The sequence below is a fragment of the Lepidochelys olivacea genome (genome assembly GCF_965140295.1).
Source record: "Lepidochelys olivacea isolate rLepOli2 genome assembly, chromosome: 22".
NCBI lineage: Eukaryota > Metazoa > Chordata > Testudines > Cheloniidae > Lepidochelys > Lepidochelys olivacea.
Genome location: NC_140432.1, coordinates 7,751,998 through 8,039,678, shown reverse-complemented (window position 1 = coordinate 8,039,678; position 287,681 = coordinate 7,751,998). Strand labels below are relative to the sequence as shown.

Genomic DNA, 287,681 nt, shown 5'->3' with positions numbered 1-287,681 from the left:
TTAAGATAAAGCCTAGCTGGGGACAAGGCTAGGGAGAGAGCCACACAGAAAGCTCTGAGAGTAAGGACAGTTCTTCAGACAGGGAGGCCGGAGGGAGACCCCGATTAAGCAGCAGTGTGACAGAGACCCAAACGAGAGCTTAAGAGGCTGGATAGGAAGTGGCCGAGGCAAAACTGTAGCACAGGTACCTAGCTGGGGCGGAACCCAGAGTATAGGGGGGGACTGGGTTTCCCTACTGACCCCAAGCCCCCCACCAAGGGCTACCAAGCCTTGGGGGAGGAGGGGGGTTTACAGGCTGAGAAGGAGCCGCCCAGAGGAGGAAAGATTTTGTTTGTGGCTTTGGGACTTTTAGTTTGGATAATTGTGACCCTGGAAGGGGTGGAGTTAAGAGGGTGACCCGGCTGGAGGGGTGAGTCAGGGCCGTCCTTACAGGCGGGTGACGGGGTCAAGAAGCCAGGAGTGGGCTGGGCCTGGGCTGTGAGGCCGCAGAAGGGAGCTTGAGGAAATGGGGGGAGGGAGGCAGCGGGGCCTGAGGGTGAAGGGGGGACTGCGGGAAGGCAGCAGCGGCCCAGGGCGCCATTTTCCCTAAGGCCAGCCCCGTGCTGAGTCATGGGAAGAGCAGTCAGTGGCAGGGGGCGCTAGCCCGGTGAGGGAGCCGCTATGCATGGCAGGCTATGAGGAGGTGCCTTGCGATGAGTGGGTTCGGTTACAAATGGTATGTTTCAATTAAGCCAGGTGATGCTCATAAGAAATTGAACCCAGCACCTCCCCCTCCCCCACAGTCCTCTTCAGTCAGAGACAATGGGCAATCTCTGCAATGCATGGTGGCGCTGATGTCCAGAGGTCCAATTTCAGGCGATCCAGGCTTTGAATGTGTATAAACTTTGTCTCTGGTGTTAGACCTCTGGATGCAGCCAGAAGTGGAGGCAGGCCAGGCACTTCTCGAACATGCACAAACAGCAGCTCCTAGCCCCTCTTACCAAGCCACATGCCCAACCCCAAACAAAAATCTTGAGACAGGCCCCCCAAAAACCACAAGAGTAGCTTAATATCATGAGGTTTTAAAATAGACAATGAATGCTGAATTAAATTACCTCATAGATTTAAGCAAATTGTGAATGAATTAAAATATATAATAAATTAATAGCCCTCTGGTAAGCCATTAGGGATCACGTTTTCAAACTTTGCTCTGCAACCGGGAGGGCTAAAAATTTACTTTATTTTTAAATAAAAACTGAGATGCTCTTGTAATCGCTTGACTCCAGCTGCTCGAACTTCACACAAAAAATCTCAGATACTATGAAACACATGATACAATTGTAGGAGTTGGCAATGCTCCTTAGCCACACCTCTTTTTGCTGAACCACATCCCTTTCTCTGTTCCAGGTGGAGTCAAAAAATCTGCTGTTTAACTCTAGGGGGTTTGGTTCACAAGTGGGTTCACGATTAACCGAATTCTGCAATGTGGCTCATGTAGACCCTAGGCAAATCGGTCTCTGCATGTTCTTAGCTCAACAAACTGTAGCCTCCAATTACACTTCCTTCTCCCCTCCTCACTACACCCGTAAACAAGACTACTCTATAGTGAGGTGGAGGTGTTCAGTGGCACCTCCAGGGTTTCAGGATGGACTGGAGCTAACTGGAATGGGGGAAAAAGAAAGACATGTTCACAAACATTGCAGATCCTCCACCCAAGTTTAGATCTACCAGTTGCTGGTTAAGTGGAACAGTAATGTTCTGAAATACTTCCACCTTGTGGCAGTTCAGAAACATAACATTGTTTAATTTAAGACAATTCCAGTCAACTTCTATTTTTTAAAATTATTATTTGCAATATGCTCCAAAGTGGAAGAAATTTTGCTAAACAGAGATCGATCAGGGATATTTTCTGATTTCTGGGCATTAGATTGTAGGAAACTAGAGGGGATACCATGTTCTGAATAATAAATGTCGTCAGTCTTAACTCTTAATGTCTGTCCTGCAAACGCCATTGGGAAATGTGTGCCATCTCTAGTTACAAAGTTCCATTCTGGATTTCGAACAATCTCCCACTCCATCACATTTTGCCCCTTAAAGTTTTGCTACTTAGCCTATCACTGTGGTATCTGAGCTGGGATTTTGGTTCAACCACTTATAGAAACAGGGAGCAACTCAGAAATTCGGAGGCATATTTAAGTTTGGATCCCTGAAGTCTGGGAGTGTTCAGATTCGGGGCTTGGCTGGGGTTCCATCTCCAATAGCCAGCAGTGCTGCGTGGGGAGTACAGATACTAACACGAACTAGCCTGCCTTACGCCTACTTCCATCCATTTTATTAATGCCCAAAATGGAGTCTGCTGAACCCAATCACAACACTGTGAATTGTGATCTAGTGGACTTTGGGTTCCTTAAGCCAAAGGTGCAGAGTTAAGGGTTGGTGCAAATAAGCACAAAGATGAATCCACACCCCTTCACGAGGGTCCCTGGGTATTCAGTACTAGTTTGACAGTCTTGCATGAAGAGTGCTATAGAAATGCAAAATATTGTCTTCTCAGTGCATCCATTTACCAGACTGACTCCCTTCCCTACTCTGGTGCTTTGAGATCCATGTTCCCAGGAGGCAAAGTTGACTCATAAAACACAGGCACTTTCCTCTCTACCCAGGTGCTTATATGGACCCCATCCTGTAGTATCTGAATCCTTTTAAAATGTGTCAGGGACCTGGAGCCCTTTAATAGAAAATGTCAAATATATGGATATAAATAACTCAGTAAAAGTTGGCTACAAGGGACATCTGGTTTCACACAGTTCTACACACTGCTGGAGTGTTAGGAGAACGATGCTGTCAAGACATCCAATCTCTATGTAGGACGAGAAGGGACTCTGAGGTTCCAAAAAGGGCTTCCTCTTCCACCCTCAGCTCCTCGCTCCTGGGGATCTTCAGAGGAAAGCGTGGCCCAAAAGGGGTGTGTCAGAAAGCTGAAAGTACATCCCTATGCTCCAACTGTCAGGGACTGCTGCTCCACCCCACCACCTGCGGCTCTCTGCCCCGGAGAGCTTCCAGGCTCACAGGGAAGGTGTCCGGTCGGGGATTTGTAGGTGCTTTTTGGCCTGAGTCTCGTTTGTTTGGTTCTAGGCTGCTGCAAGTGGCGGCATTACTTCCTGCCTTTCCACTGTGGTGTGAGCCACAGGGGCTGCCTTTTATTTTTCCAGATGGCTGCTCCACCCCTGCTCTGCCCCAAGGCCACACCCCCACTCTGCCCCTTCCCTGAGGCCCCATCCTCGCCCCACCTCTTCCTGTCCCCCATTCCGCCCCCTCCCCCCAAAACCCCCTGCTTGCTGCTCTCCGCCCTCCCCCAAGCACCTCCTGCCAGCCTCCAAACAGCTGATCGGTGCCTTCCCCCCTCTCCCCCCAAACCGCTGTGGCTGGTGGGTGCTGAGCACCCATGGAGTCGGCACCTATGGCTTGAGCTCTCAGACCTCGTTTGCCCAATGGCCTGGGGAAAAGATGGAAACTGCAAAAACTCCATGCCCACCCCCTGCCATCTGGAAGATTCCAAAAGAGTCAGAGTATTGCGGCGGCCTGACCTGGAGGTGACCAAGGTGAGTAAAAATGTGGCAAGATCCACCAGGTCACAGCCTCCAGGCTAGTCAGCGATCAAAGGCACTTTGGGCCTTTGCTGTCCCTGGGCAATCCAGGAGCGGGGACGACTCCAAGGCTAGTGGCATGGGTGGGCATATGCCCCCAATCTATGCAGGAGTCAGACTTGTCATCAGCTCCTCCAAATGCTTCCTTCTGCCTACCAACATTGACTGTGTCCTGTCTGGGTTGAGCGTCAGCCAGCTGGCATTCAGCCAGGACCCTATCTCAGCCAGACACTGGGAAAGCAAAGAGCCTTGGAGTAAGCAGAAGAGACGCAGACTTAAGAACATAAGAGCAGCCAGACTGGGGCAAACCAATGGTTCATCTAGCCCAGTACCCTGTCTTCTGACAGCGGCTAGTGCCACATACTTTAGAGGAATGAACAGAACAGGGCAGTTATTGAGCTATCTGTCCCCTTGGTCCAGTCCCAGCATTTGGTAGTCAGAGGCTAAGGGACACCCAGAGCATGGGGTTGTGTTCCTGACCATCTTGGCAATAGCCCTTGATGGACCTATCCTGCATGAACTTATCTAATTATTTTTTTGAACCCAGTTATACTTTTGGCCTTTCCTAACATCCCCTGGCAATGAGTTCCACGATTGACTGTGTGTTGTGTGAACAAGTACATCCTTATGTTGTAGGAAACCCGCTGCCTATTAATTTCATTGGGTGACCCCCTGGTTCTTCTGTAATGTGAAGGGGTCAATAATAGTTTCCTATTCACTTTCTCTACACCATTCATGATTTTATGGATCTCTATTCTATTCCCCCCCTTAGTTGTCTCTTTTCCAAGCTGCACAAGTCAGTCTTTTTCATCTCTCCTCAGATGGGAGCTGTTCCATACCCCTCGTCATTTTTGTTGCCCTTTTCTGTACCTCATCCAATTCTAATATCTTTTTTGAGATGGGGTGACCAGGACTGTATGCAGTATTCAAGGTGTGGGAGTAGCATGGATTTATGTAGTGGCATTATGATATTTTTGGTCTTATTATTTATCCCTTTCCTAATGGTTCCTAACATTCTGTTTGCTCAATGTGCAGCCATAGTCCCAAAAACTAAAGTTCTTATCTCTTGTCAAGTGATCATCCCCCTTCTTGAGTTTCACATTGTCCTTTCCACCTCTGCCTGCCTTGGACTCTCATCTTTCCAGAGCCAATAGAAACAAGAGGTGAGAACCCAAAACACATTGGTTTGTTATTCCCCCACCTCCCTGACATGCCTTTGATTTGATTCTCCCTCATCTTCCCCAGCATGATGAGTAAACTGACTCTGGTAGCAAGTCAGAGGTAAAGGAGCTGGTTGGGATCAACCAGTGACTGCTAATAATCTTGGGGCAAGCTGCTTACAGGGAGTGTCTTGTGAAATATCCTGAGTTGCTTATGGAAGTACAACCAGTTGATAAGGAATGTGTTGGCTTGTTGTGCTGTTTACACTTTCCCTGTAGCTTTTTTTCGTTTTTCCTCTAGTTGGAGAGACACTCTGAGTGTTTCTTTACATAGAAATGGTCCTGACCTGTAATCCTGGCTCTCAATATCCTCCATTTTAGAAATAGGGCTCAGTATTTTAACAGTGAGAGTGATTAACCATTAGAACAGATTTCCAGGGGTGTGGTGGATTCTCCATCTCTTGATGGCTTCAGATCCAGTCAGAAAAGTCTGGCCTTTCTGGAAGACATACTTTAGTAAAACACAGGCTGTTGGTCTCAATACAGGAGTAAGTGGATGAAATGCTACGATCTGTGATGTGCAGGAGGCGAGACTAGATGATCTAAACCATTCCTTCCGGCCTTAAAATCTTTATTTCTATGAATGGTTCCACAGCTCGGTTTGAACTACGTGTGAGATGCATCTCATGTATTTTGTGTTTGCCCATCTTAAAACAAAGTCCCCCTGGGGTGTGAATCAGGCATCGAGAGAGATTGCAATGATGCTGGTTTGTGGGTGTTTTCTTCGGTACCCGGAACTATGACATTTCCAGCTGAACCCATTCTCCACTAGAACTGGTCTGTGAAGAAAGGATCAACAGGAGGTCTCTAGGGGAAACTTGGTGCATACTGCAGGAAGCAATGCTGGTGATCCAGCATGTTGTGCTCTTACCTGTTGAGTTAGGGTCTGCTGGAGGGCTTGTCTTTTAGATGAACAGAGAACCAGGGCCTTGATCTTTTGTGGTCATTGAAGATTCCATGGTGTTTTCTGCAGAAGCCTGCCAGGTATTGCATGTTGTGTCCAAATTCCAACTCGGGTAAGTACATTCTGCCTCTAAACTCCACCTGTGGTTTCAAATAGGGATATAATATACTCACTCCTGCACTAAGCTGTTGTGTAAAGTCCTCTGCAGCATTGAACAGCTGGGGCCTGGCTCACCTGGGGCAAACATTTATACCATTGCTGGCATTGTGAGTCAGAAGGACAAAGGAGAACGAGGTGTCTGGTTTATTTCAGAAGTGGCTGCCTTTCAGTGACGGACAAAATGACTATGCTATATACCCAATATAGCCTCAGTTGTCAAAGTGATGAGAGTTGGGATGCATTGGGAGGAAAGGTGCTACGTACAGGATATTTAGCATGAGCGCTAAGAACTGACTTCAGCCCTGGCACAAGCAAGTGCAACTCCCTTCAGCGTCAGGGCTGGCTTGAATTTGTCTGTGTGCTGGTACTGAGCAAATAAGGAGCAGTCAGTAACTTGGGCACAGTTGCTCTAGAGAGCTAAGGTTAGCTGTCCCTTTGAGAAGTGTTCAGATTTGCTGCCTTCAGAGGTAAATAATCTTGGGAGGGGGAGACAGGAAAGCCTTGTGTGTCTAAGACATGAGCACCGACGCACGTCAGACTTGACTTCTCTTGCGCTCTGTGTCTCGCTGAGAAGGAGACCTCCCTCCCCCCCCACCCCGCCCAATCTGGGGTGTTATTTTCTCCCTCTGAGGAGAAATGGGAGACTATAGGAATATAGTAAACGAAGGCCTCACCAATCAAAGAGCCAGGCTTGACACACAGGTTCGAAGTTCAGGAGTGAGCTAGTGTAAGCTAGACTTCTACAGGCCCACCTACAGGTGGGCAAGGGACCATAAGCTGTTGTCACTTTCACACCTGTAAGTTATAGGAAGGGAGTGGCCTGGTTTGCCTCACACATCCCTATGTCTCTCTGTTAGCTGCTTTTCCTGCCTCATTCCTCTCTCTGGGCCCCTTGAAGGATGAGTGGCAGAGGCAGAAGTGCATGTTCCCTTGCCCTGCTGAACTTGAGAGATTATCTCTGTGGTAAGAGGGGAGTTCAGTCTCTATGGCCCTGTCAGACCTTTCATAGAATCATAGAATATCAGGGTTGGAAGGGACCCCAGAAGGTCATCTAGTCCAACCCCCTGCTCAAAGCAGGACCAATTCCCTTTGCTAAGGCGGCCAGCCTGGGGGTGCAGCATGAGATGCCTGCTCGGAAATGGACTGAGAACTCACCACATTCATCTCACCAGGCCCACAGAGGGTCGTGTCGTTTGCTTGGAGGCAGATTCAAGGCAGCGGCCGAGAGGTGAAAAGGGCCACGTCTCGTTATTCACCTTCTAAGCCACTTGCCTTAGGTGCCCAGGTGTCTGCAGTCATCTCGCTAGAAAGGTCCACTGGCTCAAGTCTAACTCCCCTCCCCCGCCCCCAGATCATTCTAGATGCAGGACAGGACAGTGCCGATTTCCTAGCCCCGTGAGCCATCTTGCCAAAGTCGGTGAATTGGAGACATTGCATTCCCTGCTCTTCTTTTCTGTCCTGGGCAGGCGGCTGTAGAAAGCAGGCCAGAAAATCAGGTCCCTCAGACAGGGGGACAAAACGTCACAATGAAAAGACTTCTCCGAGTCAACCCTCTGTTAAAAAAGCCAGTGAGGTGTCTGGCTTCTAGATCAAATAATGTCAAGAAATGCAGGGCAGGGCAGTGCAGTGTAGCTAAAACACTCTCCTGAATACATATATGTACATGACTTGCTCCAATGTGAAAGTCCCTCTTTAAAATGAGGCAAAGAGTCCAGTGGCACCTTATATGAAGTGGGGATTCACCCACAAAAGCTCATGCTCCAATCTGCCTGTTAGTCTGTAAGGTGCCACAGGACTCTTTGCCGCTTTTACAGATCCAGACTAACCCGGCGACCCCTCTGAGTCTTTAAAATGAAGCTACCGTCAAATCACTCAAGGGGAGGATACTGAAAAGAAAGGGGTGAAGATAATAGGAGACCCTGTCTTCAGCTAGAAGTCTGTCTGCACCTGTCAGATCTCGTGATCTGTAACGAAGAGGAGGGAATATTTTTACTACACTTCGCTGAGAATCGCTCAACTTTAGCTGAGCTCTCTTGAGCTCTAATTTAGCTCTTTTCCCCACAGCCAATGGGTTGCAGTTGCAGAGTCTGGACAGCAGGGGTCTCCCGATGATGCAGCACCGCGCACAGGGAATTGAAGCAAACCGCCTCCTTGCAGAAGAAACTGGTAAGTCAACCAGATCAGTTAATAGAAAAGCAAAATTTCGTGTGCGTGCGTGCATATATGCTTCGTGCTACAGACACAGAAACACAATGGGAGTAACTCTGAATGCATGCAGGTGCTCAGCTGTGACAGCTGCTCGCCCTTCAATGCAAAATGCTAATGCTGTGTTTTTTTTATCAATCCACTCAGACATTGCTTTATAAATTTATCCAGTAGTGAGCTGCATCTTCCAATAGAATGGTCCAGTTGAGGATTTAGAAATGCTCTTAAAAGGAATCTGGTTAGTCAAATCTGGCTCAAAATTTCAGTTTTGTGAATATATATATATTGTTAAAAAAAAAAAAAAAGCTTCTGGGAAACCTAACACCTATAGACATGTTTCTATGATTTGCATTCATTTTTAATTCCAGTAGAAATATTAAAACCCCCCAAAAACCCCTAACATTCTCCCACAATGTTTGCAGTCCAAACCCTGCAGCCTTGTGCTAATGCATGAGAACCTGAGAGTGAAATGGATTCGAAACTGACTCTAAAGGGAAATGAAACTGATTAGAATATTTTCTTTCATTGACCAAGCGGAGAGAAAATTAAAAAAAAAAAAATCTAACATAAACAAAGTAAATTAGCTTTTAAGAATTCTTTCAGTTCTAATCATCTAAGGCAGGGGTGGCCAACCTGGGGCTCCGGAGCCACACGCGGCTCTTCAGAAGTTAATACGCGGCTTCTTGTCTAGGCACCGACTCTGGGGCTGGAGCGACAGGGGCCAACTTTCCAATGTGCCGGGGGGTGCTCACTGCTCAACCCCTGGCTTCTGCAACAAGCCCTGCCCCCACTCCACCCCTTCCCGCCCCCTCCTCTGAGCCTGCCGTGCCCTCGCTCCTCTGCCTCCCCGGCCCCAGAGCCTCCTGCACGCCACGAAACAGCTGATTGGGAGGTGCGGGAGGAAGGGAGAGGCACTGACTGGCAGTGCTGCTGGTGGGTGGGAGGTGCTGGGAGCAGGGGGTGGGAGCTGATGGGGGGCTGCTGACCTATTAATGTGGCTCTGGCAATGTACATTGGTAAATTCTGGCTCCTTCTTAGGCTCAGGTTGGCCACCCCTGATCTAAGGTATTATTTGTAACACAGGTGAGGATTTTTAATTTAGTACTTTGAATTTGACATTGTACTTTTAACTCAGTTAAAATAAGAAAGTAAATAAAAAAATATCCACATGGGGGAAAAAGTGCATTTCTTGGTTGACTGGAATATGCTAGAAGTGTATTAACCTGGTTGGAGGAGGAAGTTTGCTCTTGTGGCCTAGTGGATAATGACTGTGACTCAGGAGACCTGGGTGTTGTTCTCAGTTCTGCCATTAACCTGCTGGGTGACCTAGGACAAGTCACTTCACCTTTCTGTACCTTGGTTTCCCCATCTGTGAAATGAGAATAATGGAATTTGCCTCCTTTATAAAGTGCTTTGTGATCAACCCATGAAAACCTGTATCACTATTGTGGGTAGGGCACTGCCCCCTGGAACACAGAAGATCAGGGTTGAGTTCCCAGCTCTGTCATGAATGTCCCATGCAATCTTTGTCAGGTCACTGAATCTCTCTGTGCAATAGGGATAATACTCATTTTTTGTCTCTCAGGAGTGGGCTGAGGTTTAACGTAGACATACTGGAGGTGTGTTCAGCTGTTATATCAGTGGGGATATCATGGGTCAGTGGCCAGGGTGTTAGCCTGGGTTCTGGGAGACCTAGCTTCAAATTCTTGCTCCACCAGACGCTGTCTAGGCAAGTTACTGAGCCTCTCTCTGGGCCACAGTTTCCCATCTTTTTTTTAAAAAAATGGGATCCTAATACTTCCTTACCTCACAAGTGTGCTGGGAGGATAAACACCTTAACATTGGGAGGTGCTTAGATCCCACGGTGATTGGGGGCTGTGCCATTACCTTAAATAGATAGGTGGGGGGTGGCTTTCCTCCCTCCTCCATAGCAATGCTAAAGTAAAAATCCTCTTTCCTTTTAGAACATCTCTCTACCCTTTTAAGCTCTTTGCAGCAGGGGCTGTCATTTACTACATGTTTGTATAGGCGCAGATCCTCCAAAGGTAGTTAGGCACCTAACTCTCATTGGGATCAATGGGCGTTGGGCACCTGAATGCCTTTGAGGACCTGCGCCAGGATGAGGCCTAGCTTTCTAGGCACTGCTGTTCTATAAATAATAAAGAACAAGAATTCCAGTTTGCATCAATAACAGGCAGAGTCCTGAGAGGCACTTTCCCAGCAAGCACCTGCCTATCTGAACAGCTGGAGAGGAGTGAGCTAGTTTGGGTCAAGAAAGGAGTGATCTGATCCTTTGCAGAATAGACTCACTGACCAATGAAACAATGTGCTGGGTTACAGAATGGCCGCCCTTCACTTTCAGGGAAAAATGGGCCTTCTTTTCCCATTATTAAGTGACTGTTTCCCTATCTGTGGGAGCCTCCAGTCACGTTCTTAAGGGCTCAAGTGGTTTCCTTTTCCACTAATCCGTAGCACTGTGATTTTTTTTGTTTCCAGCAGTGAAAATAGGGATTCCCCCAACTGCCCTGAATCACCACTTGCTCCTCACTTAACACACCTTGGAAGTAGATTCCGATTGGCTGACGTGGCTCCGGTCCATAGGCAATTGCTCAGCTGGACCCACATTGCCAACACTCCGGGGTCTGCAGTGTTCCTGGAGCAGCCCACGCTGGAAAGGGGTAACAGAAAGAAAAGCCTCCCAAGCTAATCTGGGAAACAGGCCAGCTTTTCTCTGCCAGATCTGGATTCATGGCCAGGGCTTCTTGTGAACAGAGGACAAGGCCCATTGCCCTTGCTGCAGTTTTTGTTATCACAGCACAGGCTGATTAAACCTCTTCTGCTGGCTCCCAGCCTGGCCATTGAACCCTTCACCTCAGCTGCAGCATGCCATGCCACTTGATCTGACAGGGCATTGTGGCATAAACCCACCTTTAGGGGGCACCGTTGAGCTTTATTAGCAGCCAGCGTCCCTAGAAGGAAGGAGATGTGAAAAGAAACCACTGCCAGCCTCTAACAATGAAATTCAAACTAGAGAAGAAATCCCTCCTGTTTGTAGCAAAACGTCTCTTGAAAACACAGAGGCTTCGCTGCAGGAGATGGAGCTTTCTGGGAAATCGCTGCTTGCCACAACTGTGAAAAAAAATGCTTTAAAGGTGAACTACAAAGGTTTGGCATTTTTGAAAACACAAAAACAACTTCTAGACTCCCAGGTCAGGAGCAGACTATAGCTGTTGACTTAAACATAACAAAGAATTACCCAACGGCTCTATTCTTTCCTCAGTGCAGAGGTCTGATCTGCAGCCAGGCTAAAGTGGATTGATGCACAGTGGCCTTGATTCAGTAAGGTACTTAAGCACGCGCTTAACATTAAGCAGGGGAATTTCCACCCTAAAAGGCAGTGTGCTCCAATGGACAGGGTGTTCAAGAAGAATTGGATTCTACTGTTGGATCTGCCAGTGTCTTGCTATGACCGTGGGCAAGCCAGTTTCCCTCCGGGTGCCTCTATTTCACCTCCCTACTTCCCACATTATCTACCCCATGAAGGTTTGTCAGAGTAGCTATACCGCTATATCGGCAAACCCTCCTCACGGAGACGCAGCTTATGCCAGCAAAAGAGCGTTTGTGTCGGTCTAGCACATGTCAATTCCCTGAACACAATAAGCTATGCCAGCAAATGGACTTTTTTTTTTTTTTTTTGGTGCTAGTTTAACTGTGTGTACACTAGGGCTTTTGCTGGTGCAGCATTGTTGGTTAGGGGTGTGACTCTTTCTCTACACTCCTAACTGCCATTGCTATGCCAGTAAAGAGTTTAAGTGTAGATCAGGCATTTGTTGGTTTTGTCTATTTAGATTATAAACTCTTCTGGACAGACACTGTCTCTCACTAGGCGTCTGTACAGGGCTCGGCACAGTGGGGGTCTGGTTTTGGTTGAGGCCTCAGATTAGGTATGTGCTCCACAGTCCAGGCCAAAGCTCTAGAATTTGCTTCACCTGCCAGAACTCATGACATTACAAACCGCAAAAGAGGAACATTCTCTGCTCGGTTTGAGCTGACCACCTACATAAATCTCTCCTTCAGTTTCCAATGGACACAGCAGTCTTCCTCATTTTCTCTCGCAAACTGTAGGGCTGGGCATTGTTAAACCCTGCTGCTACATTCTACTCCAGAGATGGCTGCATTTCCTTAATGGGTACAGTGACCACTTCAGGGAGTGAATCATTGTAAACTGAACTGAGGTAGTGGGAACTAGGAATTCCTGAGTTCTAAATCTGGATCTGATACAGCCTCTGTCGGGAGCTTGTCAAGTCACTTTCCCTTTGTGCGTCCGCGTTCCCCAGCTATAAGATGGGTATAATAATACTTCCTTCCTTCACAAGACTGTTAGAGCTGGGCGAACAGTGGATTTTTGTTTGGTTCATTGGCAATGTTGAAAAGTAAAAAAGAAATCATTTGGGGTCACCAAAACTGAAAATTTTGAATCAAAAAGTCAAAGTTTTGGCAGAAAATTGTTGCCCAGCTCTCTTGTTCAACATTTCTACGTCTGGTTGATAGCCACAATAATAAGGGATAAATCCTGAGCTCTCTTACTCTGCTTTAACTCACTGCTTCCTTGGCGATACTCTTGATTTAAGTTAATGGAGTTTTGAGCCAGCAAAAACTGAGTAAAAATTAAATTAAGGACTCAAGTGTTTGGCACGTGGTTATTAAATTGGTTATAATTTCTAGACTGTGCTACAAAGTTGGTGGAAAGTGCTATATTAATTACCATACAATAAAACAATAGCTATAATAATTCACCTCTAATGGGGAAATAAGAACTCAAAGCCTCGGTACAGTGACTGAAGAAGCCAGAGCATCTTTCAGTTATTTTAAAGGACAAAATAACCCACATGTGTTTCACAGACATCCCATTGATCGTTGTGTCTGAACCGATTTTTCCAGTCATCTACACACTTTGCTCTTTCCCTTCAAGAATCTATTTCTCATTGTCTCGTGTATAGTCATTTGGGGCCCTATCCTGCATGGAGAGGGTATGGAAGTTTTGCCTAATTTACGAGTGCTGGAAAGGGTGAGTAGCAAATATGGGGGCTGGAATTTTCAAATGTGGCTTGTGATTTTTGGGTGCCTAATTTGGGACACTGTAGAAGGTGAGTCTACACAGTGAGCAGCAGCCCACGAGTCTGGCTTGGCAGGCTGGTGGGGCTCCTGATACAGCACTAAAAACTAGAGGTGTAGACCTCGCGGCGGGGGCTGGGGCTTGGGCTTTGAAGCTGAGGGACGGCTGCAACATCTACACAGCTACTTTCAGCCTGCTCGGTCAAGGCCAGCTGGGGTGAGTCTGTCTGCCCAGGCTGGGAGGTTGCTCCCCACTGCAGTGTAGACATACTCTTAAAAGAGTCTCTGGTCAGGCCCCCTGAAATCACTATGGTAACCTTTGACAGGTTTCAGAGTAACAGCCGTGTTAGTCTGTATTTGCAAAAAGAAAAGGAGGACTTGTGGCACCCTAGAGACTAAACAATTTATTTGAGCATAAGCTTTCGTGAGCTACAGCTCACTTCATCGGATGCATACTGTGGAAAGTACAGAAGACGTTTTTATACACACAAACCATGAAAAAATGGGTGATTATCACTACAAAAGGTTTTCTCTCCCCCCACCCCACTCTCCTGCTGGTAATAGCTTATGTAAAGTGATCACTCTCCTTACAATGGGTATGATAATCAAGGTGGGCCAATTCCAACACAATTCCAGGTTTTCCCCCCCCGCCCCCCCAAACACACACACAAACCCACTCTCCTGTTGGTAATAGCTTATCTAAAGTGATGACTCTCCTTACAATGTGTATGATAATCAAGGTGGGCCATTTCCAGAACAAATCCAGGGTTTAACAAGAACTTCTAGGGGAGGGTAGGAAAAAACAAGGGGAAATAGGTTACCTTGTATAATGACTTAGCCACTCCCAGTCTCTATTCAAGCCTAAGTTAATTGTATCCAATTTGCAAATGAATTCCAATTCACAGTCTCTCGCTGCAGTCTGGATTTGTAGTTTTTCTGTTGTAATATCTCAACTTTCATGTCTGTAATCGCTCGCGTGGCCAGAGAAATTGAAGTGGTCTTTGATTGGTTTATGAATGTTGTAATTCTTGACATCTGATTTGTGTCCATTTATTCTTTTACGTAGAGACTGTCCAGTTTGACCAATGTACTGGCAGGGTTAGGGTTATCACACTGGTTGATGTGCAGGTGAACGAGCCTCTGATCGTGTGGCTGATGTTATTAGGCCCTGTGATGGTGTCCCCGGAATAGATATGTGGGCACAGTTGGCAACGGGCTTTGTTGCAAGGATAGGTTCCTGGGTTAGTGGTTCTGTTGTGTGGTATGTGATTGCTGGTGAGTATTCGCTTCAGGTTGGGGGGCTGTTTGTAGGCAAGGACTGGCCTGTCTTCCAAGATTTGTGAGTGTTGGGTCATCCTTCAGGATAGGTTGTAGATCCTTGATAATGCGTTGGAGGGGTTTTAGTTGGGGGCTGAAGGTGACGGCTAGTGGCATTCTGTTATTTTCTTTGTTAGGCCTGTCCTGTAGTAGGTGACTTCTGGGAACTCTTCTGGCTCTATCAATCTGTTTCTTCACTTCCACAGGTGGGTATTGTAGTTGTAGGAATGCTTGATAGAGATCTTGTAGGTGTTTGTTTCTGTCTGAGGGGTTGGAGCAAATGCGGTTGTATTGCAGAGCTTGGCTGTAGACGATGGATCGTGTGGTGTGGTCAGGGTGAAAGCTGGAGGCATGTAGGTAGGAATAGCGGTCAGTACGTTTCCGGTATAGGGTGGTGTTTATGTGACCATCGTTTATTAGCACTGTAGTGTCCACGAAGTGGATCTCTTGTGTGGACTGGACCAGGCTGAGGTTGATGGTGGGATGGAAATTGTTGAAATCATGGTGGAATTCCTCAAGGGCTTCTTTTCCATGGGTCCAGATGATGAAGATGTCATCAATATAGCACAAGTAGAGTAGGGGCGTTAGGGGACGAGAGCTGAGGAAGCGTTGTTCCAAGTCAGCCATAAACATGTTGGCATATTGTGGGGCCATGCGGGTACCCATAGCACACCTGCACCTTCCAGTCCCCCCAGGTTGTTCTTGTGCTCGTTTCACTGGTTTGGAAATGTCTCAAGGCTGCTGCTGGATCTCACTCGCATTACAAAGTGAAGACTCTGCATCCAGGCTGGGAGCAGCAGGAGAAATTCGGATTCCGATTTATGGTCTGCTCTTGCCTGTAGTTTCACAGAGCCAGAGCCGCAACAGTTGCCACCCTGTAGGGATGGCCGCAGGGCTCTTCTGGGCCAGCTGGCGTGGGCACCCCGATGGCATGTGGTGACAATACAAGATTCAGCTGTGAATGTTTGAGAGGTGCCCACAGAACTCACAAGGTTTGGGTATCAGGCCAGTTAGGGTGAGCTGAGATTCCATCCCCCACCCACCCTAAATGCTGGCCCTGCTCTACCAGGGCAAACTAGAGTGCTGAGTGGCCTCATCATGAATAGGAGAGCTAAGGCAATCAGGGAAGACAAAGGAGTCGGGAGGGTTGGCAGGAGCTGGGCTGTGAGAATGAGGGGGGGCTCTGCTTAAAATAAACACAATCCACACATGAGTGTTATTGCAGCCATGCCGGTGCTGCATCCCCTGGAGAGAAGCATTGGCAGCCAACAAAAATGCTCTTAACAACAATTAATGACATCTAATTACTCTTTCCTTTGTCTTTTATTTAGCAACTGGGTTCAGCCCAGGAAACCCTGGCTTCCACTCCTCGAGTATTTTGACTCTGGAATTGTAAACTGACTGATTTCTTGGACAAACACAATAATTAGGAGCCTGTGTTTCCCCCACCCCTCTCCCCCCAAATGGACCGGGCTAATTTTATTTGATAGCAAATCTAATGCTGGTGAGAGAAGCTGGAGTGGCAGCCTTGGGAACCAGGGGCCTCTCTTGCCCCATGTAATAGGCACACATCAGCCAGGAGCAGAGCAAGTTTTCCCCCATACACTGTCCCCTGCTAAGGAGATGTTCCCCATGGGAAGACACTAGATCAGCTACTCAGTCCTTGGTCTGAGCCAATAAGCTGGCTGGTTATGTATCTCTGGTACCTATCATACTGGGATCTGTTTGCTAATTAGTGCCAATGGGTATAATGTTTACAATGAGCCGGACACAAGAGAATGGCCACAGACCCATTTCAAATGGTGCCACCATACAGATGTTGTTTCTGTCCTGAGTCCTGTTACCAATGTCCTGAGCTGTCCAGTTCTCAGCATATCAGTGATGAGTGACTGTTACTGGTGTCTCTCAACTTCTGCACCCTCCCAACCCTACTAACACAAGCAGAGACTCACGTTAACAAATGAAAATGCCACATTAAGATGAAGAAGTTACCAAGGGCCTGTCAAATGAACCTTTGAGTCACATCAACTCTCTAATGCAAGGTCAGTGGGACCAGGGGGAGAGAGATTAGCCTCCCATAAAAGCCAACAAAGTTAGTGCTTGCAATGACGTGCATAAAGTGTGTCTGTCAGGTTGTAAATCAGGACTTGTAGGGCAGTTTGTAAGAGCAGCTATTTCTGCTTGTTCTGCAGGATACAATAAATAACCCTGTCTCAATGCTGGGATGGCATAATGTTTGTGTCTTTCAATCACGGCACAGCAGTATCTCCACCATGCCGGAAATAAAGAGAGGACTTGCTAGAAAACAAAAACTGTGAATTTTAGGAAGTGTGGTGGAGCCAGAATATTTAGGTTTAAGCAGAATAGGTGCTATCTGAACTGAAAGGGCACTGAAGGGCTGACTGCAAGATTACCTACTGATGAGGAGAGAGGAGTGTAATTAATGGGTAGAAGAGGGGATGGATGTATGGAGTATGGGGCGGTGGGGGAAGGGGAGACGTATACAGAAGCCATGAAAGAGGCAGGAAGAAGCTAAAATAAGCAGTTGGGTGGAAAAGGGAAAGAATATTAAACAGATAACATAAAGGTTAGAGAGGAAAATCTCAGGAAATGAGCCGAAAGCAGCTTGAAAGTCATGAAAAGGTGAATCTACTGTGATCTGAACCTCAAGATTAATACAGGACACATGGGCAAAATAAATATATACGGGACCCATTAGCAACTAGGAAGGCAGAAAGTGATGTTCACACACTGTACCTTGGTGATGAGGATCATATAAAGTGCCTAGTTAGACTGACCATCCAATCCAGAGAGTGGTTTTGTCCTCAAATTCAAACATATTTGAAACGTGCATTTGTTGCCGATTTCAAACTTATTTCTCAGGATCCGTTTTTAAAATCCTCTGTAGTGTCAGGGCTTTTGCTTGTGCCATTTAGACTTACCAGGAGCCTACTGGAAGTAGCTCACAAACATTTTGTAATAGACACCCTTGCCCCAAACAGGACCAGATTTACACCTTACGTGCTCTTAGGCACAGCATCTTCAGTCCCCGTCCCCCCCCCCCCCCGCCCTTTCTCGCCTACAGCTGACCTTCATGCTTTCCATAAAAAATGAAACTTTTAACCCACTTTTAACTTTTAGTGCCCAGGCCCAGAACGCTGGCGCCCCTAGGCACATGCCTACTGTGCCTAACTGGAAATCCGGCCCTAGGCCTAAAGCAATCTGTTGGGCAGTTATCACAGTGGCTGTCCTTTCATTTTAGGAGCCAGGTCAAAAATTGAATCTAAATCCTTCCACAGACATTTTGCAGTTCTTCACGCTGTCACCTAGCATGCTGTTGGCATTACATAATCTCCCAAACTTTGCCTCTCTTGTCCCTCCTCTGTGCTGACTCTGTTCATCTAACACTTGGCTACTTTCTGTTCCTTCCCCTCAGTCTGACCCTGCTAATGAGAGAGCCTTCTCCTCAGCAGCTTCTGACACCTGGAATAGCTTCCCTGAAACTCTCCAAGTCTTTTCAAAACATCTTTTCTCCTTGGCCAGGCTGGTCCCTTTCTTTCTCCCTTTTGCTTTAAACACTAGATCTAGATCATATAATCCTGTAAAGTATTTGGAGACAGCAGGTCAAGAATTGATGCTAGATCTGGTCAGAAAAAAACAAGGGGAAAAATTTTGGCATTTCTCCCATTATTAATAATAATTTTGAAAAAAAGGAGACCAGTTTTATAATTGGTTGACATCAAAGCGGACATTTTGCTGATCCCCCTCCCCCCGAAGTTCAAAATTTAACCCAAATTAAAAAAACAAAAAATCAGATCAGCTCTACCAGTTTGGGATGGTTCTTATTTTAGAGGCACCAGTTCGTCCATTCGTAGGAACAGATCCACTGTGGTGAAAAGCCCTTTTTCCCACCAGACATAGTGCTGAACTGAAATCCCAGTCCAAATGTTTGTAGGCTTTGGGCCATCAGAATCTGGAGCAAGGTCCGAGACTAAGCCTCCAGATCCCATTCCATCACATTTGCTTGGTGTGGGTTGTGAATTACCTCAGTAAAATTCAGCGTTGAACACCACATAATTCCCTTTTTATTCTCTGTTAGGCTAGCGACTCACAATAATTACCCCAATACTGGGGTTCTACTCAGCATGGTTTTCCCACGCCCCAGGCCTTGGCTTCTACCCCCTGCCATCAATTTCAAAATAACTCATCGGGTGCTGCAAGGAAAGGCAGAAAAATGATGGCCCCAGTGAAGGTTCTGTGGACACAGCAGCTGGAGAAAAAGGAAGAGAAGAGGAACTTGGAGATAAAGCTGCCCCCCCCCACCCCACCAGCAGGCCTGCCTTGCAGCTGATAAGAGCCCTTACTAGTTGTAATGAGAGCTCTGTCTGCCTGTTTCCTCACAAAGTCATGACTCAGGGATAATGTTCACATCCTCAGAACAGCAAGGGAGCTAAAAATACAGCCAGGAAAATGAGAATGAGAGCGAGCATGAATGAGTGTGTGAGCAAGAAATGCACTAGGGAGAAGAGAGAGGAAGCATGAATGAAAACATGAGAGAGGGAGCCTGGATATAATTTTTCAAATTTTCAGGCACTAAACTTTTGCCTGCAAATGATACCCTTGCAAATACATAATTGTGCAAGCACAAATCATAGGCATATAGGACTAGAAAGGGCCTTGTGGGTCAAGTCCATCCTCTGCCATTGCAGATAACTCTGCTGTATAAATTCTTCCTTGTTCATTTGATTCCCTGTTGTGTATGTGCAAATACCCATGGTGCAGGCACGACCGCTTTTGTGGTTGTGTACATATTAGAATCTGGCCCCGGATAATTGTGGGTCTGGCAGGATCTGCTCCCTTTGAGCTATGCAGAGTCACTGACCCCACCTAGTCTGCAGTAAATGATGAACCACAGAGGGGAAGGAAATGACAACACACACGTATATGCTTACAAATGTGCATCCCCCCCCACACACACACACCAAGCCAGCATGCATACTTGTGTACAGGTAGCATACATGCTCATGCACAATTGGACCCACTGAGCCATATGTTATACATCCCCTTCTGGGGCCAAGCCACAAATGATGTGAATTTTTTACAGTGCATCCCTACAGAAGCTGTTTTTTTAGCTCAAGTTGTTGCAATTCAAGTTTATGTTCTAGAGGATCCTAGTTCAATCCCCACGGTTGGCCGAGACGGTAGCCATCACACCTGCAGAGCAGCCTTGGGAAAACACGCCAAGCGGAATTGTTGTTCCTCGATCATTCTTTATTCATTCTTCTCAAAAACAATGTACATGTTTGTTATTGCCTTTCCCCTCTGTAAGCCCCAGGCACCTGCACAGATCTCAAACACGCACACACACAAGAATACATTCCCTGACAGACAAAAGACTTCACCACACTAGGACGCCTCCTGATATAGCCTGTTCCTATCTCTAAAGGACACTTGGACACTTAAAGACTCACCATATAATTATTATTCATTATTTGATTGGGTAGAGCCTAGGAGTCCAAGTTATGGACCAGGCCCCCGTTGTGCTACGGACTTTACAAACACAGAATAAAAAGACAGTCCCTATCCGAAAGCACTTACCACCTATGTGACCCCTCAGCTGACCACTTTGGATCCCACTCACTCCCTGCATAGCCAGAGAGGGGCCTTGCAGCATGTCTCGTGGCTCGTCAGTCCCAAGGGGGAAGTGAGTTGCTGAATTGGGGTATAGGAATTGACTCTTAATGCTTGGGCATTGACTCTGAGACCTGCCCTTCTCTCTCCATGTGGCACTGAGGCAGTACCCCGTGGATCTCCTCTGGTTTATTAAGAAGTGGGTGCAGACAGGGCATTTGCTGACAGGTAGTTTGTCCCCCCACCCTGGTCTCAGAGGATCAGTCCAAAGGGTGCACAGTACTTAAACTGCTTACAAGGAAGCAGGGGCTGTGGTTAGAGCAGCCCTTAAAGCTGTGTCTCTGGGGCTATTTCTTTCCTGGCTCCCATTGGGGAGGACAGTGGCCCAGAAGGTTCCCAGGGCGTATTGAGGATTGTGCTGGATTTGCAAGCTATAACTTTAGAAGTGTATGTGTGGGGGGAAAAGGCGAGGAGGTGTTCCTGGCCCTGCTTGCAGGCGAGGCGGCTCTGTAGGGAAGTGTGCAATCTGGGACTTCAAGCGTCAATCTGCAAAGAGACCAATTAGAGTACAGTAGGGTGAGTTGCACCTCCCTCTCTTAGGGTGCAGCCTGCTTTGTCTCTCTCCATGTGTTGTTGTTCTGAATTCTACAAAATAAGCAGTGTTACATTGCAGCCTTCCAGTCACAGTCTGGATGTTTTCATCAAACTTCTCTGGGTGGATGCTGTGAACATAACGGTTGTCATGTCGGCTGTGTGCTTGCAGAAGTGAATGAGCAGGACCTTAGGAGCAGAAAGAGCGAAGGAGGGGAGGGGGACAAAGTTCTCACTCCTAGCTGTAACTTCCTCCTTAGGAAGGAAGAATCCCATGCACCGCTACAGGCTGAGGACTGACTGGTTGAGCAGCAGTTCTGCAATAAAGGACTTGGAGATTACAGTGGACAAGAAGCTGGATATGAGTCAACAGTGTGCCCTTGTTGTGAAGAAGACCAATGGGATATTGGGCTGTATTAGTAGGAGCATTGCCAGCAGATTGAGGGAAGTGATTCGGCACTGGTGAGGCCACACCTGGAGTATTGTTTTGGTCCCCCCACTACAGAAGGGATGTGGACAAATTGGAGAGAGTTCAGAGGAGGGCAACTAAAATGATTAGGGGGCTGGGGCACAAGACTTATGAGGAGAGGCTGAGGGAACTGGGGTTATTTAGTCTGCAGAAGAAAAGAGTTAGGGGAGATTGGATAGCAGCCTTCAACTACCTGAAAGGGGGTTCCAAAGAGGATGGAGCTCGGCTGTTCTCAGTGGTGGCAGATGACAGAACAAGGAGCAATGGACTCAAGTTGCAGTGGGGGAAGTCTAGGTTGGATATTAGGAAACACTATTTCACTAGGAGGGTGGTGAAGCACTGGAATGGGTTACCGAGGGAGGTGGTGGAATCTCCATCCTCAGAGGTTTTTAAGGCCCGGCTTGACAATGCCCTGGCTAGGATGATTTAGTGGGTGTTGGTCCTGCTTTGAGCAGGGGATTGGACTAGATGAACTCCTGAGGTCTCTTCCAACCCTAATCTTCTATGATTCTAGTGCATTCTCCCGCACGTCGCTGTAACCCCATGAGGGAGACGGGTGAGGAGATAAAAATCTCCGAGGTTGGGGGCATGGGGTGAGCAGGGCAGGCCAGGGGGAAGAGAAATCACTGCAAGGAAGAATCAAAACCAAACCTAGTTTAAGTCAAGCTTTCTGTTTCGTCAAGAGAGTCGTGACTGGGAGTGAGAGACGTGGGGTCGTTAATCAGCTGTGTCAAATCCCAGCCCCTCTGTTTCCTCCTGCCTCACCTTGCTCTCGCTCTTGTTATCTTTCCTTCCTCCATCTCCCTCTCTCCTTCTATTTCTCCCCCTGCCTCACCCCTTCTTTCTCTTGTGTGTGACAATGGGGACGAATTCCAGAGAGCCTTGTTTTCTTCTAACACCGAAGAAGGGGCTATGTTTGAATAAGGGACCATTGTTCTGACTAGAGCTAGTTGGAAAATGCCTTCCCCCCACACCCCAACATGGAAAAAAATCAACTTTTAATTGAAAAATCAGATATTTTTTGGATGAGGGGCAGAAGTTATTGGTTTTCAGCCTAAAAACGTGGGTTTTCACCCAAATCCATAACTCTTTGGTTTCTGGGGTTTATTTTTTTGATGCAAACCCCCAAGCTGCAAAGAAAGCAGACACTCCCCGCCCCCCCCCAAAATTTCATGTTGTCAAAACCCCCATTTTCCAACACAACCCCGTTCCATCCCACTCCAGGAACTGCCCCCCAGTAAGTGTCTCTGCGGGCCTGCTGCCCTGCACCTCTGGCCACTTCCAAAGCAAACACAAAGAGGGGACATGATGCTAGAGAGTCAGAACAGTCGTGGTTTACACCCACTCTGCCCCGCAGGGGAACAGGGAACCAGGGCCCATCTTTCTCTGCCTCACTGGAGAGATTCTACCTCAAGCCTTCCCCGGGTGCCTCTTGGCCGGCTTCCAGCTGCTGGTTTTAAAGGACAGTGCGCACTTCCTCCCAGGGGGTCCTGGTGGGATGTTATGTTGTGCGGGTGAAGGCTCATCTGGTCCTCACTTAGACTGTGAGCTCTTTGGGTCTTGTGGTTCTGGGTTTGTACAGTGCCTAGAACAGTGGGGTCCTGCTTCTGGATGCTCCAGCAATACAAATACTAAATAATAAGTAGAAGCTGCACTGACCCCTTCCTGGGACCCCTATGTCACCTCCTCTCTCTCCAGACCCCTCCACCCCTCTGATTCTCCTGCTTCTCTCTCTGTCCCCCGACCCAGCTCAGGGAGATGGGCAGCTGATTAATCCCTCCTGTTCAAAGTGGGGCGGGGTGGGGAGGCTGGGAGCTGGCTCTCCCCAGGCTCATCCCTTCCCCTGGCACGTGCTCAAAGCTTGTTTTAATTATCGCCTCTTTGCCACGGATCAGGCTGATTCGATACAGCCCCATGCCTGCCACTTCCGCCCTCCTGGCTTTCGTTCTGCTCTTCTTTGTCCTGTCAAACTCCCACTGAGGAGGTAGGGCTGGTTGATTTTTCCCTTTTCAGAGAGGGCAAAGGGGCAGTGGATTAATCTCTGCTGCACGACATGGCTGAATGCAGCACGGTCCCCAGGGAGGGGCTGTGGGGGTCGTAGGTTCCCAGTGACCATGTCAGCCCAGGTTCCACGCCCTTCTAGAGCGGCTTCAAGCCAAGGATCTCAAAGCACTGGACTGGGATCAACTCTGTGAGCCTCACAATCTGCCCCTAGAGAGCAGGCAATCATTATCCCCTTGCTGCTGATGGGGCCGGAGAAGTGCCTCTGTGTCACACAGGGATGAGAACTCGAGAAAAGCCCAATGAGGGAAATCAGGGCCCAAGATACACCATGCCATGGGGAACCCCATGGCCTCATCCCCATAGCCTCTTTGTGTTGTGGCCCCTCCCATGCTGTGGCCTCATCCTCTATTTGGAATGCCAGCATTGGGGAGAGGTGTCTCACTCCTCCCAAAGAGGTAGGGGCAGTAGCATCGAGGGCCCCCTTCTTCCTACCAGAGGAAAACAAATGCCCCTCTCCCCCTCAAAGGGGCAGAGACAGTAGGTGGGATTCTGCAGTACTTACCCCTACACTGGGATGTACCTGTGTGGGTGGGTAGGCTGGCCAGACCCACTGTACTTTTCTCCTTCTGCTATACACAGAGTCCTCTGCTGGGCCAGTGGATCGTAGAGTTGACTCCCCATTGAGATTCATGGAGTAGCGCCGATGGCTGGCATCTGTAGACTCAGGCAGATGTCACCATGCCAGTTGTGGTCAGGTCACATTTTCAAGCTTTTGTTCATAACCACAAGGACTAGAAGCTTCCTTTTATTATAAATAAAAGCTGCAATTCGGATATCATCATGAGGCTCTAGGAGCTAGTGCCCGAGACATGGGCCCCTAATGCGTATGTCTTGATCTGGCTCTGCCAATTCTAGTATTGCCAACACCTGTGTTCAAAAATCATGAGTCAGGCCCTCAAAAATAATAAGACTGGATTAAACATTATAAGATTATAAGATTTTATAAAGAAGAATAAATGTTGGGTCCTTCTTTTTTCCCTTCTGGTTTCTGAGCCATCAGAGCTCACTCACGTCACATTTTCAAGCTTTTCTCTGCAACCATAATGGTTAGACACATATTTAAAACAACAATAAAAGCTGAGAGTCTCACATAATCACCTGACTCTGGGAGCTGGTGCTTTACAAAAAAAAGACCAAATATCACAAATCACGATGAAATTCTGAAAGTTAGCAACACTTTCATTTCCACCCTGCATTAAACTCCCAGAGTTTGTTCGGCCAAAAAGAGCTTGATGACACTTCTGGGTTGACTATTTAGGGGTGGGATTACTGTTCTGGGGAAACATTTTCAAAAATGCCTAAGGGATTTGGGAGCTTATGTTCTATTTTCAAAAGTCACTTAGGCCCAGATCTTAGAAAATCTTGGCATTAGGCACTTGTAGCAGGAATGTCAAAAGCTACTAGGCGCCTAACACCTATGGACCTGGGCATCTATTATTATTTATTACTCCTGTGGAGTTAAGAGCTTTTGAAAATCCCATTATTAGGTGTTGAGCAGCCGCAGTCTCATTGACTTTCACTTAGACTAAGACTCCTTAGGACTTGGCCCTTAGGACCCACAGCTCCGTGGGACTTGGTTTGGCACTGAACAGCAGAGACTCTGCCACTGGGCTGCGAAAGGTCATGAAGGTTGGGAAAAATTTAATCCCTGTTACAGATAGGAAGCAAGATTAGATCATTCTCCGTCATACGTTCCAAGCTGAGCTCTTCTGACGAAGGCCCCAGGGATGAACCTGGTGCTAATCCAAAGAGCCATTTTTAGAGCATGCTCCACAGACAATCTTTGATTGTTTTTGCTGTTCTGAAGTTTTCCCAGCCACGCTGTCATCGCATCCTGTGTCTTGGCAGGAAAGACTTTGGGGAGGCACTGTGGCCAAGAAGCCAAAGAGGTGTGACGGCACCGGCTGTGGGGAGAGCAGGAGCCTAATGACCAAAGCATCTGAAGCCAGACAACTGTGGCTGCTCTTGAGTGTGGGTACCTTTAAATTAGTCAAGGGACAATACCAGAGGTGCTGGGGCCATTCTTGGAACACTGGCAAATCCACGTGTGTTGGGGCCAGCCCTGGGGTCTCACAGATGCAGTGGCATGCTGGGACAGTTTTACTAAGGCATGAAACCACTGACTTGCCTTCCTCAGGCAGTCCAAAATGGTGTGCTCCATGCAACGTGGACTCGCATGTACAGGGTGTACGAGGCTATGCTGTGTGGAGGATGCCATTTTGTAGATGTTTGTTCTTCAAAATGGCGTCCTCCATGGGGGCCAGACTGAATCATCCCGTGGGCTGGATCTGGCCTGTGGGCTGCCAGTTGGACAGCATACAATTGGTTGGCCATCCAGTGCATGCCTTGCATATATAGGTGGCAGGCCACTGCATAGGTATTCACCAGTCCAGATGTGCTGGGGCCAAGCTTGAGGTTCTGTGACGGTGATCCCTCAGCTACAGGAAAAGAGCCTACTGCTACTACCACCTAATGGAGTTGCTCCTTTAGCGCAAATGGCAGAGGTCTGTGCTTTGGTTGTGAAGGTCTTGGATGGAATCCATGTTAGAAGGTCATTACATTTGCACCACCCCCATTTATTTTCCTTCATATTATGATTATTATTATTTTGTTAATCACCGCAACAAGTTTGACTTTTCCCCTCAGGGAAAAAGCAAAGCATTGGCTTTCTACCTCTGCCATTCCCCACTTCCCCAAACCCCTGGCTCCGCCTCTCCTTACACACCTTCTCCAGACAGAGGCTTGGAAGAATTTGGTTTTTATTTTTGTAATCGTTTTGACAGATAATATCAATGTTTTTTAATCATTTTCCCCTGATTTTTATCAATTTACATTGTCACAGTTGCAGGAAATTAGGGTGTGTGTGTCAGACAATAATTATTTAATGACAGTAGATGCTGACTTTGAAGAAATTAAAGGTTCATAACTGTTCACGCACAAATTGTCAACATCACATGTCAAAATATACAAAGTCAAATCCTATTCTAATAAGTTCTCAAGCCGTATTTTCTTGCTTTACCTAGCTGTACATTTCAACTGTAGTTTTTTCATAGGTTTGTGTGTGTCTGGTGAAATCAACACTTACCAACATGTACTGATAAAAATCTAACACTTTCAAACCTACCCATACACTACCCTCCACCCACCAGCAATCCATTCAGCCCAATCAGATGAATTCAAAACTGATTTGCATGGCAAAAGCTCCCGTGGTGCTTTGCATTGCTCCCTCCCATTCCTGATGGACTTGCCATTCTCTCTTACAATGGGAAATGGCCAGGCGAAGCTGAAATACCTGGCCCTGCCTCCACCCCTACTTCTAGTCTGGTCTCAAGATGTTTCAACACATTCCCCTTTCTATTTCCATCCTTATTGTCATCCTGCTTTGAGAGGAAGGTCTATTATTTCCCTCTCCCCTCTCGCTACAAAAATGGGACATTGTTTCTCTTTTCTTTGATTTAAGGGCCAAAAACAGTTATAGGAAACTGTTCAGCAGATGTTTTACAGTATGAAACGCAAAAAAAAAAAAGGAACACACTTGGGTTTTTCTGGTGGATCTATATTTAGCTTAATGCTTCCTCAGATTCAGGGTTTGTGTTGGCATAGATGAGGCAGAGGTTTAAACACTTTGATTATAGTATTTGTTTTATCCCTGCCATTTGCTGAATACATTACAATGTGGAACTGCTGGCTGCCCGAGCAAATGAGGCCATTCAAAGGGGGAAGAAGCTCAGATTGTTGGACATTCCAGCGGGATCCCTCCCATCTCACAGTCGCGGAGAGTAGAACTAGAAAGGATTCTCTTCTCGATTGTATCATGATAGGCAGGGCTGGGTCAAAGTTCACCCCATAGTCCATTGTTCGTGCCCACGACATCTGTACCTGAGGCCGGGATTTGTAAAGCCATTTTGGGGAAATGAGAGGCACAATTTCCATTGAAGTGAATGGGAGCTGTACGTCTAAATCCCTTGGGTCGCTTTGAAAATTGCAGCCATTGTTTTTGTTTTTTGGAAATGGCTTTAATGATGGCAGCCAAAATCCTGCAGTTCTCACACAGGCAGAAGTCCCGCTGACTTCAACAGGAATTTTACCTGAGTAAAAGCCGAGTAAAAACTCAGGATCTGTAATAATAATAATAATAATTAATAATTAATATGCATGCATACCTCAACAAAGAGAGCATCATTTAGAAATGATCCAAAATATGATTTAGATGCAATAAGGTTATATTACCCCAACTGCCACACCTGTCCTGAGTTGAAATAAAAAGACACCCAATTCTCTTAACCATGGAACTATTCACCATTTAAAGACACATATAAACTACAACGTATGATGAGATGATGCGTCTTGCTAACAATCTAGACAACAGGGCACGTGCTGTTTAATGCTGGGTACCAATTAGTGCCTTCTATGATGTATTTTTTAGGGGAACACCTGTCCACCATGAACTAAAAGGAGACCCTAAAGGAGACCCTGAGTTTTATCATTATTATTAGCATAAAAATAGAAGCTGTAAAAGCCATAACTGATCTCAAGGCCCCACTGTGCTAGGTGCTGTGCATACAAACAGTAAGAGACAGTGCCTGTCCCAAAGAGCTTACAATCTAGCTAGACAAGAGAGACAAAGGAATGATTATTATCCCCATTGTACAGATGGGTAACTGAGTCCCCATGAGCAAGATGAAACAACATGTTCAAAGTTTCAGAGCAAGTGCGTGGGAGAGGTGGGAAATGAGCAGGGGTGTTCTGAGTTCCTGTCCACAGGGTCAGCCTTCCACTTTTAATTCTCTTATATGTACAGGCCGTTCAATAAGTTTGCTATAGATATTTCAGTGATTGCATTCCTTTCCCACTCGTTGCTTCCTCAGGTAATTTGCTGCTGGTTTAGGTGAGACCCAGGAAGCTAGGGCTTGTGGCTTTAGCTCTGCATCACAGCACCCCTCTCCCCCACCACAACCCCCAAGGCTACTCCTACCACGGTGCAGTTTATCATCACCCCTTGCTCAAGGTTGTGGTTAAAGGCACAGTCTAGCCCTCCATGGCTAAGGTGCGCTAGCTGTTGTTGAAGTGAATCTTGTACAGTGGATTGAGCCACTGGGAATGTCCCTTTGCATGACTGGCACAGCATTACCGCAGCTGCTGCCTCAGTAACTCACTGCTGAAGGAGAGATGTGCCCTGTCTGGGAAAAGGATCATACACCAACGCTGAAATGACAGCCCCGTTGTGCTGCTCCAGGCGGCTGGAAATGAGAATTTCCTGGAAGCTGAGCTGGTTAGAGCTGCAGTTCCCATGGCATCTCCAAACCCTGCTCCATTTCTTGTTGGGACTGCCCACTATGTTCTTTGGAAGCAGAGGCAGGTCCTCCCACAACTCACTTACCCATCGTTAACGCCATGGTTATCCCCTTCGGCCAAACCATTCAGACTCGGGTGCCTTGAATCCCACCAAGGTGCTGTTTGCCATTGGGAGTTGGGCATCTGAATCGGGAGCCTGATTTTCAGAAGTGCTGAGCACCTGCTTCTCCTGCTGTCACAGCCACTTCTATTCAAGGGCCTAGATATGGCGTTAGGAGGGTAGTTTTCAGAGGCACAAATGGGATTTAGATGCTGAACTCTCTATGGGGGTTAGCATAAAACTGCTCTTTGTGTCTTTGAAAATCTCCCCCTAACTTTAAGCACCCAATCTTGAACACTGGGGCCCAAACTCTTAGCTCTTAGGGCAGCCTTGCTGGAGATACAAGTTCTGGCTGATGAGGCTTAGAGTGGGGGCTTTTTGGCCTAGATCCTCAAAGGTATTTAGGTGCCTAACTCCTGATGGCAGCAGCATCTGGGTGGGAAATACCAATTGCTATGGAGTCTCGAGTGTCAAAGGTGTCAAATGGTTGAATTTGGAGAGAAACAAGGAGAACCTGGAGGAGGAAAGATGGTTTTTTGATTACTCAGTTACAGCTGGAGTCAGGAGATCTGTTCCTGGCTTTTCTACAGACTTCTTGTATTGTCTGTACAAGTCTCTTTACTTCCCTGTGCCTCAATTTTGCTCATTTTCAGAATGACACTTCCTGACCTTCCAGGACAGGTGCAGCAGTTTAATTCATTAATGTTTATACAGAGCTTTGAGATCCCAGCTTATTGATGGGCGCATGATATATCCCTCAGTAAGGTAGACGGACACAGATACTGCAGGCTGAAAGTCTCCAGTCTTGCAGAGTGAATTCTGCTGAATAACACTGAGGTTCTGGAGGGGCGGGGGAAGTTACCCTCTCCCAGCTGGAGAGTGGCATTTTCAGGCTCCGGGCCTGGATATAATTCTGTACACCTGTTACCGTGGCTAGCCAGATATTCAGACCTTCGCCTCACAGACTTCTCATGCAATTGGAACTAATTTGCTAGCTCTAACAAGCTACCCCTGCCTGGAGGCCTCTGGCTACCTTAACAAAGGATAACTGGAACCATGCTTTTCCAGAGAAAGCAGCATGACCAAATAGACCGGTGAACAGGAGATTCCCACCCCCGCAACACAAATAAAATGGAAACATCTGGATGCCAGTCCAGGAAAGGAAGAGCCTTCCAGAGGTGTGGGCCTTCAGTGGAGGAGGTTAGGAATGGCTGACAGACCCTGACTTGCCAGTTTCATCTGTGGCAATGGGTGACAGGGCAAAGATGGCCACTCAGGGAGCCTGGCCCTGTAAATATAAGCTGTGACTAACAGTAAGGTAGCTTCTTCTAGCAGGGAAGGCTAGCTACTGTGGTAGGTAATGCAGTGGGCTCGGAGCTGAAAGATCTGGGTTCTGGCCTGGGCCTAGCTTGGCTGCTAACCTTGGGCCTCTGCTTCCCCTCCTGCCTTTAAAATCATTCTTGTCTTTTTAAATTGTAAGCTCTTCTGGTCAAGGGTTTTCTTTTTCTATGGGTTGGAACAATAGCCAGCACAATGGGGCCCTGATCTTGTCCAGGGCCTCAAGGTGTTACTATAATACAAACAGCATATAACAATAGTGATTAGAAGAGGGGAGCTGTGTCACTAGAAGAGTGCTTCTGCCAACACAGCTAACATAATTCATGGAGGTGATCTTCCCATCATGACAGAAAAGCCCGTTCTCTGAGTGTCGGCTGCGTCTATGCTCCGGAGCTATTCCAACTTTGTCTCCATAGCTTAGACATACCCTTGGAGCCAGGATTCCTGAGTTATTTTCCTGACTGCCACTCTTGCTGTGTGGCCTGTTGCATGTCCGTTGACCACTCTCTACCTCAGTTTTCCCATCTGTAAAATGAGCATAATAACATTTACCTACTTCACAGGCCTACTGTAAGCTTTAAGGCCAAATTCTGATTTACAATGCTGTAAATCCAAAGTACCGGCAGTGGAGTCAACGGGCTGACTGTGGATTTGCTCCCGTATCACTGAGAGTGGAATCTGGCCGATTATATACATAAAGCTCTTTGCACATGGAAGGCACTGTGTCAGTGCTGGGTGTAATTAATCACACACACTGGTAGATGGTCCGGCCTTAATCATGACACTTGGCACCACCAGGAGAAATCTGTGTCATGGCTGCTAAATCTAAATCAAAACCATTTTCCAGACATTAATGGCTTGTTTGTTGTCTCAGAGCCAAGTTGGAGATGGTGGAAAAACAGATAAAAGTCATAGCCCAAATGACTGGTTTGTTTTCTAATAAAGGATTGTTCTCCTAAGTCAGGCAGCTCTAATAGCCTGCCTTAAAAGACAGAGCAATTAAAAAGGAAAACGCACCCAAATTCATGTGCTTTGTGCTGGGTGGCTGAAGAAGAAAGCTCTGATTCATAGGCACATCTTTGGCTCCTTTATTAGGGATTTCTGTATATTATATATGCAGACAACCAGGAATGTCGATTTTCCAGACTGTTTTTTTGCATAAATTGTGCTTGTTTGCTGCTCATCAGCTAGCCTGGGCTTGACCCCTCCTCTCCCCAGGTCCCTGTGCTCTGCTTAAAAACAATGGACCTGGGCCTGTTCCTGTCGATTTTAATGGGGATTTTGTCTCAGTGGGAGAAGTGTCTTGTAAGTGCACAGGATGGACAGACTGGGCAGTGTAGCTTTTGTGGGAACATAGCAACTGCCATAACAGGGCAGAGCAGTGGGCTGGCTAAGTCCAGTAGGCTATCTTCTGAAGAGGCCAATGCCAGCTCCTTTAGGAAGAAGAGGAAGGTTTGTCAGAGGTGGGTCTGGAACTCAGGACACAGATTCCTTGTGTGACCTCAGGCCCAGAGCCTCAAAGGTATTTAGGCCCCCAACTCCCATTGGTTTCTCTGGATCACAGTTTGCCATTGTTAAAAGGGGGTAATAGCATTTCTCTACCCCCTGGGGGGTGTTGTGAGGCTAAGTACATTAAAGATTGTCAGGCTGTGAGATACTACGCTAGATGGGCCATACAGGTACCCAAGGTAAACAGGGGAATGTACAAGAAAGCGTGTGGTGGACAGTTAGGGAATAACTTGCCCATAGGATAAGTTTCTTCCTAACCCCAGGAAGTTAATGGTTGGTTCATGCTCTGAAGCATGAGTGTTTACAGCCCTTGTTAAAATAAATGAATCCCTTTTACTGTAACTGTGACAGTCCTCATCAATATAAACATCTTACCCTTTTTTGAACCCTAAGCTCTCACTGTCAGTGATATGCTATCCTGCGGCAGTGAGTTCCACAGGCCAGGAATGCACTGTAGAAACATAGTTCCCTTCGGTTTCATTGTCTTTATCACTCTTGTGACAACTCATACAAAAAAAAGCCAACCAGCTACATTGAGTGATGGGCCCCAAGGAGCATGGTACAAACCTATCCAGACCAACCTGTGCTCCTCTCAGCACTGAGAACAGTTTTTCTTTATGTCCTTTGAGCTGAATGCATCATCATTATGTATTAATCCCATCATCTGTCAAACTCGGTGATTGACCATCACTTAAAAAGTTAACGTTGTAGGTCTCACTCCACCCATAAGTGCTGGATGTCTGTGTTGCTTCTAGGTTACCTTTAATGAAGTGGTTCTCTCTGTTGGAACCATCCACTCCTGTCTGTAGCCCTTCACCTTGCCTCTAGGGCAGCATGGAGAATTGGTTCAGATGAAACTGGAGTCCACTTGAACCTTCACTCAACACTCAAGCCATGGTTAAACACACAGCAGTAGATCCTCAACTAGCATAAATCAGTGTAGCTCCATGGAAGTTAATGATATGTCACTACCACTCCAACCTACACCAGCTGAAGAGCTCACCCATGCTTTGGATAACTGTTTTAATTTTTTTGCTTGCTTACTGTGTGATCTAGTGGATCCAGCATGGGATTAGGCACCAGGAGGTCCTGAGTTCTAATTCTGGTATATACGCTGACTTGTATGGACTTGCTGTCACTCAGTTTCCATATCTCTGAAATGCGAGTAACTGTACTGACATTCAGGGGTGTAGGAAGCTTAATTCATTCATGAGTATAAGGGGCTTTGAGAACCGGGTATTGCCAATTATTATTACTTACTTCAGTTTGGATGTTACAATGTACTCTGTGTGAGAGAGACACAGAAAAAGTGTGTGAGCTGTTATCATGTAGTGGCTGGTCAACAGAGAAGATAAGGATCCTCCTACTACAGCTATCTCTGAGAGATTTCCTTTAGCTTGAGTGACAGCATCATGTGTGTTTAAAGCATAGGGACCAGGTTCTACACTTGAATCCCAACGTGAGTGTATGATTCATGGAACTATTGTGTCTGTTGTTACAATGGCCCTTTACTGCCTTCTATTATTAGGCACAGAGCTCACAACAAAGAGCTACAGGTTCTTTATAAAAAAGAACAGGAGGACTTGTGGCACCTTAGAGACTAACCAATTTATTTGAGCATAAGCTTTTGTGAGCTACAGCTCACTTCATCGGAGGTTCTTTATGAGTGCCTCTTCCAGTGTATTCCTCCTGCATGTCCAGAGCCGTGTAATATTTAGCCCAGGTCCGTGTTTCCAAGGGGCCAGGGGCATGTGCTCCCAGGCCTGAGTGCCCATTCACTGAATAATGCATGACGTTCCAGCACACAGATGAGGTTAAGTGGCCGCAGAGAGACAGTGCCTCTGGAGATGCAGAATGATCAGCAGCCTCCTTAATGCAGCCTCTGTCTGGGTGGAATCCTCGTCAGCTCACGGATGTGCATGTTCGTAAATAACTGAGACGTGCTGCTATTTCCCCTCCCACGCACTTTCACTTCACATTTGGGTACCAGCTCTCTAGACCCACAGCACATGCAATAAATAAGCCCCTCCATTACCGACCATTAAATGGTCGCAGACTAGATTAAGCCTGCCTGCGTAAGCACTTTTCACTGAAGCTTTTAGGGTTGTGGAATGCAGCATCTCTCTCGCACCATCCCCTGTGTCGTGTTGTCCTGTTCTCCCAGATGATGTGCTCACATTAATGAGAAGGGGAAAAAATAAAATGAATCCAGATATACCTGGTAGAGCTAGGACTCGATACTTAACCTTGGGGGATTCTTGCTCACCACTGGGCCTGATCCAAAGCCCATTGAAGTGGATGGGAAGGCTACCAATGACTTCAGATCAGACCCTCATAATTATTATAGAATGCAAGATTGGGACTCAGTTGTGCTTGGCGCTGTACAAATTATAATGAGACCCTTGCTGCCACCCGAGAGGGGCAAAGTTACTTGTTGAGTCTCCACACAACAGATGCCTGCCCCCATGCTGCCCCCACTGAAGCCAAGGCACAAGCAACCGTAGCATGTGGTGCTCGCAGCAGCACTAGAAAAAAAGGAGAGCTAAATCTCATACTCTGGACTACAGATAAAAGACGGGACAATATGAGTGCTTCAAGGAAAGGAGCCTGGGACATTGTGTATGAGAAATTATAGGTTTATCTCTGGTCTCATCTTATCCTAAGGTTGAGCTCTGCAGAACAAGTGTTCCCCGTGGAACCACATGGAAAAACAAGGCACTAAGGGACACTTGATTTCATCCTCCCAAAATCCAGGGAAAAAAAACCACAACACAACATTTCTGATACTTTCTTCCTGCACGTTTCAATAACAGCATTTTGAATATAGTTTTACACTGATCTGGATGCTAAATTCACGAGGAAGGGTGGACCTGCGGGTAAAACACTGGACTGGGCCTTGAAAGATCTAGGTTCAGCTCGTGGCTGTGCTACCAACTTCTTGCACAAGTTACTTCACCTCTCTGCACCATAGCTCCTCATGAATAAAAGAGGGTAACCCTGCTTCTTTTGTCTATTGAGATTGTAAACTCTCAGGGCTAGGACTGTCTCTAGGGTTGCCAACCATCCAGAATTGTTTGGGAGTCTCCAGGAATTAGAGATTAATCTTTAATTAAAGATTATGTCATGTGATGAAATCTCCAGGAATACGTCCAACCAAAATTGGCAACCCTAGTCTCTTACCATATATATTTGTGCTGCACCTAGGGGCTCAGTTGGTACCTCCAGGTATAACTGTAATACGAACAGTAGCTGAGCCATTGCTACATTCGGTCACATGTGTGTCGGTCAATGGACAGCAACAAGGGCTGCCAGATGGGAAAGGGCCAGGAGAAGGGAAAATCCAGCGAGCCATGAAACCAACGTACCAACAAGCACAATGCAATATCTCTTAGTTCCCAGATCATCTGAGTTTCCTTCCTCCTCGTAGCACTCCTGATGCTGAGAAGTTGTGAACCAAGAAAGAAAACACACAGAACCTTCAGCGGCAGCGCCATGTTTGGTCCAAGACACTGCATGAAGCTGTGGCCACAGAAAGCAAGCCACTCATTTCTTCAGGCTTAGACTAATGCATTGATACTAGGAGCTGATTTATGAATGCAGCTGACATGCTGCGTCACTCTGTCCCTGGCCAGACGTTCCTACCCCTTAAGGATCTACCCCAATTCTGTGAATCCATTTCAATCCCAGACCCACTTCAGCTACTGCCCGCTCCCAGTTTGAAATGGAAACTTGGGAAAGTCAGACATACAGTAACGGGGCAGAGTGGTGCTGCTCTGTCGCTGTACTGGCTTTGTGCATGTGAGTGCCTGATGCTCACAGAAAGAATAAAAGACTTTACACTGTAAGTAAGTTTCTCCTATCATTTAAGGGCCAGAGACCTGTGCTTGAGGGTCTAATGGTCTAGCGCCATCTCCCTTTGTGTGCTTGTGTGTGGTTTATATAGTAACATCTTCCTGTTGTCTGCAGCACAGGGATGCTTTTATTGTCTGCACACGTTGCTTGAAAATAAATGCTCAGAAACCTCTCCTTTTCCATGGTGCCTACAAAAAACAAAACAACTTGACCAAAGTTGGGCTGCTGGTGTGCTGGGACCACTGGCCATTACACTAACCAGGATTGTCTCATGCGTTCCGGGCACTCCCCTCTCAGTCCGTCTCTATCCAGCTGCTTCCTCTTGTCTTATTCTTAGATTCTAAGCTCTGTGGGGTAGGGAGTGTCTTTTTGTTTTGCGTTTGTACAGTGTCTAGCACAATGGGGTCCTGCTTCATGACTCGGGCTCTGAGGGGCTACGCTAAGACAAATTGTAATACCAATCTCATTGAATTTCACAACAGAAGGTCCTTTGCAAGACATGCTGGTAGGTCCCCCTCACAAGGCAAACCCCGTGGGACACCCTCCAGCAGCAGGCTATGGCATGACCTGTGTGCCTAACTAATTTCCCCTTCAGTGGAACAGTCTCTCAGTGTCCAATGCAAAGTCCCTCTTCTGGGCATAATTTTATTCAATACACCAGTGCAGTAATTCCCTTCTCCCCCACCCAAAAAAATCCTTGCAATAAAACCGTTTTGGACAATCCCACAGTACACATATAAGGATACTACAGTTTTTCTGTTCCCCCCTTTAGGGACATCACCTTCAGGATACTCCCCTCTCTCCCCCAGAGAATTGACAGCAGCACTGTATTCCTAATTCTTCTGCCCCGATCCAGGGCCCCACTTTCCAGGCTGTCCAGCTGTGAGCAACCAGTCTCTTGACTCTTACCTGCCCACTACCTCAGGTGTCCCACAAGAGAGCTCCCCACAGCATTCTACTCCCCAGGACTCCCTGCTTCTGAGTCTTACCCTTGCTTGGGGCATGTTCCTTCAGAGTCCACCCTCTTGCTTCCAGGTAAGCTTCTCCTCACCAAGCTGGACCTTCCCCTTTTCCTAGGGGCCACTGCCTGAGCCTTCTGCTCCTCGGAGGCCCCCAGCTCTGGACAGTTCTCAACAACTTGCATCCAAGCAACTCCAGGCAACTCTCTGCCGCTTCTTCCTGACTTTTCAGGTGTCTGACTCACCTAGTCTGGTCCCTCTAGGGCCCCGGTTCCCTTTCTGAAGTCTAACTGGGGTGGGGGGGGAAAGGGTCAACTGACCAGTCAGAGGTGCACTGGCCTTGTCTCTTTTAAAAGGCCAGTGTCACCCTGTGACAATCCCTTAGCTTCTAAGCTTCTTTTACATTCCTAATCATGGGATGGTTTCAAAGAGAATAAGTCCTGCCAATATTGCTTGGTCCATGCCTCAGAGGCACATTTTCCAAATCTCCTTTTCTGGATGATAAATTTTTCATTTCAATTCTGACTTCAATAGAGAGAGGTGGTTTTTTTTGGGGGGGGGGTCAAATGTCAACATATTTATCAAAATTTTAAATTTCACCAAAACAAAGTGTGGGGAGGTTGGTTTTTTTTGACAAAAATTCTTCTTGTTTTTCTACCAGCTGTAACCACAATTAACTAACAAATTAACCGACAATGAATACATTAAACTAACTACTGGCTGCTAAGTTTGTCTGAAAAGCTCACCAAAAGTGTCACAATGGGAGCTGTCAGCTGCTGAGCACTTTGAAAATCTCCTCACATATTCCTAGGTGAAAAGCATTCATGTTTGTACACGAATTTGAACAAGCAATGCGTTCTGTGTGCTGAGCCTTAATGTTCACATTATTATTAGCAGTTTCTCAGAGGTATTGGCTTTCATTAATCTAATAATTAGAGCTGATTGGGAAAGGTTTTTATCCCTGTACAAAATCTTCACAAAAATGAGTACTTTTTGGTTTTCTCAAAATTTGTAAAAAAAACAAAACCAAAAAAACCACACACCAAATCCACTCCCAAAGCCCCAAAATAAGCAAGCAAGAAAGCAAACAATCAACAATGCTGAAAACAAATTGTTAACCAAAATAATTTTTTTTTGACTCAACTTTCCATTTTGATGAAATGCTGTTTTTATCTAGGAAAGAAAAAAACCAAAACAACAACAATCGCATCTCAACTGGAGCTTGGCGAAAGTTTTCTAAACTATTCTTTTTGTTGTTGTTTGTTTTTTGGGTAAAAAAAAATGCAGATTTGGGTCAACTGAAATATTTCACCAATGTGTGTAGATTTTTTATTGCATCAGTCAAAAAACAAAACAAAACCTGCAAATATATGAATATATACAAAAATATGAAAACAACTGAAACGTTTTGTCCTGACATTTTTGAAACAAGATGTTTTGATTCAAAACGACTTCTCATTTTGAAAAAAGAAAAGGAGTACTTGTGGCACCTTAGAGACTAACTGGGCTCACGAAAGCTCATGATCAAATAAATTGGTTAGTCTCTAAGGTGCCACAAGTACTCCTTTTCTTTTTGCGAATACAGACTAACACGGCTGTTACTCTGAAACCTCTCATTTTGAAATGTCCTTTGATTTTATTAAAAAACAAAACCAAAAAACTAAAAGTCTAAAATGGTCATAGTCAAAATGAAACACTTGACTTTTTGGGTCCCTGAAAATTTTGATAAATTTCATGTCTGGATCAGCCCCAACTGAATGTCTTCCCAATTGTCTGGAATTGCCATCAACCTGAAAAATTCATTATTCGCACAGCTGAAATTTCAATGGAAAATTCTTAACCAGCTCTGCTAATAATATTTTGCACTTTTAAAAAGCTTTACATTTGCAGACACTGACCAATATTACATGGGATTGGTCTCCACACAGCCTTTGTACCACTTACAGGAGTAAAATACACGAGTGTGAGAAACTGTGATGGAGCATATGGGGCCCATGTTGGTAAGGAGAGGGTTAGTGAGGGCCTGTGGACCCAGCTGGCTCCCCACGGCTACACACACCTGCAGCAGATATCAGGTGTGGAGAGCTTGATGCTTGGATGAGCCATCTGGGTGGATGGGAAATACAGGCCCAAGGAGACCAACCAATGGACGGGCTTCATGAAGACAAGCCCTGTGTGGAAGGGTGACCCTGTTTGGAGTTCTTAGCATTCTTTTCTTTTTGGACTTCAGTGCCCTGGAAGTGGGGGTGGGACTCAAACGTGGTGTAGTTGGAGAGCTAAACATCACTGCCTGGGGCCCCGTGAGGGGTGGCAGTCAACCATCGGAGACCTGTACTAGAGTGAGTGCTGCCCTGATGGGCCACAAGGCAGCACCAAGGAGGCGGTCCCTGTCACAGCACCGCTACAGCTGCATAATTGTGCCTGCTCTAGGGCGTTGCACTGGTTTCACTATGGGTACGTCCCCACTGGAGCTAACGGTGCAATTCCCACTTTGAGGAGACATACCTGCACTAGGTCTGACCGAGCGAGCGTGCTAGCCACTCCGAGTACGTGTCTAGGGTTTTAGACAGGACTGTACTCAGGGCTGCTAGCCCTTCCTGCTGCTTGCGTTGCCACAGCTACACTTCTACTGGTAGCATCCTAGATTGATGAGAAGTGACACCTTCAGGTTCAGTATAAATGTGCTGTATATCAGTTTCTAAATCAATATAGTGGTACAAAACCGGGGTTGAGACCAGCCCTTAGTGCACATTAACTCCTTAATGAGGGCCACATGAACTAAATTACCCACATCAATCTAGTTTTTATCCTGTGCCCATCACCATAGCATCTGAAGAGCTCTGTAATATCTCAGTGCCTCCCTGCTCCTACTTAATCCTTACCCCTGAGATGCAAAGACCCCAATTTCCTACTGTAGGACATGACTGACCCCTGTTGACTGGGATGGGAGTTAGTCACATCTGAGGGCCCCAAACAGGGGGGCCATTAGGACAGTGAGTGAACTAATCTCTCTCCTTGTCTCCAGCAATTATGTGGGAGTGGGCTGACTCTGCCAAAAGCGCTGGCTGCTCTCGAGGGGTAGCTGGCAAATGGAAGCCTAAACACCTGTGGGCCAGATGTGCACAGCTGTACGTGGGCCATCACTGAGCCATCTGTAGCACACACCAGTTTGTGTGGTAGAGAATGGGTCAAGGAGGGGACGCTATTCCAGCCTGGGTAAATCCACAATGCAATTTACAAGCAGCATGGAGACCTTTGTTTTCTCTCTGGTCTCTGTCCCTTTCTACCTGGTTCCATTGTCTTTCCCCAGTGGCTGTCGCACTGATTCTGACCAGCCAGGGGACAACATTTGGTGCCACTCCAGGCAACTGGTTTTATGCAATTCATTCAGGTGGCGAACCGTCCTTTTGCATTTTGTAGAGATAACCAGCTTGGGCTGTTTCACTTCCTCTCAGGGTGGAGAGGGAGATGGGGGAGGTGTGCCTCCAGAGACCAGGTGCTCCATTACTCTGCGTTCATGCTGTCACACCACTCCTGGCAACGTGACGGGGTAAAGCAGGGCAATGGAGTGGTGGCTCAAGCCCTGGATATGCAGCCACTGTCCAATCACTGCTCAGCAGTAAGGAGGGAAAATGGTATTATGGTTGGAGCCTTAAGCTACGAACTAGGCCAGCTAGTCCTTCCCGTGGTTTTACCATAGGCTCGCTGCTGCCCTGCACCTGGTCTAGTCACCCACACCTGTGCACGGTAGCTTGTAAAATGCCACCAGACGACAGTTCTCTCCTCAGGCAGTGGCGGCGTTAACAGGGAGGCAGGTGGGGGGCGACTGCTCCCCTTGGCACCTTTTGGGTGTATGTGGTGCCTTTTCAAGTATGTTCTACAAGTGTCAATTTGGTCGTGCACCTCCTTTGTCAAATGTTTTTTTCTGTTTGATGGGCAAAGGGAAATAAGCGCCAACTATCCATGGCTAAACTAAAATCATATTACGTGGCACCTGCTGTTCTTAGTTTGACCTTGGATCAAGGGAAAAGGACCACCAGGAGCATCCTTAGTGGGGAGGTTCACGGGCACGGTTTCACTTGCAGAAATTCCATGGCAGCAGCTCCTGGGCCCAGCTCCCTGCTCCGGGCACTGTGATGTGGTCCACAGAGCACTGCGAGCGTGCACCATGTCGTGAGGCTACTTACTCAGATTTGGCCCGGCGGCCCCTCCATCATGACGGAAGGGCAGCCGACCCAAATGTGAATGGCGCTGTGGCCCTGTGCAACGCCCGGAGCAGGAAGTCGAGCCCACAGGAGCCACCACTGCCCGATGAGAGTGAGGTGGGGTCTCTCCCCAACCTCCCGCCAAGGTCTCCCCTCCGTACCAGGCTGGGATGAGGGTTGACGTGCTGGTGTAAGTCATCAGTGCCCCCTTGGCAGGGCAAGGAGTAGGAGTAGGCAGCAGCATAACTGAGGTAGCACCACCAACGACCCTCCTGGCTGCAAAACCTGGCTCCAACTGGTACTCGGGGAGCCTGGCTTGCATGGCCTCTGTGGGGTGTGAATGATGACACCAAGTGGCAAAGCAGCGGCCAGTCAGGCATCTGCTGGGACTTCACTGCTCTTTATCTCCCCAACGTTTTCATCTATTAAAGGGGGATGAGGTGACCTCCCCACCAAGCCAGAGTGGGGTGGAGCGGGGGGTGGATTCTTCGTGCCCCTAGATCCTCAGCTGGAAGGAAACCAGCCCAATCGGCTTCTCAGATTTGTCATGGGAACACGTTCAGGTCCCTGCAGGGGGAGTGCCAGAATGATGCACAGCTTCTGCTCCACCAAAGGGCCTGCCCCCCCTCCTTCTCTCATTGTTTTGTTCTAGTGTGGGTCGCTGGTGACTAGTACAGCAAAGCCATGTCTCTCTTGGCGGACATGCCAGCTGAGGATCTGGCCCATTCTCCCCTGGGGAATGCTTAACTCCTCCCAAGCGCCATCTCTTTGGGAAGGTGATGATCAAAGAAAAGCCCAGCTGTGCCCACGAGATGCATGGTGCCCGGCATGTACTGACAATGTAAAGAGCGTCGCAGGTGATGGTGGTGCAGAAAAAGCACCTGACTTCCTATATCACCATGAAGAATACACACATACAAAGAACCGTCCCTTTCACACCATACTGGGTAATTACTCAGGCAAAACTCCCACTCTGAATTTAGCATGAGTAATGACTGAAGGATTTTGCCATCGTCGAGGTATGACTCATCCCTGCTGCCAGTGCACTCAAGGGGAGTTTTGCTAGCACTCAGCACCTTCCAGGATCAGGTCCTGAGGGTCTCTTCTGGCTCCCCTCTAGAGTCAATGGGCTTCCAATGGGAGAAGGGTCATTCGGATCCTGTGAGGTGCTGAGCACTCCCAGTTTTACTGCTTTCCTTTGGAATCGCAGCCACCCAGCAGCTCTTGGGATCAGGCCCTACACACTTAAAGCCTCCGGAGTGGGTATTAGCTAAAATAAACCACATGCATAATTAAAACCAATAATAAATAGGACTTTTTCTGCACCCAATACCCAAGAACCCTTAACAAAAAACAAAACATCTCTGCAGAGTGTTTAATGTTGATATTAATTTTTGAGACACTGTCATGTATCTTGATAATTGATTGCTGCTCATTAAATGCTGACACAGCAAATGGCTCTGTGCAGGGTACAGAATATATGGGTCCCTGAGGTCCTTCAGTGGTAGATGGTTATACGTACTTCCTTTTTCTAGCTTGGAAAAGTGGACTTGTGGTTAAAACAATGGGCTGTAACTCAGTAGAACTGGGTTCAATACTGTATTCACCCACTTCTCTGTATGATCTTGGGTTTAACATTAACCTATCTGCAAAATGGAGTTAAGAATATTCCCTTTGTCTATTTAGATTGCAAGCTTTTGGGGGCAGGAACTGTGTCTGCCTAGTTGTATGTACAATGCCTGGCACAATGGGACCCTGATCTCAGTTGAGGCCAATAGGTGCTACTGATAATATAAATAATCTATTGCGATAGTTAAATAAACTCATATTACTGCACATCTCAAAGACATCTTGTTCGCAGCTGCCATCATGCTCCAGCCTCAGGAAGAGTTGTCCAGATTACACATTGATTGTTGGATACATTCCATTCTTATTGGCTCAGATTTGAAAGAGCCTTTTTATTGAAGTCCAGCAGGCTGGATTCCTTCCTTAGAATATGGAACCCTGTAAATAATTTTCTGGACTAAAATAGCTACAGGAATGTCACATGACTTATGACTGTGAGTTCAACAGGTAATGTATAGTCATGCCACCTGTTGTCATATATTTCTCAGTAATGTAGGCAGGGGCTAAAATGGAACCTTGAAATGGAGTCCATTGGAATTTGGGGGGCTAGGGGAGGTGTTAGGTTTGAATTTCTGAATCTGCGCCTCTGGTTTTGACTCCCAGTTGGATCAGAACCCCAAAGGAGCCGATCTTCTGATCCTGATTGGCGTCCCTGAAATCTCATGGTTATAATCATCCTCATGATGGTGGAAATCTTTTGAGATCAGCAGATTTCTAGAATGTATTCATTATTCACAGAAACTTCACCCATAACTTTAAAAAAAATCAAAAAGATTACGGTGGCCCGATTTACAAAGGTATTTAGATGACTAAAGATGCAGATTGAAAACCCCACTAGGTACCTATCTGCACCTGTAGATACCTAAATAACTCTGTAAATCAGCCCCTGTATGTATTTGAGTAAGCAGCGCCTCCGAGAAGCAGGGAGGCAGGAAGAGCAAGAGACGCCATAAAGTCCGCTAGGGGCTTCACTTTGTGTATTTAATTCCCTGGAAAGCAATTAGATGCTATGGTGATGGACGCAATAAAACCCACCTATAGACAGAATTTTTTCCCTGAATAATTTCTGCAAATAATGCTTAGTCTGCAGCCTGCTCTTATGCAATTTGTTGTGAGCATGCAATATCCAGGCTGCTTTGACTGGACACTTGAGTCACATAGCATATTTCTGTTTCCTGATTGGATAAGGATAACTGTTAAGTTTGGGTTTCCAATGTCAATAATTAACTGTACATTCAAAATTCATTTCCCATGAGTATTCTGCAATCTTGGTTTAAAACTGGCCACTTCTGCAAATGTTCCAGCAAGTAAACTTGCCTAAGAATATTCAGAGGAAACTAACAAAAGGCTGATAGACTTTAAGGCCAGAAGGGACCATCATGATCACCTAGTCCTCCTGCATATCACAGGCCATAGAACCTCACCCCCCTACTCCGAAATAGGCCCATAACCTCTGGCTGTGTTAGTGATATCCTCAAATCTTGATGTAAAGACTTCAAGTTAAAGAGAATCCACCATTTACTCTAGTTCATATCAGCAAGTGACCTGTGCTCCATGCTGCAGAGGAAGGCAATTCCACCCCCCGGGGTCTCTGCCAATCTGACCAGGGGGAAAATTCCTTCCCAACCCCAAATATGGCAATCAGTTAGACCCTGAGCATGGGGGCAAGACCTGCCAGCCAGACACATAGGAAAGAATTGTCTGTAGTAAAAATCTATTCAGTCTACTTTCAGCTCCTTATATTAATGCCGTTCATCACGCTATTGGAACACATGTGAAGCAAATTCACTTAAGAATTCAAATGTAGAAATGTTTTGCTGTGTACACTCAGTTAGTCCCTCTGCCTCATGCGTGCACTAATACCTTACAGAGATGCTGGGAAGCTTAAGTGACTAATACTTGTAAAGTGCTTGGAGATCTTCAGCTAATTTGTTTTATTAAATTATGTGAAGGATTTCCAAGGATCCAAATCACCAAAGGCAAATATCACAGTTCCCCCACCCTGGGACACTGGCAACTGATTCGGACAGAGGCTTTCTCTGATTATAACGAACAAGAAGTTGGATTTTAACGAGTTCACATTGTGGGTAATCACATCTGGCAGCTTCCCTTCCCTGCTGCTGGTGCTGTGTCAGAGCCTAGTTCAGAGCTGGCCTTTTCCAGCAGCCCCTGGCTGGCTGTCCTGACCACACCCCCTTTCTATTTGATAGGCGGCCCTGCTAGAAACATTATGGTATTTCCATCCTCTTTAGCACTGGTGCAGAGGATTTCACCAGGTAGTTGGCAAGAGACCTTAGACAAGTGTGGGAAGCTCTGGAGAACACAACTCTTTTCTCTGATCTTTCAGACAAGTAGTAAGTAAAGCTCGGGATTCTATGCTAAACTCTATTTGGATTGTTATTTACCTATGCTAATTTTCAGGCTATCTACTTTCCTGGTGACATGCCAGGACATTTACTCCTTCTCTTTCATTAGCAGTTTAACCCAGTTGATGTAATCAGCAAATATTTATGATTCAATCTGGGTGTTTTTAGGGTTCTTTAAAAATACTTTTTGTATTAAATGAGTTTAAGATAATATTACTGTTTACTTGTCTGGGGTGGAAAGTTGCTTCTTGGTGTTACTGATGACACTGTATTGGAGCAAAGTTGCACTTAAAGACAGATAGTTGAGTTCAATTTTATTTTCATTAATTGTATGTATGTTTGCTTTTTTGTTCAGTAGGGTAAAGAGTTTTGTTCCAAAGGAAAGGGGGGGAAAGGGGGACAGCAAAATGTTTAGTGCCAAACTTTCATCTGGTGTAAATCAGTGTAACTCCACTGACTTTTGTGGAGAAGCTGATTTCCACCAGTGAATAATTTGGCCATTTATATCTTTGCAGGAAACATTGCTTCCAAACCCTTTCCCCCATCATGTTACAAATCACAATAGTAGTGTGCCTTAAAATATCCTCAAGACTGAAGATGGGCTGGAAAACAGCCAGTGTCATGCAGATGTGTGCCAGCTTTGGTTCTCTGCTTCCGAAAGTGACTGAAGTTGGGAACAGTTAGTGGCAGGAAAGGCTGTCAGGCTTTGAGGTGCAGGATTGCAATTCCTCATCATTAAGGACGTAAGCCTGCATCCTTTGCATGACCAGCACTCCTGCTGGCTCTCTGGAAGTCACAGGGAGCTTTGAGCCCCCAAGAAGTGCAGAGTCAGGCCTTCCATGTTTCCATTAGTCTTTAATTTGATGCTTTGCATGTGGCCACTAATTTGCTATTAATGTCCCATTGGCTCTCACTCTGCCATCTGATACCTTCAGGGAGAGGGGGTTGGATCCAGAGGGGGTTTACTGGTGAGTATTTATTCAGTGCTGACTTCATTATGTTCTTGATCTTTTTTTTTCCTGTCATTTTAAAAAAAACTTTCTGCCAAAGCAAATTTGGTGTTACATGGGAACGTTCGCTTTAAACAACAGGAAATGCTGGCCAGAGCATGGCTTGCTCAGTGGCTTTGATTTTTATTATGAAAGTCTTGGTGCTTGAACAGTTTAACCAGTTATGGCTCAGAGCTCTCACTTTCATCCTGGTCAGGTTGCTTCTAGATATATGTATCTATCTTTGGTACTTATCTGGGCACCTTGCAACCTTTGATATATTGATCCTCACAATATAGCTAGATTCATAGATTCCAAGGCCAGAAGGGGCCATTGTGATAATCTAGTCTGACCTCCTATATAACACAGGCCAGAGAACTGCCCCCAAATAATCCCTAGAGCAGAGCTTTTAAAAAAATCATCCAATCTTGATTTAAAAATGGTCAGTGATGGAGAATCCAGTATGACCCTTAGTAATTAACAAATGGAACAATTTACCCCCACCCTTAAAAAATTTACTCCTTATTTCAGTCTGAATTTGTCTAGCTTCAACTTCCAGCTGTTGGATCACATTGTACCTTTCTCTGCTAGACCGAAGAGCCCATTATTAAATATGTTTCCCACGTAGGGACTTACAGACTGTAACCAAGTTAGCCCTTAACCTTCTCTTTGTTAAGCTAAATAGATGGAGAACCTTGAGTCTGTCACTATAAGGCTTGCTTCCCAATCCTTTAATCATTCTGGTGGTTCTTCTCTGAGCCCTCCCCAATTTATCAGCCTCCTTCTTGAATTGTGGGCATCAGACCTAGATACAGTATTGCAGTTGCACCAGTGCGAATAAAGAGGTAAAATAACCTCTCTATTCCTACGTAAGATTCCTGTTTATGCATCCTGGGATCTCATTAAATCTTCTGGCCACAGTGTCACACTGGGAGCTTGTGTTCAGCATATTTTCTACCCTCACCCCCAAGTCTCTTTTCATCCCTGTGAGGTCGGGAAGTGCTATTATCCCCAGTGTGTAAATGGGAAACCGAGGCACAGAAAGACTGAGGGCCAGGTTGTTAAACGTATTTAAGTGCCTAGAGATGCAGAGAGGAATTGTCAAAAGTGCCTAACTCACGGGAGTCAGTTGCTCTCGAAAATCCCACTCGCTCTCATGAGTTAAAAGAAAAGGAGGACTTGTGGCACCTTAGAGACTAACAAATTTATTTGAGCATAAGCTTGCGTGAGCTACAGCTCACTTCATCGGATGCATCCTTTTCTTTTTGCGAATACAGACTAACGCGGCTGCTACTCTGAAACCTCTCATGAGTTAGGCACCTTTCAAAAGCCCCTTAGATACCTCAAGGCACTTAAATACGTCTAACAATCTGACTCAAGTGATTTGCTCCAATCTGTGGCAGAGTAGGAAACCGAACGTGGGTCCTGCAAATCCTAGGATAGCCCACTTATCCACTGGGTCATCCTTCCTCTGCATTTAGCAACTGCATCTTGTTCATCCAGCCAGATCCTTGGCTGTTGAAAACCACTATAGCCCCACAAAGGAACTATGTCAATTTACCCCAGCTGAGGATATGACCCATGATGTTTTCTTTTCAATCAACTGTTTCATTGCTGGAAACACTGTAAGTGGAATAACAAGTGACCTCACTGCTCCACTCCCTTCCCCCCTCCCCTTCACATCTTCCTGTAATTTCATATATAGCAGCTGTGAGAGATGAAACAGCAGCAACCTCTTTGGGTTAGGTGCTTGCCCTAATCAGCAAACTGTTTGGCTAGCCTTAGGTGCCCTTGAAATGACCTCCAGCTGTCAGCTTACCAACTGGCTTGCAGTCCTGTTAATGGGGCTACTATTCAAATCAAATTATGGAATTAGCCGCAGACTAGTAATTTTGTCAAAGGCTAATGAGCTGGGTATAGAATATGAGAATTTTTAACCAGAGGGCACTTTTCCCAAAGGGGGAGGGGAGAGATGTGTGCCAGGATTTGTTTATCTTGGCTTAGGCTAAGGCTACAGTTTGTTCTGTAAGGGCTGCAGGGTGTCATGGTGCCACAAACTCTGCTTAAGTTCTAGCCCGCTACTGCAAAAACGACCTTACTCTGCATTAGAGCAGAGACTGTCGTACAAACCCTCCCTTCAGGAACCTCTCTGTGGTGGAAAAAACTGTTAAAGGAATGATCAACCAACTGACATAATCATTTCATATTGTCGTGGTTAGGACAGGAGCATGGGAGTCAAGATACCTGGGTTCTTTCACTGAGTTGCTGTCCTTGGTCAAGTCATTTAATCCTTCTTAGTCAGTAGTGTGATAGGACAGTATATATGTGCTGTAAAACATCTGTCTTGAAGAGTTTGTGCTAGAATATTCTGTGCCTCAGTTTCCCCCCAGTAAATTGTATATAACATGTTCTAGATGAGATATTTTTATAAAAATACATGAGCTTTGAGGTTCTCTGATGAAAAGTACTAAACAGTAATGAGAGAAACTACAATGATATCAAAGAATAACTGAGGAAGGAGGATATTAAAGAAATGTCTTATAAATTGTTTTTTCTGCAGCAAACCAAGAACTCTCCCTCCTGTTGTCCTTAGCCCATTTGAGCCCTTCATTGGGAAGATCTTATTTTTTAAATCAGTGCCCAAGATTGACGAGCCGAACAAATGTATGATGTATTATTGGATCCATAGACACGCTTTGCCCTATGCTTTAAATTGGCAGGCAGCCTGGAAAATGCCAGCATTTTCAGGGTTAAAAGTACTGCCGAAGAATGTCACTTCCACAGGCTATCTTTCCCCAACGACGATAAATTATTGCTTACTACAAAAATCCAGTGGCAATAACTAAGGACCCTTGGGTCAGCCAGTCCGCTGAGCCCACTTACTTCGTTTGAGTTCCTCTTGCCTTTAATGATGGTTGGACTCAAGATTAAAAATGATTGGTTGTGGCTGCTAAATTCCCCTGCCCCCGTCCTATCCCATTCCCATCTATCAGTGCTTCTGAGGCAAAGGCCTGGATGGGAATCCTTTCAATTTACAGAAAGGGAAAGACAGAAGCCCACCAGTTCTATTCTGCTGCTGTGCCCATTGCCATGCTCTGTGGGCACCATAAATGGCCCACCAGCCCTATGCTGCAGGCTATTGAACCTATGGGAGAGGCATGGTCTGAGCATAGCACTGTCACTCAGAACTAGACATGGGCTGAGTCACACAAACTGGATTGAAAAGCAGTGTGCTTCATGGAGAGGACATTATACTGGAGCTCAGAATACTTTGCTTCTACCCCTGGCTCTATCACTGACCTGCTAGGTGACCTTGGGCAAGTCATTTAATTTATTTGTGCCTCAGTTTCTACATCTTTAAAATGGGTATAGTAATTTCTAAGAACACACACAAATTGTTATTTGAAAAATAAATTAATTTAGACCATTATATATATATATATATATATTTATATTTTTATGACTGTCTTTCTGCAAAGATGTGTGTTAGAGCTGGTCAAAACTTGTTTTGGTATGGTTTTTTTAACCCTAAGAAATTTGGGACAAATCATTTTTTGCTAGCAAGCTTTGTCACAGGAAACTTTGCAATGAAATTATTTTAATTTGACCATTTTTAATTTTGATTCAATTTTTTTGAAAACTGAAACTGAAGGAAAAATGCAAGTCTAAATGAAACCAAAATTTTCATTAGTTTATAAATTTCCCATCTAAAAATATAGTTGAAAATGAGATTTTTCCCTTTGGGAATTTGTGTACTGTTCCCTTCTATTGGTGGAAAAGTTTTTGTGTGTATTTTTGTGTTTGTGTTTTGGTTTTTTAAATTAATTTTGGGGTTTGTTTGTTTGGTTTTTGTTTGCAAGTTGAAAATTTTCAACCAGCTCCAGGATTTGGTATTTCTTGAATAACTCGTTCAACTTCTATGGGAAGTTGGCAGGTTGACTTTGTTAATCATTATTTGTGTATGTGATTGGTCGAATAATGACATTTAACAAGCTTCCTTCCTCCAATCAAGAAACAGAAACAGGAGAATAAAAATAGAGTGTATGTCTGTTCAAATAATAGCAAAGGTATTCTACTAGGCAATTCAACCAAATGTTTGTGAACACTTCTTTTTTTTGGAATAGGTTTCAAAGTAGCAGCCATGTTAGTCTGGATCCGCAAAAAGAAAAGGAGGACTTGTGGCACCTCAGAGACTAACAAATTTATTTGAGCATAAGCTTTCGTGGACTGAAACCCACTTCATCAGATGCATGGAGTGAAATACTGCTTTCTTTATTTTTCACTCCATGCATCCGATGAAGTGGGTTTTAGCCCACGAAAGCTTATTGCCCAAATAAATTTGTTAGTCTCTAATGTGCCACAAGTCCTCCTGTTCTTTTTTTGGAATAGTATTCCCCCAGCTTTGGTTCTCGGTTACTGTGGTGTAATTCCATTGCTATCAGTGAAGTTACTCTGCAGTTACACCAGTGTAATTGAGGGTAAAATTTAGTTCAGCTAAAAGTTGCCTGAGTGGCCAAAAAAACCCATCTAATTGTATCTACAGGAAGTAAACTCCCAGGAACACGAAGAATTATTTAGGGCCGTATGACAGGAAACCAAAGGGGGTGGGGGGAAATATAGCCTGAATATCAGAGATACCTGTTGACAGTGAGATATATTAGGCTGTGGAAAAAATTCCTAAGGGAAGAGGTGGAAGCTGTATCAGCTGAGTCCTTAAAAATTAACTTGGGCAAAGCACTCAGGATCTTCCTTTCTGCAGCTATGCAAATACTCCTGCCTCCTGCTGCTCTCTCTGGGCATAGTTTTGGTAGGTCCCTATGAAGATACAGAACCTGCTCACCTGCCTTCCTCTAAAAGATCTTCCCTGGTCCAGGTGAAATCTCCCACAAATCACCACATGCTCCTTAATGTCTGCTTCCTATCATGCACAGCAGAAGGATCAGTAAGCTTAGCTTGCTAAGATAACTGTGTCACTCACAACATTCATTCACCTCGTGTAAGAACATCAACTCTGAAGCCTCATCTAAGCACAAAAGTTGTGCCCTTTAACTATGCAGCAGTGCTAAGTAGACCAACCCACCCCCTTTTGTGGGTACAGTTACACTGGTATAAAAGTACTTGTCATACCTCATTTCCATATGAGAAGGGGAATCCCCCCCCTCCATTCAAAATTTCTTTTTGCTACTCTGCCATTTTCCAAAACATCCTCAACTTTGGAAAAGTTACAGACTGGCAAAAAGGAAAAATGCAACTGCGAAAGTGGGTGGTTGTGGGGGGGAACAAACTTGGACACTTATTTTATTGCTCCCACTTGCAAAATGGAGAAAAGGGGGAGCGAATAAACATTTTAAAAACTTCATTTTTTTTTTGCAAAGTAACCAAAACATGGTTCCTGTTTCATAAGGTTCAAAATGGTACAACTTCAAAATATTGATTCCCCTTCCCCCCTTTTAACCAGCTCAGCAACATACAGATCCTTTGGTATAGATCAAATTTCAGTGCTCAATTATCTCCTTCAGTGTAGATGCAGATGGCTAAAAATATTGGGTGAAATCTTGGGAGTAAATGTCAAAACTTCTATAGACTTCAGTTGGGTCAGGAGTTCGCTCAGAGGGTGGCATATATTTTTTGAGCCTGCTCATAGATCATGGATCTGGATAGGTTAGGGAAAGGAAGTCAAACTTGGGGTATGTGATTGGTGACCTAAGTCACATGGTATGTCTGATCCCTAATTGGGGAACTGAAATCTTTTTTGGCAGAAGAAAAACATATAGCAGCACTCTTCAAGCTCTGATACCATGGTGAGGGGCGCAGTATAAGTCCTGAATAGACTCTCAAATAAAAAAAAAACAAACACCATCCTTATTGTAAAACTACTGAGGCCCATATTGTGGCCCATGGTGGCTAGGAGCATTTAATTAGTGCTATGGGATGATCTGAGTGAAATGCAGTTTTGCCAACCCTGGTGACTTTGTCACAAGTCTTGAGATAATTGGTGTTTTTCTTAAAGCCCTGGATTCTAGAGTCATGAGAACTCCGCTTACTTTTTTGATTTTGTTAAATGAAAGCTGAAAGTTGCTGTTCCTCCTGGCCACAGAGGAAAGCTTGAAAATATGACCCAAATGTATACCAAAGGCTCAAAAACCAGAAGGCAAGGAGAAAGAACCCCATATGTACGTGGCTTAAAATTCTCAGGATTTTTGTTTACCAAAAAAATAATCTTTTTTTATTTTTGGAGCCCAACTCATGATTTTTGGATGTTTGGAGCTTGTAATGCGAAGTCACAATAAAGAACATCACATGCAACCTTGTCTTGGGTGTCAGTATTGGTTCAGTACTATTGGAGTGCTTGCAAATTCATAACCCCAGGACTGGCCACTCCTGGCTGTAGCCGGCAACACTCAGAGTGTAGCACATTCCTGGAAGGCTCAAACGGCAAAGGTAACTAGAGAAAAATGCAAATGATATTCAGTGAGCAATGAAATCAGTTCTTGAGCGTCTGTGTGGTTGAGAGGTTGTTCAGGAAACATTTTCCTGTTTTGCTAGCTGCAGAGCAAGGAAAGGCAACTTCTAGTGCGTACTACTGTTTTTAATCAAGTGCGTCTCTGCTCCGGGACACACGCGCATTACTTAAAGGGTCTCTGTAGAGACAGCTTGAGCCCACTGATCTCCTATTTCTTTATGCCTTTGTTTTGCAAAGTCTACTCTATTTTGGGAAGTGACCTGTTTGGCAATGTCATTTTTACCTTACAGCAGGAGAGACAGAGACCCTGCCAACATAAGAGAGTTGTACCAGTTTAAGGTTAGGAATCTGTCTAAGCCAAATCACAACCGCTCTGGAAGAGGGGATCTGGGTGGGCAGGATGGTTCAAACTGGGATTTGCATCCGTTTAGCTAAACCTATTTAAATTCACCCCGTTAGTTAAACCACTGCAACTTCCTCATGAAGGAAAGGCCAAAGTGTTATTTCGATCAAATCCTCAGGATGTGTGAGCAAACCACTTTCTGATCTTCTCACAGTGGAATTTTTCAGGGACAGTGCCCTGGTCTCCTGATCCCTGTTTATTGTTACCTTGCTCATGTTGATGAAGAACCTAAAGTGCCTTAATTTATGACCATGATGACTGGTGAGACACCATGGCTGATCACTTATAACAGTGTTCAGCAATGAGCTCCAGAGTGCTTAGCTGTGAGGCAGTCCCGGACTGGAAAAATGGTGTATAAATCTCTGAGATACAAAGTCATTGGAGTAATTCAAGTGAGGGGTTGGACTGATAACTAGATACAAAGTATTTTATAGAGCTGTTCAGGAAATGATTTTTCCCATCTTACAAGAATTTTCAGGATTTCAAAAAAACTTTGTGTCCTGAATTGTGATTGAGAAATCAAAATCTCAAAACTTTTCACAAACACCTGAAAGAAAAAGAAATTGGATTAGGTCAATCAAAATGTTCCTTTCCATTGTGACCATTTCTCTTTGTACATTTTTTTAATTATTAATTAACTTACTTTTTGAAAGTCATTTTCAACCAAAATCAGAACTTTTCATTTAGAAAACACTGAAATAGGATGTATTGACACTTTTGAACCTCTTTTTCCAAAAATTTTCAAAAAGAGAAATTCATCAAAACTGACCCTTTCCAACAGTTTTGATTTCAGTGGTGTTCACAGCACAAAAAAAATCTCACTGTAGCAATCTGTGTGGAACTTAGAGGGAGGAACACAGTTTGCTGGAAGGAAGAGTTGGGAGGATGCACCCCTCTTGGAAGTCAGTCTATGTGCACATGGCTAGAATATCAGTTGCAACATTTCTGTAAATGGTTCTGTTCATAAAAAGCCCTTTTAGTTTTACAAGTATGGAGTCATGTCATGATGTCAGTATTGCCAACCCCAAATGTTCAAAAATCATGAATCAGGCTCACCAAAATATCATGACATATTGGCTTTAAAATAATAGATTTTTATTTGCCTTCAGCTTTTGGAGCCTCTCGGGTGCACTGGGGTCACATTTTGAAGCTTTTCCCATAGCCACGAGGGATAGAAACTGACTTTTTATGTAAAAATCCTTATTAAAAACAAATTTGGGGGATTTGGTTTTTCATCAGAATAAAATTGGCATATTTTGACCAACTCTAGTTCAAAATTCACTTATGACACATGAGAGGGAGTGGAAGGAACTTTATTGTTGCATGTAACAAAATTTGTTTTTCCAGTTTTCTGTTAAATTTTTTAATTCACAGTGTGAAGGGGAAAAAACTTATAAGGAAAGCTATCCTAAAAATCCATTATCTATAAATTATGGGGTGGTACAACAAAATACAGGTGTTTCATGTTTTGGTCATTTCCTGCATGTTTTGGTTGCTGGAAGTCAAATACTAGCAGGTTTGAGGCTGAGTTGAAAAGTGTAGGCAGATGAATGGGGTGGAATGGGGAAAGGCCAGAACTTTGACTCCTCTATCTCACCGCTGGTCAGACAGTACAGAGCAGATTACCATTTGCTGCTGCTGTTAGCTGACAATAGATTACTATCTACCCCTCAAAAGCAAGGGACAAGCAGGGAAGAATTGTGTCTTGAGTCACAGCGCCTTTTAGGGATAGTGCAGATTAGGCACAGCTGTGAGCAAGACAGAGACCATAAAGTGCAAATCAGGAGTAAATCTGAAGTCAAGGGAGAATAGGGTTCAGTGTTTCTAGTTACAGTTATCTAGCTAGACAGTAGCGCTGGGGGTTTAAAGAAATAGAATGACACATTCTCCAGAGGCTGATGGAGTCGCTGCCTTCTCAGGGTGGAGTCTGTTATACCAGTGACCGCTGTTCAGCCTGTAGTGGCTGAATGGGTTTGTTTTAAATAAATAAATTTATAAAAATAATAATGCAGTCTGGCCCTGCCTTATTTCCTGCAAAAGAGCCCTGCGAATCTCTGACCACTCCCTCTTTACAGTTTCCTTCCAGGCAAAAGGCTCTGTACGTGGGGGAAGTGACACTGAGTACACACATATCTCATGCTTCACATGGCATGGAAAGCAAGCTGGCCCTACATTTTCTCCTATGAGTTTAATCATTGCAGGGGAGGCAGATATTTCCTGCTTTATTTGCACCTACATAGAGCCAGGTTTCAGCTCCTTCACCCCAGCTCTGCAAAAGGGCCATAGGGCAGGTAAAAAGTCTTCACCGTGAACAGCACTGGTGCAAGGGGCTAGTATATACCAGGCACAACAGTGGTTCTGCACTATCCTGACAGAGCTCTCAGGGGAGATGGAGGAACTGGAGCAGACTTTGTACCTTGGAGATTTTCCCACAAGGGCTATAACCATGCGTCAGAGGGTGTAACTTAGAGCAGCCCTCAGGGAGAGTCTGACCTTTGCTAGGGGCTAAACTGGCTTCACTATTGCAGCCCCAGATGAATGTGCTCCGTAAAGAATAGGATACATATACGTGTACATTAAATATAATATCAATGGCTCAAAGAACGAAGTGCATTTGATACATGGGCCAGACTCTGATCTCTGCTACTGTGAAGCAGTGTAATATCCAGAGTAGCTCTGACTGCTGTGATATCACCTGAGATTTGTGTGTACTGCTAATATATAAATATCAGATCATTAGGGTTGGCTGTTAGGGTGGTGCTAAGGAGTTGGACCGTGCAGTGGCTGAGCTGAAGGTTTCAGTCCAGTCCTCTACCGGATGGGTGTCAACGTCATAAAAACACCACCACAACTGGACCTAAGGCTCTGACCCATTGACTTCAGTGGAAATACTCCCTTTGACTTTAAGGGGTGTTGAATTGGGCTACAACTGGCTCCCCCAGCAAAAGCCTTAGGGAGAAGGGGCCCTGGAGAATGAGCAAGCTGCTGTCTGCCCTCTGGAGCTGGTCCCTCAGGAAGATGGCTGAAGCCTGTGGTTGCATGGCAGGGCGAGGGGAAGCTTTCACTGCTGTTGTCTGTGGGCCTAGGCTGTCAGTCAGTCTGGTGCCTTTTCACAGGGGCTGGGTTTGCCTTGTGTTCTAGATGATACCTGACTGTGCCACAGTGAAATCAGCTCACTTTCCACGATGGGGAAGGCAAGGGAGTCACTTGCCATTCCACCTTGGTGCACTGCAGATCACAGTCTGAATGGCTCATGCTATGAACTTCTGTGTGTGTTGGGAGGAGGACACTGGGCCTTTCCCTCTTTCTTTCCTACATGGAAGCAGGTCATCCCCACCTGGAGGGTAGAAAAGGAGCCTGTCAGCATAATATCTCTGCTGACTGATCTCCATTTTCATTGGAGATCACTGTGGATAGTGTGTGTTGGATTGGGCCCTCTGTGTGAGGCTATTTCTTCACAGGTGTAAGCGCCAATCAAAACTGGACTAGGTAAGACCCTTGAAAATATACTGTAGGGAACGCTCCTGTGTTGGTCATGGGTGCATGGCGGGGATAAACTAACTGACCTAATAGGTCTCTTCCACCTCTGAACCCCAGTTCTGCCACCCTTCCTTGCATTGAGGTCAATAGGACTTACTTGTGTGAATAAGGAGCCTTCTTATGACTAAGGACCTAATCCTGCAACCCTATCTCCTCTGTAAGACAAGGCTTCCTCAGCAGTGCATCTAATGATTCACTTCTGTTTCTGTAGGTGTCTCTGGGATGATGAGTTACTACATGGACACAACCATTGGAAGCCCAACCCCTTATCCTCTGGCCCGTCCAGGAGTAACGGTAAGGAAGGATGTTGGGTTATTTTTCTTTTATCCCATAGGAGTTTGGCTCAGCATTGCAGGACTCTGGAGAAACTCTGCTTGGCAGCATGGACAGGCTAATGCCAAATAGTTGAGAGCTACTGTTTAACTCAGAGACGCCATTCCATGTTCCATTCTTATCCTGACCTTATCTGAACCTCTTGGCCTTGCAAACCTGAGCTGGACATAGGAGCACAAATTCTTACACGAGTCAGAGCAGAAACATTAAGATAATGACCTATGATGTAACCGTGCCTCCTCTTCCAAAGCTGGCCCTAACCCAGAGTCTTATGGCCTCCATGGACGAATGCACATGGACTGGGACAGGGCTAAAAGCAGCCCAGCTTTTTCAAATGTCCGACAAAGTTTGATTTGAGTTTGGGTGAAGGTTCTAGGCCAGATTCTGTTCTGCTTCTTGAGAGGAGGTGGGGAAAGGTGGTTTTAGGTTTATTGGAACAGGCCGAGGGGACCTTATATGCAACATAGAACACCCTGGCATGGCTGACTATGAATGCTCCACAGTCCAGAACAACCAGAGCACAAAGCACAGCAGACACTTGCCAGTCAGCCGCTTGCACACGGCAATGGCTGGCACATAGTAATGACAGTGGCATAGGGGGATCATATAGAGTTGCAAACTGTTCCTGAGCTGGGATATTCTGTTTCCTTTGTGCCGATGGAGTGGGGTAAAGAGGCTGCTGCAGAGGCCAGAATCTAACCCTTTACGTCAGTGTCTCTAATATTTCTACCACATAGGCATAGATATATACCTTAAAATTACATCAGCAGGCACTCATCCATCACAGTGCCGAGCACAGAATAAGAACCTAGATAGGGAACATGAAAGCTATAGATTTGGCATGGGGATATTAGGTGCTAAGCAGAGCTGGTTGGAAAGTGGAATTTCCCTCTTGCAGAAAAGTTCAGTATTTTGATTTGATTTTATTTTTTTGATCCCCAAATGGGACAAAGTTGGAATAGTGAAAATCTTCACACAACAAAAAGTTCTGGAAAAATCTCTGTTCAGGAAACGTAAAAATGAAACTATTTGATCACTTCAGAATGACATTTTTTTAAAAAATATATACATTTCAGTTTCAAACTATGGATTTGAACCGAGGTTGGGTGAGGGAGGGGAGTTGTTTCCTTGATGGAAAATTGAAAAAAGTAACTGAAATTGACATGTTTCCCCACAGAAAATCTTTCATCCCTCCACTCCGCCTCCTCCCCCATCGCCAACAAAACTACATTTTATTTTATTTTTTCTGATTGGGGGAACATTTTTCTTTTTGGAAAAATTTCAATCCGCTCCAGGGATCAGATACCTCAGAGCTCCACTGATCTCCGCCCGGTTTTAGGAGGAGCAGAGTGGGAAGGAAATGGTTAACGTTTAGCCAGTGATGGAGAGAACATGGCTTGGCATGGGCTGGGACAGGGTGTGCGTGGAAGAGACAGGCGCTCTGCAGATGCCTGCGTGCTGGCAGCCCTAGGGATGGCTGAAGGCGGGGAAGGAAACTCTCTTTCCTGTTATCGCAAGTGACAACATCGATCTTTCACGCTGTGCTGGAGGTTACCTGGCTCATCCTGCCTCCTCCTCCTGTGCCCTAAATATGCCTTATTTGAATGGAGTAACTCTGTGGCCAGGCGTTAACCCAGAACCTGATCCTGCTGCCATTGGCACCAAAGAACTTGTTGCTGTGAATTTCAGTGGGGGGAAGCGTTTGATCGATTGGGGTCAAACGCTTGTTTACTCTGATTTTGCATCTTAGATTTACTTACTATTAAGAACTGACTCCTGGAGTTTATTCATCGCCCACACTCCTGTATCTGGGCATGTGCCATGGGTCTCAAACTCGGTCCTTCTTGTGCTCCTTTTGTTGGAGAAAGAGCTGGGCTCCAGGCCACATATAGCTGTTGCTAGCCGACTACATCCCCTATTCCTTGGGTTCATATCTATTGTGCATCTTTGGAGCACTAAGGTGCCCTGCAGAGCTGCATTCCAAGGGCCCAGTCCTGTTAAGTCTTACCACCTGGCATGGCTTCTGCGGGACCACGCTACTCATGGTAGTAAGCACTGTGCCAGAGAGCGTTTGTTGGACTCGGCCCTTCTGAGGAGAATCTGCAGCCACTCAATACTCTCACTGGGGCAGATGGCAGTCCTATGCGCGGAGCAGCTCCAAGATTTAGGGTGGCCACTCATGCCTTCCCAGAATACTGGGCATTCCCGTACTTCTGAGAATGTTGCGACCCCATCTCCGTGACCACGACTCTGCTGGTGTGGCCTCACACACATGGTGGAATGCCATTTCGAAGAGTCCTCCATCCCGCCCCTGCTGGTGTGTCCACATTGTCTGGGTTTGTCTAAGGACCGGATGGAGGACAAACCTTAGAAAAACAGGACTACCTGGTTTAAAACTGGCCCAATGGCCTGCGTAACAGGATCAGACGACAGTGCTACAGGAGAGGGTAATATTATCCCTGTTCTGCAGTTTGGGAGTGAAGTCTCATAGGGGGAAAGTGACTTGGGTGATCCAGGTTTGTTTCCATCCTCTGCCAAAGGTTTCCGAGTCCCAGCCCAGTGTCTTAACCACAAGATGTTCCTACCGTCAAACATCTCTTCTCTATTTTTGGTAGCTGCTCGTGGAATTTAGCACCGTATTTCTTTTCTCTTATTGCCTCTGGCCTCCTTGTCCTCCTCCTTTGCTCTTTGTCTCCGGCTCATTGAGTTCCCGACAGCTCAGGGCTAAGATCTCCTACTGACTGTCAGCTCAGACATCCTCCTGTGGTCCCAGAGTGTGCAGAGCTAGTGGTAGGTGGAGAGACCCTGATCTCTTAACCTTCCTCCTCCTCACCAGCAAGAATCTCCCTGACAGCAGATCAAAGTTCTCTGGGAATATGGTGCATGTTAGCCCACCCGGCTTTACAATCTAGCTGTGTAAACAGGCCTGGTTCTCTTATCTTGAATAATGGCAGTGTAATTGTATTGGGCTGGGAAGGCTCCATTGTGCCCATTGCTCCTGCTATTCACACCCTCTCGCTCCCACTTAGATGTGGTCTCTTGGACAGGCGCGTGGGGGCACATGTTTATAGTGGGAGCCCGTGGGAGTAAGTGGGAGTAACTAGAGGTCCATCAACCCTTGCCCATTTCAGTCTCATTCTATGACCTCACTGCTTCTTCAGAAACCCCTTCCAACAACCATTGCACTTTGCTAGGAGAAGTCGCTCCGCCACTGGCAACCACTGCAGGGACTGGGGGAGGGGTATGGGAACTGCAAGTTTTCCTGATAGCATGTGAGGGTTTCATGTGCATAGGGTAAACTGAGGCACAGAATGGGGCAATGGCTTGTCTGAGGTTGTACAGCAGGTCAATGACAGTCATGATGAGGAGACCTGTCTTCTAGACCTCAGCACCTCCCATTCAGAGTCCGAGGTTTGCATTATATGTTGGGTCCCCTTTGAAATGACATTGGTGACTAAATCGAAGGCAGGGATTCTGTCACATTGCAAAATAACCAGATATAATAACACAGCTGGAAACTTCTTCTCCAGTATCCCTGGTTGGAGGATTGGACTAGACCCTCCTAGCCATCAAGTCTTTGTAATGCCTAATCCTGATTGATACTGAAGTCATTGGGAGGCAAGGGGGCTGAGCACCTGGGACTGGGCCCATATACCCTTTCAAAGAGCTTTGCAAACAGCCATCCTAGCCCTGAAGCACAAGAGTGATGGAGGGCTGACTTCGGCATTGTGTCTCGGTGACTACTCTCGAGCCCTTTATCTAGCCTATTTTTCAGCCTCTGCAGCATTCTCCAGCTGAACTATTCTTATTGTTTCCAAACTAATCGTTCCTGATGTCACGTCTAAAATTATCTTCTCCTTCCTGCAACTTCCTACCATTGCGGTGTCTAGCCTGCCCCCCTGCTGCACTGCCCTGAGCCCACCCACCTGCTCTTTTTGACTCTGTCCAGGCTCACGATGGCCCTTTTCCCAGAAGCTGGCTGAGCAATTCTTCAATTGTGGCTTAAAACTGCTGGTGAGCCTGGAAGAATGTGTTCTTGGTTGGCTCAGTGCTGCTCCTAAAAACAGCCTCATGGAATGAAGGGGGTTCCACGTTCCCTGACATCACCAGTTCAATGGGTGATTGTCCCTCCCCCCAATGCCTTCTTCCCTGGAACCTGCCATCACTTTGAGGCATGGACAAACCATTGTCCTTATAATAAGCTTATAATCCCCAGGGGCTCCCTAGTTCCTCGGAGATGGGTTACATGATAGAATTAAAACCACCCTGCCTCTCCCAGAAAACACTCTGTGGTCCCAGCAGCGTGTAGGGTGGAGACAATGGGTCAAGACCAGCTGGGAGGTATGACCACTGAGTGCCTCTCCTGAGGAAGGGGGCTGAGCCTTACCCCAGCTGAAATAAGGCTGCTCTTCCTTTGTGTCAAACTACGCTTCCCTCCTTGTATCATTTTCGCCGGTGCAGCTGCACCTCTGAGCAGAGGGAGCACAGATTGTATGCCCTCCTGTTTCAGGAATGAATGTGGCCCCTAGCATTAGCAAAGCTCTAATTGGTGGTGTCGTGAAATGCACCAGGCTAAGAAATACCAAGCGTTAATGCCCAAGCAAAGCAAAATGCTGGGTCCCAAGATCTCTTCTGAACATGTGTCTTCTGCAGACAGACCATCCCCGAGAAGGGAATGAGGAAGGGATATTTGTCCAAATGTCGTTATCTTCAGTGTCCTGAAATTCAAGACAAGAGACTGGTGATCTCTTAACTTCTGACAATGTCTCATGCCAGATTTTGGCAAAAAGGCCTTCGTGACCTTCTAATGACCCAGCTTGATACCCAGCTGAGGTGCTTTTGAGATGAATCATTCTACATGATACAGTTTCTCTCTCTGAGTAATTCTCATATTTTTAGGGTTAGTTCAGGTGGGTCCAACTTTTCAGATGAAGTCAGGGCCAGGTTTTCAAGGGCTTAGCACCCTCGGTCAAGGCCAATCACCCAACATGCCGAGCTGTTCAAAATATGCTGCTCAAATATCGAAAAGAGCCAGATGCTTTGGAAAGAACTGACTCTAGTAAAAGGGAAGGAAGAACTGCTGTTAAAAGGCAGCAGCTTCCTGTTGGTTCCTGGACTGAGGTGGTGCAAATGAGGCCATAAGCATGGGCGAATATAGAAAGGGATGTTATCAGCCAGTTTCTGGCCCCAAATATCAGCTCAGTTCTCCCCCATGGGTGAAGAGGGGCGCAGCTTGCACCTATGGGCAACAGAGTGCTGAGGAGAGAGATTTCTGGGAGAGGGCCGCAGGTGGGTGCATGGCTGCTGTCCATTGGGTTTCTGCTGCCTGCTTTCATTGGTGGCTATGGATCCCCACAAATTGGAGCCTGTCTTGGGCTGTGGTCTGCTAATGAGCAAAGGGTGAACAATAGATGTTTTGGTGTTTGGATTCATGTCAACCTTAAGCTTTGCATGCTGCATTTTCCAAACCTCTCAGGCCTGCAGAAGTGGGAAGGAAAATATTCTGGGCTTTCCAGTGAGAGTCCCAGAACATTCTGCATCCCTCTGGGTTTTTGTTTCCTTTTTGTTTCCACAGCCCCAAACAAAATAGCTTTTTATTTGACTCCAGATCAAAATGTCTGTTTTGAAGTTTCTCCTGAAAGACATTTTCATGAGACTTTTTGGAAGGCGCGATTGTGCTAAGTTTTGAATAGATCTGCTTATCAGCTGATATCTCTCCCTTGTAATTGAGGCAGGGTGCTGCCAATCCCTATGAAGATCCTTGGATGAGCTGTGGCTTTCAGTCCACCTGCTACCAGCAAAGGATTTGCTACCCAGTCTGGGATGAGTCGGCAATTCAAGAAGTGCCCACTGGCTTAGAACGCTACAACTCAGGTAGGCCCACTTTCTACCAAAAGATGGGGGATGAGTTTAAGGTGCCTTTGTGAGCATGGGAGGGATTTTATTTGTGTCCTCTGTAGGATTCGGCAGATGGTTTACATCTAAAAAGCAGCATTCTGGGTCTTTGGGAGGAGAGCTTCTTGGGGGAACTTTGCAACCTCCTGGTCTCAATGTACTAACTTCCTCTTTTACGGCGGTGCCTATAGAAGCCTGTTATCTGACCCCGGCTAGGCTGGGTTGAGCAATAAATTACTGCTTACTGGACAATCTTAATCTTAATGTTATCTTGTTATCGTTCCCACTCGCCTCTCCCTCTGGCTTCTGCCATGGTCTTGTCTTGATATAAGATTGTAAGTTCTTTGGTACAGGGGCTTACTTTCTTCTTGCTGAAATAACTGTACAGTGCCTGGGCCAATGGAGCCTCTAACAGGGGTTCCAGGACTGCAAAAGTGTGTGTGTGTGGCAGGGGGAAAGGGAGAGGCAAGCAGCCCCTCAGTCATGCCAACCAGCTCTGGTCAGGGGCCAAGGGGTGGGGGGCTGAACTCCCTGTCTGTCCTGTTGTTGTGTCCCTGCTGAGTTCAGGTTCTCAAAAGGTGGGGGCGGGGGCAGGCATGGCCACCCTGCTTAAAAAGCGTGTGTAATACCAATACTATGTCTAGCGTGAGTCTGTCTTGCTACGCTCTTCTGGAGTGAACATTAAACAAACAGAACATTGTTACTGTCTCCCTCTAGTGGCGATAGCCCTACAAAGATAAAAGCCCTAGTATTATTTAGAGCAATTAGAGATTCTCCTTTTAGCTCAAGAGGTAGAGGCCTGTGTGTGGGGAGACAGGGTTCTATTCTCCCCCTTGCCATCTGTGTAGCTTACCGTGGAGTCTGTCTCTTGTGACGTAGATGAGTGCTAGAGCAAGGATTTGGACTCCTGTGAAGTGAAGTTGCTGGAGACACCCTGGCTCTCTCTTCTTACGAGGGGACTGCAGGGGTGTATCTGCCTGGTATGCTCTAGTATGTACATATACTTCTGTTCCATGCTGGATGGAATTCCAGGCCTCACTGCTACAAGATCCTCATGTGGTCTTTGCTGACTGCAAAGAGGATTGTGCACTGAGGAGCAAGCCGAATATGAACAGCAGGTCACATCCTCTGTAATTCTGGGCCTGGTTAACAGAGTTGGCCCATCCTCCACCTGGACTGACTTCCTGGCAGATTGTTTTTGTACACAGGAGTGGGACCCTGGGACTCCTGAGTTCTGATCCCAGTGTCAAGTTAATGATGCTGTGCCTGAGTTTTCCCCATCTGTAAAATGTGGATGACCTCTTGAAGATGGTGTGAGGAGTAATTGGTGAATGCCACTGCAGAGGCAACAAGAAGGCAGTGTTGCCAGGTGGATAGAGCATGGGACTTGGACTCAGGAGACCTGGTGTCTATTCCTGGCTCGGCTGCTGGGTGAGTTCCTCTATGTCTCAGTTTCCCCATCTGCAAAATGGGGATAATGATACTGACCTCCTATTCTTTGATATCTGCTGATGAAAATTTACATAAGAGTGAGGGAATATTATTAAATTCAGCAGCGTTTCCTTAAGATGGCTTCATAGCCAAAAGTCTTGGTTTCCTTTTTTGTGAATGAAAGTATTCTCCGGCTAGGACCACAGTCTTTCTTCTCCTCCTCCCCCATAGTTCAGAACCATGTGTTGCAACTAATTCAGAGGGGAAGGCTATAGTCCCACTAAAGAAGGCTGTAGTCCCTCTCGTGTACCATCATGCCCATCTGCTGTCCGCAATCTGGTCTTGTCCGGCTAAGCGATGAGCTGTGACTCCAACTTTACTACCAGATTCTTCGCTTTGTGGCTTGGCTTCGTGTCCTCCCTGCTCATTTCTGTCTGTCTCATCCACATGTGTCCTGTCTGTCAAAATGATTCTGAGCTTTCGGGGGCAGGGATTGTCTTTGTTTTTTATTGTCTGACTAGCATCTAGAACAGTGGGGCCTTGATCAATGATTGAGGTTCTTAGGTGATACCATACTAATTGCTCTCCCTCGAACATGACTTCAAGAGACCAGACTTCCACAGAAATAACACTGAAAATCAGGTGGCCCTTCCAGGTAAAAGTGTCAAAGCACTAAGTGATCAGTGGGTGTCTTCCCCACCACCGGGTCTCTGTTTGTGGCTTGGAAGCACCTACCTACTTGTGGAGCTGAGCCCAAGTTAGAAACAGACAAGTGACCAAGTGTTTGTACAGAACCTAGCCCCATGGGGCTGTGATCCTGACTGCGGGTCTTTGTGTGACACTGTAATACAAGTAATCATTTTTAGCTTTTTTCTTTCTTTTTTTTTTTTCCCCATCCTCAAACAGAGCATGAGATTCTCCAATTTATTCATAATTTGAAACTCATTACAAATTTAATCAATGACTAATTCTTGCTCTGTAGGTTGTTCAGACAGGGAATACGACAGTCATGTCTGCAGTTTGTTCCATCTCGTGTCACTAACCGGCACAATGTGAATCTCAGATTGTTCATGTTCACCCTGAATACTTTCAAAGAGGCAGAATTGCCCAGTGGGTTAGAGCACTTGTCTAGGACTTGGCAGCCCTGGTTACACAAAAAGTCTGTGGCAGAGCAGGGGAAATCACTTAGCTGCTCTGTGCCTCAGTTTCACCATCTTTAAAATGGGGATAATAGCTCTGCCCTGCCTCCCAAAGGGGTCATGCGAATAGATACGTTAAAGACAGGCAGATGATCACATACGATGGTGCTGCAGGGCCAAATAAGCACTTAAAATAAAATTCAGACTAGGCAAAAGTGACCCCTGGCAAAAAGCAAGTATGAGTTTATGGCATCGTTTATGCCCCAGGTAAGCCTATCACGTGCTGTGTAGGTTTCAGTGCTGCATAGGGCCTGTGCTGGCCCTCTGTCCTTTTCACCCACTGTTGGCTACATAAATTGGCTGGCTGTTCAGGGAAAAGCAATGAACCCACATGATTAATGCAACAAAACAATGCAACAGAGCTGGTGAATTTTACAATCAAGTGTATCTTTCATAATTCATTCTTGGCAAATATTCAAACATTTCAACTAAAAACGTTTGCTCTGTGTGTGCGCCCGCATGCGCCAGCAGTCGTAGCAATGAAGCTCAAGCCTTGGTATGTTAGCAGGAGGCAGGCTGTGAATGCGGTTGGACTCAAATTCCCTTTTGTATGCAAGGGAATATTCTCCTCATTTCTTAATTTGGATATTCGCTCCACTCTGTGGGTGACCTGTCTGACCACAATGCTGGTTCTCTGCACTGACAAAATCTGTCCTCGCGACATTGGGATGTACTCGAACGTTGGCAAATCTAGTAATCTGGAAAAGTTTTGTGTTTCTCTTCTTCTCTGCGAGAATGTACTCTCCAGGGAGCAGAGTACCTGGGACCCAGCCCTCCAATCCTCCTACAGGGTCTGTGAAATATCACAGCTGCAGGACTCAAGGCCTGATCCAAAGCCTGTTCGAAATCAATGGAAAAACTCCCATTGGCTTCAATGGGCTTTAGATCAGGTCCTTAATGGAGCAGTATCTGTAAAAGAAATCTGATTTCCCCTGGCAGGACCTCTGATAATCTGTAGGGGATTCTTCTCTTCAATTCTCTCTACTGTACTTTAATTTTATCTACCTTTTGGCTTCTTTTCTTTTATGGTGTCTTGCCTTTATGGTCTAGAAGAGTTTCTAATTTTACTTAAGAGGAAACCCTTATTTGTATATATCGCTCCGCACTTTCATTTCTGCTCCTCTGCACTTTGGTTACACATGCAAGTCCTACACTGTCTTCTAATCTCTTTATGGATAGTGGAGGGGAGGCTATTTTGTTTTGGTGGTCCTCGTGTTGATAAAAGAAACAGAAGGAAAACCAAAGTGTAAAAATGTCCCTTTGTGATACAAAACTGCAGCTTTGCTAAAAGTTTCAGGCTCGCTTGCACTAACAGAAGAATTTTTGCCTTTGATGCTAGAGAGAGTTTATTTACATTGTGCTCTAAGTCAGATAAGATTATGGAGTGATATGAATAGGGTAAGCGTGACTTGGAGTTTAACTGGACCATAAACATTGGGGGGGGTGGGGGGTGGGAGGAGGAGTTATGTTTTAAAAAAAATGCAAGAATTTGCAACTGGAATGTTGATCGCTCTTTTTGCATCACAGAGATGCGAGAGCGTAGCTTGCTGCAGCTGGGCGGAGTGTTCTTGTGCAGAGTGGCAGGAAAGGTTTGCTCCTCTCTGGTTGTGAGCCTTAAAGTGAACGGTTCATCTTGAATCCATGGTGAACTTTCCCAGGTGTGATATACCTACTGCACCACTTGCTCTGTCTGCTCAGGCAAGGGGCAAATCAAGTGTTGCTAAGGAATGAAGTGCAGTAACAGGCTTTTGAGTGCCTAGGACTGAAATTTTAGGACATGCTCCAAGTCAGGAGTGAGGCCCATAAAATGAGTTAATTCACATGGGCTGATGTAATAGAGGGGGTGGCTTGTCAGCATGGAGGGGCCTTGGCAGAGCTGAATGGGAGCTCTAGGAGTGGAGTAGCAGGGTGGGGTGTAGTTCAGGATTGAAGACTGGAATATCAGGATGGGTGATTGAGGGGTGTGTTTGGGGGTAGAGAGTGGCACAGGATTGGAACGGCAGGGGATGCTGCAGGTCAGGGGTAAGGTGCATTGAGGGAGGTGGACGGTGTGGGGCAATAGAATGGTACTGCAGGACTGAGGTGTATTTACTGTGTCAATACCTCCAAGACACCTGCCAGCTCATTATGTAATTAGCCCAGGCTCTCCAACTCTCTTCTATAAGCATTACATTTCCAAACAAAAAGGGAAACAGCCCCAGCAAGCTGTCCCCTGGTGCACGGAAACCCGCAGTGGTGGAGGAGGATCCAAATCTGGGGTCTTGCAGTACAGGTGGGCAAGTGGGAGTCAGAAAAGTGAAATCTCTACTCGTATCATGGCCCCAATCTTTATGGAAAATCAGAAAGGTGATTTAACAGTGTCAATGTTTGCAGTGTCGGGGGCCTGAGCCTTCTTGCCTTGGTGGAAGATGAGGGTGCTCTGCCTTTGCATGAGGGTCTCTGCACCTGGCAGGATTAGGCCCCTGGGAATTGGCTCCCCTTGCATTCTGAACAGGTGCAGGAGTGGAGGGATCACCTGACTCCCGCTGAGTGCTGTCTTCATAGTATGACTAGCCCAACCAAGTGCAGGGCAGACTGGGGATCCCTGTGAGCGCATGGGGGCCTTGCCCAGTTTCTGTCTGAGACTTTGGTTTGGATCAGTCAAATTCTCGTCCAGGATTTAGGCAGCCAGGAAAGTAACTGTCTCTCTGCAGAAGAAGCTAGCTTCTGCCTTTGTCCTAATCTGGTTCATCATTGTGATGTGGCTCCAGGGACTCTCAATAGGATACAGAGCCCTTCACTTTTCTAGGTCACCGGTATGAAGCTAGGCATTAGCAACCCTCTGCTGTGTTCTGTGTGAAATGGCAGCGAACCCTTGCCGAACTGAGAGGCCTCCTCACATCCCAGAAATCTGCCACCCCCCCCCCCACTGGCATTTTATCCAGCTTCACAGATGATGGACGTATTGTTTGGAAGCGTGTGACCCCTAGAGGGGTAAGTTGAGATGGAATCTCGCTCTACCATTGCCCGGAATATACTGTTCAGTGGAATGAAAGATGTCTTCAGTCTGCCCAGTTGTCAGCCTGGTGCCATGACTAGCACAAAACTATTGGAGAGGATCTGAGGGCAATATTCAGATTTGGGAAATGAAATATTCTTGGCAGCATCTTCTGTAGCTAGGAATATTTCAGTGGTCTCTGCCATTATACACAGGTAAGAGAATCTTGTTCTTAATGGGAGAGATGGCTGAAATGACTTTAGTTCAGGAAGAGGAAATTTTCATGAATCTTTTTGTGCTGCATTCAACAGATCCTAACAGCGAGGTGTGTCCCCCTGCAGCTCATACCTTAGCATCACTTCATTAAATTGCTGAGGACAATGGGCCTGGTTCAGCAATAAATGAGAATAAAAGCTAGCCTAGGAGGTGACAGAAATAGCTGCCTAGAGCTTGATTCTGCCCCCCTTACTATGCAAATGGTCCCATTGTTTCCAGTGAGGATACTTGCATAAAAGATATTGTCCACCATGAATGTGGGGGGAGGCAAGATAAAGGCTTTGATGAGCCTCATACATAGGCTTTGAAGGATTACACACACACACACACACAGACACCCACCCCATGAAAAAATATGTCCATGGTAAATAATCAACATTTACAGATGGGCTAAGTGCGAAACGTGCTGCTTTAGAAAATTAGAGTTTGACTTTAGGATATTTGCTTTGTATATTTTGACAGCTGATGTTGACCATTTTGTGTTTTAACAGTTATAAAGCTTTAACTCTTTAATGACTGTAGACATTGAGATTCAAATGACTCTGACTCCCCCACTGTCTGATTCCCCCCCCCCCAAATCTAAAAAGATAAAAATAGAAAAAAATACTTAAACTTAGATACCTGCCACCATTAGGACAACAAAAATTGAATTTTGCCACACCTACTCAGAATGCTCTGCTGGTTGTCTTGAAATGTTCTGCTGAGTCCCTGAATGTTTCTCGGACCTGCCCCACTGGCCTGGAAATCTCTGTCCCTGCTCTTACTTGCCGTAATTCCTGCTGTGTCTATCAATCTGCCCTTTTGTGCTCAGATGGGAACTCCAACGGTTTGGTGCAGGTTCATCTTGTGCTAATGGCTGAGCTGCTTCATCCAACCAGCCTCTTCATTTCCCCCCCTCCCTCCACCTGCCCTTCCCAAATCACTCAGCTGTTCTGCTTCATCAGTACAGAGGAAGCCAACAAAATTGATGGGGTGAGGATGTGATGCTTCGGAAGGGTGCCCTTGTCCAGCTGCCTGGAGCCAGGCCTCATCTTGCTAACCACTCTAGCCACCTGAATGTTGCACGGGGTTCCAGGTCTTGCCCTGTGCAACCCTTGAGGCAATCAGAAACCCTCTTTCCTGACTGATCGGACTTGGGGGGCTGCAACAGAGCAGTGTGTGACCGCACATGGTGTGTGTGACCACTGCATGCTACCAAGCTGGCCTTTGTTATCGGAAACTATCTTATTCCCAACTGCTGCTCCTGGGCTGAATCCTCCGCAGAATGGAGCTCGAGCTTGATGCAGCAAGGGCGGAACAAGCTGTCTCTGTGCCACCTTTCCGATCCCTGTTTATAGGGCTGCCGGAGTGTGAAATTGTCCCTGGCTGCTCTAAGTTAGTTGGCTGTGGCAGACCCATAGAAACTGCTCCACCAGCTGATCTCTGGCCAGAGCCGGGCCAGTGCAATGGTACTTCTGTGGCATCTACTTGTTAGAATCCAAGGAGCTGGGACTGAGGTGATGGATAGTAACCCAAGTTCAGACTCTTCTTGCCTTGTAGAACTCAGTGCTGAATGCAGGTGGGGGCCTAGTCCTAATGGCTGGCAAAATGTCCTGTATTGTCCCTCCCAGGACCAAGGAAGAACCCCCGATTTCTCCCCCCGCCCCCCATACACACTTTGCTTTGCTGTGCTCTCCACTCAGAATCGGGCAGAGGAACGGCTTGTGGCTCAGGAATGAGAAATAAATTCACTGGGACTGCTCTCAGCTGGGTGACTGGGGACTATGAGGGCTCCCCCACAAAGATCCCGCCTCCGTGGCTCCAGATCTGATCTCTAGTGGAGCTCCCCCGAGGAAGGCTCTCTTTGTGTGCATTTTCTGGGCTGTTTTCCAGGCCCTCTCTCAGAGGAAGGGGGACAGGGAAGGAGGGGAGTGAAGGCCAGCATGGCTCAGCCCCCAGTGGCTTCTCCAGCTGCAGCACGTTTTCGAAGTGACGCTTTAAAAAAAACAACAAAAAAAAAAAGCTCTGCATTTTTCCATGTGCTTTTATCCTATTTTTAACGGCAGCCTCCTTCCCTTTCTCAGCCTCCTCTGACACTTGCCCCCCATGCCCCCAAATGCCGCTGCCTCCCCCGCACGCTCTCTGCAGAGATGAATGGGCTGCTTTTCACAGGGAAAGGGCAGGGCTTCCCCTGGACCATCCCTTCCGTAGCTCCTCCAGCAGAGGGGGTGGGGTGGAATGGGGCAGAGAAAAACATAGGGGGTATTCAAGGAAGACAGGTTGGACTAAGGGCAGGGGAGATGGGAGCTGAGGATATTTGTTCACTTCTAGACAAAGGAAGGGAGTGTATTTGCATGAAATTCCCTGCAAAGCTGTCCCATCTCTCACTCTCTTTCTTTCCTGCCTCCTTTCTCCCCCACCCCACCCCTCCTTATTCACTGCCACCCTGTCTGCAGCAGCCCAGCCCAGGGCCCTTAACGGGAGCCGGGGATGGATGGATGGATGAATGAATGAATGAATGAATGGGCCCTTTCTGCCTCGGTCTCTCATCATCCTCCAGCCTGAGTCAATGTACCCCCTCACGACAGCTACAGCCTGGGAGTCTGCTTCTGTTTATAACCTGACTGGAGTTGGTTTCATTGGACCCCTTCACCCCCATGATGTCTCATTGGCTGGGAACTTAATTGCATCACACTGCCTGCTCCAAATGGAGGCTCTGGAATTAGTGGAGAACAGACACAATTCTCTCCATTAAGGGGCGCATATTCTGGCCCAACAGCAAAGAGAGAGGGTGCCTCTGTTCCTTTCAGCTGAATCATAAAACCATGGACCATTTGTGGTTGCTAAATCTCCCATGGCACTGTGAGCAAAGGCCAGGCTCTCAGTCCTGGTGTTGTGGCTCAAATCCAGCTGGGTAATTGCACTCCACCTCTCAATCCCCTCTGCAGCATTAGTGGGACAGGGAATCATGCTCCATTCCATGTGTTGAGCCGTTGTGCAGTGTTACGTTCCACCCCAGAGGTGGGTGAAATGATTGATCTCCCCTCCTTAGGGCGAGATCCTGCAAGGGGTGAGCTCTCTCTGAGCTGTGCTGAGAAGCTCCCAACTGCCATTTGTGTCAGTGGGAGTTGAGGGCATTCCACTCCCTATATGAGTCTCTCAGCACCCTGAGACTATAATTTTTGCAAGTTTATGTGGAAAGCACTTTTTGAATCTCTCTGGAGGCAAGACCGTGGGGGCTGGCTCCAGCTCCATGTATCCCCTCTATAAGACGGTGCCAATGTTGAAGATTTATTTTCATTTAATCAGCGGGATGATAAAAATCCAGGGTTTTGATTTTCTATTTGTTTCTTGTCTGAGTCTGGAAAATCCTGCCTCTTGCCTGATGAGATTCAAGAGCCCTTTGTAGTAGGTCAACACCAGGGATTGAGCCTGGGACATCCAGCATTAAAGCCTTTATCACTAGAGATGAAGGAGCAACTCCTCCATGCAGTAGCAGTAGTAGACTCATATCCTCTGTGGCCCAGCCGTTGAAGGGCATTAAATAGTGGGTTATGCCTGCAAGAATTAGACCAGTGATTGAAAAGACCTGTCCTGGTCTAGATGGCCACCAAGAGGTGAGCCACCATATCTGCTGAGTCCTGAAGCTCCTCACAGAGGAACAGGTAAGTGGGATCTCTTTCCAGGTCCAGAGCTTCCAGTCTGTGAGGCATGTTGTGCACTCTAAAAGCCGGTAACAGAGATGCCCTGGAATGCTGCTGGCAGACTTGCAGAGAGAAGCACAAAGACCTTGGCAAAAAGGTGACCAGCAGTTCTAGCTGCCTGTCTTAAATAGCCTGCTGTAAAGAGGCTGCAGGGAAAGGAGTAGAGAACTGACAGTCATGTAGGAAAGAAGGAATAAAGATCTTCATTGGGTCAGATAAGCAACAAGCTGGGAGATGCTGCCACAAAGCTCTGGAGGGTCACCATGGAAGATGCATTCTATCTTGGAATGGGTCAGTCTCTGAAGGTTCAGAGCTTGCATTTACTTCAGATAGGCCTCATCTGAGCCATTCCCACCTCTCTGGCCTCCAGAATGAGGCAGGGGCCTGGTGGGTCACGGGGAGGAGAGAGTTATCGGCAAGATGTTTGAACTTTAGCACTTCACTTTGAGCTTAGGGTGAAGGAGTGGTGGTGGTGGTGGTGGGGGGGGGGAGCGGAGAGGATGGGCCAAGGGCTAGCCTGCCCTTAAGCCCAGCTTCGAACAGGGCTTGAAGTAGACTCTGCTGTCTAGTCCTGTCATAGTGCCATCTGAGCAGGGCCGGCAAGAGCTTTCCAGCAAGTCTCCCTCTTTAATTAATCTTTGAATGGAAATGGTTGGCTGGATGATGAGCAGAGGAGGAGTGTGTGCGTGTGTGCAGGGGAGGGGGGGAGCGTGGGCCTGGAACCCTGGAAAAACAGCCTGTTTCTTTCAGCTCCTGGCAGAATGGAGCTCCCCCCACCCCCATCCCTCCAGATGTTCACTGTGTTTATAGCTGCTGAAGCAGGAGACAGAACTCCCTCATTAATACGTTTTTCTTGCTTGCTCTTTTACATTGAAGCCAGAAGTCTCGGCTCAGAGTCTGCAGCTGGATAAGAGCTGGGGGTGGGGAAGAGAGAGGGGAGGTGTGTGCGAAACTCCCATCCCATTCAACTTCCCCCCGCCCCCAAATCCTCCCAAAATACACATGCCCTGAAAAAGAAAAAACACTAGCAGATTTTTTATTTCAGAAAGTAAACACTCAGGCCATGGGGGTCTGGAGGTTATGGGAAAAGAGGAAACCATCAGCCTAATCAGGCAGGGACACACTTCCCCTGCTGAAATAAACCAGAAATCATTGCATTACAGGGCTCCTCCACGGTTAACCCCCATGCTGCCACCACAGCTGAGTGATGGTGAGCCGGGGAAAACTCTGAGTTTGCTCAAACATCCCCCCCCACCCCCCGATTTCCAGGCAGAATGGGATACAGCCAGCAAAGGGGGGGGGCGGGGGGGAGGCAGGAGGCAGCGTTTGATATTAACCCTTGAAATGGCAGGCCTTTTACAAAAATCCAACAGAGAAATTATCATTTCCTACTAAATTCTACAAGGTTTGTGGACCACCTTATAGAATTTCACAGCAAATTTTATCTCTATTTTAGAATTCTATAAAATGGTTCCAAAAACCGATAGAGAGGAGATCATTCTCTATTAGAATCAATAAGATTACAGGGTCCTATTCAACTTCCATAGAACCCTCTTAGTTTTAAATTGTGGAAGACTTTTGCATAAGAGTCATTAGGTTATGAATACTTAAACTGTAAATTTGTTGGGACGGGGACCATGTGTGTGTTGTGTGTTTGCACAGCGTCTAGCACAGTGGGGACCTGGGCCATGATTAGGTGCTATTGCTATACTAATAACAATGAGTAGGGTACGTATGACTGAATCACGCACCCTCTGGACCAAGTTTTCCAATAGGTCTCGAGCTATTGCCTCTAAGTCTGCACTTGGACCTTTCCTATGTCTAGTTTGTGGTCCTGGAGCTAGCTCCTATCAATGGACAGATGATAGTGGTGCTCTGCATAAAAGGGATGGTGCAGACAAATTTCTAAAAGTAACTGAGTTTGAAACGTTTCAGAGTAACAGCCGTGTTAGTCTGTATTCGCAAAAAGAAAAGGAGGACTTGTGGCACTTTATAGACTAACCACTTTATTTGAGCATAAGCTTTTGTGAGCTACAGCTCACTTCATTGGATGCATACTGTGGAAAATACAGAAGATGTTTTTATACACGCAAACCATGAAAAAACGGGTGTTTACCACTACAAAAGGTTTTCTCTCCCCCCACCTCACTCTCCTGTTGGTAATAGCTTATCTAAAGTGATCACTCTCCTTACAATGTGTATGATAATCAAGGTGGGCCATTTCCAGCACAAATCCAGGGTTTAACAAGAACGTCTGAGGAACTTGAGTTTGAAACGCTGTTGATCATTGTAAATTAATAAATAATATTAGGCAATTGTATACTACCTGCAAACTCTAGCGAGGTACTCACCTGGCACCCATCACCCTAGGATCTGAGCGGCACTCTGTCATAATCTGTTTATCCTCTCTACATCCCTGGAGCTAGGGAAGTATTAGGCTCATTTAACAGATGGGAAACTGAGTCGGAGAGGTTATAGCTGGGATTTTCTTGGGCTTCTTAGAAAGTTAGGCAGCCCTCTCCACAGGGTTTGGGACCTAACTCCCTTAGCTTGCTGGACAACAAAACGACAGATGAAACTCAGGGATGATAAATGCAAAGTGATGCATGCTGGAAAACATCATCCCAATTATACGTAGCAAATGATGGGGTCTCAATTAGCTGTTGCCACTCAAGAAAGTGACCTTGGAGTCATCATGGATAGTTCTCTGAAAACATCCACTCAATGTGCAGTGGCAGTCAAAAAAACTAGCAGAATGTTAGAAATTGTTAGGAAAGGGATAGATAAGACAGAAGTATCATAATGTCACTATATAAATCCATGGTAAGCCCACACCTTGAATACTGCCTGCAGATCTGGTCACCCCATCTCAAAAAAAGATATTCTGAGTGGAAGAGGTACAGAGAGGGGCAACAAAAAATTATTAGGGGAATGGAACAGCTTCCATACAGAGGAGAGATTAAAAAGACTGGGGCAGCTCACCTTGGAAAAGAGGTGACTGAGGGGGGACATGATAGAGATCTGTAACATCATGAATGGTGTGGAGCAGGTGCATAAGGAAGTAATATTTACCTCTTCATATAACACAAGCGCTCGGGATCACCCAATTAAATTAATAGGCGACAGGTTTAAAACAAACATAAGGAAGTATTTCTTCACACAATGCACAGTCAGCCTGTGGAACTCATTGCCAGGGGATTTTGTGAGGGCCAAACATATAACTGTGTTCAGAAAAGAAACTGATAAGTTCCTGAAAGATAGGTCTATCTATGGCTATTAGCCAAGATAGTCAGGGACACAATCCCATGCTGACATGCTGTGGGTGTCCCTAAGCCTCTGACTGCCAGATGCTGGGACTGGATGACAGGGGATCGATCACTTGATAATTGCTCTGTTCTGTTCATTCCCTCTCAAGGACCTGGCATTGGCAACTGTCAGAACACAGGATACTGGAGCATTGGTCTGACCCAGAATGTCTTTTCTTATGCTTTGGAAACCCCAACCTATGTGTCACAGAGCACAGGGTGTCTGCAGTAGAGTTGGGAACTGAGTACAGGTCTTTTAAGACTTAGCCCAGTGCTTTCCAACATGACTCTTTGTCTTCCCCATCATTAATATTTTGTGAGGATCAGGGCAGGAGCAAAACCCAAGACCTTATTTTAAATCTAAGAGACACGATCTTTGCAATGATAATCCTGGGCAACCTTCTTTTACTTAAAACAGAATCAGAGATCATGTCTGACTATCCAGCCAGATCACTAGTGATCTCGGCCGGATTTACACCAGTGACCCAGTGGTGAAAGTTTCCACTTATGGTCCCCTAAGCCATCATCCAGCCCCTTTCAATGCCACCACTATAATGCAGCACGTCCCAAGAGCGCAGTGTGATGGAGACCAGCAGAGTCACCAGGCTTCCCCTTTGCTGTCTCAAGAATGCCCTTGAATAAGTACGTTACCACTTCTTAGGCGGGATTGAGGACTTGAATGCAAACTAAATTCCATGTGGATACTACTGTTGGGCAGATTTCGAAAGGTTTGGAGTTGGTGTCCAGCTCAGATAAGCACCCGAGTTTAGATGCCTCTTTGTGTCTTATCTGAGCTATTTGAATGCCTTGAGTCTGCAAAACTGGGCTGGAAATGCCATGGGAGCAGGCTTTCTTGTGCTGTTTTGGATTTGTATAATTATTTGTAGTGCCTAGAGATCCCAGTCCAGATTGGACCTTCATTGTGCTAGGCACTGTGCAAACATATAGTAAGAGGTAGTCCCAGGCCCCAAAGAGCTTGCACTGTAAGGGTTTGAGGGGAAACTGAGCAGAAGTGACTTGGACAGCAGGTGAGTGGGAGGGGTGGAAGTAGAACCCAGGTCTCCTGACTCCTTATGTAGTGTCCTATCCACTGTCATGCTGGTTCTTCTGATTTCTAGCCTTGTTTGGATCCCAGCATTGCAGAGGTATGTGAATGCCAGTAATAATGGCATGAAGGTACCCAAATGACTTTGAACTTTCCTATCTTAGATGTGGATTTTGGCTCCTTTTTTGGTGGCAAAAGGACCCTGCCCAGATCTTCCTGAAGTTTGGGGTAACTCCTATATGTGGTTTTAGTTTGGTCTCATCTCTGGATCTTGTGCTCTCCAAATTGGGTTTCTTGCCTTCCATAGATAACCCAGATAGGAATATTGGGTTTTTACTGTGCTTTCTGCCGGCTCACTAAACCTTCTTCCTCTTCAGCGCTGCTGCTTGAATAGGGCTCATAATTCAATTGGAAAGAACATTCTGCAGCTCCTTGTTGGCCTAAGTAGCCGGCAGATACATTCAGTTGAGGTCTCTGCCATCATGGCTGTTTTGTCTCTTGCTTCTATGATCCTGTCAAGAAGGAAAGATTCTCCTGTGGTGAAAACACTGGACTGGGAGACCTGGATTTGATTCTTCTCTTTGCCCTTACTGAAGATGTGCATGTGTGGGGATTAATACCTTGCAAGTGTGTTGGGAGGCCTAATTAATTAACATTAGTAATGTGCTTTCAGACCCTGGGAAGGAAGGTGCTGTACAAATGCTGAGTATTGCAATCATTTGCTCCCTCCCGTTTCCAAAAAATGTTGGACAGACAAACCTCTCCTCCCACGAAGCAGAAAATCCCCTCTGCACGGTAGATGTCTTAAGCAATACCAAGGCACTAGAAAGCCTTGATAGGCTGTCCCCATGAAGCTATGCACAGTCTTCAGAACACGTGCCGAAGTTTGCCCCGAATCTCTGGTCTCTTGAATAGCAAGCCTAATTGCAGGAAAGCTGCTTTTCAGCACACAGGATGGGCCCTTCCTCGTGGGTTTTTAGTATCAAGAGGCTTTGTAAAGTTGCAGTGTGTTGACTGTTGAATATTTCACAATGGATTAAATACTGCTCCTCTCCTCGCAGCTGTTTCGCAGGGAGGCAGACTGGATCTCTCCAGCAGTCGGAGGGACTAACGGGATTGGGTGTGTGTGTGGGGTTTGGGCAGAGAGTTTGCATAGAAACTGAAGGAGACGGTGTGGCAATTGCTCTTAGCCAGGGGCGAGCAGCAGAATGGGTTGTGTTTTTGCTGGGGTGGTTCCTATTAGCAGTGGGAAAGGTTTGGGATTTGCAGGAGGAGCTTGCTTTGTAAGCCCTCTCTGCTGTGTTATAATTATGGTGCTAGATTCTCAGCTGGTGTGAAATGGTGCAGCTCCGTTAATGTCAATGTCATTTAGACCAGCTGAGACACTTCACTTCTTAAAAGGACAATTCCATATTTCCAGCGTTCATGGTTTAATCCTCTGGCAGTGCACCCACCCATGCGCACGCACGCCCCTCTGGGATGTGGAGGTTAGCAAATGGTCATGAACAAATCAGCGCTTCCTCCATGGATATGTCTACACAGGGATCAAACCCCTGTGGCTGGCCTGGGTCAGCTGTCTTGGGCTCTGGGTCTGAAGAATTGCTGCGTAGACATTCGGGTGTTGGCTGGAGTCTGACCTCTGGGACCCAGGGAAGGCCCTAGAGCTCAGACTCCAGACTGAGCCCAAACATCTACGCAGTGATTTTTAGCCTTGCAGCCCAAGCTCTGCAATCATGGGGCCGTGCCACAGGGCTTTTATCCCCATGTAGACGTACCCCATATAAAAATCCACTCAACCATCACTATTAGCAGAGGCTTCCCTTTAGCTCAAAAATAGATGTATATTACATTGACCCTCCCTTGGGTTTCAGTTAAAATGTTTTGTGCAGTTGAACCCAGAAAATAGTTGTGAGGTTTGTGAAATCTGAATTTCATCCCTACCCTTCCCATGTGACATTAGCTTCTTGGCTGTTGGGATCATAAACGCCTGCCAAATTTGGCTCTTGGAGGCATGAGCAACTCCCACTGACTTCAGTGCAAATTCTACATGAGGACAGAATCTATCCTTTAAAATATAAGGGCCAAATCCTGGCCCCACTTAAGTCACTTGCAAATCTCCCGTTGACTGCAGTGGGCCTGCATCTGACTCTAGTGCAGCATGAAAGTATTAACGGCCCAAGTGTGCTCAGGGGGAACTTTGCCATTGACTGCAACTGCAGCAGGATAAAGAACAAGAGGTCAATAAAGCTCTTCATGGAACTATACATGCAGACACAACAGACCACGCATAACCAACAATGTATCCTCCTAGAAAACATCTCAGGTAATGACAATGGATGGGTATTAGAATATTTGCATGGAAAAGAAAGACTGGGCAATATATGTCTCTCAGCTAGCGATGGGCAAGCTGGTTTTGGTAAATAAGAACTAACCCAAACCTTCCCCCCGAGGTCATATATAACTATTTTTTGCCAAACAAAAGTGGTGAGAGAACTCCTTCTCTTCCTTCTTCTTCTTCTTCATTGTCATGGTGGTCTCTGCATCACCACAATTCAAACAGGATCTAAGGCATTCATGGTGGTGGGCAAGGTGCAAGGATCTAAGTAGAAGAGAATAGGGAAAAAAAGTGAGGATATGCCTTGAGGGAGGCTGTTCAGTTGGGATTTCTGACCTGGCCAGTGCCAGAAATCTTACAAAAGGATCTCTCATTGTGAGATTTCAACCTGGTTTTGCAGGCCAATGGGGTCGGAATAATTGTAGCTGCTAGAGATGGAAAAGGTCAACCCATGCCAGTTGCAATGCAGTGTGGTGGTGTTAACGTGAATGACAACACAGGACGAAAGGAGAGTCTGGCCCTAGATGTTTCCTACTTTATGCTAACTAGATAAAAAGTAAGAAGGAAAAATTTGAATATGTCAGGAGAAATTTTGGATCAGCCTACCATGGAATTGGTGATAGTTTCACCACTTGGGACTTTTAATCCAGACTGGATGAGGCAATTTTTTCCCCCTTCTTCCCTTGCCCTGTACTGTATGTTGCCATTTATATTACGAATAACACCTAGCTCTACTCCAGTGCTTTCAGCTCTGATTAGCATTTTGCAAAGGAGGTTGGTATCATTAGCCATGTTTTACAGAAGGGGAAAGTGAGACACGGGGCACTGACTTGTCCAAGGTTACGCATCAGGTCAGTGGGCCTCCCAGCGAGTGGAAAAGGCTACTAAAACCAAATGGTTACAGTTTACACCCTCTCTTCACTGGTTTAAATGACTAAACAAGGTGTAATGCAACAGGGAATGCAACCCCCAGGCTCTTATCAGAGTGAGGCCCGAGGCTGCCAATTTCAGTAAGGCTGCTCAGAAGTTGTCGGTCAAAACTGTTTTTTGATGGAAAACTTGGGGCTTCGACTCCAACAAATTTGTTCACAGAGTGTCTGCTTTCTAAGGAAAATTCCAGTGTTTTGTCAGTAAACTGAATGTCCAAACCCAAACATTTTTCAGCTGAAAACCAAATGTTTTGGTTTTGATATTTCCATAAAAAGTGGGAGTTTTCCATGGAAAATGCCAACAAAAATAAAAAAGAATGAATTTTTTCTCAATTTTTTGCAGAAACAAACCCCTGTTTTCCCACCAGCTCTAAAATTCCAGGAACAGATCCGAATTGCTCCATAGTTCAGGACTGTCTGAATCCAGGATTCTGAACTAGTGATTATCTAAACTAAGCCTGCAGAGGGGGAACTCTGCACCAGATTAAAGAGAGTGACCCATGCATGGAAAGAATTGACCTCCTATCTCAGATCAGACAGCGTTTGAAAGGATCTTTCTTTCATGCAATTTGTGTGTCAGCCTGTATCTCTCCACAACAGTATTTGTGGATCACATTCATTCCATATTTTCTAGCCTGGGAAACCTACTCCAGTGGTTCTCAACCTTTACAGACGACTGTACTCCTTTCAGGAGTCTGGTTTGTCTTGCGTACCCCCAAGTTTCACCTCACTTAAAAACTACTTGATTTAGTTGAGGATTGGTCCTGCTTTGAGCAGGGGGTTGAACTAGATGACCTCCTGAGGTCCCTTCCAACCCTGATATTCTATGATACTTGCTTACAAAATCAGACATAAAAATACAAAAGGGTCCCAGCACCCTACTATTGAAAAATTGCTTACTTTCTCATTTTTACCATATGCTTATAAAATAAATCGATTGGAATATAAATATTGTACTTACATTTCAGTGTATAGTATACAGCAGTATAAACATAGTCTGTATGGAATTTTAGTTTGCACTGGCTTCGCTCGTGCTTTTTATGTAGCCTGTTGTAAAACTAGGCGAATATCTAGACAACTTGATGTACTCCCTAGAGGACACCTACCCCTGGTTGAGAACCACTGACTTACCCTTTTATTTGGGCTAAAACGTCCAGGTGAAAATGAATTTGCACAATGCCTTGAAAATGTCATTTCTCTTCATTTCAAGTCAGCTCATCTCCCTCCAAATTTTGTAGCCACTGAGAATAGAAGGTACCTTCTGAAATCCTCCCCGGCCCTCTCATGGTTCATTAGCCACCAGTTTATGGTGACATCAGACCATTCCAGCTGTGCTTTCTGCTCCACGCCCACCCAAAACAAGATGGTTTTATCAGGGCTTTCCCACATTTGCCAAGTGGAATTCAACATCCCACTCCCCGTCTCTGCCACTCCTCACTTCATTAGCGTTCTAGATGTTTATAAATGGAAGAGATAATATTTTTAGTTTCCAGTTTGAGTTTCCAGGGCAGCCACTTTCTAAAGCACTTAGGAAGTTTAGAGAAGAGGAGGTTATATAAACGGCTTTTCCTCCTGGGCTCTTATTAATCGAGTGGCTAGGGGAGCCGTTCCCATAGCTCTCAGGAGAAAGGGCACTGGCTGGGTGAGAGGGGGCCCTGGTTAATGTGTTGAACCTTTCTGCTCTCTCCTTCTCAATCCATTTCTTGAGATGAATTAGGGAAGAACTCAAGCTGCAAAGTTCAGACCTGGATCTATGCTTTTCAACTGACAACAATTCAGAGGTTCTTAGATCAGAGAAGCTCTGTCTACTGGTTACCATAGAGGACTGGGTATCAGAAGAAGTAGGTGCTACTTTCTAGCTCTGCTATTGGATTATTGCATGGCTTTGGGCAAGTCACTTAATCTCCTGGAATGAAATATTTGGATGAGTGAAAACCTCCCTGTAATTTGACCTAAAACGTTTGCATTGGCAGAGGGTACAGTAAGTATGATTTGAATAGCAATGTGCATTGTGGCAAGTTATTCTTTGTGCTTTTACTACAAAATCCCACATATATATGTGTGTGCACATGCACGCTCATTAGTTTTTTTTTCTGGCAAGCTGCAAAGCATCTCTAAACCTCCTCAACACTTTCCTACCCATGCTCCTGCAGCAATGGCTGTCAAGAACAGGCCAGGAGCAATAAAGGAGATGTGTGGGTTTTGAAAACAGGAGCTAACTTCATGTCCAGTTCCCACCAGAACGGAAACAAAGCTCTGTCTCCTCCCCCATCTCCTTCCTCTCACTTTCTCCCTGGGACAAGAGTTAGGATCTGGGATCTTACTGCTTCACTTGTGTGGAAAGAGGTTTGACCGCACTAGCAGCTCCAGCTGTTCCAGGGCTGGAACTGGAGGTCCACAGGAAATCAGCTCATTAGTCTGCAGACCCTCCTCCTGGTCTTCCAGCCATACACTATCGGTGTGAAAATAATTATTTCAATGGCCAAGGATGGAAAATAATGATTTAATTGGGGCAAGGGGGATGCACTCCACTAATGCTGACTACAGACTTGGCAGAAAGCAACCGTATTTCCCCTTGGTCTGGGGAGCATGTGTGACATGGTAGGGGGAGGTGTTGGACATCTGGAGCGATTTAGCAGTGTTGTGCTCTTTTGTTTGCGTTTACACATGAGCTAAAGCCCAGCAAATTCCCCCAAAGAAGCAGAAGGTGATGGATGGAGAAAGTGAAACTAGCCCCTTATTCTCAGCAGGAACACGTTGTGTTTGACCGCTCTGCTTCTGCGTGACCCATTCTCATGATTCTGAATTGAAGCTGAGTCAAGATAGCTTACTAGACTTGCTGAGCCGATGGGCTCGGCTGTTCTGGCAGCTCCTGTGTGCCTACCATGTGGAGAAAGATCATCTGAACTTTCCTGATAGGCCAAAAATATTTCAAGATGGATTTGGGGTGAAGGTTCAGGTCAGTTCTTATTTTATCCAGACCAGGTTGGCCTTTATTTGAGAGACATATTTTGCCCTCTTGCCCTTGATGCCAAAACACTAATGAGTCTTTATCTATATTATGTTGTACTCAAGTTATGGATCCAATCCTTTTGCGGTCACAGTCAATGGCAAACTCATTGTGAGAAGGATCAGGTTTCTATCTACTCATGCTACTATAATTTTGGGGCTACTCTATTCCTAGGAAGAACGTAGAATGTTTGCAAGATATACATAGATATTAAACACATCCTCTTTTTGGAGAACTATATCCTACATTTATAGGAGGGGGATTTATGCAATATAAACCCATGTAGAGGAATAAATATAGTTTTGGGAATCAGGAAGTCCTGAGTTCTAATAGTTCTAATCCCAGTTCTGCCACAGATTTACTTTGGCCAAATCATTTAACCTCTCTGCTTCAGTTTGCTTGCCTGTCAAAAGGGGATAGTAATATTAACCCACCTGAGAAGGGCGTGTGAAGATTAATCAATAAATGTTCAGTACTTTGAAAGATTTTGGATAGGTTCTTCAGTCTAGAGAACAAAGTGGCTGGAAACTAGAGCTAGTTAAATTCAGATCTGAAATAAGGCACAGGGTATTTTTTAAGTGATGGTAATTAACCATTGGATAAACTTACCAAGGGATGTGATGGAGAATCCACCACATGGCCTCTTTGTCATAACTGGGTATCTTCTGAAAGAGACCCTCTAGGCTTGACCAGCAACTGGATGTAGGAACTGCTGGGTGAAATTCCCTGGCCTGTGCTATGCAGGAGGTCAGACTAGATAATCACAATGATCTATGACTGTATGAATACAAAGGGTCTGATTTGCAGAAGCGCTGAGTGTCTCCAACTCCAGTTGGAGCCAGTGGGAGCTGCAGGCATGCATGTTGTTGTTAGCTAGCCATGATGGGGGCTGAGGGTGGGCAGACAGATAGGGAAGTGAAATGATCTTGTACTCCTAAAACCACTATGTCCTGAAAGCTCCATTCTACCGATTTTAAACATTTCAAAAACTGAAGTAACTGGTGGTGACAGTGATAACAGATAAATAAGGGTGAGGATCTTTCCACTGGGGGTGGAGGGCCCTGCAGACCAGCTGTCTCCTTCCCATTTGTACCGACATGACTTCTGGGCTGAGGGAAGCTAATCAGGAGACCCTCATGGGGAGAGAGGCGTGTTATTTAATTAGCCTTACAATGGACTGACTTGGAGACACGTGGTGGCTCTAAGAGAGGGAGATAGATGTCCTTTTAGCTGGGCTAATTGTTAGGAAATAGCGGGGTCTTTGTTCAGGCCTAGCATGCGGCCTGTGATCTCTCAGAGCCCAGGGGCTGCCCCGCTTATAATTTTAGACAGATCTATTCAGGCTTGCTCTGTAGCGCAAGGCAGAACAAGAGCAGCATTGTTGTGCAGCCAGGATTGCCATCCAAAACACCCACCCTGAAAAATGCAAACACGTGTAGAGCGGAGTATTTTCTCGGCCATTTATTCTCTATAAGGCAGGGCTGCCAAGCGGAGACAATTGGGAGGGGCGAGATTTCCAATGCGGAGAGTGCTGAGCAAGACTTTTTGAAATGAAATGCACACAGACAAAATCCTTTACTGCGAGAGTGAGGAACTCATTAGAAACAGCTCCTAAATAAGCATCTCCTTTCTGAAGGGGCAGATCTGGCAGAGGACAGATTAGGACTTTACTGGGACTGGGCCCACTCAAAACGCCAGCAGCAAACTAGTTAAGGGCCTGATCCTGCAGCTCCGTAGGTAGGCAGCTGGTGTGCCAGGAACACAGCTTGTTACACTAATCATAATCCTTAGCTTGAGCTTCCTCCATCTGCGTGTTGTGTCTCCTCAAATGTTTGATTGACATCTCTCTGGGGCAGGGACTGTCTTTCCATACTATGTGTGTACAGCACCTGGCACAGTGGGACCCGGTTACCTGATTGGAGCCTCCTGCTGCTACTCCAATAGGAAAGATGACTAACCATAATTCTCCCTCTACTGAGTCTTTCCATCAAAGCCAGTGCAAAGGTTCTCTCTCAATCTAAGTAATTACACAGCTCCCACCACTTCAGGAGCCAAGCACTTCCCAGGTACTTATGGATTGATCTTTACAACACCCCTGCAAAGCAGGAAAGTATTATTATTATTATTTATTATTCTAGTAAAGATTAGGAACTGGGACACATGGAATGATCTGCACAAGGTCACAGAAGATGTATCTGACACCACTAGGAATTGATCTTGCAACAGTTGAGTGGGGCTGGGCTGGGAAACTGTTTTCCCATCCTCTGAGAATGAGGGTTTTGAAAAATGTTCTTGTCTGGAAGCGGGATGAAAAGTCAAACTCAAAATTTTCAGGGACCAGCAAACCGGAAAAAAAAAATCAGTTCAGGTCAATTGAAATGTTTCATTCTGATTGCCGCCTTCTTTCTTTGTAACTTTTCTTAGTTGTTACTTGTTAAATTTCAAAATGAAAAGTTATTTTGAAACAACCCCACCCCTGAAACGTTTTGTTTCAAAAATGTGGATACTTTTTTTCAATTTTTTTCCAAATTGGGAAAGTCATTGAAACTGACCCATTCCTGTGACCTGAAAAACAGCTCTGTGGACCCCAAAACTTGCCAACCAAAGTTGTCCAATATAAGATATTCCCTCACCGGCCTTGTCTCTCCCATTCCCTTGAACTGTTTTGGTTTCCGTGAATCAGCATTTTTCAATTAAAATACCCTTTGTCAGAAAATTCCTCAGTTGCTCTGCTCCTGAGCCCCTGACTGGTGTCTTCCCCGCATGGCCATCCTTAGGGTGTTGAGGGATGTGCTCTAGAATTTCATTTCCTGAACCACTCATGTTCATTTTGCTCATATGTCTGAAGCATTCAACACATGCACAATTATATCTGTTTGATGGCTGCAATTTCTTAGGCTGAGTATTGTACTAGGCTGAGCTTTGGGCTTGGACTGTCTGACTGCCAATGCCCCCATGGAAACAAATTGCGGTTCTCCCGTTATCTCTCTTGGAGTGAAGTTGTTCAATAACCATGGCGAAGCCGAGAAATATGTATTCCAAATAGCTGTTTGCTGTGTGGAACATTTTTCCCTGGTTTGTCAGAGTAGTAGTAGCATGTGATTCCACTGCACATTTGGGAACAAAAATCCCAATTTCCCAGTGGGAGCGGATAACAGAGCAGATTAAATCCACAATCTGGGGTGAAGGGAGAGGCTGGGCAATGTATAGAGATGAACCCAGAATAAGAATCAGAATTTCCCTGAAGTCCAAGTGGGGTCAAACCTGGTGTTTCAGTCTAGACTCGTTTCTAGCAATACAGCATGAACATGTTCACTATTTGTTCACTGCCCGAGACCTATGGAATGCCAAAATCAAAGTTGCAAGCACAAATAAGTTCTCTGGGTCTCAGCCTGGCCCCTGTTTGTTCATATTACAAAGCTACTGAGCTTGTTGACCTACTTCACAAACGTTTGATGCTCTTGGCTCCGAAGAAGCCCAGGGCTGGACTAGCAGGGATGCTGCATATTGGACTGAGTAGACCTGAGTGTTAGTCTGTATTCACAAAAAGAAAAGGAGGACTTGTGGCACCTTAGAGACTAACCAATTTATTTGAGCATAAGCTTTCGTGAGCTACAGCTCACTTCATCGGATGCATAAAAGTGGAAAATGCAGTGAGGAGGTTTTTATACACACAGGGTGGTTATAAAGATTTCCACCTGCATAGCTCTCCAAGCAGGATAATGAATGAGTGCCAATGTGCCCCACTAATGAACTTCAGCAGAGGAGGGTTACCTTGCCAGGACACCGACTGGCTACTCAAGGTGAAACCAAAGCCAAGAGTCACCTTCCAAAGATTCCGTTTCAGTCCACTCCAGGGGACCAAAGTTGTTGCCCCCTAATGGCTGTGTGAAGATCTGTGTGAACTGAAGTGGTGGCCGGTGCATAGCTGGAGGCGTTTCACAGCCCATACCAGGACGGCACCTTTGTGAGGCATCTCGGCTGAGAAGCTAGTGAGTGGATGAATAGTGGAGGCTGTTTGTCAGAGACAGTTCCCCCAGATGGGTGACTGGGCAACAAAATGGCCGATTAAATTCAATGTTGATAAATGCAAAGTAATGCATATGGGAAAACGTAATCCCAACTATGTATATAAAATGATGAGGTCTAAATTAGCTGTTGCCACTCAAGAAAAAAGAAAAGGAGGACTTGTGGCACCTTAGAGACTAACCAATTTATTTGAGCATAAGCTTTCGTGAGCTACAGCTCACTTCATCGGATGCATACTGTGGAAAGTGTAGAAGATCTTTTTATATACACACAAAGCATGAAAAAATACCTCCTCCCACCCCACTCTCCTGCTGGTAATAGCTTATCTAAAGTGATCACTCTCCTTACAATGTGTATGATAATCAAGTTGGGCCATTTCCAGCACAAATCCAGGTTTTCTCACACCCCCCCCCACCCCAATCTTGGAGTCATTTTGGATAGGTCTCTGAAAACATCCACTCAATGTGCAGCGGCAGTTAAAAAAGCAAACAGAATGTTGGGAATTATCAAGAAAGGGATAGATAATAAGACAGAAAATTTATCATATTTATCATATATAAATCCATGGTATGCCCACATCTTTAATATTGCGCTCAGATGTGGTCACCTCATCTCAAAAAAGATATATTGGAATTCAGAAAAGGGCAACAGAAGTGATTAGGGGTATGGAACGGCTGCCATATGAGGAGAGATTAATAAGATTGGGACTTTTCAGCTTGGAAGAGAGACACTAAGGGGGGATATGATAGAGGGCTATAAAATCATGACTGGTGTGGAGAAAGTAAATAAGGAAGTGTTATTTACTCCTTCTCATAACACAAGAACTAGGGGTCACCAAATGAAATCAATAGGCAGCAGGTTTAAAACAAACAAAAGGAAGTATTTCTCCACACAACACACAGTCAGTCTGTGGAATTCCTTGCCAGAGGATGTTGTGAAGGCCAAGACTATAACAAAGTTTAAAAAAGAACTAGATAAATTCATGGAGGATAGATCCATCAATGGCTGTTAGCCAGGATGGGCAGGGAAGGTGTCCCTAGTCTCTGTTTCCCATAAGCTGGGAATGGGCGACAGGGGATGGATCACTTGATGCTGCCCTGCTCTGTTCATTCCCTCTGGGGCACCTGGCATTGGCTACTGTCGGAAGACAGGATACTGGGCTAGATGGACCTTTGCTCTGACCCAGTATGGCCATTCTTATGCTCTTAGATCTGCACTGAGGGGCAATTAGGGAAAGCTTGGGTGATAACTATCATCCAGATCTTGGTTCATTGGGGACCTCCGGAGCTCAAGTATATGAGTCTTTCCAGGCTTTTAAGATAAGATGCAAGTTGCTTACATCCTCTGCGAGTCACGGACCTGTAACACACAGCAATAGTAGGTCCTGGGAGTCATGGGCCAGAGCAGTTTGAGTGCTGGAGAAGTCCCCATTTATGTGCCATGTTAGCTGATATTGGGGACTAAACTAGGGACCTCAAAACATAAGTCTCTACAGTTCAAGCTGTGGGCCCTGTCACAGACTGTGGTTCCCTGGGGATCAGGAGGAACACACAGCACATGCTGACTAATGGGTTAGACTTACCCTGCTGCTTCCTGTCTGTAAAGAAAAGACTTGGGTCACCAGGCTGCCAATCCAGCCCCATTTACCAGCATAGACCAACCATCTCTAATGCTTCCCAGCTATTACGGTGCGTGAAAGAATTTCTCATATCATTTTAAATTCCAGGAAAGGTATCTCCCTGAGGAACATGCCCAGCAGCCACTTACTTTTCCCTCTCATCGCCTTTCACCAGCTCCACACCCAGCAGCCTCCTCCCTTGCTTTTTTCCTTTCTTGGGGAGGTGACCGCTGTGCTTTCCCTCAGTGACCCTCTTGCAATAAATCCTTTCACGTCTCTGTTTCCCCTTGGAATCACGTGCCATTTGTTCCCTTTGCTCCTGATTTTTGTCTGATGCCCTCTGGATATCGTTTACTTGACAGGTCATCAAACCGAGGCCCTGGCCACTTGCAGCCATTAAGAAAATCTCATTGCAATTTTGGGCCGAGCTTCAATTTGGCTAATTATGTTCTGCTATAAATATCCCCCCGTGGTTTTAATTGGCTAGGGTATTCTTAATTTCCTGTCCTTAACTGCTGCATGGTGGTGTTGTGTGCTGTTAAAACAGCTGCTGCGTTTCACCCCAGACTTGACTGCATCTCAGTGGTTGAGGGGAGGGAGTGGAAGTGATTCCTTTATGCAGTCAGTAGGACATCAGTTTGAGAATGTCCTCTCTCCTCGGCAATAAGAGAGGGAAATTTTGGAGGAGGGGAGATGAGTGGGACATTACAGCTGCATAAAATCTGGAAGTTCTCAGAATGGCTATTTTCAGACTGCAGTTTGGCTCTGCCAAATTGAAAGGGCCAGAACCAGAAAGACATGCTGGGAAGAGCAGTATTGTTAACCCCAAGTCACGAATGAGGCCCCAATCTGTGACACCTTTCACTAACACTAAATTCCTTTACTGTTGTTATTATGTAAAACAAACAAAACGAAACAAAGGCCTCACTGGGAACAAGGGGACTTTATTGTCTGCCCTTTCTTTGTTCCAAAGGACTGAGAAGCAACTGGGTTCCACTGTAGAAGGAGGGCAAATGGTTATCTCTGAACAACAGCAGAATCTTTTAAACTTATCAGTGAGAAGAGGGCCGTTCTCAACATCTCAGCTGCGAGATCATGTCCTCCTCTGTAGGAGAGAAGCTTAATGGTGATGAACATTCAGTAATGAGAGAGCATGGAAAGAAAGGGGGAATCTTGAATGTTCAAGAGGAAAGATTTTTCTAATGTTTGCAAACAGGAATTGCTCTGGCAAGCGCTGAGGCTAACTTGAATGCAAATGGGAGGACTTGAATGCAAATGGTCACATCCCAGCTGAAGAAACTACTCAGTGGACTTTTTCCATGCCTTCCCAAACACACACAGCCCTTGAGTGTCTCAGCTGGAGTTCAGAGTCAGGGCTTTCATGTCTCAAGCTCTGAAATGAGTCCAAATTAAGGCAGCAATGAGGCTGTTGTTGCTGGTCTGAAAGAGAGACGCTGGACTACTAGGAATTCTCTAGCTGCAGCCTCCCAGATGTTCCCTTCTCTCCTGATCTTGTGGGTTCTCCTACCAATACCGTCTCCAGCCTCTGGTTTTCCAGAATTTGTGGTTGGATTTTAGTGCCTCCTTTTTCATCCCTGGAGCAGTGAAGTGAAACAGAAGGTTGGAGGAGCAAGAAGCTACTACAATCATGTTGGGACCTCATCTCGTTTGTTTGGCTGGGCCAGAACGTAGTGGGGAGTCCAAGAATCTGTGCGTATACCGACATATACTTCCTAAGAAAAACCTCTTTATTGCATTTGACCAGAAGGGAAGATGCTCGCTTCAGGTGCTCGGGATCCCAGCCAGTCCATGGAATTTTATCACTTGAAGTAGGATTATTGCCCCATGGGACTAGGGCTTGACTACGGGAGATGAGGGCTTTGGCCCCTCTGGCAGAGTTTTTTAATTCTCCTGCCTGTCATTACAGCACTCTGCATATCCCACTGGCTGACCCTTCCACGCTCCCTCCTAGGTACCTTCTCATGGATGATGTTGACAGCCCATCCCCATCAGCCAACCACTGGGGCAAGACTCTGAGCATGTCTCATCTTGTAGCATGTGTCATCTTGTTTCATTCTGAGGATTGTGGTTTGCTGCAGGAGGCTGGGGCTCAATGTGAAGAGCCTGGATTATCGAACGCCTCTGAATGGTTGGGTCATTTTAATACTGTGGGGACCACAGGTGCATTTTGATGGCTTCATCATTACAGCCAAAAATCTGCAGCCAGCTATGTAATCGGTCTTCCCCTCCCACAGCGTGCCATTCCCCATAGCAAATTACAGCATGCATGTATATATGCTCACACATGCATAGTCCTTGAGGTTACAGCATTCCTGGGAAACATAGGAAGGGAAAGATTATCGGCCTGTGTAAATTGCATCATGTTTCCCTTCCCAAGTCTGCGCTGGAACAAGTCCGACAGAAGGGCAGCTGTTTCTTTTGCATCAGCTTTTGATTTTGAACTGGAAAGGTTCTGCTCTAACCTCGTCCTTTCTTTGTTACTCATCTCCACTTTTGTCTCTCTCCCTGTTTCCCAGTCATACCAGGAGAAGAGCAAAACTAAAATAAAAATCTGTGAAGAGAGCAAAAGGGAAATACAAGCCCTCAGCACAGCATCTCATTAACAGAGGAACAGGGTGAAATAAGAACCGTGTACTGCTATTGATCATGCTTTTTCAGATTCAGATTTCCAGTTTTATTGCTGCATTAGATACCGAAGAAGAATGCTTATCACTTATGCACAGCTTTTCATGGGCAGGTCTCAAAGCACTTTTGAAAAGTGGGTAGGAATTAGTATCCCTGTGGGGAAACTGAGGCAGTGACTGACCTTTTCTGAGCTCATGCAGTGGATCAGTGGCTGAGCTGGGAATAGAATCCAGGAGCCTGGTTCTCATTTTGCTAGAGTTCCACGGCTAGAGTAGGGTAAAGGGGATTTAGGTGCCTAAAGACGGGCGCTTGGTAAGATTTTTTTGAAAAGCACTGAAGTGGATTACGTGCCTAACGCTGGATCTGCAAAGGGACTTGGGCATGGCGATGCTAAGCCATAGTTCGGGTGTGGTCGGTGTGCCGTGGTATCGGCCCCCTCGGCATGCCTAGTATGAGAATCCTGCCAAGGCTTCGGTGTGAAGTAGGATGCCAAATAGCTCAGTAGTGTCCGAACACAGGCAGTTTTGCCCGTGCCCACAGGCAGAAGCTTGGGTGCCTACAGGACTTTACCAGCAGACGCTTCAGAGCAATGGGAATTTAGGCACCTATGGGTTTGGGCCACAGCTGAGTGGAGGTTTTGAGTGGTGCCTAAATCTTTTTGTGGTTCTACCCTTTAAGTTTAATTGAATGTCAGTGGGAGTCAGGAGCCTAACTTGTTTCAGCACTCTGTGCCTGTCTGCTTCTTTAGGCACCTAAATAGATGGAAGATTTGGGGATTAGTGAGAATCAAGCCCCATGGCTCCTGACTCCTTGTTATTCAACCCCACTGCCTCCTAAGCCACATGGCTCTTTCCTCTAGAAATGTGCTCTAGGTCAATGGTAAAACTACCACTAGGGACAACTAGAAATAGCCCTGAGCGACAACGTTTGTATCTGCATCTAGACATAGGTAAGCTTTGGCGATGAGGCGAGTCTATTCAGATTCTTATACCTGTTAGGAATCGGGATTTTGGTTCACCCCTTCCTATATAATAGAGCTAGCCATGCAATTTGGATCCAAACTGCCTCCTGTTTCTGTGGTGTTCAGATCTGGAATGGAGAATTCAGCCCATCTCTGAGTAAAAGGATCCAGTCTCTCTCAGCATATAACAGAGACTGTTAGCTTTTGAGAGTGAGAACCACAACGGCAGGTTGCTAAGGACATTTGTTTTGGTCTTTTTTACACTTATACCGGTAAATTGACATCTCTGAGTCATAAGCTCCTTTCTTGCTCTGCCGTTTGTGGTCTGAAGTTTTTGCTACCTATAAAACATACTGTATTTTATGTGAAAACCAAGATTCTTCTCTTCAGTTAAGTTCACGACACAGTGGTATGATATTGATCTCACATCTTTATAGCACCTTTCAAGCCCCTTTACAAACTAGTTGTGCAAACTAGAGCTGTACTAAATAACTTCCAACCATTCCAGGCATTCATGCCCACACATGCGTGTGTGCACACGCACTTTCTCTCTCTCTTCCTGCCTTTCTCTCCCCTCCCCATGCACACACAAACAAACCCCAGAATGCACATACATTTCCCCCTCCCCCGCACACACACAATCCCATCAGCATGCATGCACTTCCTTGAGCATACATGCCACACAGATACCCAATGAATGCAGCCACTTCTGGTGTGGCATGCATCAGGCTGCATAACTGTGCACAGCAACTCTTGACAGTTCAGGTGAGGGAGTGAACAGTACCAGGAGGAAAGCAGATGTCTTGGATTCGACAAGAATTCGACATCTTGGATAATCAAGTGTCTCCATGGGGTAGCTTGCCATGACAAGTTGTGTTTTCTCATTGAGTCCTAGTCGAAGATTCCTAGTGCTGGTTTTTTAATGAATACATGTCTTTTTGTTCAGTTTTTAGCTGTGAACAGATGCTCTAGGTGACAGAAAGCTCTATGAAGGCATGTAGCTATGCAGTTATCTCCTAGCTGGGCCTGAGCCATAGCCCACTGAAGTCAATGGAGAGTCTCTTCATTGACTTCAATGGGCTTTGGCTCAAACAGCGCTGTGTATAGCTGAGTCCAAACTGTGGTATCATCCTGCCGTAGTCTTATTTGCTTATTTTTATCCATCCCGCCTAGAAAAGTCCTATAGGATTTCATGGAGCATGATAGGGATAGGATGGCTTAATTGCTCTACAGAATGGCGCTCGTTCTCTATTCAATTCTTTCTAGGTTTTCAGAGTAAATTCTGTAGCATTTTAGTGGGGAGCAGCCCAATTAAATTCGATAGGACATTTTCCTGGGACCTTCCCCTCCAACCCCACCCACGAGAAGGCGCCTGGAACTTTCTCTCCAGCCAGCTCCTAGATGGGACTTGTTTTCCCTCCAGCAATAGGTGGATAGGGCATGGGACCTTCTCCCCACTCACCTTAATGGGACAGGCATGGGGACTTTCCCTCTCCACACACCCTATCTATGGGGCATGGGACTTTACTGGAATATGGGGTCTTCCCCCCCCAGCCGGACCCTCTAGTTGGGCAGGGAACTCCCCTTTCCTCCATCGGCCGGGTGGGGCAGGGTCCCTCTCCATTGTGGAGGGGCTGGTGCGCCCTGCCCTCTGCAAGGCGCCCGGAACCGTGCGCGCCTCTCTGGGCTTTGGAGGCCGGCTGGGCGGAGGAAGCCGGGTCCCTCCCCCGGCCGCTGTCACCGAAGCTGAGCCCGGCCCATCTCCCTCCCCTTCCCTGCAGCCCGGAGCTCCTCACCCCAACCGCTTCCCGCTGGGCTAGGGGTGAGGGGCGGGGAGGGGGGGGCGACTCAGCTGCGGCGGCTGTGAGAAGATCCGCCCTAGAAGAATAAGAGCGAGGGAGTGCGGAAGGCAGCGAAAGGAGAGATACCGACCCCGTCGGGCCGAGGAGGAGGAGAAGGGCCAGGCTGAGCGTGGGACCGGGGAAGGAGGGAGGGGAGGAGAGACGCTCCCCCTTCTTCTCCAAGCGCCCAACTTTGCGCCAGGCAGGCAGGGGCGCACAGCACCCTTCCCAGTAGGGGGGCCCGGGAATCCAGGCACCAACCTCTCCTCCCCCTACCCCCTGGACAGTGACTATTTCCAAATAAATCCGAGGGAAGCCGGGAGCGAACCATGAAGGCGGCGGTGGACTTGAAACCCACCCTGACCATCATCAAAACTGAGAAGGTGGATGTGGATTTCTTCCCTTCCCCGGGTAAGCTTGCCGGCGGCTGCCTCCCACCCCCACCGGAGCTAGGAGCGGGGGTGTCTGTGGCGAGGGAGGGGGGTAAGTTTCACGGCTGGATCCTTGCTCTTGGAGGCGGGGTGGGGTGGGGTGGGGTGGGTTAATATATTGTATCTGGTCTGTGCGCTCTGATCCTGGCTCTGGTTAGTACTTTTCAGGGCTGCAGCCTTAGGTCTGTGATCTTGGCTTTTTTTTTTTTTTTCGGGGGGGGGGGGGGACACGGGGTTAATTTCACTGCTGGAGCCTTTGGTCGCTGATTCGGGATCTCTGGTGCTTGGGATTCCTTTCACTGCTGGATCTGTGCCGGGAGATGCCTCGCCTGCACTGTGGGACCACTGGGCCTGGGAAGGCGATCCCAGGGGCATGTTGTCGCGGCAGTCGGTCTCTAGCTGAAGTTCATTGGGAGGGTTGGCTGCGGCTCTGTTGCATTGCGGCCCCTTAGGATCTGTTTGACCAGGTTCTAAGATTCTTGTCCCCTGGGATTCATGAGAATCTTTCCCCTCGGTGCAGTTTATTTTTGCAGCTGTTCTTTTAGGAGGTGGGAGATGGGGGTAAAATATTTGCCTTGCGAGTTTTGCAAAATGTGTGGGCTGAAATTGTAACCACCCCTCCACTTCCCCCCTCCCCCCCAACTTTTATTGTAACGGGATTTGCTGCAGGCGACCTCTTCCCTTTCCCCTCCCTCCCTCGTAACTCCCTGTATACAAGAATCCAGAAACGCATTTAGGGAAGATGGGGATAAAGCAACATGCTCTGATCTCGGATCAGTTGTAAGACTGTTTTATTGCCGACACGAATGCTTCTCTCACGTGGTTCTCCCTTCTCTAGATGGTTTGTTCTACTTAGCGAGGGACAACTGACTAAGGAGAGATTTGGAGAAGGGGAAGAAGCTTTGATGACTTTTACACAGAGAAACCACCTCTCTCCCTCATTCAAATATTCGAGCGGTTGTATTACTGAGGCAGTTCTTAGTGCCTCACACAAGATCCTGGAAATATCTTGTGCCTACCAAACCCCGAGCCTAGCATGTGGGCCCATCAGCAGACCTGTTAAACATTTAAACCAGCGAGCATTGCTGCGGCTGTTGCTTCTCTCTCTTTCCCTGGAGAATGTGTGTGTTGGGAGGGGAGCTGATGTTATCTTGAGAGGGTGTTTCAGTAACATGTTGCTCTGTGTTTATTGTTACCCGCTATAAGCTGAGCTACTGCTTTCTGTGGTTAACACTAATAGTTCAGTCTCTGCCATAATAAGGGCTGCTGTTCTCAGTCTAACCTCATTTAACTTGCCTGTCTGTCCCCCAACGCTCAAGTAACTTCCATTTCAGCTTTTGCTGGGGGAGAGTGTAGGTCTTCAATCATGAAAGGGCCTGTGGCAAAAACTTTTCCATCTAGGTCCAAAGACTGGGGTAAGCTCAGCCCCATAGCTCCTCTCCATTGCTAGAGTAGTGGCAAGATCTCCCGTTGACTGAAATTGGCGTCTCTGGCTTTTGTAGGGTACCAGTGTAATGAATAAATAAACCAGTCGGAGAGTTCTGCATTTCTTGGTCAATTATTGAGTTTCTAGGAAATCCAGTCTGGGCTCTGTTCCTGCCAGTTGACGTGCTTTCAGACTGCATGTGGGAAATGAAGTGACAGCTGACAGCAGAAATACAAGGGGCCAGCAATGGATTAGTGGTTAGCATACCAGCTTGTAGTTTATCTCTGCATCAGATCAGCTTGTCTGGAGATAGCTACCATAAATCAATACATGTTTAGGTTGCACAACGTCACATGTAAGTGCAGGCATCCATGTATATGCAGCCTGATTATTCAAAGGCAACTTCAGTGGAAATTTGCAGATGCTCAGCACCTCTGGCAATCAGACCAGTGATGTTTATGGCCCTGTAATGTTGTGACACTGGGTACAAATCTCAAAAGCACCTAAGTCCCATTTTCAGAAGTAATTTAGGCACTTAAGGGTCTAAGTTTAATTGAAAGCTCCTAATGGCTAGAGTTTTAAAGGTATTTAAGCATCGAAAGATGCAGATAAGCACCTAGTGGAATTTTCAGAAGTGGTGACGCAGGTTTGGCGCCTAATTTCTACTGATTTCGGTGGGACTTCGGCCCTCTTTTGAAAATCCCAATCTGCATCTTTAGGTGCCTAAAAACATTTAAAAGTCTGGCCCGGCGTCACCTTTGACATTGTTAGCCATTTATGCCTACTTCTGCAAGCTCTGGTTAGGAGAATGTTAAACAAAAGATTATTCCCATGTTTAAGGAACAAGGTTACTTTGTCTGCAAGATAAAGGCAGGGAGATATGATGAGCAGAAGTATCTGAATTTACTGGGGATATTTGTATGGAGGGACTGGGGGATTTATTTTGTCTCTCTACCCATACTAAGGTGTCTGTTTAAATTTTAACATCTCCTGGCACTAGCCAGTGACAGGCTTCTTTGCCATTTGCCCAATTCTGCTCTGCACCCATTCAATAGTTTTGGGATTGATGGAGTTCCATGCAGGTAAGGTGAGAGCAGAATTCTGCCCTGCTCAGGTTGTCTGGTGCTGTTTGGAAAGAGAACTTTTTTCCCATAGGTTCTATTAAGCTGAGTGGCTTTTCTGTACATTAACAAGCCCATTAAAGTTTAAACCTGATTCTTCCTGTGCATTTGCGGACTGCAGGCATTTTTTTAACAGCTGACCCCAAGTACAAACTTCGGCCGAAAGAACACTAAAAAATTAGACTACTTCCTATTGTGTGTAGTTCCCGTTGCTTCTGTTTTGGTGGTTGTACTATTCCTGTGAGCCAAAGTCAGTGTTGTCAATTAGGCGGCTTAACCCTCCCCCTACCCCCCCACAACTTTTAAAAGAAAAGTTGAAACTTTCCTTTCTGTAGTTTAATGAATGTCAAGATCATGGGGTGGGGCTCGGGACTGCCGTCTCTGGAAGCTGATGGTGCTCTGTCCGATGAACCTTAGACTCCCTCCGAGGCTGCCAGCAAAGGTGACAGTGTTTTGGGATACGGATGCTTGCCTCACTAGGAATGGATGGAGACCAGCAACTCCTTTCCAATAGGACAACGAACACCGATAGTGTCAACTTTTGGTCACTGCTGAACAAGGTATCAGTCCCTGACCCATCTAGTCTTCCTTCCTGATGTTTTTGCCTTCTGTGAGTCACCCTGTTATCTGACGGCTTAATTGTATACAGTGAGAATTGCTGCAGTCTTAGTTTATTTCAGTGCATCAACAGTGTTGAATATGCCAGGTGCCTGATGCTCTTGTAAAACAATGAAGATGCATGGGCTGGGCTGATAGCCCGGTAAAGCTCTTCCCACCTCTCACTTCCTCTCTCCCTTCCCCTGGAATAAAATCTTGCTCCCCTGTTCAACCCACCTTCATTCAGGAAAGTTAGATGGGACGTGTAGCACACCCAGACATTTTAAAAGTAATGTGGGTTGCCTTTGACCAAGGGGTGCAAAGTTGTATGAAACTTTCCAAAATGAGATCCAGGCCTTGTTGCCAACATGTGTGTGTGAGATGAGAAGTTGACTCAGATACCAGGGTGATGGGCATCTGTATAAGAACCTAGTTAGATAGGTAGATGTTGCATGTTAAGTGGGTTATCAGAGTAATAATTTAATACATGGTTTGAATGTACAGTAGAACCAGGTTAAATTCCAAATCCCTAACTAGCCTGCAGGGTGTACTTGGCAGGGCAAAGTTTGCCAGCCATTCTATAAAAGGTGGGACACAGCTAACCAGTTTTTTTTTAAAAATAATATTGAAATTGGTAAACCCTGCCCTAGGTGCATCCCTCTACATGCAGCAGCTCTGCAAACGCTGACCTGGCCTCTGTGGTTAGAGTAAAAAAGCCACTTGGCAGCCCTGGCTGAAAGCTGGGGACGTGTATTGGAACTCAGAGAGGAGTTCATTTCTCCCTAATGAACTCTGTGACTTGTTGCCCTTGGGGTTTTCCACAGGTGACCGAGCAGCAAGACAATAGAACATTAAAATGGGGAGAGATTGTGGCCTGATTCTCCTCCTGCTCTTCCCAGTTTGAGGTGGGTGTTGTGCTGAGTGGACTTGCTCCTCATTTACACCAGAAGAAGAATCCATCTCTTTGTGGGCGGTGTAACAAACACTGTGTGGGAGCGCTGTCATGACATTATTTCTCATGCATATTCCCGAGTCCTGTAACCTTGAGACTCATTATTTCCACTGGATCACGCAGGGGTGGCATCTTCATGATAGATTTTTATCTGGGAGAGCCCTTCACCTGGTTTATAGGGTAGGGATGAGATGGGCTCAGGTTCTTCAGCAAGATTACGGTTAGGAAAGGGGAAGTGGAACGCTTCTATGTGGTATCTAATCCAGTGCAACATGTGAGGGGGCTTTGATCATCAGCATTTGGACATGGGGCCAAGATGCATCAAGTGGCTTAACTCTTCACTGGCAGGGTCGCTTCCTTCTGTTCTCCCCTCTTTAAAGGCAAAAGCAATCTAGTGACCTAGCCAAGTAATTCAGGGGCTTTCCAAATGAAGGAAATCCTCCCGTGAGCGCACATGTGCTATGCATGTCTACACTGCCTTCTCTAGCAGGATCTCAGGGTGCTTTGAAAGTATGAATGAATGGACCTTCACAACACCCCAGAGTTTAGTGTTCTGATCGCTATTTCCCAGGTGGGGAAACTGAGGCACAGCAAAGCGACAGTGATTTGGTGGTGCAGAGAGTCTGCGGCAGGGCTGTGAATAGAAATAGGGAGGTCTGGCCACCAGGCCTGTTGCCTACAAGACCATCTTTCATCCCTTGTAAAATGCAATGTTTACCCTGCTTCCTCTAGCAAGTGTAACAGGAACACCTTCACGCACAGGGCCTGCTACGTGCACTCTGAGGCTAGGGCAGGTGAATAAGCGGGGCAGTCTCATTCAAGGGGAGCCATCTGACTGGCCTAAGGGAAGAACACTGGCATTGCTGTAGCTACTCAGAAGAAAGCTATTCCTGAATTGCTCTTTAGGCCTGCGGAACTTTTTTCCATCCACTTACCACTCCTGCAGAAATAAAAGGTGTGGAGGGAGGGAGGGGAAAAGATGGGGCTTGAGGGTCCAGATCATTGGCTATGATCAGGCAGTGCACCGTAGGGTCTTGGATGTACTCCAGAATCTTAAGCACTGGCTGCATTCCCTTCAATGCACATCGCAGCAGAATCTGGGAACTAAAGGTACCTGCTCCAGAACTGGGAGCATCCCTTGGGAGGAGGCAATTGCTCAGATAGATGAGCGGGTGGGTAGGTGGGAGGAAGGGAGGAGGGGCAATAACTTTAGGGGAAGGGAGCAGATTTTCTTGCCCCACAGGCTGCTAACAAAGTCAGACCTGGTTCCACATCATATACTCCTGTCATCCTTGGGCAGGGCTGTCCCATTGGGCTGCTCTCTGGATCCACAGCATCCTTTGTTTCCCTACTGATTTTAAGGGACTTTTTCTTTTTGGTCTTCTACCTCCTACTTACAACATCTTTCATCCCCATGCACTGTACTGATCACCAGTGCTCAAATGCAGCCACCAATAGGGATGAAGCACCGTCATGGTCTCTTTGCTTCTAGTTATTCTATGACAATTTCCTTATTATACCTTGGTATTATTATTTGTATTATAATAGTGCCTAAGGAGCCCAATTGAGACGAGGACCCCATTGTGCTAGGTGCTGTCCGCACACATAATGAGAGACTTGTCTTTGCCCTGAAGAACATGCACTATAAGCCAACAAAAGGTGGGCAAAGAAACAGTGGTGGTGACTTTTCTGAGGTCACACAGCAGAGGCAGGATTAGAACTCGGGTCTCCTGACAGATAGGCCAATGAACTACTCGCTATACAGCACTGCCAGAAATAAAAGGACCTGTGGATAATGGTATTTGCAAATGATCAGCAGGTGAAGGTATTCACTCCAGAAGTGCATTGCAAATTGTCTCCTTATGGTACTGTGCGAATAAGTAGCAGCAGTGACATGTGGTGTCTTGACTCATTAGTAATAATTTAATATTACATATCTATCATGTAAGGTAGTTTGGGGTGGCAGTAGCTACCAGTGAAGTGCTTCACTATTGTATACAAGAGAGGCTCCGTAGCATCAGGTTTAGCTCTTACCTTACCATAATGTGGTCTTGGGACTGGAAACATGAGAGGACTTTGGCCTAGGTTTTTAAAGGTATTCAGGTACCTAAAGATGCAAATAGAGACAATTTTTAAAAGTGCCAAAGCAGGTTAGACGCCTGACTCCCATTGGATAGTTTGATTATGTTTTCTCTGTGTTGCAATTTATTTAACTGTAAAACATCTGTCTGCAAAGGAGAACGGCAGTCAAAAGGATTGTAATGTGGGAGACACCATGTGAAATGATGTTTGTACTTTATTTCTTGTCCTTCATTTAAATAGTTACCTAGAATAATAGGGCATATTTTGCTTTAGGGAAAACAGAACAATATTTCCGGTCCAGGGGAGCAAAACCAACCTTCCGTTCTTGCACTTGGCAATGCTTTATGTCAGAGAACTCAGATAAACCATGTAATATCTGTGCAATTACAATGTAATTACATGGAGCATCCTCCAATTTGCCATGCCATTTCCATGTGCTGTATGTAGATGGACAAACTTTATAAAATAAAGGACGAATAAAGTATCATTTTGGTCTGTTGCTTTTCAGCTCTCCACGGAGAGAGAGTGTTTGCAGTCAAGTTTCAAGTTTCATGACAGGCATTGCACGCTGATAGCTGACTGCTGGCGGTTATACAGCAAAGTAGCTGGGGTTTGCATGTTCTCTGCCTGGAATAGGACAGGCTGATATTTACAAGGAAACCAGCTAAAAGAAATGTTTCTGTAAAAGACTAACTGTCACTCTGATCTGGCAGATCTGCTTTCCATCGTCAGGCTTGGTACAAACCAGTACTCAAGTATAGCAAGACAACTATATTACATGAGAAAAGATGCTCACATGTGTAGTGCAGGCATCTGTAAACCACTTCTGTGTCTGTCTCACTGGTCCAAGAGAAAAACCCTCTTGCCTGAATTGGGGCAAATTTGTCACAGGATTGTAAGGATCCCAAATCCAAGGCAATGCATATTTTTAAAAGGTTCCTCACTGCATTGGCCAGCAGTTCACTCAGACTAGTTTATTCTACTTCAAATACCTTATCTAAGAAGATATAGTGTTATTATGGCAAGTGATTGCCCTCCTCCTGCCCATGGCAATTCAGAAGGGCAATTCAAAGTTAGCACTGTTGTTAAAATTGCCTGGATGAACTGCTGTGCTACAGGAGAGGACCAAAATCTCCATAGTTGTACCAGTTTGGCTGCTTGCAAGACAACTGTCCAACATTCCTTATACCTGGGAACAGAATCGCTTGCCACTGATATTCCAGAATTTTAGATGCCTTGGGATCCAATCCTGCTTGCACTGATATCTGTGAACAGACTCCATTTATTTAGGCACCAGCCCTTACTCAGGGCAGTTAAGTTAAAATCCAGCCCCAAGGGCATGTTCCTAGGGATTGATATGGCCCCCATTGGCTCAGTATCTGAGCACCTCCCAGTCTGGAAGGGATTTATCTTCACAACACCCGTGTGAGGTAGGGCAGTGCTGTTCTTGCCCAGATCCTCAAAGGTATTTAGGTGCCTATCTCCCATTGAAATCTTTAATTCTAAATACCTTTAAAGAACTGGGCCTCAGCCTCTTTGTGCCTCAGTTTCCCAACTGTAAAATTGAACCTGAGTCTCCCGAGACCTCCATTAATGCACTAACCATTGGACCACCCTTCCTCCAGCTCTGTCTGCTTTACAAGTCAGAAGATAACTCCCCCACCAACCATCAAACTTTCAGCTCTGCAAGTGCTGCCTGGGATCTGAAAGCCAAGCTGTGGGTCCCATTTACCTTCACGGATACAGATCCAACAGCCAGAATTTCAGAGGAAAGCTCTGCTGCTGGAGACAGAATGGCAGAGCCCCACTTTCCTCCGGCCGTTTCTGTCTTGCTCAGACAGCTACTCAGGGAGCAGGTGTGCGCTGAGTAAGAACATACCTCTTTTAAAACCAGCAGAGTTTTCTGACTCACACTCACATCACACTAATGGTGTCCTCCATTCTCAATAGGTTGGATGCTACTGAAGGGCTAAGGCGGAGCATGAGCAGCCTGGGTGTCAGTCTCAGGGTTGGTGGAAGAGGAACCTTTGGGGTTTTTTTTTCTTCACCACTTTGCCTGGATTTTTGTGTTTCTTTGTGCAGCCAGATGGGCAGAGGTCTGGTTTAAAGAAAATATATTCTAGCTTATTGAGCTGCAGGGAGGTGGCTTAGGGAGCTAAGCATCTGGTTTGCTGAACCTCCCTATCTTGAAACTACAGGTGTGAGTTCTCCCAGAGGCATTCTAGCCTTTTATTGTTCTGAGCTAGCCAGTTGGAGTTCCAGGTGTACTGGGTCATCAGCAGGGTTTGAACCATGAACCTGTGGCATGGACCTGAACCACCTGAGCAAGTGAAAGAACTCCTTTAACCGCTAGTAGTAGTAGTAGTCTCTTATCCTCTGGTGGACCAGCCACTAGGGTGGCACCTATCCTATACTCATCTGGTGTGAACCGCATGGAGTTTACTATGTTTGGCTTTTTGTGGCAAGGCCTTAAAAGCTGAGCTCCTGCCTGCTCATCATCAGTATTACAGATCCCATGGTCCTTTTGCAAAGGGATCGACCCCACCATCCTTGGAGTGCATTTTCCATCCATCCCACTGCTGTCACAGTGTGCTCTGTGACATCTGTTTGCTTTCCCCCACCCCAGAAGTGGCTGCATTTCAGTTATGGTCCTTAACATCAGCCTCTTTTGGTGGGTGGGGGGAATGGGAGTCAAGTATTAGAGACTGGAACTGGGCATCCTGCCATGGGTTATTTTTCACTTCTGTTTCTGAGCGGGGTTGAGCCAAAAGAAGGGGAAGGAGGTTTGTCTCTTTTTACCCTGTCAGGTGGCAACCAGTGCCAGGTGGGCAAATTGCCTGACTTCCTCAGAGACAGATGCCCAGTCTGTGAATGACACACACCTCTGAAATTCTCTACCCCTTGACTACGTGCACCAACTAACCCCAGCGTCAGGGACAAGCCGCTCAAGGCAGCTTCTAGATCCAGGGCATTTAACGTAACGTCCATTGAAGTCAATGGCAAGATTCCCACTGATTTCAACGGCTGTTGAATTGGGCCCTTTGCCATCAGGTGCAATGAACATTTCTCTGGCTGCTTCCAGTCATTGTCTGGGCTGGCTCACAAGCAATTTCATTCCACGGCTGGAGCTCAGCCGTTCATCCACTCACCCTCAGTGTTTTCCCTTACGCCCCCCCGTCTGGTTCGCTGTTCTGCAGGGCTTACCAAAATCAAATCTTACATCCTTTAAGTGGCCGAGGGCCTGATCCTGTGCCCACTGAAGTCAACGGCCGTCCTACCTATTGATCAAGCTGTATTATTGTCAACAGCTTCCTTTCTGAGGCCCTGTGCTGCAGTAAGCTGTGTGTATGGTACCTGCGTGGAGCTGCTCTTGGATGCAAGGTGCTGCTCGCTCAGATCCAGCGACAGGACCAGGCCCTAGCTCTCCAGATTTGTAACATGAGGTATTTGGGCCTGGTGGGGCACAAGGCCAGATCCACAATTGGTGCAAATCAGCATAGCTCCATTGAAGTCAGTGGGACTACGTCGATTCCCCCACCACCTGGGATCTGGCTCTATATCTCAGCCCCTTTGTTCCTATTCCGTGACTAAGCTGCTCCCTGCCCTGTGGGATTCTTTTTTTTTTTTTTCCCTTGTGTCGTTTATAATCTTCCAAATAGATACAGAGAGAAATTTGTCTGCCGTGCTGGCCAAGAAGACTCCAGTTTTGCTGGCGTTGGGCCATGCTTACATCCACGCTCAAAATACTGCTGGCGAAACAATAAATATTTATTGATTCTTTAGCAAGAGCCCGCAGTTTTCCCAGGTGCAGTGGGATTTTTGGGGGGCCGCTCAAGTTCTAATGAGGCTGAATTTCTGGTGCACCCGCCTGCCTTGCTGGATTTTTCTAGTATTTATTTTTGGCTCTGCTTATCACGAAACTGTGGTCCGACTCCGCTGTTTCCAACAATAATAGCGGTATGTTAATGTTGGCTACTAAGAGAGCCTTTACTGCTGCCCTGTGTGAGACGATGCATTCAGGATTGCCTAGCTGCTGTGTTTACACCTGTGTCTCAACTGGTGCAAATCCAAGCTGAGTTCATTCTAGTGTACTTGCAAATGGTGAGAATTCAGAGCCCAGCTCTGCAGACACTTAGACACCAAGTCATTTTACTCTAGTGAGTAACTGCTCCCCCAGTGGGAATACAAAGTTCACAGTCTGGCCCGGAGAGACGTAAAAAAATAAAATTGGCCACCGAGTTGGCTGTTGTTTAAACCACTGATGGGCCCCAAGTTCTTATCGAGATCCCACTCTCCCCAGATTTCAAGAGCATTTGGATCCGGGGGGGTGGGGGGTGGGGAGGCAGATGTTTTGTTCTCAGCATTTGAATGTTGCGTTTTGCAGACAAGAACTGTACCTTAAGAGTTTGTACATGTAGGTGATGCTAAGTTATATGTGAATTCTGGTGGCTCTTAGCTCATTTAAAATATGGCTGCTTGGTATAATCAGGGCTTCAGAGCTTGGGGTCCAGGTAGATGTGCAGAAGTTTGGAGGTTTATTCCAAATGTACAGAGGCCCCCAAACCCTCCGGCCTCCAAACAGCCTCTTTCCTCTACATGTATCCCTACCTCCAGTATTCTCTTGGCATGGGGCAGGGTTATCCGCTCTGGCCTCTGTAGGTGAAAATGCTAGATCTCTGTTCCCCTTCTCTGATGTCTTCCCTCCTCGCCACTCCACTTCTCAGAAGGCCTTGAGGGTTTGCCCATCTTTCTCCCTGCTGAGGATGGAGGAGGTTTAGTATTTACCCCATTTTTGTCCTCTGTCCTATGTGTCCCCCATCTCCCGTGGTCTCAGCATTGGCCCTAGTTGACCCTGTGTAAAAGCGTCTCCTGGTGCTGTTCTGCCCTGGGGTTGAGCAGGGCTGGGGCAGTAGCTTGATTCCCCCCGCCCCTCAGTGTAGTGATAGTTTCATGGTTAGTCCATTTCATCTGAGGATCTCCAGGCACCTTGCAAATTAGGCCTGAACACCTCTAAAACCTGTGAGACAGGCTCAACTTTACAGATAGAGAAACTGAGGCAGGGAAGCTAAGTGACTTGTCTGAAGCGGAGTCAGCAGCAGAGCCAGGATTAGAACCCAGGAATCCTGACTCTCAGTCCCCTGTTCCAACCACTAAATCGCTCCTGTAATACCTGCAGATGTAGAGCTCTTTATCACAGGACAGTCCGTGCTCTACGAATGTTACAAGAAGGAAAGATATGCATGCACTCGCAGGGGTGAATCAGTGTTTACTGGCTAGACACGCAGCTAATCTCGGATTGGTTCTTGGCCAGGGAGCTTGTATCTGTGCCCCATACAAGACTTAGTGTGTCTGTGGGGTGGAGTGCTGGCGTATACTCTCTCTTGGGATTTGAGCCTGCAACTCTCCCTACACACGGCAAAGGGAAGAGATTCCCAGATGGTAGACACTGACGGGGGTGGCTTGGAAATGTCACACCGGCACCCAAACTCTGCAAGGCGTTAGTGGATTGTTAAGGAATCAAATGCTTTTTCGTATGTGGAGGGGCTTACATTGGCTCCATGTGGATTATGTATGTTGTAGCACTTTCCCAAAGGGTGATGGCACAGTTAGGAATTTGGGTTTGAATGAGAGAACCCAGATGCCGTGCCAAAAACCCAAAAGCCCCTCCCCCACTATCCCAGCTCCAATTCGTGTTTCAAATATTTGCACGGAGGACGTGTTTCCAAGGAGTCTGTCAGATGTACGTGGAATGTGCGTATCGACCTCGTCATGAGATGCCTGGGCGAGCCATGCACACCCTGTCCTGCTAATTTTAGCCTCTCGGTACCCTGCTGCCCCCACTTTTCTATCTGAGCATGAAAGAGTAAAGTGATGACAAACAAGTTAAAGCGTAAAGTGGGGTGACTGAACTAAGCTGAGACTTTGCATTCTGAAAGCCTACGCCTGCACTAAATTGCATTCAGTGGGAGTTTTGGTGTTAACTTCAGCACGTTTCAGTTCCGGCCCTTCTCTAGCACATCCTATCAAAGGGTCTCCAAGTGCTTGATTAACTTAGGTTCCATGAGACAAGGAATCAGTATTGCACTTTTATGGGGAAACTGAGCTACCTAGTCTCATCCAAGGTCACTGTGCAGGTCTGTAATAGAGCTGGGGACAGAACCCAGAGGTGCTGGTCTCCAACCACTGTGCTTAATCTCAAGACCCTCTTTCCACTCTCCTGCTCAGTCTGGTGCAGTTATATATACTGCCTTTGTCCATCCACAGGGTAGAAAATGGGCACAGAGGTGTAACATCAGAGCAAGGCAGCAGGGGTAGAGCTGCTCTTGAGTTGCATATTAAATTATTATTTTTAAATGTACCATCACCACCCATTTTTGCTTCTCTTGGTATTTTCCTTGACAGCTGAATTGAAACAACAGTATTAAAACCTCTCTAGCAGACTCCTTTGTAGTTACAAGGGAGGACAGGCTGCATTTGGCTGTTGGGACTGGCAATTTTGGCATCCATGAGAATTTTGGCATCAAGCATGCTAGTCAATATAATTAACAGTTAATTTTTGTATGCACCACTGCCCTCTATTGGCTGGAATCTGATTTGCTCAATTGTGTGTCATAGGCCCTACACTGCTTGCAATTAACAGAGCTTCTGTTGCAGTCTGCACTGTCAGGGGCTGTGGATTTGAAGAAGGAGAAGCTGGATTCTATACCCCTTGGTGCCATGAAGGTGGGAGTGGCTAATGTACAGCACAGTGGCCGCTGGAAGCTCCTACATGGTGATGGGTTTGGTACGATAACCAGAGCTATTGAAAAATGCCTGCTTGACTCAGATGAATGGTTGATGGGAAAACGTGCTGTTTTGGTCAAAATTTTAGAAATGACCCCCCCCCTCCGTATTTTTGGTTTTCGGTATCAAGGTTTCGTTTTCAAAAATTGAATGTTTTTATCCAAAACTGAAAATCATTAGCTTTCAGAACCCCCCCACTTTTTTGTTACTGTTTTTCCAAAGAAAAGGCAGAAAAATGTAATGAGAAATTTTGAAAGGAGGGAAAAAAAAATGAGTGTGAAAAAGAACGCACTTTCCAAACAACTCTAATGAGAACACTCAGCGCTTTGTCTCGAAAGCGTCAGATGGGCGTCAACTGCTGCGTTCTCAGAACAACTGTGTGAGATCAAATAGGAGAATTATTCATGGTTTCACCACAGAGGGCATTACTTCTGGAGGGTAGGAGCGAGGAGTCCTGGCTCCCAGACCTGTGCTTAGACCCTCAGTTCTCTCTTCTGGAGTAAAATACACCTCTCTTGTGGGCTTGTTTCATCTATGAAGTTAGATGCAGAGGAATGAGCTGCTAGCATCCCAGCGATACATCCTGTTCCTGGTACCTGGGTACCTCAGCATCGTAGTCCGGGTGTTCTGCAGTCATGCCAGGAAAGCTTCAGCTTCCTACATAAGCAGAGAGGTTTTGGAGCTGCCATGGTAGCTGTGGCCCAGCAGGGCTGTTAGTCACTGGTGCTATTTTCCATCCCTCTAAGGAGCTTCAGATTTGAAGCCTGCTCTAACTCTTTAAACATGAAAGGCCCGGGTCGTGTGTGAGTTTTGCCTTCGAGCTAGATGACTCTCCCTTGTTGTTCCCACTTTCAAGCAGCTAGACTCTGCATTATGGGGCCTGTATGGATCCTATAGAACGACCTTGCAGTCTGTCAGGCTGATCTAGCCACTGTGCAAATTGGTTACATTAACGTGCTTCAGAAGAGAGGGAGAAATGAGTGGGGACAGGGAGGTTCCATCACTCCACAACTTCCTATCCTCCCGTTTCTGATCCATTCCCTGGATCCATCCATATTGGAGGGGGGCTGACCCGAGCGGCGTGAGCCATTCTGCGTCTCCAGTCTGTAATCGAGGGCTGCTTCTTGCCTCTGAAGTCTGCTGGCTGCAAAGAGCAAACGCTGATTGAAAGCCAGAATCTGGCCTCGGGATATAAAAATACAGGGGGAAAATAAAGCAGGAGGGTGTGGAAGGGGGTGGGGAGGAGATAGTGTGTCTTTAAACAGCTGGGTGCGAGTGTGTGTAAATGTGCTCGCTAATCCAGTGACTAATTCAGTGTATTACAAAGCAGCAGCTAGCGTGCTGCCAAGTCAGGGCTGTATCCTCGTCTGACTGAGTGCGCAAGGCATGAGGAGTCATAACGCCATGCTTGCACTCGTTCCCCCTCTTTCATCTCATCCTGCGCTGATGTGGAATGCCCCCCACCACCACCAACCTGTCAATTTATTTACTCATCTGGAGGGTAGAGCCAGGCTGTCTCTTGAGTCAGCAGCGCCCGGCCAATGGGAGCTGCCAGAGCAAATTCCAGGGAAGAAACAATCTCATGACTTGTCTCGGAAAAGATTGTTCCAAAAAGATCCCCTTACGGTCACGGAGCTCTTTGTGCTCCTGCCTTCGTCAGAGCCCTTATGAGACTCACGATTTCCCAACCTCTGGGGTCCTGAGCCAAGCCAGGCTGTGGGAGCTGCTGGCTGCTTCTTGCTTGGCAAGATTGTGTACTCAGAGACCCAGGCGCTCGAGGGCCTGGAGCCGGGAGCCTGACCCAGGGTTCGGGGCCTGGAGCCCTGCCCAGAGTTTGAATTCGGGTTTTGCTTTTGGTCCTTCATCTTTTTTTGCCCTGTGGTTTGTAAACCTTTTCCTCACCCCGACACTGATTCACCTTTTAGATTCCTGTTTTCTCTAGCCCCAGGGAAGCCAGCACTCCCTCTCAGGGACTGGCTGTCTCTGAGCCCTGATCAGCTGGACTGGCCCAGCGAGGGCACTGTGTATTGTATTTATGTTTTCCCTGTCTCTTTCCTCTCTCCCCCTCTCTGCCACTGTCCCTTTCTGTTCAGTTTCACCCATTCTCCGGCTCTCTGCCTCGGCCCCCTCCCCAGCTTCTCAGTGGGTTGCCCCTCCCGTCTCGCCCCACTCTCTTTCCCCACAGTTGCTCCTGAGCAGAATGTCACCCCAACAACATCCCCTTTTGAGGCAAACTTTCAGCTGACTTCAGTGAGGGTAGGAGTTTGTTCATTTCAGGCTTAACTGAAGGGAAAGAAACGAGACGTCTGCCATAGCAGGAAAAGCCTGGCATACTCTGTTTCCCCGAAAGCACGATCACGAGACCTGCAACGCACGGCCTGCCTTGACCCAGAGAGTCTTTTATTGACTTCAGTGGGTTTGGATCAGGCCCGTGACCCAGATCTTTGCCAGAAGTTTTGAGTTGCGCGGACTGGCTGAGAGGCAAGGTGGCTGCAATGTCTTTCCATGCATCAGTGTTGGTGAAGGGTGCTGTGCGGACAGCCCTGAGATTTGAAGTCCTTTCTCTTCTTGTGTAGTATTTGGAGCACTTAGGAGCCCAAGTCATGGCAAGGGACCCCATTGTGCTAGGTGCTGTACAAACCCAGAAAAAAAGAACCGCCCCCACCCCAAGGCACTTACAAACCAAGTGTGAGACAAGGTACTGGAAGTGGACACAAACAGACGGGGAAGTACAGGGAAACAATGAGAGAACATGGGTCACCATGACGGGCAGCAGCGTCCACACACCAGCAGCCTCCCTGTCCTCTATCCACAGATCCAGCACAGGCGTGCAAGCTCCATGGCTCCACTTGCCATTGTGATCTGGAGGGAACTGCTGGCATCGCCGTGGCAGTGCTACCTTTTGTGATAGGGACACATTCGTAGAGTTTAAGGTTAGCAGGGACCATCGTGATCATCAAATCTGACCTACAGCTCATTGCAGGCCAGAGAGCCTCCCCCACCTGTAATAGACCCTTAATCTATGGCTGAGTCACTGCTGTCCTCAAATCACGATTTCAAGACTTCAGGTTACAGAGACTCCAGCATCGATACTAGTTTAAAGCTGCAAGGGACCTGTGCCCCATGCTGCAGAGGAAGATGAAGCCCCCCAGGGTCTCTGACTGTCTGGCTGGGGGGAAAATTCCTTCCTGACCCCAAATATGATGATCAGTTAGACTCTGAGCATGTGGGCGAGACCCACCAGGCAGATACCTGGGAAAGAATTCCATGTAGTAACGCAGAGCCCTCCCCATCTAATGTCCTCTCATCGGCCGTTGGAGATATTCGATGCTAGCAGTCGCAGACCAGCTACACGCCGGAAGAAGCTGGACTGCGGCCCCTCAAATCCCCCCTCCCCAATCTCACATAAGCCATGAGATGGTGAGAACTTTCAGTAGCTATAGACCTGACGTCACATGATGAGCTAGAGGTGACAGGATCCATTGCCCGTGGCTGATCGCCTGAGCTATCCGAGCTGAACCTCACCATGGGCGCTTACAATCCGCTGAGGATTCCCTGAGTCCCTTTGGCAAGGACCTCCGGACCCCAAGTAGCCAAAGGACATGCCCCCCCCCAAAAAAAAATGCCACTTGGCCAAAGCGGCCACAGTCAATCAGCCCTTTCACCGTCTGCTTCTGCCGGGGAAGGCTTGGGGCCAGACTGGCTGTAATTCTTTAACAGCTTGCAAATGCTGCGTGCTGCATCCTGAGTGTACCTCCAACTCTCCCCCTTTGCTTCGAGGCTCAGCCTGCCTGAGAGCCAATCCGAGGGCCCTCAGCCACTTTGATTTAATCCCACTACACCCCTCTCCCCCCCCCGCTTTCCCAGCTGTCCATCGAGAGAGCGAGGAGGAGGCTGGGAAGTGATGTAATCCCCGCCCGGAGTCATTCATGGAATGGACCCTCATCCAGGCCTTTGGCTCTGCAGCTGGGACAAGCACGGCTCTCAGGGCAGCCCTGTGGGAAGGAACATGTCTCTGGCTGCCTTCCACAGCTCACTCCCACCTCCTCCTCTTCCCTGTGTTTGCTTTGTCCCATCCCTGGCAGGAAATCAGGGCTAGCAAAGGCCTTTCATGGCCTATCTGGTGCATCCCTCTAGCCCAGGGGTCGACGTGGCCTTGTTTCCCCTTGGTGGGGTGGTCACAGCAGGTCAGCTCCCTGCAACTTGGCAGACCGGGTGCCTTGCCTGGTGGCTGCATCGTGTGGTCCTAAAGGACAAGACTGGAAGGACGATGGTGGTGCAGGCTCAGGAACCCTTTGTTGTGGCAGCTGTCTGACAAGTGCCTTCCGGGGACGGGAGGACTGGGGGGCGGGTGAGGGCCACCTCCCTGCCATTTGCACTTGGAAACTCCCCCCAGCGGCTCTCTGGCCCGTAGTCTCCCCACCTGTGTAAAAGTAACAGAGCAGGAAGGGAATAATACATCCTCTTGCAAGGGTGGTGGAGGCTGAATCCATAGTTTGGTAAAAGTACTTGGACACTACGGTACCTGCTCTGGGCCACTGGCTCGTGGTTGGAGGTACTTCTCTTGCCTCTGTTACTGAAGCACCTTGCCATGGTTAATGTACCTTCACAACCCGCCCGGGAGGCAAGGCAGCGTCCTATTCCCATTGTACTGGTGGGGAACGATGCACAGAGAGGCGAAGTGCCTCACCCACAGTCTCACACGTCTGCTGCAGAGCAGGGACTTGGACGCCACTCTCCTAAATCCCAGGCTAGCACCCGAACCACTGGACCATCCTTAGCCCCCATTCTCTCTTTCCAGATTCACCTCTCAGCTAGACAGGATCCAACCAGGGACGCGCCACCCTCTCAGACTCCTCTTCACCAATACGGGGAGAGCAGGATCCCGGGGACTCCCAGTCATCCAGCCACACCTCCCAGCCCTTGGGGTTATGGCCCCCAGGTTGAGAATCCCTGCGGAAGCCCTAAGAATGGGATAAAGATCCGTTCATTTCCCAGCAGACAGGTTTATGCCGCGTAGGAACCACCACAACTGGCCCCCGGGTTTGCAGTCTCAGCAAGAGGCTGAGGGCTCATGGAGAGTGCAACTGAGATGTCCTCCCCCGGCTGGCATGGAGCGCATGGGTGGGGTGACGGGGGGTGTGTGTACGCACGCACGCTTGCCCCGCTGCTGCCCAGGCTGTACCTGCCCTCTGGCTAGACAGAGGCTGCCCATCTAGCACCTTTCTCCAGCAACACACCGACTGTAAATGCTTTTCATCCGAACCAGAGAAATCTCCCCGCTTCTCTGCGGGCAGGGAGCATTGGCCATTGTGCAGCGTATGCCTGGCTCACAGACCGCAAGGGGGACTCGTGCTGCAAACCTACCTGTTCCCTGGAATTTACCCAGGGCCGGTGCTAGGATTGAATGCCCTGGTGCTGTGCGCATGAATGGGGGATGTTGCTCTCTGCAGGCTAGCCCCGGGGCGCGGGGAGGCAGGATTTGCTCCACTACTGGGAACGAGCACCTTTAGCTCAAGCGGTAGAGGCCCTGGAATCCAGGTTTCCAGTGCCTTTGAGAGTGGTGCTTATGTAGCCTTCTGCCTGGGGCCTTAAGTAATCTGAACCCACCTGGGCAGGGCTGGTGGCTAGTGGCCACTCCACTCCTCGCAGCCTGGCGGCAGAAGAGCTACAGGCCAGGCTGAGCGCCGCAGGAGGGAAGTGCCTTGCAGGGCTCAGCAGCGCCCTCCGTGTCTGACCACATGGTGGCATTGCTGGTGCCATGACCGCTGGAAGGATGGAGGCCATGATGCCAGGTGCCGGGGGGACTGAAGGAATAGAGCTTGCTCAGCCGATGGAGTGGCACACTAGAGAAGAGGGGAGATGCCTGGTTGACTGAAAGAAAAGGAGGACTTGTGGCACCTTAGCGAGCACTCCTTTTCTTTTTGCGGATACAGACTAACACGGCTGCTACTCTGAAACTTGGTTGATTGAGAGGCCTCAGCTTCCCCTTGTCCTTGGCATTTCTGATCCAGTTTCTGACTCGCTCTCTTGTCTTTTAATGCAACATAATTCCAAAGAGGGGAAGAAACATTCAGCCAAGCTGGGGAAGGTGGTTAAAGCTGATTGTGAATTCTGTGAATTCCCCTGCTTTCAACATCTGATGCAGGGGCTGCTCCGTGCGCAGCTGAACCATAGCGCGGGGAGGCGGGAGGGCCAGAAAGAGCGGACGAGGAGGGGACCTTTCCAAGTGCAAAACTCCATTATCAATAGACACAATGGTGCAGAGAGGCAATTCTGATTGTAGGGTAGGGGAAAAAAGGGGCTGAGACCATTAATAGCCACATGATCTCTGGCCAGTAGCTGCAGGAATTGGTTACTTGTTCGGAGGAGCCATATGTTGTTTTGGTGATTATTCTTGGTCTAATATCATTTGGTCTGAACAAACCCTCTTCAGATTTATCAGCCTCGCTCTGAACTCCCAGTCCTGATCTGCTTGCAAAGCCTGCACAATTATTTGTTTGATTTAAAAGCAAAGACACTGGTATTTTATTTCCTTTAAAAAAAAAAAAAAACCTATGGCAAACCAAGTAGGGCCACTAGGCATGAGAACCATGCGGGGGGGACTGAGGCCTGCCCTGCTATTGTAAATTCGGGAGTGCACATCCTGTGCTGGATGGCGAAAAGCTCTCGGTAAGGAAATAGATTTTAGCCTCAGATTTGATGGCGAGGTCTCTGAGCAGAAAAGAACTGGGCAGGCCAAAGAGCAGGGTGATCAGAGGCGACCCCAGTGTTCGAGACAGTACAACACAGAGCCATTGTTCTTTCCTCCACGCTTCCTGTCCTCTCTCATCAAGCCCTGCTGGAAAGTGGCATATGCTAAGGGTATGTGTAGAGACTGCAGCTTGTGTAAATGTACCCAAGCTACCTTTAATCTTAACCCAGTGTGGGTACCGGAGCAGGGAAGACGCAGGGGAGAGGAGTTGTATACGCTGTATGGAAAGAGATGCCTCAGTAGCCATGTTTTATAGAAAGGGGCCCTCTCTCAGGAATGATGAAACCATAAAGGGCCTGCAGTGATGCATGGGGGACTTCTTACAACCTGCACGCTCCCTCTGAGCAACCGCCCCCATTTGATCATCGGCCTAGTTGCTCATCTTGCTGAAACAAATGTGGGAGTGGAGACAGCTGCAGGTATCTTCAGCTGCAGAGCTAGGGAGTGAGCTCTTGGTCCACCCTCCCTCTACCTTCTCGGCTTTCCAAGCACACACACTCCTGGGAGGTGACCCCGGCGTGTTGTGTCTGAGGAGTCCCGCTGGACCATGGCCTCATGCTTTCTGCCTCTCAAGGATGTAAATCTCGGTCTGAGCAGACAGCTGCTCCCCTAAAGATAGCCCGTCTCTAGCAGAAGGACAGTCCAGTGACAACCTGCAGCCAGCTCAGCGGTCTTAGCACGTCTGCACGGTTAGAGGCTCAGTGCTAAACCGAGCTGAGCTCACCGACTACTGCCAACTTCCAAACCAGGCAGTCATTTCAGTAGTAGGTCTAGCCTCAGCAGGAGTCACCAGACGTGCAGGGGCTTGCTGCTCCGCTAGCATATAGACAGTCTTTCTGTGTACCAGCGGTGGAGGGGGGGCGGGTGTATGCTGGGGAGAGAGATGTTTGGCATGGAACGTCACCCTAGCTTGAGGGTAGTTCAGTCTATCTTCCGCCATGTGGCCATGTGTCTGGCATTACATGTCACTGACTCCGCCTGGGGGCAAGCACTAGGGACACAGAGAGAGCAGTGTCTCCAAGACTTTGGCTGTCAGTCAAACTGGGATTGGGGAATTCCAGGCTGGGATGGCTGGGGGGTGGGAGTAGGGGGCTGGTGTTGGGTTTTGGTGTGTCCAGTGTCCCTTGGATGCAAATAGGATTAAGGCAGATAACTCCCAGCTCCTGGGAGTTAAGTTGCTATGTAACCACCCCTGAGCGTTATGGCAGAGTCCCACCCTTAGGCCTGGTCTACACTACACGGTCAGGTAGACATAAGCTGCCTTGCGTCGACCTAGCTGTGCAAGCGTTTTTGCTCAAATTTGGCTCTCAATGCTGATTTAGTACCCACCTCCCCGAGTGGCGTACAGTCACAGTCAACGTAGTTAGGCCAACCCAGTATAAGTGTAGACACTGTGTTTCTTATGTCGATGGTAACTGGCCTTCAGGAGCCATCCCACAATGCCCCACACAGACAGTACAATCAAGGCAAGTGCTCCTGGTGAGGACGCTGACGTCAGTTAGGTCGACATAATTTGTAGTGTAGACGTGGCTTTAGACCGAAGTGTCCTCCTTTTTTTGATGGCCTGGTTTGAGACTCATGGTGTCACTGTCCATTGACTTTCCAAGGAGGGAGAGTGGAGCTGTGATACTGGAGACGGTTGGCCGTGGAGATGGGTGTGTGTGTGATGGGCTGGAGGAGGAGAGCAGGGTTGGGTGTGGGAGGGGTTGTCCTAAGAGTATTAGGGTGTGGAAGAGAGCAATTAGCTAATCAGACCGTGAACTTCAGAGTCTTACTAGAGGGATCACAGATAGGGAAGGCATCTGATGGATTTATTATGGCCCTGTCTATGAGCAGAGAGCCCTGCAATGGTGAATTTCATTTATAATTTGATTTTAGTGCAGTGTAGGGGCTGGTAGCCCTGCTTAGCGAGCTCATGCTGTGGGCAGCCTTCCCTTTCGATGACTCCTTTCTAGAGCACGCCTGACACCGTGCTGCCAATTCCTGACTTGCAAATACCTCTGCTCTCCCTGTCCTGGGCCTTCACAGGGCCTTGAGCAGGACAGCTCCTTGCTGAGCCGGAGCATCTGAACCTCTCTTGAGCAGTGATGGGGCATCCACAGGTCGGTGGTGGAGACAGGAAACCGCAGGGGATTTGGTTGAAACTAGCAAACCCATTTCACGTGGTTGACCTTCAGGAGACTCAAAACCAAGTCTCTGGAGAGTGTGTGCTTTGGAGTCTTAACCTTCCAAAACGCCACTCCACATACTTAGAATCATAGAATCATAGAATATCAGGGTTGGAAGGGACCCCAGAAGGTCATCTAGTCCAACCCCCTGCTCGAAGCAGGACCAATTCCCAGTTAAATCATCCCAGCCAGGGCTTTGTCAAGCCTGACCTTAAAAACCTCTAAGGAAGGAGATTCTACCACCTCCCTAGGTAACGCATTCCAGTGTTTCACCACCCTCTTAGTGAAAAAGTTTTTCCTAATATCCAATTTAATCCTCCCCCACTGCAACTTGAGACCATTACTCCTCGTTCTGTCATCTGCTACCATTGAGAACAGTCTAGAGCCATCCTCTTTGGAACCCCCTTTCAGGTAGTTGAAAGCAGCTATCAAATCCCCCCTCATTCTTCTCTTCTGCAGGCTAAACAATCCCAGCTCCCTCAGCCTCTCCTCATAAGTCATGTGTTCTAGACCCCTAATCATTTTTGTTGCTCTTCGCTGGACTCTCTCCAATTTATCCACGTCCTTCTTGTAGTGTGGGGCCCAAAACTGGACACAGTACTCCAGATGAGGCCTCACCAATGTCGAATAGAGGGGAACGATCACGTCCCTCGATCTGCTCGCTATGCCCCTACTTATACATCCCAAAATGCCATTGGCCTTCTTGGCAACAAGGGCACACTGCTGACTCATATCCAGCTTCTCGTCCACTGTCACCCCTAGGTCCTTTTCCGCAGAACTGCTGCCTAGCCATTCGGTCCCTAGTCTGTAGCGGTGCATTGGGTTCTTCCGTCCTAAGTGCAGGACCCTGCACTTATCCTTATTGAACCTCATCAGATTTCTTTTGGCCCAATCCTCCAATTTGTCTAGGTCCTTCTGTATCCTATCCCTCCCCTCCAGCGTATCTACCACTCCTCCCAGTTTAGTATCATCCGCAAATTTGCTGAGAGTGCAATCCACACCATCCTCCAGATCATTTATGAAGATATTGAACAAAACCGGCCCCAGGACCGACCCTTGGGGCACTCCACTTGATACCGGCTGCCAAGTAGACCCGTTGAGCCCGACAATCTAGCCAGCTTTCTACCCACCTTATAGTGCATTCATCCAGCCCATACTTCCTTAACTTGCTGACAAGAATACTGTGGGAGACCGTGTCAAAAGCTTTGCTAAAGTCAAGAAACAATACATCCACTGCTTTCCCTTCATCCACAGAACCAGTAATCTCATCATAAAAGGCGATTAGATTAGTCAGGCATGACCTTCCCTTGGTGAATCCATGCTGGCTGTTCCTGATCACTTTCCTCTCATGCAAGTGCATCAGGATTGATTCTTTGAGGACCTGCTCCATGATTTTTCCAGCTTTTTTACTTCTCCCGCTGGAGAGAGGATGAGAGAACAACCAACACTGGACAGATGTGTAGTCACGCTGCTTAATGCTCTACTGGAAGGTACTCAGATGAGTGCAGTATAAAAACCCATATAGGGCCAAATTCAGGGGCAAGACCTAAGGGGCTGGACGGAGGAATAAACGACACCCCAGAAATGTCAGCCTGTCAGTGATAGAAGCGGAGGAGGCTAACAGTCTCATTCTGCCAGAGGTTTTAGATACTCCAGCTTCACCTACAGAAGAATTTTGGTGAACAGGGTCAGAGTCAGAACCGAGCTGTGAACTCGCAGCAGTTCCTCAGCTTTCTCACCCCTCTGGTCCGTGCAGCTGAATGGGTGTTCGTAGCACCGCGTAATGTTGCACTGGGCTCAGATGAGAGGTTAGCACCACAGACAGTTGTGTTCGTAACCTGGATTGGAAAAGCAGTTCACACTTTGGGCAGCAGAGCCCGTCCAGCCAGGAGCCTAAAAGCACCCTGGCTCTTTCGTGGAATGCTGGAGCCCAGACATGGGTTTGCCTTGGAAGAGCTCAGGCTGGCCTATTTTAGCTTCATCACGTGAAAGTGTCACCAGGCCAGTGAGGCAGGTCTCACTGCATTTCCAGCCTGTCTAGAAGACAGAGCTAAACCTCCAGAGACTTCCAGCCCAGAGAGCCCAGGAGCAGTTTGAATACTCAGGACTGATTCCAAGAGGCAGATGAACTTCTGGTTGCTTAAACAATCGGGAGCTCTGTAGTTTTGGAGGTTTTACCCATTGCCGTTGAACAGTTCAGCTCTGCTCCTGGGAATCAGGGTGGTTCAGTCCAATCTGGGTCTTAGCCCTTTGTGCATGGCGCAATGTCTCATTGCTGAGCGCATAGCTGCTCACACATGGAGGAGCGCTGCCTGCATCCAAGCTTTGTTCACTTCTGTGCCCCTCGCTGGCTTCACTTCACCTCCTTTCATTCTGAGCCTGGTGCCTATTACAGGCTTTGCTGACCCCACCCTGTGCTCCCCTTAGTTTATCTTTCAAGAGGCAGAGAGTGTGTGCCTGCAAATTAGAGCTATTTAGCAAAGTGGTTAGTAGGGATTAGAGATGATTATCACAGGGGAGGCTTGTCCCAAAGAAGAACACTGGATTTGTAAATCTGGCAGTGCCCTCCTGTCCCTGCTAAAAAGGGATTTAAGGAAAACAAACCTGAAAGTGAAAGAGCTAATCCCACTTTTAAAGGGGATTTCCTGCCTCCCTACACTGTTTGCATCATAATTCTCTTTCCTCCTAGAATATTAGCAGGCAGCAAAAGTGACAAGATCCTGGCCATTGAAAAATTATCGTCTCTGAAGGGCTGGCTCCTGAGTAGGGGTGTTTTGTTGGCTCCTTTCCCTCCACTGTAGGCTCCGGCATCCTAATCTGAACAGTTAGATAGTGCCGACCTGGGTCTTGCACAGGTTAGTTAAACCAGTATAACTCGGCCAGTACTTTTGTGGACATAAACCAGTTTAGAAATGGCTCATACAGGCGAGTGCTGTTTAATCTAAATCGGTTTAAGAGTGCCTGCAGCGGGGCTTTGCAGTTAACTAAATCACTTTAATTAAACCAGGGCAAGTTTGCAAGTTGACAGGGCCCTAAGCTTCCCAGAGGTGTTCGCATAATTTTGCTGGGCACTGTCAACCAGCTGTTAAACAGCCCAGAGGGGCTGCATTGCAGTGGTAGTGGGTGAAGTTATTCCTGTGTGTACTGCGTTCCCCCCAACATTTGAGACGAAAGGCACTAAATAAATGTCTCTGCACAGAAAAGGACCTGCCCCCTAAAACTCCAGATCCAGAGTGGTGCAAACTCGAGGGAAGTTCTAATTCTGCTCTGAACTTTTTGGCTTGTGCTTTTCTCTCTTGTTGTCCTGCTGTAGGGCTTTTTAAATCTGTCATTCATTGCACTTGACAAGCATTTCCTAGCCCTCACTACACCGCTCTGAAGGTAGCTGTCTCCCCCATTTTACAGATGGGGAAACTGAGGCACAGAAAGGGGAAGTGACTTGCCCAAGGCCACCCGGCAAGCCTGTGGCAGAGACATGGAATACACCGCAGGTCTCTTTACTCAAAATCCTCTTCTGTAAACCCCCCATCTATTCTGACATCATTAATTCCATCAGGTCTGGAAGTGCAGCCCCCTGAGCTTCCTCTTAGGGCCATGTTTGGTATTGTGTCCCTTTGTCTCAGTGGAGGTCAAGCTATAGTACCCCACCAAAGGCAGGGCTGAGTCATACTTCCAGGGATTGAAGTCCTAGACTACTGCATCTCTGTGGATAAACAAGGGACCTCATTGTCCAGGACGCTCAGTCCAATACCTCCATCCTAAGGGGACAAGAAATCTTGAGAGGTCATACCTTGCTTTAGTATAAAGACCGGGGCCCGTCCACCGAGAGTCTGATGACATCAGGAGATCTGGTTGGTTCTGGTCCCCTGCTAGCAGTCAGTGATAGCATATGGAGAACAGGTGATTGGGAACCTTCTCTTGTCCAATTTGATTGCAGACCTGTAATGGAGGGGCAGGAAGCAGACGCCAAATTAGCCAGATGAGCTTCCACCCCTCACCGCTGTCCCTGTTAAATTTATTTCAGTCACATTCCCTTTTATTGCCTTCAGTATGGTTCCATTCAGAATAACAAGCCCTGCACTACACAAACTGTTGTAATCCAGACTGGGTCTGGACTTGAGACATTAAAGATTCCAATAATGGGTTGAGGGGCCGGGACATGGCGGAGGTTGGACTAAGAGAGACCTTCAGCCTTGAGTTTCTCCATGCTGCAGGGGCTCCGGCCTGCAGGGCAGAGTTTGGACCTGCACACTGAGCTAGCAGAGGGAATTGGGCCAAGCGTTTCCGGCATACAGCAGAGGCTTGCCTGCGGAGCACAGGGAGGTGTTCATATTTTGGAAATCTGTGACAGATGGCTTTGCTTTGCGTGCAGGATGCTCCAGCAACAGCTAAAGCCCTGGTGATATCACAGGAGTGCACTGCCGAGCTAGAGTATGCTGCTTCTCTAGAATCTGAGGATCTCAAAGTACTTTATAACCATGAATTAAGCCTTGCACCAGTTCAGAATCCTTTCTGTCTTACACATGGAGAAACTGAGGCATAGAAACGGGACATGTCTTCCCCCAAGGCCAGTGGCAGCAAGCCTGGGCAGAGATGGAAATAGAATCAAGGAATCCTGACTCCCAATCCCAGCCCAGGACTTCTCTTTGAACCCATGTTTCCCTAGGAGGCTGATGGGGCCCCAAAAGGTCTAAATGTAGCACAAATCCTTTGCTCTGAGTTGGGGGGAGACATTTTTCAAACCTTCAATTTATTTATTTGGAAGAACCTCTCCCCTCCGCCCATCTCCATAAGAAAGCTGCCGCGCTCCGGAAGAAAGCTGGCTTTGTTGTTCTTTCTGCAGTGCTAAGCAATGTGGGGTGTCAGTTTCCGCTCTTGCTCCTTTTTGAAGCCCGGCTTTCATCTCCGACACAGAATATTTATTTTTCCCTGTTTGGGAAAAAGCCTTCATCCCTCCCCACTCCCTTTTCTCATCCCTACCGCCCCCCAAAATTATTTATTTTGAATGGAAAGACCTAATGTCTGTACCCTTTCTTCTTTTCCTGGGAGAAGGACAGTTTCTGAATAAATTGCTACCAAGATGGGATATAAATCTCTCCTCTCCAGCATGCCTTTGCTCCCTTTCTCCTGCCCTGCTCTGTCTTCTCCATTACTTCTCCCAACCTCATTCCTCTACCCACTCTCCCTCCTGTCCCCATCCATCCCCATTGCTTTCTCTCCATCCACATCCTCCTTTTCCTTTTTCCTGCCCTCTCCCAAGCTTCGGCCTCTTCCTCCAGCCCCCCATTTTGGAGCTCTCTAGGCTGGGTGCATGAAAGGGCCCTAATTGGAATAGGCTGGCTCAGCTCCTGCTTCCTGTGTGGGAGGGAGAGGCTACGCTTGTGAAAACAGTTCAGAAGTGCAGACAAATTTTGCCTGATCCTGCCTAAATGAACAGGGGCTCAGCTGGGATTATTTGCCCAGGTGTTCCTGCCCACCTCCGGCACCCCAAGCAGGGCACCTAGGAAAGGCAAGGCTGTTCTGGGACAGGCTGGGGTGCCCTGGGTGCAAGGCTCAGACTGTGGCAAGATGCACTCTAACATGGACTCCTACGGGGGAGGGGATGGAGAGGATCCTTCCATTTTAGCCCCGACAGAAGTGTGTAGCCGCTGAGCTCCGTTGTTCAGGTTTGAAGGTCCAGGGTCCTTCCGTCTCCCTCTCTGGATCGCCCCCGTCCCCCATATCCCACTGAGCTGGTGTGTTGCAGTATTGTGGAGTATAAAGCAAGGATCATTTCAAGCAACCTCCAAACAGCCCAGAGATGAACTGAGTCCTTGTCTGAGTCCCCTCTAGAGAGGTGCAACAACAGACAGCAAGATGGTTTCTGGTGGCAGGAGATGAGGAGGAGAAGGCCTTTTCACTACCAGTGCTGGAGGTGCTCAAAGACTACATCTCCTGAAGTCTTAAGGACCAGCTCTGCTCCCTATCTTCCACTCAGAAACTTGTTGGAATGGGCACAAACATCCAGACCAGGATTTTCCCTGGTGCAGCTCATCCGATGGGAGAGAGGTCTAGGATTCCCCTGTGTCTGTCTCAGGAGTGAGCTTGTAAACTCTGCACCTGGCCAGCTAGTGGGCTTTGTCCTCTTAGAGCAGCCTTGTCCAGATTCCTTCCGCCCTGTTCCTCTGGGTGCATCTTGGCTTCTGGACACTTTAAGGAGGGAGGGAGGGGAAAAAAATTAAACAAATACGCATTAAAAATAGCTCCAGCTGTCAGGTGCCAGGCTGAATTTGGGGAAGCGTTTACCAGATCAGTCATCTGGCAGGTCCCAGCTCTTGCTGCCAAATTACCAGCTGCCTTCGTTTGTTTTTCCTGCTCCCCTGCCATGGTCAAGGGCTCATTGGAAGCATGTGTGAGGCAGGTAAATCACTGGATTCCGGTGTGGAGGCCCCTTCTTACAGGTGCGTCCGTGCACATGTGCCCGCCTGCGACTCTACAGCTGCTATGAAAGTCCTTCCTTGGTGTCAGGCCATATCCATGGTCCAGGCAGGGTGTGCTCCATCCAGAGCCCTGGGAAACTCAGCTCTTCCAGGTCTCAAAGGAGCGCAGCTTTGCCTGTCCTCCACCTGAAGCTGTGGGTGGGTCTGGGCCTATGTGAAGCCCACACCCAAGTGGCCTCAGCAGACACGTTGGAGAAACTTGCCTGAGTCTTGGGTTTAGGCCACCTGAACCTGTCCCTGCTTTCAGCGAGTTTTGGTGGCCCCCACCTCTCCTTAGCAAGATCCACCCTCACCCCTGCTCCCTGTCTGTGATCTACCTTCTGTTCCCCTTCCCCCATGAGGGGAACCAGCAAGGGGATGGACAGTTGAGCAACAGGGGTGTGGAGAGCTCTGGGAGCAAAGCCTCCATGACTCCCAGCTGGCTGGCAAGTGAAAGCAGGTAGATGGAAAGTGAGTCTGCCCATAAGTGCAGAGAAGGGGTGTGGGAGGGGAGTTTGGCAAACCCGGCAGGGAGTGTGGCTTAGGGCTCATTGGAAAGAGGGGCGCGGGCCTTGGGGTGATCCAAGGTGCCTAGGTTGAGTAGATTGCTCATTACCACCCTACGGTCTGTTCTGGAGCAGAAGCCACACAGGGTGTCGGACAGACCAGCGCTGCAGCTAGCCTGGGGCTGTGCACCCCCTTCCCCCAGAGCTGTGTGTCTTCGTCCTTTGAGGAGCGAGGTGCTAAGGTGGGCACTGGTGGGAATCCATCCTTTCCCTTCTGCCACGAGGCTGTTCCTCTTTGCCCTGCCTGGCTGGCCCTTTCTCTCCTCGCAGGGTGAGTTGGATGCCAGTCTCAATGCCCCGTCCATTTCCCTGTTCCTTTCTACGTCTCCCCCGCAGTCCTCTCAGCCACCGCCTGCTCCCACGTTCTCCAGTTCCCGCCTCATGGCTCACACCTTCTGCGTTGTGGCAGCAGCCGCGACACCCCCCACCCCCACGTTTTCTCTGCTCTGGGCTTCCCGGCCCTCCTGCCTTCCTCATGTCACCCCTTCACACCCCTTGAGGCAGGGACCGGCTTTGCTGTCAAAGCTGGAGGAACAGGGCCTCCGCGCCACTGAGTCAAGCCAAACAGCTTCTGCTGCGGGGCATCCTGGTGTCATGAGCTTGTAGCTGCCGGCCCCCTCTGTTTGGCGTCAGGCCCCAGAGGAGCAGGGGGCATTGCCCTGACCAAGGGAGCTCTCAGCCTCCTGCCTGATAACCAGGCCGCAGAATCCCAGTGATCTTGCTTGATTAGCCAGGGAGCACAAGGGGGCCTGGGAGCGGGGGCAGGAGGCATTTCTCTTTTACCTGAGCGAACAGTGCCCTGGTTCCTGACCTCTGTGTCCATCCATCATAGAGAGGACAGGAGGGGCAGGCGCAGGGATGGCCAGGTCAGCTAGCTCCGCTCTGACCCACCGGGCATCCATTTATGTGCAGGCTACTGTGTAAAGTAGCGGGGGCTGGACAAGGACACACTGGTGCTTTTGGTGGGAAAGAAAATGAGCTGCTCATGGGAGTTTTCCAGGGGCATTGACTCCGTGGTGTGGAAACTTGGGATAAAAATGACTTTGCTCTCCCCTACACAGCCTAAGTGTTATTTATTTTGCGTAAGTAACCAGATGCTAGTGCCTTGGCATTAGTTAGAGGCACTTGCTTTTTGAGGTCAAATTCCCTAAAGTTCGTAAGTTTTCAACCTCTCCCTTTAAAAAAAACAAAAACAAAAAAAACAGTGAATAAAGAGTTTCTGAATGCAAAGCCAATTCAGGACAGCATGTGCTTGTAGCTGTGGGGGGAACTCTGGGACACCCTGACTCTTTGCTCCTTTGCTGTCTTAATCTCTCCAGCCCTGCTTTTGTAAAAGGTATTTAGATGCCTAATGCCCATTGGTTTCAGCGGGCATCAGGCACCTGAAAATTCAGACCCTCTGTCTTTTTGTATGTACAGCACCTAGCACAATGGGGTCCTGGTGCATGACTGGGGTTCCTAGTGCTACTGTGATACACCTAATAAACTGTATTTACTGTAATAAAGAATGTACAGTGCCCAGCGGTCCCTGGTTGGGTCTCTTAGGTGCTACCACCATACAAATAATCAGTAATAATAAAAGCTGTCTCTGGATTTTGATGGGGCCCATGTAACTGATGCTGCTGCTAGAGCTGTTTGTCCCAGGATCTCCAGTCAGGGCAAGGTTTTCCGGTGCCTGGTGGTTTAGGGAGCCCATCCAGAGATGCCTGAAAGAGACTGGATTGGCGGAAGGTGTGGACTTGGCCCTTTCTGAAATTCAGGCCCATATAGAGAGCCTGAAGCTGGGCCCCCTTGTCACTTGTCACTCTGGAACACCTTGGCCTCATGAATCAGTCCTCATAACCACCCATGGGAGGTGCTTAAACATTACCTATCCCCTTTTCCGACATGGGGCAGCTAAGCCACAGAAGAAAATAGCCTGATTTTCAGAGCAACAACTCCCCTTGGCCGTTGGAAATCAGGTCATATGACCTTGTCTGTCATGATGCTGATCCTGCACCTTAGACGCCCAGGAGAGTTCAGTCATTGATTTCAGCAGGAGCAGGATGAAGCGTATTTCACCAGCAGTAAAACTCCAGCCGTGGTAGCTACAGTAGAAGCTGTCGTGTGGACATGGTGGTAAAATCTCCTGGGCCCTGTCGGCCTGACAGCTTCCACTTTTGTTAAATATTTTTCGTGCAGTTGTAACGCCGACAGACCCCGGTCGTCAGCGGGAAGGATTGAACCCTGCTACCTCTGGAGCTTATTGCATGAGCCTCTAGTGCATGAGCTAAAAGCCAACTGGCTGTTAGTGCAGGCTGTAGAGCAGACTCATTTGATCTCTCTAAGTGGTCTCTGTGCCACTAGATGGGACAGAACCCCACACCCAAGAGGTGTGTGGGTTACCCAGTAGTGCCCAGAGGGCCCCATACAGGATCAGGACCCTCAGCTAGGTGCTGTGCAAACATATCAAACACATTGTTCCAGTGTGCCCAAATTCCTGACGTGCTTGTCAAGCTGGCTCGTATAAATGAGCTAGTTTCTTACAGGCATCGCAGTGGAGCTGGGTCTTAAGGAATGAGGGGTGGCCCATTATTCGTAGCACCCGGGCAGAACAACACACGTTATCCCAGCTCAGACAAGACCTTAGTAACTGGTATGAAGCCCTGTAGTGAGTCAGTGCTGGGATTAGAACGCCTAATCTCCTGACCGGCATGCAGACCACTACTCTAGTCTGTTTTCTGGTGCTTTTAAATGACGCTGCGAATTCCAAGAGACGGTTAGGAGAAACACTAGTTTGGCCTGGTTTAATACCCCCTGTCCCTAGAGAAACCCTTTCCAAGCCCTTGTTGTGGGTGTGGGTGTATGTGTTGAGGACAGGGGAAGTACACAGAGGAGCACGTGATATTTGGCTCAGGTTCGGTCTTGGAAACCAAGTGTAAGGTGGCAGCGGAAATTGAACCATCAGACTTTAGCCTTGTCCGTCCTTGGTATAAACGTTCTTCTTGGCGCTGACCTCTGGGCTCCTGCTCCAAACCCACAGCACCTGTGACACTGGGCTGAGGTCTATGGGAGACAGAATGCTGGGGCCTGGTTTTTCTCTTCTATACCCTGGTGTAAATCAGGAGTAACTGCACTGAATTCAGGGGGACTCCGTCCATACCTGTGAGAGGAAAATCAATTCCACTCTGCACTTTGGGGAAATATAGGCTGGTTTAAAGGGGCAAAAAGGAAGATGATGGGTCTAATTTAAGTATCTCAAAACCAAGGTTGTCAGAGCTGAGATAGAGAGGGGTTCCTTCTCCAGAAAAGCCTCCAACTCAGCTGTCTGGGACTAGCCCACAAATGGATGTCTCAGCCCTGCCAAGGCTTATGCACGTGTGTAACTTCACCCGGCACCATTCCCATTGCACTCAGGCCTGTGTGTATTTTGGAGGATCGGGGCCCCAGTGTATGAAGTTCTAAAGAGAATTCATTTCACTCATAGCTACAGATCAAATAGGAAAAAATACAATAGAACACGTCAGAACACACTTTGAGTCTAATGTACGCTCTCCAACGAAGAAACTAGCGCTACATATTTGAAAGAGCAAATTTGGAAATTTTAGGTTTTGTACTTGTTTCAATGGTCTAGTTTCATACCCCCCCCAAAAAAAAAAATCCCCAAGAAACATTGCAAATTTCTGTTTTTCTTCCTTTAGCTTGAAAATGGGCCCACTTTTCCCGCAAATTTACTAAACTTCCTTTGTGCAAAATGTTCATAGGGAATTCCTAAATTCTTGACATTTGAATAGGGGGCTGGGGACCCCACATATAAACAACTTTGCAGATGCTAATTTGCCTGTAATAAAATGGTGACAATATTTACAAACAGTTTCACAATTTTGCACATCTAAACGTCCCTTCCTCCTCCCGGTACGTTGCCTAAAGAGTTCTGCTTTGCACATGTTTACGTGGTTGACTCAGTGGGAAACAAGGCTAGAGAAGTTTTCTTAGGTTAATCCTGAATCATCCTCCCATACAGAGAGAGCGAGCAATGAGCTGCAGTGTAACCAGCCTGCTAAGGGCAGGGGACAATGTATGCCTGTGTGGTCCCTGTAACCACAGAGTACAGAAAGCGAAGCCTTAAAAAGCAACTTGATGAAGCAGGGAAAGGCTCATTGATCCATTTTCACTCAGCATGATCTCAAAGCAGAAGATGGATAGTAGAGCTTTCTAGGGTTTCTGCTCATTCCTTCAAGCCTTCTCTAATAAACCCAGTAAATAACTGAATGCAGCATTTGAATCTGTTGTTTTCTAAGGTCCTGATTCTCCTATCATAGCAAAATAACTCCTTGATTTACACAATGGCATGAGGGAGCGGAGAATCAGGTCATGAATTTTGAATGGAGTGTGTGAGGGGGAGGGGATAGTTTAAAAGCTATCTAAGCATGGAATTCTGTAATTTGTAATAGATGAGTGGCAGGGTGACTGGTTAGAGTGACTCATGGGGAAGGGAGTTAAAAAGCAAGAGCCAGTTTTGATTTAGCCTCTCTGGCTCCTCTGTTAGAGCCAGCTGCACATCATGCCCATGGTGACAAAAGGCAGAAGGGGCAAGGGTGGAGACAGTGAAACGATTTGGTTTGGTTTGTGATGGGACAGTGTTTAGACCAAGCTGTGTGACAGAATCCAAGAAAGGAATGTGGATTTTGCATCCTCGCTCTGAACAGCCCAGCTGAATATATGGGTCATGGGCAGATCTAGTTGCTATGCAGGGCTGTGGGCTCAAAGGTGGCTCTTCAGCGCTCAAGCTGCAATAGGATCTGTTCACATGGACCCCTGTGGAGTTCAAAGGGCTTCCCCAGAAGCACAGGGTGTCTGCACTAGAGGATCCCATTGAAGTAGCAGCCCTTTAAATAGTGCCTGTAAAAAAACAAAACAAATGCCGGCGCCCATCTCCATGTGCAAATCCTCCTGCATGTGCAAATACTGTAGCAAGTCACTTAGACGTTGATTGATTTGTGCACGCAGAGATGGGGATTTGAGCATGCAGATATAGCGGGCGCAGTTTTATGATAATGCAGCCCCTTGATATATTTCTGTGGACATGCTTCTATTTTTAGTATTTAAGTCTCAGTCAAAGATGGGTGGTTGGCAGGCTGGGATGGTCATGGAGTATTCAGAGCCTTTCACTGTGTAGGTCACCAGTTGAAATCCAGCCCAACTCTTTGAGGACTGGAGGTTGTTACTGCCTGATGACTGGCCTATGTGAAATGAGTTTCCAGCCTTTACACAAGTTCTTACTGTCTGTATTCCAAAAACACCCACCACCACAACTGGCTCTCATTGGGCAGTCTCTGCAGAGGGACCAGAGACTGAATTAACCACGAGGGCTGAGCTCCCCTATCTGCCCTTGAAAGGGTCCCTGCAGGCCAGGAATGGAGCAGGAAGCTTGCTTGGCTGATGCTGGGCTGCATCTACTCCATGGATGAACAGGGGACTTCAGGTCTGCAGAGCCATCTAGACCTTTTGCTAGCCTGGTTCAACACAGCACTTAGCGCTTATCTCTCATGGAAGTCAGGGGGACTTCAGCACATGCTGAAAGTGAAGTGCGTTTCTGACCTGGGGCCTAAATTCTCACACACGTTTTGAAAGGGTAATAAGGCCTGTGGCTACAGGACAGAGGCACAACTGCAGCTTCACTGCTGTCAGGTCTCTTAGTGTAGCTGCTCTAATCCGATGGGAGAGAGCTCTCGCTCATCAACTTAATTAATCCACCTCCAATAGGCGGCGGTAGCTATGTTGGTGGGAGAAGCTCTCCTGCCAATATAGCGCTGTCCACACTGGTGCTTAGGTCGGTGTAACTTGTGTCGCTTGGGGGGAAGGTTTATTCACACCCGTGAGCGACACAAGTTCTACTGACATAAGTGGTAGTGTAGACATGGCCGCAATAGAGTTGGCTGGGATTTCAACGAGAGCTACGATTTTTATTTTTTGGCAACCAGAGCCAGACAGTCATTAAAAAAAATAATCAGTTTTTTGGACACAAATGGAATTTTTTTGCCAGGAAAATTTCCCTTTTATTGAAAATCTTTTTGTCGTTCAAACAGAAACGTTTAGGTGAACTCCCAGATCTCCCGCTGACCTTAAGCCATTCATGTCACCACTCTGTACCTCAGTTTCCCCATTTGTAAAATCTACCTGACCTGCCTCCATAAAGTGCTTTGAGACCTACAGTGCTACAGCAGGGTTAAGGGCTTGGTGATGATTTATTTTACAATGACTTCCTTCTCCGGTCACATTATATTTCAGGAGTGTGTTTGAAAAATGAGCACTTCAAGGGTCAGATCTCGAATTGGGAGGACAGGGATTTTTTTAACAAACTTACATTATTGCAGCTTCCCTGAAAACCGAAGTGGTTCCTGCCATATAAACACTTCTCACCAGGATTTACTCCAAGATCCAAATTTCTGGGCTGACATCATTGGCTCTGGTAGGGGTGGCCATGCATTGCTCAGTGACTGACTCAGCAATTGCTTCACTGTATGGATTGTGCGTTATGTAACTCTGTGTTAATCTGGGATTTTCCAGCTCTTTGTTCGCCTCCTTTCTTGAATGACTTTTCTGCTGGGTTTTCGTCACGCTGCGTCTTGTTACAAAAGGACTTTTTCCAGGATTCCCTTTGCTTCCACCTCCTCCTTTCTCTCTTTTTCCCTAGGATCTGTGGCTGGGAATCAAGCGCTGGGCATGGGGCAAACCAACTCAGGGGAAGTAATACTCCCTCCTCACACACACACCCTCTTTAGCTTTCACCTAATCAAAACCTTTTGGGGCACTTTGAAGTGTATTTTCCCCTTTTTCATGCTACCGGGTTCCACAGGGGACTTGTGAGGCTTAACTGATTGATGTCCATGAAGCGCTTTGGTTGTAGGGCAGCCAGCCGCTCATTCTGTGATGGCTCAATCCTGGCCAGCCCTTAGACCTTGTAGAGTGATGTTATACCACGTAAACCCTGTAAATCAGAGAGCCGGAGATGGCATGTCTGTGTCTATCAACCTAGAGATTCCCTTTTGCATCTGTGCCAATGGAATTCTATCTCGGCTACACCACATCAGAACATTACAGTACTACGTAAATGCCCCAGTCCAGCAAAGCACTGAAGCTTTTAAGGATGTCTCTTTTAAGGATCTGAATAATCTGGTTGTAATCAATAGGACTATTCATGTGGGAAACCTACAGTTTCTGCTGACTTCAATGGGAGGCGCTGGTGCTCAGCATCTTTCAGGATCAGGCCCTAAAGGCATTTCCCAAAGCTGAGTGAAGTCAATGGGAAACTTTGGCATTGATTTCAATGGGCTTTGGAGCAAGACCCTAAGAGGTTTTCTAAAAATCATGTGTAGTAAACAATTTAAAGATATAATTATAGTGTAGATAATAGATTTGTGGTTTTCTGTTTAAAATCGCTAAGGTCTGACTTTCCCCATCTTAATAATAATAAACCTAGCTCTTGCATAGTGCTTTTCATCAGGAGATCTCAAAGCACGTTGCAAAGGAAGTCTGTACCATTACGTGCTTTTGCACTGGTATAACTCCATTGACATCAGTGAAGGAGTTACTCCTGTTTTACACCAGATAACTGAGAAGAGAATCAGGCCCATTGTTTTTAACCCAGCAGTGTCCTCACCCAAGAACATCCTTGAACCATGGCATGACCCCAGGTTAAAACTACCACTTCCAACCTGTGCTGCATTGAAGTGATATGTTGTCACATGATATCCTGCTGGGGAGTTTGTGGGTGAAGTTATAAGGCAGCTGGGAGGAGGTTTAAATTCACGTTGTTTGGCTCACTTATTTTTCTGATTCAGTTCTGGATGTATAATTCCTGTGGCTCCAAACTCCGTAATCTTCTCCCTTAGTGGGGCATGAGATTCGGTGAGTTGTTTATTTGTCTCTTCCTCTGCTTCTTTCAGATATGGAATGTGCAGATGTGCCTTTGCTAACCCCGAGCAGTAAAGAAATGATGTCCCAGGCGCTGAAGGCCACCTTCAGTGGCTTCACGAAAGAGCAACAGCGGCTGGGAATCCCCAAAGGTACGGCACAGTAGTGCCCAATGGCAGAGCTCTGTGCAACAGGCAAAACCGTGATAAACCAGAGGCATTTCTTCATCTGAAATATCCACTTCTCCAAACCTCTTGCTCCTTTCCATTCCATCTTTCTTGCCATCACCTTGATCCCTGGCTTCTCTGGCTGGAGGATATCACACAAGTGATATCTTCCTCCATTGCTTGATGGATTGATCTATGTGATCTCTGTCCACCCCATTCAGAAGTTGAGACAATCTTTGCTCTCATCTACCCCAGTGAGCAATATCGCTTTAATTGAGTTCCCTCTCGAGGCAGCACAGGGACCCTCTATCCAATGGGTCATGAATATTGTGCCATGGAAGAGTTTCAGCTCTGTTAATTTTTACTATGGGCAGAAGTGTCAGGTGTCTTTTGGCACGACCTGCAAGGTGCTTGTGATTTGAATGAAAAAAGAAAAGACACTGGAAGACTGATGCCCTTAGGTAGAACATGGGCTGTTATAAACTTTGTCTCAAGCCAGGGTTAGGAGCACAGAAAGACGCTGCAGTGACAGACTAAAGTAACACTCAGCCCTATCGGATGAAGCTAAACTGATGATGTTCTCCACCATTGTACATTATACTTATGTCAACCCAAAGGTGGGATCTGTGGGGCACGGCACCTGTCTGCATAGTTGTAGGGATTGCTGATATTTTGGTCCCCACTGAAGTGGTATGTCTGTAACACATGATGATTAAACAGCTGCTGTGTTCCACACTAGAAGCAGCTGCATTTCAGGGGGCGGGTGTAGTGACCACTGTAGATCCCTGACCATTAACTTCCTGAGAAGTCTTATTAACGGCTCTCTCCCGTGACCCCTTGGTGCAGACCCCCAGCAGTGGACGGAGACTCATGTACGGGACTGGGTGATGTGGGCTGTGAATGAATTCAGTCTGAAGGATGTGGATTTCCAGAAGTTCTGCATGAACGGGGCTGCCCTCTGCGCTCTGGGCAAGGACTGCTTCCTCGAGCTAGCGCCTGACTTCGTGGGAGATATTCTCTGGGAACATCTGGAGATCCTACAGAAAGGTAATTGAGTGGGTCACCACATGGGCTACACCAAGGGGCCTTGGATGCATGTATTAGAGGCAAACTGAATCTCAGGCCCTCCAAGAGCCCAGCTTAAGGTCTGACTACAGTAGGATTCAGTAATTTACCAACCCCTGGCACAGTGATGCCTCCAGACTTTTCAGCTAAACAGAATCTAGAGAGGACGTATGTGGATGGGAGACCTCTAAGGAAGATACAGGTGTGGCCGGAAGTGGTGTTTGTGGCTCTATGCAGCTAGGGTTGCCAGGTCAGGTTGACGAGCCTGGGGCTATGGCGGGCTCCCTGCCTGCCCTACCTCTGCATGGCTCCCGGAAGTGGCCGCCAGGTCCTTACGGCCCCTAGGCGGATGGCCTGCCAGGGAGGCTCCCCGCGCTGCCCCTGCCTTGAGTACCGACTCCGCAGCTCCCATTGGCTGGGAACTGCGACCAATGGGAGCTGCGGGGACAGTGCCTACGGGCATGAGGGCAGCACACGGAGCCTCCCTGGATGCCCATGCGCCTAGGGGCTGCAGGGACCTGACGGCCACTTCCTGGGAGCCGCGGTAAGCGCCGCTGGGACCCTGCACCCCATTCTGCACCCCAACCCCCTGCCCCAGCCTGGCGTCCCCTCCCACACCCAAACTTCCTCCCAGAGCTTGCAACCCCCCAACACCCTGCCCCAGCCCTGAGTCCCCTCCTGCACCCGAAACCCCTCATCCCCAGCCCCACCCCGGAGCTCGCACCTCCAGCCTGAGCCCTCCCCCGGACCCCAGCTCCCAGCCTGGATCCCCCTCCTTCACTCCAAACCCCTCACCCCTGGCTCCACTCCAGAACCCCCCCTCCACAGGTAGAGTCCTCAAACCCCTGCCCCCCAACCCTCTGCCCCAGCCCGGAGCCCTCTCCTGCACCCTGAACCCCTCATTTCTGGCCCCACCCAGAACCCACACCCCCAGCCCAGAGCCTATATCCCCCTGGCACCCAACTCCCTTCTCCAGCCCGGCGCCCTCTTCGCACCCTGAACCCCTCATTTCTGGCCCCACCCAGAGCGCACACCCACAGCCCAGAGCCCATATCCCCCTGGAACCCCAACTCCGTGCCCCAGCCTGGAGCCCTCTCACGCACCCCAAACCCTTCATCCCCAGCCCCACCCCAGAGCCCGCACCCCCAGCTGGAGCTCTCACCCCACTCCCGCACCCCAGCCCGGTGAAAGTGAGTGAGAGTGGGGGAAAGTGAGCAATGGAGGGAGGGGGGATGGAGCGAGCGGGGGTGGGGCCTCGGAGAAGGGGTGGGGCCTTGGGAAGGGGCGGGGCCGGGGTGTTCCGTTTTGTGCAATTAGAAAGTTGGCTACCCTATGCAGCTGATGTCCTTTTCTCTGAGGGTCTGTCTACCTTTCATTGGGGGGAGGGGAAGGGGGTGATTCTCAGCTTGTATGCACATCCCCAGGCTAGCTCAGCTTGACTGAGTGCCTAAAATAGGAGCGTGTCCATGGCAGCACGGGCGGGGCTCACGTTAGTCACCCTAAGTACAATCCTGCTGGACGCCTGGTACATGCTCAGATGGGTAGCCTGCGCCATGGCCCATGCCGCTGTGGATGCATGGCTGTTTTTAGGCTCTAGCTTGGGTACACCTGTGCATGCTGAGAATCACAGCGCCCTGCTCAAATGTAGACATACCCGAGTCAGCACTGGCTGCTGCTGGAGATGTCGTTCCGATAAAACATAAAGCAGAGGGTCCTGGCCAGTTGTGGTCAGTGAAGAGCTCCTGGCACTCTTTGAAAGAGGAAGGGTGTTAACACCAGCTTCTTGGCTGAATTCCAGGGCAAGGCAGGGACATTCTGCATTCCTAGAAATGAAAGTGTTTTTTTTTCCAAGGCATTCACCTTTGGCCTAACTGGTTCCATTGGGAATTTTAATCATTGACTTCAATGGGAGCAGCTAGGCCAACACTTTTAAATCACACCCAAACTTTCCAGTCGCAACTGGAAACTATTTTTCTTTGTTCCTTGGGTGTGGTTAAACAGCAGCTGTGTTCCACACCAGAGGTGGCTGCATTTCAGAGGGAGTGGGTGAAGTGATCTCTGTCTGATCCGATATCTTGGAGTGACAGAGCTACCTAAGTGGCTGATGAGGAGCCTGGGCTGTGTAATTGAGACACGAATAGTGGCAACAGGCACATCCAGTTCAGCGAAGTACTAAAGCACATGCTTGACTTTAAACATCTGCTGTAATCTCATTAATTTCCCCGAGATTTATGGCCCACTGAAGTCAATAGAATGGGCTTTGGATCTGGCATGTGCTGAATTGCTTTGCTGAATGGGGGCTAAAGATCTGGAGCAAGTGAAGAAGACGGTAGGTTTTAGGACCCCCTGAAGATACTGTTCCTTCACTGAGAATTTAAAGGAGCAGCTGCCCTAGTTTGAATCAGTGGCGATCTTGAGACTACCTTGCTGCATTCTCCCTACTGGGCTACTAAGGAATTACTAACACACGGTGAAGGGCCCAGAAAACTCAGGGGCACTGAGCAAATTAAAACACTCTGTAGCCCACTCTCGACCCGGTGATACAGCATCTAGTTCTTCCTAGGGCTGTTCCATAGCCCAAGCTTCCATTGCATTACGTATCCATATCCACGGCACCCACCGCCTGCCCTTGCCAGTAATCCAACTTGGGTGGCTCGGAGAGGAGGGGGATTTTGTGCCGTCCAAGAAACGCATTGTCAAATGGAGGTTAATTACTGATTGCTAATTTTACTGTCACCAGTGGTTTGAGAAGGTAAACATGGATGTGCATGGGAGCTGCAGAAGCCTGTGTTTTTCTGCTCCTTGTTTGGCTCTAGCGTCTTTTCAGTTCTTTTCTTTTTCCGTTCGTTTTTATTGAGCGCTTGGTAAAGTCACCCACGGTAGCGGGATGGTCTTGTGGTTAAGGCACTCTGTTGGTACTCAGGAGGTGTGGTTTCAATTCCCAGCTCTTCTACCAACTCCCTGGGGCAAGTCACTTGGGCTGAGATCCTAAAAGGTATTTAAGTGTTGAACTCCCACTGATTTCCCTTTGAGCATCTGGGCCGAAGTGACATACCCAACGAGTCTATGCCAGAGCTGGGAATTGATTCAGTGGGAGCTAGGTGCCTAAATACCTTTGAGGATATGGTGTTCTTTGCCTCGGTTTCCCCAGCTGTGAAATATGGAGAATGCTTTCCTACCTCACAGGGGGCGTTGTGAGGTTAAATCTATTACATATGTAGGGGCTCAGACTTTGCGGTAATGAAGGTCATGTAATTACCTAGGTAGATAGATGTCCTTAGAAGAAAACTAAAAGTCTTTTTACAGGCTAGGTCCTGGATTCAGCACTGGCTGTTTCTCCTGCAAGAGTGTGAGGACAAGAATAAAGTTGCAGTTCTGTCCATCTTATCCTCTGGATGAGGAACTGGGACTCAGGATGCCTGCGTTCTATTTCCAGCTGTTCTCCACACATGCTGTGTCACCTTGTGCAAATCATGTAGAGCCTCCGTGCCTCAGTTTCCCTGTCTGTAAAACACAGTTATCTGCATGCCTCTCAGAGGCCCAGGGAAATGTTTGTAAATCACTTTGTGATCCTTGGCTGAAAAGTATTTATGAATAATAAAAAGGGCAGAAACCTTGTGACTTCCAAACTAGGAAGACAGGGCCTGATCCTGCTCCTAATACAGTCAATGGGAAGGCTCCTTATTATTCACATAATAATGCCACCCAAAAGCTCTGCCTCAAATCAGGGCTCCATTGCTCTAGGTGCTGTACAAACACAGAGTCTCTGCTAGGTTTTAAAGTCTAATTGGACAAGACAGATTTTTCTATTCATGTTTTACAGATGGGAAACTGAGGCACAGAGCGATGGAGCAAATTACCCATTGTGCATTGGCCGAGCTGGGAATTGAGCAAACATTTCTTGAATCTTAATCTAGTGTCTTAATCATGAGCCCTTCGTTCCCAAGAGTAGCTGGTCATTCTCATCAGCGGGAGCGGGACCAGGGCCTTGTCTGTTAGACCCAAAGCATGTAGCTTCACCTTCACTAAACCACCCAGAAGCATTAGGTCACATGAGGACACATGGCAACCTCCCAGTCCCTCTTATTAAGATGCTTCTCCTGTTAGCTCTTTCAGAGCGAGTGACTCACCTACCACAGGCTGCACAAGGTATAAAAATGGCAGCAGCTGGGCGACTTTTCCTTCATGAATTTGGGTGTTTGCAGTCGTATTTTTCCAGATTTCTTCCTAAAATAACTTCCATTTACCAGCAGCCATCAGTGCCCTCTGCATGACTGTAAACCTAGCTGAAAGTTGCCCTTTTTAACCTAGTCCCACCCTTTCCCTGTGGTCACCCACCCTGCCGCTTGGCAGACTCCGTGGGGAGGGGAAAAGCACACTCGGGATTAGGTCTCTCTCCACAAAACCTTCCTTTGTTTAAGAATATTTTCCACCCTGCAATCCCAGGCGAGGAGGCCAAAATTAGCCTCCTTCGAGTGAACGTGCATTATCTTTGGTTAGTTTTTCTCCAGCCTCAGCAGAAATAAACACAGGCAGAGCAATTCGTGCTTTTATTTTTGTTGCCCTTTGTAATGTCACATTACCCTGTTTCTATCCATGCGCTCTGCAGCTGCTCCTGCAATGAACGAGGTGGGAACGACAAGAGCCAGAGCAGACACTGTGCAGCTTCCAAACTGGGAAGACAAAATTGGCTTCCGCATGGGAAAGCACTGATGTGATGGATGGAAAGGGGTGAACTGAGATGTGTACTGAGTGTACAGTTATTATTATTAATTCATTTCCAAGATCAGGCCCCACTGTGCTAGGCACTGTACATACAGCAGAACCTCCGAGTTCTGAACACCCCAGGAATGGAGGTTGTTCTTAACTCTGAACAAAAGGTTATGGTGGTTCTTCCAAAAGTTTACAACTGGACATTGACTTAATACAGCTTGGAAACTTTACTATGCAGAAGAAAAACGCTGCTTTCCCTTCATTGTTTTAGGAGTTTACCTTTAACACAGTTCTGTACTGTATTTGCTTTTTTTTTTTTTTTTTTTGGTCTTTCATTTTGTCTCTCCTGCTGCCTGATTGCGTACATCTGTTTCCAAATGAGGTGTGTGGTTGACCGGTCAGTTCGTGACTCTGGTGTTCGTGACTCTGAGGTGCTACCTCACACACACCGTAGAGTATTAAGTCGGAGTAAGTTGGTAGCTCTGCAGCAATGCCTCATGAGTGTAGGAACAGCATCTCCAGTGCCTTGCACCTTTTCCTTTGCACATGAGCAGGGTAGGAGCAGCAGAGGGGTGTATGGCCAACACACAGATGTGTTTTGGGCATACACAAGCAGCTAAAGCTGGTTGAAAAATGGGGAAATTTTTCTGAAACAATGTGTCCCTGTTTTTCATTTAAAAAAAAAAACAGGTTAAACAATGAAAAGGAGCCAAAATTAATGGAAACAAAACAATTAAAGTATAATAATCTATATAGCGAGATGACATGATTGTTGCTCTGAAGCTTAGAATGTTGAACCAGCGTGAAGCCTGGCTGAGAGCTCTTTTTTGTTCCAAATATCACCAGGTTCAGTCATCAGCTCTTTTACACTTGATCCATATCACCTGTACAGCACCACGGGATTTCAACAAGTAATTAATAATATTTCAGTAGTGCCTAGAGCTTCCAGCTAAGATGGAACCTTATTCAGCATTCTCAAAAATCACAGCTAGGTTTTTCCAAAGAATCTAAGGGAGTTAGGCACCCAGTTCAATGGGATTTGGACACCTAACTTGCTTCTGATCCTTTGAAAATCCCAGGTTAAATGGAAGCTGAATACTTTTGGAAATTCTGACCTCCATGTATAACTGAGAGTTTCAGCATAGGTGAGATTCCTGTGAGCTTGTTTCTTTAACTCCCCTTTCTTCTTTTAGATGAGATAAAGCCATACTCAGCTAACGGAGTGAACCCTGCGTACCCAGAATCCCGCTATACATCGGACTACTTCATTAGTAAGTCTGAGCCCCTTTTTCCCAAAGCTGCTCCTCTTTTCCTCCAAATAGTCCAGCATATTAACATGATTGCATCTGGCTTACAGTGGGCTGGCCACTAGCCTATTTAAAATAGCTGGAAGTGGTTAGAAAAGTGACAGTTGTTCTAGGGTTATCTCTTTTTTCAGTCTTCTGAGCCCAAACTGATTTGTGTGCTGACAAATTACTGTCCCAGTCGTGGCAGAATGTGCAGCTTTCATGGTATGATTATCCCTCTTCTGTCTTGTGTCCTTTGATCATCAGAAAGATATCTAATGTGGGGGGTCATCATTAGGCTTCAGAGTTAACATTCACTGAGACTGACCGGAGAAGTGCACACTTTCGAGCTGTTGCATCAGACGTTCTGTGGTCTCAGACAGACGTCACTTCATCAGTCTAAAACTTAAGCCTACATTTTTAGAAGTGGTCTCTGCTTTTTGTTGCCTAGATTCTGGGCAATCAACCTGAGACCCTTAGGACCTGACTTTCAGAGCATCTGCCCCTCCCACTGATTTTGAGTGGCATTGTGAGTTCTCAGCATTTCTGAAAAAAAGGCCCACAGTGTCTCAAATCAGGTACATCAAAATCCAGGCATTTTTGAAAATTTGGGCCTTAATATCATTTAAATGAGAGTTTAGATTCTGTAGCTCCAGATGGCAGCCATCCAGGGAAAGTGCTGGGTCCCTAATCTGGCATGATCCAACCCCAGTGCCAGCGCTTCAGAGCCCATACAGCAGGGAAAGATTCCATTATGCTTCGTGCACCATTGACAGAATCATCCGCTAAATTTGGATTCCAGACTCTCTCCGGTCAGTGGGAAGGGTTGGAGCAGAAAGGAACTCGCTTGGCTTTGATGCCAGGTGAAGCATGCTAGGCCAGCAGTGAGGGGAATCTTGTTTTTGATATGTAAACAGCAGATTTCATCTGAAAGTGGTTGAAGGAGAATAAGTGTAGAGCAGGGAGATGTCATTCTACAGGGGGGATTCTCCTGGCTGCCACTGCTTTTTAGGGAGGAAGAAAGTGCTAATCCTACTCCAGCATGCTACATAGAGCAGCAGTGCAACCCTTGCGTAAGTCCCACTACTTCTGATTATCCTAACATGCTGTTTACTCTGAAACCTAATGACAACACATATTCTCTCCTCGTGATTGTGAAGGTGAGCAACCTCCATGTCTGCCATGTCAATTGACATCCAGCTCCATTGTGATGTCAAGGACCCTCCTCTGCCTTTTCATACTCCATTTCCTGGGGAAACTGCTAGGAGCCTCCCTCTCGTGGTTTATCCAACCCTTCCTCCCATAACAGCTCTGCGGTTGCTCCTATTTGCTTATGGCCCAATCTGGTGCCCACTGAAATCAACGGAAGTTCTTCTTATTTGTTACTATTTATTATTTGTACTGTGGTCTGAAATCGGGGTGCCTTTGTGCTAGGCGTTGTACATCCAGACAATAGTAATTAAAAATATACCCCAAGATCTCACGATATCAGCATGTTACAGGAGACGAGAGGTAGAAACAGCAGTGGTCTGTTTAGCTTTGAGTCGTTGTCTTTTCGGTCAATCGCTAACATTAACCCACCCAGTTGCTCCTCCTGCAGGTTATGGCATCGAGCACGCTCAGTGCGTACCTCCGTCCGAGTTCTCCGAGCCCAGCTTTATCACAGAGTCCTACCAGACCCTCCATCCGATCAGCTCAGAGGAGCTCTTCTCCCTCAAGTACGAGAATGACTACCCGTCGGTCATCCTGCGTGACCCTGTCCAGACGGACTCCCTGCAGACAGACTACTTCACGATCAAGCAGGAAGTTGTAACACCAGATAACATGTGTATGGGGCGCACCAGTCGAGGTAAGGGCCTGGAGTCTCTCGAGCCTCTGCTTGGTTTCTCCCTGCACCCTGGGTGTTCCCCTCCCTTCCCCTGTACACGCAGAAGGGTCCCCTCTACCCTGGATGTTCCTTTTCAGGAGTCACCAGCAAAGAAACCATCAGCGCCCCATAACTAGTTCCACAGTGTCTGTTAGCCAAGGGTCTATATAACGTCCCAAAGCTTCCACGGGGTAAAATAATCCTAATGAATATTAGATCTCAAAGCGCTTTACAAAGGAGGCCCATATCATTTTACAGCTGGGGAAACTGAGGCACGGAGCGGCACGGTGACTTGCCCTAAATCACCCAGCAGGCCAGCAGCAGAGCCAGGAATGGAACCTAGGTCTTCTGAGTCCCAGTCCGGTGCTCTAGCCCCTCGGTAGCACTGCCTCCCGTTTGATTTCAGTGACACGACTGCAGTTTACATTAGCTGAGAATCTGGCCCAATGAATGGAACCTCACTGCTCCGATGTGAGGCGAGTGTTGTTTTCCCCATTTTAGAGGTAGGTTAACTGAGTCGGAGAGAAGGGCACTGGCTTGTCTCAGTTCAACATGAGGTCAATAGCAGAGCCAGGAATAGAACCTGGAACACCCTAAACCAACACCAAATGCCTTTCTAGGGTAACATTATTTAACTCCAAACACACAGAACCAGATTCTGCCCTGGTCTGAGTGGATTTGGCTCCACTGAAGTCAAAGCAGCTACACTGTTTTACACCAGCTGAGGCACTGGCTCATAAGTCCTATGCAAAGAGCAGGTGTTATCCATAGAGCACAAAACCATTTACAAAGGAGGGGATCGTTATCCCAATTTTACAGATGGAGAAACTGAGGCACAGAGTAGCAACGTGACCTGCCAGAGATCGCACTCTGAGCAGAACCCAGGTATCTCCCAGGACTTATCAGAATGCCAGTGTCGATACGAATTGGTCTTGATGCTCAATGTTACGTCTGTTTAATTTTTTAATGTGGAACAAGAACTGAAAAATGCCATGGGTTGGATCTTTGGGAAAAATCAAGCTGCTTTGCCAATCCCAGCATCATGCCCCCACTCACTGGAATCACATGTATGTCCGATGAAGTGAGCTGTAGCTCACGAAAGCTTATGCTCAAATAAATTGGTTAGTCTCTAAGGTGCCACAAATACTCCTTTTCTTTTTGCGAATACAGACTAACACGGCTGTTACTCTGAAACCATCGGGGCTATTTTCATTATTCTCCTCTTCTTTTTTTTAATTTCCAAGCTGGGAAAAGGTTGTTTGGGAGGGTTATTTTTTTTAAAAAACAACAACTTCGGCTGGTTAAACATTTATATAACACAGTCAAATTAGGCAGAATGTGGCAAGCCAAGGGGCAGCTGTGTTGCAATTTTAGGCAAGCCCTTTTGCAAGGGCTGTTTTTGCAGATCAGCTTCTAATTTGGTTCCTTCTCTTCTCTTGAACTTTAAAGCAGGCGTCTTGGTAATTCTTACTGAAATACTTTCACTATCATGACTCAATCTTATACCGGCCTACAGGCCCCACAAGCCTCAAGGGAAGGGTGTTCTTTTGACATAACAGCCTCTCAACCTAGTGTTAGGGAAAGAGGATCATAGAGAGAGGCCTCTATCAGTGATCCCCTTAACATTTCATTTGTGATTGAAGAAACACAGTGGTCAGGATCCTGGTTGACACTAAATCCTGCTCTAATAGTGTAAATGCACCCTCCATGTTGGTGTAAATATATTAGGGATAAGATCCCTTAATACTGCTAGAGTGATATTCAAGGGGACTTAGTATAAATGGGTATCCGGCCCCCAAGTTTATTATTATAAGCTTATTATAATTTCCATGCAAAAACAACATTAGAAGGGTGTTAAGGTTGCAAATTCAAGCCTTTAAAAGCTAAGGAATGCCAGAATTAAGGCTACCCATGCAACCTGAATTTGGCCCCCTTGTGCAGATGCCTTATGATACAGTCTTTAATTACATGATCACATGCTTTTTTCTCCACCTTAGCATGCTCAGGGCAGATAGAATCTTTAGAGAATTTTTTTCAAAGGCTCATAACTTGACTGAATGTAGGTGGATTTTCACATAGATGACAAAAGGCCTGACCTCCCTGCCAAATTTCAAGTCCTGGTACAAAGCATGGAAGGGCTAGAGCTTCTCAACAAAATGGTTGTATGATTTTTTTAACATGGGCAAAGCACTTTTTCTCTAACCCTGTTCTGAGAAAATGCTGAATCATTTTTGCTGAAATTTTTCACCCCCCAAATATAGCAGCTTGAAGTATGGACATTTTCAGCCCAAATCGATGAAATTTGGCAAGTTATAAGCAACTGAAAACAAGGAATTATAACTGGAAAGTGTTGGCCAATCTTAATTATAGGCATCGTTACCTGCGTCACCTGTAGTAAAATAATTTAAATTAGAGATGGACCTGCGCTGGGACCTCAAATTTGAAGTCCTTCAAGACAGAAGTGAAATAATTATTATTGACATATAAATCATCATCGTCATTAGGCTTCAGAGTCAGCACACCATTAGGATGAATGGGAGCTAATGTCCTAAAACTCAGCCCCTCAGTCATTGAAAAAAATGTCAATAGGCTTTCTCACCCGCATTAGTTAAGCTTTTTTTGCTGCGAGAGCTGTTTAAACTAGAACACAACAAATATTTGGGTGAGCATGCCAGCTCCATTCCACCCTCCTTTCCCCTGTGAGATTTACTATTTGGGTCTGAGCCGCAGGCAGTTCAGTCAGTGGAAATTTCTCCAGGAGCTCTTACACAATCCCAGCAGCTGTTTTTAGCCTAGTTTGGGAAATTAATGAACTTGAATGATCCTGTTACGCTCTTAGCTTGTCAGCAAAGAGGTTGAGCAACAGGCAGAGTAAGGGAACCCAGAGAGTGCAGTTGAAGGCTATTTTTGGGTCCCTTTTTAGCCCCCTGAACTTTTTTTTTTAAATACAGGGAACCCAATCCTTAGCTGGTGTAAATCAGCATTGCTCCATTGAATTCAGCAGAGCTCCCTGCTTTACGCTGGCTGAGGAATTGGCCCCTAATATATTGCTCTCTGTATAGAAAACAATCAGTCGCATAAGTGTAGCCCAGATGTGAGCATCTTAATGGAGGAGAAAAAATAGTTCTCAACCCACATCTTTTCCCCTTGGTTTACTGCTGCTTGGGGGCGTTGGGGTGCTAAGAGCTTCTGTTATGATTTCCTGCAATAAAACGGGGCAGCAGAGTCTTGTAGCAAAGAAACTGAGAATGAGGGTTAGCAGGACCTTGTGCCAGCCTTCTGCACAGGGCATGAATCATACCTCTGCTTACACTGTTTGGAATGTGCAACTGCATAATTTACTCTCTGAATGTACCTGGTTGTATGTAAGCTCTCCAGGGCTTTGTAAAGTGTCGTGCAGGCCTATCGTGTGGGCTCAGGTCAGGAGATTCAAACCCAGATCCTGCATGTGTGGATCTAGGATTTTCCTCTGCACCTTTATATTGTGGCTGTAGCTTCCACACCTGTCTTTGGAACATGTGGTCCTGCCTGTCTGTTTTAGTGGTGTATTTCTCTTCAAGACCCAGCGCAATCCCCTTTCAGAAGGTGGGTCAAATTTAGGTGGCCACAGATGCAGTTCAGGGTATTTCTCTGCATCTGGGGTTTAGACTTGGAGTCTGGATTCCTGGGTTCTTTCCTCGATGCTCTAGGTGACTCACTCTGAGACCTGGAGCGAGTCCTTTCACTTCTGTGTGCCTCAGATTGCCCTGCTCTGTAACATGGGGACAGAAATGATACACCAGCCCCATGGATGTCAGTGCTCGATTAACATTTGCTCTGAGGGGCAGAGTACATTGGGACAGCAGTGTCTTGTCTGGCTTGGAGCTGAATGTAGTTAGCAGGGCTGTGGCTCCTTCTGCTGTCTGCCTGGCTGGCAGATGGAGTACACACCTGGGGCGTTGTCCGACTCCTGACCTTGATTTGTGGATCTCATTTAAACTGCCTCCTCGCAGGCCGGGTGATTCTCATTCTCCCTTCTGCTTGCCAGGTAAACTAGGGGGCCAGGACTCCTTCGAGAGCATAGAGAGCTATGACAGCTGTGACCGCCTGACGCAGTCCTGGAACAGCCAGTCGTCCTTCCAGAGCCTTCAGCGCGTCCCCTCATACGACAGCTTTGATTCTGAGGACTACCCAGCGGCGCTGCCCAACCACAAGCCCAAAGGCACCTTCAAGGACTATGTTCGAGACCGGGCTGACATGAACAAGGACAAACCAGTCATTCCTGCTGCTGCCCTCGCTGGCTACACAGGTAGGGTCACCTGCCCCAGGGCAGAGCCTTTCCGAGACAGCTCTTGGGTTCCATTCAGAAGCGAATCTGGGGCTGGTGAAAGGGGTGAGATTGGCTGACTTGGAGACTGGAGGTCTTGATGCGCAGGACAGGTGCAGTGAGCAAACCATCCCCCCTTGTTTATGGGTCTCAGCCCTGACTGAGAGGGATGGGGTCTATAGGGGGAGAGATGAATGGGTCCCTTCGAGTGGCCTCCAGCACACCAGTCTTAGTGATGGCGTTTGGGATGTGAACCTTTAGGAGTGTGACTGAGAGGCACCAACTACAGATGAGCTCAGCCCTGTACTCTGGGAACCTGCATCAGGGTCTGCATTTTACCTCAGTTCCCTGTCTGTGGAGGAGGCTGGTCCAAATACCCCATAACTTTGGAGATACCCAGAGTCTGGGTCCCAGTGTCGTGACATGGGCCCATCTCACTGGCCATCTCACTTCAGTCTCCAACTATCTATTGGAAGAAAATAGCTTTTGGGCATTGCTGTGGGAGCAGATTCCTAGCAGTGACCTAGAGGTGAGAGTCCCTGTTATCCCATCATGTCTCTTGAGCCGGTCGGTGTTGGTCTCATTTGTACCTGTGCAAAGCAGGTGCAAAATTGCCACCTTGCTGAGTCCAATAGCGGTTTACCCTTACTTTGCACAGCTGTGAATACACCATGTGCCAGGCGCTGGAGAGCCAGGCCCCTTACTTTTCAAGGTAGGTGTTTTCATCATCATCTAGGACAATTTTTCACCTCTCCGTACTGTTATGCAGTGTGCCGTCCACTTCTCTGCAGCCCTCAACCCCAGAGGTGGCTGCATTTTGCGAGGCACTGCACAGTCTGAGTATAGGTTGTGAAATGCTTTTTTAGCCTTGGGAATGGAAAGTGATGGAGGTATAAAGAACCTGATTTTGTCATGGCTTCACCCTTTATGCTGTCCTATACACCGAATATTAGCACCTGCCATTTGCTTTGAACAGGTGTATGGCAATGGAGAATTAGGCCGTATACATCCGTGAAGTGCTTCTTTCTGACGCTATGTTGCACAGTACTCCAGGAGCAATACCAGCCTCCATCTGTCCTTACTCACTGTGAGCAAGGCTGGCAGAATGGGACCCTGGGCATGCACACAATCCGTGGAGAGCTTTTCAAGGGTGTGGATGGCTGGGTCTTTCCCCTGCAATATTGGAACATTTTGTCCTTATTTGTTTCGGAATCTAGGCAAGCAGATTTTGTTATTGAACTTTGTACTGATTTTTCAGTTTGGGGGGCGGGGGGGAAGTAGGGGAGGGGGGAAGTTGATCGGACTTCAGAACTTATTTGAAACCTAGATCAAAGAGCCAAAGAGGTGTGGCCCAGTATCTTTTGTCAGGTCCACTTCCACTCACGAATAGTGACCTCTCATGCACCTACTGGTGGCAGCTGTGTGCTGGAGGAGTCATGAGGCAGAAATAGCATGTGCAGATAAAGATCAAGAGGCTCAGAGCAGATCCTGAGGTGAGACCCTCCCAGAAATCTCCACCCACTCACACAGTTCCTCTTAGGGCTGATAATTTTATTTTTTGCGGGGGGGATGAGGGGGAGGTGGGAAGATAATTTTTGGAGCTATGTGTAAAAAGGAAGTGGTTTGTTGCTATAGCTTTAATTTTAGAGAGACATCAACCCAGCTGACTGAATGGGAGTCTTTTAAGTGACCAGTGTAAAAAAACCAATTGAATCATGTTGCATTCCTGTGTTAGATACTGCCCTATAGGACATGACTAGTGAAACATATACCTGTGGGAGGGGCTGTGCGACATAGTACCGTACATTCATCATGGCTCCATTCCATAATACACTTAATTTGTTTCCACAAAGTAGGCCCTGGCATTATTTTGCCCCCAAGCCAATGAATTCTTTCCACTTCTAATAGAGCTTTTCACCATGGGAATCTCAAAGTGCTTTGGAATCCTGACGGCCCTATGCACTCGTGCCAATCCCCATTTAATGGAGGAAACTGAGGCACAAAAGTATGTTGCTGAATTGGGGCAGAGCTGGGTATAGAATCAAGATCTCCTGTTTCCCAGTCCCACGCTCTCTGAGTACAGGACCATACTCTCTTCTCCAGTAGGGGGTCTTGGCATATGCAATACAGGGCACCCAAGTGCCCATTTTCATGTACAGTTACTTTGCAAGCAGTGGCAAACGTTTTAGGACATTTTATGCTGATGATCAGGCCTATGTTTTCCTTTGATCAGTTTCCTCCCATTGCTTTATACCCTTCCTCTTCGTATTCGGTGCCATCACATTCTTCAATGGGAGACACTTAGCAGGGTTGCTGGGGCCAATATGTGTCAGGGAGGCATCTAATGTGAGTCCCTTTCCAAAGCCCACTCATACAATGTGACTCTAGACCTAGTGTGGTCAGACTCTTCGCAGAAACTTGACTGAATCTTCTAGACAGCCGACCATACAGAGGGAGAAGCCTTTCCCCTTCCCCAGCATCAAGGGAAGCTCTGCTCAATCTTTGTTCTGCTCATCAGAGTCCTGAAGTCAGTAGGAGTTTTGCCTTGAGCTCGGTCTTGAGACTGTGCCCTCTCCCTAGTTACAAGTGCTTGTGCTGTTTCTCTCCAGCTTTGAAGCTCATAATTTAGAGCCGGGCAAAGTTTTTCAGACAGATAGGTTATTCTCAAAAAAAAAAGACGGTTTCTGTTCGACCAAAACTATTTGTGAATTTGGCTCAAATTCGGTGAATAGATTTGACCAAAAAAATATATATATATTTATTTTTAAAGTCAACGCATTTTGTTCTAGAGAGACAGGTGGGTGAGGTAATATCTTTAATTGGACCAACTTCTTGTTGGTGAGAGAGAAGTTGGTCCAATAGAAGATGTTGCCTCACCCACCTTGTCTCTGTAATATCCTTGGACCAACATGGTACAACAACACTGCATACAGAATTTTGTTTTGACGCTTTTGAAATGCCGTGTTTTGCCTTTTTTGTTTTTTGTTGTTGACATTTTGGAGTAGATGTTTAGGTAGATTTATTTTAAATGACAGAAATAAGAAAGGTAAAAACCCACCAGTTCATTTTGGGGCAAAAAAAAAAGCATTTCATTTAACCCAAAGTGAATTTTCTTTCAGATTGTTTTGACTCATTCAGCTGTATTCATAATCAGCTGTCAATAGCTAGGATGTATAGAACACAGAGCATGTGCCTAACAGAAGGCCAAGGGTCTCCTAAAGAGCCCTGGGTGCACCGTCCATTGCTGAAACTGAACTACCCTCACCTCACTGTCTGCCCCAAACTAAACCCAGGCATTTCACTTCACTATTATGTGTGATGTGATGGACCCTGGACAAAAAACCAGAATGCCAATCTCCGTAACGGGTTAGATCCTTTATTCCACCCAGCACTGCCACCAGTCCAGAGCATCTCTTTGGACTCATGCCTCCAAGAAGTGCCATCTTTACTTATTCCCATACAAAAGCACTCTTGACTACAACCCAAATGCTGCATGCTACATGTTAATGTAAGAAACATGCATGCTTTTATGGTAATCTCCCTAGCCAAGTTTCAAATACCATTTTGAATCGGGGGGGGGGGGGGGGGGAGGGGAATCCCTAAACACCAGACCCAAGGTTTTTCCAAAGTGACTGGTGATTTGGGATGCCTCCATTTTTCAGTGCCCAGACCTTAAAGGGGCTTGATTTTGGGGAAGTGCTGAGCACCTGTCCTCTGAAAGCCAGGCTCTTTACAAGCATCTTAGGTTGGGTCCCCTGGAAATTGAGGCACTCAAAATCACCAGTCACTGTGAAAATCATGGCTTTAGGTCATTGGCCTTTGCTCAGTCTAGTGGAGTTGCTGTCTTTAGAGCTCAGTTTAGTAAGGGACTGGACCTGCCTCATTATTGTAGGACAAATGCTGCAGCAGATCAAGTTTGTGGATGTGTCAATCCAGAGGTGTGATTATAAAGACCCCTGATTCTCCAGGGCCTTGCATTTCCTTTCATCATTTACACCCGGAAAAGGGAATACAGCGTGGGTATAAAATGCAGCCATGTGGACCTGGTTGCAGGATACAATCACTTTGCCCAGGCGCAAGTGACAAAACAAGCTCCAAAGCAGAGGAGAATTGAGCCTCCAAAATTCTAATCTGGATTAAGACACTTCCGAAGTCTGGGGGTGTTTGGAGCTGAGGTTTTGGTTCAGGCCATCTTTATAATGGGCCTTTACAACCTCTGGTTTTACTGCATGCTGCAGCTTTTAAATTAATAGAGACAGTGGTGAGCCCAGAAACATGCTGGTATTTCACAAGCTCCTCCGCTCCAGGAGATAATGCCCAGAGCTCCCACTGGGAAGGGACAGGGCTTCCCGATATAAAAATAATAATAAATAGCAGAAAAGCAAAACAGGGCAAATGGGATGGCGAAGTGGAAGTCAGGACTCCTGAGTTCTATTCTTAGTGCTGGGAGAGAAGGGGTTTCTAGTGGTTGGAGCAGGAGACCTGGGAGCCAGGATGCTGGGTTCTGTTCCCAGTTCTGGTAAGGAAGTGGGCTCTAGCGGCTAGAGCAGGGGACTGGCAGTCAGGACTCCTGGGTTCTATTCCTCACTCGGTCACCAACTCACATAGTGGCTTGAGAAGGTCTGAGTCTCCATGCCTCGGGTCACCATCCTGTAAAATGGGCACAACAATCTTTACCCGTGCATCAAGGCTCCGTTGATGTTTGCCAAGCGCTTTGAGCGCCTCTGAGCAAAGACATTGGGCAAGCGCGTAGTATTTTTGGCCGCGATCCCTGTTTTGTATGTAAGACATTGAAAATATCATTTGGCTTTTGTTCTCAAGAGCCTGCTTTGCCGATGGCACTGGGAGGTGCCGGTGTGCTTTATCACAAGAGAAACAGCACGCCGATGGTATCAGCCCTAGGAGGCGCACAGTTTGTAGAGAAGGTGCATTCTGGCGGAAGCCCAGCTTGCATTTGATGTGTTCGTAACTCAAGCTAGCGAGCAGACTTTCAAAGCCGCCTTATCTGCCCCCACATCTTGACCTAATTTAACAAGTTGCCATGGTTGCTCGGAGAGGTTGATGCAATTTTCTTATCTTTGGGGGAAGAATGTAACTTCGCAAGAGTTCATGAAAATTCAGTTTCTAACCTGTTTCCACTCTCACAGGGACATAGCTAGGTCCGCTGAGACTGCTCTTCTGAAAGATGATTCCCCTTACCTACTGGGGGGGGGCATTTTCAAAGTTCAGTGCCCAAACGCCAGCTCCAGCGTTGAGATTTTCAAAGCAGCCTAGGGGATTTTGACACAACTCTTCCATTACAGTAGGGCGAGTCGGGTCAAAGAGTGAGACCTGTTCGACTCTGGAATGATCTCCCAAAGGGAAGCAGTAGAACCTCCAACCCTTGAGGCTTTTAAAACTGGACACACAAAACACTGGAGAACATAGTGGAGAGAACAAAGCTGCACTGGTCCAATGTAATGAGTTAGCTCTTAAATCTCTCTGATTTCTGTGACCTGTTTTTTCCATGATGCGTGCCGGGAATCTTTAGCCTGACCCACTTCAGCCACTGATCTCTTAGCCAAGGGGACCATCTAGTACTTCACACCTCCTTCTGCCCATTGTGGTCACTTGCCTGCACCACTGTGGGCTGGTCTCCAGCAAACAAAATAGCACACAGAGCAGAAACGTGGGGTGTGTTCGCTTCACAAGGCCTAGTGCGTCAGCTTCTCTGCAAAGCCCCTGACATTTGGCTGTGGCTTTCCATAGAGTTATTATTTGTTCTGCAGTAGTGCCTGGAACCTAGTTGATTTCAGAGCCTTGTTGTGCTAGTCACTGTACAGAGACCTGATCAAAGACAGCTCCTGGCCAAAGAGCTTAGAACCTAAATAAACAAGGCAGAACAATTACCCCCCGCCATTTCATGGATGGTGAAGCAAGACCCAGAGAGATGAAGCAACTTACCCAAACTTTTACAGCAGATCAGTGGTCGAATGAGGAACTGAACCTAGATCTCCTGAGTCTTAGGCCATCACTAATGAGTAAGAAGTTACAGGTGCTTTAGAGAGTAGCCTGGTGCCTAAGGTGTTTATAGCCCCAAATAATAGTATACTGGGTCTTAATTAATAGCATGCATTAGTATGCAAGAGTATTACGCAATTATGCAAATTAGGCACTAGTATGCATGGTCTTAATTTCATTCTTAGTGACAGAAGTGCTGCCATGTCTTTACTGTGCTGTCAGGGAAGAAGACAGCCACCATGAGACTGCAGGGGACTATCTGGCTCCCCTGAGACTTCAGCTCCGTGATACATGCAGAAGCATTTCCATTGAACGAATCACTCCTGCAAGTGTCACCACCACTTTGCTCAGCTGAGATCCAGACCTGAGCCTCCCCTTCCCCAACTGCCAAAGGTCTGACAGATGTCTCCAGAATATGCATTGGAAAACCCTTCTCTCCCCGCAAATCCCTCTCCCTATTGCAAAAGCCAGGGGCCCATATTGGACAAGTTGGTATTTCTGAGCGAGGATTGCCTGTTCCATTTAAAAGTGAAAGAACACAGCTGCTGGTTTACAAGAAAGAAACAACAGCATCGAAGAAAGTGGGTCTCTTTAGGAGATCTGCATACTCCTCCTCTTCATGCTGCCACCCACGCTGCCGGCTGAAACATACAGGCCCGACAGGTGCGATCTGATGGGGTTGGGGGGGGGAAGTGTGATCTCTCCAGCCAACGTCAGAAAGCCTGTTAACTGCGCTGTTCTCGGTTCCTCTCAAGTCACAGGAAGAGATGCTCAGGGAGGCACATGGAATGTGGCAGCCTGGACATCTACATTCAGTGCAGTTTCTTGGGGAGAAAAGGCAGAGTCCGGATGGCATTCTTGACTACTCTCTGCTGCTGGAGAAGGGTGAAGTCGGCCATCCCTGTGAAGCTGGAGTGGGTCAGCTGTGAGAGTTCATAAGTGCATTCAGTTGCCTCTGGCGGACAGACAGAAAGTGGCTGTTCTTAGGGGCAGGCGGCTGTGGGCAAGTGGTTGTTTCCTTGCCTACCCTGTTTGGATTCCGGTTCAGTATGAACTTTACCTGCTGTTGAGGGATGATTTCAAGCATAACTTTACATCCTAGTTTCCCCTACGACCTGCTTCTAGCTTCCACTGCAAGCGGCTCTTCAAGGACCGTTTCTCACCCTAAGGTGGAACCCAGCGGATGGGGCCCGGGCTTGGTTCAGTGGTCCATGTGACACCTGCCAGACATATGCAAATGACAGTAAAATCAGCCCCATGCAATGCTGCCCAACCATGACCATAGCTCAGCTTTTAAAACAAAAATGTACAGCCCGAACCACCGAGCAGCATGACCTTTGCAATTCAGAGTTGACTCTTCAGTGATACCGTTTTACTAGTCACTCCTCAGAGCAGTTAATCAGACTATGGCATAGCAGGTTTTGGGTGCCATGAACACAGATAGTATGTTGGACTCCCAGTGCCACCTTCATGACAGAGGCCTGAGACTCATCAGTACCCCCCCAATCCACCCTCCACCTGTCATGTGGGCTGGTGCTCCCTAGCTTGCATGCTCCACCGTGGATGCTTCCTGGATTCTTCTGAAACTAGGGATGATCCCAAACCAGAACGCTGGCTCTGATCAGACCCAAACTTTGAGGCAGTCTGGAGCTGAACTTTGCCACTGAGATCCATCTCTGATGTTCCTCTAGGATGCTCCTACCAAAGCAAAATTTGGTGAGGGAGAGACAGGGAAGAATTGCCCATGGTTGATATGCGGGATGAAATGCAGAGGTACACCCTCACCACTGCCCAAACCTGCCCAGGGCCAGCAAACAGGCCTCAGCCCCTCCTGATTACACTGGTCTCTGAAGCTCTGACATAGGAGGTCCAGGCCAAGGTCAGTGCATGACAGAAGGGGAGGCCGCTCTGGAGATGTTGCTATGCCCACTTGTTGTGTTTGGTTGGAACCACAAACCACACAGCAAAAAGAATAGGTGCGCAGCTCTCGTTTTTTGTTTTGTTTCTTTCAAACAATGTCATTGGGGGAGGGGGTGTGAAAATCAGCCAGAGAAGGAGTGGGGTGACATGTTTCAGATAGGGCCTTACCATGTAAAGTAATGGCCTGTCTATGCTGGTGGCGGGAGGGAGGAAAGAAGCATGGAGGGGGAGTTCTACAGATATAGCCACACTAGTGCAAATAGTCTCTGTAGATTCATTGCACCTGTAGATTCAGTGCAAGAGAGGGCTTGAACCAGTGATTTACCACAGTACATTGCCCTGGTGTAAACTCCATCTGTTACTCATGCAAGCACTTGTGAAGTGATGCAAGTTTCCTGAGTCGAGGCCTGCCTGCCCCTCTGGGCTGAAGCCCACTGTTAATAGCACCCCAGAAGTTCCCCTTCCTAAAGTCCTCATAAAAACCCAATGTTGCAACAGATCGCTGTGTTTCTAGCAACGCCTCATAGTTATAACAGATGCTTTCATCTAAAAGTGATTTGTAACCACATCAGACACTACTGAAATGTGCCCACTTCTGGGGTGGGCTATGGAGCTGTTTAACAGCTCACCAGCAACAGTGTAGGGCAGGAAGTGAAGCATACCACATTCATTTCACTCTGCAGGGGGAATTTAGGCAGGCAGAATTCACTGACCATGGTAGAGTTTTGTTTAAAAGCTGGGGTTAACAAACTCTTTCGCAATAGGGCCCAGGCACATTTAGGCCTCATGTGTCTTGGGTCTGGGCTTTGCATCTCCTTGGAAAGCAAGCACTGTGAATAGCACAGCACCCCATAGTACCATGCTGCAGCATACCTTCTTTCAGCGCTGGTCCAGAAGAGTGGCACCTACTTTATCACCAGCATCTCTTCCTGCATCCACCTGCATTTTCCCCTGTTGGAATGACTAGGCCCAGCGGTGCTTAACTGGCGAGACCCAGTGAGATTGTAGGCCAAGATGGTACAGCTGCCAGTGGGAGGCTACAGGGGGAGAATCTGCTCAGGAGGTGAAATTCTCCCCTGTGCAGACAGCCAGCTGAAATCCTGAGGGCCACAGAAGTTCCCTTCTAAGCCACCTCCTAGCAGCCCCATGGGAAGGCAGAGGCAGAGGGACAACCTGGGAAAGTGACCTGGCTAGGACTCGTGCAATGCATGCCCAGGAGCATGTGTGCAAAGAGGCTTTGCTCAGACAGGGTTCCCACTGTGGCAGCATTTCATAACCAGGCTTAAGAGGCATATTTTCCCCATGACGTTCAAGAATTCCTAATGCATGATGCTCCCCAATGCTCTTCACTGTGAGGGAGGCGAGACAGGGCGGCCATTGTGAGTCACATTTAGCATGTGAGCCCCCTCTGACTGGCTCTATTCTTAGCACGCCCTCCCTCCCTACCAGGGACAAAGGTCATCAGGCTGCACTCAAGGGACAGCCCAGAATTCAGAGGCCTTGCCTTGGGGGTGGTGTGCGTGTGAGGTTGTCATCTTTCCAGGGCTCGTATGGAAATGAGTGGGTTCAGCGAACCCTCCTCCGGGCATGGCTGAAAGCTCCCAGAGGTGTTTGAAGCGACCCCATCACAAAAGGCAGCTTGTGTCTGCACCCTCCCTACTTGCATCTGTGTCCAAGGGCTGATATCTGTCTCGGGATATTCCGCATGAGGTCAGCAGTGCATGGGGCTTGTCTGGCCCTCCCGGGAAGGGCTGCATCTTAGCTGGGGGTTCTGCCTCGCCTTGGGCCAGTGTCTCATGTAGGGCACAGCTGCACCAATTTACACCAGCTGAGAATCTGAAATCACAGGTGGGGGGACTGTAGGACTAGCAGAAGCAGAGGGATGCTGGGGGTCTCCTCTAGTTTCAGAGGCTGCTTGTGTCACCGGGAAAGAAGTCTTTTCCAGTCAGTATTGAAGTTGCCTCATTTCCTAATGATTCTTCTTAATATTCCACTGGCAATTGGCTTTTAGAAACATCAACGGCAAGCTCCTCTCTTGGTGTAAATCAACAGAGCCGTGTCGATTTACCGCAGATCTGGGCTCCAGTATCGTAGTTGGTAACTGCCCCCCTGCTCGGCTAGATGGATCCGGGACGTGGGAGAACGATGAAGGCTGGAACAGAAGATGTGGGAGATGGGTCACCAGGTGCCGCTAGAGGGATAAGGTGTTGAGTGCTTGGAGAGATGAAGGTGCCTATCGCAGAGAACAAACACGTGTTCCTTAGCTACCTGCACCACCCAGCACTTTGAAAATGTAACGCCGTGTCAGTGCTGAGTCTTATTGGCTGGGATTTTAAAAAATGCCTTGGGGAGTTAGGTTCCCAGCTCCTGGGCTCCTAACTCCCTTGAGCCCTTGAAAATCTCACCCATTATTAATGCCTGTTCCATGACGAGATGAGAGCCTCATTCTCCAAGATGCTCATCCCAGATCCCATCCTCACTATAACTCACGTATAGCCCAATTCATCATACGTCCTCAGTGCTCATAGCTCCCTTTCTTAACAATTGAATCTTCTCTAGGAAAGAGATGCAAATACCGAGAGAGGTGGTGCCAGATAATGCCGTCTCCCCGGAGCTGTGCTCTGTCGCACAGGCTCAGACAAGCCGTGTATGTTAGTTCCTGCTGCCTCCTGCATCTGTTGACTCTCTGACATTTCAAACAAGGTGTTGCCCCAGCAGCAGCAGGGCTGTGATGCTTCTGTATGGCTCGGTGCATGTGTGCATGAGCTGAAGTCTGCTTGCTAGCCATGCAGTAAACACGTTCATTTTCAGACTACTGATCCTCCAGTGGGCAGCCAGGAATCGACCCTGTGGAGCCTGACTCCTAGTCCTCTGCGCTAGCCATTGGACAGCGTTCCCTCCAGCAAAGAAAAAAACATCCTGCAGGATGCCGCGCCATGTGATTCCATGCCGCTTACAGTGATAAATTGCTGGGCTTCCCTGCACCTCTGCATGCCAGCTGGCAGCAGAGTGCGAGGAGAACATACTAACTGCACGGGGCTCCTTGGCCTAAGGTTAGAGAAATTTCTCTCTGGAAGCTTGGAAAGCCTCGAAAGTGCTCGTTAAAGCTGGTGTGACCTGGTGATGTGCCAGGCCAGGGCAATCACTTGTCTCAATGAATGCTTAATTACAGCCCCTCCCATTAATTGGAACAGGATAGGGAGATACTGGTCTTCTTTTTACTCTGCATCCCAGTGTCAGCCTGCCCAGACATTAGTTAGAGCAGCTAAGGAGCTGCTCTAACTTACTGTACAGGAGCATTGGTGTAGAGGCATCTGCTCTGGCCTGCTCTTCCTTGCCTCTTTCACCCCCGGCACTTCCCCTTCCCCAGTGACAGTGGCAGGCACAGAAGTTGGTTCGGTTGGTATATTTGACATTGGGACATCCCCATCCACAAGGGGAATTCTCTGTCTCTTTAGGGCTAGAATCTGTTCACTTTGCTCAGCCTCAGCAGCATCCACCTATGTTGCCTGGCTGGCATACTACAGGTGGATGAATTAATCTTCTACCCGTGCACCCCCCTGAGCTGTAATTCAGAATGTTAGCAAGACGCTCGAGTGGCAAAGCTGGGATCCCCAAAGCTTGGAAGCATCTGGATCAGCCCATTATAATACAGGCAGCTGCAAAGTCCCTATCTGAGCTTCCCCAGTGTAGCGCTCTGGGAAGTGTGGTTGCTGCTCAATCCCTACTAAATATAGACAGTGTGTAACAAAATCCTCTGAGCCAATATTTGGCAAAGCCTTGCCGAGGACAGTTTGCTCACATATTTCCCTGCAGAATGTCGTATTTCTCTTGTTCATGTCTGGGATAAGATAGACACTATGAACCTGATTTGGTTTGCATATCAATGCACTGATAACCAAGAGTCTCAGAATCACTCAGATACTCTTTAAATAAAAGAATAGCTAGCGGATAGTCAGGAATCTATCACGGTACATCTATGCTGCAAACAAGCTAACAAAAATACCCCCACAGCAGCAGCTCTCTGAGCCCAGAGTTGAGTTCACAAGGTTCACGATAAGGTGCTAAGAATAGCAGTGTAGACATTCCCATCCAGGTTGGAGCTTTAGTTCTGTCAGTTGATATGTGGGTCTCAGTGTCTGAGCTCCAGCAAGAGGTGCCATAGCCTGAGCCAGAGTCTGTAGACCTGGGCTCTGAGGCTGGCTGCCATGGTAGTTTTTTGCACCTCTGTTCTCATGGCCCAATGTGCTCTCACACCTTAGTAAATCAGGAGTAGCTCCACTGAAGTCATTGGAGTTACACCAAGATGGGACTGCAGTGAGATCAGAACTGAGCCCATTGGCTCTAAAGCCAGAAAAGACACATTAGGTCCCATTTAGTCTGTCCCGTCACCAGGCAGGATGGTTCCCTCTCTACTAGTGGTTTGTTTAGTTTCCAACAGTTTTAAATGTCTCCATTACTGGCAATTTTTAAATCAAAAGTTGGATGTTTCTTCTAAAAGATCTGCATTTGTTCCAGCAGGAATTCTTGGGGGGCAGGTCTCTGGCCTGTGTTCTACAGGAAGTCAGACTAGATGATCACAGTGGTCCCTTCTGGCCTTGGAATCTACGACTCTAAAGGCAATAGGACATGGTCCATCACATCCCTTGGGAGATTATTCCGCATCCTCCCATTCCCACTGGCAGGAATTTTATCCTGACATGCAGCGTGAACTGTCATCCAGTAACTTCATCCCATTGTTCCATTAGCCACTCCTTCTGGCAGCTCAGGCTTACACCCATTGCCATTGTCAGTCTGTTCTCCTTTCCCTCACCTTAGCTGTTGCCTAACCCACCTTTATATATTTAATTCTTTTCTTGCAAGTCATCCCCTGGATCATTATCGTTGCCCTTTTCTGAGCTCCTCTTAGATGTGTCAGTATCTTGCTGGAAATATGTTGCCCAAAGCTGAACACAGTCTTCTAGGTGTGGCCCTAATCAGACAGGTTTTGGCTTGAGGGCATCCATTTTGGCTTTGGCTGGGACATGAGTGAAAAAAAGAGATCAGTATTTAGGAGTCACTCAGCATGTGACTGATCCAGTGAAAACCTACCAGAAAGTGTGTAAAGCCACAATCTCTCACGGCAATGCGTTACATACTTGGCATCAGCCGTGCTTAAGCACATAGGAATCAGATGCCCTGAGGCATGGCAAGATACAATGCAAATAGACAGGAAGTACAGTGCCTTTAAATTAACTGTCCAGCCTTAGCCAAGTACAGCTGAGGCCCCCTAGAGGAAAATCAGTTCTGGGGGGCAAGGAGAATTTGGCATCCCTGGGAATCTGATCGCTGTTGACAAGCAGCTTGTTTGTTTTCAGCTGATCAGATGAGTGGTGCTCTCCTCCCAGAATCGTCATCCCCGACACAGACGGAAAAAGTTAGTCACCAAGAGACGGTTCTGGTTTAAAGCCACCACCTTGCACACTGCAGACAGGTGGACACCACACAGTGCCAGCTGGTACTAAAGAAACAGGGAAGTCCACAAGATGACCACTGGGAGGTTTTTGACAGCAGATGCATGTGTGCATTGCCATTTCTGAGGTATTTCTTGACAAATAGCTGATGGCCAAAATTAGCACCCTTATGGCACTTAGAAGACAATGGAGCTGCAAAGCAAATAGCTTTTTATGACTCAAATGTATATAACACAGGAGACTTCACCCACAGACCCTTCACCTCCATATCAATGATGATAGATCATGAGAACAACCAACCGGGGAACTTGCTTCTGGCCATCTAGGAGTTGGTTGGACAATGCATGCTCTCCTCTTCTGCTGATTCCAGGCTGCACAGTGTACAAAGGGATCCAGACCCAGCTGATTTCAGGATGTCATGGCTGGGAGGGATTCCATTTCCAATGTGCTAGGACACTGCTGGAAAATATACAAGCTCCTTTTGTGCAGAAGACCCTAGTGTCAGTCTGCCCACTCCAATCTTGCAGAGGCTCTAGTTCTAAGTTTTGAATTATTCAAGATGCTAACCTGTGAGACCACCTTCTGCCTACCCTCCGTTCTGTTATGTTATTACCGCGCCCATTAGAAATGCCTTCCTGCTTCCCGGGTGCCCACCTGCCCAGCCAACCCTATTCCTTGCAGCAATAGCTGTGCCAGCTGCACTGAGTTGCCTCTTGTTCTCTGCGAGTTTATGTAGGTGGTTCCTGCAGCGACATGTCCTGGAGAGAGGCCAAATAATTTTCATACCTTTGTCCCCTTTATCGCATCTCCGTGCACAGCCATGGATCAGAATGTGAAGGTCAGGAGGCAGCGTGTGATAGTGTAGGAGTTCAAGCAGTGGCTGGGAGCTTTTTGGCACGTAAGAGAAGACAGCGCTTCGGTGGCAGAAAAATCATTCCTCCCTATTTTAATGCCAAGAAATAATCCTCTTTATGTAACTTAGACTGAGGTGAAACATTCCAGTGGTTGAACATTCCACTCAGACTGCAGTAGGAAGCAGCTTTACCTGTACGAGTTAACTCTCAAACTGCCAGTTCAGCTCAGATCTTCACTTGGACTGCTCCTGTAGGCCCCTGAGATGTCAGTTTTTGTATACAGTGAACATCACCTCTTAATATTAATAACTAATATTAAGGTCGCACACAAAGACCCCATTCCAGATGAGGCTCCCACTGTGCTAAGCACAATTTACAAACACAGAGGAAATCATAGGCCTTGCCACAAGAAACCCGAAGTCTAAGAAGGCCTCAAGTGCATCCGTGGAGTTTAGAAAGGGAGTTGAAGGCGTCCGAGTCAGGGGTGAAGCATATAACAGAACCAGAGTCACAGATCCCAGTGCTGTCTATACTAACAAACACTCAACACATTTTGTATTCATCTGCTTGTGTGTGTCTTCCCATGGAGGGGGTTGGGTGGAAAGAAATTTGCATCTGTTGCATTCTGGCTCACCTGGTTTTAACAACTTGTGGCTTCTTTGCGTTCCTAGGCAGTGGACCCATCCAGCTGTGGCAGTTCCTGCTGGAGCTGCTCACCGACAAGTCCTGCCAATCCTTCATCAGTTGGACAGGTGATGGCTGGGAATTCAAGCTCTCAGACCCAGACGAGGTATGGCCCATTATAACTGGGGGGAGGGATAGCTCAGTGGTTTGCGCATTGGCCTACTAAACCCAGGGTTGCGAGCTCAATCCTTAGGGGGCCATTTCGGGATCTGGGGCAAAAATTGGGGATTGGTCCTGCTTTGAGCAGAGAGTTGGACTAAATGATCTCCTGAGGTCCCTTCCAACTCTGATATTCTACGATTCTAACTGATCAGAGACCACTGAAAATGCTTAGGAGAATAACCTACGCCCTCTCTCTTCCTGGCTGAGATGCTACAAGTCATGTCAGTATGATCCTGTGGAGGGGACTAAGGTAGCAGGGTGTTGCTCCCTCAGTAATTTCTGGAAAAATCAATGGTTTAGAGAGTGCCCATGAAAGTCTGAGTATTAATGAGCAATTATTAATTGTATTGCATTGGCACCCAGAAGCGAGGGGAAATATTTCATACCAAAGTTGGGACTTGAGGGGGGCGAAACATAAAGATTCCGCAACAGCAAAAGGCATCACCACGTTGTGTCATTTTTGCCAAATCGTCTCTGTCGGGAGGAAGGATAATTCCGAGATCAATGAAGCGTTTCCATTTTTCAGTTCAAAACGTCCTTTTCTTGTATTTAAAAAAAAAAAAAACGAGTCAAAATGGTTTAAATGGTTGAAATTGAAACAAAATATTGCAATGTTGTAAAAGGAAAAAAAAAAAGTTTTGTTGGAGCCGAAACAATTTTTCTTGATTTGCCAAAAATGTTGAATTTTTTTTTTCAGTTTTCCCCAACACTATTTCCCCTCAATGTTATTTGCACAGTTCTAGAGGCCACTAGGCGTGGACCAGGCCCCAAGCATGCTAGGCGCCGTATGCACAAAAAGACAGCCACTGCCCCAAAGAGCTTAAAATTATCCCCTTCCCCATCTCCTGTCTTCATCTGATTCCACTTCATGATCCCCCAGCAGAGTCCATGGGTGCTGTTTCTACAGCCCAGGAGGGGTTTGATCCGCTGGCCTTCTGCAAATGCTGGCACTCAACTCCTCCCTGAGTTCATTCTTCATGACGAGGGGGAGAAAAAACATATCACCATTAGCTCTCCCAGCGGCAGGAGCTCCCAGCCCCTTATCACCCAGCCGAGCCAGGAGGAAGAGACTTATTTTAATATCTACACTCAATCTCTGAGCCCTTCTTCAGCTTTGTTTTCCTCCTCCTCCAGGTTGCCAGGCGATGGGGCAAGAGGAAAAACAAGCCCAAGATGAACTACGAGAAGCTGAGCCGTGGGCTTCGCTACTACTACGACAAGAACATCATCCACAAGACGGCTGGCAAGCGTTACGTGTACCGTTTCGTCTGCGACCTGCAGAGCCTTCTGGGCTACACGCCCGAGGAACTCCATGCCATGCTGGACGTCAAACCCGATGCCGATGAGTGAATTGGACCAGCCAGACTGTGTGGAAGGTTGCGTCGTGTCGGTGTGGAGATTCGACGAGACCTTAAAAAAATTTTTTTTTGCAGTTAAATATCTATCTATATTTTTTTCAAGAGCAACTCAAATTAGACATTTTTGATGGGGCAAGGAGGGGTGGGCAAAGTCAAGCTTTTGGCTGAATCTGGCAATGTTTGGTTGAGAGAAGAAAGATGGAACTTTTTATCTGAAAGTTCTCAGAGAGGTTTTGGGGGGTGAATTTCTTAGTTTTAAGAAAGCCAGAAAAATACAGCTCACTTAAAAAAAATTAAAATAATCCCTCCCCATCTCACACCATCTGGAAACATTATTAACGAAAAGATCCCCTTGATTACTGTGTTACCAGTGCAACAAACTGACAATTCAGGAAGTGACAAGATTCCTAAGGATTATGCGATTGGTTCTTTTATTGATGGGAGGGACAAAGGGAAGGTGGAACTTCCTGTTTTGTGGGAGAGGATGACATAGGAAAAAACAAGAACAGTTCTTGTTACTTTGCTTTTCTGTCGGTTATTTTTCTGTTACAAAGAACAGATTTTTTTTAGGAGGGACCAAGATTTTTTTTTAATTATTATTTGTTAAAATTTTATTTTATTAAATTTTGTGCCAGTATTTTTTTTAAATAGTCTTAAGCTCTAAGATTATCTCAGTCTTGCAATATTGTGTGTGTATGTATGTTTCTGTTATGCCAGCAGAGAGTTTTATCACAGTGAAGAAAAAAAAAAAGTTTATGTAGACCCCACTGGAGAAGTGTAGAGCTCTGACTTATGATCTCTGAATCTTATGTGAAGGAAAATGAGTGCCAAATCAGTCACCAAAAATTCTGGGAGGATGCTTTGCATTTGCATTGAGCCCCATGCACTTTGCTCTGTTGTTTGTTGCTAAAGCTGGATGAAATTTCTCAAAAGGAAACTTTGTTGTTGTTGTTGTTGTTAAAAAAACATCTTTTGGGGACCACCATATTTTCAAAACCACGTTTTAAAAATTTCTGATGTATCGAAAATGTTGCTGACATTTTCACGTATCATTTTCAAAATCAGAAAGTGGGTTTCTCTTTTTTTTTTTTTTTTTTTGGTAAAAGGAATGTTTTTTACACTTTGAAGTAACTGCTAATTTGTTTGTTTTTTAATATCCCACCCAGTGACTAAGCTGAGCAAAGAAGTTCAGGTTTGACATTTTCCTATTTGGAACGCAGTCAGTGCTGACGGGAAAATGGAGAAGTGTGTTCGGGGAAAAAAAAAATCATGAAAAACTTTGAACAATGAAAAGTGAAACAAGGATGATTTGGAAACTTTCGATGATTTTTCCCTCCATTTTTGAGCAGCGCTGCCTGCAATAATGCACGGCCAGCCATTCTAGGCACATCCAAAATGGAAACTCAGACTCACAAATGGGGAACAATCCCTCAAGATGCTGAACACGCAAGCCCAGTCCAGTGAAACTCGCATGCACATGGTTAAACTCATGAATAGCCCCACTGAAGCGAGGGGACCATTCATGAGCTTGATGTTAAGCATGTGCTTAACTGCTTTGCTGGATCAGGCTAGCAATTCCTTTGAGCCCGGAGTGTGTGGATACAGCTTACACACGGAGTGTGTATCTGCACAGCAAGCTCCTTCCTGCAGGAGCAATTCTCCGAGCCTGGCTCAACTGACTGGGGCTCACACCGCTGGGTTAAAAATATCCGTGTGGATATTCAGGCTCGGGCTGGAGCCTGGGCTCCATGACCCTCCCGTCTTGCCAAATTTCTGCCAGTCTGACTGTAGGATTTCGGCTTTCGACTTTAAATATATCTTTTTTTTTTTTTGGTAAGGACAGTATTAAATATTTGAACCGAATATATTTTCTTTAATGGCTGAACTAATTTCTGAAGCTCTGTATTGATTCAACACAGAGACTAGGAGGGTGGAGAGACTTTGTAGATCAATGCAGGGGAAATTAGAACAATGGGAGATCATATATCAGGTCTGCAGAACTGGGCTCTGAATAAAAGTTGCTAAAAACACGCTTGTATTTAGTCTGAACATCCAGTTTGCTTCCTGTTTTCCCATCTCTGTGTAGCCAGAGCACTGTGGTATAGGAGGGCAGGGTCAAACAGGAAGCCATGGGAGGCTGTCAGTTGAGTTCTGTGGAAAGATGATGCCCTGACACAAAGGTGCTGAGCTCCCATTGGACTCTACAAGAACAGCATGTGTTCAGGCTCTGTGAATATCAGGGAGCTCATTTTTAAGCAAGCTTTGTTTGATTGAAACTCAGTCAGCCCCAGCATGTCAGAGAGCTTAGCCTGGCTTAGCAGGCTGGTAGGTGTAAAGCTGAACACACGGAAAAATGTAGCAAGCTGATTAGGGGGGCGTTTAAAGCAAGAATGTTGAAGGCAGATGGTGGCTATGGGGCAAGGGAAGTCCAGGTGTCAGAGCACATGGCTGGGGCTAAGACATGATCCCATCCGACATACAGAGAGGACTGGTGCAGATGAAGGAAAGCGGGATGGAAGGAAGGTGAAAGGAGCATGCACTGAATGAAGAAAGGACAGTCTGCTTTCTGAAAGAGCAGTTCTCATCTAGCATCCTGAGCAAAGGGAGGCTGGCAGCTGTGGCAGGTGAGAGATTGCAGAAGTGAGAGAGGAGGGCTGCTGCAAAAGGGGATTGGAGTTCAGCTCAAGCTGGAGGAAGCAAAGGAAGATGCCGATGTGCTGCTGTAGGCCAGGTGCTCCTCCTCCCTGCTAAAAACTAGATGCAAAGAGAGAATAGGTGAAGTCAAACGCCCGTCCAGAAGGTGACTGATTTATAGCTATGTACGGCGGGCTGTGCTGTAGTGGGACGGCTTAGTGAGGCTGCTCCCTGCACTTTGAGTAGGCTGAAGGCATCTTGATGGAGCTTTTGAGTGATAAAGTTGGTGGTAGCTGAGTGCAGAGAGTTAGTTTGCGCTTCTGAGAAGATATATAAGGAGGAAGATTTCAGACTCTGTTTTCCAGGGAGGCAGAGAACCACTTGAACCAGAGGTGATTCCAGCAAAATACACTGGCCCCAAATCCAAGCAGGAGAGTAGCCTGTGACTCTTTAGATGGACTCTTTCAATTCTCAACTGGTAACACAATTCTCCTTGGCTTTTAGGGTCTTATACGTTCCATAGAGCCATAGAAAGTGCCCCTAGGTTCACATTTTACAGTGTCCGTTCTGGGCAGTTTTTAGCCAGACCTTAAATCATCACCTTTTATTTTACAGGATTACTCCTGTAAAGGGTGTTAGTGACTGGGGCAGATGTCCCACCATCCCAGCACTCTTTCTGCCTTCTAACCCACCCAGCAAGTGTCTGTCCCCTGGGGTTGGTCACAGTGCAGGGTCCCCTAGTTCAGTTCAAGCAGAAAGTCAGTCAGTAATACTTTACTATGAACAGTTGGGACTTGGGGGTTCATGTGCTGACCCCCAATATTTCTGCCAGACCTGATCAACTCATTCATTCCACGAGGGTTGATTGCCAGCAGATTTTCTGTATTAAGCTGTTTCTACCCAAGACAATCTGTTTCCATAACGTGCAGGGATATGTTCTCAAAGCGATCTAGAAGGGCTACAAAATGAACGGTGCCATCTTTGCCAACATGCTCCTACCAATGCTTTGCCAAGTTTACTCACCACCCTTTGCCATCCAGATTGCAACCTGCGTGTAAATGCAACAAGCGACAGACAGAATAGCCTTGGTGACATGTAGTGACTTGACTCACAATTTGCTTTCCCCCCTTCTAGGCTAGACACGGTCACAGAAAGCACAGTGTGCTGTTTATACACTGGAAATTTGCAGATTTTTTTTTTTAAATGCATGTTGACTATTGAACAGGGATGTGTGACCCAGATGAGATAAAGTTAAGGCCAAATGTGTACCTGCACCTAAACCTCCAACTGCATCTTTTATGAGGTGTGAAAAAGTTTGGTTAACCTACATACACGCAATATCTATATAATGTGTGTGAAGGAGAGCATGCACTGGGATTGCAATTCACCTCTGTGCAAAGATCCAGCACAAGTCTTATTTTGAAGGGTTAAGTGGTGTCTACTACTGGCCCCTCTGGACTGGGGTGAATTGCACCCTGGACAAATATTTAAACCAGATTTCATTCAGTTAATTTCTCTTTTGTTCTGAAAAATTTATTTGAGCATAAGCTTTCGTAAGCTTCCACTGAATGAGCTGTAGCTCACGAAAGCTTATGCTCAAATAAATGGGTTAGTCTCTAAGGTGCCACAAGTCCTCTTTTTCTTTTTGCGAATACAGACTAACACGGCTGCTCCTCTGAAACCTATCTTTTTTGTTCTGGAATTTCTCAAATCTGTTAATTGATTCCAAATATTTTTATGACTAATTCTTGATCTCGGAGTTCACGGTGGGTACTTAATATCCAGTATATTGCGCTTCACCACCCAAGTCACATGATATGGGCCCATTTTTCCAACTGGATGAGCCTAATTCTATGCATGTAATTCTTACAAGCCTGGAAATGAAGGGCTGGAAGGGACCTCAAGAGGTCAGCTAGTCCATCCCCTCCTCGCTGAGGCAGGATTCTTTGTATGGTTGAATACTCGTGATCGGGAATTCAAAGTTTGCTTGTTGGGAATATTCTGCGACATTTGTTTAAAAGTAGCTTTCTTCCAGTACAATTATGCCCTGGAAAGATCATGAAAAGGGACCTCAGTCAAAGCGAATTCATTTAAAAAATCTGAACAGCTATCTACAGACATTTTTTCATTACAGCATTTGCCCATCTCTCGCTGTGTATGTGTAGCTGATTATAGTACACAAAATCACCTATACAAAAGTCACCTATACATTTGTGTGTAATAGAATCACATACACACATGTGTATGTGTGTGCATCATTTTTACACTAATTACACTTCTGGGTTCTGTCCAGAAGACTATTATCATTCCGTGAGAGTCCACTCTTAACAGGACACAAACCCAGTTATACGTGGTTTTGATAAAAGAAGACTGAGGGGGACCTGATAGTCTTCAAATATACTAAGGGCTTTTATAAAGAAGATGGTGATCAATTGTTCTCCATGTCCACTGAAGGAAGGACAAGAAGTAAGGGGCTTAATCTGCAGCAAGGGGGATTTAGGTTAGATATTAGGAGTATCTTTCTAATTGTACGGATAGGTGAACTCTGGACCAGGCTTCCAGGGGAGGTTGTGGAATCCCCATCATTGGAGGTTTTCAAGAACAGGTTAATCACGCACCTGTCAGGAATGGTCTAGGTTTATTTAGTCCTGCCTCAGCATAGGATGTTGGCCTAGATGTCCTCTTGAGGTCTCTTCCAGCCATACATTTCTATCATGATTCATCACTGGCCTGAAATTTAACCTTCTCTCAGGAGATTTCCAGCCCAATGTTAAGATATTTAAGAAAAAAAAGAAAAAAAGCTTCCAATATGCATCTGAAATTTAGGACACATCCAAATCCCTGCACTTTTTGAGCATTGCTGTTTGGGAGGTGACCTTGGTGGGGTTATTAGAGCTTGTTGAGTTTCTTTTCATTCTAAACACTGCAAATGTGCTTTCCTTGGCATGCGTCTCTCTGAGGGGGTCTATAGAACATCAGTCGAGCTGTTGTCTACATTCCAAAGAATTTCAAATCCATGCTCAATATAGGTATACATATGTGTTCTAATGGAATATCTCCAGGAATTAGCTGCCTCAGTAAAAGAACATGTCTGTTTTGTTTTGTTTTGTTTTTTACACATGGGATTTTTTTTAAGCTGATAAACATAGAGAAAAAAATTGTTATATTGTGCTGTTCAACTATTTTCCAACTTGTATTTTCATATAATTTATATTTTTTAAAAGTGAAAAAAATTTAAGAGCAAGATTAAAAAAAAAAGAGGAAAAAGCAGGTGCTTTTTTAAAAAAAAAACAGAACTGAGCTAGCTTAGAGATGTAGCAGTGTGTGTGTGTGTGTCTGTGTGTGTTTTTTTTTAAAAAAATACAAAAATCTCCCCTCAGAACATGGATTCTTAAGGGAGGGATTGGTTTTGTTTTAATTGCTGATGCTGGCACATCATTTTGATGGAGAATTTTTTATATACTGTAGCCTTATTTCATATTGTATTTTAAACCATGTGAAATAAAATAAAAACCATAAAGGTATGGTGTCGGCGTGATTATTTCTCCCCTGTCCTGCTGAAGGGAGTTAGATTGTGTCTTCCGTGGTATTGACGGTGTTCAAACAACATGATTCAGACACCAAAATATCATGAGATTGTCATAAAAATAAGGAGATTGTACAAGCAATAAATGGGGGGTTCTTTTTATTTCCTTCTGGTTTCTGAGCCTTTAAGAGTCACATTTTTGAGTTGCAAGGGCATGAAACTTATTTTTCTTTCATTAAATGAAAGCTGAAATTTTCATGTAATCACAGGATTCCAGGAGCTGTGGCTTTAAGAAAAGCATCAAATCTCGTAAGTCACACAATACTGATGTTATGCTGAGTCCTCAGCAAAGAGGTCGCCTGTAAGGTGTACAACTGCTAGAATAGTCCTAAGATGTTGTGACTTAGAGACCCCCTCAAAGGCACAACGCTTTCCCAGCTACCTCTTTGGTCCAGGGCGTTTCTGTGTAATAAGTTGTAGCCGGGTGTGAGCTGTCCAAGACTCAGAATTTCCATTCTGTGGGATATTCTAAGAGTTCAAAATTTCCTTTCATCCCAAAGCAGAACAAAAAGTCGACATCTTCTGTACAATTAAAAATTCTGCTTTGATAATACCCCATATCACTCCTCAACCTTGCCATCAATGTCCTACGCAACTCTGCCTCCAACCTCCATCTCAGACCTGGCCTCTCACGGCCTACCCATTTACCTGCCTGCTCGCCTCTTCCCCATGATGTCCCCTACTCAGGGAACAGCCACATCCCGGGTCCTGTTCTACAGGGACAAAAGGTGCATGTTCAGTCTATTCCCGCAAATCATTTTGATACCATGGAATCAGCATTGTCCAATGGACAACTGTTCTCTTTGTAAATTTTCAAGCAGCTCTACTGGGCTAGCTTGACAGCAAATTGCAACATGTGGTCAAATCATTGTGGGACTGGAGGTGAAGTCTTGTTCCCAGCCCATCTGCTGCACGGAGTAACTGCAACACTTGCCGCTTTTCCTCCCTTGAGCGCCAACTGGTTTACAGACACGAAGCAGGCACTCGGTCCTACGCCCTCGGACCCAAGATTGCCTAAGCAATGCAGTGGGGTGATGAGGAACCCAACCCCTCCTCAGTGCCCTGTGGGAGCATGTTGAGGTCATATTCCAACCCTACCGTGTATGGATGGGCGATATTCACCCCAGCATAGAGGAGTCAGCGCTAGACATATACACCGCTTAACATCTGGCTTGCAGGCCTGGTGGTGAGCCTTCACACAGAAGGGCATTTCAGCCTTAACTAGGCTCGTCAATAGATAAATGCACAGCTCTAGCTACGGGGAAGTTATATTGACAATGTCACTTCCTAAACTGAAAAAAGAAAATCTTTTTGGATAGCAGTAAAAGAGACCCCTAGTAGGGACATCTATTAAAGTGGGGACATGATGGCTGTTCATTTGCTTGAGTTAATGAGAACTGGATTAGACACAGCACTTGAGATTACACTATTCATATTTGTTTAGTGCCAGCAATGTAGTGGATAAAGGGAAGATGGATGTTGAGTATACAGAGTGACATGGGGAAATGCCAAAGAGGAAATAACTTGAGCTTACAGCTTGGAGGCACCAGGCAAGCCACAAATGCTTAGGTGGATATGAACTGTGACAGGTTGGTGGCCATCTAGCTATCCAGGTACTAAGACACTTGTTGTGAAATATATTTTGGGGGCAGAGTTGAGCAGGGTATTGAAGGCAAGGTTGAGAAGTGAGGGGGGGGGGACGAGGGTGGCGTAGCAGAGGGATGGGATGGGAGGTGACCCAATGGGTTGTTTCCACGAGTTCCTGATGCTAATGGTTATTGACGCCCTCATGTTCTGACAGCTGGACTGGTTTAAATAATGCCCAAATCTGGAGGATGATGTTGGCCTAAAAGATTGAAACATTTTAACACACAATGAGTCTGCTGTCTTTCAAAGTGTATCTCTCTCCACTGTGGGAATGCAAAGCTTGCTTGATACAATCCTAGGCCGTGAGGTCATGTGGTCTAGTGGTTAGTGAAAAGGTCTGGCAGCCAGGAGCAAACCTGGGTTGTAACCCCAGCTGAGCCACCAACAGGCTGTGTGACCTTAGCTACATCTTTTGATCTCTTTGTGCCTCCTTTCATCCCAGCTGGAAAGTTGGGGAAAGCAACGAAACCTCATGCAGCAGTGAAGCGGAGCTGCCCAGGATAAATAAATGGACAGGGTTTCTCTGTTCTCAGCTGTTTCTTTAAGTCTTTCTCATAGGATTACTGCACACCTCTCTGGGGGCCTCACTGAAAATCACACTGAAAATCAGTTCAGTGGCCTCATTCCAGATCATGCAAGACATTTGCACACATCACAAAAGACCACCATCTCCCTCAACATTAGTCTCTGTTCAAGCTAAAACCAGGACTGAGCTGGGTGGGGGAAGCCAGGACTGGAATAGCAGCAGTGCAGTAAGGTCAGAAGTGAGGTGGACTCTCCACTTACTGTACGTCTACACTGCAATTAAACACCAGGGCTGGCCTGGGTCAGCTGACTCGGGCATGAGCTGCGGTCCGGGGCTGTAAAATTGCAGTGTAGATATTCAGGCTCCACCTGGAGCCTGAGGTCTGGGACCCCCAATGCGGGGGGCAGGGGGAGTAAGGGAGGGGAGGAGCCAGCCGCAGCTGTGCCATAGGTCTTTTATTGTAGTATAGACATACCCTGAGGGTCATCAACACCAAGATTTTAATTCAGCCAACATCTACCTTCCTTACAGCATGCCTGTAGGAAATTAGATTTAGAGGCCTGTGGGAGAGGCTTTGGGTGTGTGTAGCTGGTGTGGGAGAGGAGGGGCCCTCTGAGTGTGGAAGGGGCCAGAGGGGTGTGTACCTATGAAGAAGGGGGCCTATGAAGCATGCATAGGTGAGTGTGTGAGAGAGGCCAGGGGGTTGTGTACCTGTGGGGGAGGGGCTTATGAGGGGTGCACAGGTGAGTGTGGGAGGGGCTACAGGGGTGATGTTAGGGTGTGCAATTTTGTATATAGCCACAGGGATTAAGGCTCCATTTCCTAACTATTTTGATGCCCTGATGGGGACAGGAGGGTGACCGAGAAGGAAGGCCTGCCCCCCCTTCCCCCCTTAGGCCTGCTCCAATCTGCATCTTCCCCAGCGAGCCCCAGAGCCAGCAGGGCATGGAAGGTGCCGCCGAGAGTGAGCCAGGGAACAGTGTTTTAACGGCTGCGCTCAAAATACAGTCTGGCGGCCTCAAAGGGGAACCCCCTCTGCACCTGGGGCCCTGGTGACGGCAGCCAGTTGTGTCAGGCACGGTTAGTGTAAGAGCCGCTGCGCCCGGCCTTTGCAGAAACACAGATGCCTCGTTGTTCCGGCAGAGACAATAGCACAAGAGGAAACACTCTGGGGCGTTGTGACTAAAACAACTGCAGAGGAACAAAGACTCCCTTGCCGCCTCCTGCTGCTGCCTTGCTCTTCCCTCGCAAGGGCCTTCAGCATTGGCACGTGGGGTCATACTGCTCACCTAGAAGGAAACGCCTCCTGCAGCAAGAGCCGTGCTGTTGTCCTTAGGCCCCTTTAAGCTTAACCAGACTGGGTGACCCACGGGCGCGGCACTCCGGGTATAGCCACACGGCACGCTCCCTGGTGGAGGTGAGTAGGGTCTGTGCAGCCCCACACCACAGTGAGAAGCACTCGGCGTCCACGTTGCGGTGTGCAGCTCCATGCAGCAATGAAAGGCTCTGGCCCAGGGCGGGTGGGGGGAGAGGCAGTGGGGAGTAGCTGGAGCCTTTCCCAGGAAGACAATCGCTCAAGCTTATCTCAGACCCTTGCCTCTGGGCACCACTGATTAACTGTGGTACCCACTGATTATGGGAAAACTTCCAAACGCAGCAAAGCTCTTGCCCACCATGGACATCAGCCCCAGAAGCTCCCCCAGGCCCCATTTCCTCAGCCGGGGCCTCCTACAGGCTCTGATGTCTTGCTTTTTCCCAGTGTTCTCTCCCAGGTCGGCTCACCCATCTCCCAGCAGGCCCCTCACTAGTCTTACAGCTCCTTGTACAATGACTTAGAACATTGTCTCCATCTGAGGATGGCAGCCAAATCTGGCACAGGTGCAGCTGAGGACTCAACCCTCTTAAAAGACCAGCAGTCCTGAACCACGTCATATTCTATGGGAGTTTGGAATCTGGTTCCTTCCTGATGGAGCATCCTACACCTCTACTGAGTGTTCATCTTAGGATCTCATTAGCCTTGCTACCCTCTGTAGGTAAGCCCCCTTATTTTTGTTTGACCTATGGGTAAACCAAATCACAAAGCAACTAATGCTGTGAACAGACCATCACTCAAATGTAGGGACCCAGGTGTCCTAGCTAGTAGTCCCTTCCTGTAACCGCTAGTAGTCCGCTCCTCTAACCGCTAAGTATTTGGTAGTTCCTAAATGACTGGATGGATCTCAGTTTGGTGTGTGTTATTGATAACAGGCCACAAAACTGATAGCAGAAATACTCCCACATCCACGGAGCCTCTGATGCTGACGAAAAGCTGCAGTAGATTGTGTGGTTGGACCTGGGAGAGTAGGGGAGGAAATGATCTAAACACTTTCAAGCCTCAGGGTTGAGTTTAAGAAGTCAGGAAAAAATCATTGTTGATTGTTCCATCACCCACAACAGTTTGCTCAGCGCTACGACCGGCCCTAGTACTGCCTGACTGCGGAGATGAGCCCAGGTCATGGGGTTCAGAGCTGGAGCCCAATTCAAATGTCTCCAAAGTTTTGGGTTGTTGTGATTGCACAGAGAACTTCCCCAGATTCTGGTTCTGACCCGTTTTTCCAATTTGGATCCAGCTCTGCTTTATTCTGCCTCCCTTGCAGTGTTGCTAGCCTCAAGTCTTAAAAAAAAAAAAAAATCACGATTCAGACCCCAAAATCATGAGACTGTCAGAAAAATCATAAGATTTTTCAAAATAATAAATTGTGGTTCATTTTATTTGCCTTCTGGGTTGCTGTTGTTGTTGTTGGTTGTTTTTTCTCTGAACCTTCAGGGGGCACTTGGGCAGTGTTTTCAAGCTGTTCTTCACAACCACAAGAGTGAGAAACTTTAAAACAAAAACAAACAAAAAAAACAAGCCAGCTTAGTGTCTCTCATAATCGGATGCTTCCTGGAGCTGGAGATTTGTGGGGAAAAAAACATTAAATATTGTATGACTCACAATAAAATCTCAGCTGCTGGTAATACAATCATTGTTCGGTTTGGTAGGAATAGACTGCATTAGTTATGGCTCTCATGGCTAATGCCCTCTAGCCGAATTGAGAGATCTGCATTCTAGTCCCAACAGCTTCCACAAATGGTCCCCCTATTCACTCTCTGTGCCTCAGTTTTCCCATCTGTGAAATAGGGATAATAATACTCTGGTCTGTTTTTAGTCATTGCAAATAGTTGTAAAATGCTTTGAGATCGACAGATGGAGGAGTGCTATAGAAGTGCAAAGTGTTGTTGTTGTTATTATTAATAGGAGGCCAAGTTAATTGGTGCTAGGAAACACAAAACTCTTTGTCCCTACACAGTCTTCTCCTCCTTTGGCTTTTTGAAGGTTGGCTGAAGAGGGCAAAGATTGTGTATTGTTCATGATGTTGCAGAGAAAAATGAAAGCAGAAAGCGAAAGCAAAGGCAGCAAGAGATAGGGCAGGGAAGAGAGAGGGAGGCCTGGTTGGGAATTTTTTGATGAATGTTTTTATTTTTTTGCCAGTAGTTGCCAATTCATTGAAACCAAGAGTCAAGTCCAATGAAACACCCTGCTCAAAACATTTTTTGGGTAAAAAAGTTTTGAGATTGTTGAACCACAAAGTTATGGTTTTCCAGAGGATGTGACTTTCTGTTTAGAAATTTTGGTAAAGTTGTACTTAAAATGGGGAGGGAGGGAGGAGGCTGAAATCTTTTGAAGCTATAGAAGCAAAATGCTTTGACTGACCCAGACCCAAAAAACTTCCGGCTCTTCGGTTTGCAAACGTTTTTGAATTTTCCTTACAATTTGGGACAGGAAACAATTAGAAAATGTCACAAGTTCTCGCAGGGTTGGAAAATATCTCCTCCCTGTAGCCATTTCTTTTTAGTTAAAGTGAATTTAGTAATGTGGTGTTACACCACCGGTTTGTGGGAGAATGCCGTGGAACCATCACCTCCCAGAGTCTGCCCCAAAAATGGATAGGGTCCCAGCAGCCTCTGAGCCACCTCCGTCCTGTGAAGGACCAGACTGGCTGTGACACCAGCACTGGAGAGTTCTGGGCTACACCAAGGGGATTATGGGAGTTTGACACCACTTCCTACAATGCTCTGGAAGGTAACACACATCGACTGCAAAACGTGTCAAGAATGCATTTGGGTCTGGGAGCAGGACCAGTAATCTTGGGAGACCTACCCATAATTCAGTGAGCTACAATCTGGGTAGTGCAGTGTGGACACATGGCACAAATGTAAGGTATCCGACATCAGCACAACCACTGTGGTTATGCAACTTCGCACATGGTCGGAGTATGATGTGCCGGTGTAGTTGAACCGGAGCATGCAAAACCAATAGAATTCCCTGGCCAAGCGTGAAATGTAATGCCCAGTGACATGAGGACACTCGCGCTTAGTCAGTGCCATCCGCCATTCACGTACAGCCACTTGAATGTCCAGCTGGCAAGTGACACAGAGACTTTCACAGCAAACCCAGGGGTTCAAATCCAGGCCAGGTCAGAACTCGTGATCCAAAACCATCACTGAATGATAGGGATGCCTTATAGGAAATGACTGGGTGCATCCCGGTCTAGTCGAAGTGGACACAAAAGCCCACCTGCCACTAACACTAAGCGACTTTCTAAGTGGAGGGGCTAAGGACTGAATGGGCTGTGGGCTTCCTTCCCACCCCTACATCTCATCCCTCCAGGTCAGGATAAGGCAGGTGTTTGTGGAGAAAACTTTCCCAGCTGCCTGGGTCTTAACGTCTGTGTGGATTGCCAGTGGGCCTTGGTCTGCAGGGAGGCCACTCCAGCACCTTCCACCAGCACTAAAAAGAGCTACTCTTAGACATGAGCTAAAGCAATCAGACTCCAGCATGAATAACTGGAGATCCTGCTAGGCAGGCACAAGAGAAAACCATCTAATATTTTTCTGATTGCCTGGTAGTAGCCAGCTGGGGGTTGCCACCCCTGGCTCTCCTTTCGATCTCATTCACGCCCTCTTCTTTCCCAGGATCTGTCAACAAGCTTCTCACATGCCTAGCTCAGCCACAGCAGTCCCAGCTGTTAAGGTCTCAAGGAGCAATGGCCTTTCCTCAGCTACTTGTCAGCCCTCAAGAGGGGAAGGGGTGGATTCAGGATCTGCTTTCTATCCACGCCTCACTGAGAGCCCCTCGCTGGGGTAACCCGCATGGCTTTTATGGAGCCACATCAGGGATGAATTTGGCCCAGTGATAATAAGGAAAGCAATTCTTGTTGTTGGGGGTGTGGGTGAGAGGGGAGGTCGTCACTAGACTATTAACCCTTTTGCTGCTGGTCTTGTTCTTTGCTCCATTGAATCCAGAGGTGTATTAGTGCATTTTGCTGGCTGGATCACTCAGCAGCGGTTAAGGGGCCAATGAAAGACCCACACTGTGCCTAACTGAGGGTTGCACCAGTGATCTGCACTGAGTGGTGCAGGGTGTGGTGATCCATCATCAGTGCAACGATGGGGTCAGGCCTGGGTTGGGTAGAAGCAGGGCACTGACTGGTGGCAAGTTTGTGGGGCATAGTGCAGAGCTGATAGCTAGAACTCCTGCATAATTGGGGAGCTTGGGAGGACGCTTGGGAACTCCTATGTCTGGGCCCAATGCAGGGTTTATGACTGAGGTGTACACTTAAGGAAGGGAAGGTGCAGATCTGATGGCCTGGAGCATGCATCCAAGAAGGCACATACTCAAAGGGAGGCCAGTGCAACAGCAAATAGGCACATAAACAGAGGGTAAAACATGCAGGTAATTTGGTGTTGGTGGTTTTTTTTTCCAGCGTGGTCTCTTTGGGCTGAAAAAACTAAATGGGTGGGTGGGGAGGGAACTAAGTAATATTGAAAACAGGAAGTGAAATTGCTGAAGACTAAACTCAATGATGGGCTCTTTAGAAATGCCATAGAGAGATGGGACAGGATTCCGAAAGATGAAGAGTTGAGTGTTTTGAACAGAGTGATTCTTTCTAATGCTACACACTCAGCGTCGCCAGGCAGGGACATACTGCCTGTAATTATATTTTTATTCTGGTAGATTAATTGCCTTGATGAATTCTGAACAGAGCTGGGGGCGTGTGTGTGAATATCTTACTAATCAGTAAGATCTCTAGACTAGCTTTCCCCTCTGAGATGAGAAATTGGTATTGATGCTTGTAGCTAATTTAAGGTCTGATGTGAGCCATTTTCAATTTCTGCCTTTCATTTGGACCAGGTTCGTCCTCGACCAGTTGACCGGGGCTCCTCGGGAGAGATTAGCATCTTTATGAGAAGAGACATCTCTGTCAGTCAGAGAGAGGAACTGTGTCACCCTCAAATGCAGCTGCTCAGTGAAGAATTAAGAAGCAGAAAGGGTGAGGGGAAAGGCTCTGGGAATGTGAAATGATCCGTGAGGTAAAAGCTCCAAAGGGGAGCTGTTGGAGATACACTGGAAATTGTGTAGAATAGAGAATTCAGCCCCTGCTAGAAAGCCCTATGGGGTGCTTTAAATATTCTAGACAAAGCAGATCATTCCCCATTAAACTGAGCTGGGATGGGGGTAGGAGGGGGTCAGGGTGGAGCACTGAGCTGGAATAGAGGAGGGTGGGGGCACTGAGCCAGGAGGGGATGGGTGGGTCACTTAGCTGGGGAATTCAAACCCTTGGGCCCTGTTTACTCTTTTCCCTATGGAAAGCCCCCCCCCCCCGCCCTCTCCCCCAGGTGGGCATGTGTGTGGCAAGGGAACCCGCTTGATATTACAGCTTTGGGTGGTGGATCCTGTGCCTGGCAGGCTGGGGGTGCCAGGGCCGGTCAGCACTTTCCACTCCTCGCACTGTTTTCATTCCACTCCGGGTCTCTCCCGCTGCACGGAGGCTTTTGAACCCCGTCCAACAGAAACTTTCCACCCTCTCCAATCTCCTTTCCCCTCAGCCGCCTCCACTCCAGCGAGAGCTGGCGTTCCCTGGCCCTGCTTTGAAGCCACCCGCACAATGTGCAATTGTGCCCGGCAGCTTTGTGAGAAGGAACAGAGAGGGGATTTCAGAGCCACTGGAGACTGGCTCCTTGGAGGCCATGGCGCTGAGTAAGGGCTGATTGCGACATGAGGGCCTGGCCTGCAATGGGATGGGTTGGAATGGCCAGGTCCCTGTGGGAGGCACCACCATCCCTGAGTCCCACGGGTCACTGGGGCAACCACCTCCTTTTGGATGGCCCATCCCAGGGGCTATCGGCCTACTTAGCCAGCTCCACAGGCTGGTGCAGGACAGGGTGAATGTCTCCATATTGCCCCCATCCCCTTTGGGGTAATAGTGGCCTTTGGCTGGGGAATTACCTCGAGCAATTGGAGAACTGGCCTGAAATCAGCAGGATGGAAATCAATCAAGATAAGGGCAAAGTACTGCACTTCAGAAGGGGAAAAACAAACAAATGCACCACCCCGCACCGGGGAATAACTGGTGAAGTGGTGGAACAGAGCTGGGGCTTACAATGTGATGCAGTTGTGAAAAAGGCTAATATTAGGGGGTGTATTAACAGGCATAAGACACGGGAAGTAACCTCTGGCTCAGTCCAACCAACAGTCTCTGGCTCTGGCTCTTCAGGATGCTCTTCTTCCCTGCACCTGAGAGCAGTCTTGTGTTTCTGGAACCATTCCTGCTCTGGGCTACTCCGTCCTTAACCAGGACTCCCTCCTCTCTGGAGCTCAGTTCTGGGTTAACCAGCTGAAGGGCCTTTGCCAATTTCTCCCTTTTTCCTTAATTATCCTCCAGTTTCAGGGTGCCCAGCGGGCCAGCCTTTGCCTACTGATGTCTCCTGGTGGCTACCTCCTATGTCAGAGGAGGCCACATTTATGCTGGTCCCCTTCTCCCAACTCGTTCCCCTGGGAGCCTTCTTTCCACCTCTTTACAAGGCTCCTGGCCCCAGGATCTTAAAGAAACAGTAACAAAATGGCCTTCTAAACACTTCTTACTCCCGGGTCTGCTTCCTCTGTCCCAAGTCCTTGTACATATACTTGCACCTTTCAAATTTTATAAGTGGAACCTTTCAAAAAGGGCTCTGCCCAGTGACAGGATGGGCTAATCATTAGCCCCCACTACCATTACGGGCAGACTGTTCTATCTATCCACTGAAGGTAGGACAAGGTGTAACAGGCTTAATCTGCAGAAAGGGGGATTTAGGTTAGATCAGAGGAAAAACTAGCCAACTCTAAGGGCAGTTAAGCTCTGGAATAGGCTTCCAAGGGAGGTTGTGGAATCCCCATCACTGGAGGTGTCTAAGAACAGGTTGAACAAACATCTGTCAGGGCTGATGTAGGTTTACTTGGTCCTGCCTCAGCGCAGCGGGCTGGCCCGGGTGACCTCTTGAGGTCCCTTCCAGCCCAACGTTTCTATGCCTCTGTGATTCCATGGTGGAGGAATGAAAGGGAACGTAAACAGCTACAAACATGAAAATGGCCCAAGAAGGGAGACATCCCCCGCCCTGACTGGAGGGTGTCTCTGTGCAGCCCTGACTGTCCCCCATGGCCAGTGAATTCTGTTCAGGCTGCTGGATGATACTATTGGCTCCCAGGATGGGCAGGAATTGGACACTAGGGCTGGTGGGTAGAGATTGGAAGGACCCATTCCAGGCTGTCCGCTCAGGTCTAAGCTGCATGAAGGTCTTGGGGCAGGTTCAAGCTGGAGCAGGCACAGTGAGGAACAGGTTGTACCTCCACGGGGGGGGCAGGGGTGGTGGTTTCCAGGACCAGCCCAGGCTAAGCAGCCCTAAGGTCTGCCCCAGAGTGTTCTGAGCCTCAGCGGTCCCATAAGGCATTGCAAGGGCACAGAATTGCCATAATATGGGACCACCCCCCCTGTCTGCTTCCTCCCTCTTTTCTCCTAGCATGGATCACATCTTAATAGAGAGATGGTCTCTCACACATCTCCCCTTCCCCATTACTCAACCTCTCCTTCCCTCCCACTTCCCCATCACCTGTCCTGCTTCCCTTCCTCTTCCTCATTCGTCAGACCCATCTCTCCTCTCATTTCCCATCACCCAGCCCCACTTCCCTTCACCTTCCTCATGAGCTGGACTCACTTCCCCATCACCTGGCCCCACCTCCTCTCCCATTCCCCATTGCCTGGTCTTAACTCCCCTTTCGTTCCTCATGATCCAGCCTCACTTTTCTGCCCATTCCCCAAAATGCACCTCCCCTCTTGGTCCCCACCTGGCCTACTGTTCCCTATTGCCAGATCCTGCCCCCCCACCAAACACACAATTCCCTTTCCATTCATGGCAGCGTAGACCCACCAGTTCATAACCATACTTATGGGATCGGTCCATCAATGGCTGTGAGCTAAGATGGTAGGGATGCAACCCCATGCTCTGGGTGTCAGATGCTGGGAGTAGGTGACAGGGGATAGATCACTCTGTGATTGCCTGGTCTGTTCATTCCCCCTGCAGTACCTGGCACTGGCCACTGTCAGAAGACAGGACACTGGGCTAGATGGACCTTTGGTCTGACCCAGTGTGGGCGTTCTTATGTTCACGCAGACCCACCACCCTTCCCATTTGTCATGGCCCATATCTCTCCTGCTTCCCCATTTGCAATCTCACAATGTTCCAGCGACAACTTCAGCAACTTGGAAAAGAAGTAACGGGGAAGTATTCCATGTATTTTTTAGCTGCTTTTAATGAGATTTACCAGCTGGAAATGGGAAGGAGGAGCCATCAGCATGTAATCAGCCAGCTGTCCACAGACCACCAGCAAGCGCACCGCAGACCACCAGTGATCAATGGGTCACAAGTAGAGGACTAATGATCCCTCTGATTTACCCAGCATCAATCACCACAGTATCTAGGAGCTGAAACTCAGCATCCAACTTACTGATTTGTCTTTACCAAGTGACTGATTACAGCTGTGCACACTGTCAGACAATGTGACATATGCCCCTGGCAGGGGGCAGTGAAAACGAAAGCAAGTCTAGCTTGGGTGACCATTACAGTCTTCCTGCAGATGCTGCAGCGCATGGGAAGTGGAGTGGAACGTAGCTACATCTAAAGCAGAAAATAGTCCTTTCTGAACAGGACAAAGAGGCTCTTGAAGCTTTTAAAATTAAAATTCGGTTCTTTATCTGCTTTTAGAGTTGTGAGACTCACTGAATTTTTTTTTAAGTGCACCAGGAGCCGCCCCCCCCCCCCCAAAAATTGGGGAAAATCAATCATTTGGGGCCCACCCACAAATTTTTTTTGTAAATGTTCAGCAAAGCAAAGAGTCCAGGTTTTTTGGTACAATGAAATACTTTGTTTCCCAGCTTTTAAAGCTTTTTTTATAAAATTGAAGGAAACGTCAAAACAGAGAATTGTTTCAGACTGAAGAGTCAAAACCGTTTCCTTTTGACGATGTCCAGCGAAACGTTTTGATTCTTTTAGATTTTACCTGACATCATTCAGCACATTCAACATGAATTCATGAAATGTTGTAGTCAACCGGAATCTGCACTTCTTGCTAAAGCTAAGCCAGGGAGGGAAATTATCACCTGTTCAGAAAGCCTTCAAACAGTCAAGCAACCTGTCGGTCTCGTCTAAGCTCCCAAATAGGGCTTAAGTGGGCACGTGGGTCTTGTGCTCGTCTCTCTACTTGGGGATGAATTTCACCCTGGCTGAGCCACTGCCAAAAATCAGGGTTACGTTTTTCAATGCTTTTTGTTTCAGCGGGGTTCATGCCCTGCCTGTGCTCGCTTTTCACCAATCTCCCTCGCCAGCCGGGCTACGGTCTCTGACTGTGCCCGCCCCAGTAATACTGAAGCACCTTGCTGGCTGGAAGGGTCATAGGAACAGCAAATTTTAATCCAGTGTGCCAGTCTACTGACTGAGGTAGATGGTCTTGGCCTAGTAAACAGGGCACTAATCTACAAGTCAGGATACAAGTGCAGATGACACTAAACTGGGAGGAGAGGTACACTGGAGGGTAGGGATAGGATACAGAGGGACCTAGACAAATTGGAGGATTGGGCCAAAAGAAATCTGATGAGGTTCAACAAGGACAAGTGCAGAGTCCTGCACTTAGGACGGAAGAATCCCATGCACTGCTACAGACTAGGGACCGAATGGCTCGGCAGCAGTTCGGCAGAAAAGGACCTAGGGGTTACAGTGGACAAGAAGCTGGATATGAGTCAACAGTGTGCCCTTGTTGCCAAGAAGGCCAATGGCATTTTGGGATGTATAAGTAGGGGCATTGCCAGCAGATCGAGGGATGTGATCGTTCCCCTCTATTCGACATTGGTGAGGCCTCATCTAGAGTAGTGTGTCCAGTTTTGGGCCCCACACTACAAGAAGGATGTGGAAAAATTGGAGAGAGTCCAGCAGAGGGCAACAAAAACGATTAGGGGATTGGAACACATGACTTATGAGGAGAGGCTGAGGGAACTGGGATTGTTTAGTCTACAGAAAAGAAGAATGAGGGGGGATTCGATAGCTGCTTTCAACTACCTGAAAGGGGGTTCCAAAGAGGATGGCTCTAGACTATTCTCAGTGGTAGCGGATGACAGGACAAGGAGTAATGGTCTCAAGTTGCAGTGGGGGAGATTTAGGTTGGATATTAGGAAAAACTTTTTCACTGTGAGGGTGGTGAAACACTGGAATGTGTTACCTAGGGAGGTGGTGAAATCTCCTTCCCTAGAAGTTTTTAAGGTCAGGCTTGACAAAGCCCTGGCTGGGATGATTTAGCCAGGGATCGGTCCTGCTTTGAGCAGGGGGTTGGACTGGATGACCTCCTGAGGTCCCTTCCAACCCTGATATTCTATGATTCTATGATATCTGGGTTTTCTTCCTACCCTTGCTCTTAAACAGCTGTGGACTCAAAGATCCCACCTTAACTCCAAGACCATCCTTCTTTCTTCTCATAATACCACTATATAATATACCCAGGCCTTGCAGTTCTGGCTGCCCCATCTCAATAAAGATATGTTATAAGTGAAACAGGTACAGAGAAGGGCAACAAAAATAATTAGGGGGATGAAGGGAGATTAATAAGATTGGGAGTGTTCAGCTTGGAAAAGAGATGATTAAGGGGCGATACTATGATAGAGGTTTATAAAGCTGTGACCGGTGGGGAGAAAGTGAATAGGGAAGTGTTATTTACTCCTTCACATCACACAAAAACCCCGGGTCACCCAATGAAATTAATAGGCAGCGGGTTTAAAACAAACATAAGAGGGTATTTCTTCACACAACACACAATCAACCTGTGGGACTCAGTGCCAGAGGATGTAGTGAAAGCCAAAACTATAACTGAGTTCAAAGAAGAATGAGATCAGTTCCTGGAGGATAGGTCTGTCAATGGCTATTAGCTAAGATGGTCAGGGATGCAACCCCATGCTCTGCGTGTCCATAGCCTCTGACTGCCAGAATCTAGGAGTGGACAACAGGCTCATTTAATAATTGCCCGTTTTTGTTCGTTCCCTCTGAAGCACCTGGCATTGGCCACTGTCAGCAGACAGAATACTGGGCTAGATAGACCTTTGGTCTGACCCAGTATGGCCATTCTTATGTTAAGCACCTCTTATCCTGAAAAAACCCTTAATATACAATGATCACTTGCCTCACTATTGTAGTGAAAAGCATGCTGCAGCAGCATTACATAATGATTTGGGCTGGACTCTGAGGAAGGATATGACACCCACTAGTAACCGCAAGGGGACATGTGATGGGGTGTGTGTGCACCCCAGACAGGGCTTCACAGGCGTTAAGGTGGCTGGGGAGGCCAATTAACTCCACAGGCTGCACCTGGAGGAGGAGCCAGGGAGCAGGGAACTAATTGAGAGCAGGCTCAGCTGGGCAGGAACAGGGGGAGCCTGTATAAAGCCAGGTAGCTGGTAAGAAACAGGGGCTTTTGGGGAAGGCTGTGGTAAGCAGCCAGCCAGCCAGCCATTCTCTGGGAAGTGAGCACAGGGTTTTTGGAACTGACATAGAGAGAAAGGGAACCAGGTGTGTTAGGAAGCTGTTCTGGGAAGGAGCAGTGAGAGCAAAGTCCTGAATTGAAGGTCTTTGGGCTGAAACCAGAGTAGAGGGTGGTCCTGGGTTCCCCCACCAACCACTGAGGGAGTGATACCACGTGGCAGAGGGAAGACTGCCTAGGACTGCTTGAGAGAAGGGACTTTGCTACCCCAGAAGGGGGGAACACTGAGTGACCTGGCCGGAGGGCTGAGTCACAAAGAGGATTCTGTTTCTTCAGCCTGAGAGAGGGGCTGCAGACCAGAAGGAGAGACAGAATGACAATATGCAAACCGCAGATGAGGGTGTTGACCTCAAGAGCTAATTGCCAGAGTGACCAGGGGGAGGTGCCAGACCAGCAGTGAGTGGTGCACAGGGCAGGATTTGGGTAGCTAGAGAATAAAACTACCTAGCGGAGAATAGGAAGGTAGGGTTTAATACTCCATTGAAACAGTTATCCATAGCTTACATCAAGCATGTACAGTGGCTATTTTAAGAGGCACTGGCCTTGGAGTCAGGACATCTGGGTTCCTTTCCCATCTCTGCAACAGACGGTGGCACAGTCCCTGCTTTGCCTCAGTTTCCCCATCTGTAAAATGGGGATAACATTTCCCATCCTTTGTAAAAGTGCTCAGTGATCTCTAGCTGAAATGCATTACATAAGCACTTAAGTGATCATCATTTAAGAATGATTTAGGTGCTGCTGAAAACCAGTTTCCGTCCGTTCCAGGCAAGGAGCTCACTGCAGCATTTTTGAAGCCTCACTTTTATTTTTTACTATGCTCATTAACGTAAACAAGAAATGACAGGCATTGTCCCCTGAGTCAGGCCACAGGAAGTGGAGCCTTGGCATTCCCTCCCTTTGTCATATCATAAATATTTCCCTGATGAATCCCAGACCAGGTGATGAGTGATACAGACTCAAATTGTGTCATGGAAAGAGTTACTCACCCCAACATGGGAGCTGAGTTTCCCCCACCCCCATGAATGTGCCAAGCTGGGAAATGCATGCCCATGCCTTTTCATTAGATAACAGTTCATGTGGCATTAGCCTCTCAATGTCTAATTTCCCCTCCAGACTTTTCCTTCCTAGCTGTAAATAAGCCTGTGTGACATGTAACATAGTGCATCCCGACTTCCTCCACAAAGCAAAAGCCCAGAACATCTCTTCATTCATGAACCTGAATGCAGGAAGAATTAATAACACTGGCTTGTTTGAAAGCCCCGTATGCCGCTCTCCCGCATGAGATCCACAGAAGCTGCATTGAAGCAGGATTAAGGGCGCAGGGAGAAGATTGGGTCAGGTTCCAGTCTGACAGGGTGCAGAAGACAGCCTGATATTAACTTGATTAAGAGTGTTTGTAATGGCATGGAAAGGTCTTTTCTTTCCATTCACGCAGCTTGGTTATATAACTGGCATCCTAGAAAATGCCATACTGGATTGGCTCAGTAGTCTCCCAAATCCTAGATCCTGCTGTTCTGAGGAAGGATGACCTAGTCGTTAGATGCCAGCCAGCATTTCAGGAAACCTAGGTCCAATTCCCTACTTTTTCCAGCGCCATTCAATAGGTTCTTAAGTCATTTCGGCTCTCTGCGCCTTGGTTCTCCAAGTGTAAAATACAATGGAGATAATGACATTTTCTTGCCTTAGTGGAGGGCTGTGAAAATAAATACAATAAAGACCCAAAGAAGAACTCTGTGTAGCTCGAAGGCTTGTCTCTCTCACCAACAGACTGTTCATCCATGAAAAGCTATTACCTCACCACCTTGTCCGTACAATAAAGATGGTCAGGTGCAGAAATTCTATGATGAGGGACTATGTATGTACCATAGGCAGTGGCCAGTACCGGATGCTTCAGAGGGAATGAACCGGATGCTTCAGAGGTGCAAGAAACTCTGTGGCTGGCAATAATGACATAATTGTGCTCCCAGGGAAAATTTCTGTCCAACCCTCACTGTTTAGAGCTTGGGGGCTTATGCCCTGAGGCAGGAGGCTCTAACGTCCTTCCAAAACTCTTGGTTATTCTTCAAACTATTCACGATTTATGGGACTGGGTCAGGTTCTTTGTCAACATCCGCACCCAAGTGTGAGGCTCAAGAAAGAATCACATCCCAGAGAAGGAAGGTAACAGTCCCTCTCTGTGTAGATCTGGTACAATGACAGCTGGGCTGTTTGCCTTCCGTTTGGGGTAACTCATTACCAAAAAGACAGCAACAATCCAGAGGGATTTCAGAGCTCCAGAAATGAGGTGGGGGCTGGAGATTCTGGTTAAATGTGTGAAGCTTACTTAACAGATGACTCAGAAGGGACAGAGTACCGTTCTGAAAATATTTGAAGGGTATAAACATCAAGGAGGAAGAAGAATTATTTAAGTGTGATTATGTGGAACTTTTACAATAACCTGGTGTACTTAGGTCAAAGAAAAATGAAGCTGGCTATCAGAGAGAGCTTCCTGACAAAGGGATAGATTCAGCTGTGAATCGTTTCTGAAGGGAAGCAGTGGGAACCTAGTTGCCTGTGAATTTTACAAATATAGATCTGATGACAAAGTGCTAATTAATGTCCTGTGGAGAACAATCCTGCATTGACTAAGAAGATGGACTGATTGGGGGACCTAATTGATCTACCAGCTCTGTTTTCTGTGGATATAATTCACTTCTAAGTTCTGGTTTAATGACACTAAAGTCAATTGAGCTGCAACAGAGATGAATTTGGTTCTATGATCTATAATCTATAATTATAATAGATTATAATGAAAATTAGCACCATGCAGGACATGCCAGATAAAATAAGAACTGGCCCTACACATCTTCCAAATAAAACCTGTACAGAAAAAGTTTCAGGTCCAAAAATGTTTGGTTAACTATCTTGCCGCTATTTTTCATTTTTATACCTCTGTACATCCTGTTTTTGGCTGGGTCTGGGTCCTATATTGGATTTGGTTGGGAGCTGGTCTTGTCACATTCCCCCCCCCCCCCCGAAAAGGTTCAAAAATGTTTTGGAATCCCCCCACCCCCCCCTTTTTTTTTTGGCCAATTCTTTTCTGGATCCTGGATGGGCTGGAATATGTCAAGCTAGGCGGTTCTTGAAGAATTTCTGGCTCAGCCAGAAGTGTTTGAAATCTCATGGAAAAGCCTGGTTTGATAAGATTTTCCACCCAGGTTTGCAGGAGAAACCTGATCAGATAGCTTGCAGGAACAGTCAAAGTTTTGAGACTTTTTTCATTTCGTCTGAGGTGTGCCCAATATCTCTGCTGATTGTGAATTTTTCTTGGAAAGATTATAAGGAACAGGAATACACTGGTCTCAGGTGATATAAAATGTTTTGAAAGGGCCATGGTCACACTGCCAACTAACTGAAGAGTTTAAATATAGAGTGTCTTAAAGTGGGGGATGTGGGCTGGGCATTATGAAGCTTGATATGAACGCAGTCACTGGGAACCCAAACATAGCAGCATCTCACTCGTGCAAAAGAACCAGTAAAGGAATATGAGCAGGTGCTTTCCCTAACCTGGTCTTTAGTACCATCCACAAAGCACAGAGGACCAGATTCTCAGCCTGTGTGAACTAGAATAGCCCCATTGACTTCAATGGAGTCCAATCAATTTACACCAAGTGAGAATCTGGCCTGTAAAATCCAAACTCCTTGGATTTGGCCCTATCAACAAAGAAATTAACAATAAAATAACCAAAGTCAGCTCCAGCCATCTGACTAGGCTTGGCAGCTGCTAAAATTCTTCCCTCACGACTGCTCAGCCTACACCCTAGATCCTTTCTTCTGAGAGAGCCACTCCCGTTTCCCTGGGTCACTTGATTCAATGAGTCAACAAAGTCACCATAACGCTTTCCCAGCAGGACCAATCTCTTGTTTGGAGAATAGGGGGTTTTAAGCTAATCCTATCAGCCGCTTACGTTGAAACTGACTAGGAACGAAAGTGAAATTGAACAATCTGTTTTCAGTGTCCAAACTCAATGAAGTACAAAACAAAGAAACAGCCCCAAAGGCAACTATTTTTCCAGCTGTCACCATCTCAAATGATGTGTTGCCAGGGCAGATCTTCCTGCAGTTTAGTCATCATGATGATAGGCATCATAGAGATACCCAAAGGCCAGAACACCCATAGATTTCAATGGCAGCAGGACCAGAATAAACAGCCAAGCCCTTGAGTCTCACAGGTATATGACCGGAATTGGGGCCGAAGCTGGCCCTTCTCTTCAGCAGCAATCCACAGACTTTGGCAGAAAACTCTGCAGGACCCTTCATGTGAACACTTGAAACATCTGTTTCTAATCTTCCTGCCAGTTTACAACCCCCCCTTCACCCTCCTCCCTCCCCAGTCTGGTTAAGCGGAAAGACCTTGTCGGAGCAAAGTTCTCGGTAAATCACTGGGAACGCTGCGGTGCTCTGCATCGCTGGAGGCTCATTTTTCATTGGCAAGGCAAAAAGCAAACAGAGGGTAGCACAGGAACGGCCGCCGTCAGCGCTAAGTGCAGCTGCCCCATTTGCTGAGAAAGCACCGGGGTCAGCGACCCTGGCATGGCCCAGTTTCTGCTTCGGCGCAGGCTTGGCTTTGCCATGAGAAATACCGCCTGCATTTGGAAGGTTGGGACTTTGTTTGGGTTTTTTCCCCCTCCTCTTCTTCTTCCCCTTTTGGGGTCTTGTTGTTGCTTCTGTGAGGTCCAACTTTCATGTCCAATCCAATCCCTGCTGGCAAAAATAGGCACCGGGCGGTTTGTGCCAGCAGAGAAAAAGCGAGCGAGCTGAAGTGAAAATAAATAAAGGAAAGCAAAGGGACATCCAGGAATCATACTCTACAGCCAAGCCTGCAGCTCGGGATGGGAGGCCACAAGCCTGCACCGGCAGCTGCTCTCAGGGGATGGCTCAGAACCTCCTCCGCCGGTGTAAAGCACAGTTGCTTTGTCAATGGCGCTGTGCCGGTTTACACGAGTGGAGGAGCTGGCCTGTGCTGTCTTTGGAAAGCCCTGCAGGCTCTCTCTAAAAGCCAGATGCTGTTTCAAGCCCAAGGCTCTGACTCATCATAATAATTAATTTATAGTGACCTTAGACTGTGAGCTGTTTGGGGCGGAGACTACGTGTTCGTGTCCAACACAAAGCAGCACACACCAGGGCCCGGATTTTGGGTGCTACCACAAGAGACGTGATCAATACGTTGTTAACAAGTCATTCCTTCAAAAATAATTGTCGGGACATCCTGTAGTCAAGTGTTTGTTCCCCTGGTACCTACAGCTCTTTCGTGACTCGGATTTAGATCCATGCAGGGCAGCCACCTCTCCCTGCACAACGCTGGCGTCTCAAGCTAACTGGACCGTGTGTGTGTGGGTGGGTGGTGGAGGGGGAGATCTTGTGCGGTTGCTATTCTGACATATGGGCTGGTGGAGTTGGCACCCCCGCGCCCCCCCACACACCGAGGGAGGGCACTGGATCTGAACCCTTTCAGATCCCGTACTCCAACAGGAGCCTCATGTCTATGTTGGTTTGTTCCGAGCCTGCGTTGACTCCCCGTCCCCACTGGAGAATGTCGAGGGTTTGGAGACTCCCTGGCCTGAAAGCTGCTGTAATCTATAGGAGCACAGGACATAGGACTTGGACCTCTGGGTCACCTTGTCCATTCCCCTGCTATTGCAGGCGACCCCGCATTATAATCCCGTTGCAACTCCATCTTAAAACTAGTTAGGCTGTTCCACAGTGTCATGCCCCTGAGGGTTAGAAACCTCCCAATGTCCAACCTATGTTTATTCTTGTGCCCTATTGTCCATCAGCTCCAATGGCTCTTCTCCCTCCCTGGGGTTCTCCCCCCCCCCCGACCCCCCGATGTAATTTATGCCAGTTGCCAAGAGCTTTCAGAGTGATTCCAGCAGCCAGGGACCAACCAGGCACAGAGGATCGCTACCATTCTTGTCCCCCCCGGGAGCTGTGTGCCACTGGCAACACAAAAAATGTTATCCCAGAGAACCGGACCCAGGGCTGGATTAAGGCCAGCCAGGGCCTGAGACACCCTCTGTAGGAGAGAGACTTCCCCAGTGTGTGCTACTTAGTCTGGTTTTGAGACAGTACTTCAATAAACGTGCACTAGGGAACGTTGAGCGCAGGCCAGCAGGATCCACACGGGCCAGTTAGTGTGTAATATGCTAGCAACGCTCGGATTTCCACCCCTCTAGTGCAGACCAGTGCAACATGCAGACAGGCCCTCAAGCCACCTTGTTCTCTTGATTCCCTCAGGAACCACCCCCCTCCCGTATTTGGGCTTCTAGGGCGTTCTTGCTGTCCTTTCACCTTGACTCACCTGAATCCGTGAGGGCTTTTAAAATGTGCCACCGTACTTCATGGCATTCCCAGACTGGAGCCAGGGGCAGGTTCAGCTTTTCAGCAATGGAGGGATGTGACGGGTTGGGTGGCTATTCGAAGCATCCTCCTGCCCTATCTTGGGTGGAGTGCAATGGACAGTCGTGTCTTTAACCATCTGTTCTGATGATGGCTTGTATGACTCTGTCGGCCTCTCAGCTACTCACATATTCTTGTATGTCTTTGGATACCTGCCCCAGCTTATTAACTGCCACATAATAAAGCTTTCAGCAGGTCTGTGACTCGCAGGGCTTGGCTTCAAATGTCCCATCTCCAGGAGAATAGAACTGTGCCTGTCTGTTCCTTAATTATAATTAAGGAGATTTGCTTCTCGTTGCTGAAGTCCAGAGCAGACGTCTTCAAACCAAACACATCTTCCAAGAATTATGAATTTTACCCATCTCTAGCTGCCACACAATCAAATTCAGAATGGACCCCCTTGGCCAAAGTAGACTAAATAAGCCCAGTTTCCTCAGCCTCTCCTTCGTAAGTCATATGCCCCAGCCCCCTAATCATTTTTGTTGCCCTCAGCTGGACTCTTTCCAGTTGGTCCACATATTTTCTGTAGTAGGGGGCCCTAAACTGGACACAGTACTCCAGATGTGGCTTCACCAGTGCTGAATAGAGGGGAATAATCACTTCCCTCGATCTGCTGGCAGTGCTCTTACTAATGCAGCCCAATATGTCGTTAGCCTTCTTGGCAACAAGAGCGCACTGCTTACTCATATCCAGCTTCTCGTCCACTGTAATCCCCAGGTCCTTTTCTGCAGAACTGCTGCTTAGCCAATCAGTCCTCAGCTTGTAGCAGTGCATGGGATTCTTCCGTCCTAAGTGCAGGACTCTGCACTTGTCCTTGTTGAACCTCATCAGATATCTTTTGGCCCAATCCTCCAATTTGTCTAGGTCACTCTGGACCCTATCTCTACTCACGAGCATATTTACCTCTCCCCTCAGCTTAGTGTCACCTGCAAACTTGCTGAGGGTGCAATCCATCCCATCATCCAAATGGTTGTTGAACAAAACCGGCCCCAGGACCGACCCTGGGGCACTTCGCTTGATACCGGCTGCCAACTAGACATCGAGCATTTTCCTATGAACTGCAAGTGTTTCAAAAGCCCCAGTGCAGTTTATTCCTCAAAGACCCCAAAGGTGTGATTGACTAATATCCTGTGTGTGTCTCCTAACCTGGAGATGACCTTTCTCTAGGATTTCCCTTCATGTCCAGGTTCCCAGTTTCTATAAAATACCTGGCTTTGGTCTTCTCTGGGCTTGCAGTTAAGCAGGGTCAGATGTGCTGTGTTTGGCTGAAGGATTCCACACCACCCATTGCTCAGGGCATCTGCATTGCTACTGGACAGTAAATTACCTACCAACAGAAGCCCTTTCAACAATGTTCATGCTTCCCGGATAACGATTGTTTGCATGTAGCAGACAAGAAGATTCACAACCTTCTGGGTTCATCACCAGGACCTCTGTCTTCTCCCCCTCCTTCCTGTGATCATCGTTCAGACACCAGAGGACAGAGGATTAGCCAGATAGCTGGAGGTATAATATATTGGAGTCAAACAGGAGGCTAAGCAGAAATCGACATTCTCTGGTAGTTTCTTGCCTTCTACTTCACTGCCAGATGGGAAGAAAGTTGTAGAAAGGAAGGCTATATTCAGGAGCTAAATGCATGATTTTATAATATTCAGTGTAGTTGCAGCTGTGTCAGACCCAGGATATTAGAGAGACAGGTGGATGTGGTAATATCTTTTATTAAAAGACATCTCATCCGCCCTGTCTCTGATTTTATAGTAGATATACTTTATGTAAGTATCATAAGGGGGGGTAGCTCGAGGGTTTGAGCATTGGCCTGCTAAACCCAGGGTTGTGAGTTCAATCCTTGAGGTGGCCCATTTAGGGATCTGGGGCAAAAATTGGGGATTGGTCCTGCTTTGAGCAGGGGGTTGGACTAGATGACCTCCTGAGGTCCCTTCCAACCCTGATAGTCTATGATTCTATGAAATGTGTGTGCGTATTGATGAATTTATGTTGCAGCTTTCATTCAAGGATCTGAAGCAAATTGCAAACCTGAATTAAACCACAAAACACTCCCTTGAGGTGGGGAAATATTGCCCACGCTTACAGCTGGTTGAAACTTTCCCATCAAACAATTTTTTTTTCAATGAAAAATGGTGTTTTGACCAAACTGAATTTTTCCCTGCCCCAAATTTAATTTGGGTCAAAACAATTGAGACGGTCATTTAAAAAATGAATCTAATTGAAACTTCATTTCTTCTTGCTTGATGATGGGGGAAAAGAATCCCTGAACATTTTCAAATGGAAGGACAAAGAAGTTGCTTTTCAGTTTTCTTTCTGCAAATATTTATATTGCAACCTTCCCTGTGCATACCTATTTTTGCAGATAGTAAACTCTTGCCTTAACTTGGTCTCTTTGTTGGTACATTTCTGGGGGTTGGGACCATGTCTTGGTATGTGTTTTTATAGTGCTTGGGGACTACAGTAATATAAATATGAAATAATAATAATGAATGGCTCATCTGAGGCATAGAGAAATTTTAAGACTAGGATTTTAAAAAGATCCTAAGAGAGTTGATCACCCATATCTCATTAGGAGCGGGGCATCTAATCCTAATAATAATTATTATTATTCTGATTATTATTACTCCTCATTATTATGTCCTGGAAATGGGTACATCCTGGTAGCCTGCAGCAACAGGCCTCCGAGCCTAGGTCGACAGACTTGGGCTCATGCTACAGCACTAAAAATAGCCATGTGGCCCTTGCTTTTAAGTTGTGGCTTGGACAGGAGCTTGGGCTCTGAAACCCACCCCCATCCCTAGACTAGGGTGAGCAAACATCCTGATATTATTGGGACCATCCCAATATTACGGGCTTTGTTTTATATATGCAACTACTGCCCCCTCCCCCCCCCCTGAAAAAAAGTGTCCCGATTTTCACACTTGCTATTTGGTCGCTCTCCCCTAGACTTCAGTGCCTGAGCTCCAGCACAAGCTGCAATGTCTACACAGCTATTGCTAGCGTGGTAGCATGAGTCCTGCACTCCAGGCTTGGTGGCTTGCTGCCGCAGGCTGTGTAAACGCACCATAAGAGACCCAGTCATGGCCAGGACCCCATTGTGCTAGGCGCTGTACAAATACAGGGCAAAAAGATGGTCCCTGCCCCATGCAGCTTACAATCTAAATATAAGACAACAAACATGTGGTGACCCCTGGGGAGAGGCAGACAGAATGGGGAGGATTTGCCCACTGTCAAGCTGTGGGTCAGCAGCCAGGTCAAGAACGGAACCCAGGAGCCAGTTCCAGCCCCTCGGTCGCCCACCAGAAAGAAAGTTTGCAATCTTTCTCTACAGGCCAAACAGGTGTAATTAAGGGCCTCCCACCCTACAAACAGAATATGCAGGAAACGTGCTACCATGCAACCCTGCATGTCTATAGCAGACTTCCTGGAAGCATCCTGGGGAGCTGCACAATCAGTCGATGGTCAAATGAATAATGAGGGATGCTCAATCCCTTACAAAAACGAAGCCCAGATACAGAACAAAGAAGAAAAGGAGTACTTGTGGCACCTTAGAGACTAACACAAATTTATTTGAGCATGAGCTTTCGTGAGCTACAGCTCACTTCATCGGATGCATTGGTCGATCGCTGAAGCATTCCAATTGCCAATCATCACTGACAGGGTTGAGGCCCTGTCTACACAAGGAAGTTGAGCCAGCTTAACTAAACGGATTTAATCGATTAATTTATGACGCGAACCCATTTGCCCACACAGGTGAAACCGATATAAGCCAGGTGTAAACTGAGATGTGTGTCCACACTGAGGTTCTGCATCAGTTTTAAAACCAGTTTTAGTTCAACTCGTGCATGTGTGGACAAGGCCGAAGCCACCCTTAGTGTGCCATTGTCAATGTGTCCTGGTCCAGAACTAGTTTTGACAGAAATTTTCTGGACACATAGTTTACTCACCAAAAAATACAGTTCTGGGTGGACCAAAACTATTCATGAAATCAAGTTGAATTCAGCAAATCGTTCCTGATAGAAACTTTTGAAAGTTGGAGGTTTCATTTTGACCTGTTCAAACTAGTCAGATTCTGCCATCACATTATTCTGCTTATTTATTATTATTAATGACTCCTCCTACAATAGCACACAGAGGTTGAAACTTGGTTGGTGTCCCATTGTGCTATGTGGAATACAAACACATAGTGATGGCCAGTCCCTGCCCGGAAGAGTTTACACACTTAGTGTAAAACATGATTGGAGCAAACCAACAGCGGGGCACTTACGGAGAAATGGGAGAACAGGATTCCAGACGTTTTGGCAGAGATTAGTGGACATGAAACTTGAGCGATTCTAGAGGGGAAGGCATATTTTAAGACACTTTTGGTTCTCTTCAGTTTAATTGACACTTATTTAATCCAAATGGTTGACAAACAGTTGGGAGGAAAGCTCTCTTTGTGAAAGAGCCAATATCTCGCCCCTTCCACGGGGGGGGCTTCAGAAAGCTTCTGCTCTAGATCTCTAGTCCTGCAACTAGTCCAGAATCCTCTGTGCCAATCTTTGTTTGCATTGCTGAGTGGTGCAAAGGGAAGAGACACATTCCTAAATCCATGCTGGGGAAATTCCCAGTGCTGGGGAATCCCCAGCAGGCACAGTGCTGGCCCCTCTGGCTCCTTCTCCAAAGCCCGGGCACAGGAGGCAGGCCAGAGGTGAGGTGGCATGGGAGAAGCCAGCAAGCACCCTGCCCTAGCTATCCCCTGTAGATGTAGTTGCAGTGGGGGAGGTTTAGATTGGATATTAGGAAAAACTTTTTCATTAAGAGGGTGGTGAAACACTGGAATGCGTTACCTAGGGAGGTGGTAGAATCTCCTTCCTTAGAGGTTTTTAAGGTCAGGCTTGACAAAGCCCTGGCTGGGATGATTTAACTGGGAATTGGTCCTGCTTTGAGCAGGGGGTTGGACTAGATGACCTTCTGGGGTCCCTTCCAACCCTGATATTCTATGATTCTATGATTCTATAGCCCCTAAGGGGCTCTCTCCAGGTTGGGTGGAGGGCCCCAGATGTAACTGAAAATCTGGCTCAGCATCTCCAGATCACTGTTGGCAAATGCTGCAAAGTTCCCAGATTCACCTTCAGGCTCCAAACCACTGCCAAATGGGGTGTGGGGCCATCCTGAAGCAAATGACACGGCGCAGGGGCTGGGTAGAGCGACTAGCTCACGTACCAGGCCTCAAGAGAAGCTGGCAGCACCTCAGTTCAGCAAAGCCCCCTCGCAGGACGGGGATAGCAAATGAAAAACTGTCTGGGGGAGGTACTGGGAGCTCCCAAGCACTGAGTCCAGCCGCGGGGCTGTCTAAACCAAACCAGATTCCTATAGTAAATAGCTCTAGGACGTTTCCACCACAAACTATGTCCCACTGCTGCTTGGCTAAGCTAATTCACAGCAATCCTAAGAGTTTTTTTTCCCCCCCGTCTTCCTGTTCAAGTCTCATTTCAAGCCTGAAGATGCTGCCTCAGCCAGCTGGGTGTCCTGGAAAATAACTTTCCCACCACTTGTCTTTCCCTCTCTCCCTCTATGAAAGCTAGTGAGGGAAGTAGACAGGAGGTCTGGCTGAAGTCGGTGGGAACGGTTTGTGTGTGTGTTATTTAATTTACTAGACAAGGCCTGTGTGGTGTGTGTGTGAAATGAGCGGAAGCCCAAGATCTGATGGTGAAGCAGACTGTGTTTATTTTCAGGGGCTGACCTTTAGAGGTAAGGAACCTGTTGGCCCATAGCACTGGGCCAGAGTTGGGCACAGTGACCGCAGACGCTATGCAAGTTTCCCTCGCTAGCGCTCACTCCTTTACACGTGTGCCCCAGTCCCGATCAGCAAACACTCTGGACACAGTCCTACAAAGTCATGAAACCTCTTGTGGAGGGCACCTAACGAAGCCCCTTCGACAGCCCCGATAGCTACTGCCCTTGCCCTCCAATGGACAGAAACTGCTGCTCAAACGTCCACCCCTGTCTTGCAGACCCTGTAGATCCTGCAGTAATGGTGCAGCCGCGAGCAGGACAAGCTGTTCCACTGGCAGTGGATCCATGGCGTGGCTCTGGCTGGGACAGACAAAGGCAAGGAGCACGCAGAGCTGACAGCCCATCAGCTGGATGTGTTGGCAGGCTCAGAACACTTCCACACAAGGGCCTAGGGATGACAGACACGTTCTTCCGCAGTGCTCTGTGAACTAGCTCCTAGAGCAGCCCAGCGAGGTGCTGTGAACCCTGGGATATGCCCCCAGAAATCCTACCCCCAAGCACGTCAGTGCAGTACCATGGCGGACGTGGCTACAGCAGTATGAAGAGGGGTGGCCTACAGTGAGTACACTCACAGACGGGCTTAGCAAGCACAATTTTGCAGGTTCAGGAGCCCAGACTGGAGTACACTCTGCAGTGTACACATACCCAATGGCACATGCCGAGAAATTTGAAATTTTCAATGGGAAAAAAATAAAACATTTTTTGACTCTCTTCAAGAAAAAAATATCTCCATTTCTCCTTCCAAAAGTGCATCAATGCCTGGACAAACTGCTGGCATATGCCTGCGTGGTCTGCAGTGCAGGGAGCCAAAACAGAGGACCGAAGAATACTTCTAAGCCCCCTTATTTCCCTACACGGGTGCAAAAGTCAAGGCTTGATTGTGCCCATAAAAAGTTTGAGAATTTTTCAGAAGTTTATAAGCACCTGAAAGGAGGAAGTTATGAATGATGTCATGTTCTATGAGATATAAATGCCTAGATAGTTTAGATTAGATTGAAATGAGCGAGCAAGAGAGAGATTAGCAACAGTAACTAGACAGACAGATTATATTCGTTTTAACTTTTCCAGTGAAAGTGAGGTAGGAAATGATTTTGATCACTGACATTTCCCCCAATCCTGAAAGGTGTATATAATTTTCATCCAATTCCCCATTCATTCATGGACCACTCTTTCCTATTGACTGTAAATGGCAGCCAGTTTCTGAGGCTAGAAAGCTACTTTTTGAATAGACATGGGTGAAAAATGGAAAATTAGATATGGGAAAGAAAGTGTAAATTTCACAGTTGGTTTCAGTGTGAAGGATTGGAAACAGAATAACTTTTAATTTTTTCCCCAAAACGTTTCACCAATTCTTTAGCAGAAAGTTTATCAAAAACATCACTACAAATGTTATTAACATTTTTTCATTTACTGAAATACCACTGTTTGGTGGGTGAAAGATTTTCCACAACCATTTCCATGGCATTTTGACAATATTTCCATCAATATTTAACTAGAAATAGCACATTTTTGCCTGCCCCCCCCCATCACTTCTGAAAAATACCGTTTTTCAGCAGAGGAACACTATTCAAAAAGTTTCTACCTGCTCAAAAAGTCCAGGGTGGGTCACTGCATTGTTTTTCTTGTTCAGAGAAAGATGCCATCTGAAAATGGAGGACTTCACATTTCAGGTCTTCTGACTGGGCTACAGATTTGCATGTAGAACTCAACTGCGTCTGCTGAATAAATCCACTTCCTGTGGCTTAAGCTGTCTTTTGCAGCTGGCTACATTCATAGCTGCCAAGACAAACAGGTCCTTGCTGATTAGCCTCTGTGGATGCCTCTCTCCACCAAACAGTGCCCGGTCCAACACTCGCTGAAAGATTCCCATTACCTGGAATGGGCTTTGGAGGAGGCATCTTATTTACTGTAAAACAGGACGAGGAGTTGTGCTGCTCCCACATACATAAAACCACATAATGTACCTTTTGGGCTTCAGCTTCTCCATGGCCTCTTCTAGGGCTTGATCCTGTGAGGTGACAACAACCTTAGCTCGACTTCAGCGGTTGCTGAGGTGCTCAAAGTGAGAAGAAGGAGGCAAATGGTTGAGATGTAGGTTGGGTCTAGTGGATAGGGCCTTGTCTTGGAAATAAGGAGGCTTGAATTTTATTCCTGGCTCTTTGTGTTTCTCTCACCCCTTGTCTGATCTATCTAATCTGGTCAATCTCTCTCACATGTTTTAGCCCATGCTCTCATCCACTCCCCAATTCTCCCCTCTCTTGCACCATGATCGGAAAGGGGGGGGCAGCCATTGGGCCAAACACCCTTTTTGCACAGCACTGGGCCAGGTGTGACACAACCCATTCCCACAGTGCTGCCCTGGACCAGCAGGACCAGGGAGGAAAGGCCCCGCCTGCTCCTGAATGCATTGTGAGGCCTCCGACAGAAAAGAAATGGGGACTGTCGGCTCTTCCTTTGCTCCTGAGAACCCAACACCGCTCAATGAGCCCTGCCTTTGCTACCCTTCGCCAGCTCCCTACAGGGCTAGCCTTAGGGAAAATGGCGCCCTGGGTGAACTTGTATTTTGGTGCACCTGGCCCCTGCTACCTCTCCATCCATTGCCCCTGCTGCCTCCCTGCCCCCCACCCCCATGTCCCCAGTCCCTGCTGCCACCCTGGGCTCCCCACCCATTCCCTTGGCCCCCCACTACCTACCCAGGCTCACCGCATCTGGGTTAGCCAAGCCATAGTGAACCCCATGGTTCAAGTGGCGGCTGTCTCTCTCCCTTAGACTTCCTTCCTCAAGCTCCAGGTGAGAGCCTGCCTCCTTCTAGCAGCCAGCTCTTATCCCCCACCTCACCAGGCCTTTCTTCTCTAGCTGTGGAGATGCTCTTCAGGTGCTCAGGAGAGGCCGGGAAGTCCACAGCCCTCTGGGTCTGTTGCTTGCTAGGTGCCAATGTCCGGGCAATTGGAGTTGCCATTGTCATCTCAGATGCTCTATTGATATCTCGCAAGGGATGGATAAAGCAGCTAAGTGCTTCCTGGCTGTGGAATGCAAGCAGCACTGGGTACCCGAGAGGTGGTAGAGCGTGCTTCAATTCCCCTCCAAGCCTGCTGAGAAGGGATTTGAACAGTGATCTGCATTCTCTCTCGTGAGTGCCCCGTGGCTGATCTATGGGAGACTCTGATGAGGGTTGAGGTTTGCATCTTATTGAGGTTATGCCATTTTCATTAAACAGTAATTGGGCCACTCGGTAGCCTGTCATCCAGTGGTTTGGCAATGTGGTTGTGACGTGGATGGGGCTGGTTCAACTCCCTTTTCAGCCTGCTGAGGAGGGACTTGAAGAACCTTCTCTCAAGTGAATGTTCCAACTGTTGGACTCAGAGGTATTCTGATGGGGGCAGGCTCCCTCAGCCTTTTCTCTTGAAGCTGTTCCACTTTCACTACATATTAATTGGCCCAAAGGATCACAGACATGAACCCCCTGTCATTGAGCGATTTGTATATTCCACCTCCCATCCTGTCCCAGGATGGTCTGGTTCAAATCCACCATCTTCTTGATGAGGAGGGATTTGAACCTTGATCTTGTGCCTTTGAAATGAATGGCCTAAAGTGCAGGACTGGGAGGTATTCTGATGTGGAAGTTCCCTGAGTCTTTTTTGTTGAAGCTGTTCCACTCTAACTACATATTAACTGGGCCAAACTCTCTATCCAAGACCATCTGTAGTATGGGGGTTAGGGTGTGAGTGATGCTGGTTCAAGACTCCACTCTGCTCCAGCAGGGGAATCTGGCATCTCAGGTTTGAGCCCTTGTAAATCAACTGTGGATTCTTCAGAGGGGCTCTTGCTCTTTTAATTAACTAATAATTGGGGCCATACAAAAGACCTAAATCACTCTTTTGTCCCCAGTGGCTGGGATACTCAGCCAGGTTGTGGCAGACCCCAGGCACTCCCCTTCTCTGCTGAGGGGTGAGAACTGTGGGCTCCCACGTCCTGGGGAGAGTCACTGGTGAGCGATCCCTGTCCAAATCCCCACAATGGCCTCTTGAGGAAGAGAGGGGGTTCGGACAAGGATGGCCCACCGCAAAGGACTGTCAACAAGGAAGCAGTAAATCCCTGTGCAAGCCCCTGCTGAATAGGCAGCTTGGAGATATGAACCTGGATCTCCTACAATCCAAGCAAGTACCCTATCCACTGGACTAGAGAGTGTTTCTGAGCTTTGGCTTACCCCAAAGAATATTTAAGTCAAGTGGAACAGCTTCACGAGGCAAGAAGTCACCCTATCAGACTATCCTGAAGGGCAAGGTGTACACCAGAGCCTCAGGAGATCTCTTTTCAAACTGCTTCTCCACAGCCCCCCTGCCCTCCCGGTGGGGGAGGGGATTTAAACCATCATCTCCCACAGACCAGACTCACTGCTTTGCCAGCAAGCTGGAGAGGGAGGCAGGCATTTGGGCTGATGCAAAGAATAGTTGATTCAAGTGGAAGAACTTCAAGTGGCAAGAGTGAGGGAGCCACCCCATTGCATTAGCCCAACTGTTGAGGTGCACACCTGGGCTGCAGGAAAGACCAGTTCAAACCCTCTCTTCCCAGGCAGAGGGGGAAATGAGCCACCGGGGTAGGGTGTTGCCACCCTTACTTCTACACTGGCAGCTGCGCTGCCTTCAGAGCTGGGTGGCCAGAGAGCTGCTGGCTGGGAGCCCAGCGGTGCTGAGGCTATGAACTGCCAGGTCTAGAGGTGCTGGGGCTCAACCCCGACAAGCCCTGGCACAAATTAAACTCCCTGACGGCACCCCCGAAACCACAGAGCCTTGGGCAGTCGCCCACGTCACCCACCCTTAAACCTGGCAGTGGCTCCCTAATGCAGCTGTGGGCCCTCCCTCTGCTTGGTACCACAACCCAACTATCCTCCTGCTTCCCTTTTCGTGTAAGCCTGGTCTTTGCTTCTTTCTTTCTTTAAATAAGGCCGGGAATGGAGCCAATTACACCCCTAAATTACAAAAAAAATTGTAGTATTTAAAATGTTAACTAAAGCTCCACCCCTTCACCCCCTTCTGATCTTCCCAGAGCTCTGCCAGGCATCATGGGAGGTCCCTTCCACCAATGGAGCTGGGTCTGCCAAAAATAACCCAGGTTGTAATGATGGAAAAATTATTAGCTTGCTGCTGGGATCCTTCCTGGCTTGGATCTGCCCCCCTACTACAGCACTTCCCTGAGCTGAATGGAAATGTCAGAGCTCCCTGTGCCACCGTCTCAGCACCCCCGTTGTGTAGAGGGGACCCATTCATTACGTTATTCAAGCGGCAACCCAAGGTTTCATCCCCTCCACCCTGCCCTGATGGCAGTGACTGTAGGATGTTCAGCTCCCGCCTTTTTAAAGGAGAGCGTTGGGCAAATGCACAGAAATGCCTTTCTTAGCCAAAGGGAAGGTCCCAACCAACCAGAACAGCCCCGCATGTGAGCAAAGGGATGGCTCATGGAGAGGCTTAAGCATCTCATTTGGAGAGGGTGAGTTGGTGCATCATCCAGTGTGGTTGCCCATATGTGTAACTGCAGTGCAGATGTTCGGGCTTGTGCCCAGGTTCTGGGACTGCAGGCAAAGGGAGGGTCCCAGAGCCCAGGCTCCAGCCTGAGTCCAAAAATCTACACAATTAAACAGTCCTGCGATGCCAAGTTAGTTGACACAGGCTGGCCCTCGGTGTTTAATTGCAGTGTGGACCTACTTTAAGTAACCTAACCAAGGTCACACAGGAAGATTGTGGCTAGACCAGGAGTTGAACCCAGGTCTCCTTAGGCCAGCCTTAACTGCTAGGTTCTTTCCTACCTGTACATCGATAGCTCTGCATTCATTTACGCCAGCTGGGGCTCTGGCCCTGTGTGGCTGTTAAGGGCGAGCACCAGGGCTTGAGGTCCTAATGGGCCACTCCTTCTCTTCAGCATTATCTAGTGGCCAAATTGCAAAGTGGCACTGGCAGGCCGCCTGCCCCTCCCTCATATGAGTTTCTACCCATGCAATGCATGTGTGAACGGCTGCTCTTGCAATGTGGCTTTGCACCTCCTTTGCACGGGTGTCGATGACGATCAGGTGCCAGGCGGGGAGAAACAAGGCCCCACATGTTCTGTGCCCCCTTGCCACAATGGTGGATGGCGGCAGGGAAGGCTTAGTCAGGAGATGTGCCCTCACTAGCGGGCCTGGGGGGGCGGCCTCGGGATGACAGTGCACAAAAGGTAGCAGAACTCACAGGGAACGTGGGCTGTGTCTCAAAACAGACCGGGACGGCTGGGAGCTGGAAGGGCGCGGGATGAACCTGCTGCAGGAACTGGACCCATGTGCACCAGGGACCCCAATCCCGCCGGCATCAGACGCTGCTGAGCACCTCATTAGCATGATGGGGGCGGAGCCTTAAGCCCATGTGACCTCAGACAGGCCCATTTCCGTCCATGCCCCATCCCCTTGTTACCCTGTGCTTCTAAGAGGCTTGAGACCTGCCAATACTCAGTACAAAGCGTGTGGTCTAGTGCTTGAGCTTAGCTGAGTCTCTGCGTTGCTTCCACTTTCCCTTATACAGGAGTGTGGTATACTTGCGTACCCTGCCTCCCAGGGCTTGTCTTCCCTGCAAAGTTAATAACACAAGTGTTGGCCCTAACTCGAGGCTGTCCACACACACACAACCCTTCACTCGCATGAGGTGGTGCATTTAACTTGAACTGGCTGGCCCGACATGGGGTACAGGCTAACGCTTGAGCCAGCATAAATCATCAGCTGCTCACACACCACTCTGTGTGGACGCAAGCTAGCACTGCTCGACTGTTGCTGGTCCTCCAGGGCCTTCCCACAATTCTGCCCTCCTCCCCCAGGGGCCCTGACCGGATGGACAGGTTCTCCCACAATTCACTGAGGAAGAATTCATAGAGCTTCCTGCAACGCTGAGTACCAGGGATTGGGCCCCAGAAGTCTCACACATGAGTGAGTGTGGCACCAGTGTGGACACAGCAGCACCAGTGTTAGTTCCTAGTTAGCTGATTCCAGAGGTGTAACTCCTGTGTAGGTCACTCAAGCTCACGCTGCAGGGAAGATTAGCCCCCATTGACTTCAGCTAGCTTTGGCTCAGGCCCCGGTTCAAGGATTTACAGCATCAGGACCTGAGTAGTTAATTACACCTCTAAACTACCTGCAAGGGTTACTTTATTTTTGGCTGCAGCAATTTCTAAATCATCTGTTTTCATAGGCATTTTGGGAGTCTTTGCAGTACTAATCCCATTATAACCTGTTCGGATAGAGCAGGACACTGGGAAAATTTATTAAGCCAGTTAGATTCTCTTAGGCATTTGGCTCCTGTATCCCTTGGAGTCTGGGTGACTTTTGACCATGCACAAGGAGGAATACGAGCTGGTCTACGATGCCCGCAGGGCCCTGCTGGAAAAAATGAAAAGCCAGAACCTCAGCCTTCTATTTTAAGTGCTGATTAATGGCGGATCCTGATCAGGTCTGGAAAAACCGCACTGATTCATGGCTTGTCCAGGGAAACCTTGAACACAAATCTTGCTGCTCGCAGGCTGCGAGGGGAGCTGTAGAAGGAAATGGGTAGGATTAGCTTTCTTGGTGAAGAGCAGCTGAGAAGCAGCTTCGTCTCCAAAGCCAGGCCTGGAGAGCACGAGTTAAGACAGTGAGATAAAACACTCCTCACGTCTGGGCCACAGGGCTGGGGGAAAAAAGCCTGGTGGAAGGGAAAGTGCTGTATATTGTGAGAATTGGAGCCCCCTCGGACTAGCAAGGCATGAGGGAGAAGGTCATACCTCATTATGACCAGAAGAGCTTCCCACAAAGGCTGGTCAGGGCCACACCCAAGGCAGACTCTGCAAAGAATAAACTGGCCTGCCTCTGTTTCCAAGCTGGCATTCCCACCGATGCTGTCCCACAGCCGCTGAGGAAGGGGATGGGATTGACAGCCCTGGAGTGCTCCATTTAGCCGTAGAGGAGGCGCGACATGGGAAGCAGCAGGGCAGACGTCCCTACAGAACGTGTACCACCCCTGACCAGGGAGCGACCACCCTAGGTGGGGAGGAGTGTTCCATCTCCAGGGCCTGTTCAGTCCTTGGTCTTACTGTCCTGAGACTGCCAAGTGGGCCTGATTGTGAAGTGGGTAACTGGACTGAGAATCGTTTCCCACAGCTCTCTCCAGAGGGCGATGAATTTCACTCTCCTGAGCCGTGCCAGGGATGGGCTCGGAGAGCTGGCGGCTGCACAGTCCCTTCCTAGTGCCATGAATCACCCCCCTTTTGATTCTCCCATCCTGCAGGTGTCCTTGGACCGGGGTGAGGAGGGCTTTCTGGGGCACTGGACAAGCATGGCCTTTTGCGGGCTGGGATGTGGAGGGCAAATGGGACCAGCGCAGCAAGAGGTCCTGTGTCACTGAGGAATTATTCCAAACCTCTGGCTGCCTCTCTGCTGTCTCCCTCAGTCAGACCCAGACCAAAGAAAATATTATAGCCTGCCTGCCCCTCCCCCACAATGCACCTGTGCACAGCTGCCTTATAGTGATAGGAGTGTCACACCCCCTGAACGCTGCCTGGCACCCTCGAATGCTTATAGTACCCTCTCATGGCCCATAACCCCCAGAGGATATAAGGCCTAATGTGACAAAACAAGGGTGAATGTCATTGCTAATCCTGTAGAGCTAGCCCTGAAACCCTACCTCTGACAACAAGTAGGGTTTTTTTTGTGGGGGGAGGCATTACCATAATATACAGTAGTATTTTTTAATGATATGGCATCCCACGGCTATGGCCAGTGCCACCTCCAGCCAGTTCTCCCAGTAGGGAACGAAACTGGCGTTAGATAGACAACACCAGGCTGCGCTATCTGAAGATCCGTTTGCCACCTCAGAAATGGAGAAGAATCACTGTGTAGACCCCTGGTGTCAATGCAGAATCAGACCCTACAGTCTGTCCTCCAGAGCGTTGTACAGGTCAGTTTTAAAGGACTCGGTATTTGTGCTTCCCCCTTTGCTGAGCATAACAGCTTTTGCTGTTAGAAACATTCTGCTGATTTCCACCTGAAATCTCTCCTTCATCTCAGGAGATCTGCATATTTAGGGACGCACACCCCCTGCCCTCGCCAGTTCCATATGGACTTACCCCTGCAGCCCCAAATGGAACAATCAGAGGGAAACTCTGGAAGAACTCCAGGAGCAACATGTAGAGTTTCATGTCTCTTAAGTGACTTTCTGCCACGCAGGGGACAATATTGCCACACACCCACATTGATATTGCTGGGTGGCAAATTTTAAACAGATGAAAGGAGATACTTTTTTTTATTAACATTACTTATTTTATTAGCCTGTGGAACACACTGCCACCACATGAAAAAGAAACCAACAGCTTAACAGGACTGGAAAGAGGATTAGACACTTCTATGGCGATTGGAAGCATCCACAAAAGCTATACAGAATAGAATTGAACCCACAGGGACCTTAGAGAGGGAATAAGGAGCAGAAGGGGAATAAACTACTACAGTCAGGAGGAAAATGGTTTTGAAGTTATAAAAAATATTTTTCCCGTCCTGAATCAGGATGAAAATTTTCCTGAATCAAAAATCTGAAAAAACAATTCAGTTCAGCTCAATCACAATGTTTCATTTCAATGTTGCCCATTTAAAAAACAGCAACCTATAATTGACATTTTTGTCAAAGAACTCCTGACCAGCTCTGTCAACTACTAACTGATGCGGGGCAGGGGGGGGTGTCTGGCAGGAACTTTCCCTGTGACCATGGCCTCTCCAATGTTTCTTTCAAGCATTTTGTGCTGGACACTCTCATGGTATGTCTACACTGTGGCTAAGAGGGAGCGTTGCAGTCTGGGTAGACAAACTCACTCAAGCTCTGCTCAAGCTAGCTCGCTAAAAGGAGCCGCGTGACGTTGTGGCATGGGCAGTAGCATGGGCTAGCCACTGGAGTACTGAGCCAGGGGATCAGGCAGGCTTGTGCCCGGGCGGTTGCCTGCACATGCTGCTATTTGTAGCACACTAGCACAAGTCTGTCTGCCCAGGCTGGGGGGAACACTCCTAGCTGCCATGTAGAGACGCCCTCAGGGAGCTGATATTGGACTTGCTGACCCACTGGTCTGATCTAGTCTGGCAATTCCTATGTTCGCATTATTATTACAGTGTATTCTTGTTACTGCGCCATTGATACTCACATCTACTCTGAGGAACGTACAATATAAATGCTCTTCTTTGGGGAAATGTTGGCATGCGATGGGCAGGGTGGAGGAGAACATGGAAGGAAGAAACTTTTGTGTTCTTAAGTTGTTCTGCTTTGTTTTGTTTCCTTACTGCTATTTTAAATCTCCTATTGTCATTAATCCCCGTTCCTCGTATTGTATCAAATGTCGCCAACCAGAGACATCAAGATTCTACTTCTGAACACAAAGAAATGGTGTTTAAAGACCAATAAAACCAGACTAGTGATAGTAGCCAGGAACGCAGAGTGATCCACATTTTGGTTGCTTCTGTGACACTTCTGCCTTCAGGGTTCACTCCCACCCTCCCGTTGAGCTGACTTCAAAACCCTGCCCCAGTAATGTCGACCTCATGCCCTCCTCTGCCACCTCCTAGGCATGAAACATTTTATCAGAGCTGGTACCAAAATTCCCTCAGTCCCTAACCAGTAAACTCCGAGAGTCTAAACATGGGCCCTAACATTAATCATCGGTAATAGAAACCAGAGCTGGCTCTTGTCCCCGCTGAGTCAATGCAACCTTTTAAAAACACATTGGGAAATAAGCACATGGGCTGGGAACTGGGCATGAAAGAAATTCCAGGCAGGCTTCTTTTTTGTGCCGAAGGAATTTTGTAACCGGAAAAACATAAAGGGAGTAAAAATAGGAACAGCGACAAAAAAAAAAAAAAAACCTTCTAAAGATCTGCAAGGAAGAAAAAAAATATCCAACCTTTTCTTCTCATTTCCTATATGTTACTCAAAAGCCAAGCCATTTAATTGCTTCATTGTGGAGCAGGACGCTGGATTACTAGAGGAAAAGTGACTCCTGTGTGGGTGGTATCTCGATGAGTTAGTGACATGCTCAGCTCAGGGTCAGGAAATTTAGGCTTCAGATGATTTATCTGAGCTAGACTGAGCCTTCAGCCTTGAGCAAAGGGCTGATACGTAGCTGCACTGCCCTAGGAGGAGCACGCCGAGAGAAATAATTCCAGCCCCCAGGATACATAACCTGCTACGCCCCATTGCTGGGTGTTTGTTACATCCCCTTCTTATTCTAGCACTGGGGAGGTGGAGCCAAAGTTCTGCCCATTTCCTATCCTGCTCCACCTTGGCCCTGCCCACCAGCTCAGTGAGGAGTATTGGGTATGCCACACGCTGCTTTCTCCCTCCCATGATGTGTATACTCCAGCTGCCATGCATGGAGAAGGGAGGCTTTATTCTCCCTGATAAGTGTGTTGCAGGTGGCTAATCTGCTGCGGCTATGAGTCTGGTACAGGCCTGTTTAGGGAGCTGTAGCTCGTGTGCTTTAGCTCTGGAGGTCCCTGATTCAGTCCCTGGTGTGTCAGCCAAGATGGTGGCCATCAGATGTTAATGTTAAAGCCAGTCCCAAGGTGGTCCTGGCATATTTTGATTCACCCATAACACCTGTCCTGAGCATGAGGCCTCAGCATGTTTCTTGTGACTGAAAAGTGTCCATTCAGAACATTGTGCAGGATCAATATCCAGGAAAACTCTCAACCATGCTCCAAGAAATACTCCTGTCTCCCCCTTCACGTTCACCTCCATCAACCTATGCCCTTGGGAGATGCCTGGGAAAGTAAGCAGGCCCTGATGGTTAGCAAAGCAAGGACGGGCGGGCATTCCAAACTTGAAAACCTCTCTTGCTGGAAACATCCTGCCCCTCCCCTATCAATGAGGGGGGAGGAGCTCGGAGTGGAACTGGTTGAAAATTTTCATTCAAAACTTTATTTCTTCAATAAAAAGTGTTGCTGAGATAGTGTGGTAATGGGGGGCAGGATAAGTATCTAAGATGGACTGATTCTGGAGAGATTTACAGGCTTCTATTTGAATAACTCCACAGCACATCCAATGATGGCCTTTCGCTGGTGCTTTGGAGCCATGCCATGGATTGCTAGGGTAAGGATATTATCTCTAGGACAGTGCCAAAAACCGATCGATAGGTGATCATTTTGTATGAAAGTCCATTGGATTTTTCCACCAAGCTCAGGGGTCATTGGACCACTTCAAATGAAATAGCATGGCACGCGCTCTCTCTCTCTCTCTCTCTCTCTAAATAAAAAACAGTAGGGGAGAGAAAAAAGCATTCCTCCTTTGCTAAGGATTTTCCCACCAGAAAAAAGCTTAGACACTTGCTAGAAATGTTAAAAATGTGATGACAATCCCAGCCCCACTCCAGCCTCGTGACATTCCCTGGAGGAATGTTCAATGCCGAGAACCTCTTAAACTGTCCCAGTTCTTAGGTCACGCTGGAATGGCCCCGTAGGCAGAATTTTCAGCTTGTAGCAGGAAGGATCCCACATAATTCCCCTTTCTCTCTGACATTACTGTGCTGCTAAAGCCATCTATATCAAAGGGACTTAATGCCGAGCTCCGATTGTGTGAATTTGTTAGTCTCTAAGGTGCCACAAGTCCTCCTTTCCTTTTTGAGATCAGACCGTTCTAGGTTGAGCAGAACCTGATCCTGTAGTTCAGCGGACCCACTGAGCACAATGGAAGCATTTCCTGGAGCAGAATGTCAGGATTAGGCCCTACTTTTGCATGGGTGGATGGGAGTTCTAATGTGAGCCTCTGCGCTGGATAGGAACCAGGATGGTTGTGGCATAATTGTTTCTATTCTGAGAGCCCCATCCTGACTGTTGAAATCAAAGACAACTGAATTTCATTGACTTTGCGGGGAGCAGGAACCAGCCCAGACCCAGGAAGGGAATCTGTTTTCCAAGGGCTCTCTGTATTCACCTTCTGGCCAAGAATACAATCAAGCCACAATACAGGATCTTGTCACTTTATTCTGAAATAATTGCTGCACTTTGGAAGCCACTGATGATTCTGGGGAAAAAGTGACCTGTACTCTGGAATAGAGTGTCCACAGGGGTAGCTTGTTCCTGCAATAGCTATTCTGGATAATTGCCCTGTGTAGACACCCCATAAAGTAACTATCTTGAAGGTGAAATGGTAAAAGATGATGGATGGTTTTGTGGTTAAAACACAGAAGTGGTGCAACTTTAGTTTCTGTTCCCAGCTTTGTGTCATTTGCATCCCCACTCTAGATCTTATTTTCTCCGCCTATAAAATGCCGATAATGATATTTACCTATCCGACAGGTGGGTTGAGAGGTTTAAAGTGAGCTCCTTAAAGTGAGCGAAGTACTTGGAGATGCAACTCCCGGAGCTCTGTTGTCTCCCTTCATGAGCTGATAGCAAACAGAGAAGCCACCAAGTGAAAGTATGTTGCCTGGAGCGCCCTAAGAAACAAGGGAAAGATGCAGGGAAATGTATTGTTAAATGGAAGAGGACCATTGTGGTAGGATAGTAACAACTGCCAAATGGTAAGAACTTTCTGCTTCGGTTGCTCCTTGCATCTGAGAATCTGGAGCCCAGTTATTTAAGCTTTGCTGAAACCTCACCGAAGGCGGAAACTGAGGCACAGTGGGGAGAAATGACTTTGTCAAGACCACTCTGTAAGTCAGCGGCACAACTGGGAGTAGGAATCAGCTGTGCATGAGCCTAACTCTAGTCTCACACTCCAAGACTGCACCCACACCTAAAAAAAAAGGGGGGGGGAAGATGAGACCAAAAACGCAGCCCCTCTTAGCTGAATGAATGAAGTAATGGTGCAACGACCAAAGATATGCTTCCTATGTGCAATGCTCACTGCATGTCCCAAGGTGCCTGGTGGGATCTTGTCCAGTTGCTCCACGAGGAGCCAAAAGCAGGGGTTTGCTCACAATGCAGATCTCGCTGATTTACTCACCCTGACACAAACAGCATTTGAGTTACCCCCTCCCTGAGAGTTGAGATTGATAAGGATTGTATTTCATGTGCTCCAGCCATCCTTATCTTTTAATGGGGGCAATAACGAGGCTGGATGCCTCAGCCCTGTGATATTCCGACACCGACGCGGCCACCAGGGTAACATGACACTCAGAGGCTGGGCATTAAACGTTGCCAAATAATAATCAAGAGGGGCCGGACCGAAGCTTTCCATGAGAATTCCCCTCCTCCTCGTTCACCTCGTGGCCTCTCCTCTTGGCCTCTTGCCATGGGCAAGGCCAAGAACCATTTCCCCCTTCTGTCATAGGAAACTTTTTTTTTTTGTGAATGGAGCTAAAGCCTTGCTAGTGTGAACAAGAACACAGGCTGCCTTCACCCAGCGGGGGAGATCCTTTCAGAAACTTATTTCCATCTTGTTCGGGGCTCAATCTGAATGGGAAATCAACCTCCCTTGGGGTTCAAAGAAATCCAGTTAGTTCCCTACCCGTTACCCCACCCCTCTTTTCTGCTCTCACAAATATGTGGCCACCAATAATCCCGGAACCGTTAAAATTCCTTCTGTACTCCACTGACTGAATAACGTGGGGACACCGTCAAGCAGAGGCTACATCTACACTGGAGATGTGATTTCCAGCTTGCATTGGCGTAATCGCACTAGCCACCCTGAATACTTACCCATGGGGTGTGGGCAGGTTTGTCGTCAAGGCCACTAGTCCCTGCCATCCATTGATGCTGGCTGTGTGACTGTGACTATAATACTGCTAACTCAATGAGCTCGGGTATGTCTCCTCTAGCTGGGAACCACGGACCCAGCTCGAGGGTAGCCATAGCCTACGACACCTCCCTTCCTTCAGGACAGGTGGAACTGCATGACTGCATTCACTCACCATCAGTAGACCGGCCTGACTCTCCTGATGGTCCCTTGAACATAACTCAGCTACCACTGGGGCATCTGCACTTCCAGAAGCAGGACACAGGCTATTCTATCAGTGGATGCAACTAAGAAGTGAACCTTTGCGGCAGATTGTTAGCTGTATTTGCAGTATTTGTTATAACCTGAACAGGACATGCCCAAAATCCGATGAGACATTTAAGAGCTGAGGGTGGCAGTCGTCCTGGCTTTGATGACACTTTGTCTCCTGTATACTTGGAACCATGAAACTGTATGCTACAAAGGTGGAATCCATGACAGAAGGAAACAGAGGTCAGAAAAGATCAAAACAATCCCAGGTCTATCTATGTCTTCCTCTGTAGCATGGGGTACGGGTCACTTGCTGGAGGATTCTCTGCTCCTTGAAGTCTTTAAACCACGATTTGAGGACTTCAATAGCTCAGACATAGGTGAGAGGTTTTTCGCAGAAGTGGGTGGCCTGCATTGTGCAGGAGGTCAGACTAGATGATCATAATGGTCCCTTCTGACCTTAGTATCTATGAATCTATCTCATAACCTTCCCCACCATTCCTCACATATGGAGGAAGAGGAGGGAAAGAAAAATAGATTTGCATGTTTGTTAAGGTTTCTTGAAGGCGCTCATGTACTGCAGATTCGTCTTGGAACCCCGGTCATGGATGGTGCTAGTCTCTGTCCCAACACAGGCCAAAAAGATGGTCCCTGCCCCTATCCTATGGTGACAACTGAGATATTAAATCCTAGCCAGATAGATAGCGACAGACACAGCAATATACAATACTACACGGGCAGAATAGAGCTTCGGTGGAGACTGAGCTCTGATTTTCCTGATGTTGGAAGACGTCATTCCCAAAGTGGTTACATGCCTGTCATTCTCCTGCATTCAAGATCAAACCAGGCAGCGGTATCCACAGGCACTGATATGCAGGCTCAAATTTTCAAGTAATTTGTGATGTTGGGTGCCTCCGGTATTAGGTGATTGACCTAAAACAGATTAAAGGAGCCTCATTTTCAGACAATGCCAAGCACCCGTCCTCTGGAAATTAGGCTCCTTTAAGGTGTGTCACGTCAGGCATCCAAAAAAGGTAGGCACTCAAGCTCAGTCGTCGCTGTTGAAACTGTGAGCCATGTGACTTACATTGTGTGTGCAAAAACAAAACACATCTCCTGAAGACCTGACTCTTAACATGGAACACTAAGAAAAGCTTCTTTTGGGGTGTAATTAGCCTCGGGATTTCATTGCTATAGTCCTATTATTTTGAAGGCCTCGCTAAGCCTTAATTGGTGCTTAGGCTTTTTCCCTGCCCACTACCCAGGGTGTATTCCAGCCCTTTTATGAACCAAGGTCCTAACATGTATCAGCCCCCAGCCATTGAAACATCCCAAACCAATGGAAATCAGATATGAGCGAGATTTCTGGTCAGATAGCCATGCAAAGGAGGCATCCCATTGGCACATTCCTGCCTCTGCTTTTCCACACACATTAAATTGGTTTCTCTGGGATTTCAGCTGCTTTCAGGGCTTGGTTTTAGCTCTTATCAAAGAGATTTTCCACCCTGCCCCCCTACCCCAGACAGCCAGTTGCCACTCTGTTCTCCTGAATGCAGGGGCAGCTCCGAAGGGAGCTATTTTTCACTGTCATCATCGCTTGCAACATTCTTGTTCCAAACCAAATGGAAAGTCTTTGGCAATAATGCAGGGACATCCAAGGGTTTTGTTGTTAATCAGGGGGAAGCATTGGAAAAACACACTGGTTGCCCAAACCTGCATCCCCCTCCTTCCCCAGCCCATTATCTCAGCAACAAGAGCTGTTTAGATAACATAAATCATCCCGCTTTCACTTTAATTATCCCCCTGGGATTCATACATCACCACAGGGCTCATACACGACCTTCCCTTTGGAGATCAGGAGATTCCCTCTGGCTCTTTGAAATCCCATTGGAAGCGCTGACACTTGGCATAGGATGGTTTTTACCCGGGGTGGGGGCTGGCTTTGCTTTTAAATCTAATCTCTGCTCATTTCAGCTGTTCCATGCATGTGAAACTCGGAGGTTTCAATTCCCCCTCCTGGACCTCTCAAAAGCAGATGGAAAATGTACTGGGAGAGCTCTCAGCAGAGTGACCCGGCTCCCGGGTTGGATGAGTTGACTCACTGCCAGTGGTGAGGATTTTGTGCTTTTATATTTGTGAGGGTTTCCACCAGTGGAGAGAGAGAACTAAAGCGATCTGGGATCTGGAGGGTCAAAGAGCTGAAGATTTGACTCTTGATGAAAAAATATCGCTCAGTGTCTCTGTTTGGGGGATGTCTGCAGGATGGCCACTGTCTTGGCCAACGCACCCAGGACAGAAACAGGGACTTCTAAAGCTAAAAGCATGAGCTACTCCAGCTTGAGCTACATAGCTAAGGCTCTTCAGCTGGAATGGTAACAGACTCATATCCTCTGTGGATCAGGCACAGCGGGGGACACACACAGCACAAATCTGCTCGACTCTTTATTGTTTGCATTGCAATAATGACTAGAGGCGCTAGCTGAGAGCAGGCCCCCAGCTTCCCAGGTGTGGCTCATATATGATTACAGACAGTCTCCAGCTCAAAGAGCTTATAACTTAAATAGACAAGATGGACCAAGGAAGGATTGTTGTGCTCCCTTTACGGGGGGAGAATGGAGGCAAAGAGAGATTAAATGCTTTGCCCAAGGTCACATAGGCATCCCAGAGTATAACCATTGGCCTATTCTTGCTCTCCACTCTAACTAAGAGCTAAGCAGCAAACTTTGAAGATTCAGCCGCGGCTAGTACTTGGACTTCAGGCTTCCGAAGATGACCTACGTGCTGCAGGAAAGTGGTGCAGATGATTGTGTGTGTGTCTTCCCATCCTTATTGAACCCATATAGTTATGGGGCAGTGTCCTGCTAGATGAGTCACCTTTTGGGGACTTCTTTCAGGAACACAAGTGTTAGTCCTGGCCTGATGTCCTGATTGCCTTCCAGCATTGGCTGCTCCATTCTGCTTCCTTAAACCCCCACTGTAGTTTCAGGTAGCTATGGCATTTTTCTTCACTTCCTGCCCTAAACTTCTGAGCAGTATTAAGCAACAGCTGCTGTAGTTATTTCAGCAGGGTGGTCCAGTGGATAGGACATCACACTGGAAACAAAGAGGCCTAGAGTCTGTCTATTGTTGAGCTCCTGGATGACCTTCTGCAAGTCACTTCCCTGCTCTGTGCCTCAGTTTCCACATCTCTAAAATGGGGGTAACAATATCGCTCCACCTTTGTAAAGTGCTTTGAGCTGTATGGATGACCAGTGCAATAGAAGAGCTCAGCAGAATGATCATGAAGAGGCTGAGCCGTGTGTTCTTGCACACAGCCAGACCTTGGGCTCGTGGCTATTGGAGATAAGGGGTTATATTTGTAATGCTCCCATCCTGATGTTTCCAGAGATGATGATCCTTTTGAGTCTAATTTCCTGAATCCAATGCATGAGCCTTCAAGCCTACAAAGGAGTTGCCTCCCTTTTTGGCAGAGGGCTTCTGTCTCTGCTTTGCAGCTTTGTGCGGCTGGGAAGGGCAGCTCTGGTATTTTTAGCTGCTGTAGCCCTTGGTCAGCTAGTCTAATCAGCAAGCTGCCATCCCATGTCAAGAAATCGCAGTGACAATGCATCTTACTCGGGGTCATTTCCTTCAGGGCAGACTCCTGCTGGCCACTGCAACACTGAGAGCTTCTGTTTAACATCTGTTACTACTTCTTCCCTGGCCTTCTGGGTCACTGACTGTGGCCCGCAACCTCGCCTTTCACCTCCTCTCACTCAGCCGGGGCAGGCTAGAGAAATCTGCCTCTCCCTCCCCCAGATTTTTGGGGCACTCCCACAGCTCCTGGATTCCCAGACTTATTCCATAAGTTGAGCCTGGCACCCAGACTTCCTCCACGCAGCCTTATCTCCCCTGCACAGAGAGGTCATCCTTGCAGCTCACATTTACCCATGGTGGCCTTTGACCCCGTGCCCCCAGCAATGTCAGACAAACCTACCTAGCTAAAAGAAGGCAATTGCTAGAAGCAAGAGCCTCAATTCATGCCTGGCGGAACTCCACTCGAGTCAATGACATGAATTGAGTCCATTATGTTCCCATAAATTTTTCTCATTGATGGGGCAAAGGATATGCAGGTTTATCTTCCTTCCAAAATGTACGTACGTGTATGTATTAGTGTAAGCATTATGAGTGGTTAGGGCACAGCCTAGCTGCCAGGAGACTGAAGTTCAAGCCTTTGCTTTGCTACAGACTCTCTGTATGATCTTGGGTAAGTCCCTTTGTGCCTCAGTTCCACATCTCTAAAATAGTTTGAACAATTATCCCTACCGGTGGTGGTGTGAGGATAAGTGTGTTAAAAGTAGTGAGGTACTCAGGTGCTATGATAATGAACCCAGTATCAGGGCCTGGGAGAGATGGATAGCCTAGTTATCCGTATAAACATCCAATCCGTTTTGGAATCTTGGCTTCACCGACATCCTGTGCCAGTGAGTTTCACTGTAGCTGGCTGATCTCTCAATAGCTTTGCTCACTTTGCTTCATCCTGATGCTCTTCTTTAGAGAGATCCGGTACAACAGTACTAACAGCCTACTCAGCTCATTAAGGCTGGATCTTGACGCACATTTCTCTCTCTCTCTCTCACTCAGGGTTTTATACTGCCACCCTTCCCCATCGTATCTGCCACGTAAAATCTATAGCAATAGTGAAGACCCTATTCAACTTCTTTCTCTGGTACTTTTCCTATTTCCCTACTGTGACTGTAATTTCTCTTTTGGGGTGTTTACTGAGTAGAAAGGGTGTCACTGCTGTGACCATCACAAGTAAGGACCATCACAAACCTCACCACTTTCTGCTACAAGGGAAAGGTACTTTTCTATTTTTTGTAATATTTATAATTGTTAATTTTTCCAAATACAACAAATATGCCAGATTCATCCTCATACACAAAGTATGTATAGAGGATTAGGATAAAGGGAGGAGAGTGGAAGTGACATGTCTGTCTTCAGGGCCTACACTAATTACAGATCTCTACAAAGTCAATCCAAATTGCTCTTAATTTTTGGTATACAGAGTTGTTGTAACCATGTTGGGCCCAGGGTATTACAGAGACAACCTGGGTGAGTTAATGCCTTTTATTGGACCAACTTCTGTTGGTGAAAGAGACAAGCTTTCAAGCTACACAGAGCTCTTCCTCCGGTCAAAAGCTGGTCTCTCTCACCAACAGAAGTTGGTCCAATAAAAGATATTACTTCCCGCACCTTGTCTCTCTTGAATTTTTTGGGCATTCCCCTTCTGTGGAATTGCCAGTCGTTTGCTAGCTCTGATGTGAGCCATGTCACTGAACCGGGCATCAATGTTTGGTGGAGATTGACTTTGCCTTTTTTTGCAGGATTAATTTTTTAGTGACCAGAGCTGCATATTGGAATGATGCTGGGTTGTTACAAGGTAACCTCCATGTATCAGGAATATATACAAGGATGAAACTTAAAGAGGAAGGCTCCAACTTAGCATCATATATCAAATTGGCCCTTTGACCCACGTCATACCAGAAATTCTTCATTCAGGGCACTCCCGAAACACATGAGCTAATGTCGCAAGAAGGAAATTCCATTTGTAACAGAGGTCAGCATTCATAAGACCCATTACCAATAGCCTCTGTGGGGACATGTATATTTAAAACAGTGTCTTTTGATGAATAAGACGTAGTCTCAAGTCTGCAGTTGCTTTTCTTTAACATTACATATTATTGTATTCCATTGGGTCAGAGATAGTTGTATATCCAAATCTCTGTTCCAAACAACTCTCAAATTATCAATCTTTGGCCGAGAGTTTTGGGCTAAAAAATTGTAAATTTTTGTAAAAAAATTTTTTGTAAAAAATTTTGTAAAAAAATTTGTAAATTTTTGTAAAAAATTGTAAATTTTTTCAGATTTGAGTAAATCTGAAATGCATGTTTCTTTGATCTCACCCTCGCTAATATAAACACAGAGCAACAGGTGTACTTACAAAAACAAAACAATAAAAAACCCTACCAAAACAAAACCCTTCACTGCGGATGCTTCTCCCACACGGCAGATGTGTAGTCACGTTGCTTACTATGTTTCTAGTAAGTGCTGAGATACTACAGTTCTGAGCGCCATGTACAAATCTGTATCGAATAGCGTCGTTCTTCTGGTGGGAAAGCCTTTCTGAAGAGGTGATCCACTGGAGGGATCCACTTTAGAGTGATCCATTGGGTAGATCTAGCCCTTGTAAAATATTTCTGGTGAAATATCATTTGCATGCCTTGCTGGCTAATGCAGTTGGTTAAGACATGAAGTAATGGGCAGGGAAGTGTCATACAGGCTTCTCCCAATTGCCAATGATACTCTGCCAGTGCACCTCAAACACTGCGCACAACAGTCTTTCCAGTCTCGGAGCTCTGCTGGGTTAGTGGCTGTCAACAATGCACAAATGGTGGGGTGGTTTTGTGCGATATTCATTCATTGGGTGAACCCATCTTACCACTAGCCCCATTGGCTTTTAGGTAAAGTTAAGCCCGTGCCTTAGTGTTCGCAAATTGCGGGCCAGGATTTCTCCCAAAAAATCACAGATTTATCAAGAGAATTTCTACCAACATCCATTTGTGTGTATATATACATATTTGCTCCCAGGGAAATGACACACTTGCTCCCAAGTGCACTTAACACACACGCACACAATTTCAGACACAGAGGAGTTGAATACCCTCACTTACATAGTTTTATATTGACATAACTCCACTGACTTCAACTGTAAGGCCTGATTTACCCTTGGATCAGGGCCTGATCCAATGTCCATTGAATTCAGTGGCACTATTCACCTGCTTTACACTAAGCACATGGCCTGATTAAGAACCAAGGTCTGATTCTAAGGAGTTAGGCAGTCAACTTCCACTGAATTTTAATGGGATTTGGCTACCTAATTCCATTAGGGTGCCTTGAAAATCCCAATTTAATTATTTTGTGCTCGTGGGACTGCAGTGCTCAGCACGGGAGCTGGTCAAAAATTTGCTGCTGAAATTTTTTGTGCATCAAAAAAATGGTGGTTTTTGACTAAACAAACATTTCTGTGGATAACTGTCATCAAAAAATTCTTGCCTCTTTCCCCACTCTCCACCCCACTGGACAAATGAAAAATCTAGAACAAAAACAAACAAAAACCCCAAACCAAAAATCCAGCTGAATTTTTTCACATTTCAGTTGCTAAAAATGGAACAAAAATATATGTTTTAATGGACTTTTTTGGTAAAAGCTCTAAATTTGCAGCAGAATTGTCCCGCCCTTCCCTCTCACCACCCTCCCAATAAAATCTGACCACTTGTACTCAGCACCTTGCAGGATTAAACCCTATCTGACCACAACAGCTAGCTACCCTACCTAGGTTCTCTCTCGCCATGCCCATCACCTGAGCATCTGGCAGCTCAGAAACACGAGAGCCTGCCCCAGCCTTCAGAATTGACAGTGCCCTGAAGTTCACTTCAGTGGCTTTGACGGGAAGATGAGGCATCATGTTAAAAAATCAAGAGCATGGTTTTAATTTTCCTCTAGATCCATAAAAAAAAAAAGAGAGAGAAAGAAAAGAAAAGAAAGGAGATTTATGGCTCCCACTTCTCCTCAAGGTTTATAAATAGCATTTATCAGGTGTCGGGCACATGGTGGCTTTTGGGGAGTGCCAAAGTGTGATCAAAAGCAATGCTCCAACCCTCTCTCCTTTCAACATGTCTAATCTCCTGATTCGATCTATAAATGGACACATTAACCTCTCCGGTTCAAACTGGAGATTCATTTTGGGATTTCACTGTCTGAAGCCCTTGAAACGAACCCCCAGCTTCTGTATGCCAGGCCTGATTCCTTCCTCTTTGATGTTTTTTTTCCCCCTTCCCTCCCAGGCTCAGATTATCACATTAATAGAACAGAGAGGAGGGATATGTCTAGATTTCCATTAGACTCAGGAGGAAAGAACCCCCATTCCAAAGGGGCTTTATAGAGTTCATTCATTACATGGCTGCTCGGGGGGGCGGGGGGGGGATGGTGGTGGTGGAGGGTGAAATAAGGCAGACAGGATCTCATCCTGAGAAAGGATTGCTTAAAAAAATTAGATATGTATTTCAATACGCTGTTACAAACTCTAGATACCGGATTGGCATATTGACCAGTCACTGAACATACTCAGAGACAGATGCACAAACAAAACATTCCTTCTCTTCTATAAAATACTTAATCAAAAGTAAACATTACAAGGAAAGAATTATACAATAAGGAAGAGACATCACACACAATGCCCCCCTTCCCTCCCCCCCACCAGTAATAAACCCACACAACATTGTTTGCAGGATTCATCCAGCTTGATTCCTCATTAAAGCTGGCTGAATATATTTGTAATTAAATTTGACCATATTTGGGAAAGTATCTTAATTTTCTATAATTTTTCCTTTTGCCAGTGAAATTTTTATTTCATTTATCTCTTTGGTTCTCATTTTCCATTTTTAAATGTTGTTTTTTCTCCCTCATTTTTTCCTCTGTACTGGTTTTGCCTGGTCATCCTCGTCACACTCTTCCCCCCACCCCGCCCCCCCGAACTGAAAATTTTCACTTTCAAAAGTGTTTGGCAATTGAAAAAACCTCACATGCACAAATGATCTTTTTTTTTAAATGAGAAAAAAAAATTAAAAAATCCCCCACAAAATGATGAAAATCAAACCAGTGCTCCATTCAGCACAAAGCAAAACCAACAATGGAATGAAAATATTTTCTAAATTTTTGAATTTTTTTTAATTTTAAAATAATTCTAACACAGAGCCCAGGTTCTAAAAATTCATTCGTCCCTGCAACTCCAGCCTGACGTTCTAAAAAAGCCTAGGTTTAATCATAAACTTAGAAAATATGGTTGAAATTTTCAAAATTCCCTCATGGTTCCGGACACCCATTAAAATTACGAAGTCAGTTTGCCAGATCATTAACTGGTGTATATCAGGGAAGCTTAACTGAAGTCAGTGGGCCCATCCCTCAACAGGTGTACATTGCTTTAGCTCCACTGAAGACTTCGGTGCACGCCAGCTGAAGATCTGGCCCTTTGTTTGCTAAAGTGAAATGAAGCTTTTGAAAATCTCCGTCTATATTTATGGAACTTGCCATCAGCCTTAGGTCCTGCTACCTCAACTAGCTGTATGCAGGTAGCTTGTAACTTCCAGAAATAAAAGCTAAGATTTCAAATCAAGAGCATGGCACAGACCATTTTATACATCACAATCCATGTAAATGAATTGAACACTGTTCAGCAGAATTCAGCTCGTGATTGATGAGAGAAAGGCCTGATTCTGAGCTCATTCATGCCTCTTTTATGCCAATGTTAATTTAGAATAACTTAACCAAAAGACGGTGTGACAGCAGAACAAGACCCAAATATTTTTGCCTGTGAGTTCGCATAAGTCAGGCACGATTGTGAAAGTGACATCCGTTGTCTCTTTCACACCATGGCAATTATTACATGATTTTTACCTTCCACTGGTTTAAAAAAAAAGTTACAGTGAAAATAAGACCAAGGTTCCAACTCTCAATCCCCCAAGTAACACAACCAGGCGAGGATGTAGGGGGATCTTGGAGTGGTGCTGTTAAGTCCACCTGGGAAGCTAACGGGTTCAGCTGAACCTCAGTTTCCAGAAGAGAAGATGGTAATGCTTCTCGTGGAGCAACCTCCACAGCCTATTCTCTGAATTTGGAGAGTTTTTAAATGTCAGGCCCATAAATAAAAATACAATCGAAGTTTTCCAGAACTAGATGACTCAGTCCTGATTTATCTGCCTTTATTTATTTATTTATTTATTTATTTATTTGCGGATGATACTAAACTGGGAGGAGTGGTAGATATGCTGGAGGGGAGGGATAGGATGCAGAAGGACCTAGACAAATTGGAGGATTGGGCCAAAGGAAATCTGATGAGGTTCAATAAGGATAAGTGCAGGGTCCTGCACTTAGGACGGAAGAACCCAATGCACAGCTACAGACTAGGGACCGAATGGCTAGGCAGCAGTTCTGCGGAAAAGGACCTAGGGGTGACAGTGGACGAGAAGCTGGATATGAGTCAGCAGTGTGCCCTTGTTGCCAAGAAGGCCAATGGCATTTTGGGATGTATAAGTAGGGGCATAGTGAGCAGATCGAGGGACGTGATCGTTTCCCTCTATTCGACATTGGTGAGGCCTCATCTGGAGTACTGTGTCCAGTTTTGGGCCCCACACTTCAAGAAAGATGTGGATAAATTGGAGAGAGTCCAGCGAAGGGCAACAAAAATGATTAGGGGACTGGAACACATGAGTTATGAGGAGAGGCTGAGGGAGCTGGGATTGTTTAGCCTGCAGAAGAGAAGAATGAGGGGGGATTTGATAGCTGCTTTCAACTACGTGAAAGGGGGTTCCAAAGAGGATGGCTCTAGACTGTTCTCAATGGTAGCAGATGACAGAACGAGGAGTAATGGTCTCAAGTTGCAGTGGGGGAGGTTTAGATTGGATATTAGGAAAAACTTTTTCACTAAGAGGGTGGTGAAACACTGGAATGCGTTACCTAGGGAGGTGGTAGAATCTCCTTCCTTAGAGGTTTTTAAGGTCAGGCTTGACAAAGCCCTAGCTGGGATGATTTAACTGGGAATTGGTCCTGCTTCGAGCAGGGGGTTGGACTAGATGACCTTCTGGGGTCCCTTCCAACCCTGATATTCTATGATTCTATGATCTCCTCCTTATAATGATTTTTCCCTAGTGCAGCTGCATTGATCACAACACAGTTCCTCTTGAATCACACCAGGGAACGTGAAAGAGAATCAGGCCCCTTAGTTACACCCCTATTCAAAATAACTCTAAGCCAGATCCTCAGCTGGTGCAACTCCACTGCCATCAATGGGCACAGACATCAGAGTAGCTTGATTGAAGTCAATGGAATTACGCTGCTGAACGTTAGCTGAATATGCGGTCCTTTGTTTCCTAAAGTGAAAGGACATTTTGTTGGCACTTCAAATTGAAGGGTCCAATTTTCAAATAAGGTCACCTAAAAAATGGCCAAATCCCACGCCTCACCCAAAATATCAGCACTCTTATCTGCAGGAAACATGTGTATAGGTGCCCATTTTAACACCCAAAATAAGGATATGCATGTCTTCTTTCGGAAACCTGTGCTCATCAAGTAAAATTAATTAAACTCCCTCCCGCTTTGTTGTAAACAGTCCAGTATTTAATGTTTGAAACACGGCTTCGGTGATTTGTTCTCTGCCTACATGATCCCAAAGCAACAGGAGTTTTCCACCCCAGCAAGACGGCCTTATCGGTAAGTGAATGGACTGGACTCAGGAGTAGAGGTGGTCAGGAATCATTTGACAAACTGTTTTTTCACTGAAAAATGTCAGTTCATCAAAACCAAAACTTGGCAAAACAGGGTTAGTTTCAGGGAAATCCCCTGACAACATTTGTGGGTTTTTTTTTTAAAAAAATGTTGGGATAGTTGAAAGGTCCCAGTCTGGCATTTTTGGAAAGGAACCGTTTCAGGTTTTTGAGTCAAAATGACATTGTGTTTTCAAACTTTAGTAAATTTTATAATTAAAAATGGTTAATAAAGAGAAAAATCCTCACAATCAAAACCAAACATTTTGAAATTATTGAAATGAAAGGTCTCAATTGACCTGAATCAATTTTTTTTTTTTTTTGGTTTGTCAGTTCAAGAAAAATGTTAAATTTTGACTGTTCCAAATTCAGGATTTTTTTTTTTTTAAATCTCAAAAATTCAGAGGACTGGAAAACCATTTCCTGCCCATCTTGATTTAGGAGATTTGGGTTTACTTGTCAAGTCACTAAGTCTTTGTGTCTGTTTCCCATTTGTAAAATGTCCTTCCTTTGTCTTATTTATTTAGTTTATAAACTTTCTGGGGCACAGACCCGCTCTTAGGGGATTGTACAGCACCTTGCGCAATGAAGCCCTGATTTCACCTTGGACATTTATGCATTACTGAAGTACACATAAATATTATTAACAGGATCAGCTCCACTGAGTAGGTGGAATCTGGTCTGTGTTTTCACCCCTAGTTTTGAGAGCCAAAGAGAAGTGGGAAAGGGTGTCAAGAAATCATTGTAGAGACAAAAAGAAAAGGAGGACTTGTGGCACCTTAGAGACTAACCAATTTATTAGAGCATAAGCTTTCGTGAGCTACAGCTCACTTCCTCAGATGCATATCGTGGAAACTGCTGAGGAAGTGAGCTGTAGCTCACGAAAGCTTATGCTCTAATAAATTGGTTAGTCTCTAAGGTGCCACAAGTCCTCCTTTTCTTTTTGCGAATACAGACTAACATGGCTGTTACTCTGAAACCTGTCATTGTAGAGACAGTGCATTGTTTTTAGGCTGTTTTGAATTCATGAACGCAAACACTGTCCTTTGAACTCAGAGTCAGGCCACAGTGGCTTTGAGTTAACGTTATTTGAACATGGTTTTAATCTGGTTTGATCTATTTAATGTGATGGCCAGCCTTGAGCTGGAAGAGATCTAAGTCATGCCTGCCAGGTGTGACACAAAGCAGATGGCTTCTTTGTCATCTTGCTGTTCCTGTGGGGAACACATGATGAGAAGCACTTGCATGAACATTTCTTAGCTCAAGCACATAGACCAGAACTGGGTAAGGTGAGGGCAAAAAGAAGAAAGAGATTAAGTGAGAAAGAGACACCAGACCAGGGGGAAAATAAAGGGAAAGGAACAAAAGGGGAAGAAGGGTAGGGGCATAAGGGAAAAAGGTATAGCCAACAAGGAAAAGACCAGGGCAGCTGACTTGACAATTAAAACACAAGGAGAAATATTATTTTTTCAATGTGCATCCCTCCCCATAGGGCCTCATTGATATCTCTTCCCATAGGGCCTAGTGGATATGTCCAATGTTGCCTTCCAAATGCTTCTGGTCTCCCACACTATGAATAAACAATAGGCCCACATTGTAAAACCCCTTCCCTGCCACAAAGTGACCTCATCACAAGGGTCAAAGGTGGCTGTGTGTTTCCTAAGTCTTTAGAAGCTAGGGAAGATCCACTGGGCACATGATGGGGATGAAATTAACAAGGAGCTGAGGCTAGGCCTCCTGGAATGGCTATGATTAATCTTGGGAGGAGCAGAACATGAAAGTAAGCCCCAGCTGGAGGAGGGGGGGGGGGGTTGGGAGGGGAGAGAAGTAAGTTATTAGTTACTGATTCAGGAGATGGGAGGCATCATGATTAAGCACAATGCACAAAAGCAATTGTGAAAAGTCTCCAGAGTGTATTCACCGCAGTCTCTCCTGAAAGGTACAACAGGGAAATCCGAATGACTGTAAAAGTGCAATGGCCCAACAGAGACCCAGATACCATTCTGCTCTCCTAATGCCCTGCAATAAAACTACCCTTCTACGATGTGCAAATACTCTGTACAATTTCCTTCCTTCCTTCCTTCCATGGCTGAGCCAAACCAAAACTACAAGTCTAACATACCTAAACATTTGTAAATTTGGAATCAATCTCTTTTTCTCTCCCTCTCCCTCACACGCACATATCTCAGTGCATTATGTGAACACCAATCTACGTATAAATCAATCTGCATTATCTATAGAATATCCACATTCCTGTGAAATCACTGCAGGAGTGCTTTGCGGATAGCACTTTGAAATCTTTTCCAAGGGATCAGAGCCTAGCTGCACACAGCCCCATTGAAGTCAATGGCAAAGCACCCTATTGGCTTCAATGGGACCAGGATATCACCTTGTGCTTCTGCATGGGAAAAATGGTTTCTTTAGTCACAGTTTGGAAAAATCTACTTCTTGTACTACATTCAGTGCTACTGAGAGTGTGCTCAGGCATGAAATTGGGAAAAGGTGTTGGAGCGAAAAACCCAGAATGAAAGGGACTGAAAATCAGCCTTTCACACTATTAGGGCTCAAAATGTGGAGCAAAGCTTTTTCCATTTGGAATAAACTAAGGAAATGTGATTCTTTCTTCCTGACTCCCAGTTTCTCTGGCATGTTTATTTCATTCAGCCCTATCTGTGAGCCTGAGCCAGAGCCCATTGAAGACAACGGGTGCCATTCATTAACTTCAGGCCTACAGGGCTCAGCCTTGCTCTCATTGAAAGCAATGGGAGCTTTGCAAAGGGAACAGAACTCGCTCATTGCTCATCCTTGGTAAATGGCAGTCTGATTGATTGTGACATGCTCACTCTGCCAGGGCATGAAGCTATTTAGTGCAGGAGGGGGTGTCTTGGATGTCTAACCTTCAGGTTTGAAGTGCTCAGATTCCATTATATCCTGGCATAGTTGACTCAGCCTGGAAAGCCAAAGTCTCATCTGCTCCAGATGGCTATTAAAGCTCCCTTGGTGCTTTGGGAAGGAGGCAGTTTGCCTTGTGAAACAAAACCAAAGTGTCTTTTCCCCCTCGCTGTTGTGCAGTCACAGAATCATAGAATGGTAGGACTGGAAGGGACCTTGGGAGGTCAGGCCAGTCCCCTGCATTCATAGCAGGACAGTCTCTAGACCACCCTTGGCAGGGATTAGTCTGATCTGCTCTTAAAAATCTCCGGTGGTGGAGATTCCACAATCTCCCTAGGCATATGTATGAATACGTTGCATACCAATTCTTCTATGCCTGCTCTGGATGGGTGATATTCATACCTTCCCAGGCACCACTTAACTTTCAGTGAAGCCCCCCAAACAGGTGAATTTCACCTGATGTTAACTAGGGCTGTTGATTAATCGCAGTTAACTCATGCGATTAACTCAAAAAAATGAATCGTGATTAATCACAGTTTTCATTGCACTGTTAAACAATAGAATACCAATTGAAATTTATTAAATATTTTGGGTGTTTTTCTACATTTTCATATATGTTGTGTTCTGTGTTGTAATTGAAATCAAAGTGTATATTTTTTATTATAAATATTTGCACTGTAAAAATGATAAACAAAAGAAATCGTATATTTCAATTCACCTCATACAAGTACTGTAGTGCAATCTCTTTGTCGTGAAAGTGCAACTTACAAATGTAGATTTTTTTTGGTTACATAACTGCACTCAAAAACAAAACAACATAAAACTTCAGAGCCTACAAGTCCACTCAGTCCTACTTCCTGTTCAGCCAATCGCTAAGACAAACACGTTTGTTTACATTTACAGGCGATAATGCTGCCCTCTTATTTACAAAGTCACCAGAAAGTGAGAACAGACATTTGCATTGCACTTTTGTAGCCAGCATTGCAAGTTATTTACGTGCCAGATATGCTAAACATTCGTATGCCCCTTCATGCTTTGGCCACCATTCCAGGGACGTGCTGAAGATGCTCATTAAAAAAATAATGCATTAATTAAATTTCTGACTGAACTCCTTGGGAAGAATTGTATGTCCCTTGTTCTGTTTTACTCATATTTTGCCGTATATTTCATGTTATAGCAGTTTCGGATGATAACCCAGCACATGTTGTTCATTTTTAGAACTCTTTCAATGCAGATTTCACAAAACCCAGAGAAGGTACCAATGTGAGATTTCTAAAGATAGCTACAGCACTCGACCCAAGGTTTAAGAATCTGAAGTGCCTTCCAAAATCTGAGAGGCACGAGGTGTGGAGCTTGAAGAAGTCTTTAAAAAAGCAACACTCTGATGCGGAACCTACAGAACTTGAACCACCAAAGAAGAAAATCAACCTTCTGCTGGTGGTATCTGAGTCAGATAACGAAAACGAACATGCGTCGGTCTGCATTGCTTTGGATCGTTATTGAACAGAACCCGTCATCAGCATGGACGCGTGTCCCCTGGAATGGTGGCTGAAGCATGAAGAGACATATGAATCTTTAGCACATCTGGCATGTAAATATCTTGCGACGCCGGCTACAACAGTGCCATGTGAACATCTGTTCTCACTTTCAGGTGACATTGTGAACAAGAAGTGGGCAGTATTCTCTCCTGCAAATGTAAACAGACTTGTTTGACTGAGCAATTAGCTGAACAAGAAATAGGACTGAGGCGACTTGCAGGCTGTAAAATTTTACATTGTTTTACTTTTGAATGCAGGGGTTTTTGTACATAATTCTACATTTGAAGGTTCAACTTTCATGATAAAGAGATTGCACTACAGTACTTGTATTAGGTGAATTGAAAAATACTATTGCTCTTGTTTTTTTACAGTGCAAACACCTGTAATCAAAAATATAGAGCACTGTACACTTTGTATTCTGTGTCGTAATTGAAATCAATATATTTTAAAATGTAGAAAACATCCAAAAATATTTAAATAAACGGTATTCTATTATTAACAGTGTGATTAATCGTGATTAATTTGTTTAATCCCTTGATAGCCCTATAGTTAACAAAAATAGCTCTCTGTGACGGATTGTGAACAGACATGTGATCTGTCCTTTAACTTCCTGGATGCAGCTCAGCTACAGAAAAGCAGCACTGTAGGGCCTGATTCTAGTCCCATTTATGCTGCAGTACTCTCTCCAGTTTCAATTTGATCAGAACTTTCACAATATTTGGCGTTTTTTTTTTCCAGAAAGCTGCAGCTCTTGGAGTCCTCGGATGAAGTCAGAATCTTAGCTTTCATTTTTAAAAAAAGTTTCAAGCCCTCATGGTCACATAGGGTGAACCCTAAAGACTGATAAAGCAGAAGGGAAATAAATAGACCCGCACTTTTAATAACGTGATTTTAAAATGAATCTCATGATATTTTGGAAGGAGAAGGGCTGACTTTGGTGAGCTGAGTGGCTTGAGGCTGGCAGCAGTGCTGGGGTCAAGCGTCAGTAGCTTCCTGACCGTGAATGAGCCAGATTCTCAACTGATGGAAATCAGCCTCAGCTCCAGTGTAATTGCACTGATTACCCCAGCTGTGGAACTGGCTCAGTGGGGTTACACCAGTAAGCGAGAGCAGAAACTGGCCCCACTGCATCAAAAGTAGGCATGGGCATGTCTGAGCGTCTCCTTCTGACTCTCGCACATCTGTGGCTGACTTTACACAGAGGCTGTGTGGTGTATGAAACATCTCAAATAAGGATTTAATTTAGATTTAATAGGACAGTTTGGTGGGACGTTAATTAAATGGAGTTATTAAAAACACATGCACTGGAGTTTAACTAAAATGTTTTCTTTTTTATTAAATCTATGAACAAATACTTTCAGACTCAGGAACTCTCCCCAAAAGGTTATTTTTGTTTTCCTGAATTGTAATGTCTCTCGACTGCATCCAGCTCTGAACAGACAAGCAAACAAACAAACAGCAAAAACTAAACAGGGACAAACTTTAATCCTACCGGCCTCCGCAAGAAGCAAAATAAACGTTTCCAACTCTGTTCCTTGCATTGCTCAGAGACAAGGCCAAAATGGTAAACCAGCTTTTATCCAAACATTGCACATCCTCAGAAAGTCACCGCATGTTCAAAGCCAGAATTCTAACAAAACTCCGCTGTCCTTCTCTATAGAGTTACCATTGGCAGCAGGGATCAGAAAAGCCACCAGATGGTCTTCTATTGTGCAGGACATTACTGGGTCTCCAGGAAAATAGGTGTCCACCTTTTCGTTGCCTTGTGCAATGACATTTTTCTTACCTCTGTTGATCATACAGCTGGGAATTTGTCTAGCCAAAGTCCTAAAGGATGGTCTGCTTAAGTCTTTGCAAAACTTCTGTGAATCTGGAAGACCACTATGATTTTAACTGGTGGCAGTGTAGCCTAGTGGATAAGGCACTAATTAAGCTAAGAGTCCTAAGCTGGAATGGACCATTGTGATCATCTAGTCTGACCTCCTGTATAACACAGGTCAAAGAACCTCATTCAGTAATTTCTGCATCAACTTCTCTTTGGTCTACAGCATTGCTTTCAGAAAGATCGGGGATGGATCACTTGATAAGTATCTGTTCTGTTCATTCCCTCTGAAGCACCTGGCATTGGCCGCTCTCAGAAGATAGGATACTGGCCTAGACGGGCTTTTGGTCTGACCCAGTATTGCCATTCTTATGTTATGTAAGACACCCCGTCTTGACTTAGAGATTGCAAATGGTGGAGAATCCACCACAGAGCTCTATTCCCAGCTCTGCCCCTGGCCTGCTGGATGGCCTAGGGCAAGTAACTTCCCCTCTACCTATCTCAGTTCCTCCCTCTGTAAAATGGTCACAATTATACTTATCGTCCTCTGTAACACACTCTGAAATGAATAGGTAAAAATGCCATAGATTCATGGATTCTAAGGCCAGAAGGGACCACTGTGATTATCTAATCTGACCACCTGCATAACACAGGCCAGAGGACTTCCCTGAATTCATTCCTGTTTGAGCTAGAGCTAATTATTACTATTTTAACAATATGCATGGTTCAGTTTGCTGGGTCAAATCCAACCCAGACTAACAACTGCTCATCCAGCGACCTCAGTGGAGTGAGTTTGGTGGATCTTAGCACTGCCCCAGTGGATACAGGCTTCCAAAACCACAAAATCAACTTCACAACTATCGGTGCTCACTGACCGCCTTGCTGGCACACAAGCCGAGGGCTAAATAGACAGGTTGATAGAACTGCCCTCTTCAGCTTAGGGCTAAGGTGTCTTGTCAGGTGATGGTGAAGTGGGAATTGATGCTGCCTGAGTTATCCCCATCCTCTGGATGAACACAAGCCTTCAATCCCAGGCCTATCAGCCTGGAGCCTCGCAGCAGCCTGAAGTTCGCACCCATAAATATAAGGTTTCTTCCTTACATATTGCCTTTGAAATTCTTTTAGCTCGTTAACTGCTGGAGCAGTGACCCTGAAGGGAAACAGCCCCCTGATGCCAAACACTCCCCTTGTGTGAAGCTCCCTACGCCTCTGAAAGGGCATAATTAAACCCACTGATAGGCATTTTCATTAAAAGCACTTTAGTGGGCGTGCACATCCCCTAGGCAATGGGTTAGTATTGCAATATTCTGAGTGACGCAGAAGTAAGTGGGAGGGTTTCTTGTCATGCAGAAGACCTTTTTGGATGGATAGATAGGTTAGATCTCTTCCAATATGCTTAGTAATGAGGGCATTTGTTTTTACTGTCTGGCCTGCAGTGCCCAGTCAGACCCTATTGTGACTGCAGAAAAGGACTCGAGGTCTCGTCAGTCCCTGAGGTTGCAGCGAATTTGACCTGAAGGAGATTTGGGCTGTGGGTATGTGTGTGAGTGCTGGACCATGACCAGCGCTGGGGAGGGCAGTGGGCGAGAACTGCTCTTAGTGCTTGCCCAGGGTGACCTCTTCCAAAAAAGGCCAGCCTTGGGGCAGGGAGATTTAACTGTCAGGCTTGGAATTACAGCTGGCAGCATAACTCGCCTGGCATGAGCAATGAGACCCTACGTGAGGAATCCATCCCCATGCCATTGCCACTTTGTGGGGCTGTACCTGACCAAATGAGACAATAGGGGCCCCTCCCCATTCCCAGGGAATCACCCTGGGTAGGTCAGTGGCGGGGGGGAGGCATAGCCGGTATACTTATCCCCCACACACTCCCTGGCTGCTGCAGAATACAGCAGCCACCTGCAATAGCCTTTTAACTTCCAGATCTGCCAATGCCCTTCACTTCTGACATCCAGCCTCCCTCTTCATTCAGTCCAAGCACCTCCCTTGGTTCTGCCAATGCGCTGGGCTGGCTAGGATGCACATGCACAAAGGGCTCACTGTGTTTCAGCCAATGCAAAGTGACAGAGCCCTGCCACCAGGCTGCCGAGTGCCACCCGAAGAGTTGGTTCTGGGAAACAAGTGAAAGGGTGGAAATTTAGGCCACTGCTCGCACAGTAAGGTTCGATTGAACATGAGCCAGGGTGGCAAAGCCAGGATTTCATTCTTAATGCTTCAACATCCCCATGTACCTTTGCCAAAGCACCTCAAACATGGCATCAGAAACCCCTTTTAACCTAGTGCCGTGCCATTCCGGAGCAGAGACTGCCAGCCTAACTCTACAGTGCCAGATCAGGTTATTGTATGACATGGATAAATAGGCCCTAGTCCATTGGTCTTATTCCCCATGTGCTATTTATGTCTTGGGTTTTAATTCAGCTCACCACAAGGGAAAAGGCAACTTGCTTTTAAGACACCACATAACAGAGACCTGTATTTATTTGTACAGTGGGTCTGATTTTGACCTCAGTTACACTGGGGTAAGCCGGGGGGATAGGCAAGGGAATGCCTTTGAAATCAGTGGAATAACTCTGGGGTAAAAACAGTGGGAGATCAAAGTTGGCCCTATTGACCTCATTGGGGTTATTCAAGGTGGACACCGGTGTGAGTGAGAGGAGAATCAAGCCCAGCGTTTCTTGGTTGGTGTCAGTTGCATTGTGTAGACGAGCAAATTATCCAGTGTTTTGCCTCATGCGGCCCACTAATTTGTGGGGAAATGAATGATACAGATGCAGTGGGGAGAACCAAACCCAGAGGAACAGCTCAGTAACTCAGCCAGCTGCATTAGATACCAACACATACTGTCTCCATTGGAACCTCATTCCTCGGTCAAGAAGAGATGGTCTTGAAAAAGTGGTGTGCCTGAGGAGGGAGTGAAGGTTTAAGGAGAGGGTGATGGTGAAGCTCACATCATACTAACCACCCTCTAAAGATAGAGTGATGCTTCTACTTTGAAGGGTGTTTTTCACACCCATAGACTCCAGGACTTGTGCTGCAGTGAGGGCCCTTCTTCTGGGTGAGATCTAAACTGAAGAAGAATGGCAGCCCATGATCAAGGAATAGGTGACCCTGAACTGGAAAGACACAACAAATGGAGGTGGTGTGCAGGAGGGAACTGTCCATGGTGCTTCCAAGCCACTGGGCATAGCCAGTTCATTACCATCTACATTACCAGATAATCATTCTTCATCCACCATGTCAGTGATGAACCCCACTAGCAATAGAGACCATGCAGTATAAATACCTATCATGCAAAATATATGTCCAATGTGAAAGTAAAAGACAATACAATGGGTTAAATCTCTCCACAACTTGATGTCTTCTAAGATAAACATCATCCCATGTTTTTCTCCTATTGAAAAGAGTAAATTATCTGGAAACCAACCAGCTAACACCTGATTCCATCCACATCACAGGTGGGATGCCATAGATCATTTGAAGATCCATCTCAAAGAAGACCTGATATTGGAAAATTCTGGCCCAGAAGGCACTTAAAACTAGTCAAATACATTGGGAGCATGTCAGGACATGGACCAATCAACCTTTTGCACAGTCCCTACTCTTGTAGGTAGTCAAGTTTGGGCAACAGCTACATTCTGAGAGCAAATTTGCAGAGGCAGAGAATAGCTCTGGGGAAAAGGGAGGATGGGTGAAGGCAAACTGGAGGATACATGTTATTATGACTGATTTCCTTTTGGCTTGGAAGTTTTTCAGTGTTTTCTTTGTTTTCACACACATTTCGCTGAGTGAGTGAGTGTCTATATATATATATATATATATATATGGTGGGGGCGGGGGGAGGGAGAGAGAAAGAGAGAGAGACACACACATTTTTTTACAGTCAGCTTTTATGAATTTCCATAGGACCACATGCTCCCATTCATGCTTTCGTTTCTCTTAAATATTTATAAAGGTTTCAAGAGTAGAAATAAAAAAGAAAGCCCCTAGACTCAACGCCAACTGTGAAAAGTACTTCTGTTCCTTGCCAGACAATCTGGCCTCAATCAGAAGCACTGGAAAGATGCTCCAGAAACAATAAGAGGAGATGATAACCTTTTTCTTTTCTGGTCATCATTCATTGTTATTAATAACTTATCAGCATTGACAGGTCTGATGTCTCCCAGATGCATTTGGGTTTGTTTGGCCAAAGATAAATTGTACCCCCGGGTTCTCTTCTGACCAGCGTGTGGGTGAAGAAGTGATCACTCTACATGGGATTATTATTTTTATTATTTTTAAATGATGAAAATTAGACAAAGATGATTTTGTCTTGTAGAGTTAAAAGCTTTGAAGCACAATTTCAGAAAAATAAGACTGACCATTTGGTAAGAGATTTCTGAAAGAAGCGTGTCATTTGCTATGTGTTCACCAACAGCCTGTGTTTGTAACAATGCAATGTAATAATAAAGGCCCTTTGTTCAGTGGTGATTTTCCATGAACTATAAAAACAATTGCAAGCGCCATCATTATGGAGATGGGCATATTAAATGCCATAGTGGCATAAAAATAATGGTTAGCATTACATATTTTCAAACTGCTGTGGAAACATTCACCGATTGATCCTTGCAGCCTGCGTGGCAGGTCAGTAAAGGTTATTAGTTGGGGAAACAGAGGCAGACGAGTGGGATTCAACGGTGCACATTATTGACCTAACCTTGCTCCCATCAAAGTCAGTGCTAAAACTCCTATTGACATCAATGGGAGCAGATTATGGGTATGTCTACATTTGAGCTAGGAGGTGTGATTCCCAGCTTGCATATATGTACCCATGCTAGCTTTGCTCCAGCTAGCACCTTAAAATAGCAGTGTGTCCACGGTGGCATGGGTGGCGGCTCGGGCTCAGGACTGACTATGGAACAGGCCCTAAGTGACTTGCCCAAAACCAAACAAAAAATCAGTGGCAGAGCTAGGCTTAGACCTTATGTTCCTGGCCCCTAGCCCTATGCACAAGCCCCTGGCCTCTGGAGTTGGCATGAAACAGGAAGCATGTGTGTGCACAGTCAGATAGCTGTTTTGCCATTTGGAGCTGCTGGTCTGAGATTTCTATGGGATTTTCGGGGGAAGCAATGTTGTCTTTTTTATTTATCATTTCCTTCCCGTTGCCAGGTGGATACTCTGCTTTGAGCTGTGACCAATGGCCAAACGTAATCCTGGCAACCAGGTCCCTTCTCAAAACTCAAGGGTGTTGGTGCCATGCACAGGATATTGCCATTTTCTGAGCTGCGGTTTGGAGCTGGATGGTGTGCACTTAACGAAGGTGACTAGGAGGAATGAATTCATAAGGAGCTTCTGAGCCCCATGAAAAGATGCCAGCAACCATTCAGAAGTGGAACAATTATCCTTCATCCTTCTCTAGTGCCATCCATCCACCCACCCCCAGCACTACGCCCATTCTGCAGTTGAATAAAATGAAGCACAAGGTAGGTAAGTGACTTTCCCAAGGCTGCATGGTGAGTCAGTATTGGAACCAAGAGTAAAACCCAGAACTCTCCGTCTTTCATTCCTCTTTCCTCACCACAGAACACCACAGTATAGCTCTGTTCAGCTTCAAACCTATGCCTATTATCAATATCTACAGGGTATGGAGATGTCCTAACCACAAGCAGGGCCCCAACCACATAGTAAGTTATGGCCCTTGCCCCAAAAAGTTTACAACCTAGATAAACAGAGCCATAAAAGGGGTGTTATTATCAAATTTACAGATAGGAAACTGAAGCACAGAGCCATTAAGTGATTAGCCCCTGGGCACACAACAAGTTAGTAGAAAAGCCTGGAATTGAACTTCTGGCATACTACCCTTAACCGCACACCCAGCCTTCCTGCTAAGGCTGCAAAAGCACTTGCAAAAGCTCCTTAAACCCAATTGTGTTCATCCTCTGGTGTCTGAACACGAGCCAGAAGGGATCGATCACTGGCTACAAAGGGTCTCCAGGCTCAGGAACCTGCTGGTTTGTATCAAGGTAGGAAATAATGGATCACTTTTACGAGCATGAATGTTTTAGGAAGAAGATGGCCCAGGTCCTAGCGCTCAGTTTACACAATGGTGATCTGGAGATAGATACGTTATGGACTGGGAATCTGAATTCAGAGTAGCTCCACGCACACAGCTTCGGAAAGCCCTGCACGGAGGCACAGTAGGTAGAAAGGTTCTTGCCCAGAGGGCCAGACATATACAATGGGAAGATAGAATAGACAGCCTTTCAGCTGCTTCTGCTCCTGCAGATGTCTCTGTACCAAGCACGTCTCCCTTCCCCACAGTATTGTTTATCCTCCTGTCTAAACAATCTTCCCTCCTTTAGGCTGGACTCTCAGGAGTAAAAGGGGAGAGGGGGGAATGGATCAGGGTTTTGAAAGGGCAGTTTATGGTTGGAAAGTGAGTGTTTTTCCCCAATGAAAAGTTTCAACAAAAACAAATCTTTTTTGTTGTTGAAATTCTTCTGGTGCTGAAAAAAATTAAAAAAAACCCAAACCCTAAAATTATCAATGAGATTTAATTGATTTGTAAAAATTTTCTTTTAGTCTGAAAAGACGTTTTCTGTCCAAGAAAGTTTGGGACAGAAAATTTGTGACCAACCGTAAGAATGTCACTTTGTTCATGTCCCATTTTTCAAAGAGATGTGTGATAACGGGGTGGTTACTCTGCACAGCCTGCCAGCCAATCCCAAAGGAAGGATGATCTACCCAATTTGCACTAAAAGCAGAAATTAAAACAGGCCCCTTGCTGCTCTGCCTTCCACTGTGCTGGACATCTGAGGAACATGCTCTGCAGCCATCCACATTCAAAAATAGTGGAGAATTGAGGCCCAAGTCCCCACTGAAACTTTTTAAATGTAAGTATCTTCTAGGGTCCTGGAACTGAACTTTCAGCAGCCCACTGCTTCCAGCTAGCAAAGGCAGATGATACTTTGGGGAAAAATGATGGGAGTTTGTGGGTGTGGGCAAATTTGCCACTATTTCCAGCAGGAGACCTGTAAGGGTACGTCTACACTAGAGGGGCGAGTCTCAGAGCCCAGGTCAACTGACTCTCAGAATGGGCTAAAATAGCAGTGCAGATGTTCCTTTTGGATCTGGGCTCTGAAACTCAGCGAGGAGGGAGGGTCTCAGAGACTGGGCTCCAGCCCAAGTGAGAACATCTGATATTTTTAGCCCCATTGCACAAGCCCTGTGAGCTCAAGTCAGTTGACCTGGGCTCTGAGACTCATTGCCGTGGGGTGTTTTTTTTGCAATCTTGACATACTCCAAGGGGCCCACAAACATTTCGATACATCCTCATTATTGTACTGGTGCTAGCATCAGGAGACATTGCTTGGGACTCCTGATTGACCTAAACCATACATGCCTGGAAATCTCCTTCCTGACCTCATCCACCTCTTTGTGTCCTTCCACTAAGTCCCTTCTCAAAACTCACTTCCTTCAAGGAGACCTACGTAGTGGGGTTTTTAAAGTACTCAGCATTGACCTATCTCTGCTTCTACTGGAATATTGGCTTTGGCTTGATTGGATGTGGAGATAGGCCAGTGCCGAATACTTTGGAAGATCCTGCCCATAAACCAGAACCTCTGCCACACATCAAAGAAACAAATCCCAGAAAATATTGCAAATATAATCCCATGTTCCCCTCCTCAAGGAACCTCAGCTGGTGTAAACAGACATCGCTCCATTGAAGTTAATGGACTTTGTTAATTCATCCCAGCTGGGGAGCCTGGCCCAGGGCATGGGCAATAGTCTCTCAAGGGACACTCTCCTTGTGTCTATCGTTTCTTTCTGTTTTTGTCATCTTTACTTTGGTTGTAAGCTCTCTGAGGCAGGGAGGCCATCTTTATTAGTATTGCAAAGTGCCGAGAACATCTCACAGTGCTAGATCAGTAATAAATCATCATCATGGGGGCGTCTTAGCATAGAGTTTAAGGCCAGAAGGGACCATAAGAACATCTAATCGGACCTCCTACATATCACAAGCCATTACATTTCACCCAGTTACCCCTGTACTGGGCCCAACAACTTGCGTTTGGCTAAAGCATCTCTTCCAGAAAGGCATCCAGTCTTGATTTGAAGACCTCAAGAGATGGAGAATCCCCCACTTCCTTTGATAGTCCATTCCAAAAGACAGTTACCCTCACCGTTAAATAAACTGCATGATACTGTGATGAATTGCATGAACTTGTGAAATTGCCTCTTGTGAAGAAATCCATAGGTCTATGTCTGGGGGATGCTGAGGGGGTTAATATGTAGAAGTTGTGCCTTGCGAAATGACCTGCTCTGAGTTACACCAGTGCAAAGACCGCAAAAGTCAGCGAGGTCCAATTGGCGTAGAGCTGGGCTAATTCTTGTTGACAAAACCATCCTTTGCCAAAAAATACCGATTCGGGTTGACTGCAATATTTTGTGACCGCGTGGAAAAGTCGATGAATTGCTGTGGTTGAAAATAACAAATTCAGAAAAAGCTGAAATGACAGGACATATTTTGACTCAAAATGACTTTTCATTTCAAATTGTAGTTGAATTTTATTTTTTTTTAAATGAAATGAAATGTTTCATTCGACCTGAAATTATCCCCCCCCCACCCACCCTCAATTTTTTGGTTCGGCCAACTTCCCGAAAAATCAGTCAGATGAACAACTCTTCATCGGTGTAACCGAAAGCAGAATGTGGCTCTGTGTTAGCAAGATGGCCTGACCATGTTCTGAAAAACCAAGATCCCTGCTAACAGCTCCAGAACTGGAACAGCTGCACAGAATTAGAGTGGTTTTTTGAACGGGGGAGCTTCATTCAAAATATCAAGCTAGTTTCATGGCTCATACCTGCTGCAGGAAGGTCTTATTGTGTGTTGCATGAATTTACTGCTTGTGGAAGGTGCAGGTTTACAGCCCAGCTGGGTCAAGGGCTCTGTTTATCCACAGAACAGTTCAGCCATGGCATAGGCAGTGCAAGCTACCCCCATCAGCGTGCCTCGCCTCTGAGCTGGACCACACCCTCCCAATGGGTGTGACGTTCCGTTTAAATAGTTTTACTCCACTGTCCCCAGATGGTAACGACTTTCAGTTACTATCATCCTGGGCCAGTTTCTAATGGGAGACAGACCAGAGTCAAAAAGTACAGATCCAAACATCTCCAAGACATGCTCACTCAGATAATAACAATACCTCGCTCTTACACAGCACTTTTCATCAGCACTCAATTAATATGTGGCGTAGCATCTAAAGCTCTCAGACGAGTTAAGCAAAGCATCTCCCCCCTCCTTGCAATACAATCGCAGATCTCAAATGCTTTTATTTTCCACTAGCATTCGCCTCTGACACAGTGCCTTGTGTGTTTCACAGCAGCCGCTCTCTTACAATGCTGAAGCCTGCATTCTAATAAAAGCTGCTGAATTTACAAACCCGATCATGTCTGCTGGCAGGTTTGCTGCGAGGTTCTGGTTTCCTGACTCATAGCTATAAACCGAATAGCTGAAGAGAGTGTGTGGGTGGGTGCGAGGCGGTTTGCACAGTTTCTGTGTTGGGATCCGTAAGATGACAGACACCGGCGTCTAGTTGCCTCCCCTAGACTTACTGCTTTAGCTAAATCGGTAGAGTTATATCAGATAAGCTCACAAAAGCTTATGCTCTAATAAATTGGTTAGTCTCTAAGGTGCCACAAGTACTCCTTTTCTTTTTGCGAATACAGACTAACACGGCTGTTACTCTGAAACATATCAGATACTGAACTTCAGGAGCATTAGAGCTATTGTCTACGTCCTGTACATTCAGGGGGGGCCAAATTCTGTAGTAGGCCCCCACCTTTGTGCCTTCAGGATTCTGAGCTGGAGCCAAAATGCTCATGGCACAAGTCAGGCAACCCAGGAGTCCAGGCTTTCTGTAGCAGCATATGCTACAGTCCCATCTCTGACACATTCCCAACACGCCCCCTCCTGCCTCTAGCCTCACCGCAAGATGTCTGCTACACTGAAGAGGGAGCCAAACTATGCAATGCCTCCAGTGGAAGAATTCTCCTCTAGAGAGCCAAGAAGAGGCTCTCTAATGTCCTGCCTATAAATAAAGGAAAATGGCACTTTCTGCAGAGATACACACTAGTTGCCTCCACTAACCAGTGGAAAAGGGGCTAATAAAGAAAAGAAGAAAACCTCCAATGACCAATATATTTCAGGTCCTGCGTAATCCCGGCATGCAATCCCCACTCAGTCTGATGTCTTAGGATGCATCACAGCCTTGAGAAAACGTCATTGGAACTAAGGGCACACAGGGGTGTTAAGTTTTTTTTTTTTTTTTTAATATACAGCTCAATGTTTAGGCACTTACAGGGTTTAAGCAGGCATTTTGAACATCACAAGTGCAGCCAAAATTGGGACTTAGGTGCCTAAAACAGGGACTTAGACACCTACTGCCTTTTGTGCGCCCTTGAGGAAAAGCATACCCTGTGCATAACGTTTCACCTGTCACCAACAAATAATTCCCATCCATACAAACATAAGGACAATATTGTCCCTTCTTTAACTGTTCGCAGTTTGAAAGAAGAGCCTTGTCAATAGCAGATGAGCTGTGTTTGGTGTGATCTCCATAGATACAATTCAGAACAAGGTTTACGGGTGATAGGTTATTGCCAGTCTACATCAAAGGCTACTGATAGGTGGCTTTGCTTTGTATTTTACAAAGAGGATGCAACAGGTGAGTAAATAGTCGCCGCAGAGAGAAGTGCAAGCCTAGACTGGGGATAGGAAAACTGTCTGGATGCTGTTATATATCATGTTTTATACTCAGATTCTGATCTCCACCATTTAAGTGATGTTGTGTATAAAGGGACTTTTAAAAGTTACCCAATAATATCACCTACATTTATATGAGATCAAGACTAGTGTTATGGCATTGTGAATCCGTGTAGATAACACATCTTCACAGAATCTTTTTGCCCCAAACTGAAGATTTTTGAAATTCAAAAATTGTTGAACAACTTATTTTAAAATGATCTTGTATTAATATTTTCTATTCCTTTAGCACCTTTCTAACCAAAGGCAGTGAAAACACTTGAAAAAGTCCCCTACACACACACACACAATTTCTGTTCCACTGGAAATTCTGACTTTTCAAAATTTGTTCCCTTCCTAATTGGAAAAACCCTCCTCCCTGGACCCCAAAAATTGAAATGTTCTGCAAAAAGAAATTAAAATCTTTTCAAGTCAGTCAAAATGCTCCATTTTGACAGAATCTGACTATTGCATTCTGATCAGGACTGTCTAGAAGTTTATGCTATGTTTTCGTTTATGATATAAATCAAAAGGTCATTTCACATCAAAGAATCAAAATGTTCTACTCCGATTAAGGTCCCCATTAACCCATTTTTGTTTTCTAAATGCAATTTTGCTGAAATCAACCTGGTCCTGTAAAAAGCTTCAATCTGACAAAACAGCATTTTCCATCGGAAAAACATTTAGTCAGACTTTTGTCAACCAGCTCTAACAAACAAGGGGAGTGTGTGAGACTGAAATGTGAGGGGGAGGAAGGGCTGCCGTAATTTACCTCCCCTCCCCACAGTACACCAGAGCTGTCTACATGATGACAGGGATTTCTTTAGCCCCTGGAGTAGCCCAGAATCAGGAGGGTACAAAACAGCTTAAAGCCACCTTCCCTCCCTACCCCACGCTGTGAGCTCTGTGCCTCTCAGTTGCACTGAGTCTCACCCATTATGTTTAAGCCATTCCATAATTTTCAAATGGCTGCGGTTGGGGACACTGGGAAAGTGTTGACAGTCTCATCTGGCAGCATTCTACATTGACTTTACAAAGATGAAAATGATGTCCCAAAGCGCAAGGCAAGGGCGAGCAAGTCCCTTTATTTATACATGTGCACATGCCCACGCAACACACTCTAACACTGGGTTTTGGAGACCTAGCTTTTTTTTCAGGTCACAAATAATTGCAATCTCCTTTCTAAGCAAAAACTCTTCAGCGGAGGGAGGAACGGTGGTCTAGAAAGGGCACTAATCTAGGACTCAGAAGACCTCGGTCCAATTCCCTGCTGTGTCACAGGCTTCCCGTGTGACTTTTGGCTTCTCTGTACCTCAGTTCCCTATCTGTACAATGGGGCTAAGAGCACTGCCCTGCCTCAGGGAGCATTGAAAGGATAAATGCATTCAAGGTTTTGCGGTGCGCGGTTATGCCGGTGATGGGGACCAGATAAGAAAGATGGATAGATTTTACTTTGATTAAGATACTAAATTTTAGAACTTTTTTTTTTAAAGTCTGTATTTATGCTTTGCTTTAATGTTATTTTCTAGCCAAACATTTAGTTGTCAGGACAGCTTTTGCTTTTTCAAAACCCTGGAATTCTTATTTGTCAGTCACTAACTTTGTAGTCAACAAGGCAGAGCAAAATCTCTCTCTCGTTGTGCTCAGATTCTGCCAAAAAAGCACTAGGCCTAAGGCCTCGCTTGGAGTAGGAAACATCTGGAAAAGTGTTTGCTTCGGCTGTCATAGCTAGATAAAGAATAAGTGTCAACGGACAACCGGTGGGGCCACAGACCTTAAAACATCTGAGGGCCGAGCCAGGATTCCAGGTGGAGTTTCAGCTTATAATTTTCAATCATCAGTTTGGAAGGGGAAAAAAAACACAAACATTTAGTTTTGCAAGTCACTATGGGGGCGGAGGGCTGCCCCAGCTGGCTCATTGCTGATGTAATGCTATTGTTTGCTAGGCTGGTGTTTTGGTGTTTGGGGAAGAAATACTATGTTCCTATAGTGATGACTAGACTCCAGGATTGACGTCCCCGCCTGGACTGATGAGCTGTGTTCTGGGCCGATTGTATCCAGAAGCAAAGATAATTATTTACACAGCGTTTGACTAATGAATGACTTCAAACCGGGACTTCCTGTAGTTGAGCTGAGCGATGGCTCCACCCAGCTTCTAGATGGAATAGAGGCATGCAGGGTTGGGTTTTCTTTTAAACTCCTGCTGTTGTCTGTGATTTTACTTAATGTACTTTGGGCATGTTTCTGAAAGGCCCTGAGACCCAGATCATAGAATCTTAGAATATTAGGGTTGGAAGAGACCTAAGGAGGTCATCTAGTCCAATCCCCTGCTCAAAGATCCTCAATGGCATTTAGGTGCCTAACTCCCATTGAAACCAATGGGAGATAGGCACCTGAACTGGGCCTGAGGGCTTCCCTGGACGTGCTGCGTCACCCTATTTTTACATCTAGCAGCTTCCAGAGGAGAAGGCTTGGGGACTCATCTTGAGGGATAAAGAGTGCCCCCAGCATCCATTGAAATCTAGAGGAATCAAGAGCACTGAACACCAGGCAGAATTGGGCCCTTAAAGCAAAACTTTCTGTCTCCGGGTCCTAGTTCTAAGTAGCTAAATCCATATTTAGGCAACTAAAGAAAAGGGGCCTGATTCAGCCTGGTGGAGGGACCGAGAAAGGCGGTAATAATGTGTTTTCCCTATGCTGGCTGGACACTGGATCAGCTCCCAGTCCTGTTCAAGAAACCATAGGCTGCCCAACTCCAGTCCCAGCCGCTATGCTCCTGATGGCCCATTCTGGCATCTGGGATGTAGAACCGCTCCAGCCTCTCTGTCCCTCCGCAGGTCCATCCTGACCATGTTCCCCTTGCGCCTCGGGCACTGGGGGGCTCTTACAGGGGTTGACAGCTATTTTGTAGGTCTTGAGTTTGTCACCCACCAACAAAGCGGAGCGGAACAAAATTTTCCAAATTTGGAGGGAGGAAGTAAGGCGGATTGACAAATATTTTTGTTGAAATTTTGATCAACATTATGATGAGGAGGATTTGCAAAAATCTTGTGGGAAAAATTAATCCCATTTTTTGACCAGCTCTAACACAGAGGTCGTGGTAAGGGTGGAAATTTGAGTAGCTGGTGCCCTGAATTCTCCTCTCCGTTCTGTACAGCAGATTGCTGCCCTGACTGACTCCCACCCATGAGAATGCATGTTGTCCAGCTACCATTCTGGAACCAGAACCCTGGTCTCTCCCCATTCCCTGAGATCTGGGCTCAATCCAGGAGTTACTGGGTGAAATTCTCTGACCTGTAACATACAGGCAGTCAGACTAGATGGTCTAACGGTCCCTTCAAGCCATCAGAATCTATGAGCATTGGTACAAAATGAGTGGGACCAGTTTCTGGCCCTTTCCCTGGAAGAACAATGCCAGGGAGTCTTGCTGGGTTTCCAGTCCCCTGCATAGTCAAGTCCTACATAAAAAACAATCTGGCCCTTTAAGGTCTGAATGAAAAGAATCAATACAGCAGCCTGGACTGCATACTGCAGGCAAGTGTGGGACAGGCTCCCAGCCAACCCTTCTGCATAGGGCAGGAAAGATGGCATGGAAAGGTAGCGAGAGGGAGGCAGGAGCAGGGACGTATGGGTGCCAGTACATATTGCCCTATGGCAGGCCAGGTTCAAGGCCCACCCCAGTGCTCCTAGAAGATGTGAGGGGGGGGGGGCGTTTCTACATGACATGTGGGACGGAAGCTGCCTTGCTCCCCAGAACCTCCAAACTGACTCATCCAGCAGCCGAAGCCTGAGGCAAAAACTTGGAGGTGATCAGCAGCACCTGGGAGAGTGTCAGAGATACTGGGTGGAAGAATGGACTGTCTGCCCAATACCCTTGAAATTGGGGCCACCATTTTCAGAAGGGACTTGTGAGCTTGGGTGCCCAGCCTAAGCCACTTTAGAGGGGCCGGGTTTTCAGCAGACACTCGCTGAAAATCAGAATCCAGCCCCTTTAAAGGTGTCTCAAGTCAGGCCCCGGAAAAGGCAAGTATCTGAAATCCCTCCTCACTTCTGCAGCCCCTGGCTGTATTTCTCATCAGCTCCACTCTCCCTCCCACACAGGCACCCCATTCGTAACACCTCATCTGTCGAGGGAGACGAGCCCTGCCTGTTGCCAGGCCTCTGACACGCAGGTCAGGCCGTGCGTTACTCACCCAGCCACCAGCTGCGCTGAGAGTGGCTCCATGCCACGTCGGATGCAGTGGAGCTGGCGGCAGCCAGTGAAACAGGATGCCGGGAGATGAGGTAAAAGGACTCGATATAGCCCAGACCGAGCCCATTCTAGGCCAGGGTGGCCTGGAGGAGAGGTGAGAGTGCTGGATGCTGAGAGCGCAGAAGAGGGGGGTTATCTGACAGGTGAACAAGTGCCTGGGAAGAGAGTGTTGCTGTGGCCAACCAAATAACAAGACTAATACGCGCCCTGTAAAGGCAATCTTCCCACTGCCTCTCTGGTCCATATAGGGCTATAATTTGCCATTCAGGCCCAGCCCAATGTTGGGAGTCCATCCCTTCCAGGGCATCTCCTGGTAGCGTTTTCTGCAAGCATAGAGCATGTGTTTCCCCTCACACGAGGTCATCTCCGCTAGCTTTAGCTCCGCCCTCACCCCACCATGCTCCTCCCACTCGAGGGGGGGCCTCACTGACTCATTACACACAGGGTAGGCCAGATTGTCCAGTGATGCCGTAAGTATTGTGGGGACTTTGGCAGCAGAGCCAGTCCTCGCAGGACTGGGTGAGTGGGGCTGCAAAGAAACTTCTGCTTCCCCCCTTAAACGTAACAAGCTTTTTCCACTATATCCCACCATTGTGTGCAGGGCCACCCTAAGGATTCGAGCGGGGGGAGCAATGTCTTTCTTTGGGCCACACCTCAAATTTAACTGACTCAACTTGGCATCCACTCAAAACCTGAACTGAAACTTTTGTGGGTTTTTTTTTTTTGAAGAGTTGAAAAATTTTAGTTAACTTAATACCAGCCGAGCAAACTGATGTGTGACTTTCTGGGTTCCACTGGGGGACTGGACACAGATGTGCTCCACATCTGGACCCACCTGTTGCTTCTTGGCTTAGACTTTAAGCACTTTGGGGGCAGGGAATGTCCTTTTGTTCTGGGTTTAAACAGCATCTCGCCCAACGGGGTCCTTGGCCATGGCTGGGGCTCTTAGACGCTATGACAATATAAGTAATAAATCCTAGCTCTTAGTTAGCGGTTTTCATTAGTAGATCTCAGCAATCTTGATGGGGAAACTGAGTTAGAGAGCGGTTACAATGACATGCCTAACACCCTCCAGCATGCTAGCTCCAGAGCCAGGGATAGCACCAGGTTTCCTGAGGCCCTACTCCAAGCAATACTGACAATAATATAATAAAGCAGATTCCAAGTCCAGCTTAGCAGATCCCAGAAGTTGAGGTCCTTTGCTCAGATGAACTGCAGACAGCTGGATGAGAGGCTGCAGATGAAACCAACTTCCAGGAGAAGATTTGGCTTCAGTGTATCCACAGATGCGCTGACTCCTGAGCTACACAAGAAGGCCAGGTATAGTACCTGTGGTACACTGATATAGACAGAAGTGCCCCAAGGTTCTAGAGGTTAGCCCCAGGGACAGCTGATAGGACCCCATGTGGTGTCCCCGAGGGGAAGAGGCCTCAGATATACAGTTAAGGCAACAGCTGCTCGAGCAGGCTACATGATTATCCCATTTGGGAAGAGGGAACATAAATCAAGAGGCTCATGAACAGAGCCACTTGGAACTTGGGCCTAAATCAGGTGAATGGAGCAATATGGGGAATGGCATAGCTGAGGGCAAGGAAAGGGGCCACCTGTGGACACAATACAGACTAATCCACATGAGACCAGCCCCAGGCACCAGAGTGAGGGCCAAGTGAAGACCTAACAACCAAAGACATCTTTCCCCTGACTTCAATGAGCCTTAGATCAGACCCCTAGAGAGGCACTGACTGAATATAAGACCCAATGTGCCCCACAAGGGGCAGAGTTCTCTTATCTCCCTGACGGAGTCAAGGATGGGAATTTTCCATAACTGACTAGAACTCTGTGCTGGGGGCATCTGGACCCTTCCCTCTCTGCCAGCCCTAGTCATTCTTTTCCAGGGGAGCCCAGCAGAAGCTAGGCCCATCACACTGGCCTTCACACTCACAGCGGGCTAACAAAAGGGTTTTCTTCAGCACAGTGCTCATGGTGGCCAAGAAAGAAAGGAAGGGTCAAGTAGATACAGGCCTGGGATCCAGATCCAAACTTCCCCAGTGTTGGGGAGCAGTCAGGGTTGGGGGTTTGATTTGGCCCCATCTCTAGTGGGGATCCCACCCCAGCCTGGGGTTGTGTCATCATCCAGAGGCAGCAACTAAGCTGAAGAGGGTTGCATTAGCACAGAGTTGTCTTGGGCTGTGAGGAAAGGGGCTGGTTAGCACTGGAGTGGGGGCCCTTTTGGGGGGCTGGCCACAAGACAATGGACTGCGAGAACCACACCAGTGTCTCTGCACCTGTCCATAAAGACGTTGGGCCAGATCCTCAACTGGGGTCAGCGGCCTCGCTGAGGGAAGCGACACAGACTGACACCAGCTGAACTCCTGGCCTGTTGCCTCTGTGGCACTAGCCTTGGGGTGAGCCCCCGTTGTGCCCCAAAATGAGTGGCATGCCCTCAGCCATGCTCACTTCACAGCTGCGGCTTTGTTCCCGTTTGGAGGGATAAATAGGATTTCATGGAGGCCTCTGAGGAGTGGCCGGCGTGGGCCCCTCCCGGAGCCCCGTAAACAGGAAGGAGAGGAAGAGCGGAGTCAGCCCCAGGCTCATCCAGGAGTTGCTGCTCAGCAGGAAGCAGGGTGCGCACTGCGTCTGCCGAGCACACAATAACGCAGCGGAAAGTGGCATTCATAAATACACAGGGGTCAGGGACAGGCCCCGGAGAACAATAGGGGAAAGGAACATGGAGGGGCAGGCAAGGACGAGTCTATCAGACTGACAATGGCCATGGGCAGGGAGGGAGATGGAGGCCTAGAGGAGGGGTCTGAACAATACCACTGCAGCATTGAAGCTGAGCTCTTTGGGATTCATTAGTCGCTAACGAGCCCAGCTGAGAGCAGCGTGAGCTAAATAAGGCCATCGTGCCTTCCTGAACCTCTCTCTGCTCCTTTCCCTCAGCCCCACGGGGACCTTTTTCCTGCATGCCTGAGTTTTGTTCTCTGCAGCATGGCTTTCTTTAGCTGGTTGGTGAAGCGTGTAGTCATTTGGGGATGGCGAGTGCTTTGCACACCCTTACTACTGTTCATAGTTAACCTGTGGAACTCATTGCCTTGGGATGTTGTGAAGGCCAAAAGTATAACTTCACACAATCCTTCTTAAGAGATATAGCACTGCAGGATGACAACAGGCAAAGCCCAGAACTGTTCCAGAATCCTGGCTTGTTTCAGGCAAACACCCAGTAGTTTAGATTTGGCCTGGGCCAAATTATCTGAGCAACTTTGGACTGCAAAATTAGACTGGAGACCTCATAGTCCACCCCCTGCATGAGATTCCCACTAGCTGCCCCTTCTGGCTGTGTTAGAAATACTGCAAGAACAGCCTAACTCACTGGTATTTTGATGCATCCAGAGCCAGGGAGGGCAGCAAAAAATTAATTGATGCAAATATACAAGGTTTAGAGGTCCCCTGGTGCCCTCCCATCCCAGCCTACAGTACGTACCCAGCAATGCTGCTCATCTGCATGTAGCTGGTTTACTTGTATGGCTATGTCTCTCTCCACTGGCAGATCCGAGTGAGGAAAGGCTCCTGCGATTTACGTACATCCACGGATGCGGCTCTTTTCTCCTGAACGGTGGAGGCCACTGCTTGTGACACTGATGACCTGGAGGAGACCCCCGTTGACAACTTCAGCACCTGTATGTGTGTAGTTGTGGTTCCACGCACACCTTATGGAAAAACCTAATGCTGCTCCCAGTGTAGCCAGCAGGAGCAGAGTTAGGCCAGTGGTGAACACTTCTGAGAATCGCTCTGTACATATACCCCTGCTGCAAAACAGCGACTGGTGTCACTTCACCTCTGATGGGTGGTATATTGCCTCCCAGCAGTCAGACCTTATATCAGTCTCTGCTATCCCTTGATGCAGGCCATCTTGTGACCTATAAATACGAACACAGAAGAGAACAAAAGCGGTTGCTAGAACTGATCGGATAATACCCACAAATCATTTATTTGATGGTTTCCCCCCCCCATCATTTGATCAATAAGCGATTCATAAATAACATTTTCCCACTATGTTCCCTGACCCCGGTAAGTGACTGGCCAACTCACTGAATTGCTTGTTAGTAAATATTTGTATTATGGCACGACTCAGATGCCCCCATCAGTATTGAGGCCCATCGAACTAAATGCAAAGATAGCTGCAGTCCCTACCCCAGTGAGCTTATAATCTGAACCAAATCATTCAGGTAATCATGAGCTCTGACAGCCCTTAACATTGAATGCTGACGTACAAATGAGAGCTGATCAAACAACCCAGCAGTTCTCCTTCTGCTCTGGGGAGGGGCCAAGGCTACATGTTTCAAAAGCAGCTAAATGGCGTAGTCCCATTTCCACAAGTGCCTTAGGTGCCTAGGACCAGATTTTTAAAGGCACTTAGGTGTCTTTAGATGCAGACAGTGGGATTTTCAACAGTGTCCCACTGATTTCGATAGGAGTTAGGCACTTAACTTTTGAAAACCCCACTAGGCTCTTATTTGCTTCTTTAGGTGTCCACATTCCTTTAAAAATCTGGCCCTCTGTTAAGTCTCATTAGCTTTCAATGAGCTTTCGTCTCCTAAGTGCCTAAGTCACTTTTGAAAATGGGGCTTTGGCTCCTAAGTCATTTAGTCACTTTTGAGAGAGACACCCCTTTTCTTGCTAAGTATTTGTCCAGCAACTAGAGCCCAACCCTCTAATCCCAGCTGGGACCTGGGGCTGCTACACCAATACATATAGTAAATAAATAGTCACTAAGAACTCTGAATACATGATCCAAATGGCATAGACTGTTCCTACACAGATTGGAACAGATGAATGGGAAGGAGTGAGGGTTCTCCTTTTAGATTCAATGTTTAATTAGCATAGTCTTCAAATTCACAACATGCAAACGTCCAATTCCGTCAGACCTAAGGGGTTGGGGTCGTGTCCACCTCTGAAATCTGTTCCGAGAAATTACTTGTGCTCTGAACTAATCTAAGAGCGTCAAGGGACGCAAACAGCATGTGCGGATACAACAGGAAGGCGACAGTCTTGCTTGCGTGAAACTCAGCGCTGGTTCATAAGGGTGTTCTGGCATGACGAGGTCGGAGTCAGTTGTTTATCAATCCCAGGAGAGGCTCAGATTGCCGGATTCTCACTTGATAATGAAAGTGGGGTTAAGTGACTCGCCAGCCTGTGAAGAATTGCAGGAAACCTCTTCAGCGCTCACGACTTCTGGAGAGAGCGGCTAGGTGGTGTTGGGGGGGCAAAGAGGGAAAGGGGGGGCCCTTCCGCCATGAAGACAAACTGGTGCCTCGCTCCTCAAAAGCGCATTAAGAAGCTGCCAAGTCAGAAGGAATTGGGGGCCTGGGCGTACCGATGTTGTCAGCAGTGGTCAAGTGATTGAATCTGGCCTGTAAGCACGTATTGTAGAAAACAACCGGAAAGCTTGGAATGCTTGTTTACTGGAAAAGGGCTGTAGGAATGTGTCAATGTATGGCCCAGGGCCACGTTACCTTGGGCTGTGATCCCAACAGGGCCTGAGGCGCAGTGAGGTGGGGGCCTGGCAAACACCCCGCTCAGATGATGAGCTCTTTGGAGCAGGGACTTTCTCTTGTGTGCGAACCCTAGCACGATGAGGCTGGAGCCTCTGTGCTCCCGCAAGACAAATACTGCTACTAATAAATACCTGCATGATACACCCTCCCAGCGCAAAACATAAAGCCTGATTCTGCTCTAACCTACACTAAACACACAATCATCCAATATCATCAATCATCAATATCTTCATAAATGATCTGGAGGATGGTGTGGATTGCACTCTCAGCAAATTTGCGGATGATACTAAACTGGGAGGAGTGGTAGATACGCTGGAGGGCAGGGAGAGGATACAGAGGGACCTAGACAAATTGGAGGATTGGGCCAAAAGAAATCTGATGAGGTTCAACAAGGATAAGTGCAGAGTCCTGCACTTAGGACAGAAGAACCCAATGCACCGCTACAGACTAGGGACCGAATGGCTAGGCAGCAGTTCTGCAGAAAAGGACCTAGGGGTGACAGTGGACGAGAAGCTGGATATGAGTCAGCAGTGTGCCCTTGTTGCCAAGAAGGCCAATGGCATTTTGGGATGTATAAGTAGGGGCATTGCCAGCAGATCAAGGGATGTGATCGTTCCCCTCTATTTGGCATTGGTGAGGCCTCATCTGGAGTACTGTGTCTAGTTTTGGGCCCCACACTACAAGAAGGATGTGGATAAATTGCAGAGAGTCCAGCGAAGGGCAACAAAAATTATTAGGGGTCTGGAACACATGACTTATGAGGAGAGGCTGAGGGAACTGGGATTGTTTAGTCTGCAGAAGAGAAGAATGAGGGGGGATTTGATAGCTGCTTTCAACTACCTGAGAGGTGGTTCCAGAGAGGATGTTTCTAGACTATTCTCAGTGGTAGAGGAGGACAGGACAAGGAGTAATGGTCTCAAGTTGCAGTGGGGGAGGTTGAGGTTGGATATTAGGAAAAACTTTTTCACTAGGAGGGTGGTGAAACACTGGAATGCGTTACCTAGGGAGGTGGTAGAATCTCCTTCCTTAGAAGTTTTTAAGGTCAGGCTTGACAAAGCCCTGGCTGGGATGATTTAATTGGGGATTGGTCCTGCTTTGAGCAGGGGGTTGGAATAGATGACCTTCTGAGGTCCCTTCCAACCCTGATATTCTATGATTCTATGATCCAACTCCATTTGACATGAGCTGACTCTGGTATGAGATGAGAGCAGAACCCAGCCTCTAGTGGTCTGCTGGCAGTGGTACTGGTGCATCAACAGGAGACTGTCTTTCTTCCAGCGAAACCAGTACCTAACATGGGGTTAGGAGGTTGTGTGCTGCTGGAGGTTCCCTCTCTTGGCCATGAGGGAGGGAAGAGGCATAGCTCAGGGGTTTGAGCATTGGCCTGCTAAACCCAGGGTTGTGAGTTCAATCCTTGAGGGGGCCATTTAGGGATCTGGGGCAAAAATTGGGGATTGGTCCATCTTTGGGCAGGGGGTTGGACTAGATGACCTCCTGAGGTCCCTTCCAACCCTGAGATTCTATGATTCTAAATAAACCAACGCCCTGGCCATCTGTGATCACAATGGCCTACAGAGGAGCGTGTGTGTGTAGTGATGGAGGCGTGAACTCCAGCATCTTGGCTCAATCGCACTCCTCTCCCAGAATCCTCCCAGCATCTTTGACTGGAGACAGAATTATTTTTCACTTCCTGACCGAGTTATTGTAGCATTAATGGGCACCATTCAACAGTTGCTCCCTTTCGCGCCAGACGAAGCTGCAGTTCAGTGGTGGGAGAAACGATTTCCATCGACAGTCTGCAGTGTCAGTCTGCGGTGAAAGGCATTTCTGGAATGCTTTCTGTCGCAGATCTCAAAACACGGTGCAAGAGAGAATGCCACAGATGTTTCCAGGGGGCCAAAATATTTTTGTGCTGAGCTCAAGACTTCAAAAAATATTGGGAACCAGGGATCTTGTCCTGCTCCCCTGGCTTTGGGACAAGACTCCTACCTATCTTGCACCAAGAATGTTCTGTTTATCAGCTAGTAGACAGAGATTTCCCTCCTGAGCTGCATAAATCTCTCTTCATTCCAATTGCTCTGTTCTCTAAAGATCTCCTCTCATTACTGCCCTTATTAAACACTGCATTTACCACTGCTCTCCCTTAACGGTGACCGTGCCGACAAGCCACCCGCTGCAAATGCCTCTTGCCCTCTAAGAATTAGACAGAGAGACAGGGTTAATTTCCAACAGGACACCGGGAACCGAGTGACAGGGTTAATTTCCAACAGGACACCGGGTTGCAAGAGGTGGGAAGAGATGGAGCTCAGGGAGAGGCATCAATTAGTTATGACAGCCTGGAAGGGACTAGGTCTGTGCCTGGAATAATACTTTCCTCCATCACTTTTCAGAGGCCTTTGTTCGCTATCTTCTGCAAGTCCGTTGTGGGGAGAGAAAGGAGCTCAGCTCTCACCTATGTGAAGTTTATTGGGCCTGATTTCCAGAGGTTGCCGAGCCACCCGTAGAAGACAATGGGAGCTGCAGTTGTGAAGCATCCCGGTAATAGGGCCCTGCTAATAATCTCCAGATGAATATTTCTGCAAAATGTTATCAGTCTTTTCTCTCTCCACAGTGCATCTGGAGTTAGAAAGAGACAACGATCCACCTCATGAAGTCCAAGATTGGTGGGGAGGTTAAACTAGATTCAGCATCTCTATCTATTTTAGGGTTCTTTACAGCTGCTCGTTGCTGTAGTATCTGAGGGCCTTCCATGTAAGATCAATGGCAATATCAAAGTCCCTAGTGGACTGTGTGTCCACCATATCTCCCCATTGAGATAGATATCTCCCCAACAGTAGGGCTCGTTCACAGGACAAGTGTCACAGTGTGATGTGACAGAGGCCCAGCTGTGAAATGCCCAAATGATGTGATCAGCTGGGATGCTGGCTACAGCACAGGATACAAACAGAGGGGGACAATAATCACAGTACTTTGTGTTTAATGTAGTGCCTTTCATTCCAAGGTCAAAAAGTGCTTTACAAAGCTCAGTAGGAATGCTCATCCCTGTTTATTTTACAGATGGGGGAACTGGGAAACAGGGAGTTTAAATGACTTGCTCAAAATCCTCTGGCAGGTAAGGCTGGGAACAGATGGATGCACATGTTAGCCCATTGCACTGTGCTTACCCCTGCCACAAGGAACAGAATGGAATTGCCTTGTGTGCTGTCACGTGAGTGTAATGAGCATTAAGTCCACCACTTTAGCATCCCTCAGACCCAACCCTTCAGCCTCTCCCTTTGGTATAGTTCTGTACCCTCCTCCATTCCTCTGTGGCAGCCACAGGAGAAGCCTCTGTTTAACTAGACAGGGCAATTGTATTGCCACATCCCTGGCTGGGTCATAGCCAGTGGGGACTGAACATGGGACCTTTGGATCATAAAGCATGAGCCCCTTCTACCTGAGCTAAAAGATTCATTTCCATCAGCCACAGCTATAGTAGAGTCATCAACTTGCATGCAACTCTACACAGCACAGAACAAACCCATGGCTGGCCCGTGCCAGCTGACTCAGGCTCGTGGGGCTTGGGCTGTTTCATTGCTGGGTAGACTTCTGGTCTTGAACTGGAGCCTGGGCTAGAGGACCCTGCAGGGTGGGAGGGTCTCAGAGTTCAGGCTCCAGCCCAACCCTGGAAGTCTACCCAGCAATGAAACAGCCTCGCAGCCCAAGCCCAAGGTGGCTGGCGCAGGTCAGCCGTGGGTTTTCCTTTGCTGGGTAGACATACCCTAAATGCACTTTTCTTGATTTTCTCTTCAGCACCGATTATGTCCTGGGGACCAACCGTAGAGATGCTGCACTCATTTTAATCACAGGGCTTTTTCCCTTTCTCTTTTTATACGTAAAGAAAACAAAATGTATGATGATAATAATAGTAATAAAAAGGTTGGAGGCAAAAATAACTCCACTGTCTTTCAAGAGAGTTGTGATCCAAATGGTACGGTGTACGAAGACAGTAGCATCCCATGAAACAGCTTGTGAGCCCTCTAGTGGCACTCACTGTGTCTGATGTTTTAGAAGCCAACAGAAACCCGCCGGAGCAGCAGTGTGTATGCAGCTAGGCTCTCTGTATGTGTCTATCTATCTGTCTAGTAAGCAGACGTGGTTATTTGGGATGCAACTGGGCCCGTGTGGTTTCTTCAGAGCAAAGACACACCATAAATAGTCCGCTCTCCCAATCCTTAGTAAGGCGGCTCTGAGTGACAGCCCATTGAAATTGAAACCGGCTCCCTGACAGTGTTCAATCGGGCTCCACACCTGATGATTGCTTCCAGGGGGGATCTCAAAGTCCTTACACCTCCTACACTGGCTCAGTGAAAGCAAAACAGTTAGTTCTGTGTTTTTCTGTCATTCGACACAGCTCTTCAACAACTCCTCTGCAGTCCGTTTTTCCATCTCTCAAGTGGCTTTCAGGGAGGAAAGTACTGGGGCTAACTTCGGAGTGGGGGTGGGTGGGTTGGATGAGTAAGTGAATGCAATGAACAAACACTAATACTTTAAAGGTGTTTGAAATACACTGAGCTCTGAACTTAGGGCGACCTGACAGCAAATGTGACAGGGGGTGGGGAGTAATAGGAGTCTATATAAGAAAAACACCCCAAAATCGGGACCGTCCCTATAAAATCAGGACATCTGGTCACCCTATCTGAACTGCATGTTCAATGGGACAGTGATTATAAGTAGCACTAGTTACAAATTTTCATCAAAACATACTTCGAAAGAAAAAAAACAAAACAAAAAGTCATTTTTACCAAAAAGCACATTTTAATTTTGGTCAATTTTTTTCCCAGTTTTTTGTTTGTTTCACTCTGCCCCTTCTCTCATTGATGTAAAGGGGGGAAACCAAAAACAGCAAAAATCCACAACTCCCTGAATTGTTTTGTTTTTCATTTAGAAAGAAGGAAAGAGAGTCCATTTTTTAAATATTCACAGTTTCCCATGGAAAACATATAGCATTTTTGGATCAACTCTGATTTGAAGGCCTGATAAATAAAGTTTGACCTATATGGCTACATAAATTAGGGGTGTGATATTTTTTACCAAAAACCCCTAGCTTGGACACAGTTATACTGGTATAATGGCTTGTCTAAATAAGGACGTTTTTCTAGAAAGTTTTCAGTGGTGTGAGTATTGGCTTAGGAATCAAGAGACTTGGGTTCTGTTCTTTCCCACTTGATTTTCTGGGTGACCGGTTTTCCCATCTGGGGATGGCCCATCACCTAAATGAATACTTTCCCTCAGTTTTTAATAAGGGTAATGAGGAGCTCAGGGGTGGGGGCAGGGTAGCTAATGGAAACGAGGTGATGGAAGTAGAAATTACCACATCCGAGGTAGAAGTCAAATACGAACAGTTTAATGTGACTAAATCGGGGGGCCTGGATAATCTTGATCCAGGAATATTAAAGGAACCGGCACATGAAATTGCAAGCCCAATAACAAGGATTTTTAATGAATCGTAAACTCGGGGGTCGTATGCTATAATTAGAAAATTGCTAATATACTGTAGTACCTAATTTTAAGAAAGGGAAAAGAAAGGGATTCAAGAAACTACAGGCCCGTTAGTTTGACCTCAACTGTTTGCAAGGTCTTGCAACAAATTTTGAAAACGACAATATTTAAGGACATAGAGGTAATTGGGATAAAATACAATATGGTTTTATAAAAAGTAGATCATGCCAGACCAACCTGATCTTTCTTTGAAAAGATAACTGATTTTTTAGACAGAGGAAATGTGGTAGATCTAATCTACCCAGGTGTCAGTAAGGCATTTGATACAGTTCCACACAGGAAATTATTAGTTAAATTGGAGAAGATGGGGATTAATATGAGAACTGAAAAGTGGATAAGGAACTGGTTAAAGGGGAGATGACAATGGGTCACACTGAAATGTGAACTGTCAGGCTGGAGGGAGGTTGCTACTGGAGTGCCTCAGGGATTGGTCTTGGCACCAATCTTATTTAACATTTTCATTAATGACCTTGGCACAAAAAATGGGGGTGTGCTAATAAAATTTGAAGATGACAGAAAGTTGGGAGGTATTGCCAATACCGCGGAGGACCAGAATATCATACAAGAAGATCTGGGGGACCTTGAAAACTGGAGTCATAGAATTGGCATGAAATTTAATACTGCAAAGTGCAAGATCATGCACTTAGGGACTAACAACAAGAATTTTTGCTTTAAGCTGAAGACATATGGGTTGGAAGCAACAGAGGAGGAGAAGGACCTGGGTATATCAGCTGATCACAGGATGTCTAGGAGCCACCGATGTGATGCGGCTGTGAAAAAAGGCTAATGCAGTCTGAGGATGCCTCATGCAAGGTATTCCCAGTAGAGATAAGGAAGTATTAATGCCATTGTACTAGGCACTGGTGAGACCTCATCGGGGAATACTGTGTGCAATTTTGGTCTCCCATGTTTAAGAAAGATTAATTGAAACTGGAACAGGTGCAGAGAAGGGTTACTAGGATGATCAGAGGAATGGAGAACCTACCTGCATGTGGCTTGATTAGCTTAACCAAAAGAAGGCGGGGGGGAGATATGATTGCTGGCTATAAATACATCAGAGGGACAAATACCAGGCAGGAAGAAGAGTTATTTAAGTTCCGGGCCAGTGTGGATATAAGAACTGCTATAAACTGGCCATCCACAGGTTTAGGCTTCAGAGTAGCAGCCGTGTTAGTCTGTATCTGTAAAAAGAAAAGGAGGACTTGTGGCACCTTAGAGACTAACAAATTTATTAGAGCATAAGCTTTCGTGAGCTACAGCTCACTTCATCGGATTCATACAGTGGAAAATATAGTGGGGAGATTTTACATACACAGAGAACATGAAACAATGGATGTTACCATACACACTGTAACAAGAGTGATCAGGAAAGGTGAGCTATTACCAGCAGGAGAGTGGGGGTGGAGGGGGGACCTTTTGTAGTGATAATCAAGGTGGGCCATTTCCAGCACTTTACAAGAACAGTAGGAGGGGAAATAAACAAGGGGAAATAGTTTTACCTTGTGTAATGACACATCCACTCCCAGTCTTTATTCAAGCCTAAGTTAATTGTATCCAGTTTGCAAATTAATTCCAATTCAGCAGTCTCTCGTTGGAGTCTGTTTTTGAAGTTTTTTTGTTGAAGAATTGCCACTTTTAGGTCTGTAATCAAGTGACCAAAGAGATTAAAGTGTTCTCCGACTGGTTTTTGAATGTTTTAATTCTTGACGTCTGATTTGTGTCCATTTATTCTTTTACGTAGAGACTGTCCAGTTTGGCCAATGTACATGGCAGAGGGGCATTGCTGGCACATATCACATTGGTAGATGCGCAGGTGAACGAGCCTCTGATAGTGTGGTTGATGTGATTAGGCCCTATGATGGTGTCCCCTGAATAGATATGTGGACACAGTTGGCAACGGGCTTTGTTGCAAGGATAGGTTCCTGGGTTAGTGTTTTTGTTGTGTGGTGTGTGGTTGCTGGTGAGTATTTGCTTCAGGTTGGGGGGCTGTCTGTAAGCAAGGACTGGCCTGTCTCCCAAGATCTGTGAGAGTGATGGGTCATCCTACGGGATAGATTGTAAATACTTGATGATGCATTGGAGGGGTTTTAGTTGGGGGCTGAAGGTGATGGTTAGTGGCGTTCTGTTATTTTCTTTGTTGGGCCTTCCCTGTAGTAGGTAACTTCTGGGTACTCTTCTGGCTCTGTCAATCTGTTTCTTCACTTCATCAGGTGGGTATTGTAGTTGTAAGAACACTTGATAGAGATCTTGTAGGTGTTTGTCTCTGTCTGAGGGGTTGGAGCAAATGCAGTTGTATCGTAGAGATTGGCTGTAGACAATGGATCATGTGGTATGGTCTGGATGAAAGCTGGAGGCATGTAGGTAAGTATAGCGGTCAGTAGGTTTCCGATATAGCGTGGTGTTTATGTGACCATCACTTATTAGCACCGTAGTGTCCAGGAAGTGGATTAGGCTTCAAATTAGTTGAAGGTTTCTAACCATCAGAGGAGTGAAGTTCTGGAACAGCCTTCCAAGGGGAGCTGGGGGGGCAAAAAACCTTACTGGCTTCAAGAGTGAGCTTGATAAGTTTATGGAGGGGATGGTATGATGAGACTGCCTACAGTGGCACGTGGCGCATCTGTGACTGCTAGTAGCAAATATTCCAATGGCTGGAGATGGGGCACTAAATGGGGAGGACCTGAGCTTCAGATCATTCTTTCCCAGGTGTTTGGCTGGTGGGTCTCGCTGCAACGCTCAGGGTCTAACTGATCAGAATATTTGGGGTTGGGAAGAAATTTTCCTTCGGTCAGATTGGCAGAGTTTTTCACCTTCGTCTGCAGCATAGGGCATGGGTCACTTGCTGGTTTAAACTAGAGTCAATGGTGGATTCTCTGTAACTTGAAGTCTTTAAACTATAATTGGAGGACTTCAGTGACTCAGCTACAGGTTAGGGATCTCTTACAGGAGTAGGTGGGTGAGATTTTGTGGCCTTTGACGTGCAGGAGGTCAGACTAGATGATCATAATGATTCCTTTTGGCTTTAAAGTCTGAGTCTATTTCAGAATAAGAGTATTCACACAAAGAGCAATTCTGGTCAATTTCCACATAGAGGCAATCCCTGGAAGTATTTTATGCTGCTGTAGCCTATTCCCCTTTTAACTGCTTCCAACTACAGGGGTTGTACCGCTTGAACTATACCAGTATAATTAAAGCACCCCAACTTGTGTGTGTGTATAGACAAAGCTTTTGTTTTATAAATACCCAGCAGATCGTTAATCATTCGTGCAGTTTAATAACTCTGTCCACTTGCCCAGCTCTTGTGGGTTTAGCATGTTGACAGAATGGACAGTTTCATCATCAAAGCACAATTAAAGCATTAAGCAGTAAAGCCACACAGCCTGCGTGGGAGGGGGTTATGGGTTGTTAACCATACACGTACGCATACATGCATTCTCTCTCTCTCTCACACACACAGAAATGTGCAGTTTGAGAGACCAGGCACCGAGATGTTTTGCACCGTTGTTGTTGCACTGATGGATTGGCCGCAATGCAAAGCCCAAGCTGCATCAGTGGAAATATCCGAGGCAGAGAAAGTCAGGACATAACTATTGACAGATTTTGCATCAGAAATCAGATGTTGCTAGAGTTCAGTGTTGCACTCAGGCCTGCAGGCCAAGCCTATTACAGTTTCAGAACCCCCAGTATCAAGGGCAGTTTTAAAACCTAATAATACCTCACACCTTTCATCAGTAGATTTCAAGGCACTTTACAAATGTGGCCCGTATCATTATCACCATTTTACAGATGAGGAAACTGAGGCACACACTGGGGAAACAACATGCCAACGGTCACCCAGTAGCACAGCTGGGAACAGAACCTAGGTCTCCTAAGTCCATTACTTTAACCACTAGACCATATTGTCTCCTAAGAGCAAGAGCACAATCTAAGAACAATAGAAGTGTAGTCCAGTGGGCTCAGCATTGGTCTGTGAACCGTGAGGCTTGCATTCTTTTTGCCACTGGCCTTGCTGTGTGACCGTGGACAAGTCAGTTTCCCCAGCTGTAAAATGACAATAACAACATGGATCCTTCTGCATGAAGCTCTAAGAGCACTGTGTAAAGGCTAAGCACGAATGTGTATCTTGTGGCCTTTAGATTAATAATGTACCCCCTCGTCTACCTACTACCAGTTAAGATAGCGGCAGCAGCTGCCGTGAGGTTAGGTGCCTTAGAAACGCTAAGAGAGCAAGATTAAACCTAAAGATAATTGGACACAATAGCTGCTTGATGTTAATTTAAGCCTGTGTAGCCTTCTCACTTGACCTCCTCAGTGCTCACAAGTATCAGGCATACCCCTGCACAGTTTGGGGACCACCGCAGGAAAAGGTGGCCACTTCGGAGGCTAGGTGTAGTCTAGGGGACAGGACACTGGCCTAAGAGCCAGGCTATATCAGCTGTGTTCCTAGCTCTGCCATTCACCAAGGGCAAGTTACTTTCCCTCCCATCCTTTCTATGTCTTGCATTGTTAGACTGTGAGTAATATAGGGTAGGAACTGTCTCTTACTACGTGTGTAGAATACTTCATACAATGGGGCACTGATCTCTGATAGAGGTCCTGTTATCATAATTAGCCTGTGTAGCTAGTTGCAAGTTTCTCCTGTGGGTTAAGTTCGGAGTCGCACAGGTGCACTTTGTCCAGGACACATCAGCATCTCCTCGTACTCACAGGACAGCTCATGTCTTATTTTGTCCCCCTCCCCAGCCCTGCCATCAGCTCTAAGCATTTTGTGGTATTTCATTGAGCAGCCTTTCAGTTTCTGTGGGCGTTTTCTCGATGCTAAAGGGCATCATTTCCCCCCCATGAGCCTCTTTCAATTGTGCAGCCCTCGGCAGAAATGGCTCAAAGTGTTACCCAGCCTGCTCCCTTTTAGGGGACCGCAGCAGGTTTCTCACACATGCTCTGATAAGATCAGCGATCAGGGCTGCAAACAGCCTGCAGGAGCTATTGAGCCACAGGCCTGACTCCTTTCAAACATCCATGTGAACGGGACCATTGCCCTGGCTGAACTCTGAGCCCCTTGGCTCCTTAGGAATATTTATTTTGATAAATACTGACTGATTCCTTTATTTGACAGCAGAGAAAGGAAGTCACATAGAAAAGGGCCCATTTTCTTCTCAGTCTCCCTTTTAAAAGCGTCTTCCACAGTCTCGCACACTTTCAAAACAAAAGTAATTCTCCCCCCTCCTTCTTTTGAAGAATACCTAGTCTTATAGAGAGCGTCTCATCAGCAGGTCACAACGTGCTTCACAAAGGAAGTCAGTATCGCGATCACCATTTTACAGATGGGGAAACTGAGACACGGAGAAGGGAAAATGAATTGGGCAAGGTCACCCAACAGGCCAGTGGCAGAGCTAGCAGTTAGAACCCCGGTCTTCTGAGTCCTAGTCCAGGGATTGATCCACTATGCTGGACTGTCAACCTTTTCACAAAGATTTAAGCCCCAAGATGTGAATCCAGATCCAGCATTTGGGGTGATTTACATCCCAGGTTTTGATTCTGGCCCTGTCTCTTATTTTTTCAGGTGGGATTCTGTGCTGGGGAAAGTCACTGTGGAGATCAGATTCCTACAGAGCCCTAGATCACCCATTCCAATCTAGGGTGACCAGGAGCCCCAATTTTATAGGGACAGTCCCGATTTTGGGGTGTTTTTCTTATATAGGCTCCTATTTACCCCCCATCCCCGTCCCGATTTTTCACATTTACTGTCTTGTCGCCCTATTCCAATCTAACTTAGGCCTGGTAGTTGCTGAACTTTGTTATGAGGAGTCAAAGCCACATGCAGGCAGCTCTGATTCCAGGCAGTTCTGGAGTGGCGACCTCACTTGCTATTGAATCATAACACCCCTAGCCTCCCACCCCTGCATCTGACCAAATGCCCCTATACACACCAACCTGATCCCAGCCGAAACCATCCCATGACCTCTTCCTCTACCCCCAAAACATGCCCAGGTTTTCGACCTGGAAAAGTCCAATTGCTGTTCCTATGGGGAAGCACTTTGGTAGACTCAGACAACATCCCAGTGGAGAAGCACCGCCATAATCTGACTCATGAGTCTGCAGCCTAAGCAGAAAAGCCATACAGAACGAACGCTCATTGTTAGAAGGGAGGGGGTGACTCCAGATCCAGGTTGAGGCATATTGGTAACCCAGGCCAGGGGAATTTTACTTGCACTGGAGCACAAACATAGGACTTCAGCCCCCAGGGATGTCCACCTAGCATCATTTGTCATCACCAGAAAACTCACGTACAGTTCAAAACTGACCATCAGGAATTAGGACTTGATTCTGAAAGGCATTTAAAGGCATTCAGCATCCAAGTCCAATTGAATTTCAGTGGGATTTGAGCGCCAAACTCCCAAAGGCTCCTTTGAAAAATCCCAGGCTAAAAGTAAGAGAAAGTGTTCAAACATTCTGTAAACATTTAAGGAAAAGTCTGAATTCAATTCCTGGACTAAGCCAAATGTTGGGAGCTGGGAGGGTTTTATTTTTCCTGCTTTGCCCGGCCCGATATTCCCCCTATCTTTTAATTATTATTCATCATGGGTATTACGGTAGTGTGTAAGGGTCAACCAAGATTGGGGGCCCATTTTGCTGGGCGGGAACCTCCCTCAAAGGGCTTAGAGTCTAAATAGAGCAGACACTGGGTGGGGAATGGAGTAAAAGACACCAGCAAAGTGAACAACATGACAGTGACAACTGTCATATTAATTCTATGATGTTTTAAATTTTTTCGGTGGTAGCTGGGGGGGCGGGGTTAGTTAGAAGGGGATTAACTAAACAGAAAGAAAAGAGAAAGGAGAGGGCACATTGAAAGGAAGGTGGGGGAGAAGAGGAGGGTAAATATTCTATAATGCACCCACTTATTGAGGATAAAGGTTTTTGTTTCTCTGCCTTCCGAGATCTCATTCTGAGTCACTGCTCCAGAGATGAGTGGGTGCAGAGGGGTGGACTCAGCAATCGAGGGCCGCCTTCCCAGCGCTGATGAATGGGGTCCTCCAAACTGCCATTTTCAAGGCAGAACGGCTGTAGATTCACCCTGTTTCATCACACTTCCCTGTGGATGGGCAACGTTAACTCATTGACTAAAAACATATTACACAAGGAGGATTTGTCGCTAGTGTAGCATAGATTATGAGGCCAGAAGGGACCACTGTTATAATCTAGTCTGACCTCCTACACAACACAGGCAAGAGAATTTCACCCAGTAATTCCTGCTTTGAACGACACCCAACTTGATCTACAGGTTCTACGTGACAGAGAAGATACCACATCACTGGGTAATCTGTTCCAATGACTAATTACCCTCATTGTTTAAAAATAAAAATAGATATCTTATGGCCAGTTTCATCAACAGCCTGAGAGTGACGACTTGCGGATTTTATTCCAGACTCTGCCACTGCGTAGCTGGATTTCATGGGGCAATTCACCACCATCAGTGTCTCAGTTTTCCCATCTGTAAACTCAGGATAATTATACTTTAGTACCACTAGAAAAGTGCTGTGAGACTTAATCAGTACCTGAGATGCCTGGATGGAAATGAAAAGCATTATTTTTGTGGTACCCAGTCATGCTGCTGTTTGGCCTTCACTGAAAGGGAATACTGAATGGAAAGAGTCTGAATTAGCTAACACAGAAAGGTCTGGAAGGTCTCATTTTTTTGGACCATCCTCTCATTTGTCCATGTAGAGTGGCCACCACTGGTGGCATGTTCTGAGGTTTCCATACAGTTGGAGAATGAGCTCTGTATCTCTTCACTTCCTATATAGCTGGGTTTTCCCCCACTCCCCTTAAAGTCAAACTGCCATTGTCTTCAACAGGTGCTGAATCAGACCCTCTATTTGCAATCCCTTGCCCAGAAGCTGAGCAGTTCAGCAGCACTGCTACCCATCATGAGTAACATGCCTGTTTCTTTCTAGAAAGAAAGAAAAAGAACCCTGAGGTTAACACTGGCACTTCTTCCTGCTGACACCTCCTCCCACTCCAACAAAGAGCTGGGAAAATGTTACTAAGTCACAGTGCAACGTCAGATGCCATTGCTATGGCACCCAACTAAGATAAGCACACAATGAAAGCATGGATCGATGGGTTACTTCAGTCAGAGAGAGCCTGTCTTGTGATCTAGAGGTGGCCCACATCCACCCTGGCCAGTCCCCATCATGGCCTCTACAGATTGTTCATCGAGAGAGTCCACAGGCAAAGCAGAGGGGAAATGTCTTTCTCCCACTTCCATCTGCTGCCCTCTAATCATGAAAGGACTTTCTCCCAGCCTGGTTCTCCAAGCCACCAGTCACTCGTTGCTAAATAGGAAGCCATTCTTCTGGTAATCCCTGCAGGAAGGGAGTTTATAAACTGGGGAAAAGTAGGATGAAGAGAGTGGGGAGGAAGAAGGAAACAGCTACCACTTTGCTAAGAGCTGCTCTTCCCAGAACATCCAATGTCCCATGTGCCTGGCGCTTAGTTTGCAGGATCGTCCGGGAAAATATTTATGTTCTAGCGCATTCAGCTGCCTGTGACACACCTGCTAAAAGTGTTGGATCCTGTGATCCTGGCTGTGTCATAGAATATAAAACCTGCTACTGGCAAGTGTGGTAGAAGCCTGTGCTGAAGGTCCTGGGTTTAATCCTTGCTGATGAACAAAGGGTGGGATCATTAGAGGTGATAATATAATTCAAATCCCACCCAGGGGAAGTGCAGGCATGGCACTGGAGTCATCGCTGGCTGCTATATATACTAAGGGGTGCAACACAGGCAGACTCTTCTTGCCTTTGTCCATGTTGATCACTTTGAAGATGGGCAAATGGAGCATAGGCAGACACCAGAGACTTCCATCTCCTTGATTCCAAGTATAGCAGAAAAAGAAGCCACAAAATGCAGGTGTTACCAGATCACACGTATAACAGCAATGGGCCTGAGTTGCAAAGCTCAGATCCACCTCTGAGTCAGGGATGCACATTTCTCCAAAGGGATGCCTGGAAAAAGAATCCTAGAACTGTAGGACTGGAAGGGACCACAAGAGGTCTTCTAGTCCAGTCCCCTGCACTCAAGGCAGGACTAAATATTATCTAGAACCATCCTTGACAGGTGTTTCATGCCTATATGTCTCAGACCCACCTGTCATTTATAGTAAAGTTAGAGTAAATTAAAGGAGACAAGGTCTTTCATTTTAAACTCTGTGTACTGCACTGTTAGATGTTGTAGCTGTCTATTTACCTGCTATGAGGAAGCTGCCATGCTGGGTTTCAGTTTGCATGCAGAATTCGGGTCACCATGCACCCTCCCTCTCATAGGAACTTTTGATTTGTCTGCTGATTCCCTTTATTTAAAGTCAGCCGCCCAGGGTGTGATCCAAAGCCCATTTAAATCAATGAAAAAGCTACCATTGGCTCCAATGTCATTTGGATCAGGCCCCTAGGCTGTAAAACATTGTTCCTTGCACATGGGAAACTATCTCACCAAATACCCTTCACCTGGAAAAGTCCCCCAAGACGTAGGTACATCTGTCACCCCTACCCATTAGTTGAAATGAAGCCTTCTCTGGGGTGCAACACAGCTTCGTGATGCCTCACAACACAATCAGGTAGGGACAGAAGGGAAGAATACTGAATCCAGTGGAAAGTGGCGTGGGACTGAGGTTAGCTCAATGTAGTTACCAGAGATGGAATTTGGCCGCAAACCTCAAGTCTTGCAAAAAAAAAAAAAAGTGCCATGGGAACTTTAATGACCACAAGTTGTCAGGCCCTTGGTTTTGGGTCTCTCGCAAAAGACAGCAGCTCTGCCTAATATTTCAGTGAGCTGCGTGGGCTGGAGTCAGCCTATGACTCACCCTAACGAAACCCTGTGCCACTTGGAATGTGCCAATGACTAGGCACGGCAGCTCACTCCTCTGAAAGGTGGCCGGCAAAGAGCACAGCCAGTTTCCATGTCCATCAGCTGCAGGCTGGGGGTTGATTTTTCCTGTCAGAGGCCCTTCCTAATAAAATAAACAAAGGGACTCGGGGGGGAAAAATGAGCCAAGTATTTAAAGAAAGAGAAGTAAATGGACCAGGCAGGATCCCCAAGGTAGTTGTGACCTCACAGCCTGCAGCATAGTGGGAAATCATGGTATATCAGAGCAACCTGGCGTGAATTGGGGGAAAAGTCTGAACAAGGTTTAGGTGCCTTTTTAAAAAACACGTAAGCACCCATTCGTACAGTATGGGGGAGAGAGGTTTTTGATATTAGGGGCTGCATTGCACCGTGTCAGTGATGAGGTAGAAAGAGAGGGCCCGAATGCCCTCTCACCACGAGACCCACTCTCTGGGGCCAGGCACAGTTGGGTGAGGATGGATTTGTTCCTCTGAGAGGTTCAGGCCAGAACTCGGCACCCAGGGATGATGGAGGCTAATGGGGCTTTAAACCATCTTTGAGCACGGCTGCTCCGTGGGCTGTGAAGTGTAACGTTGGACAATGCTAACATATGGCAGACTCCGCAGGCTGCTTTCTGGGCCCATGGCGTGGCCTGGAATCCCCATGGTGCTGGGTGCTCAGGCCCAGCCTAGATCAGCCCCCAGCAAACTCCCTATGTCTTCAGTGGGCAGCCCTGCAGCTGTCATCCACAGTACCTGCACCCTGCAGCCAGACAAGGCCCCTGCTTGTGATGCCAGCCCCTTTACATGGTACAAAGGGGCAGGAGCAGGGCTAAGGATCTCACTCAATGGTTATTTATGACGATTTCTATTCTGGTAGCACCTAGCGGCCCGGCACCATACCAACCCATAACAAAAAGCTGCCCAGAAGAGCTTACAATCTTAGTATGAGAGGAGACAACCGGTGGCCACACCCAACAGACGGGGAGAGAGAAAGCCCAAGGTAACAGGGAGTCAGCTTTCAGAGTAACAGCCGTGTTAGTCTGTATTCACAAAAAGAACAGGAGGACTTGTGGCACCTTAGAGACTAACCCATTTATTTGAGCATAAGCTTTTGTGAGCTGAAGTGAGCTGTAGCTCACGAAAGCTCATGCTCAAATAAATCGGTTAGTCTCTAAGGTGCCACAAGTCCTCCTGTTCTTTTTAGGGAGTCAGCTGTGATCCAGATGAAAAGCAGCAGTCGTGACACACCAGCTACCTAGCTGTGGTCAAGGTCCTTGGAGGTCGTCATGGCAGACGGATGTGAAGGGGGATAGCCTGGTGGCTTTGTGGGGCTACGGAGGGCTCCTCCCATGCGTGGGAGAAGGCGATTGTTGGTAAGTTTGACCAGTGGGCATAGCAACGGGATCCCTGCTAGCATCAATGGGGCCGTGAGCCCTGCTACAGAGCCCGTGGTAAGTGACACGGCCTTTCAAAAGGTGGGGGCAGATCTACCACTCTAGCACGCACTCTTCCAAGCTTAGCCAAGTCAGCCAGAATTCCTGATGCGGACCCGCTGCTGCACAGCAGCCCCAAGGAACACAGGCCTTAAAGCCACAGAGTCTAATTCTACATTGCCCTTCCCCTGGTGTCATCATGTACTCCACTACAAGGCAGGCATAAAACGCTCCCCACTCAGCATGGTAGCGGTTGACACTGGCTTTGCACTGATGTGCAAGATGAAACATGATGCAGGGTAGTGGAGAGTGAGCCCCACAGTCTGGCCCTTTATTTGTGGGTCAACTTTAAGTGTTTTTTATGTTGATATTTTATCTTAGCCTGTTGTGGTTTTTTTTCTTCCAGGCTCAATAGTTTGATTCTCTCTCTTTTTCTGGTGTGATTTCTCCCTCCTCTGGCACAACAGTGGGAGAGAAAGAGAGAGGTGGCAGGGTTGTGCTTAATTTGCCATGAAAGAAATGCCGGGGCTCAAGCAATTTTGTTTACTTTCATAACTGATTCAGCAAACCCAGAGGTGCCGGGGCTATGAACTGCCCAGCCTAGAGGTGCCAGGGCTCAGCCCTGGTACAAATTAAGCACTGCTTAGCACTCAAATCAGTCCAGTGGATTTGGATCTAGCCTGGCACTCAGGTGTGCTGAGTTCTGGTCTCAGCTCTATTACTGACCTTGGGTTAGTTGTTTCTCCATCTGTAAAATGGGGAAAATTCTTATTTGCCTAAATGTATTAAGTGCTTTGAGATCCGTGGCTGGGAAGTGCTATAAAAGAGTTCTCTGTTCTTATGGAAGGCCTCTGGTTTGCTACTGCTCTCACATGACCATGTAACTGTATTCTGGTTACTGGTCTTTCCAGATGGGGCCGGGGTGTGTGTGTGTGTGTGTGAAACACAATCCAAAAATAACAACAGCTTCACAGAGCAATGAACGGAGAGGAAGAGCTTGGGAAAAAAAGATAAAGAGGGCGAAAATTACATGCAGAGTGATGGCTGCAAAATGAGAGATGAACAAAACCTTTGTAGTTTTCATTTAGGTTGCTGCGTTTGGCCAATCTACTATAAACACCCCCACTCCTCTCTGCAGTCCTGCTTCCATCTCTGCCAGCAACATTCAGGGCCTTCCACATTCGACCTGGGGGTCAGCACCCCCTCAAATTGAAGGCTGTCTTTTTACTGACTGTGACATTAGGCGAGCCAGGCTTAAAAGGAGCTGAGTGACACCCAATGTTGGCCGAGCACTGTTATTTTTGGATTGTATTACACATCCCCCCATATGGAAAGCCCTAACTCCCGGGAGCCAATAAAACACAAAAAAGAAAGGTTATGACCTCGTCAGTAAAATGGTAACTAAATTTTTCAGGGAGAAAAACCTTTTACAAGGCAGAGAAACTTGTGGTTAGGGAGGCAGGGAGGACAGCGAGAGGAGAGGTGGGATTGAACGTGCCAACAACAGCATTCATCTAGGATCTACTGAAGGTTACAGTAGCATGGTATGGGGATACAATTACATTAGAACTTCATTACCAATCCAATCTTTTTTCCACCAGAAAAACTGTTTGTTGGGGATGGGGGGGGGGGGCTTTTTTTGTGGGGTGTGTGGGACTTACCCAAGACCACCACATTAAGTCAAGATACCAGTGGGCATATACCTCCAAGGTGCAAGATAATCATTGGGAGAGATGGTGCGTAAGGACATGTGGTGTGTGGAACTGGTGGTCTAATCCTTCAAGGTCTTTGGCAGGACCAGCCCTTCTCCCACCAGCGAGGATGCAGCATTTGCCAAATTTCCATCGAGGGCCCATTTTGCCCATTTCCATGCAGATCTCTTTTGCCTGCAAAGATAAAAAGCACAGGAGATGGAGTGGGGGTTTTTAAGACGGCTGCTGTCCCATTGCATAGAGTTCTCCAGGCCAAGGACACCCGGCTTGCTGCCTTGTCAATGGTTCTTTAATACTAATCTGACAAGTTTTCTTTCTCAGGTGGAAAGGTTAGAGAAGAAACCACTTGTAAAAAGTGTCCCCTGCTCTGGAGCCTGTCTAGGCTCATACTTTGGAAGTGAGGGGCTTCAGCGTTGTGCTGAAAGATCTTTTCCATTGGCACATTTACCATCTTGTTTCTCATTTTCATTTGTTTCCCTAAGATTCTTTTGTTGTCATGTGTAAAATTCTGGGACCCTCCCACCCTCCAGAGTCCTAGAGCCCAGGATCCAGCCCAAGCCTGAAAGTCCATAAAGCAGTGGAACAGGCCCGCAGGCTGAGCCCCGTGAGCCCAAGTCAGCTGGCCCGGGCCAGCCAGGGGTTTTACTTTGCTGTGTAGACGAACCCTTGGCCAATCCTGATTCTGAGTCAATCCTGAAATTTCCACTTAAGCTTTTGGGGTTTCAACAAAGAGGGGAAATATTCAGTGGAATTTTGTTGTTGTTTTCATCAACATTTTCCCTGGGAGAACCCCATACCCCCTTTTCCTACCAGCTCTAGTTATGAACTCTTATTCTTCTTCATCAAGCACTAATTAAGTGCTAAATAACCCTTGAATAAAGGGGAGTGGGTAGTAAAAGGCCCAGATAAGAACAAACTCTATCTTCAAAGACATACGTAGAACTCCTAGGAAAGCCAAAGAGAGCTGCAGGCGGATAGCTGCAAATGGAATTTGTCTAGTTAGAGTAGGGACTGGAAGTTGTGGGTTGGGGCTAAGGGCTGATTTTCAGTAAGCACTGAGAATCCACACCTCCAGTGAGGCCATTGGTTCTATTCCTGGCCCTGATCCACTCTGTGACCTTTGAGTAGGTCACGTCACTGCTCTGTGCCTCAGTTTCCCCATCGGTCAACATGAGGCTAGGAACATCAGCCACCTTTGTAAAGCACTTTGAGAGCCAAACTCCCACAGACAACAGTGGCGCGGGGCAGAACCGCACAGGAATGCCAATTATTATTTACATAGCACCAAGGTACGGGTGGCCCTTTATAACAATTGAGGGGGAAAAATGACCAAGCTTTCATAGGAGACTAAAGAAAAAAGGCTCCCCGTGGGACCCTCTGATGCCTACTGTTATTGAGAGCCTAGCAGTGCTGTCGACTCAGGGAAGAAAGAAACTGTTTATATTATGAGTGTGTGGATTAATTGCAGTGGGACTTCATTCTAAACCAATATTTAGTCTAAAACACTTCACTCTGTCAGTTCCCATGTTCACAGGCCTGTTTCCACCAGTTAATAGCTCCATTTGTATTGTGGCTGTTAGTATTATGGCTGGAATCTCTATTTCATAGGGAAGGACAGGGAGAGAATAGGGGGATGGGGAAAGGGGGATCTTTACTAAAGCAGAGGATTCTGCGTGTTTGCATTTATTTTTTAACCCTTGCACGGGACCCTTGACAATCACAAGTTATAGCAAGTCACTGACTCTACAGAGGGCACCAATCATTGACCCAGGAGTCCTGGAACAGCATGGGTTAAGGGTGCAGGGTGAAATTAACCCCAGTGCAGGGGGCCAGCGTGGGTCGTCGTCACCATTTGGGTCCACTTTCAGGGCTCTGCACAGAGATGAATTAAACTCCAAGTGAAGCCGGACACCTAATCTTCTATGTGGATTGTTGATGTGGGCCAGATCCAAACTCCCCCCAAGTTTGGGGGTGTTTGGCTCCTGGGCTTGGACTCAGCCTGTTGTGGAGATAGGGGTTACCCACAAAACTAGACTGAATATCAAGGGTAGGAGGGAACCCACACCTGACAGAGCTCCAGGTTTGAGAAATAGCCTCTTAGGGAAGTGGTAGGATCCCCATCATGTGGCACGTGTACTGCCAGGCTGGACAAAACACTGCTCAGTTTACACTAGGGGATGATTGTCAACTAGCAGGGCTAATGGGACATCCCTCCATCTCTAATACCTATGGGCCTGACATCATTTCAGCTCAGCTCTGTTTGGTGCAGCTGGGATCAAAGTCGACAGAGCAAGGTTGGCTCTCAGCCACCTTTGCACCTATTTTGGGGCTGATCCCGGTGAAGAATATGGTGACCACTGCCTATGGCTCCAAGGGCTATTCCAGCAGGCAGGAATAGTGGGAGTTCAATGATTTTCCAGCCACGCCCTCTCTTCCACAGGTACAACCCAGCCATGCCTCGTAGAGCTGTGACACTGGTTTGTTATCATGTTGTCAGCCCCTTATGCTGGGGGAATTCTCCTGGGACAAGATATAGTGGATATACGGCCCATTTGCTCCAGCTCCACAGAGCAAGAGCGATTGGGCTCTGTGACTATAAAATAGGGCAAACATTCAGAGATCCAAAGCTGGGGGTGTTTCATCCACTCAATGTGCAGCGGCAATCAAAAAGGCAAACAGAATGTTGGGAATCATTAGGAAAGCGATAGATAATAAGACAGAAAATAGCTTAATGGCTCTATATAAATCCATGGTATGCCCACATCTTGAATAATGCATGCAGATATGGTCACCCCATCTCAAAAAGATATATTGGAATTGGAAAAGGTTCCAAAAAGGGCAACAATAATTATTAGGGGGATGGAACAGCTTCCGTATGAGGAGAGATGAATAAGACTGGGACTTTTCAGCTTGGAAAAGAGACGACTAAGAGGGTTATGATAGAGGTCTATAAAATCATGACTGGTGTGGAGAAAGAAAATACGGAAGTGTTATTTACTTCTTCTCATAACACAAGAACTAGGAGTCACCAAATGAAATTAAAAGGCAGCAGGTTTAAAACAAACAAAAGGAAGTATTGGATGATTGGGAAAAGGCAAATATAGTGCCCATCTTTAAAAAAGGGAAGAAGGAGAATCCGGGGAACTACAGACCAGTCAGCCTCACCTCAATCCCCAGAAAAAATCATGGAGCAGGTCCTCAAGGAATCCATTTTGAAGCACTCGGCGGGAGAGGAAGGTGATCAGGAACAGTCAACATGGATTCACCAAGGGCAAGTCATGCCTGACCAACCTGATTGCCTTCTATGATGAGATAACTGGCTCTGTGGATATGGGGAAAGTGCTGGATATGATATATCTTGACTTTAGCAAAACTTTTGATACAGTGTCCCTCAGTTTTCTTGCCGGCAAGTTAAAAAAGTATGGATTGGATGAATCCAAAGACTATAAGGTGGATAGAAAGCTGGCTATATCGTTGGGCTCAATGGGTAGTGATCAACTGCTCTGTTTAGTTTGCAGCCGGTAACAAACAGAGTGCCCCAGGGGTCTGTCCTGGGGCTGGTTTTGTTCAACATCTTCGTTAATGGTCTGGATGATGGGATGGATTCCACCCCAGCAAGTTCACGGATGACACTAAGCTGGGGGAAGAGGTAGATGCGCTGGAGGGTAGAGATAGGGTCCAGAGTGACCTAGACAAATTGGAGGATTGGGCCAAAAGAAATCTGATGAGGTTCAACAAGGACAAGTGCAGAGTCCTGCACTTAGGACAGAAGAATCCCATGCACTGCTACAGGCTGGGGACCAACTGGCTAAGCAGCAGTTTTGCAGAAAAGGACCTGGGGATTACAGTGGACAAGAAGCTGGATACGAGTCAACAGGGTGCCCTTGTTGCCAAGAAGGCTAATGGCATATTGGGCTGCATTAGTAGGAACATTGCCAGCAGATCGAGGGAAGTGATTATTCCCCTCTATTCGGCACTGGTGAGGCCACATCTGGAGTATTGTGTCTAGTTTTGGGCCTCCCACTACAGAAAGGATTTGGACAAATTGGAGAGAGTCCAGCGGAGGGCAACAAAAATGATTAGGGGGCTGGGGCACATGACTTACGAGGAGAGGCTGAGGGAACTGGGGTTATTTAGTCTGCAGAAGAGAAGAGTGAGGGGGGATTTGATAGCAGCCTTCAGCTACCTGAAGGGGGGTTCCAAAGAGGATGGAGCTCGGCTGTTCTCAGTGGTGGCAGGTGACAGAACAAGGAGCCATGGTCTCAAGTTGAAGTGGGGGAGGTCTAGGTTGGATATTAGGAAACACTATTTCACTAGGAGGGTGGTGAAGCACTGGAACGGGTTACCTCGGGAGGTGGTGGAATCTCCATCCTTAGAGGTTTTTAAGGCCCAGCTTGACAAAGCCCTGGCTGGGATGATTTAGTTTGGGCTGGTCCTGCTTGGAGCAGGGGTTGGACTAGATGATCCCCTGAGGTGGCTCTTCCAGCCCTAATCCTCTTTGATTCTGTGCTGCTATTGTGGTTTGGTACCTGGTGGAGTTTTGCTGCTGAGGGCCCCCTCAGACAGTCCAGTAGTTAGAACGTTCATGGTCCACCTACAATGAAGAGTGTAGTTGGGTGAACAATTCGCAGTGTGCTCGGTGTGTTTACCCCTTTTTCCTGTTTGTGAATTACCCACAAACGGACTTGTGCTCTGGTGAATGTGTGAATGAGACAGAACTGCTTGCACACTTCACGCAAACACCTTGCAGTCTGCGGGCTGTCAGGGGCCTGTCTACGTCGCTGCTGGGGGTGTGGTTGCCGGTCACTTAGGTGCACCAAATCTAATGAGCTTGAGCATTACTAGCTGTGAAGTCACAGCAGCACTGGCATCAGCATGAGCGGTACGTACAGGGTAAATATGCGAGTGACTAGCCCATGCCACTCTGCTATACAGTCGTCATGACTCGAGCTACCTTTGCTCCAGCTAGGTCCAAACTAGCTCGGGTAAGTCTGCACGTGCTGCAATCACACTACCTAGTTGCAGTGTGGACAGACCCTTAGAGCAGGATTTTCAAATGAAAGTCACTTGGAGTCAGGCATTTAACTGCCACTTGCGTCTTTGTAAATCTACTGCCTTTGGTGTGCTTTTCAGAAGTGCCTCAATGACTCAGGCACACAAGTCCTGTTAATTGTCAGTGGGTCCTGCGCCCCTTTTGCAAATCCCACCCTTTTGTGTCTGTTGCCAGTTCACTCTTTGATTTATCTGCTGTCATTTCTCAAATTGATTTAGAGATGGGCTCCCAAACACAAACTCCTTGCAAACTCCTGAGCAAACCCATATTCTATTTGTGAACCAGTTCCTTCCCAGGAACTGTCATGTGAGAAAACTGGTCTTCCACACTCCTGTGTGGGGACTGCAGGTAACAGAGGGTAGGGAGCAAAGACCCCAGTGAATCTGTGGTTTTTATGCAAAAAAATGTTCACAAATATTTTCTTGCCATCTTATTATTCTCGTTATTATTTGTTCAGAGAGCTGGCTAAAATTTTTCTGTCCAAAAATAAATTTGTTTGTGGTGGAATTTTTTGTCTAAATTTTCATTTCACTAGAAATTTTCCAGTTTTGAGATAAAAAATTTGAAGCCTCTCCCCCCGCCCCCCGCATTTCAAAGTTTTTAATGTAAAGGAAATGAACAATATTCACAGGCAATTTTGAAAAAAAAAGCAAGAAATAAAACCCCACCATTTCCCCCTCTAAACTGCCAGTGAAAAACAAATGGCATTTTTTGAACGTATCTAATTATTTATGTAACTCCTGGGGTTTTTAAGCCTTGCTCATCTCACTGTCTGGAGATTTTCCTGACATGGAGCCTAATTTTGCTCTTGTTAATTTCAGCCAGCGCCTTCTAATTTCACCCACTTCTCAAAATTCAGTCATTTATTCAGGCACCTTGATATGGACTTGGGAGACTTAAGCTTAGGCACCCATGTTTGAAAATCTTGGCTCTAGCGCTTAGCAACTCTGAATAAATAATTCCTCTCTCGTGTTCCTTCTGCACTTGCTTTTTGGTCTCCGAAGATGCCAAAACACAAAAATAAACAGAGCAGCCCCCGTTTCTGAGCAGCCTTTTAAACCCCCAGCTCTCAGGGAGGCTGGGCGACATCTGGCAGCAGATCAGCCATTCTTGAGTCACAGACCCTTTTATTTTTGTGGCTCTGCTTCCTTCAAGAAGTTTGCACCTGTGTTCAGAAACCACCCAAATTTCAACACACAAAACAGAGATGCCAGGCCAGACAGTCACCATGGTGGCGAGATGCTATCACAGCTGCAACCTTAAGAAGAAAAGGCGGTGACAAACACCCAGCTCTGCATTAGATCTGATGCTTGTGAAGTTAAGGACGTCTCTGTTTTTAGTGGCTTTGATAACACAGTTATTTATACACATCTCTTCTGGCTGGAACTTGGTACAACAGAGACTGTTTCTGGTACCCGTTTAGCATCCCATGTTTAACAAGAGATACAGCACAACAATGCTTCCTGCATTATAAAACAAGCTAAAATTAGCTTACTACCGACTTGTCCCACCCGATGTTGCATAGAGGTGCTGGTGGGGAAGAAATCGTCCCCTGTTCTATGCAACCACAGAGTAGGACTCCGTAGCATGTTACTACGTCTAAGAAATGGTAGCTGCAAATAATGCAAACACCAGGGTTGTGCGTGGGGATACAAGCCACGACTTTCTGCACTAAAAGACCTTGAACTAGAGCAGCGACTCCCTGAACTGTGGGTATGTAGCAGGCTGTTTCAGAAACTGGAACCAACCACTAGAGGGAGACAAAACCATGCTATTCTACAAGGTAGGGGCTGCAGATAATGCAGTAAGGTCTCAGCAGGGCATGGCTGGCAGGCGAGGGAGCAAAGTCAGCTCCTGCCCTCTCCCCCCCACAGGGCACAGGGTAGTTAGCAGTATACACCACCAGGGTCACACAGGGCTATCTGGGCCCTAGGACCAGAGCAATGACCTGGTGCTCCCAGGAAGGCAGCATCCCCACAACCTGCTTTGAGCAGGGGGTTGGACTAGATGACCTCCTGAGGTCCCTTCCAACCCTGATATTCTGTGATAAATACCGGAGAGGGAGAGGAATTATTTAAGCTCAGTACCAGTGTGGACACAAGAACAAATGGATATAAACTGGCCATTGGGAAGTTTAGACTTGAAATTAGATGAAGGTTTCTAACCATCAGAGGAGTAAAGTTCTGGAATAGCCTTCCAAGGGAAGCAGTGGGGGCAAAAGACCTATCTGGCTTCAAGATTAAACTCGATAAGTTTATGGAGGAGATGGTATGATGGGATAACATGATTTTGGCAATTAATTGATCTTTAACTATTCATGGTAAATAGGCCCAATGGCCTGCGATGGGATGTTAGATGGAGTGGGATCTGAGTTACTACAGAGAATTCTTTCCTGGGTATCTGGCTGGTGAATCTTGCCCATATGCTCAGGGTTCAGCTGATAGCCATATTTGGGGTCGGGAAGGAATTTTCCTCCAGGGCAGATTGGAAGAGGCCCTGGGGGTTTTTCGCCTTCCTCTGTAGCATGGGGCACGGGTCACTTGCTGGAGGATTCTCTGCTCCTTGAAGTCTTTAAACCACAAATTGAGGACTTCAGTAGCTCAGACATAGGTTTATCGCAGGAGTGGGTGGGTGAGATTCTGTGGCCTGCGTTGTGCAGGAGGTCAGACTAGATGATCATAATGGTCCCTTCTGATCTTAATATCTATGAATCTATGATTCTATCCTAAGCTATCCAGCCCCCCCCCTCGCTGTCTTCATGAGCGTGAGGAGAATGAGACCCATTCGCCTTTCCCCACGCCCCCTCCAGTTGCCAATCAGTGCCCTGCCCAAGTGTTGCAAGACCCGGAGCGTCGCTGGAGAGTTTTCTGCTCTGTGAATAGTTACCAAGCGCTGTAATCCCAAACCACGAGAGAGCTGTAGGCACTGGAGAAGGCTGTGGGAAATCGCTATGCGAGGCAGGAGTGTTTTAGCATTCACTGAAGGGATTATGGCTTCCCCAGTCTTTTCCCACCCTTCAGTGCAAAACAATCCCACAGAATAATAAGAAACATGCTCAACAGCTTGGCCCAGTGACTGGGGGGGGGAAGCGAGGGGGGATGAAGCAGCTACAGGCTGCATCTCGTCTCGTGTCATTCACCTCATTGGTCCCATTGCTCACGTTCCCACTTTATTTAAAGTTAACCCTTTACCCACTGGCAGCAGAAACACAAGGGATGAGGTTTTCCAAAGAGCTCTGTGCACTGGGTTCAGAGCACTTTTAAAAATCTGACCCTTCGATAGGCACCTACATTTGAATATCGGGCTCAGACCCCAGTCAGATCTACCTGGGCAAACACTTGCCTTTACACAGAGCTCAGGTGGCTTCCCTCCAGTTGGAGCATCAGAGTCTATGGGATATGCCAAAGCCCATCGATGAAGGTTGTAGTAAGGTCAGGCTTAGAACCTGAGTCTCCTGAACGCTTGGTCCAGGCCTCACCCCCAGACCACCCTTCCTCCTTGGACCTTAGTCTTTGAGTTCAAGACACACAGCAAAAGTCTGCCCGGCTCCCCTGCAAACGTGCAGCTGCCACTGTCCCATGGATGACCGCAGTATCAGCACCACGCTTAATCCTCCTTTGTACAGGGTCTGCTTAAGATCTTCTAATTCGGGAGCTGCCCAAACAGGCTGCTACAGACCTCTCCAAGGGCCCAGTCCTGGCAGCCTTACTTATGCTGACTGGTCCCTTACTCCATGTGCTGTTCCAATGAAACCAATAAGGTAACAGATGGAGAAAGGTGCTACTTAAAGGACCTGGTTCCCCTTTATATTAAGGCCCTTTTATACTGCCAAAGAACTGTAGAGGGGGCCTCAGGACCAGATTTTCCAAGGTATTTACGTGCCTAGTGAGAAGTTAGGTGCCCGATTGCCATGGGAGTTAGGTGCCTTGCTTTTGAAAATCTCACTAGGCACCTAAATACCCTGGAAAATCTGGCCCTTAGCATCAATGAAGAAGCAGGCGAGGTATGGAGAAGCCTATCGTCCGGCCCTGTGTTTGTACTCTCACCCAATTTTAAGACTCTTTGGGACTTGGGTGCTTCACGAGCCTATGAATGGCAATCGTGATGAAAATATTTATTGTGATGTTAATATTTATTTGGCTGAGCCCTGGCACTAGGCAACAAAACTGGCTAAACACCCAAGCTAACTGGGGGAAAAAACTATTCCAGCTCATGCCTACATTATAGAGTGCGTTCAAAACAGCTGCACGCAATAGCGACTGCCCCAGGCGGTGAGGCTGCCCTGGGTTGGGATGTAACTGAAGCAAGCTCCCTGGATCACAGCTGACGTGTGCCGAATAAATGCCAGCTTTGGGCCAAGCCGGGAGATGGTTCTTCTCATGTACCGCTCTTCTTTTAATACTAAAGAAATATGAAGGAACAAAATACCTGCATCAAAATATTTCTTGGCCCATGGCTCTTTCTGAGAACACATTGTGAAAGTTAATAGAGATTAAGTCTGACCTCCTGTATATAGCAGGGCAGATCATTTCACCCAGTTGCTCCTGCATTTGAGCCCAATAACTTGTGTTTGGCTAAAGCGTCTCTTCCAGCAAGGTGCCCAGTCTAGATCTGAAGCCATCAAGAGATGGAGAATCTGCCACTTTCCTTGGTAGCTGGTGCCAATAGTTAATCACCCTCACTGTCAAAAGCAGAGGCCTTATTTCTAATTTGAATTTGTCTGGATTTAACTTCCAGCTATTGGTTTTTGTTAGGTCTTTCTCTGTTAAATTAAAGGGTCCTTTAGTAGCTGGGTGAAGGAGGCTACTGGATGGGTAAAAAGAAAAGGATTACTAGTGGCACCTTAGAGATTAACCAATTTATTTGAGCATAAGCTTTCGTGAGCTACAGCTCACTTCATCGGATGCATTCAGTATTTCTCTCTCTGCTCCCATCACTAAGCACCGTGCTGACAAGAGTGTACAGCACCCCCTGTGAGGTGGGGGAGCATCACTGTCCCCATTTTACGGATGGGGAAGCCAAAACACAGAGAGATGAAGTGACTTGTTTAAGGTCATACACGGAGTCTGTGGAGGTGGAGGGGGGAGCTGTGGGGTAGGAGCCCAGCAGCCCTGATGTTTGGAAGTCTTTAAAGTGGGTGGGGGGGCATGGAGAGAAGCAGAGCTGGCTCCATCAACATCCCACCTGCAGAGCTCAGCTCATAAACGTTTCCCAGTCTCACCTGAGCAACACCACTTGAGACATAAAACAGAACACTGTCACTTTAAAAGTGGCAACTCCAGGTCCCATGGGAGATCTTCCCTCGTGCAGTTTATGCTGTCCTTTGTACCTTCAGAGGGGACTGCTGTCGCTGGGGAAAGATGGTCACCGTCTGTCCTCCCTGGGGCGTTGCCTGGGCCAAGCTTCTAAGCAGGCCACGGGGATCCCCTCAGAGGATGGAAGCCAAAATGGCGCCTCTATGATGTGGCAACCTTTTGCTGGAGGAGATATGTGAAACGGAGACGTTTTCATGAAGGAAAGTTTCCCCCTCTCGCCTGTGAGGACTGGGGATTCCAGCTCAGCCTGAGACCATTCCGTCTGCGTTTACAGTTGGTCAGAAATGTGCACCTGAAACTAAGCGTACTATGGCCAGCTCCAAACATTCCACACGTCTGAGGCAGGCTTCAAAAGAAATCATGAGATTGGGTTAAAAATCAGGGGTATTTTTTGTGTGTTTGGATTTTTTTAAATTACATTTTCATTCTGTTTATTTATAGTGAAGGTCTTTGATCCCTCGGGGCGCACTCAGGTCACGTTTTCCAGCTTCTCTTCTTCACCAGAAGGGTTGGAATATTACTCTTTCTTTAAAGCAAAAGCAGAGACTGTCATGTAATCACCTGACTCCAGTAGCTGGGGCTTTAAGACAAACACCAAGTATAGTGGGACTCATGAAAAAAATTACGAGAGTCAGCAAGACTGGAAGTAGCATGTTGCAACCTGGCACTGTGCAACACAGTTTGCTCCAGAGGGGTTCCAGGCTAGATTACTAAAATGTCCTGTAGGCCAAGACTGAGGTCTATCCACGGAGCTGTGCACAGGGGTCCACAGCTGGAAGAGCAGGGGGTGCTGTGGTCAGAGCCGAGATGCATCAAAGGAGATGAGCATGAGGGCACAGGACTGGAATAGCTTGGGGTGCGGCAGGTGAGGACTGGGATGGATCAGCAGAGCTGCAGGTCTAGTCACCAGGTCTAGTCAGGTCTAGTCTACACCAGGTCTAGTCAGCACTGAGCTGCATTGGCAAGGGCAGCAGTGTGGCACGTTTGCCCACTTCCACAGGCACCAAAAACCTCCTGCGTCTCAGGGCAGAGCGTGGGGGAGGCATATGGCCTTCTGGTAACAACAGCACATAAATCCCCTTTGCATTGCTCCCATCAATGCTGAGAGGTCGTGTTCGGGATTGGGGTTCTGTTTATTGACAAGGTCACGACCTCGCCTGTTTATGACCCCCAGGAGACCTCTGCATGGAAACGGGATTTGTAATGTAATACTAACAATAACACACTAGAGACAGCCGTGACAGGGTCGTTTTCTCCTACACGCCACAGCTGGTTCCCAAGGATGGAAACATGCAGGGGAAAGGGCAAGGAAGCAGAAGAGGTGCATGTTTGCTCTACTCGATCCCAAGGAGGCAGGGGTGCACAGCTGGCCAACGAGTCTGCTTCGTCTAAGGGCTGGGGCACAGGCACTGTGCAAAGGATTCTGGGGCACAGTTGGGACAAGCTGCCAGTTGAAGTTGACTGGGCAGAAAAGGATACTGAGCAGAGAACGGGGACATCCCTCTGAAGGAAGGAATGACCCAGGTAGGAGCTTGGATGAGAGCGGGGACAAAGAACACTTGGGGGAGGGGAAACACGCTGGGCCAAATTCAATGACGTTAATAGCAGGTGAGAATTTGGCCCCTCACCTTTGCTGGCAGTGCTATTGACCTGGAGGCTCACGCATGTCCTGGAGCATAGAGATCAGGGGTAGAGATGTAGAAACCTAAGTCAGTGGGACTTGGGCTCCTAGAACACTTAGGACTGAATGTTCAAAAGGATTTAGGTGCCTGGAAAAACCGCCCTGATTCTCAATGCCTGAGTTCACTACCTAGGCTCCTACACAACAAATGGGGGAAAATAGGTGCCTTACACTGCAATTCCCCAAATCCAGAAGGTTAGGCAGGGAGCTGCCACCCAGAAGGTGGGGGGGTGCTAAGCCCCATGCCCCTCTGAGACCCATGCCTAAGTCCAGGCTGCAGGGAGTAGCCTTCTGCTTGTGATTGTCAGCCAGGACTTCTCTTTTTACTACTCCATTTTGGCAAGAAGCTACAGGGAAGGACTTCCTTCATATCTTTCAGCACCATGGTTCAGGAGATGGGAGAAGGGATTTGAACAACGATCTGCCATCTCTCAGGCATGGGCTCTTATCCACAGTGCAACGGAGTCAACAGCAGAGAGTAAGGGACTCCTCCATCACTATAGCCCAAGAATAAGTAACGAAAGACTCGCTGGAGCAGGAAGGCTGGACGCTGGGTTGCCCACACCTTGTCCGAGTGCACTAACTACCAAGGCTCATAAATGTCTTCCATTTTTTTCAACCAGTTCCAATTGCCATGCAGGGACCATAGAACGAGAGCTGCATTGACCATGGAGAAGCGAGCGACAATTGCACTGTGGCAGCTTGCAAAGCCAGATTGCTACCAGTCAGTGGGAAATCATTTTGAAGTTGGAAAATCCGTTGTGGAGGCTGTCTGTCATGCAAGTGCATAGGGCCATTAATTGCCTCCTTCTATGCAGGACTGTGATTCTTGGCAATATGCAGGCCATAGTGGATGGATGTGCAGCAAGGGGCATCTTATTTTGGGACCAGTCCATCTGGGCACAGACTACATCAAGAGAAAAGGCTATATTTTTTTTATGGTTATGCAAGCATTGGTGGATCACCGGGACGCTTCACTGACATCAGGGTGGGTGGTCAGGGAAGGTGCATGACGCGCACATCTTTAAGAACACAGGACGGATCAGAAAGCTACAAGCAGGAACATTCTTTCCCGACCAGCAGATTACCACTGGTGAGGTTGAAATGCCAATAGTGATTCTGGGGGACCCAACCTAGCTCTGGCTCATGAAGCCGGAGACTGACCACCTGGACAGCACCAAGGAAAGATTCACCTACCAGCCCAGCAGGTTCAGAATGAGAGTTGTCTGTGCTTTCAGTAAATGGAAGGGATACTGGTGGGTGTTTCCTTGCAAGACTGGGTCTCAGGGAGAAAAAATAACCCACTGCTTATAGGAGCCTGTTGTGTCCTGCATAACATCTGTGCCACCAGGGTGGAGGTGGAAAGCTGTCTGCTGCCTTTGAATAGCCACACACAAGGTTCGTTACCAGAGCTCAGCGTGGAGCTGGATGGTGAGGGAGGCTTTGAAGAAGCACTCTGTCAGCTATGGTAGCATTCTCTAGGCCTGCAGCATTGGGTGCTGCTAAGAATTATGTAGTTCTTGCTGTACATTCGTGAATAGGACTGGGTATTTTCCCAGACCAAGCAGTTCTGTAGTGCTTGGTGTGCATTTATGAGTACTGTTTGCTTGGAGGACCACTGTGCATTCTGCAGTCTTTGTTGTGAACTAATAAAGATCATTTGATTTTCTAAAGATAGAACTTTACGGGGTGGAGAAAACAGTGCAGAAAAACAATGTGCAAAAAACTTGCCGGCAATGTGATACACATTTTTGACATAAATGAATGGGGTGGAATGTTACAATTGAAACGGAAGTGAACATTTCTGTCCATCTGAGTGCACTTATATAGGCTGTTGTGGCTACACATACATCAGCCGTGGTTCTCACGTTAGTGTCCGTGAAACTGTGGTTTCCTTGCTGTGCCCCATCTTTACGCGGCCTGTGATGCCACATTGTAGGTGTGGCCCTGATCCCAGGTGGCACTTTAGGTGCAGCTAGAATACAAACCTCAATACTAACCTCAGCTAAAAAGATCTGGTTCTAACACGTAAGGTAAAAGTGAGGGAGGAGAACGTGTCTTTTTCCCCAAACTGCTTATCCTAACCCTGCCAGCAGAGGTCCAGTGAGAGCATAATAGTAAAGAATATTTTGCCTTTCTATAGCCCCCTTCCATCCACGGATTCCAGAAACCTTCGCAAATGCTACCGAGGAAACCTCATCGTTCTCTGTGTGATTGTGATGTTTTGTCATCCCCATTTTACAGATGGGGGAAACTGAGTCACACAGCAGCAAAGCAACTTGCCCAAGGCCATGCAGGAAATGTTATGGTAGAGTCTGGGGCTCTGAGCCTGCTTCAGGGACCTCTAGCAAGACCCCCACACTTCACTGGGACTCCACAAGCATCCTGATCTGAGCTCTATACCAGGTTCTCCACTCCAAACACCCCAAGCCACGGTCCTAACCGCTAGGCCACGCTTCCTCCCCTTGCCTTTATTTTCATCATCACCTGGGTGCAAACACAACTATCGAGCAAGGCCAAGGTTTGGAAATGGGCCTTTTGTTTGTTACCTCTGGGGCCTGGAGTTATCAAAATAGGGAAAATAGTTTAGCTTTTGCCTTTTTCTGAACGCCCCTCCCCTGACAGGGTAAATCCCCCTTCCCCTTAATCTCTTGGTTTTACACATCAGGTGTCAAAGAGATAACCATATCATCCGGATCAGTGAAGCTGCTTTTGGGCCAAGTTTTTTCCCTCCTACATGTTATCAACCCTGGGTTGATCTCAGCTATTGATCCCACCAGAGGGACTTCCCTATTCTTTTTCACATGCCTGTGATAACGTTTTGGAACGAGGTTTGCTGCCACCTTTCGGGACAGTCCACCACCCGTTGAAGGCGCTGGAAAGACTCCTGTTGTCTGCCCTGCAGATTGGATCAGGCCCTAACAGAGAACTGAGCATGTAGCTACGGTGAACAATTCAGAGAACTGAAGGAGACGCAGCATGAACCAGCCAGGTTCTCCAGGAGCGGCCTCAAGGCAGGAATGATCATTCTCCCTTCCGAGTGGGCAGAGAAAGACCCAGGGTAGTGCTTCTGCAGTCCAGATCCTCTCCTCTGTCCCAGCTACCCAAATACCTCCTGCACTCGTGGAGATGATGACACTGAAATCTGGATGGCTCAGTCCAGTCTCAGGGCTGACGATGCTTCACCCATTCCTCCTAAGCCAGGGAGGTGTTAGGGGACTATGTGAAGCATGGAAGCTGGCTGGCTGGGAAACGATGGAGCGAAGGAAGTGGGGGGATACTTTGCAATCCATCAGGCGTATGAAATACCTGTTACCAACTAACAACTCTACCCCCTTCATGGGAGAAATACCTAGAATCCTCTCCGGCAGGGCCTATGGGGCTGACTTTTCCCAATGCAATTACTGCCCCCCAGAGGTGGGGTAAGATTTATTGAGACCCTGGGCACAAAGAACATTTGCCCCCCCCCCATTAAAAATACAAATGTATCACAATGCATTAATGCAAAGACTCCATTCAGTGTTTACACACTGCCTTAATAAGGAAGCAAATCATATCCCTGTTCATTATGCCTAAATTAACTGCTCATTTTTTCCACATAGAAAATTAATATGGCGAGAGCCCATTACACAAAGTGTTCTCTGCTATTGTGGGCAACACTGGTGTTACGAAAATCAGTCGTTTGCCGGCCAATCAGTGGTTCTTTCATCTCCTCCAGTTTTCTAAAACCTGACCATGATGCAGGGAGAAGTCCCTCACGAGCAGCCGTGATTCTGCCAGGTGGCCGCTCTGATGCTTTTTCCTAAAATACTCCATGAACACTCGGAAAAACAAATAAATATGCGCATACACACATCCAAATCATTGTCATTTATTTATATAGGGCTGTTGCTTGTTTTGTTTTTGTTTTTTGCAGACTCAATAATAAAAATAATGGACAGTTGTCTCTGATGATTTAACTGGGAATTGATGATTTAACTGGGAATTGGTCCTGCTTTGAGCAGGGGGTGGGACTAGATGACCTTCTGGGGTCCCTTCCAACCCTGATATTCTATGATTCTTTACTGGACCTAAACAGAATAGAAACACACACAAGGTGCTTTGCACATTCTTGTCTTTTGTTGTTGTTGTTTCTTTTGCTGTTTTGATGACTTTTTTTTTTTAAATAGTCTTGGTAGCTAGTAAGTCTGCTGCTGTGAAAAGTGATACTTGGATGTTATTATCACTTTTCACAGTCTCCCAGCTAGCGACTAAGTCTGCTGTGAAAAGTGACATGAACATATAAATATCACTTTTCACAGCAGACTTACTCAGCTCCAGCAAATTAAGCCCTGGATTGGGAGGTAGGTAGGAAGGCAGTGAGGGCCAGGAGCTATGGGGGCAATGGTGAGTGAGCCTAGGCCTTCCACTGCGTGGCCAGAGCCCAGGAACCTGAAGCCCCATGGCCCAAGGCCCAAGGCCCAAGCTTAAAGCCCCATGGCCAGGGGACGGAGCATGCAGCTGAAGTCTGGGGCCAGAGGGGGCAAGGGCAATGGGGGGTGGGTGAGCCCGGGGCCAGCACCCGCCGCCTCACAGCTGGGGCCCGGGGCCAGATCCTAGGGCCCGAAACCCTGAGGCTAGGGGATGGAGCATGCAGCTGAAGACTGGGGCTGGAGGAGACAGTGGGGGCCAGGGGCAATGGGGAAGAGGTGATGATCCCAGGGCGGGAGTCTGAAGCCCCACAGCCAGATCCTGAAGCCCTGGGGCAGGATCCCAGGGCCCGAGCCACCCAAATTGGCCAGCCCATGGGCCCGTGCATTTATCCATCACTGTTTCCTCCTAGATCTTGGAGACATCTCACCGCCACTTGGGTTAACTCAGCACACAGGAGAATTGTTAGCTGTAGCCCTCTCTATCTAAGAAACGTATGGGGTTCCCACCCCCATAGTGCCTTTAGTTTTTAGTATATTTATCCCTCACAGCACCTTTGGGAGGCAGGGCAATGTCATTAGCCCCGTTGTATAGATGGGTAACTGAGACACAGAGAGGCCAAGCGACTTGTCCAGTGTCATACAGAAAGTCTGTGAGAGAGCTGGGAATTACACACAGGTGAGCGGCCTAACCACTGAACAAGCCTTCCTCATCCTCCGAGGGCTTTTCTCTTTGCTCCTGTATAACACTGATGAGTTTGTTGTAAAGACACCCCCTCCCCCTTTTCCATTCTCTGTGTTGTTAATAACTCTAGACTACGAGGGTGATTTTTTTTCTCTTTCAAACACAATATTTTTAGAACTAGGAACCGCAAGACACCAGATGCTGCTGGCTGCTTCTCCCCACCCCCCACCCGCACCGCTCCCCCCGCACACAAGAATCACCGAAGATTTGTTATTTTTAAACTAAAAGGTAAAAGGCTTTGCATTGTCATCCACTACACAAGGCAGCAGCCCTCAATCCATTGGCCAAGGTGGGTTTTATGAGGTCAGACTCCCTCCGGTGGTGAGATGGTACAAAGCAGCCAGAGAAATATCCTCAGAAATCACAGGGTACGTGCTCAGCACCTTATAAGCAGGGTCTGAGTTTCAAAAGAGCTCCACTCCCCTCTGAGCTCAGCACCCACAATGGGGGCTTATATTTTTATAAGCCTTCAGCTCCCATCTAGGCTCCAAAATAAGAAGCAGATTTTCAAAAGGGCGCAGAAGCAGGCAGTTCCCAGTGTGAAACATATGGACAGATTTGTAATCCGAAGAGCTGAGGTTTTGAAAATATGACCCTGGTTGCGTGCTGAGCCCTTTGAGGGAATTCTGGGCTTGGGAGCAGAGAAAGGGGAGAGCAGCCTGGTCAGCCCCAAGGATTCAAAAATCATGAGATTAAAAAAAAAAAAAGAAAACCCTCATGATTCTAAGTCAATAGTAAACGATGAGTTCTTTTTGTTTGTCTTATGGTTTCTGAGCCTTTCAAGAGGCCTTGGGTCACATTTCCAAGCTTCTCTATTCAACCCTGAGGGCTGGACGTTTACTGTGCTTTTTAAAATGAAAGTGGGGATTCACATGCCATCATGGGACCTGGGGCTTTCACAAGAATTACCAAATATCACAAGACTTGCTATCAAATGGTGAGATACGGCAACAATGGGAGATTCAAAGAGAATGACAACCACAGAAAAAATTCACTCTGGTTTTAGATATTTCGGAAATTTTAGCTGTCTCAGGGAGCTAAATGAGGAAGATCTCTTTTGATCTTGTAACAGGAGACAGCTCACCATGTAACTGACAAATGCTCCAGTAAATAGAAAAGGAGGACTTTTGGCACCTTAGAGACTAACAAATTCATTTGAGCATAAGCTTTCTTGAGCTACAGCTCACTTCCCTCATGGCTCCTGTAAATAACTTCTAGGCACAGATCTGGCCTTGCATAAGAGAAACTGGGCACCACAATATCTGTGGGTCTGTGCCATGAGAACACGACACCCAAATGTCATCAATATATTCTCATGGTGGTCCTCTCCTTCAACAGAAACATGAGACCCTACTGTAATAAGCATGACTTCACACTTCTAATTAACCCCCACACACACTTCTTAGGTACTCAGCTCAGTTGAATCTGGGTAACGTTTAGCCACAGTGTCCTGCCTGTATTCTACCATGCATTCTGCCTCCCTAAAATTCCCCCAGCAGCTTCACTTGCAAGCAGTTCTCTTTGCTGAGTTGCTGTGCAGTGTTCACTGATTAGTATTACATTCACTTATATTGTGAAAGCACCTGGCAACCTTGGATTGGTTGGAGCCCCACTGTCCTCGGAGATGTACAATCTTCTAGTAAATAAGTCCCTGGGAAGTCATTTTTAAGAGCAGGATGCCTGCCAGCTGAAGCCTGGCACAGCCAATTAGCTGACCTGGCACTAAGGAGCAGGTACCATTTCAGACAAGAGGAACCTCAGACAAATCAGATTTGGTCTGGCATTTTAGAAACCTTTGATTAATTCCTAGCAGATAGAAACCAAGCTAAGATATTGCTCCCCTTTCCCCTCCCTGCTCTTCCTTCCCTCTCCCCGTTTGCTCCTTATTTGTTGGGGCGGGAGAAGTAAATGACCGTCCCTGCCTCACAAAGTCTATGGTCTGAATAGACAAGATATTATGGGTGTGTGACACACACACAAGCAGGCAGCGCAGCAGGAAGAATAAGACAGCAACAATTGGAGGATGTTTTAGCAAAGACTAAGTTTGCTGCCAATTACTGCCAGTGCTTTTCCCTGTTTACAAGTTGCCACCTTCCACCTCAGGGGTGGCTGCATTTCAGTGTTGGGTGAAGCAGTCCCTTATAGTGCCAAAGCACTTGTTTTGTGTTTGCAATTTCTATCCTCAACTGCATTGTACAAAGTGAATGAAATTTGCTGGCTGAGTTACCTGAGGGAACAAAATAGGCAGGGAAGAACAATAAAGACTTATCCGAAGAAATGCAGTGGGGCTGGGAGGTCTGGCCAAGGCATTGGGAAACCTTAGGTCTACGCCCACCTCTTCCCTTAACTTACTGTGTGACTTTGGACAAGTTATATCTGCTCTCTCTGCCTGTTTCCCTTCAAGTCCTTTGCCTATTTAGACTCCAAGCTCCTTGGGATAAGAATTCTTCCTCACTAGGTACACCAACTTGCCCAATATAACCTAAAGGTGGTCCTGTAATGCAGATACAGGACTGCCAACTCCAACTGTTTAAAAATCAGGGTGGAAGGGACCTCAGGAGGTCATCAAGTCCAACCCCCAGTCAAAGCAGGACCAATCCCTAATTTTTGCCCCAGATCCCAAATGGCCCCCTCAAGGATTGGGCTCACAACCCTGGGTTTAGCAGGCCAATGCTCAAACCACTGAGCTATCCCTCCCCTCTCATGAGTGAGACCATGAACAGCCAGGAGGTTGGTGTAAAAATCATGAGGGTTTTTTTTTTTAAAAAAAAAAATAGGTGGGTTTTTTCCATTTGCTTGCTTGTTTTTGAGTCTTTAGTGTTCACTTGGGTCATTTTTTCAAGCTTTTCTCTGCAACCCTGAGGGATAGAAACTGGCTTCTTTTAGAAAACGAAAGCTGAGAGTCTCAAGTCATCAAGTGATGCCAGGAACTGGGGAGGTTCAGTAAGACATTAAATACTGCAAGAGTTGCAATGAAATCATGAGAGTCGGCACCCCTGCAAATAATAAATGATCATCAGAGATGATGCAGTGGGCTGGAGATAAGCTGTGAGTCTCCTGTTCAGCATATGTATCGAAAAAAAATTTCAGATGAGGCGAGAGATCTGATAAGGCAAAGAGGCATGGGAAGGGACAGGAGCTGCAGAGGAGAAGGCTCTTGCACCAGAATGATGGGAAGGGACATGGGAGGGACCAATGTTTACATGAATGGAGTGTGAAGGAGGGGAGTAAAGTAGAAACAACGGGAAGAGGAAGGTTTTGTGAACAAGGAAATATGCTTGTACAGGCTCCTGAAATATCAGGGCTGGTAGTGGCATAGTCTGAATAGATCATGTGGCCTTGTTTAGGTTTCCGAAGTGAATTTAGTGGAGATAGAAAGTGCTGGATTTTCAGGGCATCCATAGACTGTGAGAGCCTCTCTGTCTGGGAAAACACGTGATATCCCAGATGGCACTTGGGTGGGCTTGTGGTTCAAGCCTGGGCTTGGGAGCATGAGGTTTCAAATCCCACCTCTGCCAAGTCTCCAGAAATGACTTCTGGCTTGATGGTGGGCAAATCACATCTGTAAGATGAGGATAATAGTCGGTTTGCCCTTACCTGTGCAGATTGCAAACCCTTGGGAGACTACCTCTCACTCGGTGTTGGGGCAGCACCCAGCACAAGGAGCCCCTGAACTTTGCTGCTATGACTAAAATTCATAGTAATAAACAGTCCTTCCTGGTTATTGACTTCTCTGTGGAGGGTGCCATGTATGAGAGCTTTTGGGTGGTGTGGGCATCTCCTTCAACTTGTTCTCCTCCTTCAGGCTCCTTTCCACAGCTCCAGCTAGTGGGAGTTAGTGTGTATTGCACTTTTCCACTTCTCCGTTCAATTAGCTATTACGAGGCCAGGTTTTCTTGAAACGGGGCCCTCAGAGTCACTCGGAAAATTCACCTCCCTCATCGAGCCACTCAGCCAAATCTGATCTGCGTTTGTAACTAAACACCCAGGACGGTTCTCTAGGGGCTTGATAAACTCATCGACTTGAAGGTCACAAGGGACCATCATGATCATCTAGTCTGACCTCCTGCACATTGCAGGCCACAGAACCCTCACCCACCCAGTAACAGACCCCTAAAGAACACACCCAGCTGAGCTTTGGGATGCGCAGTGGAACCTACAAACCCTGCCTTCGCCTGTCAGCAGCGACTTTTGTCTGAAGTGTGACTGTTTGTTGAAAGGTAAAAAACAGCAGCTAAAGGAAAAGGTGAGCCAGACTGGGCGTAGGGTGAGAAGAGAGGTGGCTTCCTGTATACAGAGTCCCACCTCTGCCGAGCATTATTCTCTCTTTGTCTCTGCCACCTGTGGTTTGTTCTGATGTGGTACCACCGTTACCTGGGATGGGTATACACAATGCCTAGTAACTCTGGCTGCTGCTGCAGAGCTGCAAGAGTTACGGGGCCTCTCGCTTTACAGTCCCAACGCAGAGCTGTGCTTTAGCTATAAGCCCAGCACGATTCCCAGCCAAACCCAGTGCTTCTGCTAAGGCAAAGACAAGGCTGGAACCTCGTTCAGCCCCAGTGCATTCTGGGGAGGCACTTTGCTGTAGAGCTGAGGTCGTGACAGGGCTCTACAGGGGGCTCGCTCTGCTTTGGTGACATTGTGTTTGTTTTTTATTAGAGATGGGTCCAGGGGGCATAACTCAGATACCCAATGGAAC

General features: G+C 47.0%; 1 protein-coding gene across 4 annotated transcripts; it reads left to right on the top strand.

Annotated features, from left to right (window-relative positions):
* Nucleotides 1–44,453: 44,453 nt before the first annotated feature.
* ETS1 (ETS proto-oncogene 1, transcription factor) lies at nt 44,454–166,686 on the top strand. 4 transcript variants are annotated; one of them, XM_084611984.1, is made up of 10 exons: nt 44,454–44,539; nt 56,158–56,240; nt 62,015–62,153; nt 130,726–130,845; nt 131,707–131,907; nt 137,832–137,909; nt 139,525–139,773; nt 143,819–144,079; nt 158,996–159,114; nt 160,305–166,686. In XM_084611984.1, the coding sequence occupies exons 2-10, from the start codon at nt 56,169–56,171 to the stop codon at nt 160,518–160,520; spliced, it is 1,455 nt and encodes a 484-aa protein (XP_084468110.1). In that variant the 5' UTR covers nt 44,454–44,539; nt 56,158–56,168; the 3' UTR covers nt 160,521–166,686. The 4 variants fall into 4 exon arrangements, with proteins under 4 accessions (XP_084468110.1, XP_084468112.1, XP_084468111.1 ...); XM_084611985.1 differs by lacking the exon at nt 44,454–44,539 and adding an exon at nt 45,502–45,519; XM_084611986.1 differs by lacking the exon at nt 137,832–137,909.
* Nucleotides 166,687–287,681: the final 120,995 nt, after the last annotated feature.

Coding starts and splice junctions, on each gene's coding strand:
- ETS1 (XM_084611984.1), top strand. CDS start 56,169: ATGATGAGTTACTACATGGACACAACCATTGGAAGCCCAACCCCTTAT. Junction 131,908..137,831: donor TCTGGAGATCCTACAGAAAG/GTAATTGAGTGG, acceptor TTCTTCTTTTAG/ATGAGATAAAGCCATACTCA. Junction 159,115..160,304: donor AGCTCTCAGACCCAGACGAG/GTATGGCCCATT, acceptor CTCCTCCTCCAG/GTTGCCAGGCGATGGGGCAA.